Raw genomic sequence first — 288,358 nt, forward strand, 5'->3', positions numbered from 1 at the left:
ACGGTTGTACAATACTGAAATTGAAATTTTGTATAGAGAAAAAAATCAGATGAATTTCAAACAACTCTATATTTACGAATGCTTAATTAGACAATTCAAAAAACAAAATAATATTGCAGTACATAATTACAATACCAGATTTAGGGCCAGTTGCACCATTTGCCTAAACATTGATTAAAAATTTAAACGTTGATTACTCTATGATTTCTCAAGAGAAATCAGAAATTAATCAATGTTTAGGCAAATGGTGCAACTGGCCCATAGGGTTCATCGAACAAAGCATAATCCCTTTACCTAGATTCTAAGCTAAATTGCTTGATGAATATTCGAATATTCAAATCATTCAATCATGATTCCCAACCCTAGTCTATACCTATAGATTAGACAGGTTGCCTCGTAATTTTCAACTTGAATGGGGATACCGTTGACGTCACGAATCATCATCATCATCATCAATCAGCCCTTTGCATCCACTGCTGGATATAGGCCTCCCTCATTTCTGCCCACTGTCCTCTATTCTGAGCACTCCGCATCCAGTCTGTGGTCATCCTCTTGATGTCGTCAGTCCATCGCGTGGGAGGTCTTCCCCTGCTTCTTTTGTCGGCTCTTGGTCTCCACTCGAGCAGCCTCTTTGTCCATCGTCCATCTACCATCCGTGCTACATGCCCAGCCCAGTTCCACTTGAGCCTAGCTATCTGGTAAATAACATCTGTGACTCCTGTTCTCACCCGTAAGTCCTCATTTTTAACGTGGTCACGAAGTGACACACCGAGCATCGATCTTTCCATCTTACGTTGCGCAACTCTGAGCTTCTTAGCAGATGTGACGGTTAGAGTTAAGGTTTCGGCGCCGTAGGTCATAACCGGCAAAATGCACTGATCAAATACCCTTCGCTTCAGACAAACCGGGAGGTTACTCTTAAACACACCCCCAAGTCTGCCATACGCAGCCCAAGAAAGCGTTATTCTTCTCTTCAACTCGCATGTTTGGTTGTCTCTCGAGATTCGTATTTCATGACCCAGATATATGTATCTATCCACCAAATTCACATCATGGTCACCAATGGCAATATTTGCACTAGGGACCAGATTCGTCATGAATTTTGTCTTGGAGATATTAATTTTGAGCCCGACCTGAACACATACTTCCTGAAGATCTTCCAACATTTTCCTGATATCTTGTAGGTTGTCAGCGAACAGAGCTATATCATCCGCGAAGCGCAGATCTGTTAAGTTCAAGCCATCTATATTTAAACCCTTTCCGCTCCATTCAAGCATTTTGAAGGCGCTCTCCAAAACAGTGATAAATAATTTGGGTGACATAGTATCCCCCTGTCGTACACCTCTACCGATTCTTATGAGGTTGGTGTTTTCGTGCAATCTAACCATCATGGTAGCATTTTTATATATATTATATATTAGTTTTGTATAACGATAGTCCACCCTGCACTTTTGTAAGGAGTCCAAGACTGCACTCAACTCAACAGTATCAAAGGCCTTGTGGAAGTCCACAAAGGCAATGACTAGCGGCCTATTATATTCTATGGACTTCTCGATCACAGTTTTGATGCTCTGAAGATGGTCATTGGTTCCAAAACCTCTGCGGAACCCAGCCTGTTCTATGGGTTGATAAAAATCTAATTTGTTCTCTAAGCGTTTAGTTATAATTCTCGAGAAGAGTTTATAAAGATGGCTAAGTAAGCTTATTGGTCGGTAGTTCTCCAGTTCCGCTGAATCTCCTTTCTTGTGAATCAAGATCACGATGGCGTTGTACCACTTTTCTGGTATGGTGCTGTTAAAGAGACAGAGATTAAAAAGCCTTGCTATTTTCCTGAGTAGACAGTGACCACCTATCTTAACTGCATCGGCAACCACACAGTCCTCTCCAGGGGCTTTGTTGTTTTTTGTTTTCCTCAGAGCCAGCTTTATTTCGTCGAGAGTAATATCAGGCATTTCTTCTGATCCTTGATTAACGATGCCTTCTTTACTCGTCAGGAGCTCTAATTCTGTTCTCGAGTCTGAGTTAACTTCATTCTGGCTTTTATATAGTAGGTGGTAAAAGTCCTCAACTATCCTCAAAATATCCTCTCTGTTTGTTGTAATATGCCCGTTTTTGTCCTTTGCCTTCGTCATTTGCTTTTTTCCAGCTTCCAATCCTCTACGTAAGACCTTCATGCTTTTGTTGCTTTCTATTGTTTTTTCGATCTTATCTTGGTTATACGCTCTAATGTCACGTCTGATAGCTTTTGATACCTCTCTGTTAATCTGTCTTAGTTCTTCAGCAGTAGTCATTTCTTCACTTTTCATGTCTCTTCTTTCTTTCATTTTCCGCATAGTGGCTTCGCTTAATTTCGATTCTTTCTTGGTTCTTGGGCAGTATATATTTTGACTCTCTATCAGGGCAGTAGTGATGGTCTCGTTCAGGACATTGATATCCTCTTCTGGTTTGGTGTCATCCAGCCTATTTGAGATGTATTGCTGGAAGCAGACCGTGTCCGGTGGGCTCCTCCATGGTCTGTCGCTGTTAGTCTTCTTGATCAGCCTATGCCGTTCTTTACCGACGTCAATCATTAATTTAGCTCTTACAATCCTGTGGTCACTTCCGGTGGATACCTTGTTCAATACTGACACGTCTTTAACTATGTGACTTCTGTTGGTGATTATGAAATCTATTTCATTTTTTGTTCGTCCATCCGGACTCCTCCATGTCCATCTCCTATTTGGTCTCTTAGGAAAGAAGCTATTCATTTGGAATAAGTTGTTCTGCAGCAGGAAACCAAGCAATGTTTCACCTCTATCATTTCTTCCCTCCAGTCCATAGTTTCCCAGTGAGAACTCAGCAACATCCGACCTCGTTCCCATCTTGGCATTGAAATCACCACATAGAATACTATAATGTGCCTGCTGATCGCTAAGAGCATTTTTGATGTCGTCGTAAAACAAATCTACTTCTTCGTCAGTATGATCCGAGGTAGGCGCGTAAACTTGTATAATTTTTATATTATATCTTGTGTTAAGTTTAAGGACAAGGCATATTACTCTTGTGGAGAATTTCTTCAGAGACAAAATGCTTGTTCTGTGACGTTTATGTATCAGAAAACCAGTTCCTCCTACTGAGCTATTGTCATCTCCTACGTAATAGAAACTGTGGCCAGATTTTAAAGTAATGAGTTGTTCTCCGCGCCTTCTAACCTCGCTGAGACCCACGATATCCCACTTGATATTCTCTAGTTCGCACTCAAGTTCAGTTAATCGTTCTTCCGACAGCAATGACAGTACATTGTATGTTGATATGTACAAAATTTTATTACTTTTATTTTTCTTAGGTTTCTTCGCCAAATAATTGTCCCCCCCAGAATCCATGGGACAGACTGATTTAACATCAGTGCGAGATTCTGAAGATAGTCTTCTACTCGCCTGGGGTATTTGAGTGTTTTTACCTGGCATTTTCATAAGGGGTATTTAGCCATAGAACACCACGTTGGCTAGACGTCTTGGTGAGCGCGTATTTCAGCCGCCCAATCTGGGTCAGACGCTGTTTGCTGCCACCACGTCACGAATGGTTGACGCTTATTGGTTGAAAGTTACGAGGCAACCTATTATAATATCTTCGCCAATTGGTCAATATGGCGATATGGATAACGAATGACGCGTTTATCCCCACTCTTTAACCTAATGTTTCGAAACAACAAGTTTGATCGCGTATATCGTTTGTAGCCTCTCCTAAATAGTCTTTAATATCTTCAATCATAAAATAGCTACGATAAAATGTCTGTCAATGATGGCCAATGGCGATACAGACACTCTATAGACCTTGACAGACACTGGATGACGCGTTACCCCACTCTTCAACCCAAGTTACGAGACAACCTGTGTAATCTACAGACCTTGTGTGTAACCTGTAACCTTTATTGTAGACTAGACCTTGGGTACGGTTGTGGTGCATTCGTTATGTGCTATAACTTCTCTACTATAACTTTGATTTAGTTGGGTCATGTTATTCTTAATTTAGATGATTATGATTTTGTTTTTTTGATGTATATGTGAATCAGTTGATTGTTCATTAAATTCGGAAGGAGTCTGCATACAAGCACTATCACGATAGTACTATCGTGATAGTTACTATCACCGTGAAAATGAGCCTTAACGGATCTTTTGAATAATAAAAAACGTTCACTTGTTTTTGATCAGCTAGAAGAAAATTTTCATAACAAGTGTTCGAAATATATCGTAGGCCTTATTTATTTCCATAACTTCTGATTACTCACTTTGTAAATGTCTTTCAGCAAGTCTATGAGATCCTTAATACCCTTACAGCTGGAAGAAGCGAAAAGGAGTATAAAAACTTGTTTAGTTTCCAGAACTTCAACAGCACTGAATCTCTCCCCATCTCTGTTAATGAGAGATTTACCAACAAAACTATCCATATTTGACAGCAAAATATTTGATATTCTTTGTTTTGACGCTGAAAATTTTGTAATTCTATCTTCTCTTAAAATTTGAAAAAATGGACTGTACTAAAGTTCGTTCGCTACTTTTGGTTAAAATGAATAAATTATCATGTTCAAATATTTGTTTGGGCAGGCACGAATTCAGTTATGAAACATCCTTCGATCAAATATTGATGTCAAAAATGAGAAAAACATATTGACATATCAAGTCATGAGCACTTAGAACATTAATAATCTATCTATATTCTAAGATGTCAAGCTATATGAAATCTTCATAGAGAAATGATTCTTTTCTTTGTCTATGGAAATGTTCAAATTCGATGACACTGAAAAAGCGATATTTTTCTAATGACAGATAAAATTGAAGACTAATGGCCAGTTACGCCATTTGCCTGAACATTGATTACTTTCTGATTTCTCTTAAGAAATCAGGAAGTAAACAATGCCTTTTTTTTGAGTCATTTCGTTGCCAACGAGATGAACTCTTGAAAATATACGATATCCGAAAAAATCGATCGATAGAATTTGAACATACAATATTTATGTTCTTCAGAGGATTTTAGTTAATTCTGAATTAGGCATAGATTTCGCTAAGAAAAATTTTTAAAACCATTTGAAGCACATCATTTTTATGAATTCGAAATATCTCAATTTTGGGTTGTGTTAGTAAGAATCTGATTGCAGGTTACTATTCATCTTGAAAAATTCTTCATTTAATTGAAACTATGTAAGAAATGAGGTAAAGGTATGCAATGCCATATTTATTTATTACTAGTCAATTAAACGCATTTTAAGATGGTTTATTTACTGTATATTGTTTTCATAAGAATCTCCTAAAATAACTCATAAAATGCTGATTAATTCTCAAAAAAATTATGAAACTAGCTAGTTTTCATTTTCTTCTTCTCTGGACTGTTTTGTGTGACGTGGATTGCCAGTTATCTCACCATTACTTTGGTGATCATCCGATGGGTCTTCTTCCGAGGGGTTTGTTGTCCCTAGTGAACTTTGCCTTTCTGTCTAGCCTCATTCTCTCCACCTCTTCCTTATCCATCTGACCACATCGTCCACTTGGCACTTCTCTCTTATAACAGAATTTCTCTGTCTGTCAGTTTGTATCTTGTTTTTGTTCTTAGGGTCTCCATTTCAGTTGTTCGCAATATCCTCTTTGTTGTAGAAGTTTCGGCTCTGGTCTCTGATCCGTTGATAGTTTTCATTTTGAAATATAATAATTCACTTATATTCTGTATTCAAGTTTAATATCGATTTTTGTAAAATTAATCCTTTTACTACCTCACTTTATCATTTTACTGTTGCAAGTGATTACAATATAACGCTATTTACGTTTAAGGCCTCTGCTATGTTTCCTTTTCTCTGAGATTTTTCATTCAAATGGATAGGTATAATCTCAAAAATACTGGAGAGACTACTCCTTCAAAGAATAAACGCTGAAATCCCAACTGATCATTGGATTCCCTCACACCAATTTGGGTTCAGACAAGGCCACTCAACTGTTCAACAAACACACCGAATAACGCAAACCATAAATCAAGCGTTTGAATAGAAGCAGTACTGCTCTTCAGTGTTTTTGGATGTGAGTCAGGCGTTTGATAAAGTTTGGCATTCAGGCTTGTTATACAAGATCAAAAATATTCTTCCCCTGAAATTCTTTCATTTATTGAAGTCATACCTATCAAATAGACAGTTTAGAACCAGAGTAGGACAGGAAGTATCAAGCTATAGCGCAATTCAAGCTGGAGTTCCCCAAGGAAGTGTGCTAGGACCATTTCTCTATTTACTATATGTATACCTCGGACCTACCAACAACTAGACACACAACAATAGGAACATTCGTTGATGACACTACCATAATGGCATCGCAGGAGGACCCAGCAACAGCTTCAAACTTGGTTCAAGAACACCTGGATGAACTGCAGATTTGGATGAAAAAATGGAAGATAAAAGTAAATGAAACCAAGTCAAAACAGATTGACTTTACATTGAGAAGAGAACTCTGCCCTAAAATCAAATTCAATAATATAGAAATCCCAAAGGCAACAACAGCAAAATACCTTGGCTTTCACTTGGACTCGAAGCTTAATTGGAGAGAGCATATCATAAAAAAAAGGAAGCAGATTGAATTGAGAATCAAAGATATTCACTGGCTTATCGGACGAAAATCCAAGCTGTCACTGGAAAACAAGTTATTGTTGTATAAAACAATAATTGGCGGGATCGAAATCTGGGGATGCGCAAGCAAGTCCAGCATAGCTTTGATTCAAAGAACGCAGTCCGAAGCATTGCGAATGATAACAGACGCCCCATGGTATGTAACAAACCAGACCCTACATGAAGACCTCAACATACCTTATGTTGAACAAGTCATATAAATTAGAAGCCAAATACACCACACAAGAATGCAAAACCACTCGAACAGCCTACTACAACCACGTCTTAGGATGAACACCTCACCAAGAAGATTAAAGAGACATTGGCCAGCTGATCTATTCGAATAATGAGTTTCTCTCACTGGAAAGATGCTTTTACCGCTATCTTCAAGGACATTTTTGATTTGTCAACATGTCAACTTATAGAATAGTAATTCTGATTGTTAACTATTGGATAATAATAATAAAAAAAAAATTGATACGTTTAAGAGTTTCTATCACGCTTGAAACATACTCACATAAGTGACATTTATGTTCTTTTTGTTCAAATGGACAGAATCCATATGAATTCTGGGGTAAACTTTCAGGTTGGCTGCATAATCACATTAGTAATTCTTTATGTTCAAATGGACAGAATCTATATGCTTTTTGAGGTTATTTTTCTGACTGGCTGCAAACTCAAATAAGTGATATTTATGTTCTCTTTTATTCAAATGGACAGCATCTATATGAATTTGAAGGATTTCTTTCCTGCTTGCAGCATACTCACATAAGTGACATTTATAATAATAATATAATAATAATAATAATATAATAATAATATAATGTTTATTCACTATAAACATCAAAAAAAATTACAGAGGTATTTATTTCGCGAAATATTTACCTGTGCGTAATTATGTTCTATTTCATTCAAATGGACAGCATCTATATGATTTTGAAGGATTTCTTTTTTGCTTGTAGCATACTCACATAAGTGACATTTATGTTCTCTTTTATTCAAATGGACAGAATCTATATGCCTTTTGAGGACATGTTTCCACTTGGCTGCAAACCCACATAAGTGACATTTATGTTCTCTTTTATTCAAATGGACAGAATCAATATGAATTTTGAGTTGAACTTTCCAGTTGGCTGCATAATCACATAAGTGACATTTATGTTCTCTTTTATTCAAATGGACAGCATCTATATGATTTTGAAGGATTTTTTTCTTGCTTGCAGCATACTCACATAAGTGACATTTATGTTCTCTTTTATTCAAATGGACAGCATCTATATGATTTTGAAGGATTTTTTTCTTGCTTGCAGCATACTCACATAAGTGACATTTATGTTCTCTTTTATTCAAATGGACAGCATCTATATGAACTTGTAGGATTTCTTTCCTGCTTGCAGCATACTCACATAAGTGACATTTATGTTCTCTTTTATTCAAATGGACAGCATCTATATGAACTTGAAGGGTTATTCTCATGCTTGCAGCATACTCACATAAGTGACATTTATGTTCTCTTTTATTCAAATGGACAGCATCTATATGAATTTGTAGGATTTCTTTCTTGCTTGCAGCATACTCACATAAGTGACATTTATGTTCTCTTTTATTCAAATGGACAGAATCTATATGAATTTTGAGGTTATTTTTCTGATTGGCTGCAAACTCACATAAGTGACATTTATGTTCTCTTTTATTCAAATGGACAGAATCAATATGAATTTTGAGTTGAACTTTCCAGTTGGCTGCATAATCACATAAGTGACATTTATGTTCTCTTTTATTCAAATGGACAGCATCTATATGATTTTGAAGGATTTCTTTTTTGCTTGTAGCATACTCACATAAGTGACATTTATGTTCTCTTTTATTCAAATGGACAGAATCTATATGCCTTTTGAGGACATGTTTCCACTTGGCTGCAAACTCACATAAGTGACATTTATGTTCTCTTTTATTCAAATGGACAGAATCAATATGAATTTTGAGTTGAACTTTCCAGTTGGCTGCATAATCACATAAGTGACATTTATGTTCTCTTTTATTCAAATGGACAGCATCTATATGATTTTGAAGGATTTCTTTTTTGCTTGTAGCATACTCACATAAGTGACATTTATGTTCTCTTTTATTCAAATGGACAGCATCTATATGAATTTGCAGGATTTCTTTCTTGCTTGCAGCATACTCACATAAGTGACATTTATGTTCTCTTTTATTCAAATGGACAGAATCTATATGATTTTTGAGGTCACGTTTCTGATTGGCTGCATAATCACATAAGTAACATTTATGTTCTTTTTTATTCAAATGGACAGCATCTATATGATCTTGAAGGGTTTTTTTCCTGCTTGCAGCATACTCACATAAGTGACATTTATGTTCTCTTTTATTCAAATGGACAGAATCAATATGAATTTTGAGTTGAACTTTCCAGTTGGCTGCATAATCACATAAGTGACATTTATGTTTGTTTTTTTTTTTCAAATGGACAGCATCAATATGAATTTGAAGGATTTCTTTCCGGCTTGCAGCATACTCACATAAGTGACATTTATGTTCTCTTTTATTCAAATGGACAGAATCTATATGAATTTTGAGGTTATTTTTCTGATTGGCTGCAAACTCACATAAGTGACATTTATGTTCTCTTTTATTCAAATGGACAGCATCTATATGATTTTGAAGGATTTTTTTCCTGCTTGCAGCAAACTCACATAAGTGACATTTATGTTCTCTATTATTCAAACGGACAGCATCTATATACCCTTCGTTATTGTTTTTCTGGTTGAAAGCAAATTCGCCTGTTTCATATTTAAAAGACGATCTTATTTCATTCTCATAAGTGTAATGCTGATCAATGTCCATGATTTCAGTCTTCTTATCCTCAATATCCTCCTGAAAACTAGAACGAAAAAAATTATTGTAACATTTTAATTTTCAACACATCTACTTAACTGTAGAGATAATAAGCTTTGTTAATTCTAATAATAGAGAGTTATTGCAACGCACAAATAAGCGATCTTTTATTAAAGGATTCTGTAATAAAGGATCCTCTATCGTGGACGTTAAAAGTGAACTATTGCAAGGTGCTTTTAACGAAAGTCAGTAAAGTGACAGATCTTTAAATTTGACATATTTATATTTTGTCACCTTTATTTTGTATTCTGATAAATAAAATAATTAATTTGGTAAAAGTTCAAAATCGAAAATGAAAGAACAAATAGCGTTAGCAATTTTAGCTGGGACCATTATTGAGGAATTGATTTTTCATAATAGATACAGTTGGTGTAGAAAATATATCAAAACCAATTCAAACAAATCGACTAGTTGACTTGGAAAATTTTTACTACAAGTATCGCAATCATTATCGAAGTTTATTTTTATAACTGCAATCTTCATTGTGGAAAATCATGGACACTTCTAAGATAATTTGAATGCACATAAGTGGCTTTATAGAAATAGTTATCAGCTATACGTACAAGTAAGCTATTAGCTGAATTAAACTTAAATTATTATATATTATATTACCTTAATTCGTTTTTAGTCTACCAATTCGTAATATGGGAGGAGCTGTACCAAACTACTGGGGTTTTATCGATGGAACTATTAGAGAAATTTGTTGACGAAGTATCATCAAGTTTGAATGGAAGTCAATCAAGTATTTCTTTTTATATGAAACCACCAGTATTGGAAGATTATTTTGTTTAACAGAATTATGTTATGTATTTTTGTACTTTTTCCTACAATAATTTTGAAAAAAGTGTACGTAACGTATAATTTTATAATAACATTACTGATAATTAATTTGGTTTTGCATTGTGATTTGCTTTTTTAATGCTATGTTCATTCAATATATAAAAAAGTACTTAGGTAACAAGTTTATTATTTTTCTTTCAAAACAATCCCATTGGTGTGTCCATATTACAGAATGAATTATTTATATTCAATATAAAATAAATAATATTCAGTATGCAGTAGCATTCTTTAACCATAGTATAAGGAATTCCTTATACTATGCTTTAACAATACTACGTTACACATATAGGAAAATTCTTATTTCTAATAAAATTCAGGATTTATCAGTATTATTTTTAATTCTTTTAGTATGTAGGTTCAAATTGAATATGTTTCGTTGAGAATCGTATAAGTTCTTGAAAAATTCGTTATTGAGAGCACATTTTTTTTCTCGAATGAAATTTCCACAGATGCCCAAAATCAAGAAATAAAATGCAAATTTCTCAAAAAGTTCACTTCATTACTTTGTTTACCTAAACAGCTACAAATATTTATAGGTTAGTTCTTGCTGAATAACGACGGTAAATATTCGGCATAAACAGATATCTGTCAAAATAAAAGATCCTTAAATAAAAGTTGGTCGCCTGTATTTAAATAAAGTAAGGGAGGCCTGTATTTAGATTTAAGCAATCCTTAATATCTGACTCAATGCGCATGAGTACATGTCAAAATAAGAGATCCTGTAATAAAAGATCGCTTATTTGTGCGTTGCAATAACTCTCTAATAATGAATGCTTACTCCAAGTCTAATGAGTTTCCTTTTTCATAGCTATCGTCGTTTTCTCTCAGTTCCATCTTTACTCTGTGATGATTGTTTTCATCTATGAAAATTTTTGAGTATGTTTCCATTTCTGACTTCATAAATTCTCAATTTTGAAAATAAATATGTACAAGTACAAATCGAGAACTGTTTGTTTTGTATTATCTCTACTGTGCACGATAGCAAGAAGCTTTTCTTTTTTTCCTCGACTAAAATATACTATTACCACAGACTAGTAATCTGTGCTATTACAATTTACAACTGTTAAAATTTGTCTCCACGATAAATTAGGTTAGACCATAGACCATAATATCCATATATTAGGTCTATGGGTTAGACCATAGACAAATAAAAAGAAGACTGACGACTGCGAAGAGTCGTTTGAAATGTTGATGCTAGCGACCCGAGGGACAGGGTTTGGATCTAATGTATCGCTATTTCACACAAAAACATATTTCATCCTTATCTACTGAAAATGATGAAAAGTTTTCGGCGTAAATTCCAACCTCTCTTTTGTGTTTCAGTTCTGTTCTGATTCTTAGTTTCTTGGCTTTCTTGCAGGTTCAAGTTTGTTAATAATGATAATAACAAACTTTATTTCAAAAGGTTCTCATTTACTAAAAAAAATGAAACAGTGTCAAAAACTCTTAAATTTTAGAGGGTTCCAGTTGAATTCAATAATCATGTATGTATTTTTTGAAATTTTCCTCCGTTTGAATATTTTCTGGCAACGCATTGAAGAATCTTAGGCATATATCTTCTATATCTAATTTCACCTCCTACAAATCCTACAATATAAGTGAAACCAAACAAAAAACACTTGCTAGGCATATCTAATATCACTTCTAATGGTTATAAATGAAAATACAAAATAATTAAAACAAGGAATTATGAAGATTTAGCCAACTGAGGTGGTCTAAAGCCAGAACAAAATGACAGAATTCCCGAATGCACGTTGCCACATCGACAATTTATCTGAATTGTCGGAAAAATTTTGATATTCTCCATAGAGATATTTGTCTAATTATGATATTCTCCTTCGTTCATTCCTTCGTACTGAAAATAGCTGGCAACGTTTTCAATTCGGCTAGCTCAATTGTGATTGGCGCGTCTAAGCTTTCATCTCTCTTGTATTCGGGATCGGGTTCAAATGTTTATTTTCCGTTCCTTCTATCTATATTCTAAGCATGAGCATTTGTGAGCTTGTTTATGTTCGTATTCATGTAATTTATTTTATAATTTTCAATAATAAACTTATTGAATAATTATTTATGTAACAAGTAGGATATAAACAGCGCCTTTCATCATAAACTTGACAAACAGGTACATGGTCGTGTAGATAGGGGGGGAGAGAATGATTTTTGCCTTATGACATATATTTCTTTTTTGAAGCTAATGCGGGAATAGGGAAACGTCAGGACCAGCGTTGCCAGGTCGACAAGCCTAAAATATCGTACCGCGATTTTAAAATTATCGTATTTTATCGTACATATTATCGTATCGCACTGATATTTATCGTACACATTCGAAATAAAGGAAATTTTTGCGAGAATATGATCATTTGTGGAAAAGGATGAAAAAACAAGCAATGTATCGAATAAGTAATTTTTTATTTAGACGAAACGGTTAATGAATAATTTATTAATTATCAGACAAGATCAGAGAATCCTATTCACAGATTGTCTGTATTTTCACTTTATTCAGAATACACCTTATTCTAATGTCTCTTATGGTTAAATTTTACTTCATGAATAGGATAGATAGTAGAGATGCGTACAGATTCGAAAATAAAACAAGAAATTTTTTGAGGAAATCGTGAAAGAATGGATCGAATTTTACTTATGACATCGTGAAAATTGTTTGTGTTATTTTCGTTTTTTTTTTTCAGAAATTACTCATTTCCATAAAAGTTCTTTTCTCAAATAACTTGGATATTGCAAAAAAAAATGGAATCGTCGACAAAGATTGTAAAATAAACCGAATAAAAAATACCCAAATACAAAATTATTTGAATATGAGTGTTCGAGGTACTAGGTACGTTTCGAAATTGAATCTGAAATACTAATGAAAAATACGTTTTTCGGAAATAATTCAAGGATCCTATTATTTAATGACACCTATACATATACTTAGGGTTGAAGTTTGTAAGTACGATTTCAATGTAACAAATTTATTTTGATAATTATATTTGACTTCAGTAGTCTTTCTGAATTAAAATTAATGAATTTAACTAACATGCATTGTCATGTATTCCTTTTTCATATTAATTCAATTAAATATCTCCAGTGTGCTTTTTTGCAAATACGCCCTTTTCAATTGAAATGGCAGTATATTTTTGATGGTCTTTGTTATGTGCTTTCAACAATTGAACATTTGCTCCCATAGCCACATAATATAAAATAATATAAATCTAAATAATTGAATTGATTGGAAATACGAAGAAATATCTTCGTAAAAATATAAAATAAAGGTCATCAAAAAAACGATTTTGTTGTGTGAAATGAATATATTCAAATCTAAAATATCCACTCAAATATGTCAATGAAATTCCTGTTACAACATTTTTTTTGCACTAAATAGAATACCAAATATGAGATAATGGTACCTATATTTTCAACTGAAGTTTGAACACCATCTGTTTTTAATGAGGCACCTATATCCTTCGGATATTCCATGATTCTTTGTATTTATTTTCAGCCGACAGCCACCAAAGAAGTTTTATGATTTTATTATGTTTAAGTAGGTTCGTTCTTCTAGAGCCACGTAGAACGTAGAAACCCAATGAACAATGAATTGATTCATCGGAACATTCTAGAGTCTAGACATTCCCAACCGTCTCGGTTAGATTTTTTAAAACTACTAAAATCCACCAAATGATTTCTTCCTACTAAAAACTGGCCATACTGAGTTTCATTTTATTTTTAGTATCTATGGACACTTTAGCTCAAATGATAGGTACACTGAAATTATCGTACAAAACGATAATTATCCTACGAACGGCAACGCTGATCCGGACGTTTCCCCAAATGGCCAGAGCGTCCCATGAAAGTTTTGCTGTCCCCCTCAATCTCACATACAAAGATGTTTAAAGTATTCGGAATATAATTACCCAAAATACCAAATACTTTTGAATATCTGAAAGCAATATTATTAAAATATTGATCAGAAATGACGTGGAATAGCCTGTATCTCGCCTTGCTATTGTATATAACGTATCCGAATTAAATAGACGTCTCGTCAATTCATCCAATACAGATTTTTTTCTCATTTCAAAATAGGCTTGAATCATTAGTTATCAGAGCTAATTTATAACATATTCAATGAATAAAATAAACTACATTATTGCTGAAGAAAAAAGAAAGCCAAAAGAATTAAAAGCTATTCAGTTTATAATATAACATAGATAAATAATTAATTTACTCATTTCTGACAAGGTTTGTACAAAACTAGAGAATTATTCCCAAGTATAGGTAGGTAAGTTTCAATGTTATATAGTATAGGTATGTATTCAAAAAAAAAATTTAATGTTTTTTACGATTTTATTTTAACAAGTTTCTAAAATTTCTTGAAACTCTTCTTAGAGCTACTGCCTTTTGTAACCTTCAATACATTGAACCTCACAGTTTTTGATAGAGGTCTGCATTCTCCTATGGTTACTACATCTCCAATTTCAACATCCCTGAAAAAAAAAATTATAGTAAAATTGATTCAATTTTTCACAATTTTTATAATGCAGTATGTACAAGATTCAACAAGAAAAATTATTTTTTTAACAAATCCAAAGTTTTATTATTAAAAATAATGAACCAATATTAAAATTCTTCCAACTGTGAGTCAAATAAGCTTAGAGAGGCAGGAAGGCCTCGGTCGATAGCCCTTTGAAAAGTTTTCAATAAAATTATTCTCTCTCTAAGCTTAGAGAAGTGGAACAAAAATTCCTGTTCTCCGGAGGGATAGATAGATAACAGTTTCTTAAAATCGATAACAAAAGTTATTATCTAAAATTAAGAAAAGACAACTTGAAAAATCATTTAGTTATGAACAAATATGAAAATGAATATTGCCACTTTATTATGGTTAATTAAAATTGTTTAATAATTTGAATTCACATACCTGAAACATGGAGACAAGTGAACAGACATATTTTTATGTCTCTTTTCAAATCTGTTGTACTTGCGTACATAATGGAGGTAATCCCTGCGGATGACGATGGTGCGCTGCATTTTTAGTTTTAGTACAACACCAGTCAGGATACGGCCACGAATGGACACATTTCCAGTGAAAGGACATTTTTTGTCGATGTAATTACCTTCTATTGCCTAAAAAATTAACAGTCTCAATTAAAGACAATAGATTTTTGAGGTTTTCGGAATAAAGTTGGTATTTATACTAAATAGTTAAGATCTACAGATATGTTAATTAGAACCAAGTAGAATTTAATATACCAATGAAACAACGACATGAAACCTAACGATATATGTATAATAAAAAAATTATTTGAATTACTGAAGGAATATGAACGAATTAATTTTTTCAAAGCATTCAGAACAGTATCGATACATTGCATATTTAAGATCATGAATTTCTAGTGTTGAGATTATTGTAAATTAATTAAATATAAGAATACCAACTACCAGGGACTGTAAAATCGATACCCAAAAGTAGATCGGTACAACACAGTAATATTCTTTCAATCGGCAGATCTCTAGTTACTAGACTAAAGCACATAAATCAAAAATTGTCATTTTTTCAACAATGCCAAAGTTTTCTAGTTGGTAGACTAATTCATTGACCAAAACACATATGGAGCTTCTCAACCTTGAAAAAACTATTTTGTAGAAAAATTGTTTTGACTTTCTGCCCTAGAAATATCCATACTGAAGATCACACAACAATCATACTATTAGATTTGAATCATGATATCCCTTTTACCAACGAATCTCTATTTTATTCAGTAAATGGTTATTTTTTAATATGAAAATGCAGAGAAGATGAAGATGCAATGAATACCAAGCTACAATGAATATCTATAAATGTTAGTAAATAATTCAACTACAGCAACCCGTTATGAAGTCTAGCACTCCTCCACCACTATGCACCATAACTGGCCGAAGAATATGGAACAACCCAACCCAAATATAAAGCTTTAACGAACCTCTCTAGGTGTTTTAAACCCTAAACCAACACTCCTGTGATACCTAAGATTCTTCTTTTTCACTCCTCCTTTCTTGTTCAGGAACACACACGGCTGTTTTTGGTACGATTTTTCTCCCTATATAAAAAACAAATCAAGATTAGTTATGTGAAAAAAATGCCTACCTCACGAGGCGTTTTGAATCCTAATCCCACTTCACGGTGGTATCTTAAGGATTTCCTCGATTTTTTGCCGATGCCTTTTTTACTTTTAATTGAAGCAAGGACATTGGAAACTGTAGGTTGTTTCTGAAATGCTCTTTCGTTCTGCAAAATTAGAAACGATTACTATACAATATCCGAAAAATTGAATACATTCACCACGTGCACTATATCAATATAACGCAAAATATGAAAAATTATGAACAAATTTGAAGACTATAAATCAAGTATGGAATATAATTTGTATATAGTTATGAGGAATGCAGAAAACAATAAATATTATATAAACACGAGAAAAACCAAATCTTTACCTGATCCGCCATCTTGACACAGAAGATTGAAAAATTCAAAAGACCGACACGACATGCAGTAACAGAAGTTGTGGTTTAGGCGAATGTCAAACCTTGACAGATTTACCACCATAGATGACAGAAAAAATCTTCATGATCTTCTTTACTACAATTTCTAGTTTAATTTTGAATCAACAATATTAGAACTTGGAAAACGTAGAAAAAATGTACAAAAATACTTTATAATAAGATATTATCTTATTCCAAAGAAGTTCCATATTTTATTTTAACTTGAAATGATGATTCGATAGTTTATATACTCCTATTCTGTGTTACTTAAGTCTGATGCCTTTTAAGGTTGTTTTTAAGATGTCTAAAATTTAGGTCACAGGTGTATCAACTGATTAGCCTTTGTTTTGCCAGTTTTGAGAATATTAGATAAGCTTCGTTATGTCAACTGTAGGTGGCGCTATCAACAAATTAATATTTTTGTTATTTATTATTTATGAGTTTTGTGCCATTATCATAGTATAAGGAATCCTTTCCTTATACTATGTCATTATGGACCTATATATGTATATCTTTCATATTAGTTATGATCTATGGAAGCAATTCTTGTAATTGAAATACCAATAAACTCTCTCTCTATTACAAATATTTGAATTCATTCCAGTAAACGTTTCGTGTTTTGTTTCACGACTTTGCACGATCATACTCGGTTACACATCGCTTTTGATTGGTCAGTATCGGGTTTTAATTAATGTATCCAATCAAAATCAACGGAAAAAGATCGAAATGACAAGTATGACATTGCGGCGCCGCCACGAACTAAAACTAATATTTTCAATTTGGTCGAATTCGAATGTCATTCCATTCAAAAATTGACGAGTGCATTCACCATGTTTTTAGACATCTTAGTTGTTTTTATTTGAAATTTTTTCGTTTTTTGAGATTTCGGCTTCAAATAAATTTATATATTTGCCTGGCCATAGTATATGAATTCAATAAAATTGAAGTAAAAGGACTACCCAACTTACATTAACTCATAATTCAATATTTCTGTCAAATATAAAATAATTAAAATATAGTTTTTGTCACTTTCGTTCCAAGGATCAACTACCTACAGTAGAACCAGAACCCCTCTAATCCCTTGCTTAGTCACACAATTACTTGTTGATGACTTACCGCCTGTGCGCCGTTGTTTACTGTTTATTGAATTCTTTACAAACACCATCTTTTTAATTTTATATTAGTTTCGCTCCAGATAGAGCTTTGTCATACTTCTTTTGCGGTTTTATGCTTTGTTGGCTTATAAATACTGATAATCTTAATTGTTTTTTCTACAATATGTCAGGAGTAAAACATATTGACGTCAATCTTTCATTAAGTAAAAAATCAGCAGTGTTAAATGTTTATGGCTAGCTTTTTCACGTGCAAATAGATAAATATATTCCTACAGCGCATTTACGTATAAAACCTGCGCAAAACCTATAGAATTAATAATAACATATTTAATAAATATTGGCTTTTTGCCTTCTGGATAATCAACTTTTTTTGTTCCGACCATACCCCTAGTCCCAAAGGTGACGGATTAGAGAGGTTGAACTGTAATGAGCATTTGATAGATTTTTATTTAATCCTATTAACATATCATTTCTTTGTTGATTTTATCAATTTCATTTTGGATATTTCTATTCTCTTAAAATGAACTTGTGTGTTAGTCTATTACTCTGCGTAGCAAGAATACTAATTCTGCTTAGTGTTTTCCAAACAAAATTTCGTGATTCTAGTTATCAGCTCAGAGGCTGTTTTGCATACAAATCAACTTCTCTCTGGAATTTTATGAAGGAATTACTCCATTATTGAATAAAAATGATTGTATAAAGTTGAACGGATATTGGTTTTTAATTAAATTTTTCAAATAAAACTCTTTTAAAATAAAAAAATGTCTATTTAACTTCTCTACTAATCTCATATATAGGAAGCAACCTTAGAATATGCAATTCAAACAGCATGCAATTTATGCTATCTTCAACAAGACAATGGCAAAAACTAATATTTGTTGGAAAAATGTTTTTTTATTACGCTATTAAAATTTCATATCCTAAAGTGTTCTTTTGATAATGTTTTCAGTCATACCATACATAATATGGCTATGGAGAAAGTAGGCTCAATCATCAACCTCTAGATTTGGATGCATGAAAAATGCTGTGAGAACTACTGGGAACATAATAATATATATAGAATATAGCATTTGGACAAATAATTTTATATATTTATGCGGTTTTTGTACAAAGCATATTATCAATTCAAAAAATTATTAGAAAAATAATGTTAATAATAACGCCAATTATCACAAAAACAGTGATACAGATCACAGAAAATAATGAAATATATTTCTTCAAACACTAATGAAACATGGAGATTAAATTAAATTTTAACAATTTATATAAAAGCATTCAAATATCAAGTAATTTAAAATTCTTATTTATAAAGATTTATTTTGAATTTATAGTCAACAAAATTGATTTTAATGAATGCAATAATCTTTTTTTCCTAAATATTATTTTCAATAAAAACCTCTATGAAATAGATGACGTTTCGGTTTATTGAATTAAATCAAGAGTTGCATTTTCAGTGCAAATTATAACAGACTAGATAAAATATCAAACAAAAATCAGTAATTCTTCGTATGACTGAAAACCAACATATGGAATAAATAATTATAGGACAATATTGGCACGCGTTATACATTCTTTTTAGCCAGCATCATCTGTATAGATATATATTTATATTTCTTCATTTACTTGAGGAATCATGAAGCAGGTAGAGTAAATCCAGTCAGGAACTCCACCATTAAAGCTCTGTGTATGAATAAATACTATCGAATTAGCAGCATTGCTTGGTTAATCTCATTCAGCACTAGCTAACGGCACACCTACTAAAGCTACAGGCACATATTTGACATGAGTTTGCCAAGTGGAGTTCAGTTGGAAGAATTTCACGCCACTGAATTCCACACCGTCCACGTAAACTGGGAAAAGAAATAACATGTCATCAAATAGGAAATTAATTCTCAGTTTTAATGATTGTTCCATCACATCTGCAACTATTGAAAAAAAATTTGAACAACTGCAAAGCCCTGAAGAAGTGAGATTGCGCTAGCAAGTTGCCTTGTACTTAAAATCCAAGCTTAAATTTATACAAATAAATATTTTTTCTTCATTTTCTACTTATAAATAGAAATGAAATAATCCATGTTGATTGGGCCATCCAAATGCTTACATATTTCTGTCATTAAAATTTAAAACATATACTATTAGCGATTTTGCAAAGTTCTTCATTAAGAGTTGGTATATTCCATTACAATTATTATACTTGGTACAGAATGGAATTTGAAAGTATCTGTATAAAACTGAAAAATTTTTCAAATTATTTGCTAATCAACACAAATGCTATCCAATGAGTTGCCAATTCTTGTTTAAATCCAACAGCAATTCTTTCAAAATAATTTAACTTTATGCAATACCATACAAATTGCACAGTTTTTCAAGAATAAATTAAAAATTCGATTTCATGGTAAAATATTTTTAAAATACATCAGTGTTTTGTAGGGACACAATTGTTTTGGGAAAAACGAAAACTTACCAAAATTATAACTTTTTTTTCATTCACTTTTTGCAAATTAAATGACTGCAATGTACATAATTGTTTGAAGAAATTATGTGAATACCCCTTTAAAACGGTAATTTGTAAGAAAAGATATCTCTAATCTCGTTTTGAACTGATGAGTCACGTAGTGGAGTTCCCTCTTAACGAATTTAATTAAAATTTTAGTTTCGAGGGTTAGGCATCGTTTGGGTCCATACTCGGCTCTAAATTCGAAAAATACAAACAACGCGTCGAAATGATACACCGCTTTGTTTGGAGATCAAGCGCTCAAGAAAGTCTCATCTTAGTTTTCATTTGTTAACGTTATACGCACCTGACTTCAAGGTGTTGCATTTGAATGTATGTATTTGAACTTGATTGGTTAATTTTAGGAACATTGATGTGGGAATATTCCAAAGAAATGGCTTATGAAAAAAACTTTGAACTATACTAACCTTTCAAGGGAGAATTATGAGAAGGGCGTACTGAGCAAATCATTCTCGATACGTATTCTATATACTGGCTTCTGGCCTCAACGTCTTTTTCCTTTTCTTTCTTCTTTCCTAATCTCATTACTGCAAGAAAAAATAGAGTATTCTACTTCCACTCACAATTCATTAAAAGAAGAATAATTACAATGCAAAGCTTATACTTACTCTTCTGTTTTTTTTCTTTGTTGGCCAATTGAATGACCACATTCAGTCCATTTACACAGGTCGGAGTCACCTGAATTCCTCTGAAAAGCCCCTTCATGGAAATTTTTCCATCAGGTTTGCCTTTCTCAGTCTTTTGTACATTTTCTCCTACTTTGGGAAATTGCCAATAGTCAATTTGTAGTTCCAACGGTTCCCACAGCTCCCTCACTTGAACATTGGGCGATGAGGGAGGAGTCAAGGAAGGAACCGATGGAGGGCTAGAACAAGTAACATCGTCAAGGTCCACTGAAAGACCAGAGACAGGATCTACCGGCCCAACCCTAACTTCCTGAAAAAATAATAATAATAACAGTTTATTTATTTGTTCTAAATCTACAGGAGACAAATCAATCATTTTCATTTCTTACACACAAAGAGGGGAGACAGAGAAAAAGTGTAAAAGTCCTCAAGAAATTGAGAAGCACTAGTATATTGTTGTCTAGGGATGCATAAAACTGACTTCATCATAACTCATTAAGGATTGACAAGCAAATGAAAATATTGTCTTCCCTTTTCCTTCACCCAATTTTTGATTTTAAATTTTCCTCTTTCAGTAATCTTGATTTCTTTTATTTCTCTTGGAATCTCGTTATACCTTTGTGAAGCGAGGTGAGAGTAGTTTCTCCGGCCAACTTGAAAACGCAATTTCAGAAGTTTGTGTTGTCAACCCTTTGCTATGTTGCCAATGTACTTATTCTGATTGTGTGTATTTATTTAATTTATAATTAGAATTGGTTTTGGTTGTTTTCGATCTGATATATTCATGTTTATCAGCATTTATATGGAATATTGATTCCATAAGGATTTCAATGAATCATAATTAATCTTAAAACGTAAAGTTTGGAATTGAATCTCAAAATTTGTTCAATAACCAGTTGAAGGATTGTTACGATCGTTTGGCAACAACATTCGATTGCTGACCTTGTGCCATTGCTAAAATGAATGAACTATATTCCTTATACTCACATTTATAAATGGAATGAAGTGCTGATTGGAATCATCATAGCATGTCAACATAACCTCACCAACAGGCAACTGAGCAAATGGCGCTGTAGGTGGTACTGAAATATACTTCTGCAACTTCTGCATTATATCATCAGCCCTTATATCCTGATCTGTTGGAAATAAGGTAGCATATCCCTGATCCAACAATGTTAGTTGCTTAGCGATGTTACAAGTTCCAACCGGTATTATGTACAATCTAAGAAATGAAAGCCACTCTGATGGCTTGGTTGAGAGGAGTTCCACAAATGGACGGACTGCCCATCCTACCAAAAGATCTCCTCCTAACAGTATCAGTCTGATGAATGGTAAGGTTCCTGTTTTGGAACAGCTGTTGTAACTGTAAGGAATCAAATTACTGGTAGAGCAAATTAGAAAGTTGAATAGTCAATAATCGAAAAAAAATTTGGTACCAAAACACCAAATTGTTTAAGGGTCATTCTACGCAAGCTATCATTTTACCAGTAATTGCTGATTTATTAATTGGTATGTATTTTAACATGATTAGGACTATGGAATAAGTAAGATATATTCGAAACTGTTTAGGATTTGAACAACAAAATATTATAAAATAATATATGACAATTTTATTTCGTATTTTACTTTTTTTACATAACAGATGATGAAGCTGTAAGCTAACATTTCAGAAGTAGACATTTTGCATTTCAAGATTAGCATGTGCAATATTATTTTTTTGTTAACCTGTTTTGTGTACCATTGTTAATTTGGCCTTTTGTTATAAAAAAATTGTTGTCACAAACTGCAGAGTCATTCCTCTGGTAACTATATTTCCTAAAATTATATTTGTTTTTTTTTTTTCTGATGAATGATATATTATTATAAGTAATTCAAGTACGATCCTGATAAAACAATAGAGTCTAAAGTCTGGAATCCTCTGGAATCAATTTTTTTATATTTCCGAAAAATCTCACTAAATTACAAAAACTTGTCTGATCCTGTCATTATTTCGCATCAAGACAATGGAAACAATTTATCTAAATTTTGTCATCAATATATTTAAATATTTGTTTTTTTGAAAATCATACAACTCAAAATGATAGTTTTCGTAGAATGACCCTTAAAGAACATCATAAAACATAGTCATTATGTATTCTCAAGCTATATGATTATAAGGATAATATTAGATTTGTTTATGCATCAAGTCTCCAATAAGTTTGTTTTAAATAATTCTGTACCATGATCTGTTTCATTTATATTAGGTATGTAATTATTGGAATTGCTTTATTATTATTATTATGAATCATAAAATATTATATTAAGAAAATTTATTTAAATTTTCTTTGTAGCTAAACAAATTTTAAATTTTATGAATATGTCTTACTTTTCAAGAAATAACTATTTTCAGTTTGATTTCTTGAAGCTTTCAAAATGAAGTTCACTAAATTATGTGCATATAGCTCTCAAAGTACTGGAAAGAGCTTAAGATGGTAGATAGGCTGGATCGGTCTCCGAAAACCTCTATGAAATTCAAGGGGTCAACAAATTTTCCCGCGTTTTCATTAGTTGACATCATTCAAGAACCTAAGAGTATATTAGATTGCAATAAAAGAAAGAGTCGATTACAGTGATCAAGAGGTATTGGTCTCCGGGGACCGATACCACACGGGAAACGAATCTTGAAATTTATGTAATGTATGTCAACGTTTTAAATATAAGTTTAGAACAAACTTGACAAAATTTCAATATTAGCTCTCTTGTGGAATATATTCTTGAAATATTTTGGCATATTATTTCCCATAACAAGTTTTTTAAAGATTTTTAATTTTGATATTCTACAACTTTCATAAAGAATAGAAATAATCTGGAATTAGAGTTTTCACTTACTACTTATGGATTTTGTTGCATAGGTGGGATAAAATGGCCTTGACTTCTACTGCAGAAATAGGCTGGAATACTTTGAGATGAGCCAGCTTTGAATATATAGGATTTATCAAACTATCTGGTCCACTAAGTAAAAAAATATTTTCAGGAAGAACACTTTCTTCTAACGGTAAGCTGCGTGATATCTGTTCCAGAAATGTCTTTCTGGCCTGAAAGTAAAATACAAGAAACCAATTGAAGAAGAATAACAAAAGAGCACATCAGCCTTATAAAATATTGAATTATTATTTTTTTCTTGACATTCTAGTCTTCTTTATATTGATAATGATAAAAACTCTTCAATTCAACTTACGGTTATTGTCTCAAATATTGGAATATCAGAGCAAACACTAAGAGAATTCTTTTTTTTTGCCGAAGAGGTGGAAGAACGGAACAGCTTAGCCTTCCTCTCTGTCAATTCTTGCATGATGTTACTGAAATCATTGTCAGCGCTCTTAATTTTCTCAGATTTTGAAGTTGGTTCCCTAGGAGGTGAACCTGTTTGTGCATCACTTTGTATTTCAGGATCTGTAGATAGTAGCTCTGCATTTCCATCACTCCCTAGACAGGATTTGAATGTACAAATTGAAAAATTAATATCTCACAAATAAAAATGTACAGGGTGTTTCCTGGGGAGTTTTGAATGTTGAGTTATTACCTGAATATGCTTTCTCATCAAATAATTTATCAGTATCTATAAAAGTTTGACTGCTGGAGTCAAGAAGACTTTTACTGCTACTGAAGAATGGTCTTAGACTTGGTTTAGGAGTACTAGATATAGACATTGTGTCTTGTTCGCCACCTGAATCTTCGTCACAGCTGAGAGATTCCAATTCTTGAAACAACGCCTGAATATCACTTGTATTAGTAAGATCAGCACCCCTTCCCCCTTCACTATCTGCCACACGAAATCTTCTTAAGAGAGATACAAACCTCTGTTTGAGGTTATGCTGTAAATATATTGGTCATTAAAATTCTTGAAAAACCATTCTCACAATTCACATTATTACATATTTTCATTCAATACTTTCAAAAGATTTTGAGATGTTTCTTTGAAATTATATTTAATATAAAAGAAGAGATATTACATAAATATCAAAAAACTAATCTTTTACTCTAGATTTTGATCGTCAATAAATTTTGTTTGGAGAAACATAACATCACTTCAGTGTAATTTATAAAAACATTAAATAACTTATTGCATTTCATTCTTCCACTTACTCTAGCATGAGGTATTTTAGTTCTTAAAGGTTCACTGTCAGATAAATCACCTACTTCTTCCTCTCCAGAACTTATTTCATCATCTTCATCACTAAAATCATACTTATGGTCTGTTTTCCCTTCTTGATCAACGGGGGTAGAACTTAACTGTATTACACTCAATCGAGCAACAGGTCCTGCACCTTTTTCTTTTCCATTATTATCAGACATTAACTCAAGCTCTAAATCCATATGTTTTTGGAGAACCTATGCAAAATAGAATGATAAAACTAACATCAATTCATCAACTTTATTTCACCTACTTGATCCATTCTTATTACTCCTTCTGCAAGTGTTTTATATCCTAACATTGTACGGTTTTTGTACCTCTTTCTTCTTTGAAGCAAAATATGTAGCTTATTCCCTTCTCTTTTCAAGAAATGGGGATACTGCAGACAAAAAGTAAGATCTAAGGATGCATCAAGTAAACCATTTGATGGTAGAGTAAGTTCGTGTGATCGGAGTGTACGTTTGGTAGATTGCATTTTGACAGCTATTGAAAGAGACTGTAATTCAGACCCGAGAGGCTTCAGAATCACCAATCTAGTAAGTGTTAGAGAACACAACCTAAAAAAAGAGAAATTTGGGTGATAAACATTATTATTATTATGCTCAACCACAAAGAATAATGAGCGCCACAAAGAATTTGCGAGCTGTCCCTGAAATATTAAGCAGACTGTGTTTACCTGGGAATACAGTTTGAAGGGGTTCTATCCACCCAAGTGGCATACAGTCGCATTTTATTTGGAACATTCCCAGAACTGGTCATGATTTTTAATTTCTCAGACATCTTACTCGTAATTCCTTTTAGTCTATTGCTTTAACGAACATCAGTCATATTTTCTGGGGTGGGATGATTGTTGTGTGATCATTTACTACTATTTTACCTAAACGTTTTCCTCTTACATTTTTTATCGAGAGAAATAAACCGATTTGTCAGTTTCAAGTGAAGTGACAAAACAGCTATGAGCAAACACAAATAAAAATAAGGGTTACCACAGAACCACACATCTTCAAATCAAATTTATAGATATTGGAAGAATTCAATAATTATTGTTAATCAGTTTAAGACTTAAATGAAAATAAATACCAGTAAAAAATAATGGAAGCGACATTTTATTAAACCACGAATACATTATTTCTGATAATCAACTCAATTTTTTCCTCAAGCAAAATATTCTTATCACCTATATTTATCAGATATTATAATTGAAATCTGATTAGATTAGAAAGTTTACACTCAATTATCTCTTTCGACTAGAATAATAAATATCGTTGAATATAAAAATTAAAATGATTCAAGAAAACATTCTGAAATTTTTTGTTGCTTTTCAAATAATTGAATTGGACTTAATCATTAATAGTCACATCATCAATCTAAATACTTTTTGTCTTAGCTATGGTATGGAAATATAATACGTTGACTTCAAAATCTATGGAATGCTTTAGATTCACAAACATTTCACAGAATAATGGAGACTAGTAGATGTCATGTCACATATTTTCAAACAGAATTTCACATTTATTTATCATTATTCAGAGAAAAATAAATTTAGATAAAATATATCTTAGAATAAGAAAAAAGGCATATAAATTGTAGCCTCTAGTAAATTGAGCTCGAATTGTATCCTGCATTTAAAATACATAATTATACATATATAATTCAATAACAAATATATGTACTTTCTTTGAATATTTCAAATTCAAGAATGTCTTTTCGAGGAAATAGTAATAATAAAAGATTTTTCAGAAATAAGAAATACTCGAATTTCAGAAAAAATGTTTTAACAGATATAAGTGTTATTGATACCGAGCCATCCCATGGGTATTATGGATTTAAAATTTATTTTCCAGATGAAGGTATAAGGATGGATATAATAAATTATGAGAATATAAACATTATCTATTACAGCCCTAATCGATGTGAACATTTTACTACTACATTTAAAAATCTGCAGAAAGTATTTTGATCAAAATAATGGAACTTTTGATATCAATATGATACAAAAATTTAAATGTTTTTTACTTGATTATAAATTATTGTTGGAAGATGAATCATTAACTGAGTGGTCTGATTTTCAAAATGAATTGATTAGTAGTACAGAATATATACTGAACTGTTTTGGTTTAGCTATGCATCAAATAGTTTGCGAAGATTTTATTGCAAGAAGCAGCGATGACTTAGATGTGACTTTAGAATCTTTTTATTCAAATTTAGGTAAGATTAGGCCTAAAATCACAAACTATGAACCAATTCTACAGTTGAAAGATCTCAAAGTAAATATTTATGGTGAGAATTAGACCTGAATCAAATCAATATGATATTATTTTCTCTTATCTACATTTTATAGAAAAGCTCAGCAGTGTTCGAGGGACTGTAATAAAAGCTAGTGGTGTCAAAATACAGTGTGAATACCTGGCATTCTCATGTAGTTCTTGTAAGGGAACACAAATTATTAGGCAAAAAGAGTCTATGTTTACATGTCCTATAAAATGTCTAACAAAAGGTTGCCAAGTTCGAAGTAATTTTATACCATTGCACTCTTCTCCCTTTACGAGGACCCTAAATAGTCAAATTATAAAAATTCAAGAATTGATAGGGAATGATCAGGTTAGGTGAAATCCTCAGAATAAGTTTGATGTTATTGAAAATGTTTTTTCTTTAGTATGAAAATGGCCGTACTCCTAGGACACTAGAGTGTGGATTAACAGAAGATTTGGTTAATTCATGTATGCCAGGGGATGATATCACTATAACAGGAATTATTAGAGTAAATAAATATTAATTTTTCAAAAATAAGTTTCATCAATAGTTTCTACTATAATTAATGTATCTATAGTGTTATTAATATTGAGTCAATTTCTAGGTGAAAAAAGAATCAAATATAATGAAAAATAATCAACCATCCCTCTTTGCCATGTATATGGAAGGAATAGCTGTTGCTAACAATAAGAATAGAAATCAAGGTAGCTATGGTGCATCAGAACGTATAACATTCCATATGGACGATTACTATGCAATTCAGGTTACTATTTTCTTATTTTGACAAATTCTACTATATTTGTATCCTAATTTAAAATTTTTGATGAATTTCGTAGAAAATACATGCTGAACCAATGTTGTTCAGATATCTGGTTCAATCTTTGTGCCCTAGTATATATGGCAATGAAATTGTGAAAGCTGGTCTCCTTCTAGCTCTCTTTGGAGGTACAAATAGGAATTCAGCTAGAGCCGAATCTCATGTTATTATGATCGGTGATCCTGGACTCGGAAAATCGCAAATGCTTCAAGCTTGTACAAATGTTGCTCCTAGAGGTAAACAATTTATGCTGATGTTCATATATAAATCAACTCGTTAACAGGTTTATTCTATATTCTTATGAGAAAATATTAAAAAGATCCATTTATCTAAAACAATAAGTACCTAAAATTGATCAATATAACAATACATATATACTAATTTGAGCCCGTGAATTCGTCTATTTAAAAGAACACCTCGAAATGACTTTAAATTTTTATCAATTCCATCTGATTTTAATAAAGCAGCATAAATGTTGCTCCAAACTGATCTTAATCCAACTGTGAAAAATGCAAAAAAAAAAATCTGTAAAGTTGTTTTGGAGTTAATTTGTTCAGGCAAACAGACAATGCAAAATTCTATAAAAGATAATTTTGTATTGTATAATATTTACATATTATGTATAGATCCTCTTTATCTACAATGATGCAAAATTTAGGATATTTTATTGAGATATTTTTAGTTATTTTAAAAATCGTATGATACATTTGAAATGAGCTAATAAAATGGAGCACTGTAAACAAAGTTATAGATGGAATATATACACAGTTCATCTTTTGGGTACTATGGAATTCGAAACTCAGGTTTTTTTTTATAAATTTATATTATATTTAAAGACCACAAATTTGAGGAAATTTTTAGCTTTATCGATAAATTAACTCCAAATTTTATTTCAATTTGAAAACCTCTGGAAATGAGCAGCTTTTGAAAAAGTTACTATTTCTTATAGTATTTTTAATCCATATTTATTCAGGAGTTTATGTATGTGGAAATACAAGCACCAGTTCTGGTTTAACCGTTACTTTAACTAGAGAAGGTGGGGGTGATTATTCACTGGAAGCAGGTGCTCTTATGTTAGCAGACCAAGGATGCTGTTGTATAGATGAGTTTGACAAAATGCGGGCTCAGCATTCAGTAAGTTCAAATAATATGAATGCCTTTTAGTTTCGTAATTATATATTTGAAGTCTCTTTTGGAAGCTATGGAACAGCAAAGTATAAGCATTGCAAAAGCGGGAATCACTTGTACTTTACCATCAAGAACGACCATTTTGGCAGCAGCAAACCCGGCAGGAGGTCACTATAATAAAGCTAAAACAGTAGCTGAAAATCTCAAAATAAGTGCTCCCATGTTGTCAAGATTCGATCTTATTTTCATTCTTTTGGATAATCCTGATGAAGTAAATATTTCTTCACCAAATTATGTGTTAGATATTTATTATATTTTGTTCAAGGAAATAGATATGATGTTATCCAGACATATTTTAGCAATGCATTCAGATCCAAAAAATAGTTCTACTTCGACAACGATAACTTTCAGCGAAACCTCTTCCAATGAGCAGAGTTTAAGGTAAATTATGGATCATAAATTTCTAATATTTAGTAAGTACCAGATATTATCATTTATTTTTCTATCAGATATCTGGTAGAATAATAAATAATAATTGCGGGTATCCGATACAATCATTTATTATTCTTTCAATTTCAAGAAAGTTGTTAACTAAACAGATTGTATAACGTTATAGTATATCTTTATATCCTGTATTGTTTTTTGAAACAAGTATTGAGCCTCTTTACTCATCAATTTCATAAAACTAATCAATAAACTTATGCTTCCTAGAACCCGATTGCAAATACAGCAAGGTGAAAATATTGAGTTTCTTCCTCATAATCTCTTCAGAAAATACATAGCCTATGCTCAGAAATATGTCAATCCCTATTTATCAGATGGTGCCAAAGAAGTCATTAAAAGCTTTTATTTGAGTCTTCGTAAAAGATTCCAAACAGGTGAAAGTACTCCGGTTACCACTAGACAATTGCAGTCTTTAATTCGACTGAGTCAAGTAAGTACTGAAAATTATTTGTAAACGTTTCTTGAAAATTTTTCATATGAATTTAAAATTATGGTTGTATACAAAATTTGAATAAGCATTCATAATAAATAATCGTCAATTCCAAAATTTTGTCATATAGAATAGTTATCAGCCCTGGTGAAAAGCGGTAAAGAAAAGGCTACTACAAGACCCTTATAATTAATTATATGATCTTTTCTGTTTTGAGGCAAGAGCGAAATTAGAATTGAGAGAAGAAGTTACTCAACAAGATGCGGAAGATATTGTGGAAATAATGAAAAGAAGTCTAAGTGACATTTTCACAGATGAATCTGGGTTATTGAATACAACTCGATCTCAAAATAGTACAGGAATGAGCAGTAGAAGTAAGGTAGGTAAATAATTTAAGCTTTGAAAAAATGCTGTGAATTTCACAGAATGGTTTACCATCTCCTCACCATTGCATTCTCAATCTATTATTTTATTTCATAAATTATATTCAAGGAAATGTATTTCTTCATTTTTAAATATCTGGATTGGATAATTATAATTGTATTTCATGGATCAATTACTTTCTAATTCCAATCAATTACTGGTACTGTTTTGACATAGTATTTTTGAATTGATGGAAACCTATTAGAAATTTCAAATCCACATCATTGTATAAAGAATTCTTTATGCAATGATGGTAACATATATGCTGTAAGTTGTATTTACATATCTCCTGTCAATATTACTTCCAATTAGAACTGATTTTGTAATTGCTTCTTTTCAGGCTCTGAAGTTATTATCAGGTCTTCAGCAACTCTCCAAGACTACATCTAATTCTTTATTTTCTACGAGAGAAATACGAGAGTTAGCAGAAAAGATTGGTATACCTGCAGAAAAATTTCATAATCTATTACAAAATCTTAATATTCAAGGTTATCTTTTATATAAGGGTTCTAATACATATCAATTGTTGAGCGCTTGAAAGATATTAGATATTATAAAAAACTTGTTATGTTAATTGTATTTTACTTGTTTCAATAAACAGATATTTATATTGATTAATTCAGTTTTTTGAATAATGTGTAATGCTTTATTTAGATTATCATTGAACAGTTTGCCGAAAAACTTGCTGAATAAGTTGTGCACAAACACTATCATATAATGTGCTTTCCAATCAGGTGCGTGACACCCTGGGGCTTGGCGTACTAAAGTTTCACGCACTTGCTATGATTGGAACACGCCAAAACAAACTGTTAAATTAAACACAAACGAACCAAAAACCGAGTTTGGTGTTCAACAGCTGTCTCGTTCTAGTATCGTGTTATGCCAAGTAATAGTCTTCTTTCTCTCTCAAAGCTGTTAGTTTGTGACGTCCCGCAAATTTCGGGGTACGTCAGTACAAAGGGGAAGGTAGCACAAGGGCTTGAAGCTTTGCTTAATGGAACAGTAAAAATGCGGAGTGGTACGTTACGCAGTTGTTCCGAGGAGCTATAATCAAAGCAACTATAATAACTAGTTGAAGGAATGCACAGAAATAAGTTGTGCTATTCAGGAATATATTTGTGGCTATTCAATCTGTACTTGACAAATATCTTAATGAGGTGTTAGAAATAGGTTTCACTGAAGGAAAGATATAAGCTAATATATACAGGAATTAATATTCATATACTCCTCAAAACTTTGTAAATGTAGTCTTAATATTTGTTGTGGTATTAAATAAAAAAAAATCAGTCGCACCATCTTTTTTACTTTAAATTGTTATTCTGTATCACAAAAGACACAAATCATTTGAACCATTTCATAAGGTCTTCTTGCTTCCTTTCAATTCATGGCTTCTCTTCCTGGTATTATAAAAAAAATTATAATAATAATACTTTTTTACTGTAATTGCTGTTCATTGTTTTCTATTCCATCAAACACCGACCCAACTGGGATCTTCCAAAACTCTTTAATATATGGTAATCTATCAGATGGATCAGTACTCCAGTGATGCACTCTACATCTGACCTCTTGTTTTTCTTTAGGACTAAACTGAAATAGATTTATATTATCAATATGCAAAATGAGAGGTATGAATTTTGGTCAAACCTGAACAGTAATAACAAATTCTTTTCCTTCCATGTTCATATTAGGACCTTTGATTGGAGTTTCTGGAAGTATTATTGCTTTTTCAGGCACTTCCCATCCGCATTTTCTGAAAGAGACCTTTATATGCCATGGTTTTATTGTCCATGGAGATTCCATGTTCATAATAACGGATAAGACCATTTTGTCTAGAGACATCATTAACTAAAAATGTGAATGTAATCTCATAAAAATTCAATTCAAATGCTATACCACTTACAATAGGTACAATTGGAGAAGATGGTTTATCCTTAACGTCTTGTTTCAAATCAGCGTACTTAATAAGATTTTCTTCATTTGCATAGACAGCTTTTTGTAATAATATTAAATTATTATATCCATAAGCAGCTTTTACTTCTACTACTTCCCCTTTACTACCTAAACCTTCCACATGAGATGTTAATATTAATTTCAATGGAGCTTGCTTTTCAGTTGACGTATCTTTTACTAATTCATATATATAATGTTTGCTTCGCATAGTTTTAGGTGGCATATTTTTTTTGTGGAGACGTACAGGATTTGTGCGTTTCACGATGAAAGTTGTCTAAAGAAAAACATAGTTAGATTGTTTCATTTCTGGATTTAAATCAGAACTCACTCTAACTTGTTGATTCAATACTACATTACAAGAATGACCAAGTCTGGGGTAATTCCGTAATATATTCCGAACTGCTGGCCACATGTTAATGTATTTGTTTGTATTTAATTATGAAAGAAATAAAATATTTATTTCGAATAAATTTTTATATGTATATTATAGGTTATGGTAGCTCATTATAGAAACCAATCAATGCTATAAATGTAATTTTTGGAAGGCAGCAATCTATTGAGTTTTAAATGAAGAAAGTAATTGCTAAATGAATTTATTATTTGTTCAAATTTTATATTGTTCTGAAGTATTAGAAAATAAATTGTAAGTAGCAAGAAAAATATTTCAGATTTACTAAAATTCTATGATCTCTAAAAATGGTGGTAGTTTTGCATTTGTGGCAATATCATTGGAATTTTAAAAATAATTTTTTCATATGAACTATTTGATACAATTCAGTGTTTTTTAAACATTCAGGATAATACTAGAATCAATTTTATTTTATGCGTTAATTGCTATGTATATTTGGTAAGTAAGATGAGCTTTCGATCATAATAGTTATGTTCGATCACATAAGTTATGTGAGAATTCTAGCCTATATTGAAAATTATTTCGAATACATTTGGCATTGTATCCCAATGTATTATGTATCAATATAGTTGGTGCTACATTGAGTTATTTATTTTTGTGCAGAAGTGGTGATTTGCCAGCCAGTTATTTCAATTCTTCATTCCTCTAATCTCAGTTATTGAGACTTGATAAACATGATAACTATTTTATTTATTTGAGTGAAGGAATTTCATATATTTCTTTAGTAATTATTCGTGATAATGTAAATGAATTTATTATTTTATGGGTGTCTAAAACGTGTTTCACCTTAATACTTAAAAACTTATTGTAATCTTTGAAAAATACTTATTATTGTTATAATTAAATAATGAAAACAATTTCATATTTTATCCTACGTTACTCATACGGAATACGACGTTGAGATAGGAAGTTAATATGGTAACACATTATTTCATTCTTAAATTTTGATAATCATGAATTGAAAATACAGAGATTGAAGTTGAATTAACCTCACTCTAATCAACAGAATATTTACAAGCATTAGACAAACGCTTCGTCAACGATATTGTCCTATTCAAAAACAACTTTATTAACTAATATTTGGTAGTTTCGGTCTTCACTATGAGAAAATACATCTTGAATTATTGAAAGAACAATATTTCACTTCCCGATAGTTGAAGTAGAATATTGTTTTCATTCATACCCATTAATTAAATTTGCGAAAATATACACTATATAAAGCTTAACACTAACATTATTCACATTACTCTATCATTATAAACTACTCAATACGTGTATACTTAGACTAGCGTTTTCTTTTACACTGAGAACCGCAAAGAGTGGTTTGTTAATAAGTGTTAGGTCAATATTAATTTTTTTCATATCAAGCAAGTTTAAAAATAGCAACCGAAATACTGTAAATTTGAAATAACTATTGAAAAATGGTTGGAGATTAGTTTGTCAAATTCTAGAAATAAAATAACATTCAAAGAGGAAGTTATTATTCTCCTTTACGTTTAAAAAAACCAAATTAATTTTTGTTTAGATATTTTTTTTTATTCCTTTACAAACAAAATCAATAATAAATCTTTAGAATCGTCCCCGAAAAAAATCATGTCCCATGAAATATTCAGTTTGGTATTATGAAAGCAGTTGAATCCAAAAATCGATAAAAAAATCTGTCTGTGTCTCCGGATCTTCGATTGCGAACAATAAAGTTATTTGTATGAAATTTGGAATGGACATTGTTTGCCATTTCTCATAAACAATATGATGTACCTACAATTATGAAACTGAACTCATTCAAAATGATACAGGCTACGAATACAACAAACTTAATATCGATAGACTTATTTCGACTCGTTCATTTAAGTGTATTTCTATGGATCTGAAAATTAAATAAAATTGAACAAATAAGTGATTTGATTGTAACAATCACCACTATGAAACTATTCTGAATATTTTTAGTTCTCCGAACAGATCGTTTTACCATGTCGTCACAATGTCTGTAATTTTCGAATTTTGATCCGGGAATGGTCTCAAACGATAACGAATCCGCCCTCAAATTAGTTTTTGTATGGCAGGTCGGTCGTATAGATAATTTTCGGACGGAAGGCCTAGAAATTTGGAGAGTACGTGTCCGTATGATTTTTTCGAAAATATTTTGTTGTATAAAACCTTATCATGGTAGTAATTAACAGAACAAAAAAAGGATTACCCAATTTGTTGCAGTCTTTCGAACGTGATGCCCGCCTCGGCTTCTCGTTCTGTCAGGCAACCCAAAATACATCTTTAGAAGTGTCAAATCATACTCTATGATTGTTTGCTCGGTCGGAGGAAAAAGGAAACTAATTTTTTTCTTTTCCGTACGATTTTTTGGAACATATTTAGTTGTATGAACCTTCTTATGATAGTAATGAGCACAACAAAAAAAGGATTATCCAATTTGTTGCAGTCGTTTTAACGTGATGCCCTTACATAATATCTATTGATCCTCTTTTATATGTATATGTAATAGGTTTGGTTTCTTGGCTAGGATTGGTAAAAACCATTGCTCTATCGATCTAAAATAATTTCAGTGCGTTGCCGCTCATATCAAAAAATACTAACAACGATATTTCAAATAGAACACCCTGTAGGTATATAATCATTTTTTTTTGATTTGCCTAAACCTCTTGATTATTTATGTATGAACTTCTTTTTCCCTATCTCCAGCGGTTTTCGAGCAATTGATTGATTTACTTCTTTTTTTGTGCAAAACATAGCTTCAATTAATTATTCATCACTTCAGTACTTGGAATCCTAGAAAGCTGAAATTTCGGGTGTAGCTTACCAATATCGCATGTATCAATTTTGTGTAATAAAAGGTCATTTCATTTGAAAAAACGCACTTTTTATCAATTTAATATGTCTCGATGACAGTGATTTTGGATAACCCTGTATGGTTAGGAAGGTATCTTTTTTATAACACGTAAATGATATATGGGATATTGGTAATCCATACCCGAAATTTCACCTTTCTAGGATTCCAAGTACCGGAGTGATGAATGTTTTGCACAAAAAAAGAAGCATGTAAATCAATCGATTATTCAAAAACCGCTAGAGATCAGAATTTCATGGAGCTTATGCCTATGATATAAAAATTGGGCATTCCCTCAGAGTAACGAACATAGATAGGGGGAGCATATGTCATTTTCAGTAAGAAAATTTCGTCCCCAACATGAACTATCAAATTTTTGACAAGAAGCGCGCGAAAATGAAAACATATCAGTGTCATATTTCACTCAATTCAAGAGTTTCTCCACAAAGAACGCACTTTTATGTCCCATAGTGAATCAACGTTTCATATTAAATCAAAAAATGTTGAAATAAATACCTAAATATATCAGAAATTTCGGAAAACAAACTTCAAGCGCGCCAAAAGACGTGAAACAACCGATGACACTAGGAGAGCAAAAGGTGCCAAATCTTGGATTTCAGCAGGTAGATACAGAAAATAATAAATATTCTGTTTATTATGAATTCGACAATTAAGAATAATATCGGATTCCAAATATTCAAATTTGCATATTTAATCGGGAATCACTCAAATAAATATATTTCATTCAATATATTATGCATTTATAATGATATAGTAAAATTGTGGATTTGTAAATATATCACAATCCGACAATTCAAACCATGTTAGGGACATGTAAAAATTGCGTATACTTCCTCTATCTATGTTTATTACTCTATGGGCATTCCCTTTCAAAAAAACCAATTTCGTCGAGTCAAAAATAATTTAAATTTATGGGCTGAGTGCTGTCGATTTCGTCGAAATTTGAATTACAAGAGTTACCAATCGATCGAGCACTATTGACTCACCCTGTATATCATTATTGAACTGGCAAAGTTGAGACAACAAATCAGTTTTTGAGCATTTCAATAACTTCACCAAAAAGATAAATAAGTCAAAGATTAAGGAACAATTTATGTATTTATATTTTTCACATTCAGCCAATGATCTGTGTGTTCAAATCTATTGTCGAATAAAAAATATCCACAATTACCGAATCTTGGTCAAACGATACCATCCGACAAGTAGCACCCTGATCACCTTGAAAATATTCAAAGCTACATCGCGTTACAAGCGGTCAATGCCAAGGCCAACTCGTTTTATGTATGTTATGTTTCTCCTTCTCATGAAAAGTCATTACGTCGAATGGAGTAAAAATAAAACAAAGGGACCACCAGTTTTCATAAGAAACGGTTGCCAAAGAGCATCTGCTGCAAATTGCAATGGATATTTTTTCGAAATTACCAGTCAATTCAAAATAAGGTACTAATGAACTAGTTCTTATGAATTGTTCATTCAATTGATATTCAGAAAAAATGAGTATACACACATCCTCAAAGGGTTTCTCAAGAAATAAACAATCTATGTTCTGGAAATGAGATGAATATTTGTCTCTATTGCAACTGCAATATAAAGGGTGTTTTTTTAGAGCTATAGAACTTTAAATGGCAATAAAACAACGATGGATTATTCGATTGAAATGAATTTTATTTATCCGCGAGATAATCTTGTGGCATTACATTTCATATATGATTTCTGGCATATGACCGCCTCGGCTGGCTTGGATGTAGTCCAATCTGGACGTCCAATTTTCGATGACTTTTTCCAACATTTGTGGCCGTATATCGGCAATAACACGGCGAATGTTGTCTTCCAAATGGTCAAGGGTTTGTGGCTTATCCGCATAGACGAATGACTTTACATAGCCCCACAGAAAGTAGTCTAGCGGTGTTAAATCACAAGATCTTGGAGGCCAATTCACAGGTCCAAAACTTGAAATTAGGCGGTCACCAAACGCGTCTTTCAATAAATCGATTGTGGCACGAGCTGTGTGACATGTTGCGCCGTCTTGTTGGAACCACAGCTCCTGGACATCATGGTTGTTCAACTCAGGAATGAAAAAATTAGTAATCATGGCTCTATACCGATCACCATTGACTGTAACGTTTTGGCCATCATCGTTTTTGAAGAAGTACGGACCAATGATTCCACCAGCCCATAAAGCGCACCAAACAGTCAGTTTTTCTGGATGTAACTGTTTCGACATACACATGAGGATTTATTCACTCCAAATGCGGGAGTTTTGTTTGTTGACGTAGCCTTTCAACCAGAAGTGCGCTTCATCGCTAATGGACGTAGTGCGCGATACGTATTCCGCACAGAAACATTATTTTCGAAATGAAATTGCATTATTTGCAAGCGTTGTTCAGGCGTGAGTTTATTCATAATGAATTACCAAACCAAACTGAGAATAAATCACTTGACACCTGTTAAATCGGTCGCCATCTTGAACAGTAATGCCATATAATGCATATCGTTCCATTCTTCTTGAAGGGCTAAACTCAATTCCTGAAAAGTTGAAGGTGGGTTTTGGCGATTGGATATTGCTCTTCCTAAGTAATCCCATACGTGCTCAATTGAATTCATTTCTGGTGAGTTTGCTGGCTAATTCATTCTCTGGATATTGTTCACTTGAAGAGTGCATTGTGGTGGGGCGTAATTATCCTGATGGATGGAATTATCCCCAAATTCGTTGCGCAGAGGAACAATAATTGTTTCAATGATGTTTTCTACGTAGAGGGCACCAGTCATTGTTCGTTCAACTATAATAAGAAGGGTACGGCGACCGAACATTATACCCCCAGCACATTATTGGTTCGCCTTGAAAGGGCACAACTTCCAGGGAGAAATTGAGTCGCTCTGGTCTGCCTGATGGACTTCGCCAAATCCTTTTTCGTCGACTATCACTTTGTAAACCGAATCGTGACTCGTCCGAAAAAAGCACGTTGCGCCATTGTGGTAAAAGCCAGTCTTGGTGGTGTTCTGCCTATTGCCGACGGGTAGCTCTATGTCCAGGTGATAGCCAAGGTACTCTGAAAGGTCTTCTTGCCCTTAAATTTGAAGAATTCAACCGTCTTCTTATAGTACTGGTTGAGACTACCGTCTATAGGTCCTCAAAAAATGACATCGAAGGTCTGTAACAGATACCGTTCGATTCCCTCTAGTAAAATTTGCGATACAATGATCTTCCCTTGGAGAGTTGCAGATGTTACTCTGTGTCGACCAGGCACCGGTCTCCGGGCAACGTTGTCGGTTTCCAGGAAAAAGGCTACTATGCGCTCTACTGAAATCCCTGGAATATTCAAACATTGTGCAATCCTGTGGTTCGACAAAGCTTCTTGATGTATGGCTACTATTCTTGCTAGGTCAAATTGAGAAATTGGATATCCCGGAATTTTCCACGGAATATTCTCAATATTACAACTATCGTTAATCGCTGAAAACTTATTAACTTCTAACACACCTACTCCCGAACAAGAAACATTTTTTGCTGATTTATTGTTTTCGATTGAGTTATAAGATAGGGAAGATTCTATACACAAAAAATTGTCAACAAGTTGAGAGTTGACTTTTGACGATGTGTGTAATTCGGGAAAAATCAAGGAATGTACCGGGTTTTTCACCATAATTTGACCCCCCCTTTAACTTTGTTACTAAAAGAGATACAAAAAAATGTTTTCTACAAAAGTTTCACGAAATCGACTAGTGTTTTTTAAAATGATTTCACAAAACGAAATATATACAGAGTGGTCAACATATTCATTGCAACTTCATTTTTTCAAATGGAACACTCTGTATATTTTTCTATATTTGACTAGCTCTTTTTCCCTTGATTTCGAATATATAACATATGTTTGGCCTATCTCCCTTATTCTGAGTACCACAGAGTTTCAAATTTTAAGAACCACCTGGCATGCTCAGTAATCAGTTTTCAAGTGGAAGGCTGCGATAACTAAAAATCCTTTTTTTTGAGTTATCTCGTTGGCAACGATATGACATAGTCAAATTGACAACAAAATAACTCAAAAAAGGGCATTTTGAATTAACGCAGCCTTCCACTTGAAAACTGATTACTGAGCAAGCTAGGTGGTTCTTAAAATGTCCTTTTTTGAGTTATCTCGTTGGCAATTTGACTATATGTCATATCGTTGCCAACGAGATAACTCAAAAAAGGGCATTTTGAGTTATCGCAGCCTTCCAATAGAGAACTGATTACTGAGCATGCCAGGTGGTTCTTAAAATTTGAAACTCTGTGGTACTCAGAATAAGAGAGATAGGCCAAACATATGTTATATATTTGAAATCAGGGGAAAAAGAGCTAGTCAAATATAGAAAAATATACAGGATGTTCCATTTGAAAAAATGAAGTTGCTATCAATATGTTGCCCAATCTGTATATATTTCGTTTTGTGAAATCATTTGAAAATCATTAGTTGATTTCGTGAAACTTTTGTGGAAAACATTTTTTTGTACCTCTTTTAGTAACAAAGTTAAAGGGGGGGTTAAATTATGGTGAAAAACCCGGTACATTTTATTGTAAAAGAGGAAGATTGAAAACGATATCAGCCAAAAAGCTGCAACGGGTTGCAGCACCATATCCATTTCATGAAAATTTCCATGGCCAATTCACACTTTAAAGGCTGTATATCCTCAATAACTTCACGAATTCCATATTTAAGGTCTTGAACCGATTTTGAAGTATTGGCATAGACATTAACTTCCACGTGGTCTCGTAGAAAAAAGTCTGACCATATCGGTGATCAATTGTGATCACCTCTTCAAGAAATAACACGGCCAGGAAAACAAAAATGCGATTGTTTCGTTGCTTGTGTGGCATGTAGCGCCGTCTTGTTCAAAATAAACGTCGTCCACATCAATTAATTACCAAGATCGACGAGGAATCGACCAACCTGGGTTTTCGTCAACACTACGGGCTATAGCAGCAATATTCTCAGTTGTTCTTGAGCGCAGCACACGGTTTCGATTCTTCACATCACTAACTTGTACTAAGAGCTCAAATTTTCCACCAGTTTCACTATTGAGTGGTGATTCATGTCGACCCAAAAGTGCTTCAGTTTTGCGAGTTGTTATTGAATATTTTCACCATTTTTGTAGTGAATTTTAACAATTTCAGTACGTCACATTTTTAGTAATGGCGTAGTTTTTACTTGTCAAATGATAATAGCTTCAAAAGTGACAACTGTCCAGATCGCGGGCTATTCAAAATGAAACCTCTTATTTGGAAACTCTCCTCTCTTATTTATATTTTGATTTCTTGTATTGTAATTATTACCGGTATTATCTGAATGAATTTCTCTTTATTCTTAGGTAAGAATACAGCACTATTAAAATAACTAAGTGTGGTAGTAACCCTTATTAGTAATAAAAACTAGTTTTAATCTTGTTCAACTACCAAATAGTAATGGCTGAAGCAGTTCAATATTTGAAGAATACAGCACATTCTTATACAGGTATAAACTATAAACTGTGAATGTTATTTCGCTCAAACAATTCTCTACAAGTTTCATTTTACTTAAACATTTCTCTTTCTGTTCTTTTTTGTACTATGAAAATTTCTTCTAAATTTATTTTAGTTCCCCAGAAAACAATCTCATTCCATATCTGAGTCTAGATTCAAAATTCGCATAGTATATCGTCTATAATGATTTATCATTCAGGTAATTTCTAAATATTTTATTTGCAAAATTTATCTGATTCAATTTCTGACTCAAAAGTTACTAATGTGCCCTTAAATTCATTTATAGTCTATTAATACCCTTAAAAATTCAGTACTGCCTAAACAATAGTTATGAAAACATTATACAGCGTGCCAAAAAAGTAACGTAACTCGTCAATAATTCTTGTACGAAGAATTATTAAGGAAAATGCTCGCACCCGTCGATTTTCAATTTCAAAAGCAATTTAACGTATGCTTTTTTTTAATTCGATATTTCTCACCCCCTGGGCCTCACACTCCTCTACTTAATTTTTTCAAATGGGAATATATGGATTGTGATACATCAAATGAAAGGTAATTTGATAACCTATTCAGAGATGTGGCTAAAAGTAGAATTGGTTGTGCCGTTCCTTATTAAAAAATTAGGAAATAATTCACAATTTGTGATTAGAGAGTTACTGCAATCAGACCATTATTTTTTCACTAATTTTTATTGAGGGAAATCCACGAATCCATGGATTTTTGATTTTAAAAGCAGATCTCCCTATGCTTTTTTTTTTCAATTTACTCTCCACACCCTTTACGTTCCATATCCCTCTACTGTTTTTTTGAAATAGGAATATATGGATTGTGATATATCAAATAAATGAACATTCTATTGCTTATTTAGCGTTTTTTAGAATCTGTTAAGCTATTTTTTTATTACAAAATTGACAATTTGTGTCAGGTTCTTATTCTTGAAATAATAAATTTGTCAAGCAGCCAACGGCGCTCAATTCGAACTTTTAATACATTAATAGTAATTTACGTAACAAGTCCGGAAAATAGGGTTTTTTTGGACGAATAGACAAAATTCCAGGATAAGCTTAAGCGAGTCCTGGAAGTCTGTGAGTCCAAAAAAACCATTTTCGGGCGTGTTGCGTACAATATTTGTTCGGCAACCATGTAAAATAACACTATCGCTGCTGCTTTCCATATTTTATTGCGATTGCGATCAAAAAACATGCAAATTTTTGACAACTAATTTCATATGAACTGTCAGCCGTTATCTCGGTTGCTATGGATTCTATGATTCTTTTCCGGACTAGTCCGGGAAGTACGTATTTTCCGGACTAGGCCGGGAAATGCTACTTTCTCAGAGAAAAAGCGTCCGGGAAGTGAGCACTTCCCGGACGGTTGCCGAAAAAATTATTTTTCATTCTTGAATATTTCGATTTCAAAAAGCGAAAAACCGAATTGATTATTTTCGAATGATTTAAAAAAAAACGGCGTGACCAATTTTCCTTTCATTCGCACAGTTGAATGTTTCATTTGATGTATCACAATCCATATATTCCCATTTGAAAAATTAAGAAGAGGGGTGCGGGGCGTAGGGGTTAAAAAATATCAAATAAAAAATGCATACGATAAATTTCTTATGAAATCAAAAATCGACGAGTGCGAGGATTTTCCTTAATAATTCATAGAACAAGAATTATTGACGAGTTACGTTACTTTTTTGGCACGCTGTATAAAGTAAAGCTTGTTGGTTTGTTTGTTTTTTTACTTCTGCTGATATTAAAACCAGAAGGCTCCTCCTTTCAACATTTAGACTCGATTCATTCTTTTGTGGGTTTTGAAATAGTTATTTATGCAACAAGTGCAAAAAGTGAATGTTTATTGCACTCGACGTGAAATTGACAGACGAGGCCGTTAGGCCGAGTTGGACAACACGTCGAGTGCAATAAACAATTTTTGCACGAGTTGCATACAACATTTTTTCTACGTTCATGCAAAAAACAAAAAATGATTTATTGAGGTGCGGCACTAGGTGTAGGAAAATGAAAAGCGCAACTTGAATACTTCATTATTAATATCGATTTGCATTGAAACAGGAACCAATATGTTACGAACAATTTAACTCAAACTTTATTTTTACCCTCAATTTTGAAAGTGAATGAACAATTGGTGCAATTTTCAATATGAATATTTCGTAGTTAAGTACTTTTTAAATCCACTTCTTGATTTGTTACTGCTGTAAGCGTACTAGTACTTGGTAACTGTACATCGTTATTTCCTTCAGGCTGAAATATTTGTTTGTCATGATGACAGCAAGTTGAAGTAGAATGACAGATGAGTGCAATAAAAACTTTTTTGCACTAGTGCAATAAAGAACTTCTTTTTCCACTAAATATAGTTCAATAAAGTTTTGCTTTTTGCATGAATATAGAAAAAAGTTGTTTCCTGCTCGAATTTTCTTCATTTTTCTCCATTTCTTCTTTTGCTCCTAACATTAGATTGGCGCATATCTGTCAAAACTTTCAGATTGAAAAAAGGCTTTTGATGATGATGTTTTCGAAATATCCAATATGGCCACTGCTAAGTTATCTCCTTTCAATAGTTGGAATATTATTTGTTAGTTCAAATGTTGAATGATAGATTCAAACTTTGCAGTCTGTTATTCGTTATGAAATCAAAAACCATTGTATAAAATCAGCATTGTTTTTTTTTGTGAATTTTTACATAAAACCTTGGGAATTTTACATTCCTTAACCCAACTTCCACTGGTCCTATACATAAATATGTCATTATCGGAGTTTCATACTAATCTTCGCCAAATATCGCAATTAAGAAGACATGCCCAATATTCGAATTGGCATTGAATTCTTTGCAACATGCACTACCCCACGTTTTAATACACTGATATCAGGAATAAATAACGTTATCGCGTGAAACGTTGTGGAAAAGGTCATGGACGTAAATCGGATTGTTTATCTGAATCTAACGTAATTTTTCCCGAATAATGTGCGATTACAAGCGTTGAAATAAACGAAATGTTGCTATTTCTTCTAATATTATCGAAGTTCACGTAACCCTTATCTCATAAAGTCCACCAAACATAATTTGTTTGTATTTATTCCATCGAAATATTCCAATCGTAATCTCCTGAATGTCCGAAAAAATTCTGGTATTGATATGCTAATCAGACATTATTTTAAGACGTTAGTTTCGACAACACTTTGAATATAAATTGTTGACGAATTTTGTTGTAAATTTTGATGTTATTTTTTCACTTAAGGATGAGGAAATACGAGCTTTTGAGTGCTTTTGAGTTAATGCTCCAAATGCGCCCTTGAAGACTACATAACTGTGTATGTGGTCTCGAAAGTAGCAATTAGCGTACGCATTTACGTGCGCACAAAACCACCTGACTCCACGTCAGTGTTTTTTATTTTTCTATATTGGCCAATGATTTGAACCCTGATTTTTTATTTTTTTCAATATTCTGCCTGAATTTATTCTGTTTCTGATTACGCGGTCAACATAAAATTTTGTATGAAGATTAAAATTATTTATATTTACTGAAAAATTATTATTGAGTATTTTTTTCGATATTTTGCTCGATCTTAGTATGGTTCTGATGACGCTTTGTTTATCCTGTATAAACCTACATGCAAAATCTCAACCCAATCTGATCTGTAATAACAGAAATAAATATTTTTCTTTAAATGTATTATGGTTCTGATCAAGGAATCTACATGAAATTTTGCACGGTACTTGAAATGGTTATTTCACATCAACATCCCAAAGGACCAGGCAGCAGTCTAATGGAAAAATTGTCACCAGTTAATTTTTCCGAATTTTTCGTATTTTGTAGAATATGACCTCCTGAATAAGATAGTCTATGGGTCCAACTCTCTTAGTAATAAACAGATAGAGGAAGCATAATTATGTAATTTTCAGTAAGTAAATTTTGTCCCCAACATGAACTATCAAATTTGACATGATGCGCGCGGAAATGAAAACATATTAGTGATCCGATATTTCACTCAATTCGTGAGTCTCTCCACAAAGAACGCACTTCTTATGTTCCATAGTGAATCATACTGAAATAAATATCTAAATATATCAGAAATTCAGAAAACAAACTTCTAGCGCGCCAAACGACTTGAAATCACCGATGACACTAGGAGAGCAGAATTTGCCAAACCTTGGATTTCAGTAGGTAGATACAGAAAATAATAAATATTCTGCTTATTATAAATTCGACAAATAGGACAAATATCGGATTCCAAATATTCAAATTTGCATATTTAATCGGGAATCACTCAAATAAATATATATCATTCAATATAATATGCATTTATAATGATATAGTAAAATTGTGGATTTGAAAATATATCACAATCCGACAACTTGGGGACATGTAAAAATTGCCTGCTCTGCCTATATCTATGTTTATAACACTATGGTCCAACTGAACCATTTGACTAGCTTTCGAGATACAGGGTGTCGAAGTTGGAAAATGGAATTTCTTTAAAATAACATTTCTCGTTGGAAAACATCTTGAATAAAACACTTTTCCGCGACAAATATTGCTTAACCATTAGGTAATAATTTTAGACTGGTTTTTAATAAAAACTATCGTTAGATACGGAGTGAGTCAAATATTATTCAAAATGAAATTCGTTCAGTTCATAAATCACCCTATAATTGAAAATGCTGTTCGTTGAATTTTCCAATTTTTTGTCTATTGTAAACAAGATAACTCTCGAACAGAAAAACTATTTAGGTTAGGTTTAGATCTCGAATGCCGCGATTAAAATTCGATCGAAATACAAATTTGGATTCTATACTTATGAGTATTTTTAATTTCAGGATTGCTAACAAAGATGTGAAGAATTTAAGGTAAGTCAACTCAACTAGTTATTGTTTATATTTTTATATACATAATGCGATATAGTTTTGAACGACTCGTTTTAAATATATTAATTAATATTATTGTTGTACATTTAATTCATATGTTTATTCAAATATTTATAATGTGATCACAAGGTACTGGATTCTATACCTTGGTGGGTATGCTTTTTTGATTAGGACAAAAGTTCAGGATACGAAACCTTCGTTAAATTAAAAAATGTTCCAACACCGTTCAACAATCTGAAAATCCAATGAAAAATACGGTGTTTGTTAATTTATACTAGTTTGGCACATCCTGCGTATTTCCAAACAATTTGAGAATGTAATCTAATGATATTATGCAGAGGAAAAATTCGAAAATTTCAGCGCTTAATCGTAGTAGAACCTCGCACCAATAGTGGAACACCATGTATAGTTATAAAAGTTTATAGTATTATTGAGAATCGGTTAAAAACTCTGCGATATTACAGTGATTTATAAATTTCCTGTACTCATTAAACATTGTAACACAGGGTTAGAACTATTTAGAGGGACACTAAAGGGATATCGAAAACCCTTAGAAATCCCTTTAGTGTCCCTCTAAATAGTTCTAACCCTGTATAATATGTGTTGCAATGTTTGATAAGTACAGGAAATTTATAAATCACTGTAATATCGCAGAGTTTTTAACCGATTTTCAATAATACTATAAACTTTTATGGCTTAAATTACAAAAAAGTTGCGGTATTTAGGGATTAGTGTGTTGGTGTTAACAGATCCAAAATATCTCCAATGATTCCCGAGATATCTCGAAAAAACTTAAAATCGAGATTTTCTTTTTTCTGTATTCTCATTTGTCTTTGGAGAAAAGTTCACGAAATATGATTTGTAGCAGTCATCCAATATAGAGATTCTGATGGTATTTTCAGATTTTTTCTGTTTTCCATTGTTTCAGAGACGCGATAGTCAATTTTTTCTTCTTATGGACGCCATATTGGTTCTCCTCATAGACGCCATATTGATCTTCGAATGGGGTGATGGAAAAAAAAATTACGAATTCAACAATGTATCACACTCTTCAAAAATATCGAGTCTAGCTACGCAAATTTGAACTTCCTTTTTATTTTTTTGGTTGAGTAGTAGGCTGCAGCCAGAATTGTCTAATAACTTTGTTGACAGTTGTACGCCATGTAGACTGTAGGTATCAACATGATTATGTAATTGATAGAACGTTACTTATCGAACAGGATTCAGGTTTTTACAAAACTCAAGTGATGATTTCACATAACAACTGAACAAAGTAACAAGTCATTTGACAATTTTTGCACTAGCCTACTACTCAAACAAAAAAATAAAAAAGTTCGAATTTACGTAGCTAAACTTGATTAATTTTTGTAGAGTGTGATACATTGTTGAATTCGTAATATTTTTCTTTATCACTCCATAATGAGAACTCATCTCCAAAAACAAATGAGTTATACAGAAAAAATAAAATCTTGATTTTTAGTTTTTTCGAGTTATTTCGGGAACCATTGGAGATATTTTGGATATGTTTACACCAGCACAATCATCCGACTCATTCCTAAATAACGCAACTTTTCTGTAATTCGAGCCACCCTGTATTTTTATTTCTAGCCCTGTATAATTTCCTGCCACACAGTAAAACCTTCCTCGCCGTCAATCCTAGCTTGGCCACGGTTTCCACCAACTGGTCGCATTTCGACCACGACCGTTTTCGCTTGACGTAGTCGTAAGAGATCCACTTTTCATTTTTTTGCGATTCAGCAGCAATTTACAGATGGAACTTTTTTTAAATTTTTTTCAACGTTCCGTTAGGAAATATTGGTGACAATACTCACATTCGGATAAGCACCCCAAAAAACATAAATTCTAAGAAATCGAAGGTACCCCAAAACTTTCCCGGAAAGGGCTGTGAGCACATAAAGAGAACATAAGATAAACCCTTCATCTCGAAAATGAAGCGTTTGCGGGACCTTGCTTAAAAACCTTTTTTTCTCAAAATTATCCAAATAATCTTCCATTTTCCTTTGTACCGCCAATTTAGGGAAGAATTCGCCTCAAAAACGTCTCGACCCTACCAATCAACTTATCAGTGGCGACGCTAGGGGGGCCCGGCCCCCCCCTAAAATTTGACATACTAAGGCTAAAAGATTAGCAGAACTATAGTTTCGCTTTACTTTGGCCCCCCCAAAAAAAAATCCGGCCCCCTGTTGGCCACCCCTCTTTTAAAAGCTGGCTGCAACTTATCCAAAAAAACAAAAATATTTTACCAAAAAAAAACTCATCATCGATCAGACCCACATACACATCGAATGATTTCTGATCGACTCTCACGACTTCAGAACGCGAAGGCCTTCCCGTGATAATCCCAACACCAATGTCCATAAAATGACGTACATGCCGATGCACCGCCAGCGTGCGTTGCATTCGGCGATCCCATCCGCGGGCCCTCTTCTCTCGACACGACCGGCCCACTTCGGGGCACGTGGGCATCGGAAATCGGCATCTCGAGACCAGGATTCCTTCGCCGCGGAGACCGGCATTGCGTCGAGCCTAGCTAGCGGTTATCGTCGCTGCATTTCGGGGCGTTCTCTTTCGGCAGTAGCTATACGATCTCTCTGGGCCTTTTCGCATCGCTCTCTCGTGCTCGCGCTGGTTTCAGCCCGCGATGATGGGACCGTTCAGTTTCGGCTAGGTTTTCTCCGTTTCGACGAAAACTTTCGGGGACTTTTTGTGTGTTTTTAATTTTTTTTTTTTGGCGCCACATGTGTTTCGTCCGCCGGGATATGGATAGCTGGATGCACGAAGTGGTGAGTGGTTTTTTTTTTCGGTTGTTTTGTGGAGTTGATGGGGTTGGGTTTTTTGGTTTGTTTACGATTATTGGTCTTTGGTGTTGCTCAAGGATAATTTTTTGTTCTGAAATTCTGATGGTTGTATTGGTTTTTTATTTCCAATAATAAGAACATTGGAGTCGTTCGACATTTTTTTGTATCTATCTTGAAAGTTATATCTTTCATTAAATGTAGAATCGATTTGAGAAAAAAAAAACAATGGACAGTCTATGATGAATGCTGGCAGGATTTAAACTCAAGTTGTATAGTTGGGGGACCTTAAAATCCCTTCGAGCTAGAAAAAATGAATGGGCTCGATTTTTGAGATAATTGATTTGGTGAAAATCGCAACCTTCAATGATTTTGGATATTCTACAAGGAATAAAAATAAACTATATTGTTTTTGTTCAACATTTTATGCAAATAGCTCTAATAGATCAAAAAGATCCAATTCTGGAAGTCATCAGGCGAATGAACGGATTTTATGATTCTTCTTTTAAATTCTACAAATCACGAAATCTAAACAGAACATTTTTTTAAGTATTGAGAAAAAATGGTTTTTCTACAAGCGCGCGATTTCAACTCTTTGGCCGCACACATTTCAAGTCGCTTTTCCTCACGGTTTTTTCGCTATCAAATATTGAAAAGTAAATCAAATTCTGTCATGTCTCTATGCACCGAACTAAATATTACTAATAATAGCTTCTTCATTACAATGTATTTGTATTTGCTGTTAATCTCGTTTTTTTTTTGTAATAACATTTTGGTTTCAATTTATTTCATCCGCTTGTGAAAAAACGTTGTTCATCACTCTTGAAGCAAATATCTTTTCAAACTTGTTTGGGAAATGACTATTTTCGAAAAATTCTCTAAGTTTATTACTGGAAATAAAGAATCTCTATTCTGTATCGGGTATCCCAAGTTCGTTGTCTAGTGAGGGGATCTCAGAATCTTTTTGAGCTAGAAAAAAGAAAGTGGCACATTTTTGGGCTCGATTTTTGAGAGAATTAAAAAACTGTAATCTCGTAAATTCAACTGTTTTCAATTTATAAGGGAAAATTGGAAAATGGCGTGAAATGAAAATCTCACAACTTTATTATTGGTGCTACATCAGCATAAAACGAAAACATTCTACAGGCACTTTTTTTTAGTAGGATCCATTGGTGTGATCATTCATTTTTTATTGGCATTAGATTTGAGGTTATAACAAAAACTTTTATTTTTATTATTTTTGGTGAAAACCGCAACCTTCAATGATTTGGGATATTCTACGAGGAATAAAAATAAATTATAGTGTTTTTGTTCAACATTTCATGCAAATAGCTCTAAAAGATCTCAAGACACAATTCTGAACGTCATGCGGCGAATGAACAGATTTTATGATTATGCTTTTAAATTCTACAAATCACAAAATGTTAACAAAAAATTTCTTGAGATATTGAGGAAAAAATGGTTTTTATATAAGCTCGCGCCTTCAACTCTTTGACCGCAGGCATTTTAAGTCGCTTTTCCTCACAGTTTTTCCATTTACGCATGCATATATGGAAGAGTAAACTGAATTCTGTCATGTTTCTATGCAACGAACGGAATATTACTAATAATAGCTTTTTTTATTACAATGTATATGTATGTCCTGTTAGTCTCGTTTTTCTTTGTAATAACATTTTAGTTTCAATTTACCTATATCATGCGGTTGTAAAAAAATGTTATTCTTAATGTTTTTCGAGAATTTATTTCGTGAATTTATTTAATGTTTGCTGAAAGTGTCTTCCCGAAAAATTCCAAAAGTTTATTACTGGAAATAAAAATCACTATTCTGTATAGGGTACCACAAATTCGTTGTCTAGTGAGGAGATCTCAGAATCTCTTTGAGTTAAAAAAAAATGAGTGGCATATTTTCGGGTTCGATCTTTGGGAGAATTAATTTGGTGAGAACCCCAACCTCAAAAATTCAACTGTTTTCATAACTTCTTTATTACTGATGCTATCACCATGAAACAAAAACATTCTGCTGGCACTGTTTCTAATTGCCATTAGTTTTGAAGTTACGATACCAACTGCTATTTTTTTTATGTAAACCATAAGAATTTTTGTAACAAATGAAATGGCTCGTTTTCCCCTTTTGAAAAATATACAACATGATATAACGAGCGTTCATTAACATTCGTGGTCAAGAGTGCTGTGGAGTAAATTTTCTGTGACAACGGGTAGTGCTTAGCTTGTACCATATCACTAACATTTGTTTGCATACTTCGCATCTGGGAAGAATATGGTACAGAAAATCAACCACAACACTCTTGACGAGGAATTTTAATGATTGCTCGTTATAAATTTCTCATCAAACTGTAAAATCCTAAAAATTTTCAGTTTGACACGGCAAATAAATTGGGTGCTCATCAGTGATAATCTGTGAACAGATAATTAAAATATTGAGTGGTCACCAAGATTTCCACAAAAAAAAAATTATAGTTTTAGTTCAATATCACTTTGGAAATTAAGAAGTTCTTCAAAGAAAAAAAATTAAACGTTCTCGTGTATTTCAGTCTGAAAATTCAGAATATCAATAAATGGAAATTTTACCAAATGAGGATGCGATAAATGACAATTGGTTGAAGTAGTCTAATGGAAAAATTGGTAATTCCATGATAATGAAAAAAATTTGAATTTCATCATTGAAATAATTAATTTACGATCGAGAAACCTTTCAATTTTCAAACTGATATGAAACAGAAACTACAAAATTTTTATAAAAAAGGAGTTTATTCTACACTGCTGTACGAAGGTCCCTTCCAAAAATTGAAAGAATCGAACTAGTGTTTTCCGAACAGAATTGAAATGAATCTGCACGGAAGAACCTAGTGAGAAAAAATTTTGGCGATTATTTTGGTTTATTGGTATATCATAAACCTTTGGAGTCGTTCAGGGATAAAATTCTACTTAACCTGAAATTTTCATCGTTCACAAAATGTAAAATCAACATATCGAATTGAAAAAAAGGTAATGATGAATGCCGGCAGGATTAAAAACTTGAACGTTGTTTCGGGAGTCCCAAATTCGTTGTCTAGGTAGAAGTAAATGAATGGCACATTTTATTAGCTATTTGGATTATACATCTTTCAAAACATTAACTCAGAAACAATCTTTTCTTATGAAATTTTGAATCGGAAGAGTTGGATGACATTTCCAGTGATAAATAATGCTTCAACGGGTATATTATATTAGAAATAAAAATAAAAATTTCAACAGAAAATGAGAAAACTGTAAATTATCGTTGTCATTTGTAACCATATTGAGTGAAAAGTTTTACCAAAAAGAAAATAAAAGTCGACTGTAAATAGTGTTAAGTGTCATAAAACTTCATGTGAATTTTGACTTGGTGTTCTATTCTCAAATGCTCATTGTCGCTATTTCTCGAAATAGTCGAAATACTAATACCAGTAAAAATTTAAAAACAGGTTGTTATTTCATTTATGGAAAAGAAACTTATTACCCATTCGTATACGAATCTGTAGAAATTTAATGAAAATTAGTCGATTTGCAAACTTAGGTAAAAAAAAACCGGTAGATATAGTGAAAAATATTTAGGAACGGCAACGCTGCTGTGGCGGTTAAAATAAATGGAATCATTTTCTTTCCATAATCACCAATCCGTGCTCAACCCCCACTACTTCCAGCTTATAATGCAGGGCTGTCATACCGTCTGTTTTGGGGGATTATAAGAAATATCTTGCAGCATTCATCCCCAAACAGAATCTGGATAATTCCCTAAAGACAACCGTAATCCATTCCTTGTTCCAGTGAGGTCGTTCAAATGCCCACCACTGTTGGTGAGAGAGATATCATGAAATGAGGACTAATGAAAATTATCTAAAGCTTTGTATTCTGCGACAAATGTCAAATAATACGTACATCAATGGGGATTCCCAAGTTCTTCGAAACGTTTTCTCGTAACCCATCTTTTTGCTCGCTTTTTCCAGGAAAACAGCGGACAATCATTCAGCACCAACGTCTGTAATTATAGCATTTTAATCCAAGAATAGTCTTTGATGAATTAGAAATACTGATTGATAATTAGAGGTTGAAATCAAATCTGTCCGGCCCATAGAGAAATAAACATAGATAGAGGAAGTATACGCAATTTTTACATGTCCTCAACATGGTTAGAATACGTTATCGGTTTGTGATATATTTGCAAATCCACTATTTTACTATATCGTTATGAATGTATATTATATTGAATGAAATATATTTATTTGAGTGATTCCCAATTAAATATTCAAATTTCAATATTTGGAATCCGATATTTTTCCTAATTGTGGAATTTATAATAAGCAGAATATTTATTATTTTCTGTATCTACCTGCTGAAATCCGAGGTTTGGCAACTTTTGCTCTCCAAGTGTCATCGGTTGTTTCACGTCGTTTGACGAGCTTGAAGTTTGTTTTCTGAATTTCTGATATATTTAGGTATTTATTTCAATGTATTTTGAGTAAATATGAAACGTTGATTCACAATGGGACATAATAAGTGCGTTCTTTGTGGAGAAACTCGCGAGTTGAGTGAAATATCGTATCGCTGATATGTTTTCATTTCCGCGCGCTTCATGTCAAATTTGATAGTTAATGTTGGGGACAATATTTTCTAGCTGAAAATGACATATGCTCCCTCTTACTTTTTCTCCAACCTTATACTATGTGTTCTATGGCGACACCTTGTTCTTATTATCCAGCCTTCTTAGATCCATGGAAACCACCAGGTTTTTCCAAAGACAAGTCGGCTTCCTTGATATCCATACGACTATTCTAATTCCATCAAACTCAATGAGATGACGGAAATTTGTCCGCCTACTACCTCTAGGCATAGTAAACAGCTCGAACCTTAGCAAAACTTTCTGCGACATAACAGTTCTTTTGCAAGAAAAGCGGTATTTTAACCTACTGTGATTATTCTAAGAAGATCGGGTTGACTTAAAATTCAAAGTACTAATAAGGCAATACAAAAAGCGATCATTAACATCGATTATTTGGAAGATGTAAAACAAAAATGTTTCCATAAATAAGTTTTTTCATTTCAATGTCACTTAGAAAGTATATTATGAATTTTATAATATCTTAATTCAATGGCTAGTGCGATATTATGTTTTTTCGAATACACAGAGCGTCTTAATTTAATGAAAATATTTTTCAGTTTGTATATCCAGAAGCCGAAATATGGAGAAAACTCTGTTGAAAAGCGTTTCATTAAAATCACAAATCATTGAATTTTTTGTCCAGATTTAGCATACTGATAAGAATCATTGTGCAGTAGTTTATTTGAATTAATTTGAATTTGACAATTCTGAAAGGATCTTGCAAGGGCCAGTTCCATAGTCCACGTTAAAAGCGTCCTTTTGGTAAAGATCGCTTTATTAGAAAGTCGCATTCAAAAGGGCTTGAAAGTGGCTCCGGTTTTATAAACATAATCTTACCGTTTTTTAGAAAAAGTTCTCCTTCATGCTTAAGAGAGAACACCAACACGTGTATTTTCGCAAAATAAAATTAAATATGTATATTCTCACAAATCACCGAGCGAAGCACTGATAAATGTATTTCAAAAATATTCTCCTCAAAATCATTACAAAAGAGGCAGAACTCTATTTTTGTAAAAATTTATAAAAATACTTTTAAAGTTCTTCCCTCCGACGGAAGCTGGAATTATTGTAATATTCTTAACTTCTACTGATCCTTCTATCTTTCTGGTAACACTGCCCATTATTTTTGTCCCTCCTCCTCTGGGAAAATATTGAAGTAAAGATGGTAGAAGGAAGGAGAATAACTGACCTAAATTTGTAGCTAGAGCATGAATTTCATAGGAAACCCCAAAAAGTATTGATAGAGATAAAGCAAGAAGTAAACAAGGATAAAAGTATGATCGCCTTCTTGGATATGTTATCCTTTAGCTGCACTAGCGCCACCAATTTAGATCAGTTCAATGGACACTTTCTCAATAGTTCTATCATAAGAGATTATTCTCCTTATCTCTACCCTCCATTTATTGAAGATCGCGACAATGTCACTTAGTGGTGTGTCCTTTTAAATATCAAGTTTCATAGGGTTGGCTACTCTGACAACTAGTGCTTTATTGCTTGCATTTGGTAAAATTCATTGAAATTGAAATTTTGTTCACAAAAAGAAGAAAAACCGTTGTAGTATTGTAACAAAGTAACTGTTTGCAAGAAATATCAGAATTGTTATGATACGAACAGACAAAAAAGCTTATGACAGAATAAAGAAGGGTTTCATAACACTTTGATTGACCTATCAACTCGTTAATTGTAGTTTGAAATCTATGGAATTGTCAAAAATAGGGTTTCAGGTAAGATGCATAGAATACCTGGTGTGTCTACTTATACCTGTAAAACTTTCAGACAAAACGGGAGATTTTTCGGATTTATACCTACTTGATTTCGAGGGAACGCGGGCTTTTCAGATGGCACATACATCGTTTACATTTGACATTTCTCTCAATTCTCGACTCTTGTGAACCAAGGGCATAGATCTTTTTTTTTCTTGGGGAGGGATAATCGAAAAAAAAATTTTTGACGACAACTTTTATTCATATCTGTAATGTTAGAAAAAGAAGTTCGATAATGAAGTTTGAACCAAATTACTCGAAATAATTTTTGTTGTTACTAATTTGGTTGTTCTTACCTTGTTCTCAAATAAGAGTTACGACGGAAAATGAAAAATTACTCGGATAATTTTGAGAAAAAAAAGTTTTATGAATATGAGCCCACAAACGCTTTGCTTTCAATATACAGGTTGTTTCTAGTGTGTCGTACAGTTTATCAAATATTAATTAACCTTCGCTACAGATTAGGTAAATAAATACCAAAACTTATAATCAATGCATTCATTAGAGCTTACTAGCTGGATCTTTATAATAATTTGGATTTTCCTGAGGATTACTAGAGATTTTTTCTCGAAATCGATAGCAGATACGACAAAACTATAACAAACCAAAAAGTGTAGTACTGGACCAGAGTTTTTTTTCTACATTTTTCTAAACTAACAGCCATTCACCAAAATATAGTTTTGGAGGAAGGAAGCAGGCATCTTTCCAGAAAATATATCACCCTGTAGATTTGCATTCAAAATTAGCATATCACATGGTGAAAACTTTAAACTGGAATATCTATGGCCAATTCATATTAAATATCTTGTGAAGGGAAGGTTATACGAGAAAAAAACTTAAACTTTAACACATGTATCTCAAAACAAAATATTTGGGGACTCATGTTATAGGACTTTTTTTCTTAAAATGATCCGGAAATCTGTCATTTTCATTTGTATCTCCAATTTAGGAACACCGTGTAATTACCCCCAGTGTCCCCCTATTTCTACGCTCTTGTCGTGAACTTTGAGTATAGAACAATAATATTTTATATTCTATGGTCTGTCATTATATTCCATTCATTTGAGTAAAAATTCGATATGAACAGAATTGTAATTTATTGTGAATGTTTGCAGTGTCTAAAATCAGTATTTCTTTTTTAAACGGCACCAGGCAGATGCGGGAATTCGAAAAATTTTGAAGAGCGCCACCTTACAGCACTCTGGTGAAGCAGACCACCAAAGCAACAGGTGGGTCTCTCGAAAAGTCTGAAACAAAATCGAATCAGTAAACACACCAGGTATTCTATGCATCTTAGTTTCAGGGCTTGACTTGATATTCAAGCTACCTGACTTGAAATCAACTTATTCAAGTCAAGTAATAGTTTTTCAATGTCAAGTCAAATACTTGATGAATAAAAACTTGACTTGACATTGAAAACTACTACTTGACTTGAATTTGAGTTGATTTCAAGTCAAGCCTAAGTCAAGTAGCTTGAATATTGAGTCAAGCCGTGTATTCCTAGTCCAAAATGAACTGAAATTGAACACAGATTTGATCGAGCAAATAAATCAACACGATGAAAGTTTTATGAAATCCATCATTATTCTGGCAATTGATATAATGTGCAGAGATGGCGAATATCTTGTTGACCTCATTACTTGAATTAATTGGAATTTCTAATTGACGCAGCTTCGCATAATTTTTCAAATATCCCCAAACGAACAAATTTTTCCTGCAAATCTACGTATTAACGTTTGGTATAAATGATCTTGAAAGCAATTAGTGAATCCAAAAGATTATGCAGGTTGTTCTGCTGAGAATTGGCGACGATTGGGAATGCGTTTGGTAAAACCAAAACACCTAGAAAGCCGTCACATTATTCAAGGGCTATGAAAATCTTGTGTGTTTGATTTCCAGATTCATAAGGATGAGGGATTTTCCTTTCAACATGCCTATTACGAAAATTGATATTAATTCCTTGAAAACACCAGTAAAATTTATATTTGCGTGTAAATGGGAATCTTCAGCATCCTCACGTAGAAACCAGCTTCGAAAAACCAATCTAACTGCTTGGTACGATTAAAGCAATTGCTCTTGAATTATTATTCTGCTAACAAGGAAAGCGCTAATTCCTACCAAGGCTAATATTTTTTGCATATGCGTCCTTGAAATATGTGTTAGAATTTCTTCTTCTACTCTAGAAATAGATACTGACCTTGGTCTTATCTATAAATAGCATAGTTCGCTCAACTGCTGAATTGGTATCATGCAATCTTTGGTGAATTTTTTCGAACATACAATATGAGAATATTTGACGATTTAACATAAAATACGGTGTCAAATCCATTAGTACATTTGCGTTAAAATAAGAAATGAATTTCAAATACTTTATTTCCATGTTAATTAAATGATTACCAGTCAACAACTTATATTTTTGGTAGTTAATTCTAGAATTGAAAACTTCTGTAACTTACCATGTTTATTTATTATTAATATAATCGTTACATTTCGGTGTTGAAGTGGTATCGTTTCATTTATGGTAATGGCGTAAATTACTCGTCAAATATGAAAATATGACAGCTACCTAGATAGTGGACTATTCAAAATGAAACCTCTAATTAAAAATCCCGTATAACGTTACTAAACCATGCAAAAATATTCAAATATGTTTTTTCGGATTCAATCTTTTTATCGTAGATTTTCTTTTATTCACATTTGCTGGGCGTTAAAGTTCGATTTTTTTTTTCAAGCTTTTTTCTCATAGCATCTGCACTCCGTAAGTTATTCAACAAAAATTTGGCATTGATATTCCAATTAGAGTTCGCATCAAGTAATATGCTAATTTCTGTTGCAAATCTTGTAGCATGCTACATTGAATATAGTCAATTAAACAAGAAAATTTTAACAAAAAAAAAAAAATTAATACCGACTGAAAAATCAGATATAAATGCCGAGAGATGATCCCGAAATTGATAATTTGAACTATCCGGCACGAGGATAAAAACCAATCCCGAATTACCAGTCACCCCACCAGGAAAACTGAGAGATCTACTGATCGAATGGCCAGAAAGATCTTAGCAGCCCCACGTTGGGTGCCAATATTATGTGTAACTTACCCTCTAAAGTGCATTTTAATGTACTTTAAAGGATAAGTTAATAGATACTTTTTTTCATATTTTTGGACGAGCTTTCACATGCTGCACATATAATTGATAGATTCTGAGATATCGAAATGAAAAAAAAAGTTTTCAAAATCCGCAACGAGTTGAGATAATATTGTGTAGTAATATGACATTATGAGTGTAAAATTTGCGGTATTTTTGTAAATTTTAAACGCATTGATGGCGACGAGCTATCATCAAATAATGACTCATCTTGAAGCAAAATGATTCATGATGCATTAGTCCAACGTGCGCCTAGCCTTTATTCCGTTCTTCTCTTTCGACAAATTATCATACACGCGAAAATTGATTTCCTCCTGTTTAATCCCAATGTAAAACCATTTCGCATTCCCAAGCAGTCTGGATTACTTGATCCAAACAACATTAATCGTGTTCGTTTCGCTAAACAAAGTCAAGGTTGGGCAATAAGCGTATGCGAGAGACCGTTGCGTTGCATTTAAGATGACCTTGATCTTGAATAATCCAGTTACCAAGTCTACTCTGATTCGGATTATTCTGTTACAAGTTACCTCTCATGGACTGGCCGAATTTGATTGTTTGAATAGGTGCTATTATTTCGAGATGATGGTTTTGATGCTTTGGGAGTGGTAGCGTATCGGGTGTCCCAAATTAGTTGTCTAGTGAGGGGATAAATTCAACTGTTTTCAAGTTATAAGGGAAAATTTGGAAATGGCGTGAAATGAAAAGTTCTCATAACTTCTTTATTACTGGTGCTATTAACATGAAACAAAAACATTCAACAGGCACTTTTTTAGTAGAATCCAATGAAATTAATCTTTTATTACCATTAGTTTTGAAGTTATAATACAAACTTGTGTTTTTTGAATATAAACCATAACAATTTCTATAACAAATAAAATCGCATTTTTCGCTTTCAAAAATACAGGGTGATTCACCGCGATGCCCTATTAGACGTTTATGGAAAACTAATCTTCTACTAGACTACTTGCCAGGAACAACTCAACAGGACAATCATGTAGGGCTAAATTCAAAGAAAATAAGATACTGACTGTGTATGAGGTATATATTCAGGAATGTGTCCTCTTTCTTTTCAAAAATAAACATTTATTTGAAGCATACCTTCCACAAACAGTTCAAAACACCAGAACGCTGAACTATAATTTTCCAAAGCACAGATTAACGGTGACAGAAAAAGGAGCATTTTACAGTTGTATTAAATTCTACAATAAATTACCCAGGTCTGCTAAACTAAGCCAAAATTTGAGAGAATTCAAGAGAAATGTCTTTAATTTTTTGTTAGAACTTGAACCTTATAATATCGAAGAATTTTTAGGTTGCGCATTCCAAATTGGCGTTTATTGTGTTTAATGTTATTGAAATGTAATATTCACATAATAAAAACATATTATTATTATTAATAATCAGAATTTTGTCCTGAAAATTTGCGTGTTGGGGTTTGAAGCAATGATCTTTCTCCCTAAAATATTTCCAGATCGCTACATTTTTCGGTTTTACCGGAAACAGACTACTACTTCCTTATTTCAGATGACACACCCAGTATATTATTGTTTCATTAGAAAGTTTATTTGATGACAATTTCAACAATATGCCATACTTTGGGTATAAACTCAACGGTTCATAAGTTAATGGGATTCTTATGAAAAAAATGGTGGCGACGAGGACTCACATTTTTTTTGGATATTTCTGCAGAAAAAGTTTTTTTCGAAAAAACCTTTTTCATGTTCGATTCTGTAAATACGTAGCATTATAATTCATAAGATTGTTTACGGTTTGGACCAAAAATATACAGGGTGTTTATCTGAAGAACATGAACTTAGTTAACTCAAATTCATCAAGACTCAAGATTAGAACCTATATTTTTCATTATTTCAGTCAATTCTACGTATAAAAAAGGGGGGGGGGTTACTCAAACATACCCTATACCTAATGTAGATGCTCTCAGTGACAACGACAAAATAAAATAAATAGTAAACGCCGACGTGTCTCTTAGCGTTACTCTGTATGAAATTTTCATTGTATACAACTTTTTGCCAACTTTTGAAATAACGGTTGTCTCTCTTAATATATTACCCTGTGTATTTCGTGAACTGATCATAGCAAAGCCTATTTGACATTATAATAGTGTACACGAACTAAGGGTAATGACAAAAAATTAGAAAATTCCACTGATTACTTTTTCAATTACATGGTGAATTATGAACTTAACGAATTTCATTCATTTTGAATAATATTTGACTCACCCCGTATCTAACGATAATTTTTATTGAAAACTGTTGTAAAATTATTACCTTATGAGTAAGCGATATTTGTCGCCGCAAAAAAGTTTCATTCAAGATGTTTTCCCACGAGAAATATTAACAGGAGATCCATTTTTCAACTTCTACACCCTGTATCTCGAAAACTAGTGATAGGGTTGAGTTGGACCCATAGACTTTCTTGTTCAGGAGGTCATTTTCCACAACATATGCAAAATTCAGAAAAATTAACCGGTGCCAATTTTCCTATTAGGCTAGAGCCTGGTCCTTTCCACAATTTGAAAGCGTTGTTCTGGCATTGAACGATTTATGGTGAATTGCCAAACCCTCAGACTAATAAACATAGCTAGAGGGCGCATATGTCATTTTCAATAAGTAAATTTTGTCCCCAACATGAACTCCCAAATTTGACATGAAGCGCGCGGAAATGAAAACATATCAGTGATACAATATTTCACTAAATTCGCGAGTTTCTCCACAAAGAACGCACTTCTTATGTCCCATAGTAAATCCACGTTTCATATCAACTTAAAATATATTGAAATAAATACCTTAATATATCAGAAATTCAGAAAACAAACTTCAAGCGCGCCAAACGACGTGAAACAACCGATGACAATAGGAGAGCAAAAGTTGCCAAACCTTGAATTTCAGCAGGTAGACACAGAAAATAATAAATATTCTGCTTATTACAAATTCGACAATTAGGAAAAATATCGGATTACAAATATTCAAATTTGCATATTTAATCGGGAATCGCTCAAATAAATATATTTCATTCAATATAATTTACATTCATAACGATATAGTAAAATTGTGGATTTGCAAATATATCCGACAATGTAATCTAACCATGTTTGCTACATGTAAAAATTGCGTATACTTCCTCTATGTTTATTACTCTACGGTCTCTTTCACTTGATTTCCGCATCGTTTCTTATGGTGGCGCTCACGTCGTCTTTGCGTCAATGCCTCTTTGAGGTTAAATCGACAAACGACTACTTTTTACAGAAAAAATGAAAATTTTGAAATGATGCCGTTGATTGGTTAATTTTTTGTATAACGCCACCTTAAGGAAGCTGAGTGACCAGAATTATCTTAAACAAAATCTAATAGTGCACCAATACTTATTTCAGACATCTTAACAATAACCATCGACACTTTTCATGCAGCTAAAAAACATCCGTTATTATTTTCGATTTCGATTTTGAGTGAGTAATGCTGACCATATCGTCCCTGACGAGCCGCCACTGCCTTAGGCTAAACCCTTATGACCTTCCAAGTTAAATCAAGTGTGATTCCATCGAGGAGCGACAAATGCAAAACAATAAATAAAGAAGCGAGAAATGTACGTGACAACATCATAACTTCCAAAAATCGAAAGCTGTGAACGAGTCCTAGGCGCGTGTAGAATTCATTCTCCCAGGTCGGGGACTGGCCGAAAACATCGATTCATCACGTCAGGCGCTGGTAAACAGATGACGGGTTCATTAAAAAAATTTAAAATTAAAATAACCAGTCATCCGCGAACGGAGCGGACGCGCATAAGACAAGCCTTGTAATTTTTGGCAATGTAATGGACCCACGTTCGGTTTCTCTCTTTCTCGCACCGTGATTTTTCCCGTATTAGCCAGGTAAAAATTGCATTAACGCTAGGCGGAGCAAGGAACGATTGGTCCTGTGGTGTCTAGACGAAAGTCAAGGTCGACCAAATAGAAGTCTTCGGTCTTGAAACAAAATATACTCACTGTCGGTTGTGCGAATTTCAAATAATTATGTGGATCATAAATTATATCTCTTCTTCTTATCAAATTGGCATAAGTATTCCTGTATTATTTTCTATGTTCCTTATCCCAAGTCGTCAGGTCTGAAAAAATGAGGACTGAGTACTGATACTGAATATTTCCCTCCTGTCAAAAATTCTATGTAAATGGAGTGCAATTATCAAAAATTACAGCGAATATTTCCCTCCTGTCAAAAATTCTATGTAACGGGTGTTTTTTTCGAGGTATATAACTTTAAGTTGGCATTACTGTTCAAAATGGCGACCAATTTAACAGCTGTAAAGTGATTTTTTCTCAGTTTGGTTTGACAATTCATCATGAATAGACTCACGCCTGAACAACGCTTGCAAATAATGCAATTTTATTTCGAAAATAATGGTTCTGTGTGGAATACGTATCGCGCACTACGTCCATTTTATTTTGTTTAGCGATGAAGCGCACTTCTGGTTGAATGGCTACGTCAACAAACAGAACTGCCGCATTTGGATTGAAGCTAATCCTCAAGTGTATGTCGAAACACCGTTACATCCAGAAAAACTGACTGTTTGGTGCGCTTTATGGGCTGGTGGAATCATTGGTCCGTACTTCTTCAAAAACGATGGTGGCCAGAACGTTACAGTCAATGGTGATCGGTATAGAGCCATGATTACTAACTTTTTCATTCCTGAATTGAACAACCATGATGTCCAGGAGCTGTGGTTTCAACAAGACGGCGCAACATGTCACACAGCTCGTGCCACAATCGATTTATTGAAAGACACGTTTAATGACCTCCTAATTTCACGTTTTGGATCTGTGAATTGGCCTCCAAGATCTTGTGATCATACCGCTAGACTACTTTCTGTGGGGCTATGTGAAGTCATTGGTCTATGTCTATGCGGATAATCCACAAACCCTTGACCATTTGGAAGACAACATTCGCCGTGTTATTGCCGATATACGGCCACAAATGTTGGAAAAAGTCATCGAAAAATGGACGTCCAGATTGGACTACATTCGAGCAAGCCTTGGCGGTCATATGCCAGAAATCATATTTAAAATGTAATGCCACAAGATTATCTTGTGGATAAATAAAATTCATGTCAATCGAATAATCCATCGTTGTTTTATTGCAATTTAAAATTCTATAGCTCTAAAAAAAACACCCTTTATATGGAGAATAATTATCGAAAATGACAGCGAATATTTCCCTCCTGTCAAAAATTCTATGTATATGGAGAACAATTATCGAAAATTACAGCGATAATTGCATTGTAGGAAGCGAAACTGCACTGCGATAATTGTTCTGTTCATAGAGGCATAGTTTCTATGCATCTTACTCAGATCAAATCTATGGCAATTCCATTCTACATCAGATTGACAAGTGATGTAACAGTTTATTCGGGAAATATTCCCCCGAATTACACTCGTGCATCAAAATGACCGGATAATTTCGCATTCCAGCGTGTTTTCTTTGAAAAACTGCATTCGGTCATTTTCATTTTTGGAGAAAGAGCCCTCCACCTTCGGTGTCGAGCTCTTTCTCCAAAAATGAAAATGAACTCATGCAGTTTTTATGCCAACACGCTGTCATGCAAAATTATCGGTAATTTTGATGCACTTGTGCAATTACTTACGAATATTTCCCTCCTGTCAAAAATTCTATGTAAATGGAGTGCAATTATCGAAAATTACGGCGATAATTGCATTGTAGGAAACGAAATAGCCCTGCGATAATTGCACGGTTCATAGATGCATAGTTTCTATGCGAATCTATGGCAATTTATAAATTAATAACGTCACTTCGACAAGTTAACAGTTTATTCGGGAAATATTCCCCCGAATTACACTCGTGCATCAAAAGACCGGATAATTTAGCATTCCAACATGTTTTCTTTAAAAAACTGCATTCGGCCATGAAAATGAACTCGTGCAGTTTTCCTGACAACACGCTGTCATGCAAAATTATCGGTAATTTTGATGCACTTGTGCAAATACTTAACGATAAGTCAGGATCGTCAGGACTCAGGAGCTTCAAAAGTTGCATCCATATAGTAATAAACATAGATAGAGGAAATAAACGTAATTTTCACATGTCCCCAACATGGTTAGATTACGTTGTCGGATTGTGATATATTTTCAAATCCACAATTTTACTATATCATTATGAATGTATATTATATTGAATGATTCTCGATTAAATATGCAGATTTGAATATGTGGAATCCGATATTTTTCTAATTGTCGAATTTATAATAAGCAGAATATTTATTATTTTCTGTATCTACCTGCTGAAATCCAAAGTTTGGCAACTTTTGCTCTCCTAGTGTCATCGGTTTTTCACGTCGTTTGGCGCGCTTGAAGTTTGTTTTCTGAATTTATGATATATTTTGGTATTTATTCCGATATATTTTGAGTTAATATGAAACGTTTATTCACTATTGGACATAAAAAGTGCGTTTTTTGTTGAGAAACTCGCGAATTGAGTGAAATATCGTATCACTGATATGTTTTCATTTCCGCGCGCTTCATGTCAAATTTGATAGTTCATGTTGGGGACGAAATTTGCTTATTGAAAATGATATATGCTCCCTCTATCTATGTTTATTACTCTGTGGTTGCATCCTTGAATATACAGGCTGTTCCTGAATTAGGGTACAAAGGAAAATATGAGAGATTCCTTGGATAATTTTAATAAAAAAAGTCCTATAAATATGGGCCCGCAAACATTTTGTTTACGAGACACAGGGTGTTTCTTGTAGTCCCATTTCTTTGTGACGATTATACCAATTTATCGAATTAGAACTATTATATCTATACCTTTTACCTTTACTTTGGTCACTAGTTCTATCACATATAAACACATCTTCAAAAGTCTTGGGCCACCCTATCAACTCTCAACTTGTTGAATGTTGTTTACTAGAATACATTTTGTTCATACGAGTCGAGGTGCCTATGTGTTACCAAAATCTGAAGCGTAAAATTTTCAGTATAAATGGACACATGGATGTAGTTTCCTTCAAAAATATTGAATTGAGTATTGGAATAATCGATCTTCTCTGAATTAAAATGCATAAAATTGAGATATTCAATGGACAACATCATTCAAGATAAAATTAGGAACTTCAATCCAGATCTCCTGCAATTGCTGCAGGCGTTGTTACTGTGTCCTTACTCTACCTCAGGCACGGTACTGTTAATTGTTAATCTAAAAAATGATATTTTTGAATGCGAATTTCTAAGCTTTCCCTTTTCTTATTTTTGAACGGAATTTAAATAGTTTTGTTTACAGGTGTCAATGATGACAGACACCCCTGTCCATGTGGAAGTGAGTTCGGCTGCTCCACCTCCCCCTTCATCATCCATAAAGAAGGAGGTGGATGGTTTTGTTGAGTGTTCGCCATCAAACAGCAGTAACTACTCTCCCACCACTACTATGGTACATGATCCAAGTGTAAGTTGATTATTTATTTGCTCTATCTTATCAATTCAGATGTACGAGATCTTCAAACAGAATATCAAGTTGGGGAAGAAGTGATTTCGTATTTTTCGTTTTATTTCAATGCTTTATAACCAGTGTTAGATTCATCCAATTAAAGTCAAATATGCACCAGTAAGCGTTGGTAAAGAGAATCAGACGGTGTAGTTAAGAGGTATCATCACCACGTGACATTCTCGTGATCTGTCAATATTTTCCCAGAGGAGGAGGGACAAAAATAACGTGCGATGTTGCTAGAGCGTAGCAGTAGAAGTTAGGAATATTACAATAGTTCCAACTTTTGTCGAAGCATTTTTATAAATTCTCTCAAAATTAGAGTTTTGCCTCTGTTGTAATGATTTTTTGCAGGACTTTTTTTTACGAATATTTCTAAAATACATCAGTGCTTTGCAGAAATACCATACCATCAATTCTTTTGCGAAAAACGAAACGTTACCAGAATTATTATTTTGTTTTTCATTCGCAAATTATTGGAATGCTACGATATAGATTATTGTTTAAATAAATTATATGGAAACCCCATCCAAATCGTTGATTTGTAAAAGGAAATAACTCTAATTTTTTTTAAACCATTCTCTAGTAATTCTCAATAAAATCCAAATTCTTATGTAGATTCAGTTAGCCAGCTGTGATGAATAAATTAATTATAAGTTTCAGTACCAAAACTGTAACGAACATTTATAAAGATTAATAAACTGGCGAAATCATCAGAAAAAATAGGACTACAAGAAACTCCCTACATCTTGAAAACAAAGCGTTTGTGGGTCCATGTTTATAGGACTTTTTCCTTGAAATTATCTAAGGAATCTCTCATTTTCTTGTATAACATCCAATTTGGGAACACCCAATAACTTCAATATAATGAACGGCCAACAGACTGATTTATCTTTTTCACAAATATTCAGCATTCTTAAAAATAACATTGAACGTACCGATCTTTCTAGAATACGATAAATGAATTATTAAAGCAAAAAATTAAGGAAAAAAAGAACATTTCTCGAAACTTAACAACACATAAACATGAAACTGAAACCATATATTTCTACGACGTTGCTGAATATAATATTTTTACCGTATATTTCGAATTTATGAATAAATTTTCCGATATGATCATCATAATAACGCAAAGCGGTGGCTCTAAGGTTTACTTACCGGCCTTTGGCGCGGGGCCCCCAAATATCTAAGTGAAGAACTAGGTAATAGATTAAACTTCCATTCAAACTACAAAAACGTACTTGATGGAGGTTACTCAGCATCAAGAATCCGTTTCCCTTCATTATGGAGAAAGAATATTTTGAATGTCTGACTCTTGGGAATTAAGTATGTGAATTTAAGGAAAATTGTATTTCTACGACTATAGCGCGAAGAAATTCCTCAAATATTCAAGGTTTTCGTCACTTAAATGGTGCTCCAAGCATTCCTCTCATTCGAAAATGGGTAAAAAAGTTTGAGGAGACCGGTTCAATATTATATAAATCAAAAACCCTGGAGTACAAGGTTATTGAGAACGGCAGAGAACGTTGAACGGGTTAATCGTTCTGTTAGAACGGGTTGATGGTTAATCGCTCTGTTCGTGATGATCCCTACCTCTCCTTTCAGAAGCGTGCAAGTGCTTTGAATGTGTATTATCACCACACCGCATTTTGCACAAAGATCTGAAGCTACACCCATATAAAATTCAATTATTAAAGAATTCAAGAATTAAAATCCCAAGATGATATACAGAGATGAGAATTTGTAAGCAAGGCAATTGAGCGCTCACAAACGTTTACCAACATCTTGAATAAATGTGCATTTCAAGCAGCCACCGTCATTAGGCTCAAAAATAAACACGGAAGAGCCCTAGAGTAATTCGGGGTTTATGTTCCATTCAAGTTAGAGAAAATATTCCAATAACTAAACTAATTTCCCTCAGTATGTATCGGGATTAAATGAATAACAAAATTATTATTGCAATCGTATATTGTAAAGAACTGAGAGAAAGTGATGATTTTTTCAAATTATTTGTTCAGCATTATTTTCTTTTTCAGATCGATTACCAAGAAAACACGAAATACGAAATAAGCTCCAGATCTCCTGACAGTCCAGAAAGACAGTATTGTTCCTCTACCACTCAACCACATAATGATTCTGGCTTAGAACTCAATGTAAGTGTTATAGGTTTTATAGATTTAATTCACCAGATTGCGAATTTGAAATTACGTCACTGGTGAACCTAATTTAGATGAAGATTGTTCCTAAAGAATTATAAATTTGATCTCAATGAAAGAAATAAAACATTTGACTATACGTTTCACAATTTTAATAAAAATATTCAATCCATTCTCAAAACTGAATGTAAAATACATTAAACATTTTGGAATCGTCCCTAAGGGAGCAACGATGACTACCCTGAAGTTGATCCAATCGGATGTTACCACTCTCTGCTGTAACTATGGATATTTTCGATTTTGTCTGGTTACTTAGACTAATTTGAAAATCACAACGCCCGTTTCCTAGAGTTATTAAAAAATTTTCACAAAATAACTCTTCTTTCAGCCTTCTCGCTCTCTAGACTTGCCACCACAATCGAATATATGGGATAACATTCTTCAAGATAACTTAAATCATTCTCTATAAACTTTTGCTGGTTGCTCGAAATTTATTCAAAAGTATTTGTAAAGATAAGCCTTTCTTTTCCTGACATTGATACATTTGCATAAATTCCATGTAAAAGTTAAACAAAGTATTTTTCAGGACGACATCAAAGCAGAAGGTTCTCCAAGAAGAGTTTGCTTAGTCTGTGGGGACGTAGCTTCAGGTTTCCATTATGGTGTTGCTTCATGTGAAGCTTGTAAAGCTTTCTTCAAAAGAACTATACAAGGAAATATAGAATATACATGTCCGGCTAATGGAGAATGTGAAATCAATAAGAGAAGGAGGAAAGCATGCCAGGCATGCCGATTTAGGAAGTGTTTAAGATCTGGAATGTTAAAAGAGGGTGTAAGACTGGATAGAGTAAGAGGAGGAAGGCAAAAATATAGGAGGAATCCGGATTGTCCTTATCAGATCCAGGTGGTTTCTTCACAAAGACCCGTTCTTCAGCTTGAAGGTAAAAAAACTTGAGTTTTGCAGGTTTTATTTTTTTTCATTTATGCCTGGATCTCCTCATCTATACATCGAACAAGTCTAATCACATTTTTTCAAAAAAAATCACAAATCATTTCAGCAACTTACACCATACAAACACTTTTATATGTATATATCTTTCTTCAAACTCTATCAAATCTTTGAACATAACTCGGATTTGGAGTTCCAAAATGGGACCTGAGGAAAAGTAGACATCTCGGTGTATCAACCATTTTGGAACACCCTTGTGGGCAACCATCACCAGGCATATTCATATAGTAGGCGTGTTACATCTTTCATCTGAATGCGATCGAAGGCTTTTCAGATAGATTAAACATATGAAAGCTGGGCGATAGTATTGAATTGAATATTCACTGTAGTATACTTTCGTCTCTTTAACAAGAATTTTCTAATTTTCAGATATAAAAATGCTAGAGGCGTTGGCATCTTGCGAGCCCGACCCTTTGGAAATCAACACAATGCTGGGGAATTCGAAACTACGTTACCTGCCAATTCTCAGTGAGATTTTCGATAAAGAGCTTGTTGGGATCATCGGTTGGGCTAAGCAGATACCTGGTTTCACCGATCTGCCCATCAATGATCAAATGAGACTACTGCAGAGTACCTGGGCAGAAATCTTAACCCTCACATTAGCTTATAGAAGTTTACCGCTAATGGGATCCTCAAGATTAAGATTTGCTGCCGATTTTACCCTTGATGAAAAACAGTTGAAGGATTGTGGAGCTTCCGATCTTTATCAAGGGGTAAGATACAATTCAATGACTACTAATTATGACTTATTGTTCAATATTTAACTGATTAAGAAAAATTCTACTATCTCTATTATGAATATGAGATTCAATAATTTTAATTTTAAAATATTGAAAATTCGCCGAACTTAATATTTGAAAAGGACTACAGATTTTACACTTTGAATTATGATTTCCTCGTAAAATATCTAAAATCATTTAAAGAAGAGGTGAACAAAAAGAAAATCAAGATGTTTGACTGGCACTAGAAATACGACATATGTTCTGTGCCATAACGTTTGTCATTTGTTTATGGTTTATATGTATATAAATATGCTAACTCAGAGTAATAAAGTACATAGAAATGCCACTTTTGCTGTTTTTTTTCAATTCCAAAGGTGACTTCACTATTGATATACTGATGATATTTTCACAGATTCATTATTTTCAAAACAATTATACAGAGAAGTTTGCATTCCTTTTCATAGTGAATCACTTTATATCACTGTTCAAAGTTATTGCTACATTTTTTTTTAATTGATATTTTATGTTGAGGTCCTAGTTTAAATGTTTTAATTTTTCAGTGTTGTCAAATTATTGAGAGAATTGATGGCTTATCAATTTTAAAAGAAGAATACTACCTCCTCAAAGCCCTTGTTTTAACTAACTGTGATGTTAAATTGGAAGAAAATCACTCTTTGAAGAAATTCAGAGATACCATATTGTCGGCTATGTCAGACGCAGTTGGAGTACTGAGGTAAGTTAGTATTCATTGGGATAACTGTGAATTATCAATCTTACAAAAAATGTCTTGTTGCAGACCTTCTGGTGTTTTATACCAGGTACAACAATTACTTCTCTGTTTGCCAGCGTTGCGCCAAGCAGATCAAATAGTTCGAAAATTTTGGTGTAATGTTCATCATCAAAATTTGGCTCCAATGAATAAATTATTCTTAGAAATGTTGGAAGTTTACAGTCGGTAGCTAAATTTTTATGGAAATCGCATTTTTTGATGAAAGGTCAATTGTGTGCTCAAAGAAAAGAGAAAATTTTTAATACAAATAGAAATCTGAAAAAAACGAATTACTCAGTATTCACGTTTTTTCGTATAACATCTTGGCATACAATATGGTTAGGTGAAAAGCTCATGAAAAGTGGATTTCCTGTTCAATGCTATATAAACTTCTCTTTGAATCAAGTGATTTAACAAGAAATTTTTATTCATTGATTATTTTAAGTACAAAATGGTTGAATTTGTTCATCTTGAATCATTGCCATCTCAGTTATTGTACTCATTATTCTCATAGGTGCAGTTTTTTCGATGAATTTTGTTGCAAAGATTGATTGTTAATGTTTATACTCTTGATTTTATGGTGGCTGGTTTCCACCTCATAAAATGAGATGTTTTTCTCATATCCGTTGAAAATAAATAGAGTGACTGACAGACTAGGCTTCGTTATTCATATGTAAATAAGTTATTGAATTGTTATATGCAAGAATATAGTCAAATTATATTTTTAATAGAGTGACAAATATAATTTCAGGAATCGCCTGTAAGAACTACAGGGTATTTGATTTCATACATTCACATATATTTTTCTCCAGTTCTTCAACATTTGAATTATTGCATCAAATTTCATGCCCTGCAGAACTTGTTTTATACCTCCATTTTGTTTATGCCTGCTTTTTGAATGCGTATAAATTAAATAGATATGTTAATATAGAAAAATAATTAGATGAGAAATAATTGTTGAGGAGTATTTTTAAGTAATAAAGTATTTTGAATAACATGTTTTTTTTATTATGCTGAAATCAGATTGCAGGAATTAAATTGATTTTCTGCCTCATATCTGATCCTTATACTCAATTCATCTTGTAAAATTTGCATTTAGGGAAATCATTCATAGGACAATTTCTGAGAATTCATTGTAAGTGAAATTGGAACTTTGGGTTGAGAAATACTAGAAAATTGAATAACCAAGTTTAATCCTACACATTAAAAAAAATATATGATAATAATCGCCTGCTACTGTTTTACAATATTCATAATATGTAAGACATAATTAAATGATACCATTTATGTTTTTATCTTTACATATATTAGTCGAATTTGTTCAAAAAATGAAACAAAAAAACTTAACAACATTATTTCATGAATTAACAAGTGAGGTATAAAAAATTGCATCAACAAAAGAAACAGACGCAAGGCAGTGACAAAAAATAAATGGTAAATATATCTCTATAAATTTTAATTATAAAATGATTCACTACACACCATCAAAAATATCTTTAAATATTTCATTTATTTCCTAAAATAAACACATATTTAAATAAAAATCACAGTATATTGATTCATATTTTTGAAACTACTGAAACTCGTAAGTTTGACAATTATGGCATTGGGCGAGCGTACACCTCTTCAACTTAAAATTATTATATACATTTATAACTGCTCATTTGAGTAAACATCGCATTTGAAGAAGGCAGAATTTTGTAGAGTAATACACAGGTTTACTTAGTTTACATTAGAGAGATCTCAACTCTTAAAGAAAATTTTGTAATGTATTGATAAAATTATTTGGCAATAATAACAGAAAAAAGAATTATCATCGTACCGAATTAACAATTATAATATCAGTTCTACATGAAAACAATAATCTATCAAAACTTGGAAATCCATCTAATAAAAACTGCATCACCTGCAGGTTATAAATATTATTTCATTGGATATAATTTGGATGGATCAGCGGTTTCTCAAAAATTCTGAGATTACAGAATAAAATTCATCAGCTCTTTTTATTATCACCGAGTGTTTTTTTTTTGGGTTTTTAATGGATTGACACCGTCAAATACAATTGGATTAAATGTGATCATACATAATTATATTAAAAGATTTTCATCAAAAGAAGTTTTGAAAAAGTCTGATCTATTATATTTTTTGCGTATTTAGAATTCCCATGTCATAAGTTATTGTCATTAGGAGTTGCAATAACATGCACCTGTTTGCCTTTGGTTGCATTATAAACTTGTCCTGCACTAAAAGGTTCCAGCCTGGGATGGGTTTCATTTTTTCCTATTTATAGAAAAGTCAATATATATAATCGAAATTTTTGCAATTTGTCTAATAGAAATAGTTAAACTTCAGTAAAGACCCTGGCACAATTAGAAGTCTAAAAAATATATTATTCACTATTTCTTTTTTTCAGAAATCACTATAATGAGTAATGTTTTCAAATTCAAAGATTTCACTCAAATATTAAAGCAACAGTAAAGATCCTGAGGAAATTTTACGAAAATTCCTTGAATAATTTAGAGTAGTTTAAAATCAAATTAAATATTGAACTCAATACCCAGAAGTTTATGAAATAAATAGCATCATTATACTATCGTCATTACAATACCCAGCTAGGTATAAACTGAACCATACTAAAAACTGCAGAAATTTTTTTTTTCTCAAATGAGGTAAACAACAAAGATTCTGAGGGAAATTTTCAAAAATTCCTTCAGATACATTTTCTCCCGAGGAAAAACACGAATTTTTACTCATAAAATATCCAGGAATGCATTGATAACCCACATAAAAAGAAAAAAATATTTTTTTTTTATTAAAGATTTACTTATAAAAAATTCAAGTTTTGTATTCAAACCAAACACTATATGAAGATTCAAAAATGCCATCAGAGTCCTGACAGACTCGAAATAATAGTTGATTTGGAAAAATTTCAGGATGAATTCAAGAGATCTATGAGGGAGCTCTTGAGCCCTAATTAACATTTAGAGGTTATTGTATTTTAGTTGTTAAGATAGGAAACAACATGAAATTGGAAAATCTTAAACATTATTTTTATATGAATATATAATTTATTCAAACATTGAAGATCATTCAATAATTTTTTATTGAAAGAATTTGAAGAGTTATTAATGTAAAAAGGATTGAGATTATTTCTTACCTGAGTGTCCTTCTGCAGGGATATATTTCGATATCCTAACAAGAGGTAATGGTAGATATCCAACTGTTAAAGGCATAATGTCCAATACTATAACATCAGGCTCCACATCAGATTCGAAACTTACTACTCCTGCGGTCCTTCCACAAACAGCCCAAACACTCTGTTCTGCAAGCACCTCGTACATAATAGACTTTGTTTTGACGTTATTATCAACAATATTCCCCACATTCTTGATGGTAAGATTGAGATGACAAAGGGAACCAATACGACAAAATTCGTTTCCTTTTGCAGGCTCCAGAGTCGCATCCAAGATATATAAGGTCTAAAAAGGCAATTATGTATTACGAAGAATGAATATTGCGACTTAAAAAAACAATCTTCAACTAATTCTTGAGAATCTACCATTTTTAGAAACCTTCAAACAAATTGTAAATAGAAGAATATTTCATTTTAAATTCAAACCAAAGTATGAACTTTGCTACATCTCACCTCATAATCTGAAATATCGAAGAAATATTGGTATAATTTAGGTTCCATTTTAATATCCTTTATACTGTATGTGATGTTGAATTCTGCATTCAAGGTACCTCCTTTCAATTTGGGGTTCAAGATGACCTCCCATATCAATATATATGTATGGCCATGTTGAAGAATCTAAAATATTGTAGAATTGATATTCCTTTTTCATTCAATTTAACCTAGATATTTTCTGTGACAGAGACGGACCAAGAAAGAACTTCAACTTGATTTTTAGAATTACTATATTTAAATTGAGCTATGATAGTAATGTTTATCTTTGATATTTTCTGAATGGCCATCTCGTTGACTGGACTTAAATCCCATCATTTCACTCACCTCAATATTATCATTCCTATTTAAGACTTCACATTCTTGCTTCGTAATCAATCTAGGCTTCTCTATATTAATATCAGTCTGACATTGTCCAGTTAAACTAATTTGTACAAATTTTCTAAATTTGACTGTGAGCAACTTCCAACTACTCATCAGTGGTGGTGTGAAACTAAGGCTTACAACTATGGGTTTAGGATTCCAAGGGCACAATATAGTGACTTGGTGATCTTTGGAAAGCATATCAGCCATCACTCTCAGCTCTCTCCGAACACTTGAGAATACTTCTTGTTTACCTACTTCGAATTCACAGCTATTTGTCAAAGGAGCATCATGACTTATTTGTAGTGTAAGACCACGAGAAGTGTTTAGTTTCACTTTCAGGGTCTGAAAAACATATATACCACTTTATCCCAAATACTATCAGGTGTGTGAATAAGTCTTTCCCGTTTTTTTCAAATTTTGAGCCTTTATTGTGAAAAAATGGTTACAAATGAATTATTGAAAGTATTGGCCATCGCTAGCTACAACTTTTCCCCATCTTTCTGGCAACATACGAATCCCGTTGCGAAAAAATTCGACCGGTTTGGCCTCTATCCAGTCATCCACCCATTTTTTGGCTTCCTCGTAGGAATGGAATTGCTGGTCAGCCAGGCCATGCGTCATCGATCTGAAGAGATGGTAATCAGACGGAGCAATGTCTGGACTATACGGCGGGTGGGGTAGGACTTCCCATTTGAGCGTTTCTAAGTATGTTTTCACCGGCTGTGCAACATGTGGGCGAGCATTGTCATGTTGCAAAATAACTTTGTCGTGCCTGTCGGAGTATTGTGGCCGTTTTTCTCGCAGTGCGCGGCTCAAACGCATCAATTGTCGTCGATAGACCTCGCCTGTGATCCTTTCATTCGGTTTCAGAAGCTCATAGTAAACCACACCTAGCTGGTCCCACCATATACAGAGCATGAGCTTGGCGCCATGAATATTTGGCTTGGCCGTCGATGATGATGCATGGCCGTTCGACGTCTCTCAGCTTCAGTTCGTACGGCACCCAATTTCCTTGCTTTTGGATCATTCCCATGGCTTTCAAACGCTTGGAAATGGTTGTTCGGTCAACTCCCAATGCTTCAGCAAGTTCTTCTTGCGTTTGACACGAATCTTCATCAAGCAAAGTCGCCAATTCTTGATCTTCAAAGATTTGCGGCCGCCCGGAACGCTCCTTGTCTTCCACGTCGAAATCGCCACTTTTGAAGCGTCGAAACCATCCGCGAACACTTGAATCATCGACACAACCTTCTCCATAAGCTTCCTGAAGCAACCGATGCGCCTCGGCAGCAGATTTCTTCAAATTGAACTAATAAAGTGAAACTTCCCGCAAATGACGTCGACTCGGCTCAAATTTCGACATTTTCACGATTTCAAAAATTTATGATGCGAAAAAATTTCAACTAATGTGTTAGTGTGGAATTGTTGACAGATGAATAAGCTTTGATTATGACATATGTAACCATTAAATACTCGCACAGTATTGGTGGCGCCATCTCTTACAAAAAACGGGAAAGACTTATTCACACACCTTATAACATTTTTACACAAAAGTTAATTATTTCCTCCTGTCACAAATACTTATCCTCATAAAAAACAAAAAATAAATATCATTCTGTATCTTTTGAATCCTATAGTTATTATGGTAATTTATTTGAGCAATGGCATGACCTCACAGATGCGGAATCAGTGATGCCAACTGTCTCCATCTTAAAAAACCCACATAACCGGGGAATTTCTAAATTTTGTTTTTTTTTTGAGTCTTTGCTATGTTTTCAAATATTTATTACTCCTCTATTTCAATAGTTCTATTTGATAGATATGTATGAAATCAATTTTTTCAATAGTATTAAATCATATCTTGAAATACAATTGGTGATTGTAATTGATTGCAATTGTTAAACATTATTGCTTAACCATGCTTCGTAATTTGTAATTTAATACAAAGGTAGAATATGTTATATGATTCTACCTGAAAAGTGGATAAGTCACATTCATTCAATTTTATTTTATGATAATTTTCCCATAAAAAGTTAAATTATTATGAATGAAATTATTGTACGGCATTACTTAATAAATATCAAGTTGAATATACTAAAAATATACCTTTTCAATATATCAGGAAATATATTTAATTGAAATAAATCAACCTAACTTAATTTTTAGGAGAAGATCGATCTATTTTTCAATTTTGAACTTCTGTTTTGAGTTGATTTTGCCTTGCCAATAATTAGTAAAAATTACTTACAGGATCTACAGGATAACTGCCAATTGTTAGGATTAAATTCATAGCTTGCTCCAGGCCAGATAATAAAGGTGCAGGATTTTTATACAGTCTTAAAGAGGGACCTTCTTCCTCAACCTCCAAAGAAAGTCGTGGTACTATTGGTTGAGAAATCAGTTGAAGTTGTCCAATGTGAATAGACATTTGTCCCAAAATATATTTTCCTGTTTGGGTTGCCTTTGTGCTCAGTCTCATAAGATTTGTTCCAGGAGTTAGTAAAAAGGGCTACGAAGAAAAAGGAATTCAACAAAATATTGAGCACACTCTGATGATGAAACTAATTTAAACATGTCTGAGAGGTAGGCCAAGAATGTCTATTAAAAATTGTTTGCGTAAAGTTGTGTTTCATTAATATTTTGTCTTATATAAAAATCTGTAAGACTTCTCAGAAGTTTACAGGTTTTGTTTCTGTGACCATTACAGAACTACATTTGGTAATTGTGATAATGTTTGGGATGAAACAAATATTAGGCCTCCCGTTTCAAAATTATAATCGCAGAATGCATTTTAGACTATCCTGAATAACATTTTTTTTTCTTATCAGTGTGTCCATACATTCTTGTATTAGTTTTAAATTCTAAATTTCTTATTCGTTCAAAATTTCGCTTTACTAGATAAAGGGAATTATGGTGTTGAAAAAATTGTTAAAAATGTTTGGATAGGGTAGTAAATCGTTCCATAAAAATTTCAGCTCTTTTGAATGCCTTGTTCATGCACAAATGTGACATAACCATAAACTCAATATTTCACATTCTGCTAGTCCGATTTTGATGAAATGCGGTTTGGACATTCGGGTTGAAGATTCCATAAAAATTTCAACTTTTTTGAATATAAAGTATGCCTTTTGCATGCGTAAATAAGAAGTTCTTGGCAATAATAGTGTAACAAGGCCAAAAACAATGTATTGTGGAATGCCAACTTTTTTGAACGAAGTACAAAAGAGAAAGGTGCCTCGCAGTAAAGTGGAGATACAATTATCACATAAAAAATTTCGAAAAAATTCAATGATTTCTAACTTACCAACTTGACGCCTTCCAAGTACCTTCGAAAATCACTATGTACAGGTGGAGTACTATCCTTTCTCTTCAGTTCATTCAATTTACAAATAACACTCACACTTGACAATTGTTTATCTTGCTTATAATCCAGATGCCTTACGATCTTCAATTTTCTCAAACTCATATCTGAATCCCTCAGATCTTTTTCTGTTAAAGTCCTTCCTTTGCAGTACTTCTCGACTCTCTTATTGGGTTCGTTCTCCAATGAAACCATTATATTTGAACATAATATCTCTCTAGGAAAATTAGACTCTACCACACATTCCAATTCAATATTACTGTCTTGCATTATTATTCCTAAATTTTTTACACTAATGCTTATTATTTTAATAATATCACTGAAAGGCACAACTAAGGGCTTGTCTAATTTGTCAATGTATTTGCGCATTCCATCAAAGTAAGTCCACCGAACTAATGTATCCAAATCCACTGCAGAAGCTACATGTGCACAACACCTGAAAAAAAGGGTCATTCAAAAAATTCCTATCACCATTTGCTACATAAAGCTATGTTGAAAATTATATGAAATTTTCTAAACAGAAGTAGTTTTCGAAGATGAACAAATAACACTTCACTCAATAAATCCTAGGCCTAACCAGTAAAGACACATTTTTTCTTAAAAGTCTGACTTTATTTGTTAACATATCAATGCAAAAATCCTATTTATTCCGCTTAAACAACTCCAAACAGTGTTCGATGAGTTGTTTCTTTTGATCAGCGGGAAGCAAGCACGGCACCCAATTCAAGCAATGCTTTCTTATAGACTAATGTTCACGAAAAATAGTCTGCCTTCTGATATCTTTTACTGCACCACTATATCATGCAACTTCAATTCACAATCGTTCAAAACCATTTCATGGACTTTTTTGATGTTTTCTGGAACAATTGACGAATTTGAGCGGCTATTCAACCACGTTCGAAGTTAGAAAAACACCTTTCAACTGTTGTTGATGGAGCAGAGCACTCATCAAGACATTGCTCCGCTTGCACAGTATTTTTTTCCATAAAAAAAACTGTCATCATCGTATCCATTTCTCACCTAACCTTCAATATCTTGATGCAGACTCTATGTACCAAAATTTTGACATGTATCTTTTGAAGCTTGACGAAAAAGTGGTGCCATGTGTGCGCCTGGCCTTGGACTTAGTGAGTAGGGTGGTAGTTATAGACCGGAACTCAACAACACCATTATGATAGCAGGTATTTTGAAACATTAGTTTTTTCACAATCTGTAATCATAATTACCTGATGTATTTCCTCCAATCATTAGCCTGCTTATAACAATCTGCCAATTCTTTCTCAGTATGGGCTGCCACCTCATTCCAGCCATCCTGCCTGAAAAGTCGTGAAGCATCACTTAAAAATGCTGCGGCTTTTTGTGTTTCTCCTAACAGTAAATAAAAGGCTGCTATTTCCCTGCCAACAAGCCTAGCAGATCTAGCTCTACCAGTGTGTTTGTATGTTCCCATTGATAATTCAGCAAGTTCCTAAAAATTGAGTCATTATAATTTATTTACATTTCAGAAAACAAAAATTATAAAAATTAACATATGTGCTCGTAATTTTATGACTTTGTAAATGTAACATGAAAAAATGTTTGTGACAATTGAAATAATTTAGTAATGTTCAATTTGTTATTTATGTAAAATTTGTGACTTACCAGCTAGTTGCAACAGAATGACCAAATTAATATCAAGACACTTTAAATGAATGACAATGATTGAAGCCACTCATTAACATAGAAAATTGAACATTACATCATTACAATTATGACTAAACCTCACCAAGTAAGTTTTGTTAAAAGCATCTTGAGAACAAAGGGCTTCTTTTAATTTGTCCGTGGGTGAAGGTGCAATAGGTGTTCCTGGATTGTCCCCCATTCCAGCTGATAAACCAACAACTATATGAAGTTGCTCAGAAGTTGGTGTACTGCCCGGTAACAGTCCGCACAACTCACCCAAAGATTTTAACTGAAAATTTAATAATAATAACATAAATTCATTGAAATGCGTAACTGATGTGTTGATTATTTAAGTTTCAAATTATTTTAAAATTATTGCTTGTTACAGTAAAAAAAATGGTTGCCATAATAGAAATTCCATAATATCTTTTTCAAAATTAACATAGTTTTTTAAAGTCTTATCTAATTTTAATGAAATTTGCATTGAGATGTAGATGGTCCCATGCAGAACTAAGCTTTTCATAATAAGAAACATTTTAGTAAATAATATCAAAATACACCCTCAGTATTAGCCTACCTTTTGACTAGCATATGCCCACAATGAAGCAGTGTGCTTAGAATATGCTTCTACCTCACCAGCATGATTGAATTTGTCGCATGTTTGAAGAACTTCCATTGAAGCTAGAAAGAGCCAACAATCAAGAGCACCTGGTGGTGAAGGAATTTCTAGTATGGACAGCTCTCTAGTACAGGTGTGCAAGAAAGGTAAGCATCTGAAAGCCATCTGAAAGCAAGGAGAATTTAAAATCACCTTATATTTCAATAATAGTCTACAAGACCAAAGATCAATTAATTAATAAGAAACTGTCAAAAATTGACAAGTTACTCATGATCCTATTTTATTTATTTATTTATTATTTATTATTTATTTATTCCAATACTAAACTCATAAAGGAATTTCTCTAATTCTGTGGTTATTCCGTTCATTCTTGCACATCTTGTAGAACAAAACCGTGCGAGAATATATCAGAAACGCACAGTTTTCATGGTTATATTTTATTATTATATGTTGGTACTCCGAACTTTCCGCCACGGCTTTATCTGTCAATTCATCAATTTGCCTTAAAGAAATCAGTTCTGCCAACCAACATTTTTCAATGCAAAAATCACTAAATGATATTTATGGAAATATTTCATTGATTTCAATAAAAATGCAATGAATTAGAGAAAATAATGTATAATACTCGTACAGAAGGCTCATTCTACCACTCGTTCATTCAAAAACTCGCCACTTCGTGGCTCGTTTTTGAATTTTGAACTCGTGGAAGAATATGAATGCCTTCTGCACTTGTATTATAAATAACTATTCTGAAACATAGGTTTGAAAAGTGCTTAATTATATTTACTTACTTTTAATTAAAAATAAGTATTGAAAAACAATAACCTTCATAACTAACATTTTGATGAGTAATAATATATCAACTTACCTGCCATACTTTATCAATCAGCAAAAGCATATGTGCCTGATTTGCAAATAAGTATGCTCTGAGTTCCAGAATAGAAGGGTTGTTAATAAGTTGTGAAGGTCCTAACTTCAAAGCATGCCATCTTTCCAAAGGGGTTTGAAAATCACTCAACCAAGCTACTGATTCACAAGTAACTCCATTCACAACAAACTGAGAAAAAAGGGCATCTAATTCATCGTACTGCACCAATGCTTCATCATAAAGGCCTAACATTTCCAAAACTTGAGCCAATTCCTCCTACGAAATAAAATGAATGGAAAAACTTCAGAATTTGATCCCAATAAGTATTTTCAATTCGATACCCATCACCCCTTCTATATTTAGTATTCTAATGCTGTCAAACAGAACTTATCAAGAACAACTTTCAAATTACTAATTTTATATTCTAATACTGAAGCTCAGATAGAGGATAGTAAAATTGATTCCTAGTTATTGACCTGATCATTTACAGTAAATTTAATTGAAATAATTAACTCTAATTCCTCATTTTTAAATTATCAATAAGGTGTTATAAAATCGCAAGAAATGTCAACTAACATTATACAACATAATTAGCACAATATAAGTGTTTTGACATAAAAAAAAATAGCAAGTTATGACTTCAAAACGAAATAATCATTCGAAAAGCTGATATTTTATATTATAATGCAAAAATCTCCGCCTGTGGTGGGTGTTGGGTGGATTGAGTAGCCCAATAGCTGCCACTGCCGGTCCCAAGCCCGGATAAAGGAGGAGGGTTGTAGGGTGAGGCTAGCGACCTACCCTACGTAATCAAAAGAAACACTGCTCACAGAACCCAAACCGAGCCTCGGAACACGACGGATTTACTGATAACGGACCAAGCGAGAGTAAGGAACACGAGAGGTAACACGAAGATGAGAAGGAAGAGGAAGAGGACACAACTGAGGATAGGATGCTGGAACGTAAGATCTTTTAGTGGAAGAGACCAGGAAATCATTCTAGAACTGCGAAACAAGAAAATAGACATCTGCGCAATCTCCGAGACGAAGAAGAGAGGGAAAGGAACCGAACAGTATGGCGACTACATCTTGATATACTCCGGGAGGCCAAAAGAAACTAGAGCGACGTCGGGAGTGGGAGTACTCATAGATTACAAATATCAGAACATCATCAGTGACATCGAATATCGGAGCGATCGAATACTAAAAATCAGTCTGAAACTGGAAAACCACTTCACACACATAATATCAGTTTATGCACCGGATACTGGAAGGCCAACACAGGAGGCCCTCGACTTCTATGAGCAATTGCAATTAACAGTTGACAAGATACCCAAGCAAGACCAAATTATTATCATGGGAGATATGAACGGGAGAGTGGGTAACGAGGTAATTCCAGGAATTAAGAACGTATTCAACGAAGAAATCATAAATGACCGGGGAGAGATGCTCATCGAATTCTGCACCTACAACGAGCTAAGAATCAACAACACATACTTTCGTCACAAACCTCAACATAAGATTACTTTCCGTGGGAGCAGGGGTGTAACTTCTACAATAGACTACATCCTTACGAATAGAGCAATTGTACCAGAACAAGTGTTAGATATTAGATCATTAACATCGGCAAACATAGGGTCTGACCACAATTTGGTGCTAGGTGTGATATCTGGAATGAGAAGACCAACAAAAGCGGACAAACAACACGATCCAGTAACAAAGTTCAACATCGAGTCCCTAAAAACAGAGAGCATACTCGACTTATATAGGAGACGTTTGACAAACAAAATAGAGGAAACAACAATCGGTGACCAACATACGGTGAACGAGGCGTGGAAAATACTCCTAAAGAACATAAATGAAGCAGCCGAAGAAGCGCTGGGGAAGAGAACAATCAAGGCAACCTCACATCAGCGGAGAGAGAAGCCCTGGTTCACATCGGAAGTAAAAGATCTGGCACAAGAAAAGAAGGAGGCACATCTAACCTACATAAATAACAAGACGCCGAGAAACTTTCTAAAGTATACTGAAATTAGGAACAGAGTCAATAAAAGAATTAGAGAGATAAAGAAAGAACACTGGGAGAACTTTAGTCGAGAGATGGAAAATGACCTATATGGAACTCAAAAACGCATATGGAAGATGCTCAGAGCCGCGAAAAAAGAGGTAAATGAGACAGTGCAAATACATAACATCACCGCGGATAAATGGAAAGAGTACTTCACAAATCTGCACTCCCAGGATAATGACCAGCCACTAGAAAGGAGACAAAAACTGCGGCGAGAATATGCAATAAGCTTGGAAGAGGACAAGCGGGTTACAACAGAAGAAGTGATGGACGAGATGAAACATCTCAAAAACGGAAAAGCTCCCGGTCCAGACAACATTCCTAATGAACTGTTGAAACAAGGAGGAGTAAGATTGGCTGAACAGCTCACCAAACTATTCAATAAGATTCTAGGGAGCGCAGTAATACCAGACGAATGGAAAGAGAGCATAACAATACCTTTATTCAAAAAGGGAAAAACATCAGATCCAGCAAACTACAGAGGAATATCATTGTTGAACACCTCCATGAAACTGTTCACTCGTATACTGGGACAACACATATTGCAACACACCAAGCTATGTGAAGAACAACAGGGCTTCCGCAAAAATCGTTCCACGGTCGACGCTGTATTCGTTGTTAGACAAGTAATAGAGAAATCCATTGAATATGACAAACATGCGTACTTGTGCTTCATAGACTTGAGTAAGGCATTCGACAGAATACAACTGACGGATGTTGTGGAAGAACTGAAGCACAGAGGAATACATCCAAACATTGTAGAGACGATAAAACAACTAAACACAGGCAACACTACCACAGTCAAGACAAGAGCAACCACAACCGATAAAGTAAAGATCAACCTAGGAGTGAGACAGGGAGATAGTCTTAGTCCACTGTTATTTAATCTGATAGTGGACAGGATAATACACAAAGTACGAAGGGTGAACCAAGGATACAGAATGGGGAACGAACTATTGAAGATCTTGTGTTATGCAGATGACGCAGTACTATTTGCAGATAGTGAAGACGGGCTGCAATGGTTAATACAGGCATTTTACAGGGAGGCTCTAGAACTCAATATGGTAATATCAATCCCTAAAACTAAGAGCATGGTGATCGCCAGGGAACCCCGCCGATGTAAGCTGGAGATAAATAACAAAATCATCGAACAAGTATTCTCCTTTAACTATCTGGGCGTAACGATATCGCCATATGGAAGCTTAAAAGATAGTGTAAGACATCAGATGAATAAGGCAGCCAGAATATCGGGGGCCCTAAGGAATATCATCTGGAAGAACAATTGCATGACAACAACCAGTAAAGTGAGAATTTACAAAGCATGTGTCAGACCCATAATGACATACGCGGCGGAAACAAGAGCAGAAACAGCTGAAACTAAAAGAATGGCACGAACAAACGAGATGCGAGTTTTGAGGGCAATCACAGGAAACACATTGAGAGACCAGAGAAGAAGCGACGAGATCAGAAAAGAATGCCAGACGGAGGACGTAGTTAGATGGACCCGCGCGAGAAGAAGGTTCTGGAATGAACATGTCTCACGTATGTCAAGCGACAGAATAGCGAAAATCGCGAGAAACGGAAGACCAGCATCCAAAAGACCTGTAGGGAGACCCCCAAAAAGGTGGAAGGACAGCTGGACCTCAATATCTCAAGAACGAGAGGAGGAAAATGGGTGAAACAAGCTAGCAAGCTTTCGTAAAGTAGAAGAAGAAGAAGAAGATAATGCAAAAAATGAATTCAATAATGGGACACTGCACTCTGATGGCCCATCACTAAAAATAACGACACATTAATTTTCATTTTGCAAAGTGAAAATATTATGAAGGTTGTTTTTTAAAATTTTTTATGACTCACAACAAATCAAAAAGATGGGAAATTTTTTGATGTTATGTACCTGTAAATGAAAATAGTTCATAAATTTCCAACCTGGTTCATTTCTCTTCTCCCTTTGCTGTCTCACATGATCTTCCAATCGTGAGACAGCTTTAGAATAAGCGACTAAAAGCAGATGTCGAATACGATTTACTAAACCTTTCCATGACTCTGTTGTATCAGATTTTCCAGGGTTGATCACAGAAATACAACGATCTCCTAAAATTTTAATTTTAATAAGGGAAAGGGAAGATAAAATTTTTTTTTCACCTTGTTTCAAGGCAAAATCAGCTCGTATTTTATCCAATACTGTGGTTCTTGGTAATAATTTGTTAGCTCTTTTACCATCATAATTTTCCACTACAACTATTAACCAATCTTGAATATCTCTAGAAGTCAGTTCTTTCAACCATCCTTCAATATCTTCTTTCAATGTGGATCTATATAAATCTACATCCTGATAAAAGAAAATTGATTTAGTTCAAACTGCATATAATAAAAATATTTATTATAAGCCAATCATTATAATTCAAAGAATTAATTGAAGCTGCATACAATTCATTCCATTTTATTTGAAAAAATGTTAATCAGTTTCTATTTAATGAATAAATATGATCAAAATAGTTTTCTTTTCAACCTATGTATGCACGTGTTGAACAAATTTCATTTTTTTAAATGAATTAACAGGGATGTTGGTTAAAAATCTGTTAATGCTAGAAGTTAGGCTCCATAACAGTAATTTTTCATAGACAATATTATAAAGCTAGTCTTAATTTTAAAGTTTGAAGTTTGTAATTATTGATTTCACCCTTCTTATTATTTTCAAACTTTGAAAAACTATATTTTCTGAAATATGATATGTATACAGTAGAACTAGTAGCAAACAATGTTTTTCAAACTTTGAAAAACTATATTTTCTGAAATATGATATGTATACAGTAGAACTAGTAGCAAACAATGTTTTTATTTGAACCTTCATGTATGATGAAGTTATAGATGGAACAAACTATTAATCAAAATCGAAACAAATTCACTGTGGATAAGCAACCTTACATTCTTATCATAGTATCTTCTAAAAGGAAGTGATAATAAATCCTTATTATACCTATACCTTACTATACTTATCCTTACAATGTAGCCTTCATCCATTGATATTGATAAAAACTGATACTGTATAGATAGGATAAACTAGTTTTTATGCAATATATAATTGCCCATTATTCCTTCTTATTTATTTAAAAAAAAGAGAAACTCACATTACATTCAGTCCAATAAATATGGAATAAAGGCTGTCGTATCAAATCCCATTGAGAACCTTTAGGTAGGCCAACAGAGCTGAAAGGTACGAAATTGGCACCAATATGGACCGATCTCACAGGCCTTCCTAAAGTACGTTTCCATTCTGCAGAATCTTTGGGTAATGATTGCAGTAAATTATCTTCGATAGGAGAGAAAACTTCAAGCTCTCCCGCACCTACGATATGAAGTTGTAAGTATTCAATAAGTTATAAAGACAATAATAATACATGTAACCAAAGGTCTTCTATCAACCAGTTCTTTCTCTAATCCATTCATTTTCAATAATTGATTTTTCTCTGATAAACAAAACTGACATTTTTGATTGAATTTTTCTTTTTTTATATTACATCATCAACAAAACTCAATTCTATTCGAAACATGAGATTTGTTTAGAAATATTTTGAAACACTCCTACATTCTCGACTTATTGTGACAGTTAGTGTCAGTGTAAGTGACGTTTGATGACCAACTTTGAGGAATAAATCCCTAGAAAGGTTATTTTTTCTGTGCCACAGAGTAGTATATGTTTTGTGTTCTGTGATGGATATTAGCGAAAATATAAAATTATTCTCAAAGCGCCCTATGATTTTGCCGACTGCCGGGTTTCTCGCTTCAAATGTAATACATCTCTCAAACACAATCGGTGAAATCGTTTAAGGAAAATTATTTCAGTCGTAAAGGATTTTATGAAAACTACCTTGACGTTGCACCTATAAAATGTATTTAAAGTGCCGTTAGTTTCTGAACTGAAATATACATTTGCCTGTGATACTGTGACACTTCTCTAATTCATAATATTTTTAATAATTTATAATTTTCCCATAATAATGTGTCCTGGCTCAGAAAATCCTAAAATTATTCTTTTGATCAGCGGAAAACGAAAATGTGGAAAAGACTTTATTGCTGAAAAACTTCAGTCTCAGTATGTTATTAGTTACAACAATGAAACAGTTAATATGGAATTTTTTTTAGACTACTTGATAAATGTACCATTATAAGAATATCTGAACCTATTAAAAAATTTTACGCAGAAAAATGCGCCATTAGCTTAACAGAACTTATGGGTAATGGGCCTTTGAAAGAAAAATATCGAATAGATATGATTAATTGGAGTGATAAAATTAGATTTGAAGATCCTGGTCGTTTCTGTAGATCAGCTTGTGAGAATGGTAAACAAAATAATTTCATTAGATGATTTCCAAATTGATCTCTTATGTTTTTCTAGCTAAAGAATGCCCATTTTGGATAGTTTGTGACATAAGAAGAAAAACTGACATTGATTTCTTCAAGAAAACTTATGATGATAGAATTAAAACAGTTCGTATCAATGCTAGAGAAAGTATAAGAAAAGCTAGGGGTTGGATATTCACCAAAGGTTAATTTCAGTATTTCATAAGATCGTTCTGCATGAATACGTTCGCATTTTATAATAATTTAGGTCATTAGAAATCAAATAGTCAATTTTAGGTGTCGATGATGTGGCTTCAGAATGCGATTTAGACTCTTATCAAAACTGGGATTTAGAAATATCAAATGAAGAATCTGATCAAGGAGTCTTTGGTATACTTCAATTACTTGATAAATTTAAATGATTATCGAGTAAATGTTATTAGTAAGGTGTATCTGGGACGAAAAGTATTATTCTTATTATTTTTGAAACTATAATAATCTTCATTCCCATGATTAATTTATAACAGTGAAGAATTATATTTTTTACAAATTTTTGTATTTCTAACTTGCAAGTGTGGGAAGAGAAGATGCAATCAAAGTATAATAAAAAAGGTGATTGAACAAGAAGTTGGCATTAATATTATTAGAACATCTTTGGATAATTCTCCTTAAATTTTCTGTGAAAAATGTTTTCAGTAAAATTGAAATACATGAATTTTATTTCAATGAAATTTTACTTTAGTATTCCTAAGTTCAAGTAGGTACCTAGTTGAAGAAAACAAACATCTATTTTTTCCATTATTTGACTAAATTGTGAATTGATGCTTTTCTACACTGAATTTGTGGTAAATTAAAACTAATTTTGATTTTCAAAATATATTTCATATATCACAAAAACATCACAGACATTTGACCTATGTGCAAAAAAGATGATAAATTATAACATTCCAGGAATTATATTGCATCATATAATGAAACACTCCAATATCTAATGGGGATTAAGTGGAATTAATTTTATTCAAATGACTGATATTTTTTCAAAATTTGATTAAGAATTCTACCAAATGATCTTGCTATATTAAATATTCAAATTTAAATTACTATTGCCATTTAAGTTTTAATTAGTTTTGAATGAAGAAGTTTTTAATCATGAATTCAAACTTCCAATTGCCAATTGATTCTAAGAAATACAATAATATAAAAACCAAAGTATATTCGGCAATAGTCTCCTAATTTTTTCTGAATATAATTAAGTACCATTATTTTACCCATTAAATGTAAATCATTGAGTTTGATAAGTAATATATTTTTGAATAATCCATTGAAAATTCAATACAAATCAAGAACTTGTTATCGTCATGTTCATTTCATTAGAGAAAAACTTAATAATTTCTTTCACCACAACAGCTCTCAAATTATCAGTACCTAGTATCATAGGTAATATAATAAGTATATCTTCTGTTGTTACACTTTGTAGAGCTGATGTGACACTATCTGCTAATCTTCTGCGCTGATCTGAAGTCATATCATATGTTATTATCTCAACGACTGATCTGCATTTACCTCTACAATGGAAGGCAGCTGTAGCACTACCTAAAGTACCACCTAGAATAAGAAACTAATTTTTATCCCAATCACGCATATGTTGGCAATTATATGTACCAATAAACAGTCCAATAGGACCTCCAAGCAATGTTCCTAATGCTGCACATGTGCCTGTTATCAAGAATCCTTTGCCTGCTTCTTTGAATGTAACATTCATTTGTTCTTTTTCTGATAGAACGGCACAAATATCAATTATTTGATCTTGGGAAGGAGGCATTATGTAGGATTTCACTGATCACACACAAAAATTTGAGGCTATAATATTCTAGGGACAACAAAAGTAGTTAATACAATCATTTATCTAATCGAATGAATTCATGGATACAGGTGAACTTCGATATTAAAAAGATTCATGACGTTTTTTCTATTTTGGTTTGTTTGTAACGTAACCTTACGATTTATCATTCTATAAATATTGGATATCATAGACCCTTAGAAGAGTTCAAAGTTTTATCTTTATATGGGCTCGCCTCGTCGGAAATATACCCAGAATCAAATAATTCAATAATAATAATAATATTGACGAAAATCGTAAGGGAAACAGATTGGTTGATCATAGAATTAATTCAAAGAATAGATAGAGTTAATCACGACTTACCTGGAGCTCGAACTTTGACCTCTGTCAGCTCTAAATCAACCTGACTGCCGAGATGGCCAGGAGCCAGGATCATATGATTCACCTCAGTTCGTGCCGGGATGTTATGAGACAGTTTTTGAAAGTAAATTAGTGATTTTGACCTTGAGCAGTGGCGTTGAGCAGAGAGCTAACACACTTTCATGTTATCCTCGTTTCTAAGATTCTAAGTCGTAGTTACTCCTCGAATAGTGTACCGAGAATTACACTATAGGTCCTAAACTGGGGCCCGCGGAAACATAAGTAACCCCTACTCTACCACATACTCTCAGCCAAATGTTGGCATCTTTTTGCTTAATTCCTTCTCGGCCTCTTGTGTCTTCCCGGCATGAACTAAGGTGAATCCTATGCTGTGAGGACTTAGTATTTGCTTTGATCGTGCTAGTTCGCAAAGGTCGTAAGAACTTTTGGGTCGAGACCAGGGTCAAGAGGCGTCTCCTCGTGGAAGTTCGAAGGGAGGAGACTTGCCTACAAAGTCTCTGCGGAGAACTACCTAAGGCTTGAGTTCCGTGATCAGAGCTATGATGGAAACCACGGAACGAGGGAGCTCATTGACGAGTAGTTGCCTCACTCTTTTTAGGCTACCTATTGAATGGCTCTATCACCGAAAACGAATTGCTTTTGTCCTATCTCAAACTCCCAGAGCAGGACAGCGTCCCACAAAGACAGACATTCCACCGTAGAGTAGCAAACCCTTGGTGAGAAGGCCGCATTGAGGCTCAACGCGTAAGAGGAAGATTGGCGTCCTTGGTACCTTTCTTTGCGGGTTCGGCGGAGGTGTAATGGAGGTTTTTAGTGAGTATGCCCTTAAGGAGAGCCTCACACTATCCAAAAGGTGTCGACAGGTGTTTTACACTTGTCGAGATTTGTTGGGTGTCCATAAGGTGGATTTCCCCGCTCCAAAAAGAAAAACAAAAATGGTTGCATAATGCTGGAGGCTTTCACGGCTTGAAAGTCTTCCAGAAATGTCAAATTCCGAGCATTTTAGACGTGGTCTAGTCAGGTTTTCACCTGACGTTTCGCTTATCATTGCGGTAAGTAGTGGGTTTCTAGATTGTAGATTTGAACTCAACACTGAAATTCTCAAAAATGAGAAAACCGATTGTGTTGGGATGTACAGTATTTATGCTTTCTGTAGAGGACGGAGCAATGTGGTTCACCTCTTTCACTTCTGATAGGTTTAGTTTTCAGGCTATATATTGCTGTTAAACGGGCGCTATGCACAAATGGTGCTTCTTCTCTTCTGTTGATGTTATTTGAATGCTTGTACATATCGATGGCTTCAATATTCATTTGCTCGGAATAGCCTTTAATTTTGGGGATAATTTCCGTCTTTGAGAACAAGATGATGTGATACTCTATCACCGCTCTTTTTACATTGAAACCGCAGTGGCTGCTATCTAGCTCGAGAGAGATCTAAGGGGGCGCCACCGATTCCATATAAAGAACTGCGACTATGGCAGGGGCTGGTGAACCGGAACCTGAAATACCACAAGGGCGGAGAAGGAGGAGATACAAGGGTGAATCACAATTTCTGAAGGGTATTTGTTCCATAATCAAAATAATAAAGTATTTGTGTGTTACATATCATGGAAAAAGATATATCATTGAAAAAGATAAAGTTACTATTAAAGAATTGAAGACACGAATGGATTGAATACTTAAGTTTAAGGCTATCACGATTAATTTTTTAATGAATATCATGGAAAAAGTACAGTTGCTCAGGTGACATATTACTCACTGAGATTTGAGGAAATAGTAACCACTTTTTGAGTAATTTGATATAAACGGCAACAACTTACTAACAATCGTAACCAAGGTGATATACGGACCATACCTATTAGAAGAACGGACTGACCATCGAATGCTGTCAGAAAATATTCCATGGGTGGGCAAAATATCCACCCTACCTAACCATGAGTCATGACCTCGAACGACTTATAATACAAACCTGTGAAAATATGTTCGGCGAGGGTGGACTTATTCGTTTTTATCTGCAATGGCATTCGTACTCTTGGACTGGGGTCCCAATGATTTTTTGTCGTTCCAATGTTAACTATATTGTTTGTTTTTTTTATAACATTTTTATACCTTATGCCAAATAATTTACTTGATATTCTTTAAATACGAGGCGTGTATTTAAAGTAAGGTCTCCAAGGCCATTGTATCACCGCAAGTAGCGCTAGATGAAATCCGGCAACACTGTTGTATACGTAAGGCCTTCCTCCACCAATCGGCACCTGGTGGAGCTCATTAGGACGCTCAGTCTTGACGTAGCAGCCATTTGCAATGGAAGTGCCGGTTGTTGATCCAGCCAGGTGCGAGTTATGTCCAGTGATTAAGTTTTTGCACTCAAAAAAAAACTCCACCTATAGAAATTCTTCGTCAATTGGAAGAAGTGTATGGTGAGAAATGTATGGACGTGAAAAACGTTCGAAAATGGTGTAAAAAATTTTCTGCTGGCCGACAAAACGTTCACGACGAGGAGCGCAGCGGCAGGCCGTCACACTCGGATGAAACAGTGCGGAAAGTTGAGGCGCTTGTGCTGAAAGATCGCAGGTTGACTTTCAATGAGTTGGCCGAAAAACTCTGAGATGTGTGCAGTAGAGACTCTACTCATTCAATTTTGGTGACTAACCTGCAATACCGATGAAGAAGTTCATGAAGCGGTCATTTCGTTCTTGCGCGAGGCGGCGGGATCGTGGTTCGAGGAGGGGATACAAAAGTTTGTCGTACGAATGAGGAAGCTCATCGAAGTGAATGGCAATTACGTAGAAAAATAGCTTAGAATTCAAGCTTTACAGCAATGTACAAAACTTAGTAAATAAATGTTATTTAACGTGAAAAAAATAAATGGAGACCTTACTTTAAATACACGCCTCGTAGATATGTTTTCCTAATTTCAATTTAGGCTCTATTAATGTTGCACTACCAGTCTCGGCCACTTTATTGGTATTTATTTTAGAAAAACTTTCCAGACAGTATATTATTATTATTTGAACTAGGGTCGTTGTGGTTCGGTAAGCCTTCTGGGAACTGCGACCATGTAGATCTTTTGTTCTCTACCCTACTCATTCATGGAAATCCAAGGATTTCGTTAATGACGTTGATAAAACTGACAACCTCCTTAGGAGCTTTGGTCGTTACCATACGGGTATCCAGCTCTGGACACTTGCTTACCATGTGTTCAGCTGATTCTGCTTCTGATCCACAGATCTTGCAAATCTCATCTACTGACTTTCCTATACGGTATATCAGTCAGCAGTTCCACACCATCACCCGAAGATCAGCTCGTGACAGCTTCAAGAGCTTTCTGGCATAGGTAGGTGAAATCATCACGAATTTTTTGGTCAGGAATGTTTGTCCAGTATAGATTGAACAAGAACAAATTTTCTTGAACTGTAATAGATATCCATTTGTATTTTACAGAATAAAATAGGAGATTCAAGAAGAAAACATTTATTCATTTACAATACACTTTTCATATAAACAAATCTGTTAGTTAATTTAGAACATGCTAAATTTACATTCGAAAAACGTCAACAAATTATGTGTGGAAGTTTTAAATTAAATAAATAATAAAAAGTTTCACTTTTCTGTTACCCTCACTTGTCATTACTCAAATAAGCATTCATGTTACCTACCTATTCAAAGTTCGAATGCCGTTTTTGGAGGAGCAATGGAATATTCTTCAAGGAATTCTGAAACAGAAGGCATTGATATATTTTCACCAATATCAACTCAGGATCGTAATAGCCATGCTATATTATTGTCGAATTTGTTATTATGATATTAGCGACTAATTAAAAAAAAATACAAAATTTTGATCTTCTGATCAACTCGTTGATCATAGTTTCTAATATGATGATGAGCCCAAAAATAAACTTGAATTAAGCACTCCAGTATCTGAGATGGCTTCTAGAAGGTTACTTTCTCATTTCTACAAGTCTCTTATAAATTTTTTTCGTTGGCTATCGATGGCGTGGTATTTCGTCACCAGGTGATCCGGAGTATCTTTTTTCTCCCTAGATCTGCACTAGTCGTTTTCTGCTAGACTCATTCTCATTAGGTGTTTCCTAAGGCGGCAATGCCCTGTAAGGAATCCAGTGAAGAGGTGTAGCATATTCTCGTTAAGATCCAAATACTTCTTAGATCTTATAGGTACAATTTCCTATATCACAGACAGGTTTCAGGCCAGTAAATGGCGGTCATGGCAATTCTGCATATTTTAAAAATATCCTGCAAATTTCCATTAATGACCAGCATAAGAATAACACCTTATAGGACAAAAAATAGTAAATCCTAACAATGATAGCCATGGCTCCTGGATATTGTCAGATCCGTCAATATGATCTACTGATTAATTGAGCAGGTTCATCCCTATTCAAAATCAAGGGGTTGTGCTCACCCCTATTAGGGGGTTGAAGTTACGGGTATAAAAAAAGAGGGAAAGTTGCTCCTTCTAATCAGAAATTGACGGGTGGAAGCGATTTTCCTTGATTTTCATTTTAAAGTCGGAAAATTGAGGTGTTAATTTTGCGTTGGACCACTCTATGCATATATCTTACCTAAGCGCATTCATCTTGAAATTATACTTACTCTGATTTTTTTTCTTCTTGCAAGGAGGATCATCATGAGTACATGTTCTCCCTGAAACAGATGTTCGTTTTGTGTTAGTCATTTCTCAGGTATAAGGTACCTATTTAAGTTTCTTAAAAGTGCTTCATTACTTTGTCAGTTGTATTATTTTCTATTTTTAGAATAAATAAAATATCATCCGATGCATCTGTCTATGATTTTGCGTTTCAAGTTTCAATAGAATTTCGTACATCAAAGGCCAAATCTCTGAAAATGTCATGAGACTTACGTTAAACAGAATTACCGCAAAATATGTGCTTATGAATGCAAAGAATGCATAAAAATAAAACGACTAAAAACCATGCTCTAAAGAGCAATATAAGCAAGCGACATCTTCGCGCAAACTGAAAAATAAAAATCACCCCGAAATAAAAAATCGTAGATAGCAGAAAAAGAACTGAGTCTAAAACTGCAAATAAACAATGAAACAGGAAACAGACATTCATTACGTACTTTCACTGTTTGGTACTGGTTCCCATTCTCCAGTTTGGGTATCCCATGTCCAGTCATCAGGGCAGATTTGTACAGCTTCATCACTTGGAGGTTTCTTTGTCCATTTCTTGTAGAATCCGTTGTGACAGAGTTCGTAACTGGTGTCTCCGATGTCGTAGTAATATTTACAGTTAGTGTAGTGCCAAATACCACCAGATGGAAATCTAGCTTGATCTGGACATTGTCCTCCCAAACATTTGATGGGTATACCAAATTTCTGGTTTTCTTTCAGTTTGGTGGGACAGTCATCCACTGAAATCAGTTGATGAATAAATGACAATGAAGGGAAATAATGAAATGAAAATGAGCTGTTCAAACGATGCGAATAGAATACAGGGTTTTATTTCTTCTCCAAAAATAGTATATCCTCAGAATTCAAGGCTACAGGAATGAAATTTAACTAAACACAAGAAAACGCAATTTGATCGCTTTGATAGCTACAATTAAAGTTTCGTGATGCACACTTGATGATTTTCAGAGTATTTATTGCACAGTTTGTATGATATCCTCGGAGGAATACCGGGTGTCCCTTGTCGTGTATTTCTTCATTTTATTTGAGACCTATCATTAGCTTCATTCATTTCGTTAGCGAAATTCAAAGGGACATCTGGGTTGTTTTTTTCAACGGCTGATGATAGAAATTAGTTGATTTGTTATTTATTGCACACTGAGTGTCTCAGCCTGGCTGCTTATTGTGACACGATCTCACTGCGTGATGTAGGTACAGTATTTTATGAAGAACCTACGAATTGAAGCATTGGTTCAGTACATAGACTACGACTCGTGTCGTTCGCATCCGAAGATACGAGGAATCGTATAGTTATTGTGATGTAAGAATACCGAGTATTGGTAGATTCTACACGATACTTGTGTAGTTGATGGAAATATAATTACGAGAGCTCGAACAAGAATGGAAAATCCTATATGAAACGAAATGTATTCGTTTAACTCGTCACTATGCCGGTAGATGCCTCACTGGGTATCCGTCAAGAAAAAAAAATGTTTTTCGGACACCCAGGAGCGTGAGCTGATTTTAGACGATCCACTCGGTATACTCGTTTAATTCTAGGAGGGGTACTCCATATGGCTTTTTTCCTAGGGCCTACTGTTTGGCCCCTGCCCAACTTTTCATTATAACAAAAATGGTTGAAAGAAAGAGTATCAAAATTTCTATCATTAAAGAAAACATCAAACCTCAAATATCGAAATAATACCCTCAGTAGATTTTTCTTCGTGGTACTTTCAAATTGATCACAGAGGAATGAGACTTGAATGTCCAAATAATCCGCAACACCCCGTATACTCGAAAACCGCGAGGAAAATTGTAGGTTTGGAAGTTTTCCTGGGGCTTCGAGACGACTTTGAAGTGGTCTTATTTTTGTCATTTTTGCTCTAGATGGCCCCGTTTAGGCTGTGATTTTGTATACCTACCTGGATTCTCAGCAGAAGGACTATATCTATATAAGAAAATGTTCAATGATGAAATTTTGGATTCGGAAAAAGAAAAATAAATTCTACTATCCCTGAAGTTTTCACAGATAAACGTTTCAAAATGTGTGGAATCCGGAAATCGAATGAAAAATTAAGTATTTTCCCTTTCAGAACAAAATTTCTTGAATCATTCAAAATAGAAAAGAAGTTTTCAATGGATAGGAACTTTGGCACAACATTCGGTTGTATATAATAACGCATTGATCCTCCTAGCACAAGATTCAAACAAAAGAATGGAAAAAAATTAAATTGAAAAAATGCATTTATTTTTATATTAAAATGGAAAATATATATTTCTACGATTATACTGTAGACAATATTTTTAACATATTTAGCTTCTGCGATATGAATGTTTGAAATTTCCATTTGGATTTATGAACTAATATTCCCGACTTCAAATCCCGCCGCTGAATTATAATTACAATTTTTTTCATCGATATTTCATATTTTTCCTTGATGAGTAAAGATATTCTGCGTTGAAAGAAGAACTAATAAAATATTCACTTCTTTGAATTCTTTTAAATTTCCAGTGTTTTTTTTTTGTGGATTCTGAATCTAAACGATCTAAAACGACTTTCATCAAAACATTTTTGGAAAAAAAAATTTAGTTGGTGTAAAATAACTTCCATAGGCTTTCGTTAACGACATTTTTAATCATAAACGAATTTTCTTACCTAAGGGATATAATCTTCCTTGCTTGTCCCATGTCCATTTGAATTTGTCGTTACGAACATACTCTGCTCCATTTCCGCTAGTCACCCATTTTGAATAAAAACCGTCATTTCTTTGAACATAGATGCTGTTGCCTTGTTTGAAATAATATTTACCGCTTGTACTATCTTTGAACCACGTACCAGTCATTGGGTATATGTATTTGTTGGATTGTCTTTTGAACCTACCTGAAAGATATTTTATTTGATTGAATGAATTGAAAAATAAATATTGTATTGAAAAAAAAATCATCTAGAAAAGGAATTCTTCAAACTTACTGATTAATAATGAATCATCTGGAGTACACTCTTCACAAAATGCGAAAGAAATGCATAGAAAAGCGAAAACTACAAAGCATTTCATTTCTGTTGATTAGTAAGTTAGATTGAGAAGAATACGATTCGACTGTTGCTTCAAGTTTCGGAGTTTTCTATTTAAGACCTTACTAATTAAGAAGGTCCATCGTAGAAACATAACAAAATTACGAAATAGGAAGAGTTCAGTGATTACTAGTACAAAGCAATCAGGAAAATCAGAATGAATGAATATTATTTGATGAATGGGAAAACTGCGTAGTCGATTTATCATTGCTATTTTACTGATACAAATTCAGTAGTAATTTACACTACAAGAGAGTAGTTGCGTTATCCTTTACTACAAACATTTTTTCCTAGTTTCTACTCATTTTTCGGAAACGTTGAACTTGAATTACGGAGTGAACAATTAATATTCAAAGAGTTTTTCGAGATGCAAATTTGAAAAATCAATAATATCTTAATTTCGATTTGTTTTTGAAATTCCAAGAAATTTGTGAATTATATTCAATCAGCTTTACTTTTTTGAAGTGTCTACCTATCAGGTAATCTGAAAATGTAGTTCAATTTTTCTCATTTTCGCCACGAATAACATTCAAGTTATTCATTTATTTCCAACTTAATTCCTTAAATTCAGTGTATATAAATTCTGCCACAATTTTTGTATTACTATGGGGATATTTGAGAATTATGTTTCAAAAATCTTCTTATTTTTCAATGGAGGTTGGATATCACTTTATAAAAATAGTTACTACTGAATTGCCTTCACGTATTTGCAGGCAAATGTCTACTTTTCGGAAGAAATTTTGAATAACATTAGGTATTGCGGTATTTTGTTGATGCTGCATTTAGATCGATATTAGCGATTTCAATCAGCTTGTGTTTATTAGAATAAACTTGTGATTATTTATATCTTCACCCGAAAAAGTCGCCTAGCATCAAATCAGGACAATATGATGGTTGTTTGATGAGATTTGTTATCGAGAATTTTTGTTATTCTCGTACCAATTTTTAAAAATATAGTCTTTTTCGATGAATTGGAGTTGTATCTTGCGTTTTGGTACATGCAATTTCATCTAGAACAGATTCCTTGTTCGATATTTGATCCATTGCCAAAGTCACAAAACTATGACCAATCGATAAAATGGGGTATTCGAAAAAAAAGAATAATATTAATTCGATCGTTAATTTTAATAACATTAATCTACATCTAACATAGGAACTGAAACTCAAATGGATTGAAGATAAAATTTATTGTCCATATAAAATAATATTATTCTGATTTGGTAGATTTTCTCAGATTTGTTGTCCTTATTCCTAGATGGTTGTTCCAGTACATCAATCTGAAAATGAAGGAAAATAGTTGAAGGCTACATATGAAAGAAAGAAATGGGATGAAACTGACAACTTGGATTATTGAATTAATTTCAAGTTCTTGTTTTTATTTATTGACTATCTGTTTCATAGTTTTTTGTTTCGAAAAAAGATCTAACTTTATTGTATGATGTGTAGTTTGTGTTAGGGATTAACGGTTTGGCTTGATATTCAAGCTCCTTGATTCAAGCTCAAACTCAAGTAACTAGAGCTTGACTCGAAATCAACTCAAGTGCAAGCCTGGTAGTAGTTTTCTCTAATTTTGTGGTTATTCCGTTCATTCTTCCACATCTTGTAGAACAAAATCGTGCGAGAATATATCAGAAACGCACAGTTTTCATGGTTATATTTTATTATTATATGTTGGTACTCCGAACTTTCCGCCAAGGTTTTATCTGTCAATTCATCAATTTGCCTTAAAGAAATCAGTTCTGCCAACCAACATTTTCCAATGCAAATATCACTAAATGATATTTATGGAAATATTTCATTAATTTCAATAAAAATGCAATGAATTAGAGAAAATAATGTATAATACTTGTACAGAATGCTCATTCTGCCACTCGTTCATTCCAAAACTCACCACTTCGTAGCTCGTTTTTGAATTTTGAACTCGTGGAAGAATATCAATGCCTTCTGCACTTGTATTATAAATAACTATTTCAATGTTAATTCAAGTACTTAATAAATAAATACTTGACTTGACATTGAAAAACTACTACTTGACTTGAACTTGAGTTGATTTCGAGTCAAACTCGAGCTTGGGCCATGTAGCTCGAATATCAAGTTAAGCCGTGAATCCCTAAGTTTGTGGTAACTTCTGAACATTGGTTTCGAAATGAATGTGAATGATTATAAGAAATCAGTCTTACCCAGTCTGCTCACATTTCAGATACCGTTAAGACCTGAAAATAAAAATCAAAATAAACATCTTGGAAGTTAACAATTACACCTGAATAAATAAAATAATTTCAATGTAATTTGCATTCGAATCGATTTCGTAGTTTTGAAATGATCAGAATCCCTAGTCAGATTTTGTCCATTGAGGAACTTAATCGCGCCTCTTGAGATCATGAGTAAAGTTTCTAGGTCTCTCCGTTCGAGAGTTATCGTGTTTATGATGAATCAGACGGACAAAATTGAATTTGAGCGTGTCGAAACTTATCCTTTGAGACCATTCTCAGCCTAAAATTTGAAAACTACTAACATCAAAACATCAGAATTTTTTGCGTTGGCTAGTGTATGGCGGGAAATTCTAGTCACCGGAGTTTCTTCCTCCTCCCTACAGAATCTACAATTGTCGTTTTCTGCTATGCTCATGCTCAAGATATACTTTCTGCTTCCTGAGGCGACAATACCATGTAAGGATTTCAGTGAGAAGAGAAGGTGTAGCATATTCTTGCTAAGATTCAGATACTTCTTAGATCTCGCAGTATTAAAATTTTGAAGGAACTTTTAGAATGATCCAACCTCAGAGGATTCCGCCATAGTGTTTCTGATTTGGTTATTCCTTCTCCTGAAACTCTGTCTTGTAGGTACATTTATCTATACCATAAAAAGTTTCTGGGCCAATGAAAGGAGTTCGAACTAATGGTCTATCTATAGTATGAACTCTGAATCAATGGGTAAATAGTGTCTTGATTCTTGATATTGAATTTCTAAGTAAGTAAACAATAAAACTAAGGTCGATAGCCGGCTGTTCTGAAGAAGAGATTTGTTCAATATTGGTACAACTACCTCCTGTTTAAGATTATGTCTCCGATTTCAACTGTCTGAGAAGGTCCTCATAAGTATGTAGCTCATACCTTGGCAGGTATGTCCCATCCAGATATTGGTCAAAGGTCAAACGATATTCCTAGATATTTAAGGTTGTCCACCTCCAATAATGAATAGGGTATTAGTAGTAAAAGTAGCTTGACCATTAGTTTGGAGATGGAATTCAGTCTCCGCCAAATTCATATTCAAATGATTCTCCAACAGATAATTTTTTTAATACTCTCATTCTGTCCTCAGATGCATATACCCCATTTCATGAGTCACCCAGAAACATAAAGAAAGAGTCATCTGCATAAGAAATCATATGCCAAAGTTGGATTACTCAAAAAGTTGCTTCTGAAGATAAGGAATAGGAATAGTAACCATGGACTGTGGGGATACCAACATGAATAGGTAAACTAAGTTTTCTCTCAATCTTCGCATATTGTGTTCTATTGCCTGAAAAAGTTTTGACATGCACCTCTCGCTCCTTATTGTTGAAGTAGTGACTCAAGAGAAATTTTGTCGAACGCTTTTGCTAGGTCCTTAGATTTCAGTTCGTATTATTGCGGTATTTTTCATCAGCAGTAGTTAATTTATTTGTTTATCAATCTTTCAAATGAGCAAAGTTGGTTTGCTAAATGTAAACGTAGATTGACAGCCGTAAGATGATCATCTTAAACTAGTGAAACTGAAAATCAGTATACATTATCATCGAATTTAAATTGAAATATTGGAATGAATATTTACCTTCTCCTAGTCCCACTCCAACCCCAACCACTAGAAAAAGAATATGAAATGAGTATTACATACAATATTCAAGTACCTAATAAAATGAATTTTTGGCTCGAAGGATGGAACTATAAGGTACGTTATCGAGAATCACTTGGGTATGGTTTGTTTTGATTTAAACTTTATGACTGTTTGGATAGAGAATGATACACTCACTTGCCAAAATCTTGCACCCCCTATGTATTTTGTTGAAGGTAATTAACTATTGGAAGTTGAAATCACGAATCGCACCATTTTGATCATTTTAAAATAATCACTATAATAAGCTTTTTTACCCTGACCTTCTTGAAGTGAACAACGGCTTCTTGCTTCGTTTGATATTGATATACAGTACCTCTTTGGGATTTATTGATTTAAGAATGAATTCGAAGTGATCATTGTAAGTGGTAATTAAGTTAGTACCTAAGTCTTTGTAATCATTATTGGCTTGTAACACGTGTTCATATTGGACATGGGAATTATAAGACAAGATATATGTGCGTATTAATTTGCTCAATATTTATTTAGTTTTTTTGTACTTTTGTAAATATAAAAGTGCTTAGTTCCCACTACACTACTTGAGAAATTTTTGTGCAAATATTCAGAACACTGTTCCATAGATTTTGATAAAATGCCATTAAAGAGATGGACAGTAGAATGCATATTTGAAGCCATGCTAGCTGCACATCAAGAACAGCTGTCACACCGTACTACAGCAGATCTTCTAAATGTTCTAACTGGGATGTTTTCTCCACCATTTGTAAACTGAAATTAGTTCCGTATTGAATCAAGAACCAGAAAATGTCTGTCTGTGTGTTCGCACATCCTTGTAACAGTCTTAACTTTTACACTTTTTTATTAAACGGTCTATGTTGCGCATGCGTAAATTAGATAGGTATTTTCGAGAAAAAATAGTGTTGCAAGATCAGAAATAATTTAAGTGGAGGATTTTTTTGGAGCGAACGACGAGAGAGGAAGTTCTACTCCGTTCTACTCTGGAAGAAATTTTTAAATCTATTGATTTTGAAAACAATTTTGAATTATCCAACAATCTATTTTTTTTTAGGTATTGATAGAGTAGAATTTATTCTGTGAGTTTCCAATAATATTAGATATTATTCTTTTCATAGATCTGGTCATTTTATACTTACTATTACGTCTAGGTGCAGGTTCCATTACACCAACTCCATTACCTATTCCAATACCTGGAAAATTTATAACAAATTGTTTGTCCATTATAATACTCATCATCTTATAAGGTGTTTTAGGTAAAAGGATATTGGGAGAGCTCGAATTTATTCGACTAACCCACTAAGACAGAAAATTTGTAATGTTTTAACGTAACTTGATTTTAGTTGTCCGATATTTGCTATCAGTTACCATTAAGAGGGAACACCACCACGTGTTTGCTCAGATGAAAATGAAATTAGAGATATTTCTTTTTACGAAACACCGATTTTGATGGGATTTTCACATCATTTCCTTAAACAATCATCTATATGGAAGAAAGTAAATATTTTTGATTTGCGAATTAAAAAAAAATTCTTGTAATTTTTCGTTTTTCGCATTAAAATTGATGATATGTAACGAGCGTTCATTAAAATTCGTGTCAAGAGTGCTGCGGAGAAATTAGAGTTGATTTTTTGTGATTACAAGTAGCGCTTAGCTTGTACCATATATAAGTTTCCAGATTCGAAGTATGTGAACAAATGTTAGTGATATGGTACAAAGCTAAGCTCTACTTGTAATCATAGAAAATCAACTCTAATTTCTCCACAGCATCTCTTGACCACGAATTTAAATGAACGCCCGTTACTTTGTACAAAGTGCTGATATATTTCAAAATATTCATGAAAAAAACTTCCAAAAATCATTACAAAAAAAGTAAAACTATAATTTCGTGAAAGTCGTCGTACAGTGCTGCCCTCAACTTATTTGCTTCGAAAAAAGAAAGAAGATGAAGTGAATATAAAACTTCGCGTACACCGTACAAAGTTTGGTCATCGCAGGAGCTACAGAGGGGAAATGAATGGGTATCAAAGTTTGACTGATACGCGAAAAACCACATGGTGGTAATACCTCTTAATCTTTCTTAGTTATCACCTCTAGAGATTAGTTGTGATCAATTTTACTGTAATTACTCGGTACCTAATCCCAAAAAAGGGAATCAACTAAAAAAGACCTGTCCATTAAAGTACTCGCACTTAACCTGACATAACCAATGAACCATTTGGCATAGAATTTTTTACAGGATGTTCCTAAATTGGAGGTCCAAATGAAAATGACCGATTCCTCGGATCATTTCAAGAAGAAAAAACCATTAAACAGGGTGTTGAAATTTGATTTTTTTTAGTTTTTTTTTTCAGTTTTTTCTCATAGCTCCTTTTCTTGACAAGACATTCATCTTTAGTTTCCAAGTTCTCATCATATGATCAGATAATTTTGAAAGCAAATCCAAAGGGTGATAATTTTCTGGAACAGTGCCCCCTTCTTTCCCTCAGAAATTTTTTTTGGTGGATCACCGGTAGTTTGGTCCAGTACTAACATTTTAGTTTTTTGTTGTTTTCTTGTATCTGCCACAGATTTCGAGAAAAATAAAATTCAAACAATTCTCTACTATTCCTCAGGAAAATACAAATTATTATAAATATTCAGTTAGTAAGCTGTGATGAATAAATTGAATATTTAATATTTTGGTAAATAATGGTTTCCACGTCTATGTGTTAATATATATGAAATTAATTTCACGGCTTATCCATAATTGAAAAATTGTCTGATAAGCCGTGAAATTAATTTCACTTATAAGTTTTGGTACTTATTCACCCAATCTGTAGCGAACATTTATAAAGGTTTAATTATTACAAAAAGTAGGACTACAATAGGAACACCCTACCTCCTCGACCAAGCGCGTTTGCGAGCCCATGTTTGAAGGTTTTTTTTTCTTGAAATTATCCAAGGAATCTCTCATTTTTCTTTGTACCTCCAATTTAGGAACATATATAATTTAGGAACAAAATGTAGACGTAAAATACAATATTATGTAATTTATTTCAATAATAAACTAAGCATAATTGTTAATCTGCTCATAACTTACCATTCCTTCCTTCACCAAGTCCTTGTCCAACTCCCAAACCAACTCCGTTACCTTGATAATGAAGAAATAGTTAGATATTTAGCCAATATAGTGATAATCATCATCAGTCGAATACAAGTTTAAGAATTGGCAGATTTTTGTAAAGGGTACCTAGTGCTTACAGGCCAATTGAAAAGTTCCCGGTCTACCATATTAAAACACTTTTTGTTTGGCAAAATTCGATTTTATTATTCAACATAATTGCCTGCGAAGGCGATACAACGATCTTCCAAATTTTCGATACCATTTTTGTAGTACGATTCGTCTTTCGCATCAAAATAGGCCTCAGTTTCGGCGATTACTTCTTCATTGGCGCTAAATTTCTTTCCAGCGAGCATTCCTTTGAGGTCTGAGAACAGAAAAAAGTCGCTGGTTGAGAGATCTGGCGAATACGGTGGATTCGGAAGCAATTCGAAGCACAATTCATGCAATTTTGCTATTGTTTTCCTTGATTTGTGACATAGCGCCTTGTCTTGATGAAACAGCACTTTTTTCTTCAAATGGGGCCGTTTGTTAACGATTGTATCCTTTAAAAGATCCAAAAACGCTATTTAATGATCGCTGGTCTTTTTGGAGGTAATCAATGAATATTATACCTTGGGCATCCCAGAATACTATTGCCATAATCTTGCCAGCTGACTGGTGTGTTTTTCCTCGCTTTGCTTTCGGTTCATCGTGTGCAGTCCACTCAGCTGACTGTCGATTGGACTCCGGAGTGAAATGATGGAGCTATGCTTCATCCATTGTCCATTGTCGACGCAAAAATTAAGGTTTATTGCTTCAAACACTGTTCAGATTCCTCAACACGTTGTTGCTTAGGATTGATTGTGAGCTCGCGCGGCACCCATTCTGCACACAGCTTTCTCATGTACAAATATTCGTGAATGATATGATGTACACGTTCAGATGCTTTCTTCACAATGTCTGCTATCTGGATCAACTTCACTTTACTGTCATTCAAAATTATTTTGTGAACTTTTTTGATTTTTTCGACGGTGACAGCCTCTTTTGGGCGTCTAGTGCGTTCGCCGTCTTCGGTGCCAATTTCACCACGTTTAAACTTAGTATACCAATCAATGATGGTTGATTTTTCTGGTGCAGACCCCGGAAACTATTCGTCAAGCCAAGATTTTGCTTCAACTGTTTTTTTTACCTTTCAAAAAGCAATATTTTATCAGCACACGAAATTCGTTTTTTTATATCTTTTTTCAAATAACAAAAGTAGCAACACTCACAACGCACTATCTCACACAGCAATTGTAGGACTGCTGTCCAATTTTGACACGTATCGTTTGAAGGTTGGTACTAACTAAAAATCATATGGATTTAATACTAGCACCGCCATCTGTGCATCAGACCGGGGACTTTTCAATTGGCCTAATATGTGGTGACAATGGCGTCTAGTCTCAACCGTAACCAGAAATTACGTCAGTATTACACTAGGTACCTTTTGAGCGTTCTCAGAATCGTTCGCTCTATCATTTCTACACAATGTATGTAATTTTCGAATTTTGAGCCAGGAACGGTTTTAAATGATAAGGTTCGACTCATTGTAATTTTTCAGTTAAAATGTAAATCACGTAGGTACAGGTCATACCTCCGTGTGGAACGTTTATACCTACAGTATTTCAGAAAAAACTATTATTGTTATTATTATTGAGCAGGCGCGGATCCAGGCCCCACTTTTGGGGGGCGGGGAAATTTTAGATACTCAAAACACTGAAAATGTGGACCCCAGACACTTCCGCCATTTAGGGACGTCATTTTTTTTGCCGTTCACTAATATGGGTTTTCGCAAAATGTATTGAAGGTGAAATATTTGCTGATCTTGTAATTATTTGAGCTTTAGTATGTCAAATTCTAGAAGGGCGGGCAAAATTTGAGAGGTGCCTGAGCCATTTGGGGGGGAACGTTCCCCCAGTTCCCCACCCTGGATCCGCGCCTGTTATTGAGGAGGAATCCTTTCTAAAATTTGATTATTCCCGTCCGGACGGTAACACGATAACTCTCGTACGAAAGGAGTGCGGAAGGAATTTGATATTTCCAGAGTTGTTTCGGAAGTCGAATGCCAAGACTGTCAATGTCAATGATTGTCGTCAAAATAGCTGAGCGGAATTTTGGTTTCCTGATAATTTGAAAGCTGCTGATTGATCGAGATGAAATTTGGAATAAAGATGTGATATAATGTGAATTTTTGGGTGATTGTTGCATCATTTCGCCACAATGACTGTAATTTTTTTATTTTGAGCGGGGATTGGTCCCAAATGATAATTTAGTTCATTGATGACGTGAAGCCATTCTCAATTTCTATTCTGTCCGTCGGATGTATACAGTAGAACTTTCGAACGGTAGGATTCAAAACCTCGAAATTTTCAGATTAGGTTCGGATCTGTCGATTTCATTAATGGGTATGATCTGACCAGGTGCTCCGTAAATATAACCGTTCGATATTTTTTTCCTTTTAATTCCAAAACAGTAGATTCGTCGAAGAAAGTTATAAAAATGTACGAAAACTGGCTATATAGAATATAATGTGATTATTTCAACATTTATTTATTTAAGACAAATAGGAATACAAACAGGTAAAACCCAATACAGCATTCACAGTTTGACAATTAATAAATCATACAAGATATTGAAATAATGAAAACAAAATTCAAGCTATGCTATAAACTATATACTAAAAATTAAACATAACATGATCTGAGAATGATCAGCACACTGAAAAAACAAAGGTAAACTTTAATTTTAGAATTCTTTTCAATTATGGAGTTGGACATTGAAAATATCAACACCACATGAAAAAGAATTAAATGTTGACAGCATTCTACATAAACTGATCATTACTATTAGTTTGCTCATTACTTACCAAGAATTCTACCCATTGGTTCCTGGTTTTCACTCATTCCTGCACCAAGTCCTACTCCATTTCCATTTCCAATACCAACACCTTGAAAATATCAACCAAATTATTTAAACAATATCAACATATCATGTGGTCTATAAAGTCAGTTCAAATATAAGACGGAGTAATATAAACACAATAAATCGCATGGTTTGCTCATGGGGCAACTCTTATTGGTCAAACGGTTATAAATCCCACTCCTTCTTCGTCCATAACAGAGTGCTAGGATCCACGGGCGGATCCAGGCTATACTTTTGGGGGGGAACTTTTAGATACTCAAAATACTGAAAATGTGGTCCCCAGACACTTCCGCCATTTTGGGACGTCATTTTTTTTGCAGTTCATTAATATGGGTTTTCACAAAATGTATTGAAGGTGAAATTTTTAGCTGATTTTGTAATTATTTGAGCCTTAGTATGTCAAACTCTAAGAGGGCCGGCAAAATTTGAGAGGTGCCTGGGCCATTTGGGGGGGAAACGATCCCCCAATCACCCCCCCCCCCCTGGATCCGCGCCTGCTAGGATCGCACTTACAACGGAATGTGGATATCACAGATAACAGAGTAGAAAAGAAGAGTGGATATGATGATTGGATCCCACGGTGTAGGTAGGCCTACATTCATTCATCGTCAAAACTTACAAAAGGGTATGAAATACAATAATCATATCATATCATGTTGAATTCTTCAAATAATTAATGTAGAAATCTCGGTTATCTCGAATATTTGAGAAATTTCTTCGCACTATTGTTGCGGCCCATTTTTGTAAAACTCGCGTAGGCACAACGTGTGATCCTGTATCGAAAAACGCTCCATAGGGACTAAATTCTAATTTACAAAAAATGAAAGATGTAAAGGTTAGAATAGGATAGTATCAAGCTTGATGTAAGCTATGCCAGACGTTGTGAAGTCTATGGCCTATCTTAAAGATGTTTTTAACACGATATGATGGGATTTGATTTTTGATAACGATCCCTCAATAAACAGATGAAAATTTTGTATTATGTACCCTAGCTGCCAATTTACATTTCTCACGACTACTTTAAGTTGACCTGAACGATAAGAATGATTGAGTAAAATGTAAGCTGTCACGTTGAATAATTTCAGAATTCATTATGGGTCAAGGAAACTAAATCCAAAATGTTATTTGTAGAGTGAAATTTAAGGTGTCATATTTTTTTGGGAATGTGATATAGCTAGACTAATGAAATTTGAAAATCCCATCCATATTTCGAATTATTCAAAATAATCTAATCGATATTCAATACTCACCAACTCTAGCATTACGACCTTCACCAAGTCCCATACCTTGTCCTACACCTAGTCCCATACCTTGTCCTACACCTAGTGGTGCACCTAGTCCCATACCAACGGGCTCACCCATACCTGAAAAATATTGAATAGGTTAATTGACTTCTATAATCTTCTTTCTATGAAATCAGCTATTAGCACACCAGTGTATAAGGTGTAGTAAAAAGAAATCCATTATTTTTGCATGAAAAACAAGGCTTCAATTACCATAGTTACAATGATCCGATTTGGGTCAAATATGCGTCGTTTTGTTCGATAAATTGTTGCCATTTCGAAGGTAATATCATTATGCCTCTCTCATAGAAGCACTCGTCCCTATCGGCAAAATATTGTCGATTTTCACAAGCCTCTGTTGAAGCGAGTTTTTCACCAGCAAAAATATAGGTGGTAATCACTTGATGCCAGATCTGGACTATAAGGTGGATACATAAGTACTTCCCAACCAAGCTCCAGGAGCATCTGGAGAGTCACTATCGATGTGTGTGGCCTGGCGTTATCCTGATGGATCTCTAATCAGCCAAAGTTGGCCGCTTCTGGGCGATTTCTTCCTTCAGACGGTCCAATTATTGACAGTACTGCGAATCCCACTAAACACAGCAAAACTGACCTGACTGCCAATCCCAGATTGACCCCCGTTTCTGCCGGCTTACCGCAATTTTGACCAAGACCGTTTTCGCTTGACGTTGTCGTAAGTAATCTACTTTTCATTACCAATCAGCAACCGCTTTAAAAATAGGAAAATTTTGTTGCGATTCAGCAGCGATTCGCAGATTGAATTTTTTTTTGCGTTATCTTGTGGTACACAGATATCGAGTTTCTTCATGATACCAGCCATTCTCGACAATTGGCCTTCCAGTGCGTGATGCATCTTTGACATCGAAATTACCGGGACAGAATCGACGAAACCAAAATTATGCGTTATTGGCTGTTACAGTACCAAGACCATAAACACTATTCACATTTTCTGTCACCTGGCTTGTATTTTTGCTTTATTGAAGAAATACGGTAAAAGAGCGTATTTTTTGTTTGCTTGTGTCCATCTTTGACATGCCCTTAAACTAAGCTGAGTGAACCAATCACAAAACTGTCACGAAAGTTTTTGTAGTACGTAATCTCATCTTTCTAACGCCATCTAGTGGAACCCGATCAGACTTATACAACGCGAGATATAGATAACCGAAGCCATCTATTGGAGTTTGACTGTGAGTTTTCACCTACCCAATATTGGAAAAATAATGGATTTCTTTTCACTCTTTTTTATCTCTGAAAAATTGTATTTTTTGAGATATTCTTCTTGAATTTTCTATGGTTCTGATAGAGTTATCGACACGAAATGTTGCAGGGAGCTTGAAATTTCTACACAAGATCGCATATTAACAACCTCGTCGATTTTCATATCTATTGAATCTGAAGTTTTGAATTAAACAAGAAAATAAAATCTCAAACGATTATATTTACTGAACCCTTAGTCGAATCAATATTCTAGGTTTTCCGTTCAAGAGTTATCGTGTTTACGGCCGAATGGACATAATTCAATTCGATGACGTATTCGCCATGAGTGGGTCAAACCTTATGTGTAATGTGTAACCACATAATAGATTTTTTTACTACATCCAACCTACTGAGTGAAATACAGCATGGCTACCAGAAGGGGAAATCCTGCCACACTGCAATATTCTAATTCACACAGAACATCATTGAGGCACTGCAGAGAAGTGAAGTTGCTGTGGCCAAGGTTTTTGACTTGACAAAGGCGTTCGATTGCTTGGATCATTTCATACTACTTGATAAACTTGAGAGATACGGCATTAGAGGTCTTGTTCTGGCATGGTTAAAATCATATCTGTCGGATGGGAAACAATTTGTACAGGTGGATGAAGAAGGTGAGACAGGTTCATCAGAAATCAGGACTATTCATACTGGCGTAGAACAAGGTGGGGTGGCTGAACCCTAGCTGCTCAACCTTTGCGAATTATAAAGTTATATATCAGGTGTGTGAATAAGTCTTTCCCGTTTTTTTTCAAATTTTGAGCCTTTATTGTGAAAAAATGGTTACAAATGAATTATTGAAAGTATTGGCCATCGCTAGCTACAACTTTTCCCCATCTTTCTGGCAACATACGAATCCCGTTGCGAAAAAATTCGACCGGTTTGGCCTCTATCCAGTCATCCACCCATTTTTTGGCTTCCTCGTAGGAATGGAAGTGCTGGTCAGCCAGGCCATGCGTCATCGATCTGAAGAGATGGTAATCAGACGGAGCAATGTCTGGACTATACGGCGGGTGGGGTAGGACTTCCTATTTGAGCGTTTCTAAGTATGTTTTCACCGGCTGTGCAACATGTGGGCGAGAATTGTCATGTTGCAAAATAACTTTGTTGTGCCTGTCGGAGTATTGTGGCCGTTTTTCTCGCAGTGCGCGGCTCAAACGCATCAATTGTCGTCGTCGATAGACCTCGCCTGTGATCCTTTCATTCGGTTTCAGAAGCTCATAGTAAAACCACACCTAGCTGGTCCCACCATATACAGAGCATGAGCTTGGTGCCATGAATATTTGGCTTGGCCGTCGATGATGATGCATGGTCGGGTAGTCCCCATGATTTTCTTCGCTTCTGATTATCGTAACGGATCCACTTTTCATCGCCAGTCACGATACGATGCAGAAAACCCTTTCTTTTATGTCGCTGAAGCAGCTGTTCGCAAGTGAAAAAACGCCGTTCGACGTCTCTCAGCTTCAGTTCGTACGGCACCCAATTTCCTTGCTTTTGGATCATTCCCATGGCTTTCAAACGCTTGGAAATGGTTGTTCGGTCAACTCCCAATGCTTCAGCAAGTTCTTCTTGCGTTTGACACGAATCTTCATCAAGCAAAGTCGCCAATTCTTGATCTTCAAAGATTTGCGGCCGCCCGGAACGCTCCTTGTCTTCCACGTCGAAATCGCCACTTTTGAAGCGTCGAAACCATCCGCGAACACTTGAATCATCGACACAACCTTCTCCATAAGCTTCCTGAAGCAACCGATGCGCCTCGGCAGCAGATTTCTTCAAATTGAACCAATAAAGTGAAACTTCCCGCAAATGACGTCGACTCGGCTCAAATTTCGACATTTTCACGATTTCAAAAATTTATGATGCGAAAAAATTTCAACTAATGTGTTAGTGTGGAATTGTTGACAGATGAATAAGCTTTGATTATGACATATGTAACCATTAAATACTCGCACAGTATTGGTGGCGCCATCTCTTACAAAAAACGGGAAAGACTTATTCACACACCTGATATTTTTTCAGAATTGAAAAAATTGTCTGAATGCCGTTTAATCAATTTTAATTACTAGAAATTGTGATGAAACGAGAGTGATCGGATCGGAGAACGAGTGCTCAAAAAGTATAATTTCCTTACCAACCAATCGGTATGCGGGGCTAAGTCCAGCCACACCTAGGCCCGCTTGACCTCTATATCCCATGCCTGAATCAAAACCGGAACCATAGCCATTGCCTAAACCATAGCCTGAAACAAGACTAGAACCTAAATCTGCACCAGGGCCGGAAACTGGATAAGCTGGAAAATACAAATTCTCAATTTCCTTAAATCATTTGAAGTCTGAAGACATGGTGATAAGCTAAAAATGGTTGAAGAGGAAAAATGTCGAAACTTTTTCAATATCTGAATGATTTTACTGTTGAAGACAAGACTTGACGCAATTATTAGGACAACTCTTATTCGATTGATTTTGAAGGAAATACTTTCAATAGATAAAAAAAATGTGTTTTATGATAAATCATGAAAATAGAATATACATACAGGGTGGCCATTTGAAAACGAAACAGACGAGATTACAGACGAAATAAAGTTTTTCGATAGAAATGCTCGGAAAGGTCGATTTCTGTTTCGAGGGGGACAACTTAAGATGTAGGTTACGGACGCATAGCGCTTCAAGCTTCAACCCTTGCTGCTACAACCCCCACCCCCAATTTTTGAATAGGGAATATGGGGTGAGTGATACCTCAATTTAAAGGTATTTTTATACTGATTTCAGCACAGTAATTGTTTTTTCATTTTATACATTAGTTCTCGAAATATTCATGCGTTAGTTAGTTAGGAAGGAAGCCACAGTCATGGTTGTTTTGAAGCTCAAAATGTCGATTTTTCACAAAACACTACAAGTGCCATGAAAACACCACTTCATGTAGTTGAGAATATTTCGAGAACTAATGCATAAAATGAAAAAACAATTACTGTGCTGAAATCAGTATAAAAATACCTTTCAAATGAGGTATCACTCACCCCATCTTCCCTATTCAAAATTTGGGGGTGAGGGTTGTAGCAGCAAGGGTTGAAGCGCTATGCGTCCGTAACCTACATCTTAAGTTGTCCCCCTCGAAACAGAAATCGACCTGTCCGAGCATTTCTATCGAAAAACTTTATTTCGTCTGTAATCTCGTCTGTTTCGTTTTCAAATGGCCACCCTGTATAATGCTGGTAACCAGGCGCTATGAACTATTGGTGTTTATCCTCTTCCATTGATAATATTCGCATGTTTATTTATTTCGATGCAGATTCTGTAGTTTGTTGAAGCTTTTAAGAGGGAACACAACCACGTGGCTGTTCAGTTCAAAACGAAATTAGAGATATTTCTTCTTACAAATCACCAATTTTTATGGAGTTTTCACATAATTTCCTCAAACAATAATCTACATTGTAGAAAGTAAATATTTTTAATTTGCGAATAAAAAAATTTGAGAATTTTTCGTTTTTTGCAAAAAAATTGATGATATGTACTTTATACAAAGCACTGATATATTTTTTTAATATTCGTGAAAAAACACACCAAAAAACATTACAAAAGAGGTAACACTATAATTTTGAGAAAAAAATAATCGACCGTCGTACAGTGCTGCCGTCTACGTATTTGCTTCGAAAGAAGATGAAGGGAATGTTTAACTTCGTACACCGCACAAAGTTTAGTCATCGGAGGAGTGCCAGAAAGGAAATGAATGGTCACCAAAGTTTGACTGATAGGCGAAAAGCCAAGTGGTTGTAATCCCTTTTGAGAGCGCTGAGTAGAACGTAAACGTCTAGGTTCTGAGAAAAGTGGGAGACAGAAAATCTCAAATACAATTGGTCATTCCATATTTTTTCATCACGGTCATTGTTGGTCACAAAAAATGATCATAATCGAAAAAACCTCGGGAACAGAACCAAGTGGGCAAGTTTTGGCTCGAATGTTTTATGTGATTTTATCCTGCCTGTAGTAATTTTTAGAAAAGTATGAATCGAAAAAAAATGGGTGATATATGATTGTTGACTATCGGAACCTCAATAAATAAGTGGGATGAAAAAATAAATGAGCTAAATAATTTTAACACAAACCATATCCATAACCATAATTTTTTTTGGTAACGCCCATGTCTAACGGACTTCCATAGGTGTTATCATAGTCATAACCTGAAAAGAAGATTAAGTATTGAAGACATCATTGTACATCATAAGTTTTATGATAAATTACTTTGAGCAGAATCTATGAAGTTGATATATATATATATATATATACTAACTTCCAAAGAAACTGCAACACCCAGAAGGAGCTGTTCAAATTTAAAATTTTTTTTGGTAAAACAGCAAAGAGTAAATTATTGAATTTGGGGAAAAAATTGAAAAGGTTTTTTCATGTAAACAATTTTTATAATTTATTTTTTTAAATATTTGGATTTTTAAATGCTTGAATAAGTTCGTATTAATTTGTTTTTTTCGGAATTCTTCAATAATAATTGAGGACACCACGATAAAAAAACGCGCCGCTACTCAAGGTGTTGTGGAAATAGGGTGTTCAGCCAAAACGCATATTGAAGTGAAATTTGCGGGGCTCCTATACCGAAACTATTGTTTTCACAAAAAAAAGCGTGTGGATACATAAATTATAGGAAATATTCAATAGTTTAATATTGTTTTCATCATAAAATGAGTTGAAAAGGTAATTTTATCAGAAAACTGAAGATTTTTTCTACTCACCATAATGCCTACCCCCTTGAACTCTTCCAGAGCCACCTATAAAATATTTCAATGATTGTTTATTTCATATATCTTTGATCACTCGATATACTTACTTGTGACTAATAGCGTAACACCAAAAGAGAAAACCAAAAATACCTAAAGAAATTGAAGAGTTACATTTCATATGGGATTTACTTTAAAAAATATATATAAAACATGTAAATTTACTAAATATCTTTCTGAGTATGAAATCCATCATCATATAGGTATCGATTGAAATTTAAAGGGGCCCACTCACATAGAGGGATTTGATTGAAAATTCTTACCCTTACGTTGAGTTAAACCTCTATTCTGTTCTTCTCCATAAACATACACACAACGGGTAAAATCCAAGATCTATAGATTACACAGGTTGTCTCGTAACTTAGGTAAAAGAGTGGGGGTAACGTGTCATCCGTTGTCCATTTTGCCATTGGCCAAAGTCTATAGATGACAGGTTGCCTTGTAACTTTCAACCAATCAGCGTCAATTATTCGTGACGTCAACGGTATCCCTCTCACAAGTTGAAAGTTACGAGGTAACCTTCTCTCTAAAGAACACGAAAAGATTTAAAGTTGATTCGGCACTTTTCCAATAATATCCCAAAGATTTAACTACGCGCGCTACACGCCTACCCATAGTAGTTTTTAAATGCATCCCGTGGCGTGGAGAGGCATTTAACATTTAAGTCTTAAGTTATCCCTCTGTCTTCTGTGAGTGAGACCCTTCAGGTGAAGTTGTTAATCATGTCTCAATAAATGCTCATATTTCTGAATAACCATATAGACTTTAAATTTTCTAAATTTGCTATCTTGAAAAAACATTAAACATCTAGGTATAATATGTACTGGTCGAGTATTTATGTACTTTTCGGAATTGTCATTTGCGATCTCAAAAACTTTCACCAAATGCTCTGTCTAATACATGTCCTTTTTTAACCGTCTTTTAATTAGAAAAAAGTTAGTTGTATTGTACCAAGTTTTTACATTCAGAAAGTCTACAGTGGAATAGTTAAAGTTTTTTCATTTCAAGAATTTTTTATAATATCATTTGCACAATTTAAATTACTGCAGCAATTGAAATGAAAAAACAAATTTCTAATAGTGTTCTATTATAATACCTAATAAGAAAGATTTTAGTTTTATATTTAATTTTGTTTTCAACTACGATGCCCTAGAAAAAATGTTTCATTTAATTAAACGTATTCTAAATAATTATTTGCACTACCTGGAATAGTGAATCGAAACAATAAGTCAATTGGTATCTATCAATATCCTAACTAAATTTTATGAGCAGTCTAATAATGTTAACTAATAATTCTTATAGAGAATTTTCCTGAGAGTGCGCAATTGCATGAAGAAAACAGAAATATATTTCAGAATAAAAAATTATATTACGTATATATTTTTATTGAATTTTTTACTTACGGTGGCCACAGAATAGGACATTTTTGACGAATATGTGTAGGTATATCACTTACACTACTGAAGTGTAGATCAATTTTTTTACTCATATATAAGAGAAAATTTATCTTTCACATTATACTAAATTGAATTGTTGAATTATTGTAAATGATTCATAAAATTTTGATTGCCTTTAAGATATTTAATCTCATTAATGGAATGAGTATCGTTATGACTTTCTGATGCTTTAAATTGAATTTTCCGAAAATCGATAATTTCATACAAACTCAGGTGATATATTTTTTTATGATGACTATAAATCATAATTGAAAGAAAGTTGTAGCATCATAAAATATAGGAAGGACGCTATGCTGAACCGGTAAGTTTGTTCTATTTTGAAACCAGCAAGTTCAGTGTCCTGAAAGACCTAGATGGAAATGACTGTGAATTTAATAATTTTTTTTCCATCTCAAGAAATATTTGAACAAATCGAAAACAATCGCGAACCAAGAGCTCTTCATGCAACCTTTGGGTCCATTTCTATAAAATGTCATTGTTGTCGGTTAGTTTATTTAGACAGAAGCTTCTCAGGAAAAAATCCTCCTAAATTTGACAGCAAAATTCGAGTGATTATTTCGCATTATACAAAATAAATTTCAAGCTAGTCTAATCTGTTCTTACGGAAATATTGAGTAAGTTTTTCCATTATTCTGTATGACTTTTCTGTGTTTTGGTTGAAAGATCAATATGAAATTTTGTAACTATAGATTTAAATTGTACACTAAGTGACAAAAAAAATAAAAAAAACATCGAGTAGTTACGAATTCATTACAGCAATTTTTTGTATAACTTCATTTTAGGGTTACGCTAGATTAGATTAGTGAATTTTCTGAATTTCAAAGAAATCAAAGCGTTGGTTAAAATGTAAAAAATTATGTGTTAGGTCTCTACGATGCTTATGCACTCAGAAACACGTCTTACCATAGTCCTAATAGTATTGCGGTGTTTTATTTTGGGTAAATTGATAGAATCATTAGCATGGTACTCAATGTTCCCTGCCATATACACCTAGCCGTAGAACGGTTGGGTTTATGTTCCAATCGGTGGGATACGTATCTCTTCCCAGAGATACGTATCCCATGATGCCATCTCTCAGGTTAGCAAAGAATCGGTGGAATATAATCGATCTTGCTCTTGAAATATATTATCTGCCTGAGGCCGATAGGGTGAACGGTGTCATTTTCTTCCCATAATGTCTCAGAAGTGGGAAAAGAACAGGAGATCTAGGAGGACAAACAGCAATTTGACTTTCACAATAATAACTTATTGTGTGAGTTGGTGAGCTTTCTCAAACAGCTTTCGTTTATACTGGAAATAGACTACTACTTTCTTATTTTAAATGGCACATCCAGTATATTATTGCATGGTTAGATGATTATTGGATGACAATTTCAGAAATGTGCCATAACTTGGGAATCAACTCAACGTTTCATAAGTTAAGGATATTCTTATGAAAAAAATGGTTGCGACATTTTCTTAAATATTTCTCCAGAAGGTTTTTCGAAAAAAACTCTTTCATTTTAGATTCTGCCTATAAGACTGGAGTGTGGACCAAAAATGTACAGGATGTTTATGAGAAGATCACGAACTTGGACGACTCGAATTTATCAAAACTCAAGAATTTCAAATTACAACATATATTTTTTATTCTTTCAGTCAATTCTACGTACATATGTAAAGATGGGCTAAACTTCGATCTCAAATTTATAAAAACCCGTTGATAAATAAACTTATTTTTTTTACAAATCACCGATGTTTATGAGGTTTTCAAATAATTTCCTTAAACAGTAATCTACATGGAGACAGTAAATATTTTTAATTTGCAAATGAAAAAAAAATCGGTAAATTTTTGTTTTTCGCGAAAAAATTTATGATAGATACTTTGTACAAAGCACTGATATATTTTTTAAAAACTCGTGGAAAATATCTAACAAAAATCTCCACAAAAGAGGTAAAATATTAATTTCGTGAAAGTCGTCTTACAATGCTGCTCTCTCGAACATTTCGAAAGGAGTGTAGGGAATCTATTGATTCCCTCGTAAATATTCGAGTTAAGTTAAATTTTGAACCAAAATGCTAAAAACGGCGTAAAAACTTGGAATGATCGAAGCCACACCCCTAAGGGATCTGAAGAAAGGCCTTGCTAACGGTCGAAACGAAAACGGCCTGAATGCCCATACAAACCGGTTTTTCAGGGCGAATAATTCAATTGAGTTCAGTCCAGTCCAGTCTACAACTACAACATATGTGCAACACTTTCACCGACAACGAGAAGAGTAAAGATTTTCACATCTGTTCCCGAGACCGGCGAAAATGTACCTGCGACCGAGCCGCAACGACCCAAGTGGTCAGCAACCCTTAAAATCGATAAGATCTAAATATCATCTTCTTCACACATTTTTAGTGGGTTGGAAATAAATTGAATAAGTAGTTTTATCCCGTTATTTTATTTCCCTAATTTGTCCTTGGCCGTGAACTAATTTAGTCACAGTATAAGGACCACAACCCACAAATTATAAGGACCACAACCCACAGGAGAAATAAGATGAAGTGAATGTACAACTCCATACACCGCACACCCCCTGGAGAGGGTTGCAACCCCATCAGGAATTTGAATAGGGAAAGTGGGTAGTTTTGTAGCACAAATGTATGCATGGATTCAAATTTGTATGAATCTGCAGTTTTTTGTGTTCTAATAAAGTGAATATTCACAAGTTACAGGTTGTTTTTTATGGAATTATGGTACCGATAAAACTAAATGAAACAGAGATGTTTTAATTGATCGTATAATTTCTACTGGCCGATGTATAATGTAAATAGTGTCAGACCGATGCAAAACGTAAACTCGACCTGACCGATTTAAAAACCGCCGCATGCAATCTACTTTGAGCATATGCGGTAATTTTTTACTAATACTGTTTGTTAAATATTTTTCTCTCAATAGAAATTTATACAATCAATTAGAATTTAGTTTTATCGGTACCATAACGCCATAAAAACACCCTGTAACTTTGTGAATATTCACTTTATTAGAACACAAACTGCAGGTATATACAAATTTGAATGAATGAATACATTTGTGCTACAAAACTACCCACTTTCCCTATTCAATTGAGGCACATTTCAAAGTTATTATTTATTTTATTTGTTCTATCTCCGTGGATCGAAGTGATAAATTATTGTGTAGAGTTTGAACCGTTTTAAGAATTAAAGAGTTACAAACTAGAGTTAAGTTTGAAGAAAGAAATCGTTGAATATTGTGGAAGGAAGATGTTATTGAAAGAAGTCCTGAAAGCGAACTTTCTGTGCTAAGCTAAGAGATGTCTGAAATGTATATGATAAAGAAAGTCATTTTTATCTATAGTTTGTATTTGACATATGCCAATATATGAAATTGAATTCAGTGATGGAAAAGAAACGTCACGAACGTCACTTATGACAGTTGTGTTCTATATAATCAAAGGAATTAATTTATTATTTGTCCCTGCAATAATAAATGATTTTTTAAATGACTTCCGGTAAAGATACTATGGGGTGTGTATGAATCAACTAAAGATTTTTCATAGTTTTCTCTTCTGAAATTATAAAACTGTCTTTCGAAAATGAAATGAATAGAGTAAAACACCCTTTTTATTAAAATTTTTTTTTTTCATCAAAGTCATCAATTAAATTTACCATAATTTTACTATTTCACACAGGAAATTGATTCTTCTGTTTTCATTCCATGCATTTTTGTGAGTTTCATCACATTTAAGATTAAAATGGTCCTAAATTTAACTGATTTTTGAGTCACTTATGTTCTGAAACCCTTCGAAGGTTTACATTTCTACCTTTCTCTTGATTATAAAAATGACAGGCATTTCTATAATATCAATGAATGTAGAATATTGCATTGGTTGCTTCTAGTTTTCCAATTGTCTATTTTATTTTATCTTTTGTTTCAGTGAACAACCTATTTTTTCTTGTAAAGCACATGTATTTCATATAGATCCAAAAACAAAGCGCTCATGGATGCCAGCATCAAGCACAGCAGTTAGTGTATCCTTCTTTTATGATAATTCCAGGAGCTTGTATAGAATAATAAGTGTTGAAGGCCAAAAAGCAGTAATAAATAGCACAGTAACTCCAAATATGACATTTACCAAAACATCACAAAAATTTGGTCAATGGTCAGATATCAGAGCCAATACTGTGTATGGTTTGGGATTTTCTTCAGAAGTAGAACTACAAAAGGTATAAATTCTCTATGAAAACGTATATTATTTAATCATGGTAGAATTTACCACAGAAATAATAAAACTGGAAGATTATTTGTTGCTAAAATATAGACCCATTCATTTTGTCAGCTTATTAGTATTATTTATAAAGAAAAACTCAATCTATTCTCAAATAACATTTTACAATACATAATTTTCATTATATTGTTTATAGAAATATGAATCGTCAATTTCATTAGACATTTTTACAATTTTTTTTTCAAATTAAATTTGTTGATTTCAGTTTATCGATAAGTTCAATGAAGTGAAAGAAGCAACAAGGAATGCAATAAGTAAGGTTACTCTAAATGGTGCTAATGTTGTAACACCTGTTTCAAGTGCCAATGCCAGTCCAATTACATCCAGAACAACTGCCACAGAATCTCCTGACAACTTATTAGAACCTCCAGGTAATAGGTCGACCATAAAATTTTTTTGTTAGCTCTCCTTTTGCTAGTTTCATTAAGTCTATTCCACAAGCCAAATGTTGTTGTTTTAGCTTTGCAATTTTTCATTGTTGTGTCTAGTTTATCAGGTTATAAGTCCTGAGAATATTAAAATAGTAATAAGTTCCAAAAATATTCTGTCAGATAGTAGAAAATGTGCTTTTTGATAAGTCATTTTCCTTCTTAATTTTTTCTGGTTTCTGATTCAAGGCCATTTCCAATATCTATAAAAAAAATTAGAGGCTCAAGTAAGCACAGAATCATGGAAATCAAACCCCAAATGGTGGGAACAAAAAGAAAATTGAAATTTATTAATGAAATGAACTGGTTTTTTATTATATTGATTTCATTTACTTTAAATAGATAGAATCAATGAAAAGCTAGAGACAGATTTTTTGGAACTAATACTCCTTTTAGGTAATTAGAGCATAGATATTTCAGAGAGAAAGAATCATTCACTTGATATATGTTTGTTGTTTTTGTCTCGTTGAATGTTTCCTTGTGTCTGTAATTATCCTGACGCTGATTCATTAATGGTTACTTGTGAAGGCTTCAGTCAATATTTTAATACCTTATATTCTTCAGAAACTAGAACTTTGGTTCCGAATGAAGTAAAGAGTACTGTTCAGATGAATAAATTGAGGACAGTTCTCTCAAGAAGATTAATAAATGAATTTAGCTGTACTATTGCCACTTGGATATTTTTGATCCTATGTGATGTTGATTTGCAAATATGAAATAGACAACAATTATTCAAGCATGGTAATGTTTTCATTAAGATATTTAATGAGATGTGATATTTTCCCATTTTTTCATCCAATATAAACGTACCCAATAATTGTAAAGCCAATAATTCACTAATCACTACCATAATGAGAAATAAGTAGACCATAACTAAATTCAAATGATCTATGAATTTTGGCTTATGTTTTTAATAATTTGAACATCAAAGATAAAAAATCCATAAAAAAATCTTATTTTAGATATGCTAATATTTAGTGTGGAATTTTATAATCATAAGTATTCCAAAATTATGAACATTGAGCTCTCATTTCAATTTTCTTGTATTTCCTATTCATTTCATTGTATTTCAGGTAGTGCCGCTCTGCCACAGTGCCAAAATAAAGATGATGAAATACCTCAACCGCGCAGCCATTCAGTCTCAGGATTGCAAGTTAGTGATAGTCCTAGTCATCAAGTCATACAAGAGAAGCCTCTCACAGATATGCAGTTGAAGTATGATAATGATAGGTTGAAGTTAGCTTTAGCACAAAGGTGAGTTCAAAAAACTTATTGTCTACTTGCATCTAAAATGGTTTACATGATTTTAATAAAGTTTATTCGTTTTGCTCATTTCATCTGGAATAATTTCCGTTGAATTGGCAAAGAAAAGATCATTCTTTCATTGATCCATTTGGAAGATTGAGTAATAATTACGCTTAATATACTAATGACAGGTTTCGGCTTATTTTTTAAGAGAAATCAATGGATGCTTATTTCATTGTAAAGTTGGAGGTATGCCATCAGTGATGGTTACGGCTGCAGCACCATATTCTTTTCATGAAATTTTCTTGAATGGATTGTGGAGTATTATCATTGTCATAGACCTTATCTTTTACGTGGTCACAAAGAAAAGGTTCACCATAACAGTTGCACCAACCTCATTTTCAAATAAGAAAGGTCACTACGGGCTACAGCAAAAATATTCTCAGTTGTTTTAATATTGCTGACCGAGAAGGTGCTTCACTAGACAATCCAAAAGTGCTATTGTTTTGTGATTGCAAAATCTTCACCATTTTTGTAGTGAATTTTAAAAAATTTCAATGCTTTATTGAAGCGTGTATCTTCCATTTTTAGTAATGACGTAGTATTTACTTGTCATATATGCCAAAAGATAGCAGCTCCTAAAGTGGCATCTGCCCAAATAGCGGGCTATTCAAAATGAAACTTCTTATTGGAAAACACTTTTCTATGAGATCAGAAACTCAAATGTTCAATGAGTTAAATTGAGAAGTTGAAGTGAATACCTTTGGTAATTATTATATTCATAAAATAAATGAGTATGAGAAAATAATGATTTCATAATTCACACATATAAACCATAATTTCCTTTCAATGCTTGAGTGCCAACCACAAGTTCAAATCAACATCAGATCAGAAGTTGCAAAATTAAAATAATGACCTCCCATCGAGAAAATCTGCTTTTCTCTCTCTTACAACATTTTTTTATCTTTCATTCTATCAGCTGTTACACCAAATTCTAATTAATGTTTCACTTTATGAAATGATTATGTGATATAGTTAATGCTTTATTTTATAGAAATTCATTAATTCAAATCAATTTTCCACCAACACTGTTGAAAATTAGAAAACAATGTTTTGTCATAAATGCATTTATACATTGGAATGTTCTTACTCATTGATGGTTAGAAAAGCAGAAATTCTTGTAAAATTTTATTATATGTCAAATAATTTTAAAACAATCGAAAAATATTTTGCATTTTCCACCATTTATTAAAATATATATATATAATCTGTATCCCATTTGATACCTTTCGGTGTATGGGTTTCATTATCTACATTTTCCAACTTAACAATAACTTAAGAATAATTCTAATTTGATTCAATGAATTTCTTCCATTCTGTCCTATTTGATGTCATCATCTCAGCTTCCCTGACGCTTTTCCCTCTTTTCTTTATTTCCTCCTCTACCATATCCTCCCATGTTTGTTGCGGTCTCCCCCTTTTTGCCTTTTTCTCGACTTTTGCCTCCCATATTTGTTTGATTGGTCTCTCCTCCTCCATACGATGTAAGTGTCCCCACCATCCCAACTGCCTCTCACCCACAAACCTTTCCAATGATTTTATCCCCAATTCACCTCTTATGTCGTCATTTCTCCTTCTGTCCATCCTTGTAACCCCCTTCACTCCTCTCAAAAATTTCATTTCTACTGCCTGTAGTTTACTCCTCATTCTCCTTGTTGTGTTCCAAGTTTCACATCCATACGACAGAACAGGTCTGAATATCGACTTAAACACGGTCATTTTAGTTTTCTCTTCGACTTCAGTTCTTCTTAGGAATTTCCTATTGACTGTGTGATATAATCTGCCGGCTTTTTCAATTCTCTCGTTAATCTCCCTTTCTTGGCTTCCCGTATTTTCTATGTTCACTCCTAAATATCTGAAACATTTCACCTTTTCAACTTCCTCTCCCTCAATTTCCAATCTCCAATCATCCTCCCGTTCATCGTTCACTTCCATCACTTTTGTCTTTCTTCTATTTATTTCCATCCCATATTTTCTCAGTATTCCATTCCATATATCCAAATTTCCCTGTATACTCCTCCTTGTTCCCGCCATCAATACGATGTCATCCGCAAAGGCACATTCTGATATTACAACTCTTCTTAAGTTCTTAAAACCAATTGTAAGCTTCTCTGTTCTCTCCTTTGCTTCTCTGATTATCTCATCCAAAAACAGTATAAACAATGTCGGACTCAGCACTCCACCCTGCCTCAGTCCCTCCTTTGTCTCAAATAACTCCGACTTCATATTTCTGACAATAACACAGTTCAAGCTTTCACAATAAACACTTTTAATAGACTCCACCAAATTTCTGTTTATCCCTCTTGTTTTCAATATATCCCACATTTTCGATCTACTAACCCTGTCAAAAGCTTTCACCAGATCTATAAATACAAAATAAGCCTTTCTTCCACTTCTTTTCATCTTATGAATGGTCTGTTTCAGAGTGAAAATGTGGTCTTGTACACTTCTCCCTCTCATAAACCCACTCTGAGCTTTATCTAGTGTGTCCTCTGTGCTTATTTTTAGTCTACTCTCCAATATCGCTTCGTATACTTTGAGAGCTGTACATAGCAAGTTTATACCTCTATAATTATCACATTTCTTTCTGTCCCCATTCTTGTAAGCTGGTACTATCATCGCCATTTTCCAATCTTGTGGTATTTCTTTCGAATTCCATGCTTTCTGACATATTTCCCTGAATACATTTATACCTTTTTCTCCCATGTTCTTCATCATTTCCGGTGTAATTCTATCGTATCCTGCAGCTTTTCCATTCTTGACTCTTCTGAGAGCTACCTTAACCTCTTCAATGCTTATCAAGTCTTCCCCGTCGTCCTCCCATCGCTTATCTTTTTTTTGTGTATCTTCTTTTTTGACTTCATTTCCCTTCAGTAATTCAATGAAGTGTTCCTTCCATCTTTCCATTATTTCCTTCTCTCCCACAAGCAATCTGTTTCCTTTACACTTGATCGATGTATTGTCAATCTTCTCCCCCTTCCTCATATTTTTCATGACTCTGTAAAAAAGCTTTCTATTTTCCGTGTAATTTTTCTCCATTCTCTCTCCAAAATCTCTCCATGTTTTCTCCTTTTCTTCCAATGTTACTTGCTTAACTCTCTTCCTTTGTTCTTTATATTTCCGATAATTACATGCATTTCTATTCTTTAGATATTCCTTCCACAATATTTTCTTCATTTTAATTTGTCTCTTCAAGTTGTCACTCCACCAGGCTGTTCCCCTTCTGTTTCTCCCAATTTTAACACTACCACACACTCTTTTTGCTGATTCCATTAGTATATTCTTGAACCTTCCCCATACTTCCTCCACTCCCTCCTCAACTCCTATTTCCACCCTAGTCATATTCTCTTCTACATCTTTCCTGTATTCTTCTGCTACACTCATTTGTCTCAGTTTATAGCTTTTTATATTTTCATATCCTTCATTAAGTTGCCTATGTTCGACCTTCTCTTTTCCTTCACTCATTATCTTTGCTACAAGCATATAATGGTCACTTCCTATTTCCGCTCCCCTGTGCACTCTTACATCTGCGATGTCCCTTCTATTATCTCTTTCTACTAAGAAGTAATCTATTATTGATCTATCGTCAACGTTATGTCCATGCCTTGTGTACCTATGTACATCTTTATGCTCAAAGAATGTATTCGAAACTATCATATTATTCATCCTGCAGTACTCTATAAGTCTTTCTCCGTTGTTCGTTTTCTTTGTTTCTCCATATTTACCGACGATCCCATCTCTTCCTCCTCCTATTCCAACCCTGCTATTAAAATCTCCACACACCACGATTTTTCCCCTGCATTCCTCTGTTACCATGTTCAATTCTTCCCAAAATTTGTTCTTATCCTCCACCTTTGCGTCTTCATTTGGTCCATATGCTACTATTATGTTCCACAACTCGGATTTTTCTCTCCTCAGACGTACCTTCAATAGTCTCTCCGAATATACCTGCCAGTGTTCCACATATTTTCTCCAATTCTTGTCAATTATGCATCCCACGCCTGCCGCTCCATGTTGTTCATATTTCACTCCTCCGTAAATCATTAAATGATCACCCCTCATCACTTGCTCTCCTATTCCTTTCTTCTTTGTTTCTGTCACCGTTAATATTTTTATCTGATACCTCTCCAATTCCTGTATTAGCTCGTCCTCTCTGCCTTTTATACCTCTCACATTCCAGGTTGCCAACTTCCAGTTATCTCTCCCTTTTTTCTCTTTTACTTCTCTAGTTTCCCTACTCATTTCTTCCATTTGTGTTTTCCTATACTCATATTCCTTTCCTCGCTTTGTCTCCAACTTAATAATCAGCCGTCCTTTATCTATCCCTATTGGTTTTTTGAACTCTGACCCAGGTCAGATTTCTTCAGAACTTCTTGTTCCTTTACACCTTGTTCTCTTTCATCCCATACAAAAACCTTCTCTTCTATGAACAATTTTCTGTATCCAACCCTCACATTCTTCCCTCTTTTCTTCTCCTCCTTGCTTATTTCCACAATCTGATTTTGTATCTTCCTCTCCTTCGCTGTCAGATCGTTATCAATAAAGATATCTTTTCCCTTTAACATTTGTTTCTTTCTCATTATATTCTGTTTCTGTTCCCAGCTTTCAACTTCAGCAACTATCATTTCATTTTCCTTTCCTCGATTTATTTTGTATGCCTTAGCTATGTTTACCTTTATCTTCAGCTCCTCATTGATGAATTTTTCGATCTTTTCCCTTTCATTTCCATCACTTGTTTTTAATTTCTTCACAACTATATTATTCTTCCTTTTCTGTCTTTCTTCTCGGTCTACTTTATCCTCCAAATTCCTTATTCTACTTTCTAGTTCTCTCTTTTCATTTTCCCACTGACTTTCCCTAACCTGCATTTCCTTCCTCAATTTATTCATCTCTAATTTTACTTCCTCCGTATTTCTTCGCATCTCCAATTTCATCTGCTCCATCATATTCTCAAACATTGCCTTCAAACTCTCGACTTCCATATCTTTTCCCTTATTTTTGATGTTGGGTGACCTTATTACCTTTTTTGACTTTGCGAAAATATCTTCCTCTTCTTCTTCACTTCTACTTCTTTTGAAATCGCCCTTGTTCATTAGAGATGTCGAGTTACAACACTCTCTTCAGAATTCACAAATCTCGTTCCGCTACCTCTGTGCGTCGAGAGCACGGTTGCGCCGCCGCCGGTCCCCTACTCGATTCAGGTCCCGACCCGATACTCTCGCTAGCGCTTCAGTTGCAGAAAACCTATGATTTCAATCTCTGTTATTGCTTAGTTTATTTTAACCTCAATCTTTTAAGTCTATATTTTCCTTCTTTATATTCTTACTATGAAATATCTCATCAACTGCCTTTATCACCACCTGAGAATTCCACCTTTCTCTCACTTCTCCACACAAGTCTTTTCAAATTCACTCACTTTTCCACTAATTATCGCTTTCTTGACACGACCGTACTTATCGGTTTGGCGCCTAAGAAATTAATTAAAATTAATTTAATAAATTTATTAAAAAAGTGATTCAAATATTTCTTTTTGTTGAATTATTATTGATAGCTATTCTTTTATGAATAATACCCATTTTAATCATAATGCTTTATTAGTAAGTCTTTGGGTACAAAATATTCATTGCTACTTTAAAATAAAAGGAAGCAAATCATTAATCACAGTGTGCAAAAATATAAATAAAATAAAATTGAGTCCATTTCAATCGAGCTTATCATTCATACACAGATTTTGCAGAAGATGCAGATGTTTCTTCTTATGAATCCATTAAAAATTTTTGTTATTTCACCTATATCTTGGATTGTCTTGATTGTATGGATTGTCGCCATTCTATGAAATTAATGAACAATTTCAACTTATGGGAAGATTTTTAGTTGGAGATGCATTAGTAATGTTTAGGATATTCGTTGTATTCACTTTTGCTTTCACCTCCAATTCTTGCAACAGTAGCTTGGAAGCCATTGATACTATCAGCTTTGTAATTGACGATTCGGGTAGAACCATCAGCTTCTTTGAAACTATAAGATCCTTTGACTGTATCTCCATCTCTTTCCTCGTATTGTTGTTTGATATCTCCAGTCAAATGATCGTTTACGGCATAGTTGTATTGATATTTGGGATGTTCCTATAAAATTTCGTCTTAATTATTTTTTGAATGATAAATTTTGTTTTGATATGAAGTAAGGTTTTTTTTATCTGAAGATGACAAAATCTAAATAAATCACAAGACCTTTCCAAACTTACATAATAATCTTGTTTATTGTCTTCCCCACCATAACCACTATGCTCATCACCATATGCTTCTGCTCCTCCTCCATAGTGGTCAATGCTGCCTTCGCTTTCTGAGCCCTGTTCTAAGTAGCCTGCATTTACAAAAGTAGCGAAAGCTAATAGAATAATGACCTGAAAGGAGAATCGAGTTAATACTGTCGATAAATATTTGTTGTTTATAGGTACACACCGGCAAAATTAGGGACATAATCTCAACAAACTGTGTAGTTCATTTTCTCTCGAACCCTTCGACCGGTTTTAGCAATTATTTTTTACTTTTAGCTTGATTCCAAAGGAATATAACTTTAAATGCCGTCGTCGGTTACTTCGTTTTTCGTTGAATTCAGGGGTGTACAAAAATAATGAAAAGCAAGCTTTTATTCCAAAAACCCTGTGGAGTGAATCGTTGACAGACGAGAATGTTTAAGAAGACTCAGATGCTGCCTCATGTTTTTTGAACATTACTTTTTTTTATTTAGGGCGATATCTTAATTTGTAGGGAATTTACAGCACTTTATATGGTACTGTAGTTGTCATCATTTGTCATTTAGTTTGTTCATAGTGTAGTATGTATGTCGATTCATCTCAAGTGTTTCGCGATTATTCAGTAGATAAAAAATATCAAAAAACTCGTCTTGAATTTCGTTTAGGAAAAAAGTTACATAATATTTACTGTGAATCGGCTACATCAAAAAGACCGGCCTACTAGTGCGATTTCCAACTGAACCGGAAGCAAAAAGAGAATATTAAAATTGATGAGATTTTGAGCAAACATATTTTTTTCGTTATATGGCAAAAATAATTTTTTTCAAAAATTGAGTCAATGAAGAATATTATCTGAGCGTATTACGACGTTTGTGAACAAAGAGAGTCTCATTGAATAACCACTACAGACCCCTGTTAAGGTTGTTGTCGATTTTTTCTTTTTCCAAAATTCGAATTGATTCAGTCGATCATATCGCTCACCGTCCGGCCGTAATCACGTTAACTCTTGAACGGAATAACCGAGAAGTTTTATATATTCAGGATAAGTGACGAATGCCGCGGTAAGTTCGTTAAATTTTGTATTTAGATGTCACAATTTCACGTCTCTTGCAGTAAACCATTTTGAGCGCAATACCGATACCAGAGAAAATTCATGAAGCAAATCGTAGAAAAAACTAAATCAGTGATATTAGACTGGATTGAGATTCTGCGAGTAGTAGAAAAATAATAGTTTCAAGCTCGTTTCAGAAATTTTTGTTGATGGCATAACCGTAGGAAATCCAAGCGAAACATCGAGAAAAAATTCTTAATATTTCTCAATAAATCTGAATAGGTTGAATATGTAAAATAATCACTCGAATGTTTATGATAAATTATAAGCTTATCATATCACCAGAAACCTCCACCCAAGTAAACTAACCGACAACAATGACGTCATTTTTAATCGCATCTCATATAAACAGTTATTCATTTTCCAAGAGCGTTAGGTGCATAAATGGACGAGCGCTCAAAAGATCACGATGCCAAGTCATTGGTTTTCTCAATTGTTTTTCTTTAATTTTGAACGGTGAAATTACATAAAATAATTAAATTTTTCATTCTCCTTCGTGGATCTAAAATTACATTTACTTTCTGCCGATTTCAAAATAGAATGTGCCATTTTTCAATTACTGTTTACTTTTTTGGAATTATGATTATTAGAATTTGTTATCTAACTACTGTGCTTATAAATGTGAGCTGACTTACTCTGAAGGAACACATTGTTATTTGATTGTAGTCTTTCTGTTTGATGTTAATGATATGAATGCTGTTATTTGCAAATGAACTTTTATATCAAAGCCAGTCCCCCCTTTTCGATGAATTTTGCATCTGTTCAGCCTATGTTTCAATTTTGTTCAGAATGAGAACTTTCCCCTCTTGGCAAGACCGTGAATCGGTACGATTGCAAAATCATCAACGAAACGCATTATCTCGAAGCATCGATCTTGACTTCTTCGGTGATCCTTTTACCGCTCTAACCGAAATGAAACTCAGAAATTTTAGGCTAGATATCGAAGCAATTTAAACAAGATGGTCCAGATTCGATGGGTAATGGATAGGATATGCGCAACAAGATGACAAGAACACTGAGCTCTATCTTAAAGTTAGAAGATTTGGTTTTCTTGTTCGAAGGACCAGGCAGCAGCCTAATGGAAAAATTATCACTGATCAGTTTTTCTGAATTTTCAGTATGTTGCAGAATATGACTTCCCCACTCAATCATATTACTAGTTTTCGAAATACAGAGTGTCGAAGTTGGAAGATGGCATTTCTTTAAAGTAACATTTCTCGTAGGAGAACATCTTGAATGAAACACTTTTGCGTGACAAATATGGCTTACCCATCATAAAGTAATAATTTCAGACTGGTTTTTAATGAAAATTATTGTTAGATACGGAGTGAATCAAACATTATGCGAAATTAAATTTCTCTTAGTTCATAATTCACCCTTGAATTACAAAAGTTGTCCTTGGAATTTTCTAATTTTTTGTCAATACGCTTAGTTCGATTACATTATTATAATGTCAAACAGTATTGGCTTTGTTATGACCAGTCTTTGAGATACACAGAGTATATCTAGAGAGGTGACTGTTTTTACAAAAATTGTCAAAAAGTTGTGTACAATGAAAATTTCATACAGAGGAACGTTAAGAAACAAGTTGGTGTTTAGTTATTGAATTATGAATTAAACTAATTTCATTTCGAATAATGTTTGAATCACCCCATATGTCACAAAAATTTTTTATTAAAACCAATCCAGAATTATTACCTTAAAGGTTAGCAATATAGTTGTCGCGCAACAGTTTTTCATTCAAGATGTTTCCTTATAATGATCTTTATGTATGGTATTATACAGGGTGTTTTATCATACGCGGTGTCATCTACGCGATTATATATCTTTGTGATGAAACACCCTGTATACTGGCATCAAATGATGGAAGAAAACATTCAGATTTGTCAATTTTGATCTTTTCTTTGCATTGTACAAATTCTTTGGAATTATAAATATGCGTCTTCTCTTCATGGAGTCGACATCTTGAGGAAATGTCCTTGTATCTTCTTGCATCTTGGTATCTCGGAGAAAATCAGTCTGTTCTTCTTCTCGATCATTTCTTTCGTGTAGCACCTACATAGTTGAACGTTTGAATTGACGAATATACACAAATTCTAGTGGAATCTAATTCTTATATTACACGGTGGTCGGACGGACATTGAGAATGACTACGAATTCTTAATAAAGTGTTTTTCAATAAAAAGTTTATTTTTGAATATCCCATATTTAGGCAGCTGTCATTTTTGAAACTTTAAGTAGACAAGTAAAAATAAGATGTCTAAAAACCAGGTGTATGAACTGATTAGCTTTAGTTTTGCCAATTTTGAGAATATTAGTTAAGCTTCGTTATGTCAACTGTAGGTAGCGCTATCAACAAATTAATATTCTTGTTATTTATTATTTACGAGTTTTGTGCCATTATGTACCTATATGTATATCTTTCATTATAGTTATGATCTATGGAAGTAATTCTTGTAATTGAAATACCAATAAACTCTCTCTCTCTCTCTCTATTACAAATATTTGAATTCATTCCAGTAAACGTTTCGTGTTTTGTTGCACGATCATTCTCGATTACACATCGCTTTTGATTGGTCAGTATCGGGTTTTAATTACTGTATCCAATCAAAATAAACGGAAATGACAAGTATGACATTGCGGCGCCGCCACGAACTAAAACTAATATTTTCAATTTGGTCGAATGTCATTGCATTCAAAATTTGACGACCATGTTTTTAGACATCTTAGTAAAACCTACGCCCTTACTAAAATTAAAACACACGCTGCAAAAACGCATTGAAATTGATAAAATTCACTACAAAAATGGATAAAATTTTGCAGTATATAACAGTTCGCAAAACTTAAGCACTTTCGACTTGAAATATTCTGTGAGGAATAGGGAAAATTATAAATCAAGGATCAAATTAGAGCTAACAGGATGAATTTCAAATAATTGTAAACATTTCAGGAGATTTTTCTCGAACGAAGGAAATTATTGTATTCATTTATTTATTCAAAAGGACATGCCAATTTACATTTATGGTAATCATGATAAAAAATCGAAATACAAAAAAAATATTACATTTTTATATCATTTATAGGGCCAATAGCACCATTCAAAAAATAAACGCTGTTTACCTAATCAATGTTTAGTACTAATCGATGATTATAATTTCTACCGATTGCACCATTTGATAATAATCGATGTTTAGCTAAACATGAGATATGTTTGGCAACATTTCAAAATATCGACGGTGATCATAGAAAAATCAGGAATTTCAATTTTCTAGTATAATGTTCTCTGTTCTTATGTTGACAAAGTTAAAATAAATCACAAATTATCATTATAAATTGTCATTGAATGATAAATCACGATCTGAATCAGAATCCATATTTCAATTTTGAAATTCCTCACAAAACCAAACACAGAAACATATAATATGACACCATCAGGTTATGTCCATAAAGACATAATGTTTGGTTATGTAATAAGTCATATGTTTTGAAGTTTTGAGTTGCGCAGAACCATAGACATTATATCAAATTGATATTAGGTCTATGCGCAGAACCCTGTTTAAAACTAATCGGGAAAATAAACGTCCAAATTTTCCTGTTTAGTGTAATCGGTGATTAGGCCACATTAAACGTCATTTGACAGATGGTGCAAGAGAAATCAGAAAGTAATCAATGTTTAAATTTTTAATCAACGATGAGGCAAATGGTGCAACTGGCCCATAGTATAATATAATTATACAGAACACATCATACATAAAAAAAACACATTGAAAGAATATACACGTACGGTTCGAATTCTGTGATTATTATTATTATTATTGGATCAAAACAAAAATATTTCACGGTCCAAGTGTCAATTGTAACAGACGAAGCCTCATCCCGAACGTTAGATATAAGAAATTAAGTTTTAATGAAATAGTAAAATCGAGTTCACTCCGCTCTATTAATATGCTGATTCTTTATGCCCATCTTATTTTCTTACATAATTATTGATTGCTTCTGATTCTCCATGCGTTAAATTATGTATCTACGATCTTCTTACGTCCTACGTATTTCTCAAATTGGTACAGTTTCTCTGAAATTGTTATATAATTGAAGTACCATACCTAATTCATTTACATTATCTTAAACTGTAGTATTTTTACATATGAATCGAAAATAAGAAAATTGTTTCGAAATATTTATATTTCAAGTGATTAAAAATGAATCTAAACATAAGTTCGTGGAATTTGAACCCATGCATTCTTAGTTGTGAATTTTGTATGAAATTATATTTTAGAATTGAAATTATTTTGAGTGGAACTTCGAGTTAAAATTCTTAAGCAACCGAGGATTCAAATAAAAAACAATTTCTTGAAATTTGACTGTTGCTGTTATGATTCTTGCTTCTAATAGTTTCAGCATTGTAAATTTGTATCTCATTCAACGGCTGAACCTATCTGGCTAATTTTTTTTTAATTTTGTTTATATTATATTATTAAATTTTGATATTTTAATGGTACAAACGTATCGTATAAATTAAATACTTTAGCTTGAAATTATTATTTTATATTTACTTTCAAAATTTCAACTATGTGGGTCGGAGCATTTGTTGCGGAATTATTAGATAATTTTTGTTCGCTATTTTTCTTGAGTTCTAGGCTTCTGACGATGCTATCAACATGAAATTTTGTACGAAGCTTTGAATGATTATTCTATGTATATAATCTAAACGCGATCAGATCTTTATTCACAGAAATAATGGATACTTATTTCTTATATTTTTCTTGAATTTTCTTTAGATGAGATCAGCTCGAAATTTGGCATATTGGTATTTTATATCAACACCGAAATTTTGCGTTCTATTGATCAGATTAGGATAAAGACAAAGATATTGATCTTATTCATATTGGGATAATAATGCGGTCGTTGTGAGTAAGATTTGTTAAGTTTTTGGCTAAAAATTAGTGAAAAACCCAAGAGTTTTTCCACACAAGTGTGGTCATTATATGCATACACGTTGAGTCTGGTTATGATATCAGAAGAATGGAAATGCCTGTTCTCTAACCGAACTATGTTTTGTTTTATATAATTTGTTGAAGCATTCCATCATGTAAATAAAGATCAATTCATCAAATGCACATTGAGCCATATTTATGAAATTTGCCAAAACGCATCAAAATGGTGAATGCGCAGGTGAAAAATTTATTCAAGTAAATTTTCAAGAATATTTCATTTTAAGAATGTTGCACGAGATGGTTATTTCTGAGTAGTGTTAAGAATCGATCTGGAGTCAGCTGACTTAACAAAACAGCTGCTGGGCGGACATCTGACAGTTTACATGATTATCGCTTTTATTCAAATTATTGAAAACTCCTGATTGGGCCATATTTAAGATGTCTAAAATACTGGCGTGTTCATTACTCTATAAAAACCTTAAGAATTAAGTGGCAACTTTTGAAGGGACCGGCTTTCTTAAATTCTAATGGTATTGGGCATTTTTCACTTGATTTCCCCATCAATTTTTAAGGCGCCCACATAGTCTTTCTGTCAAATGTCGATGTTGTTTTGAGGTGAAAACAACAACAAACGACTTTTGACAGAACAAATCTGATCAGACCATAGAGTGCATCCGTGAATGGATGTTCAACATTCACCTACCTCGAATAAAGAAGGTAGTTTTAGTATTGCTAAAATCAAGTTTCTCTTTTATCGTTTCAGTTCTGCTAACGCCAAAAAATGGGAGATCGAACTAGCCACTTTAAAAAGCAATAATGCTCGTCTAACGAGCGCACTTCAGGAAAGCACAGCAAACGTTGATGAATGGAAGAGGCAGTTAGCAAGCCTGAAAGAGGAGAATCTGCGTATGCGCTCCAAATACCAGGCTGATCTTGAAAATAGTCAAGGTTAGTGCAAGTGACCATAAGGCTCCACACCATATTACTTTATAGGGGTCGGCAAATAAGTCCTATGACGGGGGAATATGCACAGAAATATTTATTGTTCAAATAAATTGCATCAATCAATCAAGAATCAAGGACATAGAAATGTGAGGGGGTACTGGAGGTAATTACCCCCCCCCCCAAGACTTCCAATATTTAAATTTAATAATTCCCGCCAAAAAAGAACGAAAATTCCTTCATAAAAATGAACCAATAATCATTTTACTTTTCTTACTTACTCGGCAGTACCGTAAAGAATTGATCCTTTTTACGGTTATGAGTTTTTGATATAAATAATTTTTTTTCAAACGAATAACAACGTCATATTTTGACTGACAAGATCGTCGAAAAATTCTACTTCTACTTTGAGAAAGTACAGAGTGTCCTAAATTAGATTAAATATTTCGTTATATCTTGGTTTCTGTTTGAAAATTCTGAATAGTTTTTTTTCAGTAATTTTTTACGTTTTATATCACAGTTTATTTTTTCTGAGTTTAATTTGAAATTGTACTTATTGTATTGAATATTTGAATAAACTCATTTATTATTATTATTATTATATGATGCTCATAGCAGATAATAGAAATCAAATACCGTTTAAGGGATATAGAGGAGAGTTGGTGTTTTTTAAATGGTACATCCTATATTTTTCAGGCTCAGATTTGTCGAAAAGTATCTCGTTGCCGGTTTTTTCAAAATGTCATTCGTTTCAAAGATATTCACTTTTTCGCCTTCATTCTTTTGATGCGACACCTTCTATAAAATGCTTTCGATGAGCATCGAATTTGGGACAGCCTGTACTCTTTTGGCCGGCATCTCGCAATTACATCATTAAATTTGAAATTAACATAGTGGAAATTACTTCGTTTTATTTTATTAAATTTGAAATATTTGAAATTGATCAGTCTAGAGTCTGCTAGCTCTCTCACTATGACTTCTGTTTTTGTCAGATTGTTGTTACATAAATAAACTAAAATTGCATTTGTTTTTACTATTGAACATTGAACATATGTAAATAACAACGTATTAAAAGAGTATTCTTGTGCGAATGATAAATTTTTTTGTACATTTTCAAAAATTTAAAAGTTGTTAACGCAACCACGAGATATCTGCAAGACCAGTATTTTCTCAATCGACCGTTTATAAAGCATTACTTTAAAATTTTCTAGCTTAGTCAAATGAAGCGCTAGCTCTCCTACTATGATTCATCCCCTACTAAAATTCATCTCTATAGTTTGGTAGATATAATTGCTCAAACTGGTCGATAAATTATTTCACATATTATTTCCTCCAAGATCTTGAAATCTTCAGTTTTCCTGAATTTCAATCCAATCATAACACATCATGTTTATTTCTCTTGTATAGGAGGAGGAGATATAGCAGATGAATTGAGAAAAGAAATACATTCCTTAAGAATTCGAGTTGATCAACTTGAAGCTGAGTTGGACTGTAAAAATAATGAGTTAAAACTACAAAATTCTTCACAAAAATCAAATGAAATTCAGGTGAGTATTCTCAATTGAGTATGCCCGATGTGTAAGGAAATTCCTACCATCATTTTTAATTTCTTCATAGTGATCTCTCAAAAGAAAATATTTATTATAAATTTTATACCAAAATCATATTTAATCATTTTTAAACTAGAAAAAACAGATATTAATATAATGTATTCTATCTTCAACAACGATGTTATTTCCTAAACACAACGTGTATATTTTTATTTGAATGAAATTGAAAAATATTGAACAAATTCTTAAGTACACTATTTTTTTCAATAGGTATTACAGAGAGAAAACCAAGAACTCATTGATACCGCCAAATTAGCACAAACAGAACTCGATGTGGCTTTAGGAGCTCACGAATCTCAAAGACAAGTTCTTGTCACCCTCAACGAACAACTCGCCTCGCGCATACAAGATTTAGTTACTATCCATGACGAAATTTCTACCGCTTTACAAACCTGAAGATCTGTAGCAACTGTTGAAAAGTTATTAGGTTTGATACGTTCTAATTATATAAATCTTATCAAATTGCAATGTATTGGTCATAATGAGATTAATGTTCATTTTGCGATAGATTATTGAACTGATATGCATAAATTCAACTATAATGTTTAGGGTGTACCTGAATATACAGTTGAAAATTTACTCAAAGATATGTGTATATCATTACCTGCTGGTATGGAATATTTATTTAATCACCATAAGTGATGACAGAAATGAAACATGACTATGTTATTCCAAACAGAAATACTACGAAATAAAATAATGAGAAAAGCTTGTACTGTTAATTATATATAAGTTTGTTTCTCTCAAAAAAAAAAAACAGACCTTGCGCTGACGTTACAGTTACCATTATTTATTCATTTACTCTGTGTATTTTGCCTCCATATTGAAATGTGGTTCACATAGACCTAATCATTAAGACAGGTGAGTACAATTTTACTGTCCTAATAATCTTATGATTTTATAACCTTCTAATTTGGATATGGTGCACAAATATGTGCAGTCATCGCTAAAAATAATTGAGTGCAGGTCTCCAAAAACCAGAATGAAACCCTCAATCTCGGTTCATTACTATATTGGATGCTATTCTTGATTGTACAAAAACCGTTTGAAAACATTTGCATAAGGCTAGTCTCAAGAAGAATATCGATGTAAGGGTACCACACAAGTTAACGCAAAACGTCAAGGACCGAATTTCCATCTGCAAATCGCTGTTGAATCGCAACCAATTCAACCCATTTTGAAGCTGTTGGTGACTGGTGATGAAAAGTGGATCACTTACGACAACGTCAAGCGAAAACGGTCGTGGTCGAAACGCGGTGAACCGGCGGAAACGGTGGCCAAGCTTGGATTGGATTGGCGCCTACCAAGGCTTTGTTGTGTGTTAGGTTGGATTGAAAGGGAATTATCTACTATGAGCTGCTCCCCTACGGCACAACTCGGAACTGTACTGTCAACAATTGGACCATCTGAAGGAAGCAATTGCCTAGAAACGGCCAGCTTTGGCCAATAGGAGAGGAATTGTGTTTCATCAGGCCACACACATCGATAGTGACTCGCCACAAGCTCCTGGAGCTTGGTTGGGAGGTTCTTATGCATCCACCTTATAGTCCGGACCTGGCACCAAGTGATTACCATATGTTCCTGTCTATGGCGAAAAGTTTGGTTGGGGAAAAATTCGCTTCAACAGAGGCTTGTGAAAATCAACTGCCTCATTTTTTTTGCTTATAGGGACGAGGGCTTCTATAGGAGAGGCATAAAGATATTACCTTCAAAATGGCAACAAGTTATCGAACAAAACTGTGCATATTTGGTCTGAATCGAATTATTCTAATAATTTCAATCAAAGACTTGTTTTTCATGTAAAAAATGGCTTTCTTCTTACGCCACCTTGCACTAAAGCTCATCCTTCCTTAAAGATATTTTTTTATCAACTTGAATTCAGAATATGTTTTGGGATGTTTCATATTTTCGGGTTCCTGAAAAATTAACAGAAAAATGAAAGAGAACTATCAAAAATATTTACAAATGACGAAATAATATATTAGAAATATATTGTATAACCATTTTCATTCTTTAGGATTATTTTATTTCAAGATTTAATGAAAAAACTTTTGCAATCGGTTTTTCTCCATTTCTCGAATACTTAGGGTTGTACATTTGTCCTTTTGGATTATGCTTGAATAAATACTCTGCTAAATAATCTATTGGATTGTTCGGTCTTGTCTCTACAACTTTCATTATTGCTTCAAATAGTATAGGAAGAATGTTATTAGCCATGAAAGTTCTATATTTTTCTATTTTGGGTGCCAATATCCTCTCCAATCTAACGTTTATATGATGATACTTTTCCAGCAACTTTTTCATTTTTTTATCTAACTGTTTCTTTTCATTTTGTATCTGCAGCTGTAAGTGAAAATCATTATTTTTTTCATTATTAAGTATCTCTATTATATAGAAAAAATTGAGTTTAATTTTCACTGAATTTTGATTATAAGTTTATAAGCTTTTGTTCATTCGTACGAAGTTCGAGATTTTATACAGGTTGTTCCTAAATTGGAGATACAAAGGGAAATGGGAGATTCCTTGGGAAATTTTAAACATGGGCCCGCAAACAGAATGTTTCTTGTAATTCTACTTTTTGCGATGATTATACCAATTTATCGAATCTTTATTGATATTCGGTATAGACTGGGTACATGAGTACCAAAACTTATAATTCATTCATTATCACAGCTTTTCATCTGCATCTTCATAATAATTTTTATTTTCCTGATTACTAGAGGATTATTTTAGATTTTTTTCCGAAATCGGTAGCAGATACAACAGAAGGAACCAAAAAGTGTAGTACTGGACCAAAGTTTCTTTCTACATAAACTTACGGATTGGTCCATCAAAAAAAAGTTCTGGAGGAAATAAGCGGGTACTGTTCCAGAAAAAATATCACTCTGTTGGTTTGCATTCAAAATTATCATCAAAATTTTGTTTAACGGGATGTCCTTTCCAGAATTCAACCTGGTAGGTAAGTATACTTGTAAGGAATTTCCTCGATCTGATTGAATTACGCGAGTAGTCAGGTCAATGAATCAGATTGCTTAATACCAATACGGAACGTTGTTAAATTCGCAAACGTATCATCAGTATGATCGATGAATTCATTCCGAATACAGTGAGTTGCAATATTGTGAAATTTATCTAACAACAAATTAGTGAATAAGAACATTGAATGTTGTTTCTTTGTTATTTACAGGTAGGATTAATATTCTAGATCATGTATGTAAGTGTAAATAGTGTATATAATAATAAAAGCTTTGTTATTTACAGAGAAACACAGCTGTTTTTATTACAACCAGAAAGATACTTAATAACATTATAAAACAACATTCTGGTTTTAAATCACTATGGAAAAGTTGAAGTTCACATTCAAAATGCTGGCTGCTTCAGATGGAAAGTCAAATGTGCTTTGTGTGACCAGAATAACTACAACGGATGGCAATACATTCAAAATCCCAAATGAGTATTCAAATGCATTATTACATGTAGAATTACTAAAAACTGCGGCATATACAAAAATCAAGAAAACTTGCTCACAAAGAGGCCAAACAAGGAGAGTGTGGGTGAGTTTAACAAAAGAAATGAGAAATACTTATTTCGATGAGGATGGAAATATCCAGTTTGAAAGCGTATACTTAGAGGAAGTGAGTGAAGAAAGCAGTGACACAACTACAAGTACTAGTGCTCCAGAACATTCATTAGAAAAATTATTAGAGAAGATACTGAAGAAAAACCAAGAAAATAGTGGAGAGAGAAATGTGGGTAAATTGGCCACAGAATTTACTGTCGGAAAATTTGATGGAAAAAATGCAAATGCAGAGCAATGGTTAAGAAGTTTTGAAAAAGAATGTGAAAGATTCGAAATTGATGAAAATTGTAATAAAATAGAAATTTTGAAATCATTTATGGAAAAAGTTGCTGCAGATTGGTATGATTGTACTCTATTGAAACTCACTATCACAGCAGAATGGAATGATTGGAGAGAAAATTTTTGTGAGACTTTCTCATGTAAAGGTTGGTCTCCAATAAAATATGCAATAGCATTTAGATATCAAGCGGGCTCACTATTAGAATATTCTATGAAGAAGGAAAAATTACTATTACAAGTAAGAAAAACTATGGATAGTGATACGCTTGTTGATCTTATTGCTATGGGTTTACCCAACTTCATATTAGACAAAATTGATAGAGAAAAAATAGTAAAATCTGAAGATCTACATAATGAATTGAATAAATTAGAACATTTAACCATGAAAAAAAATTCAGAAGTCAAAAAGTTTAAGCCTGACTTTAAAGGAAAAACGGAAAAAATACCTTGTAAAATATGCAAAGATAATAACAAAGGAACAAGATTTCATCCCGAAATGGAATGCTGGTTCAGAGACCCAGAAAAGAAAGGTAACAAACTGAGACAAGTAAATAACTTAACTTTAGATGTAGAATTAAGTACCGATGATACAAAAAACTAATCGTACCACCATTAATTGAACTCAAAATTAGGTTGAATGATATTTTGGAAATACCTGCAATTTATGATCCAGGATCAAATGTATCATTGATAAATGCTAAATTGATTAATGTAAAGACAAAAAATGGCTATAAAAAGAAAACTAATTTGAGAACGATTAATGGTGTTCATGAAACAGATGGTATGGTAAAATTAAAAATAAAAATATTAAATATAGAAAAATATGTAAACGTGTTCATAATCAATAATGAAAATTTCAAGTACAATTTCCTTATAGGCCTAGATTGTATTCAAAAATTTAAGTTGATACAAAATGAAAGATTAGAGATAGAACAAAAAGATTCCGAATCTAATATATTAATGAATGAGTATCAAATTAATTTTAATGAACATGTAGAGATAAATACTTTTAATATTTCAATGAATCATTTGAATAATATTGAAAAAAAAGTTATAACAGATTTAGTAAACAAATATAAAAATATTTTTGCTAAAGATAAGTACGATATAGGTACCGTAAAAGACTATGAAGCAAGAATTGATCTCATAGTAGATAAATATTGTAGTAAAAGGCCTTATAGATGTACAATTGATGACAAGAAAGAAATAGAAGTACAAATATCTCAATTACTTGAAAAAAATTTGATAGAAGAGTCATATAGCCCTTTTGCTGCCCCGGTAACTTTAGCCTTTAAAAAAGATGAAAATAGAAGATCAAGATTATGCATAGATTTAAGAGATTTAAACAGAATAATAGTCCCTCAATCACAACCGTTCCCATTAATAGAAGACCTAGTAATCAAAACAAGAAACTGCAAATTTTTTTCAAAGCTTGATATTAATTCTGCTTTTTGGTCAATCCCTTTACGAATTGAAGATAGAAGAAAAACGGGATTTGTAACCCAAGAAGGTCACTTCCAATGGACTTGCCTACCATTCGGATTAAAAACATCTCCGGCCATTTTCCAAAGAATTCTTAGTAATATAATAAGAAAACACAAATTATCAGAGTTCACAGTTAACTATATAGACGACATTTTAATATTTTCAAAATCCTTTGAAGAACACATAGATCATTTGACACAGTTATTAGAAGCAATCATGAAAGAAGGATTTCGATTAAAACTCTCGAAATGCACATTCGCACTCGACTCAGTACAATATTTAGGCCACATAATAAAACATAACACGATCTCGCCAATGAAGGATAATTTAATATCGATAAGAAATTTTCCTGTGCCAAAAAATAGAAAAAATGTTCGACAATTTTTGGGTAAAATTAATTTTTACAACGAATACATACCAAAAAATTCAATAACTTTAGACCCACTACATAATTTACTGAGAAAAGGACAGGAATTCATTTGGTCAGAAAAATGTCAAAATGTATTTGATTATATGAAAAATTTTCTTTGCACCCAACCAGTTTTAGCCATTTTCGATCCAGGCTTACCGATTCATATATATACAGATGCAAGCTTGCAAGGCATAGGTGCCGTTTTGAAACAACCACAACTGAACGAAAATAGTAAAACAGAAAAACCAGTAGCATATTTTTCCAAGAAATTGAACGAATCACAGAAAAAGAAAAAAGCAATTTATTTGGAATGTATAGCAATAAAAGAATCCGTAAAGTATTGGCAACATTGGCTTATAGGTAAACACTTCAAAGTATTTTCAGATCACAAACCTCTAGAAAAGATGAATATAAAAGCTAGAACTGACGAAGAACTAGGAGATCTCACTTATTACTTGTCGCAATTTGACTTTGAGATAATTTATCGCCCGGGCAAGGATAACTTAGAAGCAGATTGCTTAAGCAGAAACCCGGTGCTAGACGCTGAAGAAGAAGAAGACAAGATAAAAGTGGTGAACTTAATAAAATTAGAAGATATTTTAGAAGACCAGAAGCAGAATAAAGATATAAAAATCAATAAAAATGGACTGAGAATGGACAGTGAAAATAATTTGTGTTATAAAAAAGCAAGAAATATAGAGAAAATTTTCCTGTCAGAAGAATTCAGTGAAAAATTAATTAAGGACACACACAATGAATTTGGTCATATTGGAATAAATCAAATGAAAAACAAAATACTCACTCATTATACAGCAGCAAATATATCAGAAAACATAAGAAAAATATGTAGATATTGTGAGGTTTGTATAAAAAATAAAACAAGAGGACAAAACAAAATTGGCTTAATGTCACATCTTGGGCCCGCAAAAAAACCATTCGAAATAGTCTCCATAGACACAATAGGTGGATTTGGTGGCTCAAGATCCACGAAAAAATATTTACACCTCCTAGTAGATCACTTTTCAAGGTATGCTTACATATTAACATCGAAAACACAAAATGCAAATGGTTTTGTTAAACTAACAGAAAATGTACTAAAAGATCACGATATTCAAATACTTTTGACAGATCAATATCCAGGTATAAACTCTAAAGATTTCAAAAATTTTTTAGTGAAAAAAGGGATTACAATGATTTTTACAGGAGTTAATGCACCATTTTCGAATGGTTTAAATGAAAGACTCAACCAAACCTTAGTAAATAAGATAAGATGTACAACGAACGAAGGAAAAAATAAGCATGCATGGACAACTGTAGCTCATAACTGCATAGATCAATACAATGAAACTGAGCATACAGTGACGAAATTTAGTCCAAAATATTTATTAGAGGGCGAAGATACATCAATATTACCGAATGAACTGAAAAAAAATAAAAATTATAATCAACTAGAAAACGATAGAATGACTGCATATAGGAATAGTATAAAATATCATGAGTATAATAAGAAATTATATGACAAAAATAGGAAGGAGTTCGACTTTAATGTGGGAGATTTAGTGTACATTGAAAATGGCAATAGAATGAACCGGAAGAAATTAGATGAAGTGAGAATCGAGCCATATAAAATTTTGAAGAAGATATCGAATTCAATATATGAAATTGATATAGGACATAAGAAATCAGAATCAAATATATTTCACATTTCGAAGCTCATTCCAAAACCTTGTTAATGAAAACCTTAGCATATACTTAAATATAAATTTATATAATTTTTGCAATATTGTAATTCACGCAAAATTTTCTTGTACCAAAAAAATGTTTGTCTTAAGGGGGGAGATGTAAGGAATTTCCTCGATCTGATTGAATTACGCGAGTAGTCAGGTCAATGAATCAGATTGCTTAATACCAATACGGAACGTTGTTAAATTCGCAAACGTATCATCAGTATGATCGATGAATTCATTCCGAATACAGTGAGTTGCAATATTGTGAAATTTATCTAACAACAAATTAGTGAATAAGAACATTGAATGTTGTTTCTTTGTTATTTACAGGTAGGATTAATATTCTAGATCATGTATGTAAGTGTAAATAGTGTATATAATAATAAAAGCTTTGTTATTTACAGAGAAACACAGCTGTTTTTATTACAACCAGAAAGATACTTAATAACATTATATACTCATACTCACTTCTTTTTGTAATTTCTCCTGTTCATTCCGAAATTTTTCTTGAAACTGTTTAACCACTTCAAATTCCTTCATTTCATTCTGAGAAAGTCCGAATCCCCGAGGCGGCCCAATTATTTTCGTGCATATGTAAAAAATACATTTCATATTTTCCGATGGGAATTCGGATACATTAATTTCCACAATTTCTGTTTCGCATTGATGGAAGTAATTTATGGGACCCGAATCCTTCTTGTTGCGATCCCTAAAGGCCATAAGGCGACGAACCATGTCTCTTTCATTGTAGTGTGTATTCTGGAACATGAATAAGAAATTTCTTGATTTTAGTAATGTCGAGAGAAAAACTATGTGTGTGACTAGGAAATCCAATCCCGAAAATGCGGGAACCCTCAGGAATTTTGCGGTATTTGCCATGCGGGATTCAATATTAAAATTGCATATTAGATAATAAAAGCGCAAACGTTCCTGAAACGTCCCAGAAAGCAATAAACCACTCAAAGTTACGGAAGAAGATGCAGCACTAGTTACTGCTGAAACTACACTACGATTCATGATCAGCAAATTGGAAAGTCATTATAACTAGACATTGAGTAAATAAATGGTTAGAGCTTTATTTTCTAGGATGAAAGAGCGCCGTTCATTAATGGCAAGTATGGTACCGTATTTAGAAAACCCAGCCAAATATCTGGAATTTCTGGGATAAGAGTTTATGTCTAGGAATTCCCAAGAAAATACATTTGTACTTCAACGCAAATCAACAATACAAAATGAAATTAAGAGTTTGACTGACAGGATGTAAATAGAGACGTTTTTAGAAGATAAAACACAATCCAAAACAAAATAACTTATGCTGATGAGGATAAAGTACCTTCATCTAATCTTAGCAACGAGACGTGAACCGCCATCGCCTTTGAATTTAGAAGAGGAATCGAATCATAGTATTCGTACTGCGTGGGTACCAGAATCAAAGGCGTTTTCTATGGCTGTACGAGCACGAGTAAGAACAACACTTGTCCAGTTATTAAAACATGAAATGACCTTTTTCACAAACGCTCAATTCTGAAAACAAATGGTTTCTAATTCGAAAAACTGAGAGACAGCAGTCAGCAGATTTTTCGAGTTCAAACGCGGCAAAACTTGAAGAAATTGCAAAAGAGTTGTTAAAATATGGTGGACAAAGCCTTTTACAACAACTAACAATTCTGAATCATCACAGAATACTAGATGAATGGTGCACCACAACACCATTTTATTGTCCAAAAATACCCAGAAAATTATAAGGGCATAAATCTGGGAGAAGGGCTTCCTAGGTGGCTCAACGGTTAGGTCGCTGGACTGGTGATTCAGAGGTTGCGGGTTCGAGTCCCGCTCGAGGAGGCATTTTTTTTCCGGAGTAAAAAACTTGTCTGCCATGCTAATATACATATTTCTTTAGTATTATTGTTGATGAAAACAGAAAACCACACGTAGTCAATTGTTATACTTGCAAAGGCATGCCGGTATGGATTTGACGGGAGATGGAAATACAACTCCTACATCAGAGCAACAGTTGATACTATACATCAGTCAGGTACATATAAGAAAATAGAGCTGCAAGATGCAATAAAAATTATCATTTATGACTTAGTGCTTTGATCTAATGCTATTTCATTTCGAAACACACTTCACAAAGATTATTGTGATTGACAAAATTTTGTGGCTTTCGTGAATCAAATAGACAATAAATCATCTATGCCTTAAGGTCATTTCCAAAGTAATTCGGCTATTTCACGATTTAGAGTATCAAAAGGCTGCAGGGATTTTTTTTTTCTTAGATTCTTCTCACCTGTATGAATTCTTCTGGTGCATGACTGATTCTATCCAACAGAAAGGTATTCGGAGCATTCAAATCAATCACATAATTCGGAACTAATCTAATATCATATTTCGTGTTTGATTTATTTGTGCTGTTATCGTCTGCTGAATATCTATAATTGTCATTCCTAAATAACCATATTGCCTGTAATCATAACATAATACATATCAAACAACCTAAAAATACTTACAATTCATTTTTGAACACTCGTTCACCAAACAGACGAGCGCTCTAGCATTTCGTCAAGATATCTTTCTTTTTCGAATTTTTATCCGGGTATGGTCTCAAACGATACCTGAGTTTCGATTAACTGATGACGAATCCGTGGTGAAAATCAATTCTGTCTTTACTTTTAAGTGATTGATGTCAATTATAATGGTAGTGGAGTGACTCCTTTGCTTGTCGAGAGATGTCTCCGTGGGCTGTATGTTTCTAGGAAGAACGGAACCGTTTGGATATAAATCCGATCGTTCTACGGCAAAGATGCCATGCTCCGCTATGAAGACAGAAGGTGCATAAGACAGGAAAAACTGAATGCCTTACTGATGATTCAGCATGCAGTTAACTAAACAATCGTTGTGTTAAATAAATTTTGCAGGAATAAAGTCATATTACTTTTAATCAATCTAAGATGAATTCCCGTCGAGAAGAGACCAAAATAATGAAAAATTTGGCAAAACTCACTTCTCTGAATGTTTTCGGAAAACCATCAACAACGAATCCTAAGGTTTGGCTGTGATTCTTCAACATTTCTAGCCGTAAGAGCATCATCACGTATTCGTCCGATAATCTCGTTGAATCATCTGGAAAATCTCTGGGTAAACACTTTCTGTATTCATCCATTACAGTTCTTTGATAATTTTCATCTTCGGAATCCTGATTTTCCAAATCCAAAAGGTTTTGGACGTCTTCTTCATTCAACAATTGCTCTATATCTTCATATTCGAGATTGAATTTGTCCAACCCTTTGATTCTGGTTTTTGATTTGTAGGTTGACTGTGAGGCGTAAGACGTGGATTTCAACTGGGAAAAAAAAGATAATGAAGTGAAAAATAAGAGCCTTATGAATAAAAATGAAAATACAGAGGTGTTTTGGCAATTGTGGACTGAGGTGTAGATAAGGGACGTATCTGCGATTTGGGGGAATTATTGTAGTGCTTTTTTGCTTGCTCGAGAGATGACGTAGTGGGTTGTGCATCTCTCAGAAGATCGGTACCGCTAAGGACATAATGATGACGCACCTTCAAAATAGGCTGGGAATGCATCGCCAAATTATAAAGAAATGAGGATATCGTTCTGCGAGAAATGTAGGTTCAGGGTTTATTACAAGGAAATGTGCTATCATGAAAGGTGACAAGCGACAGACTGGTTTCGCTCTTTTTAGAGCTCATCAGTATCGCATAAACCAATATCGATGAAAACCAAATGGAAACAAAGCTTTTTTGATTGAAATGGTTGAATGTTCCCCGCAACTAAAAATATATTTCCTTGCTAAGGGGCTCGAGCTGCTGATCCTCAAAATTTTTTCGAAAACGAAACATATTGAAAACAAATATTTTGGCGAAGACATAATTATCACACCTCTAAATGGGCCTCTACTATGTAACTCACTCGAGATGGACATGCCTCAAAATATTCAGGATAATACATATCATCTCCCTCAGAGATCACAGAATCTTACCTCTTGGTACCCAAAGAGATTATTCCTATACTCACCTTTGGTGCTTTCATTTCAATAGAATCCAATATAGATTTTATAGATACGTAATTGAGATTGTAATGTTCACACAGCAAATGAGCCAATTTTGTTTTTCCAGAGCAGGGTGGCCCATGGATCACTATTTTTAACGGTTCCAAGTTACGATGCGTTTTAAACTCGTCCACAATCGCTTCTATGTTTTCTACGAAATTCATCTCGCTTGTCCAAGCGATTTCTAGGGATGTCAAATATTCCGGTTCCATTACGATGTTTGCGGTTAAGCAATCAAATATGTTATGCTAAAAGTGAAATATAACATATAATTAATGATGGAAAAATATTTTTTCTACTAGCGTATTACTTTCCACACGCATTGACATTCGGAAAGTAGAACTCTTCCAAATTCGTGTGGAAAGTGAATAGCAAGAGTTTTTTCTGCACGCAAATATTAAAAGAGTCGCATCAATCATAAAATTTAGGCATGTCTCTATGCGTTAATCATAAAATTCAAACGTTTCTCTATGAGGCTGAGCTCACAAAATAGTATATTGTGCAACAAGTGGGGAAAGTCCAACTTTTCTCGCGAGTGTGGAAGTTTGTGGCACGAGCCTGAAAGGCTCGAGCGAGAAAAGGACTTTCTCCACATGTTGCACACTATACTTTTCCTACAACTGCACAAATCTCAATAATTCAAGTAATGGACTTGATTCAAATCAAAATGACCTTCGTTGACAGTATTACCAAATTTATTGTTTTTCCATAGAAACGACTCGAAAGCCCAATTTCATTGGTCTACCAAGCAATGTGTGGGCAAAGTGCCGTGGGGAATAATATTTCCCACACTATGAGCAATATATAGTTTTGAAATTGAGTAAGCTATGAAGAATACGCTACATGCCATAGCAGTTGTAGGAAAATATAATTTCTGCACTGCAGTCTCTTGCGGAAAAGTATCACTTTCCACACTTGTTAGGAAAATAACTATTACAGGATATGGTCATTGCAATCAGTTTACCAATTCGAATAAAAAATGCAACACTAAAGAGGGGTTAAGTTGGAGCTTGTAATTGATTAAAAGTTCACTCAAAATATTCTAGTATCTAGCCATTGAAATTTGGACGTTTTACTTGTTGTTACAATCGAAAACTTCTGATATATTTCTTGAGAGATTGAGTTGATTTTAGCTTTATTTTGGGTTGCAATTTTTTTGTTTTTATATACTTATTTGCGTTTTGAGGCTGCCATTGTGTCTAGAATGCGAAAACGTGAAAATTATCCACAACCGCGACTACGGAGGTCGTGGTTCAGCTAGTTTTATTCTTCAGTTGAATTAAATATCCCATTCCATAAAAATAGGAACATTATTTGTATTTTAATGAATAAAATGGCTGATACTTGGTAATGAATGAAGAAAATACAAGAAGAAAAAGAAGTACAATTTCAAGTTTGTAATAATATCATACAATATAAATTATCTATCGGGTTAATGTATCAGCAAAAATGCCATCAACATAACCATTGTCAAACGGAAGACTTCCACGATAATCATAATCGAAAGTAACCCAAGGAGAATGCATGTCATCGAGGCAGAGTAGCGGTATATCGCTACTCTCACTCTCACTACAACTATTCACATAAAGTTTGTTAGTTGCAAATTTTAATTTGATTTTTTTCAATTAGATTTTTCAAATCAATTAATATGATTCATAATACAAGGAAAAATTATTAACCGTTGTGTAAAATTAGCTTAGGATTTGTTTTCAAAAGAAATTGTATCTACGTACATCTATTTCTGGATAAAGATATGCTTCTTCGGCAACAACATACTTAATTTTTCCAGATCCCAGAGTTCTACTGATATACTTCACAATATATTTGAGAGAAGCTGGAGTTTGTTCAACAGCCAAAATATATTGGCCCTTCAACATAGGAATATCGATTAACTTGCAAATCAACCTGGGAAAATATTGAAATTATTCATAGTAGTCACATTAAATAGTTGTTAAAATTGCGAAAATCTGATGATGCCTGATTAATTTATTTGTGATATGTTGAAATATGTTAATTCGGCTCAAAATTGCATGTATTCCATTATATGTTGTTTTTTGAACAACCGTTTTTCGTTTTATAATTTCGTCACAATGTCTGTATTTTTTTATGTTTTCAACGACAATATTCGTTACAATTTGAAAGTCTACTTTCAACTTACTGTGCCAAGTCAGCAACATGAATGAGGGGTATGAAATTTGAGCCACTGCCGAATATAGGCAGATAATTGTCGTTGCTCCAAGCTCTCTTGAATAGAAAGGCTAGCATATCTTCTTCAAATCCATAGGTAATACCAGAAAAAATCACCATTGTTCGTAATTTTCCCTTGAGCTGAAAATGTTAATATTGAGAGGAAATTACTTAAAAAATTTCAATTTATATAGAGGAGTTAAAACGTTTGAATCTTTTCAATTTTCATAATGTAGTGACTCTTTGCTTGCCCAATAAATGGAAAAATCACTATGCTACGCTAGGGATAAAGGTGTATAAAGCAGGAAAACCTGAGTATTTTACGCAATCCTCTGAGAACGCCTTACTTAAAAAAATATTTTCGTCAGACTCGTTTTTAAGTTATGCTATATTCGTGATAGAAACTCTTTTTCTGATCTTGGAGGAGATACTAACCTTGATATAATATTGTATAATACTCTTTGTCAATTCCTTCCAAATTACGAATGAACTGATTTAGATAGGTTACATTCGAGGGCTATAGATTAGACAGGTTGCCTCGTAACTTTCAACTTAAATGGGGATACCGGATACGTCACGAATCGTTGACGCTGATTGGTTGAACTCACGAGAAAACGTCTAATCTAAACACCTTGGCCAATAGCGATATGGATAACGGATGACGCGTTACCCACACTATTCAACCTAAGTTACAAAACAACCTTTGTAATATACATATACAAAGACCTTGGGTTACGATGTAGGTATAGATGGTACTGTTCTGTTGATTCATATTTGCACGAAATAGATACACGTTGATAAGTTCTGTATATTTTTGTAGTTCCTATAATCGAAAAAAAGAATTAGAGGTAGGTATTCTAGTATGAAGTTGAAATGCTTGAAGAAACTAGTGCGAAATGTGGAGAAGATGAAATCTCCTAACAAAAAGAAAATATTCAATTTACCTTCCTTCCTTTCTTTATCACCTCTTTTTCACAATCGTAATGCTCCTTATAGTTAGGATGTGGTTTCCTTCTACGATGATCAGACTCAACAAAAGGTATAGGATCTAAATCAGTCTGTGAAACTAATTCATGAGAGGTTACTTATTTTATTTTATCCATGATTACAACGCTCAAAAAATCTAGGAAACACCTCCTGCTTCGTAATAAAAATGACGTTTACAGTGGCGGATCCATGGATATAAAAATTACCCCCTGGATACGCCACTGCACGTTTATCGCACTATTATGGTCGTTGCATCTCGATTGCCTCATCTCCACAGCGACTCATTTGAGTATGGGATCCATTTATATGATTCTGTATTAAAAAAAGACATTTTAAGAAATTAATTAGAATATAATAAGGTTTTTCCTAGATCCAATCAATGCATTTGGTAATGTGCTCACAGGATCCATTCTAGGGGTTAAGGCCCATGTCATACAAGTGGATATAAGAATGAATAGCACTGGAGGAGATGAATTCCTTGAAGACGAGCTTTTCTGCCTTTCGATATCTTGTTCTATAACTGAAAGAAAAAGAAAAAATATCGGACTTATCTGTGATTCTTCGCATAAGCAGTACTGGTAACTTGATATTTTTACGTACTTGCTAATGCAGTTAAGGCTTTGGCTATCTGACTCTCATCTGAACTTATATCGTAAACTACGCAGTTGCACTTAGCGACGATGTTCTTGAATTTTTCATTATTTTCTGCTGTTAATTCGAATAGTTCCTCCGGCTTTAGTTTCGTGAACACGGTAGAGCCAAATATTTTATACTTTGAAACCATTGAAGGTCCTGAGAAGACATTTTCATCAAAAACATATAGTTTAATAATGCCAAAATTCAAAATTATAAGGTACCTTGAGTTTTTGCGCTAATTATCTGGTCGAAAGTCAAGGATTCTTCTTTCGTTTGAATCTCTTCGTTTGCAATTTCGGATTCCCTTTTCTTTTCTGAAGATACTTCCTCGTTTTCAGCTGTAACGGATTTGTCTTCATCATCCTGTTTCTCTGACAAAGCCAGCTCTTCAAAACCTTGTTTATAAACACTCTAACGAATATTTGAGTATCATATATAGGTACACCAGATTGCGAAAAATATATAAACATACCGATAATATATATTTTCCGTTGAAGCTGTCTACATTATTGATAAAAATATTATATGTTTCATCTAATGGTTCTGCTTCAGATTCCCTTCTATCTGAATTCATACTATTTAGCATCTTACAATATGTAAGTTTCAAAAATTAAATTGGCACTTATGTCATTTTATATAATTACTAGATCAAAAATAATATTTTTTTTTCAAAACTGCCAAATTTAAGATATCTATGTGGTAAAGATAGTAGGTATATGGTATATGTATCTTTAAAAGTTGATATCAATATCTTACTACCTGTAGAATAAAAGAGATGACATCTATTTGCCCTCTTGTTATGATTGTTAGTTGGCAGATAGTCGCACACATTATAAAAAAATATCTGATAATCCCTAAGATAATACCATTTAAGATGATGAGCATGAATTTTCGATTCATGACATTCGATCGATACCCAACTCGCAATGCCTGGTCCATCAGGAATAAAAGCGAAGAAAATTGCGCTAAATTTCGAAATTTGGCATAACATGACTACATGTCGGTTAGGCCTACAGGGAGCAACACTTCAAAAAACAAATCGCTTACTCTACCTCAAGGTGGTGTGGAAATGAGTTTTTTAGCTAAAGCAAACTTCGCGGCCCTCGTAAGCCTTAACATTTAATTTTATAAAAAAAAAGTGTGAATACATGAATTGTAAGAATTAGATTCTAGTTCGATATTGTATGTAACTGTTTTTTATCTAAAATGATTCGGAAAAGAGATATATTATGCAACGATTTTGCACGCTTTAATTCATGTTACACTACTGGAATTTTCAAAGACGCGGTGGTTTGTCGATTCGTCGTGTGTGGTTGGTAGCCGATGAAGCGCCAACGGATGCTCGTATCTAGAGAAAGAAACAGAGAGAATTTTCTGAAAGATTTTCAATAGTTATCGAGACTTCAGGAAATATACGCACTTTGTTTTAGATTTAAGCCGTTACTGGTTTAATTTGAGATTTAGAATTTAATTTATCGGCGAGAATTGTGTCGGGATTCTCGGTAAGTGTTGACATAAATATTTGTATTGAACAAGTAATAATCTCACAAGTACGAATTGATTAATTTTGAAACAGTAGTTTTTTTTTAGAGTCATCCATCTTGTGGAAACGTATTTCAGCTATGGTAGAATTTTTTTTGTGTCGAAAAATTTTAGCAAAACTCCTTCTCAGGTTTATTTTATGATAGATGCAATAATTTCTTGTTTACAAATCCGAGAAGGGGTTGTATATTCAGGTTAACTTATTCTAATATCGTTGTTCAACAGAAACCTCTCTTGAGATTGAAAAATATCAAGAAGTACAACCTCCCTTGGGATTAAACAATAGAAATCTCCATTGGGATTGAAATATCATAAATAAGAACTTCCTTGAGATCAAGTAGTTCGAATTATTTGTTAAGAGTGAAAAGGATCGATCTTAGTATATTTTAATTTTATTAAATTTGTGAAAAACTGATTTAGGATGCAATTTTTCCAAGATGGGTTGCGAGCGGTAAAATATATAAGAGATGGAAAAGTTGAAATTCGGAAAGAGCCGCGAAGAGCACATCGAAATCTATGAAATCAATAATTTTCAAAACTTCCCAGGTGGATCCTTTTTTGGAGCAAATGACTGGACTATGCCCGTAAGAGCTAAAATTAGTATGGATCTACCTGCAACACAAGTCAACAAATAGGATACGTTTACCGAATTTCCACAAAACTGTAGAAGTTTTTTAAGATATTCTTCTAATAATCCAGATTTCTCCCTCCTAAAATTTGATATAAAAAAATCAACTGGGAAATTGAAAAAATTTGTTTAATTCATTCATCTAGGAATTCGGAATTCTCGGAGAAAGTAGGAAATGTTGCCCCTGGTAGCAATTCCTAACCTAAGAATTCGCGAAATACTTTTATGTTTTTAGGGTAGAATCCTAAATTTGTTGAGTGTTTTTCTTGAAAAATCTATTATTTAGTTGATGCCCGAAACTAATAAAAAGAACAGGTTAGTTCTAAAGAACTTTAGCTCGTTCATTCACATAAACAAAAACGAGGAGAATTCTTGACAAAGTGACGAAAAATAAAGCCTATTCTTATCAATTAACATTTGCAACTTCTGAACTGGTGAATCGAATGAATAATTCAAATTATGTCAGCAGTGGCTAGATATGTTTTCGAGTACATATTTAGAACCAGGTAAAATACATTTGGACATAATTTCTGCAAAATCTAGTTATTCTTGTGTGATAAGAAATTATTATTTTTATTCATAAGAAGGGGTTTGAAATTACATAACATCAAATTATAAATATATTAAATAGTACATTAATTATAATTAATTCACACAATAATAAGTGAACACAGGAGAAGTCAAATAAATACTTGTTCATTAGACAAACTATCAGAAAATGGGCTAACAATTTCTTTGGTCGCAAAATAAAATATCAGTCCAAATGTTATCGAGATTGGCAATGCAGGTAGTGCTTTTTGGAATATGGCCAATAGAAGAAGTGTCAAAGAAAGGCCCTGAAAAAAAACACAGATATTAATGGATTTGAATGGAGAAGTAATTTTCTTCTATAGCTTTTTATCAAAGTTCAGGCATGATGAACAGAATTTATTATTAAGGAAATCTTTTCTTACTAAAAATACTCACAATCAATATTGCCACAAAGCATGCCAATGTTGTATTCCAGTCTCCATAAGAACTAGCTTTTCCCACTAGAACACTGTAAAAAATAAAATCTCCCAATCCTAGTTTGACACCCCTCTCCTCTTCATCAGGAAAATAGTTATTGGTGGTTTCTGAACGTCCCCTGTTGGTTTCACTGGGGGGATCAACTCTTCTTCTGTTTGCAGATCTCTCATTATAAGTGTTGGCAAAATCAGGAGGAAAACCACCATCTTCTTCAGGAGTGGCTGATGGCTGTCTACTAGTTTCATCTGGTGCAGCTAGGGTGGTGTACATATAAGTAGCTGTCGAAAAAATAATAATTATGATTTGATTCTTGCACAAAAACTTAATTTCAACACAAATATACATGAAGAATTAAGAGGGCAATCTAGGTTGCATTCCAAATTCCTAATGGTGACTTTTTTATTAAATTAGAAATAGCAAAAACTTTCTGCTGCAGAATATTGATTAATCAAGTAGATAAAATACTACAGGGTCTATGAAGACCCAAATAATGCAGGTTTGTGAGTCTATACATGTAATATGTCTAAATGAACCAATAAAGATGCTCAGGATTATCTCGAAACCATTTTTCATGATTTTTTTTGCACATCTATTTTTCAGCTGCCAAGTACCGGGTTTTTCACCATAATTTGACACCCCCTTCAACTTTGTTACTAAAAGAGGTACAAAAAAATATTTTCCACAAAAGTTTCACGAAATCGACTAATGTTTTTTAAAATGATTTCACAAAACGAAATATATACAGAGTGGGCCACATATTGATAGCAACTTCATTTTTTCAAATGGAACACCCTGTATATTTTTCTATATTTGACTAGCTCTTTTTCCCCTGATTTCGAATATATAACATATGTTTGGCCTATCTCCCTTATTCTGAGTACCACAGAGTTTCAAATTTCAAGAACCACCTGGCATGCTCAGTAATCAGTTTTCAAGTGGTAGGCTGCGATAACTCAAAATGCTCTTTTTTGAGTTATCTCGTTGGCAACGATATGACATATAGTCAAATTGCCAACGAGATAACTCAAAAAAGATCATTTTGAGTTATCGCAGCCTACCACTTGAAAACTGCCAGCTTGCATGCTAGGTGGTTCTTAAAATTTAAAACTCTGTGGTACTTAGAATAAGAAAGATAAGCCAAACATATGTTATATATGTGAAATCAGGGGAAAAAAAGAGCTAGTCAAATATAGAAAAATATACAGGGTGTTCCATTTGAAAAAATGAAGTTGCTTTTCTAACCTGTCACTATCAATATGTGGCCCACTCTGTATATATTTTGTTTTGTGAAATTATTTTAAAAAACACTAGTCGATTTCGTGAAAATTTTGTAGAAAACATTTTTTTGTATCTCTTTTAGTAACAAGGTTAAAGGGGGGGTCAAATTATGGTGAAAAACCCGGTACATATTAATTCCATTGAAAATGATCCTAAATTCCCCGTTTGCCTATTACGTTTGAAGAGAGAAATCCCAAATAATTCAGAAATAATGGCATAATAATTTAAGAATATTACGATTATTTTTCCTCTCAGAATCCCACCTAATCACGAATTCAAATAAAAAAGTTATAGTCAAATTTTATTAATAATTTTCAACAGGATATTTGAAACACCCTTCTCTTCTATAATTCAAAAATTGCACATTCTTCCATTTCGAAAAGAGGAAGTCTTGGGATATTGAGAATAAGACTAATGAACAAAATACTACATAAAGTTTACATTTTTCATTGATATTTTGAAAACAATTAAGAATCATGCAACAGTTGAAACAGAAAGTTGTTCAGAATTAGATACTTAATCATAAAACATCATTAAAAAAAATAGTGTCATTTTCTGTATAACTAGAAAACTAAGGCTCAGTTACTAAAGGTGAATACATCTAGAATAATTCTTTATATTTGCATGACATCTGAGCTTACTTACATGAGTAAATCAGAGCAGGAAAAATTTGTTCATTTCTTTCCTGTGCTGTTTCAACTAAAATTCTCAAGGGTCCATTGGGCATAAGAACAGCAACAAGATCTGAAGAAATATGATTAGGATATTTCAAAAATGCAATTTTGGAATACTCTTACCCCATACAGATATAACAGCGAGTACTGCCCAGGTAGTCCATTCAGGTAAATATTTGATAAACACTAATGCCATAAGAGCAGCAATGAATATGAGATATGCTTGCTGCAATTTCAATGGGCCTTGCCAGTGTATACAAATCATTCCCATAATCCCAAAATTCCACATACCAAAGAGTAAAGTTGGGTAATCCATAGGTATATCATAAGCTCTTAAAACCTCCCTGAAAATCGTTATTATGAAGTGTTCTTTTTTTTAATAAAAACCACTATACTTACTCTAGGTAAAGATAGGAAAAAATAGACAATAGCATTAATGAAGAAACGATGAGCCATCCATGTATGATTTTGTAGCATCTATACTTATATAAAAATATAAGAAGAACCGTCATAACTACTATAACACACATAAGTATTAAGGAATTTGCAGCAGCATTCCATACTTTGGTGCTGGCATCAGGACTTTCTTCATGAAAAGGAGTGTAAACCCTAAAGAAAAACTTGATAATATTTTTCTCAAGTCATTTTATGCACAACTCACAGATATATATCTTTGACTGAATAAAAGTTCACAGTACTAATTGTTGTGACAACTACTACCATACATAAGGACACTGGTGCAAATAGTTTCATGACATGTTTAGCGCCATATTTTAATTCTTCATCAGGTATTTCGTTTGTTCTTGTTTGTCTTGGGGCATCCCTCCAATTAGATGGTCTATCGTCCGTTTGATTTTCACTTGCATCGCCGCCACCCCTTACATTACTTTTACGATTGTGAGCATTTGGTAAAACATGTCTCGAATTTCCTTGAGTGGAATCATCAGTAGCAACGTGACCGTCCATAAGGACCTAAATATTTGCGTACAATTACTGAAAAGATCAAAACATTAGATTTCCTTTTGTGACTAATTACTTATTTCAAATACGATTACAGGATACAGAAAATTGACAAATGACAGAACAGAACCATAGACATTAGCAAGAACACAGAACAATTTCAATGTCAGAAACATAGAGACAGAAGTCATTTAAAAGCATAGACCTAATATAAAATTTGATATGTCTATGGTAAAAAGCCGTTTTTCGATGATAACATTATTGCGATTAAATATTCGTCTGCAGATTGCACTAAAACGAAGCAACCGTTTTTAGAACAAAGTTGTACCAACTTAGCAATAGCAACAAGAATTCCTTTGAGCAGAATTTTAATCAATCATCAATTTCATTAAATCTTTCTATTGATTAACACCTAGAAGGAAAGGAATGAATATCGTAGATAAAATATCTAAATTTCCAGTATGTTCTAGACAGCCTCTACATGTGTCGCATGTAAAATTCGAGTAGTTTACTTTGGAACTTTCATCATTAAGTTTCTTTTTCACGGTTATAGTTCTATTGTAACAAAGTGAAATTCGTAACTGGAATCACCCTGTATGATTCGGGCCAGATTTAGAATTTCCAAGTCTGTGAGGTGAGAGATTATTTCGATCGAGAGCGGTGAAAAGATTCTTCGTCCGGTCCAGGTAAATTTGAAAAAAAATTTGCTTTATTTATACCGGGAAAATATAACGAATCAATTTAATAATTGATTCTATGTATGAAAACTTCTATACGACACCACTGTAGACGTTATCTCTCAAATATGACATTTTTCATTTTTCACATGTTGTCGATTGTTTTTCATAGACACGCTGCCGATTTCGAGACTCGAAAATTCTCATCTAGCAGATCTTATCAATAAGGCATTTTGGAGGAGAGAATTCTTCATGCCGGTGTCTCCGTGCTAGACAGATATGTTAGGTTATGATAGGTTTTGAGTTTTTCCTTGAGTCAAATTTTAGAGTTTCATTTATAGTTATTAGTTTTCTTTTTGATCGTCAGCCATTTGTAGTCCAGTAAATTATCGTCCTGAATTTGACACTTAGCTTGTACACGAAAGAAACTTGAGTTCTTGTGATTAAGTGAGAAATCCTAATTCCATCACTTATTTCCGTCAGAATTCATTCTTCAGATCCGTCTCTCTCAAGTGAAGTCTGTCCCTCGGGTTCCTTATTGTGAGTCAATTATTATTTGGAGCCACCGGAAAAAACTCATTATCTTGGGGAGAAGGGTCGATAATTTCCGATCTCCGGATCACCGCGGTCCTTTTGGCGAATCACGCTATCCCGTCGGACTGGAGTCTCAATTTGGTGGATGCGCGGACGTACACTCTAATAGGGATTTATTCCTCAGATCCGTCTCTCTCAAGTGGAGTCTGTCCGTCGGGTTCCTTATTTTGAGTCAATTATTATTTGGAACCACCGGGAAGGTCTGAGAACAGATAAAAGTCTCTGGGGGGCAGATCTGGCGAATACGGTGGATGCAGAAGCAATACGAAGCCCAATTCATGCAATTTTGCTATTATTTCATTGATTTGTGACACGGCGCATTGTCTTGATGAAACAGCACCTTTTTTTCTTCAAATAGGGTCGTTTTTTAACGAACTCATCCTTTTTAAACGATCCATTAACTCTATATAATAATCGCTGTTGATGGTCTGGCCTTTTTGAAGAAAATCAATGAACATTATACCTTGCGCATCCCAGAATACTGATGCCATAACCTTGCCAGCTGACTGTTGTGTTTTCCTCGCTTTGGATTCGGATCATCGTGTGTAGTCCACTCAGCTGACTGTTGATTGAACACTGGAGTGAAATGATCGGGCCATGTTTCATCCATTGTCACATATCGACGCAAACACTTAAACAGCTTCAAACACTGCTCAGAATCATTAACACGTTGTTGCATTTTGAATATTCGTGAATGATATGGTAATCAGATTCAGATTCAGATGATATCTTCACAATGTCTGCTATCTCGATCAACTTTACGGCCATTCAAAATTATTTTGTGAACTTTTTTGATTATTTTTATCGGTTACAGCCTCTTTTGGACGTCCACTGTTTCGCCGACTACGGTGCTCATTTCATCACGTTTAAACTTAGCATACCAATCAATGATGTTTGATTTTCCTGGAGCACACCCCGGAAACTCTTCATCAAGCCAAGATTTTGCTTCAAGTGTATTTTTTCCCTTCAAAAAGCAATATTTTATCAGCACACGAAATTTTTTTTTCCATCTTTTTTTAAATAACAAAAGTTGCTACACTCACAATGCAATAACTCACAAACTAATGGTGGAACTGCTGTCAAATTTTGACACGTATCGTTTGAAGGTTGGTACTAACTGAAAGTCATATGGTTTTAATACTAGCACCGCCATCTGTGCATCAGATCGGATTTTTCAATTGGCCTAATACAACACGATCGAAAAATATTATAATATAATGAAATATGGTATGAAACTTCTTATATTTCTTAAGAAGGATAAGTTGGAAATGGTGATCAAATAGTTTCTCCTATATTTTGCATTCCATTATGAGAAATGAAAATTCGGATTGGAGAATCGAAAAGAAAAATAATCCACAGACCACCCCAAATAGGCAATAATTCTCCGACAACGTTCAGCAAGGGAATGCCGATAAGCCTGATGAGTGCATGTTTTGGTGTCAATAACTCGTAAACAGCACTATGAGGGTATTACGCGACATCTGGTCATTTATAGTATATTTATTTATAGTATAATTCATAATGAGGCACCTTTGATGGTTTTTGATGTTAATTGAATTTGTCGGCTTTCCTTCCTGTTGTTGCAGACCGAATTAAATCTCATTTGGTACTTCCTTGAGTCTCAGCCACGCTTAAGTTTTGGCGCCCTAGGCTACTGCCTATCTTGCCTCCCCACTAGCGACGGCCTTGGGATTGAAATAAATATTTTTCATTACAGGACCTATACTAACGGGTGTTTTTTTTCGAGGTATATAACTTTACGTTGGCATTACTGTTCAAGATAGCTACCGATTTAACAGCTGTCAAGTGGTTTATTCTCAGTTTGGTTTGGCAATTTATCATGAATAGTCTCACGCTTGAACAACGCTTGCAAATAGTGCAATTTGATTTCGAAAATAATGGTTCTGTGCGGAATACGTATCGCGCACTACGTCCATTTTATTTTGTTTAGCGATGAAGCGCACTTCTGGTTGAATGGCTACGTCAACAAACAAAACTGATGCATTTGGAGTGAAGCTAATCCTCAAGTGTATGTCGAAACACCGTTACATCCAGAAAAACTGACTGTTTGGTGGCGCAACATGTCACACAGCTCGTGCCACAATCGATGTATTGAAAGACACGTTTGGTGACCGTCTAATTTCACGTTTTTGACCTGTGAATTAGCCTCCAAGATCTTGTGATTCAACACCGCTAGACTACTTTCTGTGGGGCTATGTAAAGTCATTGGTCTATGCGGATAAGCCACAAACCCTTGACCATTTGGAAGACAACATTCGCCGAGTTATTGCCTATATACGGCCACAAATGTTGGAAAAAGTCATCGAAAATTGGACGTCCAGATTGGACTACATCCGAGCCAGCCGTGACGGTCATATGCCAGAAATCATATTTAAAATGTAATGCCACAAGATTATCTTGCGGGTAAATAAAATTCATGTCAATCGAATAATCCATCGTTGTTTTATTGCAATTTAAAGTTCTATAGCTCTAAAAAAACACCCTTTAATTAATTTTATAACTTGAGAAAAGTAGAATAATTAATTAATTTCGAGTATCTTTATTGCTTTATAAAAAAAATTGTTATTGTTAGCTATTGTTGATTTTTGCATAAGCTTTGTATAACACATCGAATTCGAGGCAATATTAGATACCCAATAGAATGGAAATAGGATATCTTATCGATTGTTTAGAAAATATTGTTGTGTACAGAACAATTGGGGGATAATCTTAATGCAGAAATTAACTCACTTCGATTTAGTCGTTCCGAGTTTCCCAAAATGAATCAAATGAAAATGGAGTTGACTATATTTGCAGTTATAATTTTCACATTGATCTCTTTTCCTCCTTGTCATACGAAAAATAATAAATGTGAGGGTAACCAGCCTCCACCTTGTGATTGTGGTCCTGTACCAAAAAGTGAGTACAAAAATATGGGTAACTAATTTTATAAATATCGAAATAAAAATCGAAGTTATTCTTGATACTTTTATTTTTTATGTTAAAAAAGCTAACGTTGTGTCACCAATCTTTGTTCAATTGTTTACTTATTTTTAGTTCAAATTCGGTATATAGCCAAAACTTGGTTAATTTTTTAATTCTTTGATGATTCCAAAATGAACTAAAATTGTACACAGAAATCATATGACGAGACTTTAGATGTCTAGAAATTCTGTTGTGCCTATTCACTCTTGAAAAAGTTTAAGATTTGACTAGTGAATTTTATGGTAAACCGCCCTATGGGATTTGACTGAAGCTGGTGAACTACAGTTGATATCCGCATCGTTCTATACAGGGTGTCTGAAAAAGACCACGTCAAATTAAAACGGAATATGGATCAGAATGTGCTCCATCTGATGTGAAAAAATCATTTTTATAAAAGTCTCATAGTTCTCGAGATATTTGATGTTTCATGAAAATGTGAAAATTTTTTCACTTTCTCTCATTCCATAGGTAGAATGAATCAGTTTTTTCGTAAATATTGTTGAATAATTGCTTTATTTATTCAATTGAAGAATACCTACTACAGTGACTAAATGAAATGGGCCTTACATTAGGTACATTAACAAATCACAAAAATCAGGTAAAATGAGAATGTGAATAAAAAGCCGCCATATTTAGGCTCAGAAACCGGTAGCCAATCAAAAACGAAACCACTCGTGTCGCCACTGTGTTTTATTGAGTCACTGTATGGTTAGCCAGTTCGCAGCACACAACAGTGAAGCGACAGTACTGATCTGATATTCGCCTCGCTGTTTTTGACGGTAAGTCCAAAATTTTGATGCCTAGTTATTGTTGATATAAATTTTCTGGATACTCAACCATTCTTTTTTATGATTACGTAATTAAATTTTAACACTTGTATGTGATTGATGTTGTCTTTCAGTTTGAATTCAAAACGACTGTTTGGTGATATACGAATCAACTGAACGCCATTACCCCTAATGAATAATTTTTTGTTTTTTTATAGGTATGCCCAGAAATCCCCAGAGTACAACAGCTAAAGCAACTTCGGAGGAAAAAGACCCGAAATCTGCTGGGAAGGCAATTGATGAGGAGATATCCGGAAGACAAGGTGAAAAACAATATAACGTCTCATTCATGTTTTTGAGAGATCGACTAAAAAATGGAAATATGTATAATCCAAGACTATAGATACATTTTGACTCCACAGCAAGAAAATGAAATCGTTAAATAAGTAAAGTTGCTAGGCAAGCTATACTATGGACTCAGTGTTGCAGATTTACGGAAACTTGTTCCTAAAAATTTGCTTTCTCAACAATATTAAAAACAATTTCGATCAAAGGAGCACAACAGCATGATTGGATTGGGTATACAAAACTCTTTGGTTTCTATAATTAGGTGTAGCTGAAGCAACGAGCTTGAATAGATTTTCTGCTTTCAGCAACAAAGAAAAAACTCTTTTCTGCGACCAACACGATAACTTATGGAAAAAATAAAGTTCATTCCAAAAAATATTTACCAGAAAAATACAATGAAAATAATGCTTAAATTAATAAAAATAGATTTTGGCAAGTGGAAAAAAATAACCGGAAAAAAGAAAATGCATATAAAAAGAAATTACAAAAAAAGAATTTTCAAGAAAGCGACTCGAACAGAGAAGTGAGGAATTCCAAACCACAGTGATGTTGTATGTGGTTGATGAAAAGTAAAACATATGCATTATTTGTGACGGATTTGGGAAAAGGAATGAATTGTGTACCACTCTACCACCTATGGACAGTGATAAGATGCTATGTTCTAGAAATTTCAATTTGTGAATTACATCTAATACTTGAAGAATTAAAATTTATTTGTTATTGCCTCGTTTATTTTATTTGTTGATTGAGTTGAGGCATGAGCAACATTATCCCTTAGCCTGAGCGAGATTACACAAAGTTAGGATCAATGATGTCAAAGCTGTATTTTTATAAAGTTTTCATATCAATAATAGCTCAAAGAATAATACGTTTTTTGTTTGACTGTTCATTACTCAATAGTTGAAGGTTTTGTTATTTGTTTAATTTTTGAAATAAAATCAATTACTGAAAATTACAGGGTGTTTTCCTTGAGTGAATGATATTTTCCCTATTTACCGTACCCAACACGTAGTTAACAGCTATAAATTGAATAACCAAACATAAAGACAGACGTCCATTTCAGAATTTTTGTAATTTTTATACAATATACAATATTTTCCTCATAAGTGAATAAAAAAATTCCGAAACGTATGTTTATATCTTTATGTTTATTTGGTTATTCAATTTATTAGCCGTTCATTCAATTGTACAGTGCTGGCAAATTTTTTGGTTGTTTTCGGTATTTTGTCAGAGAGAATCAAAAAGACAAAAAGTTTATATCAAAAAGATAGGTATATCGATATTGAAGGTTTTGGCACAATACTATGCATAATTTGCTTCCATCAAGTTGAATTATATGACCTTTATAATTTAAATAAAGGAATAATTTATTGATTAGAGTCACCATCAACGAGAAGATAAACTTAAATCATCTTTCATTCACATTATTACCGGTAATGCCTAGAGGATAAGTACATTGTACCCTGTGTCAATGGCACAGTTGTTGAGACACGTTAATTTAAATTACAAAAAAATTGTATATGTTGATTTGCATATTCATTTCACACAAGAGTAAGAGACTACCTGTTGAGATTACTAATATCATTGTAAAGTAGTGAAATATAGTGAAATGAATATACAAGTTGTCAGTTTGTGAATTCAGTAACGTTTTTGGAATATTATCAGACACTGTTGAGAGAAAATTGTATGAAAAATTACAAAAATTCCCAAACGCACGTCTGTCTTCAGTTAAGTTAGTTTTTCAATTTATCACACATTCACTAAATTATACAGTGTTTAATGATTTATTCTTGTTTTGGTTGGTTTCAATATTTTGTTAGTTTGAATTGTACTTCTGAATGTATTTCAAAAAGTTGATATACAGATAGGGAAGGTTTTGCCATAATGATAATTTTGATATGGTACAGCAGGTAGGGTATAGTCGATTCTGTTGTACCTAGAAATCGAAGGCGGCTCACTGGTATATTTCTTTCAGCAATAATCGATTGATTCACAGAAATTAAAAGGATTCAATACTTTAATCCAACACACCTAGTCTCATTTGAGACATTCCAGAAGCTCAGAGCTGGTTCTAATCATGTGAACCGATTATGTGTAGGCTTTGTTACGGTGTTCAGGTTACTGTTTATTGAAAGTATTGTTGTTGTTTGTTGATTTTTGTATGAGCTTTGAATGGAACAAAATCGTAGCAATAACACCTGAGTGTACGGATATTGGAAATGTTATGGATTGTTTAGAAAATAATGTTGTGTACAAAACGGGGAATAGGTAGAAATTGAGATTACTTCGATTTGATCATTATAAGTTAGTCGAACGTACCAATCGGAAATGGAATTGGGCATATTCTCAGTTTTAATTTTTGCTTTGTTAAGTTTTCCTCCTTGCTACACCCAAACATGTCGATGCGATGATCCTCCTCAATGTCCTGATCCTCCTCAATGTCCTGATCCTCCTCCATGTAATCCTTCTCCACCTGATTGTGAGCCAACACCGAGTAAGTACCTACTATAATTTTTCATACCTAAGTTTTAAACAACGAAACAAATCATCTTCATCTATCGAAATATTTCGATTACTTTTTTTGTATACCTGGTGAATTTTTTTTAAACCTAAAGTAAATAAATAATATCTTATTATTAAACCTTTGTCGCAAAAAAGTCTTTGCATGTCGGCACTTTCGATTCCATTATTCAATGCTTTTACATTTTCACTCACAAAGATAGGTCAGTAGTTTTAGTATATTTTGTTGAAACCTCTTAAACCTCCCCAAACTAGGAGGTTTAAGGTGATTGACTTGAAATTTTTTAATTCAATTCCGTGTTTAACTCTCAAGGTGTGTTGCATAATTTTAAAACTAATCAATTGATTTCAAGTCAAGTCAAGTCGAGAAGCTTGAATATCAAGTCAAGCCGTGGATCTCTAGTAGTGGCTTATGTCTGAAGAATGTGTTGTTCATTCTGTGACGAGCGCAAAGATCGACCAGAGCTTTTCCGTTCTCGTTGATATGTTTCTCGTCAAAATGAAGTTTGACTGCCTAGATTATATTGTTTCCGATTATAGCGTTCAAACCCCTCCTGCTGGGGGGGTTTGAACTGAACGGATAGCACAGTAATGACCCAAGCGGAAAATAGGGCACTGAAAACAAATACCAAAACATCGCGAAGGAAACAACGATGGAGGAAAACTATAATAAGAGCAGCCACTTGGAATATAATGTCTGGGAAGACAAGAAATGTCAATATTCTGCTTGAGATGCAGCAATGCAAAATAGACATTTGCGCTGTGTCTGAGACATCTAATACCATCTAATACAGTCACTAGCCGCTGAAAGGCTGTCAGGCAAGTTCTGCTGCCCACTGAACGGATAGCACAGTAATGACCCAAGCGGAAAATAGGGCAATGAAAACAAATACCAAAACATCGCGAACGAAACAACTATGGAGGAAAACTATAATAAGAGCAGCCACTTGGAATATAATGTCTGGGAAGACGAAAAATGTCAATATTCTGCTTGAGATGCAGCAGTGCAAAATAGACATTTGCGCTGTGTCTGAGACAAAGGTAAAGGCAACATCAAAGTTCCTGGCTACGTTCTCGTGTACAGCGGTATCTCACAAAGATCACTAGCAACTGCTGGAGTAGGAATAGGAATTTTGCTAGTGATCTTTGTGAGACACCGCTGTACACGAGAACGTAGCCAGGAACTTTGTTGTTACCTTTACCTTTGTCTCAGACACATCGCAAATGTCTATTTTGCACTGCTGGATCTCAAGCAGAATATTGACATTTTTCGTCTTCCCAGACATTATATTCCAAGTGGCTGCTCTTATTATAGTTTTCCTCCATAGTTGTTTCGTTCGCGATGTTTTGGTATTTGTTTTCATTGCCCTATTTTCCGCTTGGGTCATTACTGTGCTATCCGTTCAGTGGGCAGCAGAACTTGCCTGACAGCCTTTCAGCGGCTAGTGACTGTATGAGATGGTAAGGCTCACCAGAAAAAAAATTATTATTATAATATACCTATATATTTGAAGTTTACGGACAGAATTTGTCTAGTTAAATTCACTTTGTCAGTAGCATAATAATCATTATAAGAATTTTTTTACTACTAATTGATGATAATATGATCAAAATCCTGAAAAATTAAACCTGTTGATTTGAACTGCAAGCATTACCAATTGGATACCTGTGTGAATACATGTGGTGCTGTAGATATGATTTTTGCCTGTAAACCGGTTACTTCTTCCGACATTACACTAGCCTCATCATATGTTTGAGCCATTAATTTTGAATGCTAGTCAAATTTTCCGAATGAGACAGATAAAAATCGAAATAAATCTTCAGCACAAGGCCAAGAACTTTAATCATAAAATCACAAGAATTACTCAGCGGTCATTTATTATATAACGGAAAATGTCGGATAATTGGGAATGACAGTTCATGGCAGTTGTTTAACCAACTCATCAGGAAAAAAAAGGAATTTGAATTTTCTTCTTCAAAGTTTTTTATTTAGAACAAAAGCAACTGGATCTATAAATTCATTTTGTATGATTTAAGATGTGCCTAAAAAAACTAATCTACTGTTAATATCATTTATTCAAAGTTATACTGGCACTAAGTCATACGTACTTTTCATACCATGTATTTTGAACCTACCGATTTGACTTTTCGACTCTACCCTTATAGTCACAAGACATTTACTTAGATCTGGAACAGGTCGTTTACTTCTTGACTTATACATAATTTATCCTCATAGGAATGCCTCGAAAAATATTGCTGATTTATTAAAAAATTACGAAATCATAAGTATACTTAGGATATATTCATTCACTCGGTCCCGCTGAATCCATTTCGCCTTCTAGTAGTAATTAAGTCAATTAACAAAATTAAGTCTTTCCGAAAAAATCCACACGCACACGGAGACAAGCTTACACAGCCGAGACACATCAAACGCTACCAACAAAGCGAAAACTAACTCAATTTCCCGCTTCCCGATTAGCCCGAATAGTGCAGAATAATTGCAGTTCGCACTTTGGCCCTCCCAAGGAGACGACCACGGATCGAGTTATGCCTCCACTTTTTAGAAACCGCCTTCAAAGGTGTAGGAATATTCTCATTTTTCTCGTCGCCTCGATGTAGGTAACGCCCTAGACAGGGTAGCGCATGAGGCATGCCTCCGACCGTTCAATTCTTAAAGAGGAAGTGAGATGAATATAAAGATCAGCATGGATATTATGAAACAGAGACCCAGTGCCGTACCGTATGATGTGAAATTGAGGAAAAAATGGATTTATAAAATATTCGATTAATACGTGTAATTTCCAGAATTTATTTGGTGAGGCACTGCCTCAACTGCAACCATCTCCCTTTCTCATCCTGGGTTTAGGACCAGGCAACTGAAGAGTAGAATAGCAAACAATGTATTTCCAAAAAGGATAAAAACTTTTTCAGATTCAATTCGAATTTTACATCTTCTACTTCTGAAAACTCAATTTGAAAGGCTCTGTACTTTCGTAATCAATTGTGCCACCGAAACGACAGCCGAACATTTGACAGGACAATAACTGTTGGGTCCACAAGTGATTTGCACCTACACCTCGCTAAAGAAGAAAAAATTGTTTTTGTTGTTGATTTTTCTGTAAGCTTTGAATATCACTTCGCATTCAAAGCGATAACATCCAATTGTACGGAAATAGGAAATCTTATTTATTGTTTAGAAAATTACGTTGTGTACTAAACAATTGACTGATACAATCGCCAGACTTAAATTGGGCTCATTTCGATTCAGTCAGTTCGAGTTTCTAGAATGCATCATCTGAAAATGGAATTGACCATATTTGCAGTTATTATTTCTACTTTTATCAACTTTCCTCTATGCAACACCCAAACATGTCGATGTAATGATCCTCCTCCATGTCCTGATCCTCCTGTATGTCCTGATCCTCCTGCATGTCCTGATCCTCCTTCATGTAATCCTTCTCCACCTGATTGTGAGCCAACACCGAGTAAGTACCTACTATAATTTTTCATACTCCAAGTGAGTATTATAATTTTTGTAGAGGGATGGCAGGAACTAACGATTACATACTAGATAAATGTTTTTAATTGACGAATTTTTGTTCATGTGTATGAGATTGGGATATGTGAGATTTTTTAGGTCAAATTCAGTTCTTGTTGAAAAAACTGCAAACCTTTGTGCTCTCTAATATTTCCTTCAATCCTGTGGATTTTCTCAATCCTCTTGCAATCTTCGCAGGATTCAAATTTACCATTGGGATGGAATGATTATAAATAAAAATGGAACGATGTCTAAATATCTTCAACTTGTACATAAACAATGTCAATATTTATGACCCAATGACCGATGGAAAAAATATTGAAATTTTTGAAGATTGAAGAACTGATTATACATTTAAACGTCAGTATGAATAGCTTTATTTCGTTATCGCAAATTTTTTATTTCAACCCACTTTTTTTTATTTAAATTAACGTGTCTTGACAACTAGAAAACGTAGTTCTGTAATTACCTTGTACGCCTTTGAAAACATTAGTTTCATGTAAAAACTTGAGAGTTTTTATGTCGATTGATCACTAGTCTAAATATAAAATTAACCTGAAGAAGTCACAGTGCTGGCGAAACAACCATTGTTAAGGGTGTACTCTACCTTTTTCACTAGGTTACTCAGTGCAGATTCATTTTGATTGCAGGAGATCGCTTCATCGATTCTTCCAATTTTTGAAGGAAATCTTCGTATGGCAAGTTGAAATAAACTTACCTATTTTTTTTCCAAAAAAATTATATTTTTTGTTTTATATGACTACAAAAATTAAAAAGTTATTCAATCGCTCCTCAATTATTGATCAAAAAATCAATGATGAATTTCAAAATATTTTCATTATCATGAAATTATCACTTTTTCTGAAACACTCCTTTCAACAAATTGTCATTTATCGCTTTCTCATTGGATAATATGTCATTTATTTTGATATTCTAAATTGAAATACTCGAGAACGTTTACATTTTTTTTTTTTTGAAAACTGTAACTAGATTGAATGTACTTTTTCATGAGAATGTAAAGATTTTGATATTCACATTGAAATAATTGAGACACTATTGAAATTCCTTTCATTTTTTTGAGTGATATGAAACGAAAACTTAAATTTTTTTTTGGATAAAAAATTAGTGAGTTTATTGTAAACTGCCATTCCTTCTAAAATCAAAAAAATCGAATAAGCGAATTTTGCATAAAATTATAATGAAGCCACACTGAAGAACCTTGCGAGTAAAGAAATGTTCATCTTCAATATTAAAATTTGATGAAATAAATTTTGTTTCATTTTTATTTGATAACAAATTTCCATCAAGTGAGGACAGAATCCATTAAATAAGTTTTCACTTTGATATTTTTCCATTCCCATAAAATTTGTGATTTTCAACACAGTATTTTGAACATAAAAGTTGCAGCTTATATAAGGCAGTTTAGGTACCCTGAAGAACTGGATGCGTAAAAATTTTATGCAGAAATACTTTGTTCGTCTAAAGGAATTCCCGAATGACGCAATCATTTACGTTCGAGATAATTAAATAACGCAGCCTGATTAGATCAGATGATTTCATAAACGATAAAGATCAATCTGAGAGGAAATTCATGCGAATTTTGGAATGTGAAAATTGTGTTAATTAAACCAGAAATAATGGAATTACCTGATGATAATTTGAAATGTTTGAAGAGGAATCTATAGAATTAATGAATATTTGTTTTATTATGGGTGATTTTTGTGAGTAACTTCTAACGAGCTAATTTGATATATCCATGATTTATATAATCGTTATTTGAATTATTTTGAATCATAGCCAATTATATAAGGGGCTATTATACCGATTTGGGTCCAAGAAGGAATGAACGAAATGCTGTAACGAATTTAATCGTTTGAGGCCATTCCCGGCTCAAAATTCGAAAATTACAGACTTTATGACGGATTGATAGTGCTCAAAAAATGTTAAAACACTTCCCTCTTACCAAAAGCATTTCAGAGATATCTTGATTCATTTTTTATGTGAATGTTACTTTTATCTAATTGACTTCCTATTGAAGAGATATGGAGGGGGGTTTGTGTTTCTTGAATACGAAACCATATACAGGTTTAAAAATACATTCGGAAAGATGTATATTCAACGTTATTCCACAAAATACTCATGGTCCAGTGAAACAGTGCAACAGTCAAAACATATGAGGGATACGATTTCGAATAAACGAGTGTTCTCTTTCAATGGCGAAGTGGGGATAGTCAGACTTGCGGCATGCGGAGCGGCTTAATACTCGCATATTTGTCGCTCTCTAACTGTGTTTCGATTGTTGTACTCTTCCATTGGATCATGACTATTTTCTGGAATAAAGTTGAATTTATTTTTCAACTTCAAATATTGGATTCGTCAAACATCCTCACGTAATCGGCTGTGAATTTCTGAAAATATGGAATAAATAAATATTTTTAAATTGTATAAATGAATATTTTTAAATAGGATAAATAACTATTTTTCACTACTCTCTAAATATGATTCTTTTAGTTTTTAGGGGAAAACAAAACATAAAATGGGTTAGGTTGGGTCGCTAGAATTTAATGATCTATAAATGAAGTTAGGCTTATTTCAAACTTTTCAAATACTTATTACAGAATTCTATAACTCCTTCAGGTAGTTTGATTTTTAAAGTATATAGTATACACAAATACGATACTGCCCACCCGTTTTTAAACACGATCGTGAAATGAAAATAATAATAAGGTCAAGATTTAAGACACTTAAATTCAAGGCCGCCAATTAAAAAAATTATCTATCTTTTTTTCTTTATACCTAAAACTTGTGAATGTTAGTGCCATCCGACGATCGAAATTATTTTCTGATGAGGAATTTTTTAATTCGTTAGATGTAATATCCTCATTTTTTTTGTTTTGAAATATTATCCAGCCAATTTACCTAATTTCAGGTCGATGCAAGAGAGAAGTCGAACCTACCTTATTTCCTTATCCTGGTACTTGGTATAAGGACTCAGAAAGTGGAAAATTCTACTATCACTTAGGAAATACAGTTTACGTTGAAAGATCTGATAAATACTATACGATATGGGTGACATCTGGAGATGGCGCTGATTGGGCACAAAATGATAATTATGTATGGAAGTGGGATGAAAATGGCAGATGGTATCCCCACAAAGGTGAGAAAATTTTAACCTCAATGATTATAATCGATTCTGTTAACTCGACAATGAAATATTATTTTTAATTGAGGCTTTGTCCGAAGATGCATGAGTTTTCTAGATCTAATTGATCTAATAAGATCTAATAATAAATAAGGATTGATAGGCATGATCGAAGGACTAAGCCCTAGACCATATCCTTCTTTTTCGATAGAAAGACTTTGAAGACAACAACAGATGCCATATCAATATTTTTTTACATAATTAATTGAACAAGAGCGCCAATTATAGGCTTTAAACAAATTGAATTCAATTTATTCATCAAAAATTATTAACAATATTTGTTATTCTGGCAGAAGAGTGCAGCCTAAGCAAGCCTGTATACCACACACTCTGCGAAAACTAAAAAATAGAATTCTCCTGAAATCTTTCATTCTTCTCAATTTTTTAAGGATTTTTTCCTTTAGGAAGTGGTAAGCCTACGTTTGTATCACTGGAACCATGTGAACATGTCCATCTAGGCACTGGAGATCATTACAGATCTCACACCTATTTACACTCTAAGACTCTATTATTTACTCTAGGGAGGGTACCGGCAGTGAAGGATATAGGAATCAGAGATGCTGGTCCTCCCTGACCAATTACAAACCATCAGTGAACCTTCCCAGTGTTGAGATGATAAAGAAAATTAGCATCGAGAAAACTTGCACTACGATACTAAGTAGAAAAAAATATTGGGAAATCCTAGTTTCAAAAATAATACTAATAAATAGTACACAGATGGTTTTAAAACCACGAAGGGGACTGACGCTGGGGTATTCGGGACTGGCACCAAATGCCCATTCCTCATTAGGCTGCAACATAGCGAAACATTCTGATAGTCAGGCTGCAATCAAAGTACTGAGCTCACATCGATTCTAAGATGGTATTGGAGTGCCGAAAAAAATTCAATATAAAAGGCAAGAATAACAAGGTCCTTTTTGATCTGGATTCCCGGCCACTCGGAAATTAAAGGGTATGAAGAGGCCAACACACTTGCCAGAAAAGGAGCACAAACTCATTTCATTGGGCCGAAACCTTTCTGTGTTATAGGCAAATTTACGTACAAGAAGGAGTTTCAAGGAGCAGGAAAACACTCTGGCGGAATCTTCCTGAGTTGGATCATTTCAAAAATTTCTTTGAAACTTGGACATTGTGAGATCCAAGAAGTAAATGGGTCTTAGCAAGAATATACTATATCTCCTCACAGGGTATTGTCACCTTAGGAAACATCCCATGCGGATGTGTCTAGCAGAAAATGACGGGTGCAGATTCTTTGGGGAGTAGGATGAAACTGCAGATCACCTGGTGACAGAATGCCTCGCCATCACTAGCTAACACAAAAGCTCCTTTGGACAAGAAACGTGTAGAAGTGAGGAAGTGGCCTTCTTGAAGCCATCCCAAATACTGGAGTTCATTAGAACTCTGGAACTGAAAGGCATGCTATAGATAACGCTAAGGCAAGAATAGCTCTGATAGGGCACAATAGACCATTAGATCGCAATGGAACTTAACCCTCTTGATTATATCTTAATCCTTTAGAAAAAACGACTGGAGCTAATTTTGAAAAAGTTATTCAGCGAACTAGAAAAATATGTCTACCACTCAAAAATATGAGAGTACAGAGAATATTATGAATTGAAAGGGCTAAGGTTTATTCTTCCTCACCAATTCTAAAATGAACATGATTTTATAAAACACGTTTGAAATTGTTGTTTTTTTGTTAATGAATATATTATATTATCATCAAAATTTTTCAAAGAGATGTCTTCAATTTTTTCATTTCTCGGTAGGGAACTTCGATTACCCAATATCAATTTTTTGCATTCTGCAGAATTGATTTATGTTATTGCGGCAAATTGGGTCTATCTCTCAGGCAGCAGTTTAGCTGGAGAAGGCTCTGATCACTATCAATTGATGGTATTCCAATTTGAGCATTTCCTAAAATTATGCTGCATTATCTTTTATCATTTAATAGTTATTAAACTGAAATATTCCATAAAAATCTCTGAATCATCGAATTCTTCATTTGTTGCACTTTGTTTTATGGCTACTTCGAATTTTTAGCAGACTTTACAAAAAACATGATGCACAAAATTTATATGAAGACATAGGGCCTTAGAAAGCATCTTGAAAAAAAAGCTATTGAGAGGCATATCCAAAGAGAGTTTGCCATTTATATTTCCGAAAAGATTTGAGCTAACCCCTCCGTAATTTTCGTATTACTAAATAGTTCTCAGATCAATCCCAGAGATGTTCATATAAATTTCTGCAGAGTTTTTGGAGTTTGTAACCTTTACTAACATCCTTCGCATTGTTTCACACTTGTTATTTTTAATCCAATTAAAAACTATCTTCAGAAGAGGATGAAGACGATGCCTCCAATAATTGTAGCAAATTCAGAATACCCATTGAGTGTGTTGGTCCTCATTGTCCGAAGCAGATTCAATTTCCTTCGGATGGAAAATGGTGGTACCTTTACGATGGAAGAAACTTATTTGAGCAGTCCCATGGAGACATCAAATACGAACTGCAGAGCCACGGAATGTATTATAAATTCAAAGGGAACGTTCAAGTATGTCCCGATAATTGGCTTTGGAATGTTACAGATGGCCAATGGTTCGCAGCCCAAGACACAAGTAAGATTCTTGCTCTATTTCAGTATCGTAATGAGGTCATTACAGTTCTGAAAACAGTGCTGTAATGAACTCATTACAGTTATATTTTTCGGTTTATGGTTGTCTACACTGATTTTCAATCCTATCAAATTTTAACAAACGTCAATAATTGTCAATATAAAATATAATAAAATAAAACGAATTAATTTCCACTATAGTAATATAGTGGAAATTAATTCGTTTCATTTTATTTATAATGAATTTCCGCCAAGCAGGGACCGAATCCATTAAATAAAATATAATATAATTTGTATATAGTGAGACGATTTGCAACATTATTCGAATTTTTTTAAAAATTCTTGTGGTGTTAAATCGATTTCGTCAGACATAACTCACGATATTAAAGCGTAATTGTAAATTATTCCAAACGTACGATTCATATTCATAGAGAAAGAATCTTTATTTATCTATGTTCATATCCAAATTCCGTAATCTTTCAATGTTCGTAACAGTCACTCCAACTGCCAATATACAATACAAATGTCACTAGAATATAAATTTTTCATTGAATTTTGACAATGCTTGACTGGAATAGAGGAAATATAGTCTAATACTCGTTGCAGAAGGCAATTCCAACACTCATGCGACAATTTCGCATTCGTGTTGGAATAGGAGCCCATTCTGCAACTTGTTTTAGAATATCTATTGCTTTATTGATATTAATCTGATTGAATCAATTTTTATTCTTATAATAGGTGAATATTTGTTGAAAATTAAAGGAGGCTTTTCTATGTAAAGGTCTTAACTGGGGATAATTTTTTGTTCTTGAAATTGCTACAGAATTGAAGATGTATCATTTTGTTAGAATATTTTACCAATTAAGTTGTGCAAACAAAACGTGAAAGCCACCTACTAGATTTTTACGATTTCATTTTCAGGAGATGCGTTCATGCACAATGTAGTATTTTATTGTTATTTTTAGGAAATTATTGTTTTTACGCCCTCAACAGTTGAAAAAGTTTTTCAATGAATCGTTCTTTTCAACACATATTTTTGAATTGAGAATTATTTTTTGTTTAGGTGTTCTTTGAAAACTGAAATACAGGTTGCATGTACCTCCACTTCAAAAGATCACAACAAAATTGAAATATTTTTTAGATAGATTTCTCATTGGTGAAGCATTCCCACTTTTGGTGAGGCTTTCTCGAGCCAAATAACGAACGTGCTTTCCCCCTCTAGGAATTACGGTGTTTCGTCTCGAGATAGCTGGTGGACTCCTCAGTTGGGAGATCCAGCGATCGCTGCCCAAGACACACCCTCTCACACCATTGTGGAGAGGTGACTCTGCACAAATTCGGGGAATCTTTATGAACCGATGCCTCGATGGCGAGTGACGTGAAGCCAGCAACGCAATCTCTCGGGCATGCAGAGTCATTACACACTAAATGCCATTCCTACGACTCCTATTTCAATTTCAAAAAAAGTGAAAATTCATTTTATTTATTTTTTTTTTGGTGCGTAACTTTCCAAGGAGAGGCCTAAGAGCTCTTAAGTCAGGAGCTTTTGTGCGCTTGTCCAAATTCATATTAATATAATTTTTAAGCATTATCACATGAATTATCGAACCATTATCTCGCATCCAACCAAGTAACCATCTGGAGCATTTCTGCTTGTGGTTGATCATGCTTCTGAATTGATGTTTATTTTCATAAAAATATTTTAGTGATGATCAACCTTTTCCAATATTGTGGATTTTTGCTTCAATATATTGTAATTCTCCTTTTGAACACAAGTTGAAAGTCTCAACTTCCTGTCTCTCAGTTTTCACAATTTTTGCTTTTTTTAACCAAGGCCATCATTCATCACATTAACGGAACCATTCTGTTGAAGAAACGTAAAAGTTATAACAAAAAATTACAAAGTACTATTATGGTTCAAATTTTGTAGCGAAATATTTCAACCGTGACCGGGAGATTGTCGCTACCTGGTCCCACCATCTTGAACAAACGATCGAGTCAATTCTGACGCCGCTAAAATACGCGATTTTGCACGATGGAATTATTTTATTTCATTGAAAATCTGAGTAATTATTTATGGAATTTATATTTAATTTTCAGAGAAAGCTTGTGTAATGAATGAACCCCAAGAAAATAATGAAGTAATACAAGGACGAGGACGTGAGTATTTCCATTGTATTATGCAAAAATGTATGACTTCTCGGTACAAATGAAGCAGAACTAAAAAATGCGGAAATTACAAATATACTTGAAATCAGACATATTTTGAAAGAATAAGGTTCTCTTTGTATTCGATTGAAGGTCTCGAAAATTTCACCAACTATTTTTTTCAATTAATAGTATAGAAATGATTATATTTGATAAAATATAGAGTTAGTTATACTGACCGAGCTGTAACATTTATGATATTTCGTCGCCAACAAGCTAGATGAGGTTAATTATGGCGAAATGCCTATAAATTCATAAACTGGTTCTCAAAAGCTTATCACATATGTTTTGCCCCTTGTTCTCTTAATGTATTCAATTTCAATTTGCAGGCGCCTTTGAACCCCCTAGGAAAGTATTTGGTCTTTGAAGAATTATCATCAAATAATATGTGAAGTGATTTTACAATTAACCCCTAATTTGATGTGACTAAAATTTAAAATAAATGCTGAGAATATATTACTTACTTATTCATATTTTGATTCGGAAATATGTACCTACCTATCCCTTAAATAAATTTTTTCAATTATTCTGACATAATTCATTTGTTGTTACCATACCATATAATTAATTTATATGGTTTAAAGTTGTAGAGTGAAAAACTGTTGTTGAGTAAAACACCTCTTATAATTAGAGTTTATGAGAGAATTTTGTGGTGGAGGTGGTCAGATATATCCCCTAAACAGTGGATTTAGAACTTTGTCAGTGAATGCATTTGGGAATCATTATAAGCAATTGCTTTTAATGGGTGAGGGAATTATGAATAACTATAAAGTTAGTAAAGTTAATATTCATAAAGGATACCGCACACTTAATTAGAGCAAGCAACCTCCTATCAAATTGGCTGAATTTTTGATGTTTTAGTTCCAGTCATTCCAAACAAAAGTTCAACATGCAAAAGTTTTTCTAAAGGCTAGTTTTGATGCTGAAGGGCCCTGAAAACACTCATTTGTTCTACATTGTGATGTGATCAAGATGTGAATAGTCATTAATATGATGTGATACTATTAAAAGGATGTTTCTTTGGTGTTGTTACATTTGGTCAATTATACAGTGTCCCAGCTACTTACAATTTTTTATGTTCAATTATTCGAAAATGGTAACAAATCGCCTTAGCGATCTACAATCAAAAGATGTTTATCAATCCTATTCTACACTACACCTTAATTCATATCCACATTCCAAAAAATATATGAGAATGTTTCTTTCAAAAGAAAGCAAAAGTCATACAATTGTACTCACTTGGCAATGCATTATATATTTTCATTGCCAAGTAATTCATACTTGGTTGTGTTACTGTGAGCCTATGGTAGGGGATGATGTTCGCATTTCTGATATCATAAAAATGATTAAAATTGTTATTTACTAAGTCTTCCTTGGGTTGTGGACAAAAGTGACGCAGATAAGAATGTAGGGAGAAAATGTTTTCTTTTCCGAACAATGATCTTCAGCTTTCTATTACCTTAACAACACATTACATTCGGACAGCTGTTTCTGCTTGATGAAGATGTTTTATTATTTACCCCAGGTCAAGATATCGTATATGAGAGAGCTGAATGGAAAACTTTAAAGTGAGCCGTTTTTGTAGCCTGTTGGCCAGCTATTTGATCAATTCCCCTCAGGATGAAAATTGTCCTCAAAACCTCTTGCTCATAGTTACCTTAAAGAGGAGAACTTCAAATCTAATTGTATGTGAATTCCAAGGAATTTAAGGGGGGTTGTTTCAGGAGCTCTTATTGAGAAACATATAGACAATTGTTGGGCTTTGCTTAGTGTTGTTTTGGTATTACTCTCTAATTATCCAGTATTTGATGCAACCTCTAGAAAGGGTGTATCGTTCACTACCTTAACAACGTTCTCTCGCCCAATATTTGCAGGTAGATCATTTGCATAGATCAGAAAAAGCAATGATCCCATAGCCGACCCCTGTGGTACTCCACAAGTAACATGAGATCAGGGCTGGCTCAAAATTGGGAAATTATAGACATTGTGACGAAGTCTGTTTGGAGAACGGGCTCCTAAAAATACGGTTATTAACTCACATTCTTCGGGGGGGTGAAAATTGTGCCAATTCTGGTTTCTGGTTAGTAATACATTTTAATTTTCATCTTTCAAAAACTGCAAAAACTTTATTGATTATATGTACTTATCCCAAAATTCTACATGTAGTTTCTGATTAAATTTGAATGAGTTCTTAAAATACATGAATATGAGGTACCTACTGGATCTTTCTGATGAATTATTTTATATTGATTCTCGGAATTCTTTTATTATTTGTAGGTGAACTGAACTGAATTCTATCAACACATAAAACTTGAACTAATGATATCATTTTACTGCCAATTTACAATCAGTTGAAAGAACACATTTCCTTGATGTCGGATCGAAAGCCATCTTCTGTGGACAAGTTTTTAAATTTGCATCCCACCACCACAGCGTTTTTGAACATCTGTAATACTGATTACATTTTGCAGCTGGAAAATCTCCAAGTCCAGTTTGATCGCAATTTGGTGGGGAAACTGAAAAAGAAGCATGAATAAAAAAATGAAATTTTTTACGGACAAACTGATATCCACCTGTTGTAGTTGTTGGTGCTTTCGTTGTACTGGTTGGTGCTTTCGTTGTACTGGTTGTGGTTGTCGGATCAGTGATGCATCTACAAGATATAAGTAATCCTTCAGTATTTTTTGTGAATATGTGATTATGGAAAAAACAATATGCCGCTGTTTTCCAATTGTCGAAGCCTCTACACCGTCTTCATATGTGTACTTTATTTTTTTATTATTTTTTGTTTTGTTATGATTTATAGTGATTTAATTTATGTTTCTATTTCAAAAGAGTGGATATTTTCGGTTCTTCGATACAATAAGTTTAAAAAATAATAGAGTTTTTTGCAAGGTTCCTTCTAATTCCATAATTTTTTTCATTGATGTGACACTACACAATAAAACTGCTAAAAATCAAGTAGCTTGATATCATTCAAGTACTTGATAAATAAATACTTGACTTGAGATTGAAAAACTATTACTTGACTTGAGCTCGACTTGAAATCAAGTCAAGCTCAAGCCAAGATCTGAAGTCTTTTTGCAAATTATGATGTATTGTTGTTTGTGGAATGCATAATTGTCAAGAATCGACCCACCTGAATTTTCTTTAAAACTAAGGGCTACAGCAGCAATATTCTTAGTTGTTCTTGAGATACGGCCTTATGTTGTAGAAATTTATAGGTGAAATTTGCCTCGAAAAACATTTATTTACTTCTTATTAAATAAACTGAATATTAATCAAATAAATCTTGCAACATTTATAAATTTCCAGTTGAATTTGAAAATTCGAGTGGGATCTAATGCCTTTTCTCAAATAATTATTCTTGCTTTGTTCATTCAAAGCTCTCAGTTTACGATAAAATATATGAATACACTTACGGTTGAAAACCGTCAGTGGACGAACATCTCTGGCCTTCCAAACAATTCTGATGTGCGACCAATTTTTCTTCACTACCAATGCGTACACAAAACGCGAATGAGGTGGAGTTTACACATTTTATAGCAGGATTACATTCTGAACCAAGAACTTCTTTACAATGGATATTTTGACTCATAGAAATGAAGACCTACGATTAAATCAATGATCAATAAATAAGTACAGGAAAATAAGACTAACGCTTACCAATAATAAAACTTTTGAACGCATTCTCTTCTTATTATTTTATCAAGATTTGATTCAAGATAAAGTGTCCGCCTTTTTAGATGGAATAATGCAGAATATTTGTCCATATTTTTAGATATTATATTAGTAGGATAACGGCTAAAAAAAATTTTATCTTGACTAAATATTTGATAGAAATTGTCTTGTGAATCAGAAAAGGATTCTCAGTATCTATGCAATTATCCAATGATCTCAACAAGGATTATCCGCAATAGAACAGTTTATTGCCCAATAAAAATCTAGGAGTGTTGATGAAACGTCTTATTATTCTTTGAATGTTCTCAAATATTTTGCAAGCTATGAGATTAACTAGAGTTATAGTTATTTGATTAAATTAGATGTTGAACATGATACGGTATATCCAACGCTAATTTCGATATCTAATGCTTATGACAATTTCCAAATTAAAATATGTAAAGTAAAAATTTCAATCAATGTTGAATATGATAACTCATAAATGATTTTATGAGAAAAAGTGAGAAATTTTCACATTCAAGAATATTCGTACAGAAATACTCCTTCTTTACGTATTCTGAAAAATGAAAAAGTATTTTGAACTATTTGCTGAAGGAAATAATAATGCTTGAAACAGTAGATTTGAAACACCTTCCTAACCGTTGAAGAAATACGAGAATATGCAAAGACTGTAACTATGCGATTCGTAACTAAAAATTTTCATAAAACTATTTGATAACCCCCTGAATCACAAAATATCTTTTGGAGAAAGGCAGGATTTTTTTATTCCAATTTTGACTTTTCTTTCCTGATTTTTCTAAATTTTATTTGTAAATTTCAAAATTGCAGATTTGATCGAAAAGAAGTGCATATATATAATGACAATTAACCCTATTCTGTAACTTCAAATCGAATAGAGATGGTATGGATAGATTAGAAATACACCGGAATCGTTTGGAATTGCAATTTTTTAACTGTAAGTAGAATTACTAAGGATGTTAAGTACAAATTACCTACATTTGGCGATAGAGGAAGAATTGGATACAGAATAGGTACCAAATTTGGACGCGAAATATTTGAAACATTCCGATTTCTCATATTACGATTCGATTCGTTCGTTCCTTTTCGACTTACAGAATAGGACTGAATTTGAAACCTAGAACCACGAAAATTCAAGAAGAGTATCGAAAAAAAATACGCAATATTTCGACGGAGTTGATATTTTGGGTATTGATTATAAATAGCAATTTCAAACTCCATGCAGAATTTCAAGCTGGTTAGAACCACAGAAAATTCAAGAAGAATATAATACAACAGATCCGGCTGAGTTGAGATTTTACTTATAGATTGAATGAACAGTTCAAATATTTGTGTTAAATTTGGTAATGATAGTCTCAAAACCATAGAAGAATGTCGAAAAAAATAAATACTCAATATTTCCGTAACAATAAATCAGACAAGGTTGAAATTTAGAAAGCCTCATTAAGATGAACTAAACCGTCAACAATTATTTCATACTAAATAATATCTCGTATAGATAAAATTCTATGGTGTTCAAAGGCGCAATAGTAGCATGAACTCAGAGAAAAACATAGATTGAAGGAGCATATGTCATTTTCAGTAAGCAAATTTTATCCCCAACATGAACTATCAAATTTGACATGAAGCGCGCGGAAATGCAAACAATATCAGTTATACGATATTTCACTCAATTATAATAATAATAATATAATAATAAAATGGTTTATTCTGTAAGCTACAGGGTATAAACATATAGTCACAGAGGCGTGAGCCTGTACGTGACTTCTAAATAAACAAAATATAATGCAGTAGCCAGTATTCAAATAAATTCACAAATCAAGATCAAATTCTTTTAACATATTTCAATAAAAATATAAAAATCAACAAAAACTCAATAGCACAGTAATGATCATAGATAAGTGCCCATTCTATACATACAATTATATACATATATTATATCATAAACTCAGGGGCGCACTCATTCGGTCATGTCCACTATCAGCTACTCGGTCATCAAATAACACTGCATCAAAAAGCTCATTCTCTATTTCAAGTTACATCAATATACTTATATGGAGGAAGGTTGAATCCAGTAAGTAATTTATTCATTTCTCTTCTAGCAAAAATCAGTGAAAAATGGTGAGCGTTATTCGAGAGTTTCTCCCCAAAAAACGCACTTCTTATGTCCCATAGTGAATCAACGTTTCATATTAACTCAAAATATATTGAAATAAATACCTAAATATATCACAAATTCAGAAAAGAAACTTCAAGCGCGTCAAACGACGTGTAACAACCGAAGACACTAGGAGAGCAAAAGTTGCCAAACCTTGGATTTCAGCAGGTAGATACAGAAAATAATAAATATTCTGCCTATTATAAATTCGACAATTAGAAAAAATATTGGATTCCAAATATTCAAATTTGCATATTTATTCGGGAATCACCTAAATAAATAAATTTCATTCAATATAATATACATTCATAATGATATAGTAAAATTGTGGACTTGATCACAATCCGGCAACGTAATCTAATCATGTTGGGGACATGTAAAAATTACATTTACTTCCTCTATCTATGTTTACCTATTACTCTATGGTTGTGAATTAACGAGCGTTCAAAAAACCTCACATCATAAAATTTCTCTTTTTTTATATATTAAGCTGTCAAAGTTCAGTTGATGGCATTATTTGTCGCAATGACAAAATAAAACTGATTTTTCATTGACAAAATTCTGAGTTGATCAAATAATACCTATTTTCGAAATATATGAATGATGGAGGTTGATCATGTGACCATCCCTATTGGCGATTCCAATCAGCAACAAGAGACGATACCAACAGAAACTGAAAAAACTTTTCCAGAATGGAAATCTCTTACTGATGCTAAAATCGAGGAAACAGAAAGCAAAACCAATGACGAAGAAGCTCATTCAGAAGTATCCAGCATGCAAATAGAAAATGAAATCGCTTCGAATTCCTCCAAGGAAATAAAAATATACGATGAGCATATGAGAAGCAATCTACAGCATAGCATTTATAACTATATCAGCGGAAGTTGCGTATTCCTTGTAAACAAGGTTTGAACATATTTTTTTATTATTCCAATTGCGAAAATAAAGGATAATTATCTTTTCAAACATGGCACGATATATGGGGGACAACAGATATATTTTTAAATTCAAATCTAATTGAAAGAAGTTAAAAACTTAAACTAGTTTTCTCATAATTTTTAATTTTTTAGGTTATGATTCCATTCGGGGAACATGTTCTCTTGAATTCCACTGTATGGACTATTCTGAAAGTAGCATTGGAAATATTTCTGGAGATGTTATTATATATTATTTTAGCAATTTGTTACGTCTTCCTAAAATTTATATCTCAACTAGAAAAAAACAATAAACCAAAGAAGAATGAAGAAGAAACAACAGTCAGCTGAATCTTTATGCTCACAATATATTTTTACAAGTTTTCGTCTTGCTTCATTCCATTATTTTAATTTTTAATGTTACTTTAATTTCAAATTCACTGAAGGAATCACAAAGATTTATTAGAGAAAGTGCTTTTGGTGTATGACCCTTCACTATTGTTTCTCTTAGAAACGTCTCAAGAATAACCACTTGAAGTTTTCTAACGTTTGTCTGAATGCTATGTAAATTGCAAATCATATCATTGTTATAACTCATATGCTTTTTGTTTCTCCCAGAATATCGATTTGACATTTCAGTATATTTGGACTGAATTGTGTTCAGAAGATTAATTTGAGTATACCTAGGGAAGCAAAAATCTACATTCAAATCTCATGAACACTAATTCAAGCAAGAGCTCATGTCAATAGGTCTCTCATTTTTTTGTAACCAATCAGGAATATTATCTCAATTGAAAATAAGTGAAAAACACTTTGAATTAACTTCTAAGTGTATAAAAATTTATTATAATTAATAACAATAAAAATATAGCAGAGAAACAATCATCTTTGGATTAAATTTTACATAAAATTATCAAGTTCACATCAACAAATTTAAGAATTACATTATTCCTTAGATAAAACTAGCAATACAAAAACAACTATCACAGACAACTTCGATGCTCTTAAAATATGTACATTTATTTTATATATTTATTATACTATAATTTAAGAACCGATCTCTCGATTCAAGCATCTATTAAAGGAGCTAAAGGAGCCACCTTCTTGATTACATTCTCCGCACTGTACTGCAATTCCGTAGGATCGAAGTTGATGGCGTTATCATATTCATTATCCCCAGACTTGAACACAGCTGCTGTTACCTCATTTCCATCATGTAATCCATAAGTGGCATTATGGAAAGAAATTCTAAAACAGAATATTTGATTCATTCATAGCAGAAGATGATTTGATACATTATAAAAAGAATGAGAAAAAAAGCGAGTTTTTGAGCGTTCGTAATTCACGTGGCGATTGCACTCTTGCAATGGCTCAGCCAGAATTTTGTTTTGGTGGACTGCCACTACAACTTGATTGCAATCGGTAGATTTAGTCGTCAAAAACTGGTAGATTTTACTTGTTTCAGTGACTTTTTTTAGATTTTCAGAGGTAATTTTAGATCGAATAGTTTTTATTATCAATCAGAACTAAAAATATTATCATCAGAAAGAAAAAATGGCTTCGAAACACAATCAAAAACATATATTTCAGTAACAACAAATTTATTTAATGGAAATAAAACTTTGGCATCTTTTTCTTTCCAGAGTTCACTCTGAAAATCAATCTATGCACGTAATAAAGTGGTACAAATTATGCATCCATACATTCAATTAATTTGTCAAATAATTAATGTGGGCACTTAAGACCTTAAAAAATAATTTTTATTTTCCGTTTCTCATGTACACGTGAATCTCACTTAACGAATTTTATTTCACTTTTCAAAGATAGAATGAGCTCAACTTAGAACAGCATTCAAATTTTTCTATTGTCGTAGAAAAAATAGAGAATCCAGATTTGTGAATATTAAATCTTCAGAATATCTAAAGAACAATGTATAAAATTTTCAATGTCTCATACATCAAAATTTGGACCTTATTCGAAACTGGCTTTGCTCTACACATTATGCTCATTTATGATTAAGTTTCAATTTGAACTCACCCAAAATTCATTTTAGTCTTGAATTTTCTCCTCCTCATATAGTATACACCACCAGCAGCTATACATAATATCGCAATAACCAGAAGTAAAGAAATTATAAACGCTGATGATGTTTCAGAAGATTGAACACTACGGTGGAAATCTTTTCTCATTCTAATTGGCCTGGAATCATCTGCAGAGCTCCTCTGGAAAAATTCATTGATATATTTCTTGATATATGTAGGTACTGATTTTTGAGAAGACACTAAGACTAATACTAAGAGAGTATATCAAAAAATATCGGTAAGTTGAAAACCATAACTTCTAAATTAAAATATGAATATCTCTGGAAGATTTGATTATGAAAACATTAGTTAAGTTGGAATCCCCTTAAAACAACTCTGAATCAATTAAAAAATCCTTTAAAAAACCTATAAACAGCTGAGTAAATTTCATCTTTGCTGACTGAAAGGTATTCAAGAATCAATGTTATAAATATATGACATCATCTATTGAGATTATGTTACAATTGAAGTATATTGGCCATTGCAGAACTACTCCTTATTTGTAACTTTTCCTTGCCCAATCTGTCCTCAAAAGATCGCTTATTGTATTGACAGTCTTTGAGTGTCAAAAAGTGTAGATTGAGAATTGACTCATTGTGAGCTTATAAAGTTAGCCAATTCTGGAGTGTCTCAAAATGAACCTCAAGGGGGCGCATATCTACATCACCACGGACAGCCAAACCACGCTGAAATCCCTGGAATCGTGTTGCCAGGGGTCTCTGCTGACTTGGGAGTGCCGTAACACCATAAGGCAACTGGCCAGAGGCAATAAAGTGACTCTACTATAGGTACCAGGGCACTGTGGGGTTGAAGGAAATAAAAAAAGCTGATGAACTTGAAAAAAGTGCATCAAGGTTAACACCTGCTGGACCTGAGCCTTTCTGTGGGCTAGGAAAAGACTAATATAAAGCTGCGGTCCAGCTATGGGAGTTGAACAACAGGATAATCCACTGCACTAACACTGCTAGACTTGTTCAGGCAAAGAAATTCGTGACAGTTTCACCTACCTACGCCAAAAAGCTCATGAAGCTGTCACGAGCCGAGCTTCGGGTGATGGTGGGACTGCTGACAGGGCACTGTCGGTACAAAAATCATTTGTACCGTATGGGAAAGTCAGCAGACGAGATTTGCAGGCTCTGTGGATCAGAAGCAGAAACAGCCGAACACATGGTATGCAAGTGTCCGGAGCTGGCTGGCTTAAGAACCATTCATATGGATAAGCCGGTCCTAGATACCAGAGAGGTAACGGCCAAGGCCCCTAAGGAGGTTGTCAGTTTTATAAACGTCATTGATGACATCCTTGGGTTTCCATGAATGAGTAGGGTAGATAACAAAAGATCTACATGGTCGCAGTTCCCGGAACGCTTACCGAACCAAAACGACCCCAGTTCAAATAATAATGATAATAGCCAATTCTGAGTTCGAATAATAATAATAATAATAGCCAATTCTGGATGTGATAAAAGGTATTCCAATAAGAGGTTTCAGTTTGGATATTAAGCTATCTGACCAGATGTCAACTTTTGAAGATTTCGTCTTTTGAAATTTGACGAGACAAACTTACGTCATTACTGAAAATGGAACGATACACACTTCAAAAATTCAATGAAATAGTTAAAATTCACTACAAAATGGTGGAAATTTTGAGGTCACAGCTGGCCAAACTAAACCACTTTTGGGTCATCGTGAACCACTTTCTCGCCCGCCAGTATTCGAACTTTGAGCTATTAGGACCAGTTAGTAATGTGAGGGATCGAAACCAAGTGAGTCGCTCAACAACAACTGAGAATATTACTGCTGTAGCTCGTAGTATTGACGAAAACTTCATCTTGGGGCTTAAACATTGGATATGGAATAAAAAAAAGACTTACCGATATCGAATGGCATTTTTCACCTTCCTTTATGACCTGACCGTCCTCACATAGACACCTGTAATGCGTTTTGCTAGGTAGACACAAATAGGAACAGCTATTATTTGCGCAGTTGTCTATTCCGTCAGGCTGGACAGATTTCTGCACAATGTTAAACAATCCATCGTTGAACATGTTCACTTTGAACGTCTCGTCGTTTCCTCCTCCAAACAGTTTCAATTTATGCATAGTACCACCGAAGGAAAGGTAATATAGGCGATTTTCGAAAAATCCTAATCCCATAGAGTGGGTGACGTTCTGGGTGATTATTACTTTCATGCTTCCATCGTAGCTTACCCTGAAATCGAAATTGTGTTTTAATCATTCACTTTCCATTTAGCATTTTCAATTACATTGTATTGTTTTTTAAAAAGACGGTCTTGGAAACAGATGTGAAAATCTTTACTCTTCTCGTTGTCGGTGCAAGTGTTGCACATATGTTGTAGATGAAGTTTCTCGTAGACTGGACTGAACTCAATTGTATTATTCGCCCTGAAATGCCGATTGTTATGGGCATTCAGGCCGTTTTCTATTCGATCGTTAGCAAGGTCTTTCTACAGATTCTTTAGGGGTGTGGTTTTGATAATTTCAAGTTTTCACACCGAGTTCTTCTGTTTTTAATATTTTGGTTCGAAATTTAACTCAACTCGAATATTTTCGAGGGAATCGATTCCCTATAACAGTAATAGAACGTCGCGTCAATGGTGGAACATCTTATATATGTATATTGTTTCCATATTGAAATTTGTAATATAGATCCTCTAGCAAATTATCAAAACTTACCGATTAATCATTCCTACATGTTGATTCGTATAATACAGATGCTTCTTATTGACGTCATAAGCTATTCCAGAAATATATCCTTGAATGTCTTCCGCTAAAGCTTGCCTGCCAGAACCGTCTAAATAGACCTTGTAAATGGTGCAAGTGGGGGTGTTGAACAAAAACCAGGTAGTGACAGAATAAAACAGTACTCGGTTCACTCCGTCGACAGCGATGTTGGTAACCTGACTGTGCAGATCTGTTTTGATGAGAGGAGCACAATTTTTACTCTGAAAATTGCACACGTCTATCGATTTCGAGTAGGGCATATGGTTGTAGAAATATATATTGTTTGTGATCCAGTCCAAGGTCACTTTTTTCGGTTGTCCGACGTTGTATATGACATCTTTCATGCCTGTTTTCAGATTGATCCTCATTATTATTCCCATGTTTTCTATTGAGACGTAGATGTCTGAATTGGCGAAGGAATATGCCAGACCAGTTATTCTAGCAGTATCTGCTGAATACAGCAATTTTATGGAATTCTCTTTCTGCGTCAGCTGGCGGATCTCATTGTTGGATAGATAAATCAGACTCATTGGGTCCCCTATTGCTTTACAGGACGTTTTATCTAGCCTGAAACATACAAATATGAGTCTTGATTTTATTGTCTTTTAAAAGTTTAAATAGAAATCTTGCCGTGTGTGATAAGCTTTAGTCTTCTTCTCAAAATGCCACATTTACCATTGTGAATATTTCAGGACCAAAATAATATATATTCCAACCTATTTCGGACCTCAGAATTGGGGAAAATCGAAATATCACAATGCCAACTTGATAGCGCTGAAGAGTTCGATATGGTAATACTTTGTTATGAGGTCATAAAAAAGTTATAGAACTTGAAATATGTGGCGGGAAATACCATAAAGTGATACTTTTCGACTAGTTCCTGAATAATATAATACCACCAGTGAAATGAAGTTGACTGTGCTTAAACGGCAGACTGTTCTAAAACTTTCTAAAAGTATAGTTGCTATAAGGATAACGGGACCATACGTCCTACTTTCAGGCAGCCTGATCACTAGTGAGGACGACATTATCCTGCTTTTGCAAACAGACTAAACGATAATTTAATAGTATATTCTAAAACAAGTTGCAGAATGGGCTTCTATTCCAACACGAATGCGAAATTCGAAAACTAGCGACGAAGGAGCGAGTTTTAGAAAGCATGAGTGTTGGAATTGCCTCCTGCAACGAGTATTAGACGATATTTTCTCTATTTCAGTCAAGTTTTGTGAAATATTGTCGACATTCAATGAAAAATTCAGATTGTATATCCTAGTCATTTTTGTATTATATATTGGCAGTTGGTGTGACTGTTACGAAAATTGACAGATTACGGATTTGGATATGAATTGTACATTTCGAATTTTGAAATAATTCACAGTTACGCATTAAATTCGTGAATTATGTCTGACGAAATCAATTTAACACCAACAGAATTAAGAGACATTGCGAATAATGTTGCAAATCATTTCGCTATATCCCTAATTGAATTATATTGACGTTTGTTGAAATGCGATAGGATTGGAAGTCAGTATAAACAACCACAAAACGAAAAATTTAACTTAAAACGATGCTGTAATGAGTTCATTGTAGCACTGTTTTTAGAACTGTAATGAACTCATTACGATACTGAAATAGAGAGTGTCTGACTGGAAGTAACACATCTGTCGAAAGGGTTTTTCTCAAATTAACAAAATATGGACAAAAGATTAAATACAGTGTTGCAGTAATGAAAGTCACGCCACGACTGCTGCTTAGTAAGCCGTGCCTACTTAACTGTTTAGTTCTTTGATTATTTTGTGTTATTCCATCTGCTATAATGAAAAAAATTGTCAGTTACCAAAAACATTTCTTTATTATTTAATTCTGCAGGTGTCTCGTTCTTGCAAAAAAATAAATGGTCATGTTATAAAAGGAGCAATTTCTACGATGATGAAATAAACGTTGTCAAAACCTTGAGAGAGAGAAATTTACAATGAAATATACACATGCAATTCAATCAATTATTTCGCTAATGTAAAGTAGTGTAGAGTTCTTTTTTCGCTCATTATAATCTTCAAAATCGTTTTCATATTTCATCTTCCTCTAAATCGATTAGTGTTTATTATCATCGGTTTGAATAAACCACCTAAAGACTTTGTGAGTGAGTTCCTATTCAAAGGATTTCTTCATCTACTGAATTGGATGTGGATTAATATTCCTATCCTTTCAAAACTTCATCCCTGATATTACCTCTGAATCAGAACATCGAAGAGTTCTAGACTTTCATGTGAGTACTTCAACTAATTTATTCAAAATTTGAATCATTATTTTTCATTTCTGTGAAAATGAATAAAGTTGTAAATTCTACTTCGGTTTTATATAAGACGAGAGAAATATTCCAATAAATTATCAAGACAAGAAACCGAAAAGATCTACTCTGATCATTAGTAGACCAGAAAATGAAATATTCGATATTGTTGTCAAAATTTCGAACTCACCTCAACTCAAAGTCTTTATAACAGTCGCACTGATATGATCCAGGATGGTTGAAACATAGCTGGCTACACACCGGTGGTTCCATTCTGCATTCGTCGACGTCCATACAGGTTTTTCCATCTCCCATCAATTCATAGCCTTCTCTGCATCTGCAAGTTGGTCCAGAAGGCGTCTTGAGGCATAGTTGCGAGCAAGGATCGCTGTTGGCCTGGCAGCTAGACTTACAAGCTCCACCCTCGTCAGAGCCGTCATAACAATCTTGATTATCATTACAGACAAGAGAGTGATCGATGCATTGACCTGATTTGCATCTGCAAAATTAAACAAAAAGATATACTTAACTTAACACCGTTACATAATAGAGTTATAATGAGGTGCACAGTTATATTTCTTTCTGAATACTTCAGGTATCATTTCGATGTTCTACATGGAATAATTGAATTTAATCCATATTCCATTGGTTCCCAGAATTTTGGAGCGCGCTCTACACTCACCAGGAATGAGTATATTTTCGAGTTAGTTGAATTCTCTCGGATTTTTTTCTATTTTTTAGTGATTTGAGTTTGTTTATTTTTTTCTTTGATATATTTTCTCTTTATTTTCAAATTTTATTAGGATTCAGAACGATTTAATTCGACTGTGTTATAAAGCGATTATAACGTAAGTTGGCGAAAACGATAGCTCTTAAGTTGATATAGATAAGGTGGACTGTATTTAAAAAACGATGGTATCAGAAGTCTCACCTGGATGGTGTCATTCCAAATATGCAAGTGCGATAGCGGGTGATTGGGTTCTTCCTCAAGCCTGTAGTAACTCAGAGTTTAATTCCTATTGTGCACAGCAGCACAGCACTTTCACTAGTCTCAGCGAAATTACAATAGTTAAAGCAAGCGAAAACAAAAGAAGAAATAAGCTGCAATACATAGCGATTGTCTTTCATGACTGAAGAATTGTCCTTTTGATGAGGGGGGATAACGAACTAGATTCCTGATACCAGATGATTCAACGCGTATTGTGAAATCTAAGTTTGTTTCTCCAACAACGTAATCTAAGTTTGCCTAATAAAAATTCCTCCGATTGATTGACTTATACATATCATAAACGTGTTTTTTCTTAAAATATACAAAAAAAGGTTTATATTTGTATTGTGAACGCAACGATTTCGAGGGTAGGTCAATCGGTATCCAAGCGCTCGGGAATTTTGTCGCTATGGAGTGTTTCTCGAGAGTGGGTCGCGCGTCGTACGTACGAGAATTCAAATGTGCATACATCATCGCTACACAGAATTTTTCACATATATATCTTAAGCTGCACCCCTATATAATTCAATTGGTGCCGCTAATTAAGCGCCTATACAAACGTTTGTCAACATTGTTTCCGAATGGAAATCATTTTCACAATACTGTGAGACTGTGAGTTCAGGGCGTTATGTGAGGATATTAGATGAGTTTTTGTTGTCTGAACTTTTCTGGCTATATCCAAAGAACATGATTCCCGCAGGAAGGAGCAACTTGCACATAAGTCCAATGTGTCTTTGTCCCAACTGACCGTACCAATTTGCAAACGGCGGCAAAGAGTAAACGCACTTTTAGATGGTGATGGTTCTATGCTATGGGTAAGATGATTATCCTATGTAAATTATAAATGGAACGATTGAACAAATTGAAGGATGAAGTCGAAATTCGTGGCAGATCTAGCACTATTTATTCGTCTGTTTACCTTCCAAAATATCTTATTTGAATGTTTGGATATAAAAATCTACCTAAGAATCCAAGTGAATGCTGTTCATACATATGTATATACAGTAACGAGTAATTTTTTTCATTTTTTCTTGAACTTCATAATATGTAATCTGTTCACTAAGTATATATTTTGAATTGCATACAAGACAGAAGCTTTCGTGAGTCCTGTCGCGGAGTTTTCAGATCCAATGGAATCCAAACCGTCTTTGGTCTTTACATTTATCGCCTTTTTATCTTCCTTAAGTTACGGAAAAACCATTTTTTTATATACTCGTCAAGTTTATCCTTTCCTTCTTCCTATTCACAGTACTACTAGGTTTGAAAGGGGACCACTTAATATGGCTATGCGTTTATTTAATTTGCTTCCTAAGCAATTACAGGTTGTTGAAGATAAAACCTTGTTTAGAAGGCGCATTTACAATTTTATTTTGGATTGTGAACCTTATTCAGTTGATGAGTTTATTTCATTTTGTAGAAAATAAGCTCTTTTATGACTTGTCTCTATTTTATTCGTTTGCATTGATTTTGATGTTGTGAATAATTTTTGAGATTAATAAATATTATTGTTATTATTGTTATTGTTATTGAAGCTCATATATTTGATAGAAGATGGAAGGTCTTTCATTTCAATAGACGATATACATTGCACATTTTTCGTTACAACAAGAGAGATACAGCCAAAAACTCACCTGAACTCTGAACAAGGAGCGCTTAAGGTGTATTCGTGGTCGACAATTTTTCCTTCGTGACAAGTCTCCTTGGTCTCGTCTGATCCATCGCCGCAATCGTCTGTCTTATCGCAGATCCAAGATCTCGGTATGCATTTCTTGTTGTGGCACATGAACTCGTCCATCTGACAATTGGAACACTTCAACTCGTCGTCTTGGCCTGGACACTCGGACGTGCCATTACAAACTGCCGACATTGGAAGGCAGGCTGTGCTGTTTACGTGGCACTGGAACTCGTGAGCGCCACATCGGCTGTGGACATTCTTTCTGCAGTTCATCTCATCCGAAAGGTCTCCACAATCGTCTGCACCGTCGCAGACGAAATCCTTCTTCAAACATCTGCCATTGTTGCAGGTAAAGAGTTCGGGAGAGCAGGTTGATTCTGAAAAAATACACTGCAAATTTTATACTATGATTCATTATTTCCTTTTTCAACGCAAAATATCTCGACACGTGACGGAAAAATATAAAATTATCAATTCAATAAAACTTTAATGAATAGCCAACGTCGGAATTCGAACCCTAGATCATTAATTCCGAAATCCGAATCAACATTTCAAAAATCCATATTTCCGGAAGTACAAGTGCTAGGACTTTGCGATAAAAAAAAATTGTATGCAGGATCATCGTAGCAATATATATTTCCAATATTATATCATAATTATGAGTTGTTAATTTTCTGAAAAATTAAAACAGGCGAAACTGGAGTATTTGTATCTCAAATTATCCTCACATGAATCATAAGAAAGCAATAAACGGCAAATTTTCAGCAGATATTGTTACCGTGAAGAAAATAGGTAAATCGACTCACCGCATTGAGGATGTTCATCTGACATATCACTGCAATCGAATTCACGATCACATTCCCAAGATTTTGGTATACATGCCCCTGAATTACACCTGAAAAATATTATTGATGATTTATTATTTGTGGAGCGATTTTCAGCCTTCAAAATCTTCAATTATTTTCTTGAGCTTATGGAATCGATAGTACGAGGCGTATATTTAAAGGTAGGTCTCCAAGGCCATTGTATCGTCGCAAGTAGCGCTAGATGAAATCCGGCAACAATGTTGTATACGTTAAGCCCCCCTCCACCAATCGACAACTGGTGGAGCTCATTAGGACTCTCAGTCTTGACGTAGCAGCCATTTACAATGGAAGTGGTTGTCGCTCCCGCCAGGTTCGAGTTACGTTCAGTCATTAAATTTTTGCACTAAAAAAAAACTCCACCTATAGAAATTCGTCGTCAATTGGCAGAAGTGTATGGTGAGAAATGTATGGACGTGAAAAACGTTCGAAAATGGTGTAGAGAATTTTCTGCTGGCCGACTAAACGTTCACGAGGAGGAGCGCAGCGGCAGGCCGTCACACTCGGACGAAACAGTGCGGAAAGTTTAGGCGCTTGTGCTGAAAGATCGCAGGTTGACTCTCAATGAGTTGGCCGAAAAACTTCAAGATGTGTGCAGTAGAGACTCTATTCATTCAATTTTGGTGAATAACCTGCAATACCGAAAATTGTCAGCCAGGTGGGTCCTGAAAATGCTTACCCCGGAGCACAAAGTCAAACGTGTTCAATGTGCCCAAGACTTTCTCGCCAGTTTTGAAGAGGAAGGGGAAGAATTTCTTGATTCAACACAGGAGATGAAACATGGGCTCATTATTACACACCGGAAATTTGCGAACGATGAAGAAGTTCATGAAGCGGTCATTTCGTTCTTGCACGAGGCGGCGGGATCGTGGTTCGAGGGGGGGGATACAAAAGTTTGTCGTACTAATGAGGAAGCTCATCGAAGTGAATGGCGATTACGTAGAAAAATAGCTTAGATTTCAAGCTTTACAGCAATGTACAAAACTTAGTAAATAAATGTTATTTATGTGAAAAAAATAAATGGAGACCTTACTTCAAATTCACGCCTCGTGTTAAACATATCACTCCGCAGTTTCGGAATTTGCAAAAAGTTAAAATACTTCCACAATAAGTTATCTTCATCTCATTTTTTAAATGGGATTTTCAAAAACCGACCTCGAGGTATACCATTTGAACTACCTAATATCATACGTTGAGACTGGCAGATTCTAAACTCCAGCTGAAATCATGCTACGAACAGAAATTCAACTACTGTTATGAGATGTTGTCAAGCGTGGTTTGATAATACCCAAAATCGAAGAAGAGTAGGCACTGGACACAACTGGAGTTCAAGATCGACATCTAAGACTCATGGCCATTAGAGACCGATTTGTGACAACTCGATCTTTGGCTGATGTGTGGTTAGGAGAACAAGGCCATCCTGTAACAGTCCGATCGGTTTACCACCAGATAAGGACTTTTGGACTGCAGCATTATCAACCCTATATACCTCTGACGGTTGAGCATCGCCGGCAACGATTACAGTAGTGCAGAGAACGTCAGCATTGAAATGTGTAATGGCATCAGGTCGTCTTTTCTGATGAATCTCGATTCTCCTTGGGTGCACATGATGGCTGACGAAGTGTTGGACGACGTCGGGGAGAAAGACGTGAACCTCAGTTTGATGTTGAGCGTCATGTACACCGGACAGTAGGCGTTATGGTATGGGGTGCTATTGCACATGCAAGTAGGTCACCTTTAGTCTTTTTTCGAGGTAACATGACAGTGCTGCGTTACCTTCGAGAAATAGTGGAGCCATATGTTCTCCCTTATTTCCACGGCTCGAGAATCCAATATTTCAGCAAGATAATGTCCGACTTCCTGTTGCCAGAGTCAGTTTAAACTTTTTCGAAGCGACCCATGTGAATATTTTGTCATGACCGCCAAGATCCCCTAATCTTTTGCTCATAGAGCATGTTTGGGACATCATGGGTAGAAGGCTTAGAAATTTACCCAGCCCCCACGGATTTTGGCGGCTCTGAGACATGAAGTAAAGGTAGCTTGGGGTAGTATCCCTCAAGAAGAAATTGACCATCTCGGCATCAATGCCGAGACTTGTTGGGGAGTGTTTAGATAATCGCGGTTGACAAACACATTATTATGAAATTTATTGAAAAAAAATTTGTAAACACTTCGTTCTCTTCTTCAAATTTCAATTATTTAAAGGGTGTTTTTTTAGAGCTATAGAACTTCAGATTGAAATAAAACAACAATGGATTATTCGATTGACATGAATTTTATTTATCCGCAAAATAATCTTGTGGCATTACATTTTAAATATGATTTCTGGCATATGACCGCCACGGCTGGCTCGGATGTAGTCCAATCTGGACGTCCAATTTTCGATGACTTTTTCCAACATTTGTGGCCGTATACCGGCAATAACACGGCGAATGTTGTCTTCCAAATGGTCAAGGGTTTGTGGCTTATCCGCATAGACCAATGACTTTACATAGCCCCACAGAAAGTAGTCTAGCGGTGTTAAATCACAAGATCTTGGAGGTCAATTCACAGGTCCAAAACGTGAAATTAGGCGGTCACCAAACATGTCTTTCAATAAATCGATTGTGACACGAGCTGTGTGACATGTTGCGCCGTCTTGTTGAAACCACAGCTCCTGGACATCATGGTTGTTTAATTCAGGAATGAAAAAGTTAGTAATCATGGCTCTATAACGATCACCATTGACTGTAACGTTCTGGCCATCATCGTTTTTGAAGAAGTACGGACCAATGATTCCACCAACCCATAAAGCGCACCAAACAGTCAGTTTTTCTGGATGTAACGGTGTTTCGACATACACTTGAGGACTACCTTCACTCCAAATGCGGCAGTTTTGTTTATTGACTTAGCTATTCAACCAGAAGTGCGCTTCATCGCTAAACAAAATAAAAAGGACGTAGTGCGCGATACGTATTCCGCACAGAACCATTATTTTCGAAATAGAATTGCACTATTTGCAAGCGTTGTTGAGGCGTGAGTCTATTCATGATGAATTGCCAAACTAAACTGAGAATAAATCACTTGACAGCTGTTGAATCGGTCGCCATCTTGAACAGTAATGCCAACTTGAAGTTGTATACCTCGAAAAAAAACACCCTATACTTCTTGCTATACTAGGTATGTTTTACCAAGAAAGATTTTAAATTCAAACAGCTCCTTCCGGGTGTTGCAGTTTCTTAATAATAATAATTTATTCGCACATGATAAAGTAATATATACAGAGAATTCATGTACAAATAATTTGCCATCAAAAAATTTCATGGCTTGTCAAGGGCTTATTAGTCATACTTCTAGATAAAAGTTCCATATGCAAATACAACACATAAATACTCATATAAAAACACTCGAAGACTGAGAACAATTATTATGTATATGGAACATAAACAATATTAAGTAAAACAAAGGTACTTAAAAAAAAACATATATCATCCGTCCAAAAACTCGCTCAACCTATAGATCGTTTTTTCTAGGAGGTGACATTTCACTCTCCTACTGAGAGCAGCTGAACTCAGTTTCTTATATTCTTCTGGTAGTCTGTTGTACAATTTCAGACAAGTGTGATTGTTGGGTTTTCTTAATTCTTGATGATGGAATGGAATAGTGATTTTCAATCTTCGTCAGTTAGTATTCAACTCACCTGAACTGGTTCATGTCGCAAGTCGAGGACCCGCAATTGAGCTCATCGGACATGTCCGAGCAATCCGCATTACCGTCACATAAGAATTTTTCGGCGATGCAACGATCATCGGGGCACTTGAAATGTTTCGGGGGACAAACAGTGCCTCCCTTCATGTAGTTGCATCTGTGCTCGTCCGATTTGTCTTCGCAATCGAACAACAAATTGCACACTTTGTGTTCCTCGATGCAGGCGCCGTTGTCGCACATGAAGTAGTCCGCCGGACAGTGGTTCGCCGGTTTGCAACCTTCCTCGTCTTCTCCCAGCTTGCAGTCCTTCTCCCCGTTGCATCTCTGGCTGAACGGTATGCATTTGTTGGACCTCTGACATTTGAATTCGGACGACTTGCAGTACGTTACCTGTTGCATATATTAAATGTTGTATGTTTTGAAAGGATAAAGATATTCTGTGGCAATATTCTATGATCGCAGAATGTCGGACAGCCTCCAAACGAGAAAGTCCTTTCCATAGAGTAATAAACATAGATAGAGGGAGTATACGCAATTTGCACATGTCCCTAATATGGTTAGATTACGTTGTCGGTTTGTGATATATTTTAAAATCCACAATTTTACTATATAGTTTAGAATGTGTATTATACTGAATGAAATATATTTATGTAGGATCCAGTTATTGTTCCATGTAAATAATCGAGATGCTTGGAGACCTATTAGTTTCTTCAAGTGTCGAGGGCATGACAGTTCCAATAAATTCACAGGGAACGAATTGCTTTTGTACATAACTTAGAAAGGAAGTGTTAATTCTTCGAGATGTCGAAGACATGTCGGGTCGATTACTTAAATCTTAAGAGATTTACTGGGGTTAGGAAAGATCGAAAACAAGACGGTTGTACAAGATGTGTCACATCTGTGTATCAGGTTCTAGTCCTTCCAGAATATTCGATTTCCAGGAATCCGCGAAGAGCTGTGTGGGCGGTACGGCAAAACTCTTATTGGAATAGAGGGGTGGTACTTTCCCCCGATAGCGGGTGCGAAGCGTGTGGTCAAGCCGGAAGAAGGGAAGTCGATATTCAGGGGAAGAGAGTAAGTTCCAGCCGGTGAACAGTTCAAGTTCGGTCTAAGTCGAAGAAAGAAGTCTAAGACGAGTTAAGAGCAAGTTCGGTCAGTCGAGAGTTAAGACGTACGACGTGAAGACGAAAAGACGGTTCGCGGACTAGAACAAGACGAGTCGCGAACGAGTTAAAGACGAGACGACCGAAACTATTAGAAAAAGACGAAGACGTGATATTCAAAGACGTTCCGAGTAATTAACACTCATCAAGTAAGACGAAATTCAGTACCATAGTGAGAAACTTGTAACAAAGATGTAATTAAGATCTTCTCAAAACTGAGTTTGTACTGTATAAGTGTGGCTTTGTAAATAGATGTAAATAATTCAAAAGGTTTAATTATTACAAACCCGAACAAAGTCACAGAGAATATGCAAATTTTAATATTTGGAATCCGATATTTTTCCTAATTGTCGAATTTACAACAAGCATAATTTCTGATATATTTAGGTATTTTGCAACGACTTTGCACGATTCAATTCATGTTACGCTACTGAAATTTTCAAAGACGCGGTTATTTGTCAATTCATCGTATGCCATTGGTCGGGATGCGGATGCACGTATCTAGAGAAGGAAACAGAGAGAATTTTCTGAAAGATTTTCAATTATTATCGAGACTTCAGGAAAGATACATAACTTGTTTTAGATTCCAGCCATTACTAGTTTAATTTGAGATTTAGAATTCAATTTATCGGCAAGAATTGTGTCGTGATTCTCGGTAAGTGTTGGCATGAATATTTGCATTCAACAAGTAATAATTTTACAGGACGAATTGATTAATTTTGAAATGTAGTTTTTTTTAGAGTCCTCTATTTTGTAGAAACGTATTTCAGGTTCGGTAGAATTCTTTTATATCAAATAACTTCAACAAAACTCCTTCTCAGGTTTATTTTATGATAAATGTAGTCATTTCTTCATAATTTCTTGGTTAGAAATCCGAGAAGGAGTTGTAAATTCAGGTTAACATATTCTAATATCGTTGTAGATTTTCCCAAAGCACCTCCCGTAGGACTGGAACAACAGGAACCTCTCTTGGGATTGAAAAATATCAAGAAGTACTTCCTTGAGATATAGAAGTTGGAATAGTACGTAAGTTGAAATCAACTTCGCTGAGTCAGCTGAGTGGGAATTTGAGTACCATAGCTTCCTGCTGATATCTGGTGTTTGGAAGGCTGAAAGTAATCCACCGAAGAGTTTCCATCCTAATAGCTCAGTGATTCGTTGAAAACCGATTTAAGTTTATATTTCAATATTATTTGTTTAGAGTGAAAAGGATCGATCTTTGTATATTTCAATTTCATTAAATTTTAAATCCTGGGTAGGAGTTTTGTTTCTTTAGAGTCTCATAGGCAATTGTAACGTTACAATTCATTTCAATATATTTTGAGTTAATATGAAACTCGCGAATTGAGTGAAATATCGTATCACTGATATGTTTTCATGTCCGTGCGCTTCATGTCAAATTTGATAGTTCATGTTGGGGACAAAATTTTCTTACTGAAAATGACATATGCTAACTCTATCTATGTTCATTACTCTGAGGTCCTTTTCAAGATAACAATACATCAATACTCGATGTAACTTAATAAAATAAATATGTACGTTAAAACAGAAAAGTGTTTATAAATATAAAGAGAAATAAAACATACCTCCGAGCACGTTCGCTGGTCGCTTGACAGTTCCATTTCGTTTGGACACGCGCAGGCGACCGATTTGCGGAAGGTGATGCAGATGTGAGAGCAGTTTCCGTTGTTCGACGAGCATCCGCCTTCCGTTGTTTTGGTTTTTGGAGTCACGGAGATGAGATGCATCCGGTTCAGGTTATCCGGTATAAAATCTGAAATTTGAAATCAGGGATTCACGGCTTGGCTTGATTTTCAAGCTACTTGGCTTGAACTTGACTTGATTTCAATTTTATTGTCACTCACCTAAGATGATCTTTTTACTGTAGGAAGAATTGAACTTGTTCGACCAATACAGATTCGAAGATTGTTCGTTTACCCAGAACAAGTCAGCCTTCAAAGCTGCCAAGCTGACAGGATTAGTAGCTAACAGGGCAAATTGATGTCTGTCATCGCCTGAAAATTATGATAATATATATGATGGCATATACAGGGGGTACACTTTTAAAACGGCCTAACTTCAAGGGGAGATTATACAAGTGATATGCAACAAAAAATGTCATATTACACATGGTCGAAATGTTGGAGGTTATTCTTCAATTTAACATTTTTTGATTTCACGGAATTTATCACTTTTTTTCATGAAACCAATTATATCTTATTCACTTCTGCTTCTTCATTGAATTTGATTATACAGGGTGGCCATTTGAAAACGAAACAGACGAGATTACAGACGAAATAAAGTTTTTCGATAGAAATGCTCGGACAAGTCGATTTCTGTTTCGAGGGGGACAACTTAAGATGTAGGTTACGGAGGCATAGCGCTTCAACCCTTGCTGCTACAACCCCCACCCCCAATTTTTGAATAGGGAAGATGGGGTGAGTGATACCTCAATTTAAAGGTATTTTTATACTGATTTCAGCACAGTAATTGTTTTTTCATTTTATGCATTAGTTCTCGAAATATTCATGCGTTAGTTAGTTAGGAAGGAAGCCACAGTCATGGTTGTTTTGAAGCTCAAAATGTCGATTTTTCACAAAACACTACAAGTGCCATGAAAACACCACTTCATTTTCAAATACTTAGTTAAGAATATTTCGAGAACTAATGCATAAAATGAAAAAATAATTACTGTGCTGAAATCAGTATAAAAATACCTTTCAAATGAGGTATCACTCACCCCATCTTCCCTATTCAAAATTTGGGGGTGAGGGTTGTAGTAGCAAGGGTCGAAGCGCTATGCGTCCGTAACCTACATCTTAAGTTGTCCCCTTCGAAACAGAAATCGACCTGTCCGAGCATTTCTATCGAAAAACTTTATTTCGTCTGTAATCTCGTCTGTTTCGTTTTCAAATGGCCACCCTGTATATTCCGAAAGTGCATTAAATTTGCCTCAATATAAGCAGTCATGAGTGGCAAAAGATTTTTACTGACGAGTATGGTGAAGTGGTGAATACAAATATTCTGAAGAGACCGAAATAAGTCGTATCTTTCGAATCTTTTTATGAATGAAAAACTATTAATGAGAATATGTTTTCTTTGCAGTAAAAACTTCTCCATTTTGCAGGCTTTCGAATGACATATATCAAGTTTTGTGCTAACTACTTTCCTTCTGCTGTAATATCATGGCTAACGTGATGACAATGAAAAAGACGAAAATACTCAAACTTTCCTCTGCTCTATTTCGGTGCTTCTTTCGATTGGATAGTGAGATAATTCACATGGAAATACTTATTTCTATTAAACTCAATGTTTCATAAATAAATTAATTAAATTCTAGTTATTTTTAACGAATAAAATGATTGAACCAATTAAGTTCAACTGCCACCTGCTACTCGAAATAGCCATTTATAGAAAAGGGAAAACCCACATGCGACTGTTGTTACCCATTTTCAACATGAGTTAAGGGTAAACGTATGTTTGGGACTGATGAGGGGCGAACATTTTGGTCCAGCAATTCTTCCAGATAGTCTCAATTCTGAAGAATTCAAAAATATTTTCATAGAGAACCTACCAGGCATGTTAGACCAAATGCCTACCAGACAAAATGTTTGGTTTTAGATGGATGGCTGCCCGGCTCATAACAGTCGGAATGTAGCGGAATTAATGAAGCAATATTTTGGAATGAGGTGGATCGGAAGATACGGTCCAGTGGAATGGCCACCCAGGAGCCCCGATTTGACCCTTTAGATTTTATATATGGAAAACTGTTACATTAGAAACCTATGATCTCAAAGCGAGAGCCAACGCGCGCTCCATAAAAACGCGCGTTGGCATGTGTACGCTTCGGAGAAAATTCATGTACTTGTAAACGCGCGTTGTTAAAACGCGCGTTGAGCGCTTGTCATGTGAACGGGGTCTTATTCTTTCGCGAAATACGAAAAGTTACCAATTTTTTTTTATTCGGAAATTAAAAATATTTACTTTCTATAATATAGATTATTTTTTGAGGAAATTATATGAAAATCCAATCAAATTGTACTAACGATGGCACTGGCGGTGCCATATGTGCTCCAGAACCGGGACTTATTGAGTGACGTGGTAAAACATCAAGAATGCCAAATGAAAATTCTCACCATCAACACTAGTAGTTTCAATGTTTCCAGTTCCGGTGTCAGCGAAGAATACCCTGTGTGAGTCACGATCGTAATACAAGTCCATGGGACCCACCACACCATGGTCCATGACATGAGTCCTACCGCTACCATCCATCAAGAGGCGGTCTATGTGACTGGTATGATCACTACTTCTTCGGAATGACACAAACATTATACTGAAATGAATTGATTGAAATGAGGTTTTGCTATTCATCGAATATAAGGGGTTTTATTATTTAGTGATCGGACAGGAGCTCTGTTCATTGAAAATATCATCAATTCTTTTGCGAAAAACCAAAAGTTACCAACATTTTTTTTTCATTCGCAAATCAGAAATATTTTCATTTTATAATGTAGATTATTGTTCAAATAAATTGTGTGAAAACCCCATAAAATCGGTGCAGGGCCGGATTAAACTCTTTTCCGCCCCTAGGCCAAAAACAATTTGCCGCCCCTATGAGTAAAGAGAATTTTAAAAATTCAAATTTTTTAAATACGTGATTTTCGCAGAAGTTGATAAAGACAATTTTCTATCTGGAAATAAAACAATCTAATGTTTCAGAGTTATATTTCATAGTAAAAAATTACAGCTTTCATAATCAAACTAATAATGGTTTTCTTCTTGCCTTCTTTTCCGCAAATTGTTGCAACACAGCTTCGAAGTCTAATTTTTTCAACAATTCAGCTTCAATGCACAAAACGGCCAGAGAATTCAAACGCTCTTGAGACATGCTAGATCGCAAATAGGATAAAATTCGCTTCAATTCTGAAAACGACCTCTCTGCTGAACAGTTCGTTGCAAAAGTGCATAAAAACATTCTAATTGTAATATCGATGTAGGGAAACACTTGCACTAAGCTTTTATCACTTCTAATGAAGGTACTCATCTCGTGTAGAGTTTTTGGAGGTTGTTCTAACTGTGCTAAGTAGGATTTGAAGTGCAAACATTCATCGTGGAGTTTTTCATCTAAATCCTGAGGAAAACTAGAGATGAGATTAGTAACCGCTACTCCTAATTCTTCAGAACTAATCGATTGCAGTTTTAATAAAAAGGAGAATTTCGCAGCAAAACCCTTGTAGCAATTTTTACGTTGATTCAATTCTCTTGTTAGATAGTCAATTATAACAAGATAAACCCCTACTCTGAAGTTTTCCCTCCCACTCAAAGCAGTATGTCCCACTCGAGTTTCATCAGCAGGAACAGTTCTTGTTGTGGCTCTTCTTTCTTCACTTCGATATTTCTCAAATCCAGAATTGATCTTCGCTCTCTCCTCAAATCGATCAAATTGATCTCTTAATCCTAAGATATAATCAACCAATGACTCATAATACAAAACTACTTCATCTATACCAATGCCAACTTTCTGTATTGCTTCGCTCACTTTATCAAATCTTTCCAAAATTGGACTCCATACAGCGAACATTATTGCGGTTTCCAGAGATGTTAGCTTGATTTTCAATCCTTTTGCTTCACTCCCAGTCTTAGACCTGTCCCGCTCATCAATTTCACTCAAAGCTGCGACAACTTCTTTCCAATTTTGGTTCATGCTGTTGCAAGCTTCATATCTCGCCGACCAGCGAGTTGTAGATAATCGTTTCACTGAAGGGCCAGTCAGATGTTTCATTAGTATCCCCCAGCGAGCAGTCGAGATTGAGAAGAAAACGTAAATATCCTGAAGAAGTGAGAAAAAATCCCGAGATGCCTTACACGATCCAGCAGCGTGTTCTCCGACGAGGTTCAGCGAATGAGCATTTTTTGAAAGTAACATCATTTCAGTATTGGTAAATGAGAAAACATTAAGAAAAAAATACAACTTTTCTCAATCTTACCTAAAAATCTTTCCACTGGTTTTCCGTCTTCTTTATTATAGCGAGTAATAAAAGCCAGTTGATCGGTATGCGTTATATCTGGTGTGGAGTCTACGCTTATTGAATAGTATTTGGCTTCTGTAACTTCCTGATCAATTGATTTTAGAACTTCTGTAGCCATAATTTGGATAATTTCTTCACAAATCGATGATGACAAGTAAGAGACGTTCCCTCTGCCTTGATTTCCGTGCTTTTCAATGTGATCAGCAAGAAAAGGGTCAAATTCAGCTAGAAATTCTAATAGCATCATATAATTGCCATTATGTAGACTACCAAATACTTCCGTCGAACCCCTGAATGAAAGTCCTCTTGATGCCAATGCCTTGATCGCTGCAACAACTCTCTTTAAAACTTCTCTCCAGTACTGTACTTCCCGCTTGTATTCTTTAACATGAAGTGCATTTACCTGGCCAGCTGCTTTTTGCCTTTGGAGTAAAATTAGGACACAATTTTTGTGATTCTGTGAATTCTCGTGCTGTTCAATAGTAATAGTTATTTATGTATCAAGGGAGTTATGAGGGTTTTAACCACAGAGGGCAACAGATTTCAATCCCGAGGGACGTAAGTCCCGAGGGATTGTTGCGTTGCCCGAGGTGGTTAAAATCCAATAACTCACAAGATAGATAATTAATTTTATTTCATACTGCATGAAATATAAAAACCAAATTGTTTTGGTTTTCAGAACAAAACGAATTATCTTCATTGAGAATTCAGTAGGCATGGTTGCCATGGAAATGTCACTGACAACATTGTAGATATTTGTCATATCGTGTTTCTCATCATATTCAAATTTGTGAAAATGAATGCAAACTCAGAGAGAATTGAGATTTCAAGAAATTTGTTGGAAAAGGCTGAAAAAGCTCGTTCCGTACTACTACCGACAAAGTCGGAACTTAAGTACAAAAAGGAATATGACAAATTTCTGCAGTGGATGGAAGTTAACCGTATGGATAGTAAAAACACGAGTGAAACTGTAATGTTGGCGTATTTTCAAGAGATGGTATCTATTCATTCTTTTAGTCTAATATGTGAATTGGTTTATTTTTCTTACAGTCTGAATTGTATAGTCCTAATTCGCTGTGGACAAAGTGGTCAATGCTAAAATTGATGATGAGAATACATGATGACATAGATGGTAGTAAATTTCACGAATTGGAAGCGTTTCTCATACGCAAAAGTAAAGGCTATGAGCCAAAAAAGTCTCAAGTGTTTAGTCGGGAAGATATTGTCAAATATGACAACATTGAAGAGACATGGTGGATGGCGAAGTTCAACGGTGGCAGAAGGGTATTTGGCCGACAGCATGGAATTGAAAAACAAAACTGCAAGAATGTTAGCTGGCATGTCAGATGAAAGAAGGGAAACAACTTCATGTTTGAATACAGTCATCAACAGTGACAACCGTTTAATAGAAAATCCTTGCAATTCGGGTAACAACTTTAGTGGTAAATTCGACAACTGTCGGTTTGTTTTTGTGAACACTTTAGAGGGAGTTAAAGACCTATAACTGCCCTGTTTAACTCCCAAGGGAGTTATGACAATGTTTATAGTTACGGTAACTAAGCATTTATTCCTTTGTAATGTATCAGTATGAAATAATAGGATTTTTCCAATCATTAAATCCGGTAGATGCAAATGGACCTTTTCCATTGAATAAACGGCATGGCAGACAGAAGAGACGTCCTGTGCTGGCAGAGTAAATCAAGAAATCGCGAGTGTGAGTCTCGGCATTTTTCAATCGGGTTTTAAACAATCCTTTCGAACAATATCGAACGCGATCATTGTAATTCCTTCTTGAAGCTTCAAAATCTAATAAATCAATATTTTGTTTAATTCCACGATTGATAAAATTCTGCCTCAACTCCTCTGTTATTTCATCCCACAGAGCTGGATCATCACTGAAGTTATCTGAACTGCCGCTAATTTCTGGAAAAGCTTTTTTCGGATTTTCACAAGATTCCACTTGTTCCGGAATCTCCATAATGCTTTCAGCTTTGTTTGATGTGTTGTTACCACTTGTTGAAGGTTGATCGAATTCTTGTTGAATTTCACTCAGCTCTGTCGAGTCCACTTTTTGTTTTTTATCACCTTTTTGTAAAAAGGTGTCAATCTTGGGAATCTTCTTCACCAGTTCCTCATTTTTTTCTGATCTTTCCTTTGCTCGTTTTCTATATTCACAACCACTTTCACGTTTTCTTGACATTGCGAAAAAAAGAATGAACAAGTAGATCTGAAGATAAGTTCCCACAAAATTTATTTATACTAAAAATTGCACTAGCAATGTTTAAAAATGACTGGCGACAACTCTATAGTGGTTAGTTCTCGATTCTGAGTGTATTGCATGGACGGAAAAATAGGACTGACGAGCTGCCAGTGCCGATTCCGAAATTCACGCAAAAAATTTAACTATCATAGTTACTTGCATCCATTGAAAATAATACCTACTAGGGCAACTCATCAAACGTGCCGCATTCATATTTTAAATATTATGCCAGTCCTCTGATTTCCCTGACAGTCATCCGTGTTTTATTAGTAGCAATTACAATTTACGATAGGATAGGTTTTCCACGTTCTCTTTGATGCGCTTAACCGCCGACAGTGCCGACTGCTGTTCGGTTTTAGGGCGGCTCCTTTGATTTTCAGTTTACCGAGGGGTGTGAAAAATGCAACAATATTTCTATCTTCCATTCAAAAGAATTATACATCGGTAATAAAAAAATGTGCGAAATTTTCGAAGATGGCTATTTCTACATTTTCGTAGAGGAGTTAAAGAATTTTTTTTTATTCACCGAAAAATTTGCCGCCCCTAAAATTGTGTCGCCCCTAGGCCATGGCCTATGTTGGCCTAGGCGGTAATAGGGCACTGAATCGGTGGCTGCAAGAGGAAGAATCTATAATTTCGTTTTGAACTGTGCAGTCACATGGTGGTATTCTATCTTAAGCCCAGAATGCAATATAACAGTTACATACTCTAGTCGCCTATCGTCTAAGATGTAAATTTTTCATGTAGTATTCTTTATAGTTTTAGATATTGTGTGTTTCAACATTTTGATTGTTCATTTAACAAAATTATTAAAGAAACATTTGATCCGTTGAATTTATTTTTTATCATAAATATAATTGTTAAGAAAATGGTGGACTTTGGGAGTGATACTGTGAATAAATTTATTTTACGTAATATAAAAGTCCACAAAGCACACGTTCCAAAATAAAAAAATGAAAGTTTCGAAAAATTAGTCAATAAAACAATTGACAAATATCCTAATTGCCAGAATTTTTGCAATTATTATATCAAATTTCTAGCATTCTTCAACAAAAGCCTATACCTTTAATATTTGTGATGAAGATATTAAGAAAATCTATCAGTAATAATAGTCATAAACTCACCCCATATCTGGAATTAAAGTTATAGATTCTGGCACCTCGTCAGGTATATTATGGAGTATCACTCTTCGAGCTCTGTTATCCATATTCATCATTTCAATTGTTCCTTTCTCTTCATCTCCCCAGTATAGGTTATTACCCATATAATCTGAGGAATTCGAAACAAAATAAAATTTTTATTTCAACATCTTTGAAATATCATCATATAATGATTATTTAACAATAATAATAGGATAAATAAGAGGAGATTCCAAAAAATTTTTCCACGAAATTTTGAATAATACTTACAAACGTTATTCAATTATTTCAAAACCAACTAGTAGATTTAATCTATTAGTTGAGTTTCAAAGTTTTTCTCAATATCGCGTGACCTCAAAATTCGTATCATAATCAAAAAAAAATGGCAACAAAAACAATAATCAAAATATTACATCGAAAAAAATATCTAATAGAATCAAAAAAAAAATCAAATAACCACTCACCGAAATCCATTGATGTTATTTTTCCTATATCTTCCATTTCTAGTGGTTCTGGTATACCAGTGTGCATGTTGAGTTCAATGATATCTTTAACTCCTATATCACTAATATATAAACTGTTGTTATAGGGATTATAAGCTAAGGCTCCTACGTCTTTTACCACTAACGGTAGTGGCGAAATTGTATGCTTTCCCAAAAGCTGGTGTTCGATTTGAATCAACAAGTTTTTCGCCGCTAAGACCAGCATTTGCCGGTTCTCAATTTCTGAAAAAAAATAAAAAATAATTAGACCCATAAAGAAGAGATTCAAGAAATAACGTGTTTTTCATACAGTTAAAATACGTGGATAGCTTCAAAAGATGACCAGTTTTTTCAACGCGGGATTCGTTCGCTGCCCGAAAGATGGAACAAAGTAGTGGCCAGCGATTGACAATACTGTGATCATAAATGTGGAACAATTTTAAAATAATGCCTCAAATTTCAGAAAAAAAAACGGCGGAAGCAGAGTTGTACGCCTAAGTGTTATAATATTTAATAAATATTTCTTCGGCAAACGTCTATTTTTTTTAAAGCTTTTTCACAAAAGTGAAGGGTGTTTTTTTTAGAGCTATAGAAATTTAAATTGCAATGAAACAACGATGGATTATTCGATTGACATGAATTTTATTTATCCGCAAGATAATCTTGTGGCATTACATTTTAAATATGATTTCTGGCATATGACCGCCACGGCTGGCTCGGATGTAGTCCAATCTGGACGTCCAATTTTCGATGACTTTTTCCAACATTTGTGGCCGTATATCGGCTAATGTCGTCTTCCAAATGGTCAAGGGTTTGTGGCTTATCCGCATAGACCAATGACTTTACATAGCCCCACAGAAAGTAGTCTAGCGGTGTTAAATCACAAGATCTTGGAGGCCAATTCACAGGTCCAAAACGTGAAATTAGGAGGTCACCAAACGTGTCTTCCAATAAATCGATTGTGGCACGAGCTGTGTGACATGTTGCGCCGTCTAGTTGGAACCACAGCTCCTGGACATCATTGTTGTTCAATTCAGGAATGAAAGAGTTAGTAATCATGGCTCTATACCGATCACCATTGACTGTAACGTTCTGGCCATCATCGTTTTTGAAGAAGTATGGACCAATGATTCCACCAGCCCATAAAGCGCATCAAACAGTCAGTTTTTCTGGATGTAACGGTGTTTCGACATACACTTGAGGATTAGCTTCACTCCAAATGCGGCAGTTTTGTTTGTTGACGTAGCCATTCAACCAGAAGTGCGCTTCATCGCTAAACAAAATAAAATGGACGTAGTGCGCGATACGTATTCCGCACAGAACCATTATTTTCGAAATAAAATTGCACCATTTGCAAGCATTGCTCAGGAGTGAGTCTATTCATGATGAATTGCCAAACCAAACTGAGAATAAATCACTTGACAGCTGTTAAATCGGTCGCCATCTTGAACAGTAATGCCAACTTAAAGTTAAATACCTCGAAAAAAAACACCCGTTATGACCATTCTTTTGAGACACCTCGTATTTTGAGCGCTTCGGTGCCGAAATTTCATTTGCAATGACTAACTTAGAACGGATTGCTTAGATATTTTCATCCATTTTGAAAATGGACTAAAAACACTGACACTCCACCTGAGTATACAGGGTGGCCACTTTTTCAATGGGATTGTATTGGTAACTTTTAAACCATAAGAGTTAGAAGGTCGGTCAAATGGAGAAAAAGTTGCATGCATAGAAGCATTATCAAGCAGTTTAAACAAATCGAGATTATCAGGGCCGGTTTTCGAGATATCATAAGAAAAGTAAATTATGTCATTTTGATTTTTCTTTTTTTCCCACTTTATTTCGAATATTATCAAAAAATGTTACAGGAACTTTTTATTCGACAGTAAATTATCCTCAATTTGACGTAATCAGATTTCGTATCCAACGTTTCGTACTCTCTGGGCCACCCTCAACCTCATTTTTTTCAATACGGACCTGCATATTTTATGACATTTTTCGAAATAACTTTTAACGCTGAATTCAACGATATATCATACAATGTCATTCAAAGTTGATTTTCAGGTGATTTTGACCCTCATCCAAATTTAATGGTGTTTATGTAAGAAAAAAACAAGTCTATTAACGATATCAATGTTCTGACCCAAATTCAATCGAACCCAGAAAAAAAATCGAGAACTGTGGCCAGTGAATGGAATTTTTCAAGAACTGCTGGTAATAAAATAGTCAAGAGACGCGAATACAATGATTTTAAATTTGAATACCAAGCCTTGCAAAAATTATATCGTAATGATCTCAAAAGTTCGATTCAGTAATTTGTTTCAACGATTCAAATGACAAATACAACAATAGTGATACCTCGCGAGAAAATTGAGAATGTTTTGGAAGGTATTCAAGGAGACCAATCAAGCAAATGTATAAGAAGTATGGGTTCCAGAACCGTAAAGTGCATTTTACAAAATGGTGGACTTTTCGAACACTTACTTTTTTACATTTACTTTCGAATAATCATTTGATTTTTCTTTCATTAAATGATACTTTCGTTTAATTATTATGAATTGAAATATTCAAATGATTATTATAAAAGAAGAACCAAGAAACCAGTATACTGGATTCTAATATGTTCCATTTGGTTTAAGATGGGTAAGTTGATTTTCTTATCGAAATTTATTGCATATTGCATGTTGTTAATTAAACTAAATGAAGGTAATACAGATCCGACCCGAAGAAAATTGGATAAGGGTCAAAATCACCTGAAAATCAACTTTGAATGACATTGTATGATATATCGTTGAATTCAGCGTTAAAAGTTATTTCGAAAAATGTCATAAAATATGCAGGTCCGTATTGAAAAAAAAAGAGGTTGAGGGTGGCCCAGAGAGTACGAAACGTTGGATACGAAATCTGATTACGTCAAATTGAGGATAATTTACTGTCGAATAAAAAGTTCCTGTAACATTTTTTGATAATATTCGAAATAAAGTGGGAAAAAAAGAAAAATCAAAATGACATAATTTACTTTTCTTATGATATCTCGAAAACCGGCCCTGATAATCTCGATTTGTTTAAACTACTTGATAATGCTTCTATGCATGCAACTTTTTCTCCATTTGACCGACCTTCTAACTCTTATGGTTTAAAAGTTACCAATACAATCCCATTGAAAAAGTGGCCACCCTGTATAGGATATAACAAGAATTTCGATAACGGCTTTGAGCGAGCATATTAATCATCATATCCTTTAGATTGTTGAGTAGACTCACCTTTACAATTATGTTGATCGCTAGACAGCATTTTATTCTGAGGACAAGCACATTTATAACTGCTCCCCTTCAACAGACAAATATCTGAGCAGAAAGCTAGCGCACATGGATTGTCCCTGTTCGGCATTTGTGAAGAATGATATATGCTCAGACCGTAAATGTTTTCTTTCTTCTCCTTGATTATGGTATGATGATCTTTTCCAGTGAATTTGTCGCAGGATTGTATGGAATGTGTGTGCCAGTCGGACCAGTATAGGCGGTTTTCGAATACGGCTATAGCATAGGGAAACTTCACTACAGCTTCTAGTACAATCTATGAGAAGAAAATATGTTTATAGATAACACCTTAAGCTATTGATCATTGCAAATATGTTTATCATGAAGGTTTGAAGAAGACGAAGTATAAAACGCCAAGTAACAAGTCCTGAGCCTGTCTGGCGCCCAGATGGCACCACTAATATCATATCACTTCTTTTTCTTGAGTACCAAGCTAGTCCGGTAGACATAGTAAAAAAAGTGGGGTCTGCTGGAAAAAATTCCGAACTTAATGAAACTTCTGCACTTCTGCAGGTTGTTCGGGGGTGCTGTAGGATGATTCTGTCAAGTTATTCAACACGAGGACCCTGTGCGAAGAGAAAAGCTATGAGCAAAAAACTGAAAGTCCGGAAATGTTGAGGTTCTTCTGCCCTCCTCAAGTTAGCACAGGGTTCGTGTTGGATAACTTGACAGAGTCATCCCACAGCAACCGGGAACAACTTCTAGAAGTTTCATTAAGTTCGGAATTTTTTTTCAGGTAGAATGTACAGTGCATCCCATTTTGGGTGAGACAGCCAGGTTTCTCGCTTGTTATTTAAGATAGAGCCTTGCGGTTTTCACGTTCCTGTCCTACTTTTTCGTGAAACTCAAGTTGGTCTAATCAGATTTTTCATAACTGTTTCCGTTCAAGAGATACAGGGCGATTTTGGAAATTGATACTTTTGGGACCCCTCTTTTATCTCCGAAGTTATTAGAAATAATGCTGAGGTAAAAACTACGTCTGAATCAGAATTCTGCGTAGAATCCAGTGGCGTACTCAATATTTTTTTCGCGGTATGGTTTTGAAGATTCAACACAAACCTATATTTTTTTAATGGAACACCATTATCAAATATCATTACGTCGTTGAATTCGTTATTTTTTTCCCTTCAAAATGATGTATTATATTATGTAGGTAGGATGTTCAGAAGTGTTGAAAAAACACCAAAACATCAAATAATGATGATTTTTTGTTAATGGACAATGGATTTTCCATACAAAAGAGGAATCAATAATAATAACAATAATTCATAGCGATGACAGCTAGATCAGATTGTTTTTTTTCCCTCCAATGCCTACAATGCTCCCAAATGCATAGTAGCCATAATAACAACAAGGATGTTTGTATGATATCATCAACGACCTACTACTTTTAAAAATCGAAAGTAATAATCCTCTTATCGAAACATAGAAAATTCATGGCCCATTTACAAAAACTCATCATTATTTGATGTTTTAGTGTTTTTTTTAACATTTCTGAACATCCTACCTACATAGTATCATACATCATTTTGAAGGGAAAAAAATAACGAATTCAACGAAGTAATGATATATATGGTGTTCCATTGAGAAGAAATATAGGTTGTGTTGAATCTTCAAAATCATACCCCGAAAAAAAAATTGAGTACGCCACTGGATTCTACGCAGAATTCTGATTCAGACGAAGTTTTCACCTCAGCATTATTTCTAATAACTTCGGAGATGAAGGAGGGGTCCGAAAAGTATCAATTTCCAAAATCACCCTGTATCTCTTGAACGGAAACAGTTATGCAAAATCTGATTAGACCAACTCGAGTTTCACGAAAAAGTAGGACAGGAACGTGAAAACCGCGAAGCTCTATCTTATATAACAAGCGAGAAACCTGGCTGTCTCACCCAAAATGGGATGCACTGTACATATCTACTGGACTAATTATTCATCATGTGATATTTGTTATGTTGATGTTGGTCGAAAAATTGTCCTATGTTTTGTTTCCTCTCCTGAATCTCCTAGGCCTTTATCCGTCCTCTCAGAAGTTAAAGGCTGAACAAAGGAGGAGAAACAATTGAGTTCTCTGTTGATTAATTGCCAACGACGAATGGTTGAAGACAGTATCCCATAATTCAAAATATTCTTCTCCATTGGGATATCTAACTTCCAACCTTCAATATAGAAGTAACGTACGTCTCGGAAGCAAACGAACAAACTCTATACAAACAGATGTGATACTTACTCTTCGATCAGTACCATCTAGATTAATACTCTCCAAAGTCATAGCCTTGGCATCTGTCCAATACAACCTCTGGTTGGGATAATCAATAGCCAAACCATTAGGCCAATGAATATTATCTGAGACGAAAGAGCGATCTGATGATCCATCCATATAAGCACGAGCAATTCTAGCTGGGTATCCCCAATCACTCCAAAACATCTCCCTAGAAAATAACAGTTCGTTTTGTCCTAGTAATCAGTAAGAAATGGACTCTCATTTGATATTTCTTTTCATAGTTAGTTGAGATGATATTGTTGATAATAACAAAAGAGAAAATATTTTAAAAGTTTTTGATATTTTATTTTATATATTCGGCATTTTGAAGTTTTACTATCTATCACTATCCAAAATTGCCTGGCAAGTTCTTTCTACGAAATAATCAGCTTACCCTTCTTCTATATTGAGCACTATTGCCCTTGGTCTGTCAATATCTTTGTTGACCAGAACAGTACAGTGAAGTCCATCGGTGGTACAAACTCCAATGTGCTTATATTCAGCATCGGTAAAATATATATTTTCTGTAAGGGTGTCGACTGCCAAGTCTTCGGGAGATCCTAAACCAGCAGTTATCACCAACTAAAATAAATCGAAATGCAGAATTGTGTTGAATATGAATTGTGAGTATTGAAGAAAAGCTATTTTCTCTCTGCCGATTTTTGAAACCATATTGAACTCACGATAAGAACTCATATTCCTAAAAACACTTTGAATTATAAAAATCGATATAAAATATATATATTCCATCTGAATACTATCATTAAATAAATATCATTATAAAAAAAATTGACGCAGAATTCTAACTTCGTCCAACCGTTCGTTAATTTGAATGAAATCTTCGAAAATTCATAACTCAAAAACTTGTACCTTACGCTAAGAATATTATTGTATCAATGTGAGGTAGGCTATTTTGTTAAAAAAAATGTATTTACATTTTTAGATTCTAAACATTTCAAAACGGAAATTTTGAATATGTCAGAGGGCTAAATTTATTATAAATAATAAATCGAAATATTAAGAATCTCCTTCTTTTTCAGACACCTGGTAATCTGTTTTAAACATAGTATACACAAAATGTTCATTGTAAAAAAGTTTGGAGTCTTAAAATTCAGAATGAACTTCTTACATTGTCGTCAGTTTATGTTGTGTTGGTTTAATTTATTGTTGAATTTCAATTTAAAATATTATATTCGCCAAAATGCGCAGAACGATAATCATCCTCCTAGCTCAAAGATCAAATTACCTGTCTTTCAGTACCGTCTTCAAGAGATTTTACTATGCTTTCGTGTTCGCTAAAGATGTCAGTCCAATAGACGTAATTTCCATCATAGGCCACCCCAACCACTTGCTTCATTTGGGATGTGACAGGGAAATAAATTTTACTCTGCAGAAAATACGCTCTTATTTGTGTTTTGGAACTGAAAACCATCATTGCTTCGCCTCCTACAGCCTGGCAGGTTTTTTTGTCCTCTTGTAGAATGTATTTGTGATCACATAAGCACTCGTAGGAACCGGGGGTATTCCTACATTTCTGATCACAAATGCCTTAAACAAGAATACATTGAATTACTATTGCACCATCAAAATATATTTTGAAACAAGTGTATAAGTTGAACCTTTAAAGCACGAAAGGAGAGGCCTCAACTAGGAAGCATGAAAAAGACCGAAAGTGTTCAGGCAACAAGCATCTACGACATTGTTTTTGTACTATGCGTTAAATCACAAACTATGGTTTGGAGCAGTAAGTCATTTTAATAGGTGTATACTTTAATTGTCACATTCAAGCTTTTGGGCTATTGATTTCATCAACAATAGAACATAATGTATTCGCAAACTCGTGCACTTACACACAATCAAAGTACAAAGTACAGTTTGTGGAGGACATTTTCTTCTACTCAGAAACCAAAAGGCTGGGTTTTATCATACGGTTGAATCATAGACCATCTCTTGTTTACATTTCATTTGAATAATTCATCATTGAATCTTATGTGCGAATATTTATATGATTAGGATAACGGTTCATCTTTTCTGAATGTAAGCGCCACTTAAAACCGGAAGAAGCCAACAGATCGCTTAGCGTTCTTTCGGTTTGAGCCCCATTAATAGCCCCCCCACATTCGGTAAAAAATGAACCCTTTGATTCATTTCTTAATAGATCCTGTAACATGGTACATTGCAAATTCATCACTATTCTTTTGTAATATTAAATATACAACTAAATAAGGAAGTTGATGAAAATCTGGGCATTTCTTTTCTTGGTTTCCTTTGTTATTTGTTATTTTCCTTCAATATATTCTTAAAACTCTCAAAAAAAGGTTTTTCACTAATTTCTTGATTGAAGTTCCTGATCGAAGCTGAAAGTTTGATCATTCCCTCGTCAAAAGACAGCTCAACATCATTGTCAATTCTCAGCTTACGAGCCGGAGAACTTACTCTCCTATTGAAGAACTGTCAGATCTTAGTTCTTATCAACTTTGGTAGAGGAAGATTGCCTCAGTATAGAGCTAGGACTTATACCTCTAAGGGAAAGGAATTTGTGAATTTGCAAAAATCATTCTTTATTCTTGTACGTATATGAATTTCAGAATCACTTATATATATTTATATCTTGTTAAATATTGTATGTAATTTTTTCCGGTACCAGATATTTTTTTAAATTCAAATTGTAAAATACTTATGTCAATAGAAGGGGTGTTTGATCGATCTTGGTTTTGTCATTTCCATTGTGTTGAATTCAGAGATCAGAACCAAGACTCAAAACAAATGACTGGGCTCACACTTTGAGTTGTAACAAAAAGGATTCACGTAACTTTGGCGCCCAACGTGGGGTTTGTAGGTCCTTTTGGCCATTCGATCACTAGATCTCTTAGTTTTCCTGGTGGGGGTAACTGATAATTCGGGGTTGATCATTTTTCTCGATTCGGATAGTTTCTATTTTTGGGATCATCTCGGCAATTATATCTAATTTTCCAGTCGGGATCAATTTTATTTTTCGGTTTTTTTTTTAATAAATTTTCAACTTATCCTCTTACTTTATATGTATAATTTCCTTGAATTTCTTTTGGTGCAAAACGTCTCTAAACCCAAATTTCCTACAACAGAAATCTTGCTTATGAAATTGCGATTCGAGGTATTGAGGGTTTTATGAATATAATAAAGGACAACAATTTTATACATTTCACTGCGATTATCAACAATATTCTTTCGAAGAAAACAATAAAAGAAATAAAATGAGTTTCACTGCATCAGTTACACATGCACGAAGATGCACATTGACGTACTCCAAGATTTTCATCAACTTCCTTATTTAGTTGACCATTAAATATTTCAAGAAAACAGTGATGAATTTGCAATGTAGCATGCTACAATCCGAGACAACAATCTTGAGTATAGGTTTGCAAAGAGGTATTAAAAATGTAATATGTATAGGATACCAAATTCACATAGCATGTCGAGATAGTTATGGAAAATTCTCAATCTCATCTTTTTTCATTATAAATGACCTTAAAAAAATTGTTAACTTCAAAAAATTCAATGTGCTCACCTTTATTTCATATTATATTAATGTGTATAGCTGTAATGTTCAGGGGAATAAGAAACATTGAAGCTTTTTGAGCTCTGACTACATTGAGGAAAAACTCACCATATATCTCACATTCGTTTATATCTTGACACTCTTTGTCGTTGATGTTGTGATATCCTTCAGGGCAGTAACATTTAGGTCCGGTGGGGAGTTGGACACAAGTATGCGAGCAGTTGTGATGGGAACAAGAATGTGTTGGAGCTGAGCAAAGAATACTTTCATCTGACTGATCTGGACATTGATGTTTGCCATCACAAACTTGATGTATGTCTATGCATGTATGGTTGTTGGAGCAAAGGAATTTTTTATTCTCCCATGTACACTTTTCTGGATTAATGAAGTTTTCTGGGAAAAGAAAATAATTTACTTTTTGCTCGAGTTAATAAATATGAAATAATTTGAGTTTTTTATCGACTCGGTACTAAATTAAAACCCTCAAGTAAAGTGTTAGTAACCCGTGTTATTTGTTAACCTATAGTTTTTATATTAATTCGATAAAATAAGTTTCTTATTATCTTTCTCATAACTTTCATCCACATATCTTTCATTTCAAATGAAGAAGATGCTAGTGTACCTAATCAACTTACCACAGTTCTCTTCATCACTGTTATCAATGCAATCGTCAGTTCCATCACATCTCCATTCACTAGGAATACAATGATTGTTTCTGCATTTGAAGCCATCGCACGTAATGGTGAGAGTGCAACCGATCGTTTCGTCAGAACCATCTAAGCAATCTTCTTCACCGTTACAAACCCAATCCTTGAAGATGCACAGTCTATCTGAACATCTCCATTCATTTTCATCACATGAAGAATTCGAGTTTAGGTTCAGCTGAAAAGAAATGAAATCGATATGTTAAAAATTAGAAAAAGGTTTTTGCAAATTTTCCTCAACAACGAAGACCCTATAACCATTTCTAGAATCGAAAAAATTTATAAATGTTTCCGGAGCAACAGATTGTTTATCTATTTTGTAGAAGTTTATCACCACCTCATTGAAAATAATATTTGAATTTACCTTAAAATCCTGGCATTTTTCTTCGTCGGAAAAGTCTTCACAATCATTTTGACCATCGCAAACGAATGATTTGCTGATACATCTCCCATTCTTGCATTTGAAAAACATGGTATCTTTGCACAAAACATATTCTGAAAAAGAAATTGAAGATAACTTCGATGAATGGCGGAGGAAAAATCAGAGGCAGAAATCACGGATGGATATTCCATCGTCAAAAAATGTCCAGCCATTAGAACCTGCATACTTTCAACGTCAGATGAAAGCGGAGTTAAGGGGCAAGATCAAGATTTAATTTATTTTTTGTGTTTTCTCTAATTTTCGTATTTTATATTTTACTCTCTGAAACGATAATTAATTTCTTTGATCTATTATGAGTATCAAATAAACTTTAAAAATTACTGAAAATTTTTTTAGAATTATTTGAATCTCGAACAGAAACCAAGATATGAAATATTTGAAACAGTAATTTTTGAGAAACGCCCTGAAGTTCGAGAACGAATCAATATATTTATGATCTACTTTCTGATATCTTTTTATTTCGAAAGAAGAGATCTGGGATTTTTTCTCTAAGTCTCATAGTTCTTGAGATGCTTTCAGTGAGCATCGAATTTGGGACACTGTACAAAGTCAAATTAATATTTGATTTCTTTAGTTGTTGTCATAAGTTGGTCGAGTAATTCAATCAAGGATCGAAAGGATCTTACCTAAAAAAGTACAAATTCTGGATAGAAAATAAGACGTTCTGAAATTTTTTCATGAGGCACCGAATTGAGAGCTTTTTAATGTACAAAGTTAAATGAACATTGGATGTTTTTGGTCAATGTCGACGGCAAAAACTTGAGAACTGGGACCGTATTCTCGACAAGTGATCTTTCAAAACGTATACGTTCTTTCAGTGCTCTGAAGACTGAATGAACGTAGGTATACGTTTCGAAAGATCACTTGTCGAGAATACCGCGGTCCCTGGTTACTGACATAGAAGATGAAAGTCATATCTTTCGTAAATGTACCAGAGACAAAAACAGATGAAAAGAGTGTTTCCACAATTTTGAATGAAGACGAAATGAATAGTTTAAAGCTAAAGAGAATAAATGTCGTTACGAATTCATTTTTCATTTCAGTGAAAGTCGTTTCGAAAGTTCTTCTTATATCATTGCCTTAATTCATTTAATAATTATTTATGCAACAAGTGCAAAAAGTGAACATTTATTGCACCCAACGTGAAATTGTCCGACGAGGTCGTTAGGCCGAGTTGGACAACCCGTCGAGTGCAATAAACATTTACTTTCACATGTTGTCCAACTCGGCCTAACGGCCTCGTCGGACAATTTCACGTTGAGTGCAATAAACAATTTTTGCACGAATTGCATACAACATTTTTTCTACGTTCACGCAAAAAGCAAAAAATGATTTATTGAGGTGCGGCACTAGGTGTAGGAAAATGAAGAGCGCAACATGAATACTTTATTATTAATATCGATTTGCATTAAAACAGGAACTAATACGTTACGAACAATTTAACTCAAACTTTATTTCTACCCTCAATGTTGAAAGTGAATGAACAATATGAATGAACAGCATATCTGATAAATATGTAGTGGGTTTGAACGTTTATGTTTGTCATGATGACAGCACGTTGAAGTAGAATGACAGATGAGATTTATTGCACTAGTGCAATGAAGAACTTCTTTTTCCACTAAATATAGTTCAATAAAGTTTTGCTTTTTGCATGAATGTAGAAAAATAAAATTATAGTTCTTGGATGAATAGCGTAGGTTTGATACAGTGGCGTACCCAAGAGAGGGGGGTGTTTTGGGGGATATATATTCTGTTGATTAGTTTGTGGTGGATGACGTAAAATTATATTCTGTGTTTAACTTTTAATGTGTGTTGCATGTTCTCAAAACTGATGAAAATTTCATTATGAGTAAGCAAACTTGTTTAGAAAACTTCTTCAAGAGAAGGAAAATTTATGAAGTCGAATTTTCAGGTTTTTCGCGTTTGGATACAACAGCAGACTCTTCGACAGGTGAAAACCAATCTCAAGAAGTGTCTGTGAATTGAAAGGGAATTCAATATTTTTTTCGTTTATAACTCTCCCCCTCCAAGCCTTATGTCTGGGTACGCCACTGGATTTTTAAAAGAAAAATGTTTCACAAATCACGACAAGGTTAGCTAGACCTACACATGGTTAAGAGAACAAGATAGATCAGGTTATTTACTCACCACAATCATGTTCATCAGACATATCTTTACAATTATAAATTCCATCACATCTTTTTGCTTTATCTATACATTTTTTGTCTGTTATGCAGCTGAACTGATTTTCTGTACAATTGCTCTCACTATGTAGCATGAAAAAGGGATTGATTGACGCATCTCCTTGTGAAATAATAACAGCAAACAGCAAAAACTTCAACATCTGAAAGATTCACCAAATTTTTCACTCACTTTAATTAAATTTCTATATACCATAAAAGACATGTAACAAAATCTCAAACATTGCTATTATATTAAAAGAAATCAATATTTTTCATTATGCGAAAAGTAGTTAAGTACAACAAAATTAAAAATCAATGAATATTAAATTGAATTATTATGTTTTCAAATAACTAATTTTGTTTTAATTTAATTAGTTTATTTCAACTTAATGAAGTTAGAATTGATATCATAAATTTTATTTCTAGAAAGACATTTCATATCCAAAGTGTTTGTAATTCATAACAACTACAACCAGTATAATACACAAGTATAGGTACAAGATATTAAGGGAAAGTTCAAATTGATACTACTTTTAGAGATATTTCAATCTGACTTGTTACATTTTGGTATCCCATAATTCCAGTTGAAAAAATGTTCATATAATTAGTATCTTCTCAATTCTCAACGAAAATAAATCCAATGAAATTTTGTAAACATCATGTCAAAAAGTACTATTATAATTGAAATTTGATCATTCTTACCTTCAAGTTTGAAATGTTGGAAACTAAAATCTGTACCGCATGAGTGTCGAAGAGATATAGGACAAAATGGTGGACGAATGATATTATCTTTCTTCTTCGACCCTCATACTACCCAGATGTTTTTTGATAAAATTTATGATTGAGTGTTTCCATTTTTTCTATCAAATATGTTTCGTATTGAATTAAAGTGATAATTAAGGAGAGTTTGTTTACGTCTAACAATAATAAATGGATAACGATACAAATAAACATTCTGGTTGAATGAGGAAGTGTTACATCTTCATTTTTACTGCCTATAGACCTACATTTGTTTAATAAAACAATGAAAATTGCGTATTATGTTAATCTATTTTGATCGAATGTGGAGCCTTGAAAAATTTATCGTATCCCTTCATTAAACTTAGTAATTTCGTCATTCCAACAATAATATGCAATCGTAAATACTGAAGCACTGGAGCCAGGACCTTTTGAGCGCTCGTCATTAATTCGCCAATATCACCGGGCGAAATAGACGATAATAGGTGATACTTATGTACCTAACTATAGTAGGTATGTGGCTAAAGTTAATTTTGAAACTAGTTTTCTAATACCTATATCAAATTATTTTTCATATATTATCAATATGCTGATATTCGACATTAATTCAACATTGATCGAAACCATTAAATAACCAACTATCTATAGAACACGTTGATTCTGCTTTTTCTAATAACAATATCATCACCTTTCAATTTATCTTTTATATAAACATATCATTCATAGTCTATCGTTTATTTCGGTAACATAAACGTTTGTGTTCATAATTATATCATCGTCTATGTTGAATATTTCTTTCAATCGACGTCTCAACCTTTTTTTTTGACTCAAATGGTCGATAATTAATGCTAATGGAATGTCCGTTTTGAATCGATGATAAAAGTATTATATTTATCTGTGATGTACAAACATTAACACATTTACTCAAGCGGTTATTTACTATATTATATAAACACCTATAGTCACTCTTTGCTAGTCCAGCAAAGTCACCCGTAACACGCTGAAATTGTCAGTTCATCTTAGAATACTGGAGCCAAGCGCGGTTGGGAGTTCGATGGGTATGGCAGCTTTAACACCGCGTGTTAAAAGCTCAAAGTTTATTTCCCTCAAACAAAGTCCTCTGCTATGGAAAGTGTATTTGGCAGAGATCAGTGAGTGCCGAACTAACGATTCTATCAGTGAGGTCAGGATGAAACAACGCAATTCCCTCAAAAATTTGATTGGGTCAAGTACGTCTCGCCAAACATTGTATTTGAAATATTCAGAATGTACCAAAGAAATAACCAGAATAATTTATACGTGTCTATTTTTTGTTACGTATAATACTTAACAATTGTTTATATATTTATGTGTTCAATCAACCTTCAATATTGATATAATATTTCGAGCAAATCAACGGCTGATTATTCAACCATTTCACAACGTTATATTAACGTACCTGTGCTCATTGGGATATATGTACTTAGTCTCCAATTGGCACAAATTTTGCTCGAAGCTTGGAATAGATATTTATATATAGGTACAGGGTGTCCCGGAAAGAATGCGATGAACGGATACCATGAGTTAAGGTCATCATGGAGAACTCGTATTAAGAGGATTCAATCGCCTGAGTGCCTTCGTTCGGGATATGCAGGATGATGTTCATCTCATGAGTGAAATTTCACAGTTCAATAACTCTTTAACTAATCGACCGAACAATTTCAAATTTTGCCACCTTTTATTATCGCCTTCCTTCAATATTCCTGAAATCGGGTAAAACAGATCCGGACTAGAAAAATTTCAGACTTCCTATTTTCGTGAATATTGGATCACACTGTATGTGAACATTAGGTACCTCATCTTTGGTATTCGGTTAAGATATCTAGAAACCCTGGTGTGTGCACTGATTTGATTTTGTTTCGGATTGTTTGAGAAAGTCCACCTGTTGCTTTGACTAGAACTTACCAGATTTCTGTAAGGTGGCGCTCTTCAGAATTGTTCGAATACCCGTTCGAGAAACTGCAAACTTTCACAATAAATTACAATTCAGTTTTTACAGGTGTAAGTAGACACACCAGGGTTTCTACTGTTTCTAGTTATCTCAAATTCTGTGCTTAAAGACATGACAAAATTTAACTCACTCTTTAATATTTGCGACATATGATGCATACGGAAAAAGGGTTAAAAACGCACGCTTGAATAAAAATTTATTGTACAACCTTCACATTAAAACTTTTTGTCAGTACCTTTTCAAAGTAAAAACTTTTTAAAATTCTAATTAGAAATTCGGAGTAATAGCTTAAACTTCCAACCTTGCAAAATGATATATATTTTAATTTTATATTTTTTCATATTGAGAGTTACAGAAAATAATAAGCCTTTATATTAAATATATACCCTTTATTATTCATTTTGATAATAAGTCAAAAAATAAGGGTGAATTAAATTAACAATAAATTAAGATAAAGATTAAATTTATTAGTTTTTCACATAAAAATAGAAGTTATTCCAAGTTTATAATTCATACAAATATCATAAGCTTTATAATTCTTTCTTTATAACACCTCCACTGATCAAATGATAAGAGAGCCACCAAGCTAAAACTGGTTGAGTAAAAGCAACAAATAGAAGAAAGTACAATCGTCTTTTATTGCCCATTCGTTGGCTTGGATCCCCATAATAACTAGTTTGAGTACTAACTTCTGACAAAACTTGTGCTTTCAATGACCTAATAAGAAAGAAAGCCAAGGCAAAGTTTGTATAAAGTAAACAAACATAATAACCAGTTTTTCCTCCAAATAAACTTATGAGTACACTAAAAATCATCCCAACAAACTTGTAACCACTATATGCCAGAAGATCTAAGGTACGAAGATTAGTTTGAATCATTGATATATACAATGTACCTAAATAAACGCACAACTCAACCACAAACCAAGCCAAAGCAGAGGATGAAAGAATTCCAATTTGTTCAAATGTAAATCTCTGTTGGGTCCCTAAGAGAAGTCCTGCAATTAATATATATGTAATATAAGCCATCATAGGAATATACAGGTCTGGCGCATTTATTTCAAACCTAGGTTGGACTGGTGCATCTTGTTCATATTTAATTGACCAATTCTGAAAACATATTCTTAATGTACATTGAGAATTTTTCAATTTCTGCCAAATTTTCTGTGGTTATAAAATCATGGAATAAAAGGTATAAGTAACTCAATGCCAACCTACCGAATGAGTGAATGGAAATAAGAGAAGCATTAATTTTTTCAACACATATTTGGTATCAACTGCAAAATAGTATTTTAGTTTTCCAACAGGAACAAATCTTCCAACTTCTTTTTGTATCATAGTTGTTCCCACACTAGCCAACTGAAAAAATCATCAAATTAATCTACAAAAGAAATGAGAATGGAAAGCATTACCTGTTGACCATATTGAAGGGCAAAGTCTTGTACAATTGGTTGTTTGAAAGCAGATAAGTTAGGTCTTTGAGAACTGTCCATATATGGCATATTCATATTATATAAAACATTTGGTGGTGCAGAAGGACCCACATCTACATTCTGACTCATCATGGGAGAAGTCACATAATCTTGAAAAAATTTAGGATGAATAAAAAAATTCATAATTCTGGCAATGATCTAGAGAATAATACAATTCAAATTAATGTTGAACAGCAAGCATCACAACTATTTCAATTGAAATTATGTAATGCAATTATAGATCACTAGCATATTATTAATATCCTTCTAATGTCTAGATCTTTCTTCCGCATAGCTTAAAATGTATGAAAAAATAATTGACAATGTTAATAATCATATGGACTAGTACCTTGCGGAGGGTACTGCGGTATATTTTGGGGCTCTTGACCCATATTTGCATAAGTTGGTTGTTGAGGTACGTTCGCCTCGAAGGGTGTATATCCCATTGCATTCACATCACTAACTCTTTTGACTTTACGACCAAAACCTACAAAAATATGTGATCAGAATTAAGATGTGATCTATTTTCATTCAACTAACTGGTTCGTGTACCAGCATTTGAATTATAATTCATTTTGACCAGAGAATATCAGTCGCATATATATGAATATCACTCCATTTAAAAAAATATTTATTAATTAGAAAAACATTCCTATGAGAATTTATCAGACAACTTGGTTAACACATATAGACGTCAAACGTCACAACTGATAATGTCAAAAATTATATTTTTTTATCTCTGGTCTACTCATCGAAAATAGTGCAACTCTACTTTTGCTCTCGTTGTATGAAAAACAAATGATGAGAAGAAACATCACATAAACCTTAGAACATCAATATTCTAATCTAAGACAAAAACAGAAATTGAAATACTTTGTTACCCCCTGTTATGAAATGTTGTTTTAAGAACATCATTTGTATCTCTATGGCCAGATCAAACCACAAAAAAATATATAAATTTTAACCTGTTAAATAAATAACAAAATTTTCAGGAAAAATGTTTTTTTCTCTCTTTTCTAGTTTGCCAAAACCTTTGCTAATAGGAAGTGGTTTAGCCGCAGCATTTGGTGCTAGTGTATTACTTAAGTATACCAAAATTTCATATTTCTATTTCCAACCTTTTTCTTTGGGACTGTTATTCAAATATCAACAATAAAGTATAGATTATTCTTTCAACGGAACTATACTTCTTTTTAAGTTAAGATTCAAATACTTTTGAAATGCCCATCAGCTCCCTCATATCATGTTTTGTATAAAAGTGTAGAATCACTTATTTAATGTAGAACGGAACTTAGAAAAGAAGATACCTCCAATAATATTCAGTTAAGTCAAAAATTTTAAGTATTTCTGAGAATATTGATTCATTTATTTATTCTCAGAGAAACCAGTGGGGGGGCTAAATACAGCAGTGATGTTATGATTGAAAACAAAGTGGTTATTATCACTGGATCTAATACAGGAATAGGGAAAGAAACAGCAAGAGATCTAGCTGGGCGTAAAGCTAAAGTTTATATGGCTTGCAGAGACATGAAAAAATGTGAAGCTGTAAGAAATTCTCTTATAGAGAAGTATTTATTTCACATATGTTTTTTTACTTGAAAACAATATCTTGTAGGCCAGGGAAGAAATCGTATTAGAAACTGGAAATAAATATGTATATTGCAGAAAATGTGACTTAGCATCAATGGAATCTATTAGGAAATTTGTAAAGCAGTTTAAAAAAGAAGAGAAACGCTTAGATATACTCATAAACAATGCAGGTGTTATGAGGCCTCCTTATTCTAAAACTCGTGATGGTTTTGAATTACAGTTAGGTGTTAATCATATGGGTCATTTTCTATTAACTAATTTATTATTAGATAATTTGAAAGTGAGTATTTTGTTATTATTTTATCAAATTTCAAGATTTACTTCACCTATTGATTGCTATAACTGTTAATATTTATCATTAGCTAAATTTGATTACTCAATGATAATGATCTATATAAAGAAATAAGAACTATTCCTCATGATTTTTGATTTGATCATTTTGAGTATAATAAATTTTCATTTCTTGATTTAATCTTAGGTTAGCAAAGCAGCCATATCTTGAAAGTAGATTTAACATATGTTATTGATAGTTCACGCTTAGCTAGATTATTTCACATGAATCTATTTCTGAGAATTTAGTTTGTGTCCTGAACTTCAATTAAACTGTTGCTCAGAAATTAGTTGCTATGTGAGTGTTAATTATTATTCACTTTTATTTTTCTGGTTTTATAATTTATCTCAATTTTATTAGCAAAGTTCACCAAGCAGAATAATCAATATATCTAGTATAGCTCACATGAGGGGAAAAATAAATAAAGAGGATTTAAATAGTGAGACCAAATATGATGAGGCAGATGCTTATGCTCAAAGCAAATTAGCAAATGTATTATTCACCATTGAGCTAGCTAAAAGATTGGAAGGTGAGGTGATCTATTTTCACAATACCTATAGTATAATGACACAGCATTCTCAAATACTACATTTTCTAGGTACTGGTGTTACAGTTAATGCTGTACACCCTGGTATTGTTGATACAGAAATAAATAGACACATGAGCTTTTATAATAGCTGGGTGTCAACAATCTTTATAAAACCTTTTGTTTGGCCATTCATTAAGAATCCTAAACAAGGAACTCATACAGTAATTTATGCTTCATGTAAACCAGAATTAGAGAAAGTTAGTGGAAAATATTTCAGGTGAGTTGAGAATTATTTCAATTCATATTGGTTATTTAACCTCATTCTTTATAAAGATTGTTATTGAATCAGGCTGGACCCTTAAATTCTTTGTTTTTTTATCAGTTTCAAAAATAAATATTGAGTAATATTATTATATATTTTTTAATACTTTTTATGTGATATGAATATGCATGTTTTCAGTAATTGCGAGGAAAGTGAAGTGTCAGATCTTGCAAAAGATCAATCACTTCAAAAATGGTTATGGGCTGTCAGCGAAAGATGGACAAGGTTGAATGAAACTAAAAATTAGAATATAAATACTGTATTTGTAAATATTATGTAAATGAATATTAAATTTTTATGTTTTTCTTTTGGTTTTTTTTAATTTTCTGGCATGGAGTCGCTTGGAGAAGACTTGGCGGGTAACTCCTAATGCTGAAAAAAGCTCTTCTTGCCTTTGCCCCGGATCCTCACTGAGCAATACCTCCAATTTAGCGTCTTCAAAAGTTTTCGGCTTTCCTTTATGCGGACGGTCATCAACATCGAAATTACCGCCTCAGAAGCGACGGAACCAATCACAGAACGTTATTTCACTTAAAGTATCATTTTCGTAAACTTTTTGGAGCTCTCGATGCGCTTTAGCCGCCGTTTTTTTCAAATGAAAGGAGACCATCAACATTTCCCGCAAATGACTATTATTTGGCACAAAATCAGATATTCACACAACCAAAAGTATATGACACCAAAACAAAATCACCAATGTGTTAAAACAGTTTGTTTACCATGTTTTTAAGCTTTTTTCATGATGTTTTGGATATGTCAGAATAGACCAGCACCGTAAGGTCATAAACTGAGACCAGCACTACAGTGACGATATATTCAATGTAATTAGCACTACAGTGACTTGATAAAACGCAGTGGCGATACGAGTGGTCCTATTTTTGATTGGTTGCCGGCTCAGCCGCCATTTTTAGGATAAACTCGGTTGTTTACTTTTCGGTTTACCTGATTTTGGCGTTTTATTCAAAATATAATGCCAACTTTTAATGGAGAAGTAAAAAAAATTTCATGGTATAAATAGAAATATACTTGTTATCTGTAACTGATATTCTTGGCCTAGAATCCCTTCGCTATATCAAACTTCTCTTGTTATTATTCATGAGCTAAGGTTGTAAGTGCTATTTTTTATACATCAGTATTTCTTACGTTTTTTTGTAACATTAAATTGCCCTCTAATAATCTGCCTAGTTTATGATATTGATACCAAAAATTCGGGTGAATCACTTGTTAACAAACTAGTTATACGCGCATTTTTCAAATATTGGCAATTTCAATGAAATTTTAATTTAGCTGTTTCTGATGTGAATGTATCATTCATCAGAAGCCTTCAATTTGTTCTTGTTATTGTAATTTTTAACAGGAGTAAATGAACGTGAAATCCAAAATATTCTTTTCATTATAGAACTGCGATATATTACTCTAAATGAAAAATGTATGATCTGGATATTCTGTTACGTCCTTACAACGATTGGCCAGTAACTATTCGGAAAAAAATCATTTTATTTAATTATTACAACCTTTTTATAACGATTTTCATTAAATTCCTTTACTTAAACCCCACCCCATTCGCCATTTTAGGCTAAATTTAAATGTGAATGCCTTCGTTTCGTCACTGTGTTTTATCAAGTCTCAGTAACCAGCATTTATTGTGAAACAGAGGAAAATTGGTTGTTTTTATATTAGTAGATATTTTGAAATGAATTCTGTTGATGTAGGGTTGATGATTGTTGTTTCTGTGCTTATTCTATGGTTTGATATTGTAAAAGAGGTTATTTTAGCGGTTTCTGTTTTGTCAAAATATTGTTATTTTGATTAACCAGAATGAGTTCCTTATGTTGGGAATCGCCTGATGGTAAAATAAAGAAAAATGTTTTGAGTATTGGAGCTATGAAATACAAACCTACCGAGGGCAGCAAATGTAAACTACAGTTCACTGATAGCAGTGAGAATTTATCTCACTTTTCAACTCTTACAATAGGAGATGTAGCTGAGAATTTGGGGAGACTCTTAGAACTTTGTGTTACTACGATGTTTGAAAAAGAAAAATCAAAGTTCACTGTGAATTTGAATGATAGGGTATTAACCTTTACGTTGGAAATGTTAGAGATGGAATTTGCAGGATTTTTATATGAATGGGATGCAAAAAAGAAGTATGACTATGCACAGTTTCAAAATACTCAGGGCAAAAAATATTTCAAAACAGGAAACATAAAAGAAGCAGGTTTTCGATTCAATAAAGGACTGAAAATTATTTGTTCAATCCCTATCGATGTTCAATCTCCACCAGAGATAATTGATACTCTTGCGACCCAGAGTTTAAATGAATTGAAGGCAATCTTGTACAATAATTTAGCCTCTTGTTTTTTTCTTAAAGAACAGTGGACTTTAGTAATTAGCTTATGTGATAAAGTTTTAATGTATGATGAAAACAATGTGAAAGCTCATTATAGAGCAGCAATATCTTATATGAAGGATAAAGATTTTGAGAAAGCAGATAAACTCTTGAAGAAAGTCCTTGAACAAGAACCAAATAATAAATCTGCCCTTGAGAATCATAAACTTGTTAAAATGAAACTGAATGAAGATAAAATTAAGGTCGATAATATTGCGAGAAGAATGATTGGTGGTATTTTGAAGTAAGTTATTTAAGGATTTTAAACAATGATTTAATTATTTGAAACTTAATAAAAATATTGTCCAATCGACTTGATATTATTAATTATTGGTTTCATTATAGAGGCTGAGGCTGTGGATTTTGAGTGTTCAATTTCTTTATGATACATTGTGAAATTATTGAAGTTGAAGAAGTTTTATAAAACTATTCATTTTTTTTAATGATTTTTTTTTCTAATAAATTTTCTCTCTGTTTTACTTTCGGCATTCTTTATCCATTTCTTTCTAACACATAGATATTACATCCAAACCAAGTCTGTACCTTTAGATGTAATATCTATGTGTTGGAAAGAAATGCTTGTTTTCCTATCTAACCTTCCACAAACGGTGAAAGTTGAATAGGGAAGAAGAGAGGAGTTATCACCTTTGGTCTCTGGTGTGAGCATTATATCATCACAGACCAATCTGTGGTTTCAACTCCACTTATCCTTTCTTTATAGCGTTATGCAAAGTGAGAATATCATTCTTAAACAAAAAATTGGTATTATTAAATAGATTTTAAAAGCTGATAGCGCGGAAGAAGTGGTTTTTCATTGCTTCGAAAAATTCGTTCGCATCAATGCTTGTAGTGAATACTGTTATGACGCCACCAAAATCATTCATTGGCCAGATATTGTTCTCGAGAAAATAAGCATTCAATCTTATCAATAAAGACGCAATGTCCTGAAAATTTACGATAATGAAGTCACCGCGAAAACATGAGAATACATTAAGAGAATGAATGAGAATTAATCATTTCGAACAAACCTATACTTTACATGTACTTCCCTTTCCTCAAATCTATGTTTAAATGACCGCATTTACTATCTTTATTTGACTAAAGCCAATCTAGATCTACTAAATAACTAACTCTATATTAAAAAAAATACAGATGTAATGCTAACATAAAATAGGACCTCCACAGAAAGAGTTAGCTGGTGATCTCATAACGTCATTAACATCTCAAACGCAAAGTCCTAACACTTTGTTATGAATATTTTGGGTATGAATAGCGCCGGAGCAAGGCTTGTGCCGAAATTGCTAAATTTTCTTAAAAAAAAGAGCATCAAAATATAATACATATAACCAAAGATGAGGCGCAGCCACACATTTTGGCGTCGCAGCAAAATAAAATTTCGCCGCCCTGTTTTGCCTAATTTATCTTAATTGTGAGCCTCTGTTATTCCATCAATTTCATATTATGAAATCGTATGTTTTAAATAAAAATCTACTTGTCAAATTTCCTGCATTTTTTTGAAACTGTCTACGGCTCTCTATAGTAAAGATATAGTATAGACGTAGTTAAATTGTCGTGTTAACATAGTAGATACTTAATACTAAAACTATGTAAATAGCTGAAAACAAGTACCCAAGAAAGAAATGAAAATTCCAAAAGTAAAAATTTCAGATACAACATTCTCGCTAAACACAGCAAAGTTCTTAAAAGTGGATAAGTACTTATTTGTTATTTGTATTTTCTTAATCAGTTGGAAGCGCATATTTGATTTCAATAAATTGGGCGCTTGACAATTGTTTTATTTTACTACAAAGACTGCGGATTCTCAGTAAGAAAACATTTTTGTGTCAAAAAGTATGTCCTGTTTCATTAACTGTCTTTGCTTACCTACAATTTGGCACCGCGGTAAAATGTCTGGTATGTATGGCGGCCCTAGCTAAAAGAGACAAGTTGGGAATCTACCGATCCAACCTTCATGAAACGTATCATAATTTTTGCACTATGATAACTCGAACTCAAGTTATCAGATTTAACATTATGTGCCTTCTTATTGATCTCCTGGCTTCAGTTTCCATTTGGTGGTACTGAATTTGAGTCGTTTAAGCCACAATGTGATGGAGGAACTAATTAAAGACCATTCTTTGGAGTCCCTATCAGAAGTTCGTGGATGGTTGGATCAATCATTGGCATAACTGTAAAGTTTCAAATGAAAGTTATTTTGAGGGATATAAAATAAATTTGGAACAAAATATTGTTTATTTTTTAATTCCCTACCTGTATTTTGATTATAGTATAGGTAGTAAGGTATGAATTTAATTATAAAGTGCCTAAAAAATCACTTCTGAGTGATGTCATCAGATTTCTAATGATTTCAAACACCCTTTATATATTTATCAGATAATTCTTGGGAATCAATAACAAACACTAATCGTAATATAGCGATATGTCGTCAAGATTTGGTTAGTTTTTTTTCCTCAAATCGTACGATAATAGGATTATAGTAGATAATATTAGACCTCTTTTCGAAACGATTACTATAATTCGGTCATGATAGTAAAAAATCAATCACAGTTCCATTGCAGATGATAAATTCATATACCTACGTGTATAGTGTGTGTACAGTGTTTTTATTTTAAAAAATGTCGTTAGAAAGAATATCGAATCCAATGGACATGGAAACTAGAAAAGACGACTTAAGAATGAATTTATGCCAGAAATTAAAATATATAATCACCCGTATAACAGTGGAGCCTGTAATCTTCTTCTATATACTACCAGGGACCATGGGATACTTGGCAACGCAAAATATGAATTTAGAAAAAGCTTGCAGAGTAAACATTGGCTATAATACCACGGTATGTGATGCTATGTTCAGAAGGGATCGATCAGGTTACGAGGGTTACCAAGAAGTTGAGGTGCAAAACTTGGTAGCTAAAATGATGACTGTTAAAACTGCAATCGTTGGTTTTTTTCCTACTTGCTTGCTTCTATTTTTTGGTTCATGGAGCGACAGACACAGCAAGAGGAAGCCAGTTATTATTGTTCCTATAGTGGGGGATATCATAAGTTATGCATGTCTTTTCGTTTGTGCATATTTCTTTTTAGAATTATCAGTGGAATACTCAACGTTTTCTGATGCTCTTCCGTTTGCTCTAGGAGGAGGTATACCATGTATCTCTTTGGGAGTTTTCAGTTATATCAGTGGTATAAGCTCAAACAAAGACAGAACTGTTCGTGTGGGAGCGGTATCCATGTTTCAAAATACTGCTATTGCGGTTGGCAATGCCTTAGGTGGTCTATTCATTGAACCATTAGGTTATAAAGGGGTTTACCTACTAACAACTATTGTTATGACAATAATTTTGATTTATGCATTATTTGTAATTAAGGACCCAAAAATTATCGAGAATCATGATACGGAACAGAACTGTATTAAAGACTTCTTCAATTTAGGGCACATAAAGAAAACGTTCACAATTTGTTTCAGTGAGGAAAAGAGATCGAAAATGATAGTTTTGATGTTTCTTACTGTGATGATTATGGGGCCGTTTTATGGTAAGTTTTTTGGAGAAATAATTATGGTGTGTATAGTAGAGGTGCCGACCTACTACAGAATATATTAACTCTCGGCGCGTTAGGTATGTTGAAGAGGATTTATACTAATATAGATTTTTTGTTCATAACAAATATCAAATACTCAAGAATAAGTTATATTTTAACCAATAATTTCATATATAAATAGAACGCGAAAGCTAGGATTCAATCAGTATAATTAAATAAATTACGTAGATTCAATGAAATAACGAAAAATGTGTGGTCTGTAAGCTTATTTTTCATTGAATAAAAATCAATTGGTATCGTGTAAAGGTCCCATAGTAATTGCAAATAATTTATTTTTAGGTGAATTGACAGTCCTTTACCTCTACACTAGATATAAATTCCAATGGAACGAAGTTAACTACAGCGTGTATAATACTTTACAGTTTACAATTCAAATTTGTGGTGAGTATTTTCATGATTATTCCTACATACCTATGAGATCAGGCTAAAAAATATTCGTCTATTCAAAAAGCAGTTGAAAATATAACAACACTGTAAATTTTACACTATAGCATTCATTATTTGCTCGTTCAAAGCAAAACATTTAGCCATTTGTAACATATAGGTAGCTATTATCAGAAATAATGAAACATAAACCAGAAATGTACATTTTAGTTTTGTTTCAGGAAGTACTTTTGCGTTATATTTTTTCTCAAAATACCTCAAACTGAATGATGCTGTCTTGGGAATGATAGCTATGTTAAGCAAGATTTCGGCATGTCTTTTTTATGCTATGGCTCCAACTGGTTCAACATTCTTGATAGGTGAAGAATCAAAAAATATTTTCTTTGGTATATATTATAATTGTAGGTTTCAGGTGTTTGTATTGAAATATTTCATGGAACTTCTCATATAGCGATGAGATCTATAATTTCGAAAGTTGTCCCACCTCATGAATTGGGCCAGTCCAGCTCTGTGTTTGGGGTTTGTGAAGCTGTAATGCCTCTGCTGTTTGGACCGCTCTACACGAATCTGTATCAATACACTTTGCAATTCTTTCCTGGTGCTTTTTATTTATTATCAGCTGGATTTTATCTTGTAACTGTATTTTTATTTGGGTTAGTATGATTAATTTTTCGATTGCGCTGAAACAAAAGCAATTTTTTCACAAATTTGGTACCCCACTAATTTCAAAACTTTTTTATTTGGTATATTTATAGATGGTTGTATTATGCAAGCAAAGAGAATACTAAGAAAAAACATGAAGATCTGTATTACGAAGAAAAACCTTTAAAAAATATAATGGAAAATTTGGAAGAAGCCTGAGAAATAATACATATGTATAGTGAAACATATTTTTATATTGAAAAAATAAATATAATATCTAAACATATATCTTATTTTACTCTTCACTTAATGGATGAATCTGTCACTAACTTCAAAATTTGTATAAATCCTTTCAGAATATTGAATCTGATTAAAAATACTCAAAATGCACAAATTGCATAGGGGTAAGTAGGTAGAATGTTCAGTAGATATATCCTCAAATAGGTTCTTCCTGTATCCTTGTTGTCAACTGTTAAATCTGATAGTTGCGTTGCGCCAGACGTCAGTCAATACAAATAAACAAATTAACTTGCAAGTGACATCAATCGAGTTTTCGAATATTAGTTATTGGAGGTTGTTTCCTTCTAGGAACAACCGAGGTTGTCTCCGTAGAAACATATGATGACTTGATTAAAATTACAGAAGTTCATGGTTAAATTTGTTTTGTTTAATGAAAATATGCCACGAATGTAGTTGAGTTTAATATAAAAACTTTTAAAAGTGCAATAATTGTGTATAATATTTTGGTGATTGTTGATTCTTTAATATGCAATAGATAATTTATTATAATTTAAGTCTTACTAACTGTTCATATTTATCATAACCATGGCTATGTCAAATTTATACTCCAAAATCTCAACGAAACCAGTGAAGAGGGCCCAGCAGGAAAAGGAAACTTTGCCAATGAACCAAACAAATACTTGGCTGAATGGTAAGCTACACAATAATAAGATGTATTTTTGAGAAATTAAAGTTCATACATCCAAAGCACAAAATCAGAATAGGAATTACTAATTACATAAAAGGCTCAAAAGCTTCATAAAATGCAATTTGTTGGAATTAGTATTGAATTGAGTTATTTTGTATTAAATGTAGCAGTGGAACAAAAAGAACAGGTATTTTCAATTGTACTGTTTTGTTGTAATTTTGAGAACTTCTAAAAGACTGCTTATTATTATATTATGGAAGACTTTTGAGATATAAATTTAGGTGGAAATCTTGACTGTTTCACTGTTTTGAGATCTAAGCCTATAGTAGGTAATGAAAAATATTGTAGAAATTGAATAATTTTGCATTTACTGCTGAGGAGGCAAGTTCTATTTCATAAATAGAATAATAACCTTCGCAAAATATAGAAACAACTTGAAATAGTCTCAGATTTTTCCAAAGAAACAAGAAAATATATTATCCAGCTGATTTCAAACTGAATTCATTTGTTATAGCCTCTAATTCTTAATAAAGGTGATGAAATATGGACTATTTATTGCAGTTATTAGATTTCAATTTCATAGTTTTTCTCAATGATTAGTCAAACTTGATGTCTCAATTTTTTGGCTTCAAAATTGATGTATGGCTTCTTCTACATCTTAACAATTAGTTGTAGAAGCTATCAATTTAAGCGGTAGTTTCTCTTGAGAAGTATCTGAGATTCTAGTTATGGTTTATAAAAATTGAAAGGAACTAAGATACTTTGAAGTATTAAAGTTGTTGCAAAGTAACTATTTAATAATTTTTTCTGACAGATCTATCTGAGAATATCATTTTTATTATCATATCATAGATTTATTGTTACAATTTATGTTGTAGATTTCAAGTTATTCTGTATTAAGCAGAGTATTCCATATTTTCAGCTGAAACCCTTTTTAATGGGCCCCTTAGCCATTCCCCTCCTCAAATGGTGTCTCAGAGGGAAGGCATGCAAGTTATTCAGCCAAACAGTTCTCCCGGATCACCATTTTCGAGTCCATGTGTGTCACCAGTCAATCCTTCAGGTACCCTGGACTCCAATTGGCAAGCCATAAAGCCAACTGTGAGAGAAAGAAATGCGGCGATGTTCAACAATGAACTTATGTCTGATGTGAAGTTCGTTGTTGGAACACCGAATAACACTCAAGTTGTCCCTGCACATAAATATGTATTGGCTACAGGGAGCTCTGTATTTTATGCCATGTTCTATGGTAGTTTAGCCGAATGTAAGGAAGAAATAGAAGTACCTGATGTTGAACCATCAGCTTTTTTGACTCTACTAAAGTGAGTCATACTTAAATTATATGAGTAGGATTGAGATATATGTGACGCAGTTGGTTTGTTATTCCACACATAATAAAGCATTCGGAACCTCCCCCCCCCAAAAATATTCATAGGTTACGTTCTGGAATTTAAAAATCGAATTAAAAAAATCCGTCCATAGTTTATTTATTCGCATTTTGGAATAAATGACTGCATTTTTCAATCCATTTTTTTTCATTAATATTTTCATATATTTTCTTGGTTTATAAATATTTTGCTTTGAAAGAGAAAACAATAAACCATGATGCCACGTTTGCAGTGTTTTTCAAAAAATTTGTTGAAAAACAATGATCCAATTTGCTCACAATGGAATGAGTTGACTAAAGCTTCCTGTTCTACATCGATCAGAATAGAATCATATTGAAATATACAATTGCTAAATACAGATAGCTGGTTTATGTAAATCATAATTGGTATTTCAAACCTCAATCCCCTAATTTGAATCAATACCAAAATAATCAATTCTGCATTCCATTTTTTGTTTGAAATGAAAGCTTTTTTTATAATTAAACCATTCGTTCATAAACATAATTTCATGAATTATTTTTCATTGCAGATACTTGTATTGTGATGAAATTCAATTGGAGGCTGATAATGTCCTTGCCACATTATATGTAGCGAAAAAATATATAGTCCCCTATTTAGCTCGAGCCTGTGTAAATTTTTTAGAGACCAGCCTTACAGCAAAAAATGCATGTCTTCTCTTGAGCCAATCACGCCTTTTTGAGGAACCTGAGCTGATGCAACGCTGTTGGGAGGTGATAGATGCTCAGGTATTAATCTGCATACACAGTTATTACCAGAAGACTGAAAATATAAATAATGAATATCCTAGCTAGAATATCTTGCAAAAGTTCAATGAAGTTCCACCTCTCTGGGTATATTTTGTTGTTGACTAAGTTACTAATTGAAATTCCATTTCCTGGTGACCTAGTACCTTGGAATTTCAATTACCTATCTCAAATTGCACAATTAGAATGAAAAATTGCATAATGACAATTTTGTCCAAAAGGTTTCCTGATAAAATTTTTGGAATGGAGTAAAATTCTCCTGATATATTTTCTAAATTTTTCAGTAAGACAATGAATACCATAAGGTTATGTGATTGAATTCATAATGTTAGAATTAAATGAATATTCTATCAGAAAGAATTCCATTCAAAGAAATGAAAGCATCAGAGATCAGAAGGTTAAAAAATTAATAATGGTGTTATTTGAATACATATTCATTGCTATGGATGATGTCCTCAATAATTGTATTTTCAATTAGTCCAAGAGTTTCTTAATTGTCCTATTTCTTCACTTATGTGCCTATTTATTGGTTCTTTCAACAGAGCAAAAAATATTAACTGCTTTAAAAAAGGAAAAAATCAATCATTTCAATTAGGAATTATTTGAACATCAATCCTACCTTTAAACAAAATATGATCTTTTTTGAAAATCAAAAACTAAATTTTGAAGTTACAGCTATTCTCTATATTACAATCTCTGAGATATTTGTAAATGTAACAAAATTAAATGAAATATCCACAAACTTGATCTGTACAGGGTGGGCAAATTTCGATGTTTTAGCACTACAACTTTTAAACCAGAGGAGATAGACAAAATCTGATACCCCATTCTCGGTCTCTTTTTCTGAGAAATTAACAAGGGTAGTATTCATTTTTGGCCACCTTCTTTTGTTTTCGAGTTATAAGCGAAAATTGGAAAAATGGCAATATCGAAAAACATTTATATCTCCGCTAATACTAATGATAGAGCTCTGAAATTAAAACATTATACAGGCACTTTTTTACGTAGAATCCAGTGGCGTGCTCGTATTTTCAAAAGGGTTTCTAATTACGAAGCTATGACCCAAAGTTATGTTTTTTCAAATGGGAACACTAGATTTTTGTGCCATTTTCTGAAAGCTTAATTTTTCCTGATTTCAAAAATATGAACTACCCTTGTTAGTTTCTCAAAAAAAAAAACCGAGAATGGGGTATTAGATTTTGTCTATCTCATCTGGTTTAAAAGTTCTATTGCTAAAACATCGAAATTTGCCCACCCTGTACATCATATGTATCAATTATGCTGAACCTGTTATAACAGAGCAAGTTAAAATAATTGCAAAGGTCTTTATTAATAGTTGATTGAGGTGGAGTTAAATTATTTGGAATTAATCTGAGTGAGAATTAATATCCTAATTCCATCAGGATTTATAGCTAGGGTTTAGCAATTGGTTTGTGCAATTCTTATGATTTTTCTTTATAGGCAGAAATAGCACTCAAGTCAGAAGGATTCACAGAAATTGACAGATCTACATTAGAATCAGTTTTGGCCAGAGAAACCCTCAACTGCAAAGAAATGAATTTATTAGAGGCTACGCTAAACTGGGCAGGTGCTGAATGTGCACGTCAAGATATTCCATCGACTCCCCAAAATAAGAGAAAAGTACTAGGGAACTCACTTTATCTCATCAGGATTCCTACAATGCCATTAGAAGAATTTGCGAATGGAGCTGCACAGAAAGAAATACTTACTCAACAGGAGACAATTGATATATTTTTTCATTTCACAGCTAACTATAAACCTACTCTTCAATTCCCAACAAAGCCCAGAGCCGGTTTGAAATCTCAAGTAAGTACCAATATAAGATAAATTGTTCAGAAATCTGATTTTCAATGTGTAAAATTTATAAAAAGTAAATTCATTTAAGCAATGAAATGACGTTATAAAAGTTCTCCAGCATTGTTGCCAGACTGGATTTCTGAAAATTTTACCATGAAATCATTATCTACAATTGGTTGTCAAAATTTTGAAAATCTGTGAAATTTCTATGGTATTGCATAATGTTATATTACTTCAAGATCCCAAACCAAATCAGTTTTAAAAGAATGAAAAAAAAAACGTCGAACTTGAATTACAAACACTATGACACATGGGCAATAGTCAATTATTATTATTATTATTATAAACTTTACAAGAGTTGATGGCAATCGTAGAGCAAGCTAATATTTCCCAGATTTATGAACGTTTCAAGCAGTAGAAAGATATTGTGGTTAGTATAAAAATGCCACTAGGTGTGACGCAATTCATATCTAAAGAGAATAGCAACTCTCAAACCACGTTATTAATTGCATTATAGATCAAAAATTAATTGTTTTCTAACTCTAGTCTAGTTTAATTTTTGGTCAATTATATGTGATTTCTATGCTCTTCACAGGTATGTCATAGATTCCAATCGTGTGCGTACAGATCAAATCAGTGGCGATATAGAGGTCGCTGCGATAGCATTCAATTCTCAGTCGATAGGCGAATTTTTGTGGTTGGTTTTGGGCTCTACGGATCCTCGAATGGTGCAGCTGACTATATGGTCAAAATTGAGCTTAAGCGACTTGGACGGGTTCTTGCAGAAAATAACACCACATTCTTTTCGGATGGCTCAAGCAATACCTTTCATGTTTATTTTGAGAACCCAATACAAATCGAACCAGAATCTTTTTATACTGCCTCTGTAATATTGGATGGTAATGAATTGAGCTATTTCGGTCAAGAAGGTATGAGTGAAGTTACTGTGGGTCAAGTGACATTTCAGTTTCAATGTTCATCTGAGAGTACGAATGGTACTGGAGTGCAAGGTGGACAGATACCTGAATTGATATTCTATGGACCTAATTATGAAGATTTGTAATTATTATTTATATGCTGAAATTTGTTTATAATATTCCCTTGATATGTTTTATACTTGCTTGACTTTATTCTTGTAGTATTAACTTGAAACGGTTTAATGATGGTGATACATTTGAAAACGATGAAAATAATAATTATTATTTAGATACCAATATTTTTTTCACATTTATGGATTTTACTTCCCAATGAGCACTAGAAGCCTCCATATTTAAGCATAATACTAATTGAAATTCATGACCATTCAATTATTAGAGTATACAATAATATAAGAGTCTATTGCAGGTTAGCTATCCGAACTAGTCTTTAATCAAGATTAAAATTTATATAATAATTTATGAATTGGGGAATATATTTCTGCCAGGTTGTCTATCGAAACATTTATTCAAAGTATTTTCAATTAAAATAATAGCAATTAAGTATTTTGAAAAATTTTATCTCTTTTTTCAAATAGTATATAATCTACTGAACAAATTGGAAATTTATGTTTGCCGTAGTTCAGGTGTAGACAAGTATTCATTTTTTACATTTACTTGTTCAAAAGGAAGAAGAGTTAATGGATTTTATTTTTGATAGAATACCTTTGCCTATGTTAAAGTCCCCGCACATGGGTTGCTAGTTTTTAATAAGATTAGAGTAGTAGTGAGTTATCACCCATTCTAATTGAGAATTGAAATATTCAAATTGTTAGTAATAGCAATCAACTTGAGTCTTTTCATCTTTTATATTATCTTAGGTTCAATCTAATTGAGCTCGCCAGGTTAAGTTTGAAGGCTGGGGTAATAGGCGAAGAAAGATTGAATATATCGCAGTTAGAATTTCATATGCAACGATAGGAGGATATTATTCAAAAATTTATTGCTCTAAACTTATTGGATATGCAAATGTAATAAACTTAGATATTTATTCTGTTAAGATTTTGTTTTTGTGCTACGCTTTCAACTGCTTAAAGAATAATAGAACCCTTATAATCTGACCTCGGCTGGTCTGAAGCTCGGAAAAGGCCGACCTAGCTTAGTAAGGCGAGCAAGTACCTACGTGTCGAAGACTCAACACCCGTAGAGCCGTTGTTGAGTTTATTTCCAGATAGAACTGTGTTATCCCTACTGTGCAATTTTATGTTTTGTTGGCTTATAAACACTGATTATCTTTATTGTTTTTCTTCTGTATACAACATGTCAAGAATAAAAAGTAAACACGTCACTCTTTCACTAGGTGAAAAGTTTTCAATGTTACAAAGACAGGACAATCAATACAAAAAATTGCAGGGGAACCTAATGTAGGCGTTGCGTTACGACAATTAAAAATTGGGAAAAAAATCGCAAAGACATGTAATCGTATATAATTACAATTGATGGTGAAAAGGCTGTTAAGAATTGCAAATCACTGAAGAAACCTAAAGTGGAACTGCTTGAGAAAACATTGTGAATGTGGTTCTGTCAAGAAAGTAGAAAAGGAATCTGGGCTAATATCAAAGAAAATGGAAATAATTTTGCACAAAAAAGGTCAAAGAAAATGAAGTGTTACCATGCCAAGTTTATAAACATTGACGAGACGGGGCTTAACTTTAAAATGTTGCCAACCAAAAAGCTTCCAGGTTCAAATGCATCTGTGGCAGGAAAGTAGGATAACAGTCAGTCCTTCTAGCAACGTAGATAGCACACACAAGCTTTACCTGTTTGATATTGGCGAAGCTAAGAGCTTTTAAAAACTTGAACCCATCTTTCATGCTGAATTATTACCACGATAAAAAATCTGCGAGTTTGTTCCGTCAGTCGAAAAAGCTGCCTACTTGTGCTCTACTGCTGTTGGATAATGCACTCTGTCGCATGCAGCAGAGCAAGAATTAGCTTTCTTTCTACCTCTCTCACTCATTCAACTAATGGATCAGGGAGTTATCGAATGGTTAAAGAGGCGATATCGCAGAAAGTACATTAGCTCAATTTTAAAAAAGATCAAACAAGGTTGTAACATATCTGGAGCTAGGAAATCTTGACCATCGAAAATGATCTATATAATCGCTGCGTCATGAACTGAAAATGACCAGACTGAGGAAGAGCTAAACAACAAAGGAAATCTTTGAAGATCTACAAATTCTAGAGCCGAAAACTTCTGCCAATGACGTTGGAGAATGGATTACCGAATGTGACAAAGACTGTGAGTCTTATTACGACCAGATTGTTGCCTCTGTTATGTTATAGAAAACGATGGCAAAAAAACTGCGAAAGAAGACTCTGAAGGTGAAGAAGACGAACCCTCTACCCGAATGTCACACATCGATGACAAAAACGTTTTAATCACCCTTCATTATATGTATAGAGCAGAATCCAAACTCATTTTTTGAAACATACTTTGGTACATCCAAAATACCCTTTAGACATACGATGAGTAAATTTCATAAAAAAAATCGAATTACATGTACCAAATTTTTTCTACATGTGCAACACGCACTGTGTGTTGCACATGCGTGAATAAGACTTGAGAGATTGTAGTGTTACAAGACCGAAAATATACTTACTGAAGGGACCTTTTATCTAACATTTCAGCGGTTATTTTCTTTGGAAAATTCTAAAGGTTTTTCAATGGAAATTACATAGAGGTAACTATAAAGTAATTTACTAAAGTATCTACAGAGTACAGAAAATCTGCCTAGGAGTATGATTTTAGGTATAATGTGAAATGAAATCAATAAGTTAAAATTATATATCTCTTCTCTTTCAGATGAAATAAATATTCCTAGAGAATTATATTTTCTAGTATAAAAAATAAATACCAATTAAATAATGTAGTGTACATAGATTGACTTTGTATCATAATTAATTTGTTTTGTACAAAATGTAAGTTAACATTGTGATATCACATAGATTTTGAATTGCACCCAAAGACTTTATGCCTTCAAAGCATTCAAAGACATCTTTCTTCCTTTATTGAGAGCTTTCTTTAGAAGATTTTTTTCTTGCTCCATCTCATTTAGATTTTTTTTGGTAATTTTTTTGTCCTTCATATTGAATTTGTACAACATGCTGTAAAAATGATTTTGTCAATATATTTATACATACAGTTCCACAAAAAAAGCCATTTGAGAATCTTCTATTTAAATTTAACATACTCACACGAATAAAGGTAGTGTCATTGCGTAAAAAGTAGCAGATGCTAACAAAAACGCCCCAGGAAAATATTCTATAGTGTAGTAGTATAATGTTGCATAAAATGGACCAAATACAAGTGGCATTATCGCCTCGCATACTCCAAATACAGAATTGGATTGGCCCAATTCATGAGGTGGAACAATTTTTCCCATCAAGGACCTTAAAGCAATATGGCAAGTTCCATGAAATATTTCTGCTAAGCAACCTTAAATGAAAGACATGTATTGAGTAATAATACAATGGAGATATCGTTATATAATTTTCCATTAGTCCACCTCATGTTCAGTAAATACTACTGTTACTTTTTGATTACTCACCCATGAGAAAGTAATTACCAGTCGGCGCAAGCGCATATACGAAGCAAGCTGATATCTTGCTTACCAATGCAATGATTCCTAATGTGGCGTCATCAAATTTCAGTTTTTTCGAAAAAAATGATAATGCAAATATGGAACCTGCAATTGAATAGGGCTGATTTCAATTCATTAAAGAAGTTGAGAGTAATTGTGCACGAGGATATAGTTCGTGGTAATTCTATAAGCGATATTTATTGCAAAAATATTCAAAATGTATCTACCTACCAATGATTTGAACAATGAATTGCAAAGAGTTAAATATACTGTAGTTGACTTCATTCCATTCAAATTTGTATCTTGTGTACAAATAAAATACCACAAATTCACCTGAAATTTAATTATTTGTATATTTATTATGATGGGAAATTCCTTCATATTTGTTTCGAGATAATGATGGAGACCATATTGTTTTCTCTATAAACATATAATGTGAGCTGGTACTATCAAATGTTTTATAAAATTCATTAAATTCAGAAAAAACCTAGGGAACCTTCTCGAAAAATAGGCTATTGAAAAATGTTGAAACATGTTTTTGCGCGCTCATGATAAAGTTGTCTCAAAAAAAGAGTATATTAGGGGTACAACTTTGATGCCGCCGTTTTGCAATAGATGGCTGTAGCGGTAAGTGGTAGTCAAAATAAATAGATCGTAGATATCATACCATAAGCTTGTAAAACATAACGTCATCGAAATATTAGTCGATTTGTGTCTGCATCTTGAAGTTATTCTCTATCAAACATGTCAGCTTACGAGCCAAAATCTCGTCATTTGCGGGAGGTTCTAATTTTCTGCTTTAATATGAATAAATCTGCGGCTAGGGCTCTCTCGAATGCTCTGAAATACCTATGGTGAGGTCGTTATTAGTGAAAGAACGTGCCGAGATTGGTTTCATCGCTTCAAGAATGGTGATTTTGATGTGAAAGACCAGTATGGCGATGGAAGAAAGAAGGTTTGCGAAGATGCAGAATTGGAGGCATTACTTGATCAAGACTCGTGTCAAACGCAACAAGAATTGGCAGGACCATTGGTGGTGACGCAACAAGCCATTTCAAAACGCCTGAAAGTCATGGCAATCATTCAGAAACAAGGAAATTGGGATGCCGTACGAGTTTAATTCGAGATATGTTGAACGGCGATTGCTTTCTTTGGAGGAACAGTTGCTTGCAAGGCAAAGACGGAAGGGATTAATGCATTGTGCCTGGATTCGAAAAAAGGGTTCATTACGATAATCCCAAGCGCAGAAATTCATGGGGATATCCCGGCAATGTTTCCACGTCGAGGGCAAAACCGAATATTGAGGGTTTCAAGGTCATGTTTAGTATTTGGTGGGACCAGTTCCGCGTAGTGTATTATGAGTTATTTAAACCGACTGAAACAATCACAGGTGATCTTTATCGAACGCAATTAATGAGTTTGAGCTGAGCATTAAAGGACAAACGGCCGCAATACAACGAGAGATATGATAATGATGATATGATATGGACAATACTTTGAATCATAAATGTATAACCAGTTTTTTTGAAATAAAGCCTCGAATTTTGGAAAAAACGGCGGAACCAAGTTGTACGCTTATTAATAATAATAAAATAATTGATAATTATGACAAATATACTCATGCCGGAAATCCTTGATATTTACAATTAAAATAATATTAGTGGTTAATAAAAAATCAACTGACCTTGTTGTGGCCCTAATATTAAAACTGTAGCTATCATGATTATTATAACCCTCCATTTTCTATTACTTGGCCCTTCCTTGAAACAAATTTGAAACGTGCTCTTAATATGCTGAACATCTAAAAAATCTCGAATAAAACCTTTCTTCTGTACATCTATAGCATTTTCTTGTTCTCTCTTTGGATCTTTGATTATTATCATTCCATAAACGAAACAACAAGTCATTATTATAACGGATACCACGTAGGATCCAAAAAGACCTAGTGGACCTATAAAATAACCGCCCAGAACATTGCCAATTGCCACTGCAACATTTTGGAACATGGATAGAATTCCTATACGAATAGTCCTTTCTTCGTCTGTGCTGAGTCCACTGACATAGCTGTATGCTCCAAGAAATACACAACTCCACCCCCCACCAAGTGCATAAGGAATACAATCAAAGAAGAGTACATAATAAATTGAGAGCTCCATAAAGTAGTACGCACATATCAGCAAGCCAAAACCACTTATTGTATCACAGGCGATTGGTATTAGAATCACCGGCTTCCTTCTTTGATGTCTGTCGCTCCAAGAACCAAAGAACAACATGAGCAACGTCGGGAAAAAACCTACTACGATGGTTTTGATTGTGAGCATTCTTGACACCAGTTTATGTACTTCAGTTTCATGGTAAGTTTCATATCCTGTCTGATCTCGATTAAGCATGGCATCGCATACAGATTCGTTGAATTGAAGATTAACTCGACATGCTTTTTCAAGGTTTAAATTTTGTGTAGTCAATAATCCCATAACTCCAGGTAAAATGTAGAAAAACACTAGTGGTTCAACAGTTATATGAGTAACGGCATATTTGACTTTTTGAATCAAAGTCTGTTTGTTATTGCTTTTATTGACGGCAAGAATTTCCAAACTAATTGCTTTCTGTATATTCGGAAGCGACATTTTGGCCGTATTATTTGAAAAATTAAAAATTCACACCACACTACTGCACTTTGTATCGGATATTATATCTTCACTTTTGTTGATCTATCTTCAACATTCATGGTGCTTGTATTTTTCTTATCGGATGTTCAATAGATTACTCCATTGTACGTGAATTATATATAGACAAACATCAAATAATGTCGAATGTTAGATTAAGAGGGACGGCTTAGTATTCCTATTCAATTTGAGAAAAATACAAATAAATAAAAGCGCTTTAATTCAATCTCTTCGTATAGGCATTGTTGATTTAGTAGCTCCAAAATTTCTCGCAATACGTTTTGCAAAACGAAATCTGGAGGTCACATGAACTCTTGCAGGATAGAAACTTATAGAAGTGAAAAATATTAATTCTGATCAACATAGATATTTGTACCAGTATATTTAGTAATTATTCTTATTATTTGTTCTTGTTATTGTTTTATTTATTTATTTATTGTAATACAACTATCATTCAACAATTATGTTATTATTATAGTTGACTTATAACTAAGTTTTTGAAATTATTAAATGTACACTTTAATGAATTCTTGATATGACCTGGCATGCTATTAAAAGTTGTCAAGCTGGCATATATGGGACCCCTCCTTTGACTTTCCGTATTTGCTCTATATAAGTAGTATGAATTGTTTTGCCTTGTTTCTCGGTTGGTCATATTTTGAACTTTCTTCAATAGATTTTGACTCTTTGTTGTTCTTGTTATTATTTGTTGCTTGTTATTGTTCTCCCGACTTTTAAATGTAGGTATGCGTTGAATTTCTAATGAGATCATTCGAAACGTTGCACCAGTTTGATTCAACCGAATGGGTTCCATAGTAATCAAATTTGAAACAAGATTATTTAATTAATAGAATGATTATAGGTTCTTCGAAATGGGATTTAGGTACACTTGTTTACACCAAATTCGAAGATATTGTGTCTTTCAACTCTTCAAAAATTACTGAAACATACGGTATAAATTGTCAACTTTGGTGGCAGCATTGGTATTAACTACGCATTTTTGGTGATTTCATGGAAAATTCCAAAAGGCTTGAATGAGCTCTGGAATTATAAATATTATATTAAGTCTTTAAATGCTAAATATCTCGACTCGTGCAATAAAAATATGAAAATATCATCCAAAATTTAGGGTTTACATAGTCTTGGTAATACTACCTCGCGATATGGTGAATATCCATAAATCCATGCGAGGAACAGAGATAAATTAGTTAAATAAAGATCATATGAACAACTTCCTTTCCGACATCGCTTTGAGAGAAGGAGAGTACACGTAGGCGTGATTGAAATGAGTCGTTCTAGGCATGGAAATTCTGATCTGATTGAATATTTTGTAGAAAATGAAACTGGTATATTCTCATATTTTTATTTTGCGATTTTCGATGACGTCATTATCGTAGTTTGACCCTGTTAATCACTGTTGTATTCAAGGAAATATTACAACGGTGATTTGAAATTTATTAATATTAATTAGCCTTAAGGCTAAAAATGATACAATCCACTTCATATGTTAATGCAAGCGGATTTTTCAAATAATGAAAAATATTCAATAACATTTGAAAAGACGGAACTTATTGACCAAGATAAGCAAAAATAAATCACCCAACCACTTCATCCGAGATGTCAGTTTGTATATACTATTAAGTAATATTATTTTTTTTTCTTGCTAATTCATTTTTTAATGATAATTCTTACTTTGCAAAGATCGTCTGAAAAGGCTAAGTGGAGATCAGTATGATACTGAGATGTTTTCTTGAAGATTTTCTCAGGTATGTGATATGTTCCCCTATTTTTTCTAATTGGATTTGGCAAGAGAAGAAAACGTTGTCGCTCTCTGTTTGGCTATCGGCATTTTGTATGCATTTCTTTCTAACACACCCTTGCACTCTTGGAGACCATAGAACTGTATATAGGTTAATGTGGCCTCTGCAATTTTTGGTTTTTACTCATTTTAGAAAGTAAACTGAAAATTTCAGGAGAGGTGATTTTTTTTAATTGAACAATTCCAAAGGATTATTATTTTCAATATTAAACCAAAATAAGCCAGAATTTTCATGAGATGCATGCCAAGAGTTAGATGATTTTGTTTTAGTCTTTTCAAGGGCTACTTGCAGATGTTGATTAGTTCTTATTATATAAAATCAGTGCTAATAAGAACATCAATATCTTTTCTTTTACTACTATTTTAAAAATAATATCAGAAATTTGTCAATGAATTACTAAATATACAGGGTGTCCTAGAATAGGTAACAAATTGAAATATTAGGTAGTACTAATGACTCCACAATCCCAGCTCTCAAAAAGATTACCATCAAACAGAATACAGATTGTTTCAAAAACCACGACGGTAACTGGAGCTGGAGTATTCGGGACTGGCACCAAATGCTCACTATCGTTGAGCTGCTGTCCAAGAGTCTTTCAGGCAGAGATATTTGGAATTGAAAGATGTGTGGTAATTAACCTAGTATTAAGACATTATCAGAAATGTGATACAGCGATACCTTCAGGCTGCAACTAATGCATTGAGCTCACACATCATTGATTTTAAGATGGTATTGCCGAAGAAAACTATATGAAATAGGCAAGAATAACAAGGTCTGTTTAGTCTGAGTTCCCGGTCACTTGGTATAATGGTATAATTGGAGATAATGAACAGGCCAACATATTTGCGAGAAATGAATGTAGATCTCCTTTCATTGACCCAGAACCGTTCTGTAGTATAGGTGAATGTACCTATAAGAAAGAGTTTCAGGAGAAGCCTAAACACTGGTAGAATCTTTCTGGGTTGGATCATTCGAAAAGGTTTTTAAGTGCTTCTATTTATTTTTACCAAATCCAAAAGGTTTCTTCGAAAACTTTGATACTATGAGATCTAAGAAGTATCTGAGGGACCTTAGCAAGAATTTGCTACACCTCTTCACTGCATTCCTTACAACAAAACCCCCCTGAATCTGAATCTATCAAAGAACATAAGAACCAATTACCTACAAACATGGGTCCTAACTTTTTCCTTCTCAACAACTGAACAACATATGATTAAGAAATTGAGAATACGACACTTTTTACTGCAAAGTCTTAACCATTGCAGTTTCAGAAATTTTGAAATTCTTATTTGGATATCAAATCCTACAGATATTAATATTCATCCAGCAGTGTTTTTTTTGCAAACTCTCCTAAGCTTCTGAGATTCCCCTTGAACTTATAGGAAATCCAATTACCAATTTATAGAATATGCAGGGTGTTCTTAAATTGGAGGTACAAACAAAAATGAGATTCCTCAGATAAAAAAATTGTAAAAAGAAAATTTGATCTATTACTACACTTTTTGATTTTTTGTAGTTTTGTTGTATCTGCTACCGGTTTCGAGAAAAAATTCTCCCGAAATCCTAAGGAAAATCCAAATAATCATAAAAATCCAGTTCGTAAGCTGTGATGAATAAATGAACAATCATAAAGATTTGAAAAAAAAAACTTGTAGAATTATCACAAAAAAATAGGACTACAAGAAACAGTTTGTATCTCGAAAACAAAGTTTATGTGGGTCCAAGTTTATATGACTTTTTTTTTTCAAAATTAACCAAGCTATCTCTCATTTTCGTTTGTACCTCACATTAATTTTATTTATAGCACCTTCTAAAGTCTAACTCGATTTCACAATGTTCAATATTGTACTTAAAGAGTAACTTTGGATTTGATTTTGTGAAAATAGATACTAATCAAATGAATTAGAAAATAATTAACAAAAATCCTTAATTGAATTATAACAGATTATCTGTATTAACATAACGTATTCTCTTCTATATCTATATATTCAAATTCGTATTCTATATCTTCAAACGGAGGAGCCATTTTCTTCAACTGGATTGAATCTATTTTTGGAATAGTTTCTGTCTAACTCTTAATTCAAAACAAGTATGTATGAATTACATATTTCAATATTATAGGTAACTGAGCATCCATAAATAAAACTGATAATTAAAACTATCTTGTCTAATTTCTTGGATTAACTAAGGAGTAAGTATTAAAAATCAAACCAATGGGTATATTATGTAGAAATAATTTATTCCAAAGGTTCTAGACACTTGAACAGATGCCGACAAGGCTAATTCTTATCGATAAGCAAAAAACTTACACTGAGAAAAAAAAGGTACTTTTAGATTGCACATATGCAACAACAAACTAAACCATTTTTTGCATGATAGCCGAATTCACAATGCCGGCTTCAGATATTGTCTGTGAATCTTCCAACACTTTCGAAGGATAAGATGTCAGTAGATCAAAAGTTTGGGTAGCATACTGAGGCCTTGCTGCCAGGATATAGGACCTGATTTCTGCCACTGTGTGCATGTGATTAAACTGGGCTACTAATCTCGACCCATCAGCGAGCCGTATTTGTATACTGCAAAGAAGTTTCAATGAAAATAACACAATTCTCATCGAAGAATATATTAATTTCCAGTGTTTAATTTTTTTTCAAAAATTGGTAAATATTATGTAACACTCAATTATTTTAAGCTCTAGATGTATTCATATTTAGAAAAAAGTGTTCAATGTTCAATGTTTTCTATCCAGATACTCCTAGGTTTCTGTGACACCTCTCACAAGCTCAGAGCTTGTACCGATATGGCTCTGTGTAGGCTTTACTAATATGTGCCATCGAAACTTCAGGCACAGCACTGTCAATTTTTTAAGCAATAGTGAACAGTTCCCCTTAACCATCAATGTATTTCCAGGTCCAGGGCTCAAACACCTAACCTTCTGCTTATTAGTATACTTAAGCAAGTAAAATAAGAAATACTCGCAAACAACATGAGAGTAGCAACTCTGGTGTGGTTAGTAGTAAACTGGAAGAAACTGAAGGGCAGCCAAGGACATCAATGCTCTCATATGACCTTGCAGTTTGTCTTCTTATTCCTCTTAATTTAAGTTGCAGGGCCTGTATTTTCCAATTCAGCTCTTTGTTGTGCAATTAATGTCCAGGAATGATGATTATTGCTTAGTTTCAATCATGTCGCTGAGACCTGTTGAGCATGATGTTTTCTTGCATAAAAGTTTTATGAGAAATCACGAATTTTAACACCTCTTTCGTCAAAAGTTCCATGCCATGTAGAAATACCGAGTAGGAACACAATCTTGCAATGGATTAATACCCTTCATAGTGGAAGCAGACAATGTGTAATGCAGGCTATGTTAGTCCAGAGCCTGCACTCCAAAGCACTACGATTTGTGTCAATAAAATTTTTTCAAACCTCAAAATAGTAGAGTATCATTTATTTGAAAAACATCCGTTTTCCATGGAGCACCCTGTGTAATACTGAAGGCTATCACTGTAATCCGATGTAGTTGGATTATTCCAGGCTTTCTAGCGATGGTTTCATCAGTTTTCCTCAATTCGGAGAAATTCAGTGAGAAATCTAACTAAGAAATCTCTGAAGATGCCTATCCGCAGTTGTAAGCGAAACGTTATGTCAAAAACAAACTATAACTAGGCTTGAAAGGTTAGAACTCTCCAACTTCAACTTTGTAGATCAAGCATAGTATTTTGTGATATTTTAAACTTGACTAATGACTATTTTCAATACATGTTGTATAAAGATTTGAATTTAATTGCTAGTTGCTATTGAGAGTGAGAATTAATGGGAAGTACATACAAATTGCTTACCTTGTAACAGGTTGAGAAGTATCTAATCTCAAATTTTCTCGAGCTACTTGTTCATTGACGGGTTTATCTTCGTCTCTACAGGCCCCCACTACAGGTGGTGCAGGATTCCCTAAGGTGTAGCCAGTGCCTGTAAATACTTTATTTTTCTTTCCAGGAACTTTGAATGTTTCCATTCGATGGTCTTCCATGGCTAAATGTACCTGAAAAAAATCAAGTAATTTTCAGCACAAAAAAAATATATGAAAACTTCAATTTCAGCATGACAAACTTTATATAATGGTTTATTATTACCACCTATTTCATGAATCATTAAAAAATGTAGGCTTTTATGTGGAATCATTGTTCTATCAGTTGATTAAGATAATAATAAAATTATAAAAATATGAGGAATGCATTGACATGAATTTACAGTATGTACATGTGTAAAAGAAAACTTGATCGAATGATAATGGATTCATATTATTTATACACTTCATTTTATGTTTTATCTAAAGGCAACATCAAAACGTTCAAGCAATAATTTATCAAAGAAATCTTTAGGCTCTCTTTATTTTTCATGGCACAAAGAATTCAATGCACTACACAAAAAATTTACTAATAGCTGATAACAGCGACGGGTTTCATAAAACTTTGACCGATCAACTCATTGATTGTAATGAGCGTTCATAAAAATTTGTGGTCAAGAGTGCTGTGGAGAAATTAGAGTTGATTTTCTGTAATTACAAGTAGTGCTTAGTTTCCAGATTCGAAGTATGTAAACAAATGTTAGTGATATGGTACAAGCTAAGCACTATGTGTAATCACAGAAAATCAACTCTAATTTCTCCACAGCACTCTTGACCACGAATTTTAATGAACGTTAGTTTAAAATCTATGGAAGTGTCAAAAATGAACTGAAATTGAACACAGAAATGATTTGAACGAGAAAATCACCAAGATAAAAATTTTATGAAACCCAACGCCTAATATAAAAATTCATAACCCCAAAAATATTGAGGCTAGAACTCATCAACAAAGATTATTATATTCATTATCATCTTAGCAATACATGTTTCTAATTTCATAGTTGTATATTGGCAAGTTTATATTATGTAATGATTATTTCAAAATTTATCTTGATTATTAATCTTCAAAATGAACGAACCTGGTTCTCGAATAAGTATGATAAATATGGTAAAACAATTGATATTTTTATCAACTTTTATGTAAAAGGCCCTGGCAGCTTACAAAAAAAAGTATTCATAAACTGTGAACGACAGTTTTTTTTTCTTCCAACAATTCCAAAGTTATCTGGTTGAAAATAATAAACCAATGTTATCCTTTTTGTGCCAATATCAAATCTATGAGATATTTCTTAAGGCAGCATGAAACCAACAATACTTCAAAAGAAAACATCATTTGAAAAATCAGATTCATTATAGCTTAACTTGACTTGGATTTAAGTTTATATCAAAGCTGGGGGAATTCTGATTCAGATATTATATATAGCAAAAATTAAAGAATAAAGAACTCACTTCACCACCTCTCTTATTCTTGAATTCCATTGGGATTTCACCCTTTTTAATGCTATCAAGAAAATCTTTATTGCGAGGATCTGCATATGGTCTTAAATCGCCATCGTTTATACTGAAACCTTCTTTCCATAATTTCAAAGTTATTTCACTTGGTTGAGGGGGTTGAGCAACTCCAGGAACTGCCACCGAATCTGTACTGGTTTCTCCCAATTTATAACCAGTGCCGAAAAAGGCTCTTGACCCTGATGTACTGGGACGTTGATCAACCACTTCCACACCATGTCTGCAAAGTAACACAATGTGTGACTTATTTTTTTGGTTGAAAGAAAGAAGAAAGCCTGTTTGTACATATTTTTCTCTAATTGCATACATTTTAAAATGGGTCTTTTATATTGTTTTAATTGAGAATATTTGCTACCGATATCATGGGACATGTACGATTGTGTTTCGGGTCAAAACATGTATTCTTTTCTTGTTCCATAATTTTAGAATTGAAGCATTGAGAGTATTTGTTTCTGTGCTAACATAAATATATAATAATAAATTAATATGGAAAGATACTAGCTCCTAGTTAATTGAAATTCATATTGAAGAAAAACATACACTCTTTTATATCCAACCAGTTGTTGGTGATGAGCATATTGAGTCTATCGATTTCTTTGAGAAATTCAATTTTAGCTTGTTCAAGTTCAAGAATTTTGTCATTCAACTCCTCAAGTTTTGATTCTTTAATATCAGCATCAGTTTTCATAACATCAATTACATTTGCCAGTTCCTTCAATTCTTGTCTCAATGTTATGTTTTCTTTATTTTTAATTTTTATTTGCTCAGATAAATCATTTATTACTTTCTCTTTAAGATCAATATTCTCTTCCTGTAACTTTACAATTTGTTTCAACTCATCTATAATAGGGTTTATAGATTTTGAGTCATTTCCTTTGAATGAAGATGAAGGTTCATTTTGGGAAGATTCATGACAACAATTACATTTGTGTTTTGGATTTGACATTTTGCGAAAACAAATTGAGAATTTTCAATTATCAAATGTTTTGATATTAAATTTCAATGGTTTATGATATTATTTTCTCTAATTTTATGGCTAATCTGATCATTCTGCCACATTTTGTAGAACAAAATTGTGCAAGAATATCTCAGATTCGCACAGATTTCATGGTTATATTTTATTATTATATATTGGTACTCGGAACTCTCCTGCCCCAGATTTAGCTATTATCTGTCAAATTTGTGATACAGAAAACTGTTCTGCCAACCCACATTTTTCAATTCAAAAATCACTAAACGATATTCATGGAAATATGTCATTAATTTCAATAAAGACTCAGTGAATTGGAAAAAATAATGTATAATACTTGTATAAAAGGCTCATTCTACCACTTGTTCATTGATTTTGAACTTGTGGAAGATAAATAAAGATTATTTATCCCATTTTATTGCATCATCTCCCAAATGGGCTGTTTCCGAGTTTTCAAATTAAAAAAAAAATGACACACTCAACTTTTTGGGCGATTGCTCAATCATTTCGTCATTATTTTCAAATTTTGATCAGGGAATGAAAGAGTCATATTGTTTGTGAATGGACAAATATAATTGCTTTTAAGGATGGATTTGTTAGCAGTGATTCAAACCCTATTGATTGACACCACTCCTGGATCAAAATTTGAAAATTACAGACTTCTTCTTCTTCCATGTATTGTAGGCCTTAGGCCTGTATTTTCCAACACTAAGTTCTCCTGAGATATTGAAGACCACAAATCTTTTCATCTCTTTGGAGGTCTTCCTAAGGGCGCCATGTCCATGCTACACCATCTCTCAATCATTATCATCATCAATTACAGACATTGCAACAAAATGTTAGGGGAATAGTTTGGTGAACATGTGCTCAAAGATATTATTAACAAAGATGTCAAACAAAAAATGTTTAGTAATAGAGTTACTCTAGTGACAACTAAGTAGGCAGATAAGACTTGGACATCTTGTCAAATTTTTAAATTTTTGATGTGAGAGCTGCAAGACGTTGATTGCTCAAAGTTCTTAAAAGTTTGAGAACCAAAGTTACTATAACTTGATACTTATTATTTATATAACTTGATTTATTTAAAATGAAAAACTATCATAAGGAATTGACTTACTCTTGGACTGATTTAAACATGTCAGCTACAATATCCCTTCGTTTTCCAGGACCTAGTACTTGTTGTCCACTATGCTCTGATCCACCAGCATAAAAAGCTTGTCCTTCTTCTTCATCGTCCTCTTCTTTTGCTAAAGAATTGATAGTACCAAATTTACTATTAGTTTTTTTTGATCTAGTCTTAGGCCTACTAGAGGCAGAAGATGGTTCACTTTCATTTAATGGTGGAGGTATATCCACATCTGATTCCATGGGTATTTCTCCTACTGATTCATTCAGATCAACTTGATTATCATCCCCATTTTCATAATAACTCGCTAATGCTACCTATAATATGATTATAATAGATTTTACAATAAAAGTATCAAAATGTTTGTTGTTCTTACATCTACTTGCCAAGCAGCAGAATCTAAGAAAAACTTGGCTCTATCTTCAGAAGCACCTGTAATAGCTGTGAATTGTGAGAGTTTATCATTTCTATCAGAATCGGACATATTTTATAGAAAAATTATACAAAAATTCCAAAAAATTATGAATCTTATGATTACTCAGCTCTATTAGACTTGTCAAATAAATCTTTTGTTTGGAGGATTCCAGCTAACCTATAAGACAAGACGTTACATCGAAAATTATTGTTTTATGTTTTGTCTTATAACTTCTGTATGGGATGTTCGGATATTTTCTGAGGAAAATACGTCCTCTAGAACTTCCCATACATTCTAATACAAAATATTAATAATATAATTGAAAAAATAGAAATATTTAGTGAATCCTAATTTGTAGGAAACAAATTAGATCAAATACCGAGAAATATTTCAAGTTCAAGGTGTTTTTGGAACTTCACCATATTCGAAAATGTCCCATTAAGAGAAAAAAATAGCATCGACCGGTAGATTATTTTTAATTCTATGTTCTTAACTAAATAGCACGTAGAGAGAGAGAATTTGCTGAAACATAGGAGTGAGATGCATGCATTTTGCCTCAGCTGACCGGAGGCACAACTTAAATTTAATTGGTTATTCATTTCGAAATAATTGATACTATTCTATCATTGGTTGAAATTCAAACTTTCTCCATCATGGTGACCGGAAATTCTACCCTTCTCTCTTCAATGTTAATGGCAGTGCTCTGCACCACAGAACTATCTGCACATTAGTGTTCTGTGCTCTGCACTCCATGATCACTTGTGAGTGTGACTGACATTTATAATCTAACCTCACCTTAAATATAAAATTGTTTACTATTTGAACCTACAGGTTCTATAGATTAGTAAAAATTTTTCATTATTGCAAAAAACATGGAACGTTCTGAATTGACAGAATGTAATAAATTAATTTCCCTCAATAAATGGCAAGAAGCTGCCACAACATTGAAATGTATGGCAAATACTGGGTATAATAATTCTTTATAATATAACGTTCATACATTGTTACGAATTGTTTTTTTACAGTGAAAATTTGGAAGATGTCCTTGAATTTGTTTCATCCGAATATTTACAAAGAGGAGAAGGGGTGTCAATCTTTCTGGTGGAGCTCTTTCGATATTTAAGAAAATCTGCAACTCTTAACGAAAGTCAAAATATTTTAGCCAATAATAGGTTTATACTGAATGAAGTCAAAATCATATTGCAAAAATTGATCGATAATGAAAATGAAAACTTCTTGATAAAAATAATACTTCAGTTTTTGGTGAACCTGGTGGTAGCGAATCAGACTTCTTGTTTAAAAGTTTCAGAAATTATGTATGAGGAGATTCTTGATTGTTTCTATAAACGAAGAAATGACTATGAAGTCCTTGCTCTATTGTATAATTTACATTTGAAAAATAGAGTCCTGTGCTTTAGAGATGAAGTTTATGAAAATATATTGAATTTTTCCAGAGATAATGACTGTGAATATGCTCAATTTTTATCTGAATTGTTTTTGTACTCTGAAAGTTTCTGGAGACACTATGATAAACTGGAAATATCTTCTAGGATAGAAGCATTAGAATTGCTTCAAATGAGGTGGATTAAAGGAAAATTACAAAGTCTTCCAGAAATTTCCTTGCAGATTTTGAGTAAAAAATTCTGGTCCTCAGAAAATGTGATATTTCAAACATTATCTTCCAATACTAATTCTTTGGAACCATATGAAATATCTCTATTGTTAGATATTTTAGGTTCATTATGTGGTAATGATATTTATCTTACCTCACTTCAGAAAGATTATGATTTAGTTATTAGGTGTGGAGTCTTGCTCATTAATATACACAGGATAGGAAAACAATCGGATAATTATTTTTCATCAGTACAAAAACTGTCTGAATTGAAAGAACCAAGTGAAGCTATTCAGAAACACCCTGCATTTGGCTTCAAGGTTGGATTAGTTCGACTAGTAGGAAATCTTTGTTGGAAGAACAAAAAAATGCAAGATTTGGTGAGTAATACAATCACAATTATTCAGTTTTATAGAATAATGAAAAAATAAATTAATGAAAATATTTTAGGGAGAAAGATCAATGTCCCAAACCCCACTATGCACTATTTTCAGAACAAAATTATGATTAGTTTTCCATGAACGTCTAATAGGCCATGGCGGTGAATCACCCTGTATTTTTATAGAACAGTTTATTTTGTATAGGTTCTATATAAATCAATGAAAAATACTTTTATGTATTCATAAATCATCATAACTTACTCTTTCTTTCAGGTGAGAGAAACTGAAATCATACCCATTCTTTTGGATTGCTGCAACATAGATGCTAGAAATCCACGTATCCTTTTCAGTTTTTTGAAAAAACTATGGAATAAATATCACTCCATAAGTGTACTGAAGCTCTTTGAATGGATGTATCTCAATACTTTTCTCGTTTGCTGAAGTTCCTATGTGAAAATTTATCTAATCCCCATAACATTTTTTTTTCAAAGTCAGGCTAAGTAGAACGCAAGATATTGAGGTCCTGAGAAGTCCATGTTAATGGGCAAATTACAAACGGAAGAGCTGAACTACTCGCGGTAAAACCAGAACTCTCGCACCAAATTTCATCCAAATCTGATAAGAATTATACACGAATGTTACAAGGATTTCCAAACACAAACCGACGGACAGACACAAAACCAAAGTTGTTCAAAATGGACTGAACTTCATTTTTTGGGAGGAAATTTTTTAATTTTAGAACAACAATTTTTAAAATTAAAAAAATATTAAACATTAAAAAAATGAGTATATTTTAAGAGAAGCCAATGGATTTTTATTTCATTATAAAGAGGAAGTTACGCCATTAATGATATCAGTCAAATGGCCGCCACGGCTACGTTTGTAGCATCATATCCTTTTTATCAAATTTTCCATGACAAATTCGCACATTTGCGGCTGTCTACCTCCTCGATAACTTCACGAATTCCATCTTTTAGGTCTTAAATCAGTTGCGAAGCATTGTCATAGGCCTTTAGACCTTGCTTGTGTGGCACGTAGCGCCGTTTTTTTGAAAATAAATGTCATCCACATCAAAATCTTCCAATTTCGACCATATAACATCGTTTGTGGAATGCCTAATTCCCAAGATCTATGAAGAATCAACAAACCTGGGTTTTCGTCAACACTGCGGGCTACATCAGCGATATTCTCAGTTGTTATTGAGCGACGCGCACGGTTTCAATTCTACAAATCACTAACTTGTCCCAACTTTTTCAGCAGTTTCACTATTGCTAGTCAAGAAGGTGCTTCAATATTATCCAAAAGTGCTTCAGTTTTGCAAACTGAGTTAAAAATTGTCACTATTTTTCTGGTGAATTTCAACAATTTCAGTGCGTTGTTGAAGCGTGCATCATTCCATTTTTAGTAATGACGTAATTTTTACTTGTCAAATGTCAAAAGATGACAGCTTCAAAAGTGACATCTACTTAGATAGCGGGCCATTTAAAATGGAACCTCATTGCAAAGCCCTTTACTTCAGTACTCTCTAAATTGAGTTTATTGTGTAAAACACCTCATAACTCTCAGATAATGCTCACTATTACCTTCAAAGCCTATTCACACGCTCGAGCCATTTGTGAAATTTGGCTTTGGCAAGGTAAAAAATAGTTGTGCAAACTTATCAGCAAACTGGTAAAATAATTATAAAATTATAGTAATTTTTTTAATTGACTGAAATCTTCCTTAACATATTATAGTGATAATGCAATGGGTTATTTTAGCGATAAGAAATTTGTGTGAAAATAACTTGGAGAATCAGAAAATAATAGCAGGACTTCATAAAGAAGGAACTGTTAGTTCAGCATTGGTTGAAGAAATGGGATTAACAATACATGATGATGAAAAAGGAGGAATAAGAATTGTCCCTCTTAACCTGAGAAAGTGACTTATGAAGAACTACATTTGTCTTATTTTGTTACTGTATAAAAATTTTTAATAATAAAGACCAATTGTTTTTCCGTGTAGGAATTTTTATTATTTCCCAATTTACCCGAGAACGGTTGATAACAATTTGAAAATGAAAACACTGTACCAACAATGACTTCAAGGCATTCTTCCAAAAAGGAACAAGAAGCCTTAAGAGGGAATACCACCACGTGACTACTCAGTTCAAAACAAAATTTTTTTCTTCTATCTAATCACCGATTTTTATGCCGTTTTCACATAATTCTTATAAAGAATAATATACTTTTGGTATCTTTCCGTTTTTTGCAAAATGATTGATGATTTGGTATTCCTATGAAGAAATGATATATTTAAAAAATATTTGTGAAATTATTGCAAAAAAAAAAATTACAAAAGAAGCAAAATTCAAATTTTGAGAAAATTCATAGGCTCGTCAAATACTTGCTTTCAGCGAAAGTTGAAATTATTGTAATATTCCTAAATTTTACTGATTATTCCATCGTTCTGGCAACACCGCATATTATTTTTGTCCCTCCTCCTTTGAGAAAATATTGACAGATCCCGGGAATGCCATGTGGAGTTGTTCCCTCTCAATGGTATTTTTTGGTCATTGAACATGAATGCGGCTTCAATGATGTTCTAGTTCATGAATTCACTTATGTTAATGAAATAAAATACTGCAAATTTTACACTATGGTAATTTTTTTTAATCTTTAAACTTGAAATAACTCGACGCACGACGAATAAAATTCGAAAAAATCAGTGTAAAACAGTTAATGAATAGCCAGTGGCAGGATCCATTGCAGTGGCGTCGCCATAAGGGGCCGCCCTTCCCTATTCTTGAAAACTGCCGTCGCCATCATTGATTCATTAATACTAATATCTACCAGAACTAGGAGTGTTAGGAGTTTTCCGTAGCATCGTAGCTAGGAATTCACGGCTTGGCTTGATTTTCAAGCTACTTGGCTGACTTGACTTGAAATCAAGTTGATCTCGAGTCAAGTAGTAGTCTTTCAATCTAAAGTAAAGTCAAGTTTTTATTTATCAAGTACTTGAATCATATCAAACTAAGTACATGATTTTTAGCAGTTTTATTGTATACTGTCACATCAATAAAAAAATGATGAAATGAAAAGCAACCTTGCAAAAGACACTTTTATTTATCGAACTTATTGTACCTATAAAGGAACCGAATTAAAATATCTATTTTTTTTTAAATAGAAACATAAATTAAATCACTATAAATAAAAAATGATCTATTGATCCTAAAAACTTACTTAAAAAATCATGTGTGAAATATTCGTTGCAGAAAATTATTCAAAACAATTTCCTAGTAATCCAGATTTCTCGGAAAAAGTAGAAAATGCATCCCTCCAATATTTGCCGCCCCTCTAAAGTAAACCCGCGGTTTCAAGTTCGACTTTATAAAACGCTTGAACATTTTTTTTTTTTTTTGATAAAGTGAAACAATCGGTTGATGCGAATGAACCATTAGGTATATTAAATTCGAAAAAAGATTCAATATTGATGAAAGAAATAAAACACTTGGCTATATGTGAAACGTATAGCCATTTTTCCAATCTATCTTCTAGGAATTCCGATTTCTTGAAAAAAGTGGAGAATGCCACCCTCCAAAAACCTATTTGCCGTCCCTCTAGAGCAGGCCCCGCAGCTTCAAGTTCTTCTGCTGAGTTTCGACTTTATAAAACGATTGAACATTTTGTTTTTCTTTTTCTTCAATATGATTGAGTAAAACAATTGGATGATGGTAAATTCGAATGCGCCCACGCCCAACCCTAGTTAATTTGATATGAAAAATCATATGTGAAATTCGTTGTGATAAAATAAATTTATTCAATACATAAGTACTTCTAGAAATTCGGATTTCTCGGAAAAAGTATAAAATGCCGCCCTGCAAATATTTGCCGCTTCGGCAAAATTCGTTTTGTCTTTTTTCTGAGAAAAAATTTCATTCTTCTCAGTTTTTATATTAATATAGGTACATATAAGTGTCTAATATTCTTCGAATAAATTCTATAAATTTTTCTTGTTTCTAATATTTTTTTATTTCGAGGCTTTTTATATTGAATAAAAACATTAATTAATTTCAATGGATTTTCGAACCTATATTTTCAATGTGGCTCCAGCTTTTAGATTTCTGAAAATACCAAAATCTACCAATAGAAATTTGAGAAAACTACTAATAAAGTCACACTGGTGAATGCTTCTTCAGTCTCTCGGCGCTCGAGGAATCCTCTTCTTTAGTCTATGCGCGCACGAGATTGCAGAAATATATGCCGTGCGTATCAAGCTCAAGTAATATCAAGTAGATTGATATCAAGTCAAGCAATACATATCTAAAATCAAGTCTAGCCAAGTATGTTATTTTTCACGGGCTTGATTTTCAAGTCAAGTATAGTTGGTTAAAATGTCAAGCTACTTATTGGCTTGATGAATTCCTAATCGTAGCAATCTGTATTATTGAAATTTAGTTTATTCGTTTGAATTATCTTGATTCAATATATAAATTCATGATTTCCAAGAGAATCAGATGAATTTCCAATCATAAAAGATCTTCAAGATAGAAAAAAATTAGGTTTGGAATATTTATACATTGGTTGTTGTTGTCCTGTTAGCCTATTATGGCAGGGGACAAGCAGCTAGCACAAAATTTGACAACATTCGAAAGCACACTAAATGAGGTATTTTTGCTGAAAAGAAAACATTCCAAAATAAATAATTTTTCATCGTTAAAACCATTGGAAAAATATAACTGATTTTGTTCACTTCAGAATCATGATATATTCATCTCCTTACCACCACCGCAATACGAATTTTTGGCACACAGAACTTCTTATCTTATTTTATTTCATTTATTTTATTTTATTTTGAAAATAATACATGGGCCGTAAAGCCCAAATATATGATTTATCTTGTAGGAAATTTAATGCCGTTTGCAGATATGTCGTCAAATTTGATGTAACTACAAGGATAACTGCAATATAATTGATTTTATGGAAAAACTTGAAATATTCCGTGAAATCAAGAAATGTTAAATTGAAGAATTACCCTCAACCTTTCGACCATGGATGATATGGAATTTTTCGTTGCAAATAACTTGTATATGATCCTCTATAGTGCCACAACCATTCGCAGTTTTTTTTCTTCCGGAAGTTTGACATAGTAATTATTTCAATTCATGTTATTGTACCTTTATAATCCAAAAGAATATTGTATTCGAAAAGTTGATTTCCGTTGAAAGTGGAACTGGTCCACGGAAATACCTTGGGAACAGTAACAATTATTCTCCACAAAGTGGTCAGATGATAGACAGATAGGGACCATGAGACAGCTTGCTTATAACCTGACACCACCTATTTTCTATTTCTATTATTTCTCACAAAGCCGTTGACTCACCTCAAAATAAGGAGAGAAACGAAAGCATGAATGGACATAAAGAACTTATCCCGTGTAATCTGAAACTTGCGGTTTTTGTCTGAGGTCTCGGATTGATACATATAACGAACTACGGTTGATATATCCGTGTTTTGTAACAAGATACCCGGACAGATGACTGGGTAACATGGGATAGTCTAGTTTACTAGATACAAAGATTACTGACTATACCTAAGTGTGGGGAGAATTGGTTATGCAATGGTGAAATGTGGTCCTGAATGTGAAAAAGAATCTGTTGTCGATTTTTGGGTCAATGACTTAAAAGGTTTGAAAAATTTCACTGATTGTGTTAAATTATTCCTTAGAACAGTGTTTTTCAATCTTTTCGACTTCGCGACCCCTTTACAGGTCGAAATATTCTGGCGACCCCCCTTGTGACGTAGAAAGCCAAAGAAAAAATTAAATTATTTCAAAATACGTACAGTTTTTACATACGTTAGGACCTAACGAAAAACATTACCTAAATTCACGCGGGTCAAACTGCGTCGGCGACTTATTTTGCCAGCAGCACTTGATATAGTTGAAATTATGGTCAGTAAGCAGGAGGCTAACAAATTAAAAACATACTACTTTCTGACAATACTATTTCACGCAGAATAAACGATATAGCCAAGGATATTCATGAACAAGTAATCGAAAAATTAAAGACCAGCCAACATTTTGCTTTGCAGTTTGACGAATCTACAGATGTTTCCGACTGTGCATAGTTTGTAGTATTTGTGCGCTTTGAAGCAGATGACAGTATTATGGAAGACATCTTATTTTGCAAAGCACTTCCTGCAAACACAACTGGCCAGTGTTTGTACGATTTGTTTTTAGAAAGCACTTGCGACTTCCATATTGATTGTAAAAAATGTATCGCTATTTGTAGCGATGGCTCTAAAGCTATGACTGGCAAAAATAGCGAACTCATTGCAAGATTAAAAGCGATAATGCCAAACATATCCTGGACACACTGTTTTCTTCATCGACAGACTCTAGCTGCTAAGGTAGTATCTTCTGAATGACGTGCTCACGGAGGTCATAAAAATTGTGAATTCTATCAAAGGTAAAAGCTTTGCAAACCCGGCTATTCAGAAACGTTTGTGAAGATTTGGGCTCACTTCATCAAAATATCCTTTATAACACAGAGTTCAGGTGGCTATCCAAAGGAAAGGTATTGACAAGAGTTCTGGAACTGAGAGCTGAATTGTTAATGTTCTTACAAGATGCAAAATCTGAATATGCTTCTCGTTTTTCTGACCCTATTTGGCTCTTGAAATTAGCATTTTTGGCAGATCTTTTTAGCCTCCTTAACAATTTGAACAACAACCTTCGAGGAAGTGAAGAAAATATTTTAACAGCCAAAAATAAAGTAAAAGCTTCACGCAAAACTTCGTTTATGGTCAACCTCTCTGCATAACAAAATGTTCGAGTCCTTTCCATGTGTTCAGAAGATAATTGAAGATAATGCAACAGACCAAAGTTTTGCATTATCGGCTCATATTCCTTGCACGATACTGAGCTTGCATAATTTACAAGAGAAACTTTTGACATACTTTCCAGACTTGCACTCTGAAGCTGACAATGGGCGTAGATGGATTTTAAACCCTTTTTTGGACAAATCAATAGATCCGGCTGATGTCACCACAAAAATGAAAGAATGTCTTCTAGATTTTTAGCTGCTCAAAATAGAATTTTATTCGCAAAGTGTCAACGTATTTTTGATAAAAAGAAAACACGAATATCCAGAGCTGGCAAAAGGAGCTCTTAAATTATTAGTGCCATTCGCCACTTCATACTCGTGTGAATTGACATTTTCTTCATTGGTAGACATTCAAACAAAAAGGAGAAATAGACTGCAATTAGAAAATGATTTGATTATTAACGTTTCAAAAATAGCACCACAATTCGATAAACTTCTGAAAAATAAACAAAATAAACCCTTCTCACTAAAATTGCGTTTTTATTGTGTAAGAACCTCGACTTTTTCTTTTAGCCGGCGACCCCCGAGTAAGGCGTCACGACCCCCCTAGGGGTCGCGACCCACAGATTGAAAAACACTGCCTTAGAATAATAAACACGGCATATGCCATTTTCAGTAAGCAAATTTTGTCCCCAGCATGAACTATCAAATTTGACATGAAGCGCGCGGAAATGAAAACATATCAGTGATACGATATTTCACTCAATTCGCAAGATTCTCCACGAAGAAGGCACTTCTCGGGTCCCATATTGAATCAATGTTTCATATTAACTCAAAATGTATTGAAATAAATACCTAAATATATCAGAAATTCAGTAAACAAACTTTAAGCGCGCCGAACGACGTGAAACAACCGATGACACTAGGAGAGCGAAAGTTGCCAAACCTTGGATTTCAGCAGGTAGATTTAGAAAATATAGAAAAAAATAAATATTCTGTTTATTATAAATTCGACAATACCATATCTTAGCACTGATCCGACAACATCAGCATCATAGACACGATAAAGCAATCTATCAGACATGATGTTTCTCAAATTGTAAAATACGTAATAAAATTGCTCCAATCGTTTAGTCAAAATTACCACCTGCATGTCCCATCGTCAAAATCGATCAACAACGAGTCCCAAATATTTAATTGAGTTTTCCCTAGATAGTAGGACAACTACAATCGCAGATGTCAATGCATTTAGAGAATACCTAGTCACTTTGGAAAAACCTGGTTGACCATTGACAGTCAATGAGATTGCGATGAATTTTGTTATTGCCGAATTCGAACTCAATAAACTCTGTGTCAACCATGCATTTATTTCAGGCCATTTTCAATCCCAAATTTCTCCCTCAAACATAACTACCGAATCATCTGCATATGAGATGACATTCATATTAGGGAGATTTATAATATAATTTATGGAAATAAGGAACAATAACGGTCCAAGAACAGTCCCTTGAGGAATTCCTGTGTTTGGGACCTACACAGCAGAAGACGGTGTCGAAAGCCTTGGTTAAATCCAAAAAAACTGCCAAAACCCTCTTTTTTTCTGTTCAACCTTTCATTTAAATAGGTGGTAAGATTTTCGATTGCTTCTGCTGTTGACACCCCCTCCCTGAATCCATACTCTATCGAACTCAAGATGCTGAATTGATTCGGAAAAGACATCAATCTTTGTCTTCAAGCAGTTCTGATTAATGCAAAATACTTTATTACAGAAATCGGTCTATAATTCGACATATTTGTTTTGTCTCCCGATTTGAATACACCAGTTATATGTGATTGTTTCGACTCTAATGATATTATACCTGTTTCAAAAATCAAATTTATTACATGAACATGAAGTATATAAAAAATTTAATAATATAAGAAATTCAAAACAACATGAGAAATTCTAAAAATATTATACATTAACAGGTACAAGGATAAATTAATTAACATGAAATATATAAAGGATAGAATGATATAAAAAACAAGAAAAATGAAATTTATAAAATATGAGAGTAAAAATATAGATACAAAAACTTAAAATATAATGAAGAAATAAAACACATTTTTTAGTAAAACGGAATGGAACTAAAAAATAAAAACTCTAAAACAAAAATGACAATATCTAAAATACTTTCTCTGAATGTTAAAAAAAATTGAAAATTAAGAACTAACAAGGTAATTTGTAATGTAACTGCAATGTAAGGATTTTTATCTCCCTGACCCAATAATAATAATAATAATAAAATGGTTTATTCTGTAAGCTAAAGGTAGATGTAAAAACAAAGATATCGGATACTAATTCTGTTTGATACCATTTATTCTTATACACTGTATATTCTCACAAAAACAATATCGCCAATAAATAACTTGGACTAGGACACACTATTGCTTGAATTTGTGACTGTTGCATGATTTAATATTACAATTGTGTTTGCTCGAAAAACCTGGAAATCAGGTGATTTCAATCCAAGTTAGGAACCCTTTTGTTTGTATTCATTTATTCAGTCCCATGTAGAAAGGCACATTTTCATTTTCTCGCAAACAGATCTGCAATCCATATAGAGAATTTTCGATTAGGGGTTATAAATCAGACTGATCAGAGGGGGTTGAAAGAAATCTTACAGTCTCACAGATCGCATTTTATGTATGGACGATCTCAGCTTTTGTGGCATCCGCATTATTAGCACAATCATAAATAATAGTGGATAATGTTCCCATAACATTGCATATGGATAATATATAATCTCATAGTCTGCTTCTAACTTGCAGGGTGGGTCTTGACTGGTATGTATATTTTAACATTATATTTAGTCATATCACATTTTCATAATGTTTTTCCAAGCATAAGACATAAGGTATACAATTTTAATCTTGAAAATGAGCTCCCATATTAGAAAAATCAGCATAGACTCACTTTTTAAATTCCATTTGGTGAGCGATGTAGTATTTAAAATATCTACAATAAAAAAGTAACTGCAATTTCGTAGGCGATAAAATTGAATATCCTTATCGTGATTTCTATTTCTTTTTCGAAATTAATAACTATTCAGCTGGCAACCACCTATTTTAGCTCTGATATTGTTCTCCAATCATTTATTATCGTTGTTTATTCCATTATGTACAAATTCAAATTTTACTTTTCATTTTCATATAAACGAATAAATTATATTCATCTGTGAATAATACGTTGTTGAAAAATTGAGTTGCAAAATTTATTAGTTTTGAAAAACCTAATGTCATTTATTTGTTATACAGTTTTCTTTGTCTTTTTCTATTTTCTGAAATTTTAATAATTTTCAGGTGCTTTTTTTACTTGGTGCTTGTCTATATTGCAGATAGTTATTCCTCCAAGAAATAATATACAAATCTTCAATCGAACAATCAATCACCTTCTCGAAGATTTATCTCGTCCACAATATGTTTTAGTTAATGATCCTATTTGTAATTCTGAAGTCATACATTGTTGGATTATTAATGATACACTCACTGTAAAAACACCTGACATCTCTTAGATTACGTCGTCATTGTGTTTCTGATTGTCTTACTGACTTTGACATAATGAGGTTTATTATGTTGCGAATCTTCTAGGAGATAATTAAGAATTCATTCCGAACCAGACAACAGGTTATTTCGAACTTCTAATTTGAATTTATCAGCCATCTGCATTTTCTGATAGGGAATTTGAAGTTTTAATTTTTGATATGAAGAATAGGGGTGCTTAATTGCGATAAGATGATGTACTGTCTGTTTTCATGAGTTTTATTTCTACTATGAGACGTCCATTCTGCCTTTCAGTGCTGATGATCATGATATTTGAAATCATTCGTGGATTCTTTAATTATTCTTTAATTATTTAAGGTTGACGGAACGACAGTGTTGTCCATGAAATTTTCATTTGCATTTAACGCCGTTAAGACGAAAAATTAGGAGACTTCTTGAGGTGAGGTCATAAGCTTTTGAGCGCTAGTTCATTCATGTGTCAATAGTCAAGCTACTTGACTTGAGCTTGACTAGATCAAGTCAAGTAGTAATTTTTCAAGTCAAGTCAAGTATTTATTTATTAAGTACTTGATTCATATCAAGCTACTTGATTTTTAGCAGTTTTATTGTGTAGTGTCACATCAATAAAAAAGATGATGAAATGAAAAGGAACCTTGCGAAAATACTTTTATTTATTGAACTTATTGTATAGAAGAACCGAAAATATGAACTTTTTGGGAATAAAAACATTAATTTAATCACTTAAATCATAACAATAAATAAATAAAGTTTCTTGATTTTGAAAACCTCCAGGCTTTGTTCGATTACATAATTTTTCATCCAGGATCTAAGACACATGAAGGATCTTAAAGATTTGTCTTCTTGCCTATTGCTGGTTTTTGTAACTGTGAGAGCAGTTCTGGAAAATTGTCTTTCAACAGGAGGTGAAGATGCTGGCGTTGATAAAAAATCCTTGGCTATTTTGGACAAGTTTGAGAAGATATTTCTGAAACTACCAAAATCTACCAGAAAACTACTAATAAAGTCACTCTAGCGAATGTTTCAGTCTCTCGGCGCTCGAGGAATCCCCTTAATTAGTCTAAGCGCACAATAGATTGCAGAAATCTGAAATATATGACATTTTAGGCAACTACTTGACTTGTTCGTGAAAAATTACATACTTGAGCTTGACTTGACTTGATTGATTTTAGATATTTATTGTTTGTGTTGATATCAAGCTACTTGATATTACTTGTGCTCAATATTCACGCGTCGTACGGCATATATTTCTGCAATCTCATGCGAGCTTAGACTAAATAAGAGGATTCCTCGAGCGCCGAGAGACTGAAGCATTCGCCAGTGAGACTTTTCGTTTTCTCACATTTCTATGAATTCTATTGGTAGATTTTGGTAGCTTTAGAAATATCTTCCCAAACTTGGCCAAAATGACCAAGGATTTTTATCAACGCCAGCATCTTCAGCTCCTGTTGAAAGACAATTTTCCAGAGCTGCTTTTATAGTTACAAAAACCCGCAATAGGTTAGGCGACAAATCTACAAGATGCCTCATGTGTCTTAGATCCTGGATGGAAAATTTTGAAATCAAACAAAACCTGGAGGTTCCTCTGTATTAAGAAACTTCATTTTATTATTAGTTTTTATTTCGTTAATATTTATAGTAATTTAATTTATGTTTCTATTTCAAAAGAGTTGATATTTTCGGTTCTTTTATACAATAAGTTTAATAAATAAAAGTGTTTTTTGCAAGGTTTTTTCTCATTTCATATTTTTTTTTTAAGTGACTACACAATAAAACTGCTAAAAAGCTTGATATGATTCAAGTACTTGATGAATAAATACTTGACTGGACTTCAAATTGGAAAACTACAACTCGACTTGAAATCAAGTCAAGCTCAAGCTAAGTATCTTGAAAATCAAGCCAAGCCGTGAATTTCTAATAAATCTCTAGTATAATGGCCTGAAATATAGGGATTAAATGTAAATCCAGACATCCCTTATTTGTATCAGTAAAAATGTCTACGAAGAATTGAGGACACCAAGAAAAATTGATATCTCTCTTCCTTATTATAAGCAGAAGCTCAGAGCTTTCTTATCATAATCTCATATCAGTTAACGGGATCAGGTGTTGTATGTATTTGAACAAGAAAACGGAAGCCGTCCACACCAGCTTGAGCGTCGGTGGTTCAGTTATGAATCGGATTTAAAGGGTACAGTAATGTCTTCCTGAATTCGTGTGACAGTCCTTTTAAAGACCAGTCGGATGTTGGAATGTCTCTAATGGGGTTGATATTGAGGTAGGAATTTTTTTTTATGAATATGTTCTCTAGGATAATCAATAGCAAATTAAAACCCTAAAAGACATCTAGAAATAACCTGTTTTTGACAAAATATGTACAAATATTACTTTATTTTATTATCAATTTTTCTGATTTTTATTTCTAGGTATTTTATTCATATTTTTTTTTATTATTATTTTTGAAGTGATTGGAAAAATTACTTAGTTTATAATAATACATAAATTTCATAATACCAAAGTTACCTACCTATTAATGCTAGATATTTTCGATTGATACATAGAGTAATATCTATGTTTATTACTCTGAGGATCAATATCATTCAATCTTTTTTCAATATTTTGACAATTTCCGAAATTGAAGGTTTTTTTTTTAAGCCGTGCCCAGGTAATCTTTTGATTTATTGCTACTAATTTCGGAAGATTCAGCAATAAGGATGTCACTTTTACTTATTCATTGGCAACCTTACTTGACTTCCATCCAGCCAGGTCTTGTAGATCTAATATAGGTTTCTCCAACCGCGTTAATAAGAAATGATGCTGAAGATCTTTTACAATGGCCAGTGTACAAGCTTGGATTTTTTAGATTGAGCTTGAGATATCTAGGAATATTATCGAGTATTTTAGAAAGAAAGTGAATTCCACAAGATTGAACTATGCATTTACCCTTTGTGTAGGATATAAAGAGTATTCTGTCCCGAAATCGATCCTTAAAATTTCAATCAAAAATTCTTTTCATGATATGATCCATGATTCATCATATTCTGACCTGGCTTTTTCTCAAAAGTGCAAATGTTTTATAACCATCGATAACTTTCAGGATTGCATAGTGAATTTGAATACTAAACATTCTTGAGATCTTATCCTTAATTGGAAACAACACATTATTAAAATGAAAAAAATTAATGAGAATGATATTATGTAGGTATCTGAAGAATGCAATACATTCAGTCTCAAGTAAATATGAATACTTAATTCCTGGAGCAGACTTTTCCATCTGCTATTGGTTTTCATTTTAATTTATGTATGTATATATATTTTGAATATCATTTTTTTTTAATTCATTAAGGATAAGTCATTTTATTGATTGATTGATTTGTGCTCATTGAAATAACATTTCGTTATCAGATTGATTAACATTACATTATAATCTGCATATGCAAATATGAACTTGGAATATTTTGTAAAAGAAGAATTGAAACCCTGAGTTAACAATTCTATTCGAGATTTTTGGAACAAAAGTGCTCTTGATTTCAATTTTGTTATTAGATTTTCAACAAGTTTTCCATGGTTATAGCTTCAATAATTCTTATTAGGAATGATAGGAACTTACCTCTCAACGTATTATCAATAAGAAATGTATCAAGCCTTTCAAATCTCATATTTTTTGGTACCATTGGAAAAAGTTGATGAACAAATAATGTACCTACCTATAGCATTCATATCAAACAATATTGCGAAAAAAAAGGTAAAAATAAAATAACCAAGCATAACTCTCTAACGAAGAGGAACCGTAGGCAAATGAAAATATCGGACTTATAGGTTAATTAGTTAACCAACATGGAATGCTATCCCTGTATTCTCCGACTAAAGTAATAATAAAGTTTATTCGAGAACTTCAACAAATGAACATAGTTTATCAGAGAGGTAATATGTACCTACTGACCATTTTTCTGAAAAATTTCAACACTATAGTATGTAGAGTTTGAAATGTTTCAATGATCAGTTTGATAGATTTTATGGTTTTCAGGATATTAATTAACAACGATTTTTTTCTGACTTCAATACTTTGTATTTTTGAAAGAAAACATTTTCGGATTTACATTGATGGAAACTGTTTTTCTAAAAAATAATGTCAAGAATGAAGCCTTGAAATTTTCTGATGTTTTTCTGGAGTATCCTGTATATAAACGCAAAATCTCCATTCAGTTGGATGTGTTACAACTGAAAATAGATTTTTTTTTGATATTCTACTTGAATTTTTCTATGGTACTTAATAATAATTACGAAGCTCTTAACATGAACTTCTGCACGAAGCTTGAAATTGTTATTCTATAGATACAACTCGATCAGATATGTATTCACGGAAATACTGGGTATCATCTATTTTTTTTTCAAAATTTTTCTGAAATCTTCTATGATTGTGCTAATTTTATAAGTTTGAAATTTGAAAATTAACCTATCACCTATTTGTTTGATTGGTGATATATTTTGGAGAGGAAACATGCAACCACTTCAGCATTTTTTACTAGACATTTTTAATTTCAAGTTTTTGTTTTTGGTTGAACACTCATATTAATAAACATAGATAGAGGAATCATAATATGTCATTTTCGTTAGGCAAATTTTGTCCTCAACATGAACTATCAAATTTAATATGAAGAGCGCGGAAATGAAAACATATTAGTGGTACGATATTTCACTCAATTCGCGAGTTTCTCCACAAAGAACGCACTTCTTATATCCCATAGTGAATCAACGTTTCATAGTAACTCAAGATATATTAGAATAAATACCTAAATATATCAGAAATTCAGAAAACAAACTTCAAGTGCGCCAAACGACGTGAAACAACCGATGACACTAGGAGAGCAAAAGTTGCCAAACCTTGGATTTCAGCAGGTAGATGCAGAAAATAATAAATATTCTGCTTATTATAAATTCAACAATAAGGAAAATTCTCGGATTCCAAATATTCTATTTAATCAGGAATCACTCGAATGAATATATTTCATTCAATATAATCACATAAAAATTTTTTTTCTCATTTTATATAACTCTCTAAGGAATGGCCTAAGAATGTTCATATGAAAGACTCTCTGAAATTATCGACATGACATGAATTCACCCTCTAAATCCTTTGGCACTTATTTCGGTAACACTCCGTATAGCTAGGTATTATGCAGTAAACAACAAAACATTTTCCATACTATGAGTTACAAGCAAAAACATCTCTTAGATGTAGAGGTGCTACACAGACTTTCACTCAGACTTGTTGCATTATCAATTATTATTTTTCAACAAGCTCGAACTTGGTCGATAAATTAGAATTCAACAAGATCGTAATCGTGAAGCGATATGACATGTACGTGTTAATGATATCAATAGACAGGATATCCCGATAAATATATGAGTACAAGGGTAAAATGTAAATCAATTTGCATTAGGTTTTTCTTCTCGGTATAACGGATTTTTGATTTTTTATGCGAAATGTTAAATGTTTGTTGACAGTTCATAAAAACGATTGTAACTTAGAACTTGGTTGGAGTTCAATAATTTATTCAGATATTGAATCGAAGAAATAGGATTTATTATTATTATCTGATATTAAAGATTGAAGGCTAGGTAGTCAGTTATTGTACAATAGTGAGCTGAATTGAGATCCGTTGGTATAAAAAGTATATTTGATTCATTCCAGAGAATATGTAACATTTTGTGAAGATTGTATAACTAATTGGGAATAGTTATTTATAATACAGTGCAGAAGGCATTGATATTCTTCCACGAGTTCAAAATTCAAAAACGAGCCACGAAGTGGCGAGTTTTGGAATGAACGAGTGGTAGAATGAGCCTTCTGTACGAGTATTATACATTATTTTCTCTAATTGGTTGCATTTTTATTGAAATTAATGAAATATTTCCATAAATATCATTTAGTGATTTTTGCATTGAAAAATGTTGGTTGGCAGAACTGATTTCTTTAAGGCAAATTGATGAATTGACAGATAAAGCCGTGGCGGAAAGTTCGGAGTACCAACATATAATAATGAAATATAACCATGAAAATTGTGCGTTTCTGATATATTCTCGCACGATTTTGTTCTACAAGATGTGGAAGAATGAACGGAATAACCACAGAATTAGAGAAAATATATTTCTTCAAAAGTACAGTAACGTCATATTTCGATTGACAAAATCATCAAATAGTTCTATTTTTCCTCCGCCGCGCCGGTGGGAAAATTGTTGCTAGATATGTCAATACAAATTCGGGACAGTATGAGAATTGGTATAATCAATAGATGCAGGGGGATTCACGACGACTATTGGTAAGAATATTCCAAAGAAAGACTCGAGATAAACAATTGAAATTTTATAGTTAACCCCTGTTGACCAACTTTCGTTTTTTAAATGTAATACCCAATTTCTTTGCGCAAAGAAAACTGTGGCCATATGGAACTCAAGAAATCATAATATTACATAGGCGTACAACTTTGCTTCCTTCGTTTTTTCCAAAAGAATTAATTCTTTTGCCATGACTTCTGAATATTAGATGAAACTTCAATAATATAAACGGGAATAATAATAATAATAACAATAACATATATTCATCATCAAAGTTTCAGACCATTCTTCAGAAGAAAGTGAGAATTTGCCCTATATCGGTCTGATGCACAGATGAGGTGCTAGTATTGAATCCATATGATTTTTAGTTAGTACCTATCAACCTTCAAACGATACGTGGCACAATTTGACAGCTGTCCAACTATTAGTTTGTGAGTATAGCTACTTTTGTTATTTGAAAAAAGATGGAGAAAAAGAATTTTGTGTGCTGATAAAATATTGATTTTTGAAGGGAAAAAATACAGTTGAAGCAAAATCTTGGCTTGATCAAGTGTTACCGGGGTCTGCACCAGGAAAATCAACCATCATTGATTGGTATGCTAAGATTAAACGTGGTGAAATGAGCACCAAAGAAGGCCAATGCAGTGGACGTTTAAAAGAGGCTGTCACTGACGAAAAAATCAAAAAAGTTCATTAAATAATTTTGAATGACCGTAAGTTGATCGAGATAGCAGACATTGTGAAGTTATTATCTGAACGTGTACATCATATCATTCACGAATATTTGTACATGAGAAAGCTGTGTGCGAATAGGTTGCCGAGCGAGCTCACACTCGATCGAAAGCACTAACGTGTTATTGATTCTGAGCAGTGTTTGAAGCAGTTTAAGTGCAATAAACCTGAATTTTCGCGTCGATATGTAACAATGGATGAAACATGGCTTCATAATTTCACTCCGGAGTCCAATCGACAGTCAGCTGAGTGGACTGCACACGATGAACGAAATCTAAAGCGAGGAAAAACACATCAGTCAGCTGGCAAGGTTATGGCATCAGTATTCTGGGATGCGGAAGGTATAATATTCATTGATTACCGCCCAAAGGGCCAGAACATCAACAGCGGTCATTATATAGCGTTATTGGAAATTTCAAAGGATGAAATCATTAAAAATTTTGAAGAAAAAAATGTGCTGTTTCATCAAGGCAATACGCCGTGTCACAAATCAATGAAAACAATGGCAAAATTGCATGAATTGGGCTTCGAATTGCTTCTGTATCCACCGCATTCGCCAGATCTGGCCCCAACGATTTTTTCCTGTTCTCAGACCTCAAAAGAATGTTCGCTGGAAAGAAATTAAGCGCCAATGAAGAAGTAAACACCGAAACTGAGGAATATTTTGAAGCTACTACAAAAATGGTATCGAAAATTTCAAGATCGCTATAATCGCTGAATCGCCCTAGAATGTTGAATATTAAAATCGAATTTTGCCAAAAAAATGTGTTCTACTAAGGTAGACCAGGGACTTTTCAATTGGCCTGTTATTACTCTGTGTAGGTATCTCAAAAACTAGTCATATCAAAACCAATACTGTTCGACATTATAAAAGTGTAGATACTCGAAAAAGTAGAGATAAAAAATTTGGAAAATTATGGTTAATTAGGTTAATTATGAACTGAACTAATTTTATTTTGAATAGTGTCTGACACACCCCTCATCTAAGAATTATTTGTATTAAAAACCAGTTTACAATTATTATCTTAAGGGTAAGCAATATTTGTCGCGCAAGTCTTTCATTCAAGATATTTTTCTATGCGAGAAATGTTATACTATAAAGAAATGACATTTTCCAACTTCAACATACTGTATCTCGAAAACTATAGTCATATAATTAAGTTGGATCCATAGACTTTCTTGTTCAGGTCATATTCTACAAAATTCAGAAAAATTAACCTGTGACAACTTTTCCTCTAGGCTGCTGCCTAATCTTTTTCCGAGTTTTCCAGTACATAAGCGACAAGTTTTTTTTGATAATCCAACGAAATAACATACGTAGCTTGTAGCTTGGATCCCACCCTGTACAACCGTATACCAACCGATCTATCCGTTTTTCGTTTCTCTCACGTGATCCTCGAACCAGATCAACAAAATCGCCCAATTCCATTCAATCTAGTATAAAGAGGAAATGAATATTCGGATTAACATCGAAAGTCAGTTAACCGCACGCTCCTTATCTACAAACTAATCGCCATAACTCACCGCTTAACTATCTGGAGGGAATTCCGATTACAGATCGCCGATAGTTCCCAGCAAATGCCACCATTCTGTTTCTAACTTATTACATCGGAACGTTCGTCGTCTCATCGGCCGTTGGAATCTCTCTCAGGATGCGTTGTCCGCGACGCGACTAACTCATATTTTCGGGGTCCTGCTAGCTTTTATGGGGCGATAAACGTGGAATAAAACGATATTTACGAGAGGTTATCACGGGATTGTCGTACGTGAACTCCAATCGTGTTGATGCGCTTTAATGAAGTTCTTCGTTTTTGACGTGAGCACTTCTATTTGAGTTGATTTTATGAGTTTTATATGTAGAGGAATGATGAGTGGCACTTGAGTCCATTGTATTCTTCGTTGGGATCGATATAAATTCAGAAAATATGGTGAAATCAAGTGACAATAAATATAAAATGAACCGAGTTGAGGAAAATGTTAATTTTTACATTAAAAAAAAACAATTCAAATCTTAAGTAGCGGAATAAAATAATTTCTCTATTTCAGTATCGTAATGAGTTCATTTTAGTTCTAAAAACAGTGCTGTAATGAACTCATTACAGCATTGTTTTCAGTTATATTTTTGTTTTGTGTTTGTCTACATAGATTTCCAATCCTATTAAAATTCAACACACGTCAATTATTGTCAATATAATATGATTTGGATTTAGTGAAATGATTCGCAACATTATTCGCCATTTCCCTTAATTCTGTTGGTGTCGAATCGATTTCGTCAGACATAACTCTCGAATTTAATGCGTAATTATAAATTATTTCAAAATTCGAAACGTACTATTCAAATTGAAATTCCGTAATCTGTCAATTTTCGTAACAGTCAAACCAACTGCCAAGATATAATATAAATGTCACTAGGATGTATAATCTGAATTTTTCATTGAATTTCGGCAATATTTCACAAAACTTGACTGAAATAGAGAAAATATCGTCTAATAGATACTCGTTGCAGAAGGCAATTCCAACACTCTTCCGTTCCAAAACTCGCTCCTCCGTCGCTCATTTTCGAATTTCGCATTCGTGTTGGAATAGGAGCCCATTCTGCAACTTGTTTTAGAATATACTATTTGAAAAAAAAAAAAAATTCCTCAGGATAATTGGAATGTACCACAGGATTCAGGACGTAGGTACATGAAATAATGTTTAGAAAACTAAATAAAAATAGAACGCGGCAAAATGACCACGCTGTCGACGCCACTGGAAAAAAAAATATATATATACTATTTTTCTAAAATGGGATTTATAAATATCACAAAATTGACAACTGTGTGTCTTTTCTTCACCTTATATATATTTTTTTTCAAATCAAATCAAATTTATTTAACAAATCATTAAAAAATGGTAGGTAACAATTAATAATCAATGAAAAGCAAAAATAGTTAGACTAACAACAAACTATTGAATATGAAAATGGGATTTCCTATGAATATGATTAGGTATCGACTTCATGTTTTCGTGTGCTGATAAAATATTGCTTTTTGAAGAGAAAAAATACAGTTAAAGCAAAATATTGGCTTGATGAAGAGTTTTCGGGGTCTGCACCAGGAAAATCAACCATTATTGATTGGTATGCTAAGTTTAAACGTGGTGAAATGAGCACCGAAGACGGCGAACGCAGCGGACACCCTAAAGAGGCTGTCACTGTCGAAAAAATCAAAAAGTTCACAAAACAATAATTTTGATTAACCCTAAAGTAAAGTTGATCGAGATAAAACAGATTGTGAAGATATCATCTGAACGTGTACCGGGTTTTTCACCATAATTTGACCCCCCCTTTAACTTTGTTACTGAAAGAGGTACAACAAAATATTTTCTACAAAAGTTTCACGAAATCGATTATTGTTTTTCAAAATGATTTCACAAAATTAAATATATACAGAGTGGGCAACATATTGATTGCAACTTCATTTTTTCAAATGGAACACTCTGTATCTTTTTCTATATTTGACCAGCTCTTTTTCCCCTGACTTCGAATATATAACATTTGTTTGGTTTATCTCTTTTATTCTGAATACCAGAGAGATTCAAATTTTGAGAACCACCTGGCATGCTCAGTAATCAGTTTTCAAGTTGTGGGCTGCGATAACTTAAAATGCCTTTTTTTGAGTTATCTCGTTGGCTACGATATATGACATTTTGTCATTGAATGAAACTATTCATCAAATATGCACTACACAGAAGCGAACAAATTTTAAATATTTTCACTTTATGTGAAGAACAACAAAAATAAGAAAGCTGCAAGGAGAGAATATATGGAGTCACATCCAAATCATCCAATTCTAAATGAAAACACATTTTTTAATACTTACAACCGTGTAAGAGACTTGAAAAATTACTGAGCTTACCAGGTGGTTCTTAAAATTTGAAACTCTGTGGTACTCAGAATAAGAGAGATAGGCCAAACATATGTTATAAACTCGAAATCAGGGGAATAAGAGCTAGTCAAATATAGAAAAATATACAGGGTCTTCCATTTGAAAATATGAAGTTGAAATCAATATGTGGCCCACTCTGTATATATTTCATTTTGTCGAATCATTTTAAAAAATACTATTCGATTTCGTGAAACTTTTGTAGAAAACAATTTTTTTCTACCTCTTTCAGTAACAAAGTTAAAGAGGGGGGCAAATTATGGTGAAAAACCCGGTACATCATATCATTCACGAATATTTTTACATGAGAAAGCTCTGTGCAAAATGGGTGCCGCGCGAACTCACAATGGATCAAAAGCAACAACGTGTTAATGATTCTGAGTAGTGTTTGAAGCTGTTTAAATGCAATTTTTGCGTCGATATGATGGAACATGGCTCCATCATTTCACTCCGGAGTCCAAAAAACAGTCAGCTGAGTGGACTGCACACGATGAACCGAATCCAAAGCGAGGAAAAACACAACAGTCAGCTGGCAAGGTTATGGCATCAGTATTCTGGGATGCGCAAGGTATAATATTCATTGATTACCTCCAAAAGGGCAAAACCATAAACAGCGATTATTATATACCTAGTGTTATTGGATCCTTTAAAGGATTAACTCGTTAAAAAACGGCCCCAATTGAAGAACAAAAAGGTGCTCTTTCTTCAAAATAATTTTCCGTGTCACAAATCGATGAAAACAATGGCAAAATTGAATGAATTGCGCTTCGAATTGCTTCTGCATCCACCGTTTTCGCCAGATCTGGCTCCCAGCAACATTTTCCTGTTCTCAGACCTCGAAAGAATGCTCGTTGGAAAGAAATTCAGCGCCAATGAAGAAGTCAAAACTGAGGCCTATTTTGAAGCGAAAGACAAATCGTACCACAAAAATGGTATCAAAAAGTTGGAAGATTGCTATAATCGCTTTATCGCCCTCGAAGGCAACGATGTTGAATAATAAAATCGAATTTTGCCAAAAAAATGTGTTTTACTGTGACGGACCGGGTACTTTTCAATTGGCCTCTTATGTTGTCTCCAAGGGTGCAATTGTTGCATGCATGACGAATACTTACAAGTCACAATCTACTGACTACACGTAGGTGCTCTCTCCAATTTTTCCGAGATTTAAATTCTCAGATGATTATTGCTCCACCCTGTACAAGAGGTGTGATATCTGCAACGATCTCGAACACCCACCCTAATTGGACACGTCTCTTGAATTTTTTGGGTGCCACAACTTCCAAATCCAGTCTCGCCAACTAGATTTTATCAGAAGAGGTTTAGCAATAGAGGACCACTTGTTATTTAATTTCGCGTTTGCATCCAGAAGGCCGAGCAAACCAGTGTAGTTCCGTTGTTTTGTTGTACAGATAGGAAGTACGAAAACCGCAGTGGTCTGGGTGTTTCAGTTATGATGCTTTAATGATTTTGATCAACTGGCATTCATTTTTTTTGTCGTTACGCTTCCCATTGTTCACGAAATTTCATGGGATCGACGCTGATGAGGTTTGCGATTGGGAACCCGACCATTATTACGTTGGTAATTATTGTTTTCACGCTTCTGTGATCAATGGATTGTCTTTGAACGCTCCCATTCCGTGTTCTCTATGACGGAATGTAAATTGAGTCAATTGAAGATACTGATGCAATGTAAGTTTCTTAAATGGTAAACGGAATGGTTAATCTTCTTTGAAGTGTGAGAAGTGAGAATAACATTGATTTTATCTTTATATAAACGCTCACGATGATTATATTAAATTTGCATCAGAGAGAAATATTATGTCTCGTGTTAATAAATAAGGAATGAATACATCATTTAGAGAAGGAATAGCTCTCTGCAAAAATTCTACTTCTTTTCTAAGATTGTAAAATTTTGTTTTTACGGTCATATTGATGGCGTTTTTACTATTCCAGACATTATTTCTATACGACAAATCTCATTATTGATAGCTTCATTAAAAAAGAAGTATATTTGTCTGCAGTTTGTACTCACAAAATGAATATTAAATATGTCCTGAGGACTTTTCGTATTTTATAAAAAATTTCAACTATGTCGTATAACTTTTGCACGCTTACATAGATTTCAAGGATTGAGTCTAGAACAACATTTGATTTTCAGTTATAGTACGAGGTCTACTATTGATGTATTGAGAATTGAAAACACTGATATTGCCAGGTGAAATCTGATATTGAAATCGTAAAATTTGACATATTTTATGTTAAAAGTACTCATAGATACGTTTTGACGTACGAGCCCAATCTTTGTGGTTAACAGTTAATTGAAAATTCCATCTCTGCCAAAATATGGATTTAACTCCTGAAAATTTCCGAGCTATAAAAATTATGACTTTCGACGTCTAACTTAAGAAAAATGCATCTATTATAGTTATTTATGCAACAAGTGCAAAAAGTGAATGTTTATTGCACTCGACGTGAAATTGTCCGACGAGGCCGAGTTGGACAACACGTCGAGTGCAATAAACAATTTTTGCACGAGTTGCATACAACATTTTTTCTACGTTCATGCAAAAAGCAAAAAATGATTTATTGAGGTGCGGCATTAGGTGTAGGAAAATGAAAAGCGCAACTTGAATACTTTATTATTAATATCGATTTGCATAGAAACAGGAACTGATACGTTACGAAAAATTTGACTCAAACTATTTTTACCCTCAATTTTGAAAGTGAATGAACAATTGGTGACAGCACGTTGAAGTAGAATGACAGATGAGTGCAATAAAAACTTTATTGCACTAGTGCAATAAAGAACTTCTTCTTCCACTAAATATAGTTCAATAAAGTTTTGCTTTTTGCATGAATGTAGAAAAATAAATTGAACTATTGACGATGAAACACCATTTAAAGCCACCGTTTATCGCTGGTAGACTGAAATCAAACTTGGACGTAGTTCGCTCACGGACGAAGGTCGTCCAAAATACATCTTTGTGCCGGAAAATATTGATGCTGTGCGAAAACTAATTGGAGAAGATTGTCATGTGACATATCAGGAAATCGGCAGTTTGGGTGTTTCAATGTAAAGCAAAGCCAACAACAGTTTTATGTTCTTGAGGCGTTAAGAAGCAAATGGTGGCATCTTTCTTCACGAGAACTAGTCCTGTGGTAATCGTGGCTCTTGAAAATAAAAAGACAGTTAATTCAGAGTGGTATGAAACCATTTGGTTGACTGAAATTTTCGGTGAATTGAGAGAAAAAAACAAAACGATGAATCATCTTGCATCATGAGAATACCATCAATCAAATTGAAGGGTCATCCGCCTTACAGCCCTGACTTGTTCCGAATGATTCTTGTTCTTCCCAGAAATTAAAAATGAACTTCGTGGATAACGATTTTCATCGCCGGAAGATGAGGTTGACGCCTTCAAAACGCATGTTTAAGGACTACCATCTTCTGATTGGAAAAAAATGTTTCGAATGATGGTTCAATCGCATGCAAAAGTGTATAGATTTTAAAGCGATTATTTTGAAAAGCAATAAAAATATTTTGCATCAAAATCGCTTGTTTATATTTCGTTTTCTCAATACATGAATAGTAACCCTTGTATTAAAAACGAATAGATTTGGACATGTTGCAACATTTTGACTCTGCAAATTGTTCTGCATTTGTATCGAAACCATTTATAAAGGGTGTATTTTTTAGAGCTATAGAACTTTAAATTGCAATAAAACAACGATGGATTATTCAATTGACATGAAGATAATCTTGTGGCATTACATTTTAATTATGATTTATGGCATATGACCACCACGGCTGGCTCGGATGTAGTCCAATCTAGACGTCCAATTTTCGATTACTTTTTCCAACATTTGTGGCCGTATATCGGCAATAACACGGCGAATGTTGTCTTCCAAATGGTCAAGGGTTTGTGGCTTATCCGCATAGACCAATGACTTTACATAGCCCCACAGAAAGTAGTCTAACGGTTATAAATCACAAGATCTTGGAGGCCAATTGACAGGTCCAAAACGTAAAATTAGGCGGTCACCAAACGTGTCTTTCAATAAATCAATTGTGGCACGAGCTGTGTGACATGTTGCGTCGTCTTGTTGGAACCACAGCTCCTGGACATTATGGTTGTTCAGTTCAGGAATGAAAAAGTTAGTAATCATGGCTTTATACCGATCACCATCGACTGTAACGTTCTGGCAATAATCGTTTTTGAAGAAGTACGGACCAATGATTCCACCATCCCATAAAGCGCACCAAACAGTCAGTTTTTCTGGATGTAACGGTGTTTCGACATGGGGATTAGCTTCACTCCAAATGCGGCAGTTTTGTTTGTTGACGTAGCGATTCAACCAGAAGTGCGCTTCATAGCTAAACAAAATAAAATGGACGTAGTGCGCGATACGTATTCCGCACAGAACCATTATTTTCGAAATGATTTTGCACTATTTGCAAGCATTGGTCAAGCGTGAGTCTTTTCATGATGAATTGCCAAACCAAACTGAGAATAAATCACTTGACAGCTGTTAAATCGGTCGCCATCTTGAACAGTAATGCCAACTTGAAGTTATATACCTCGAAAAAAACACCCGTTAGTTAGGTACTCATGGAACACTCTATTTTGTAGCGACTTTGTAACAATTTCAAAAAACCTTCATCATAAACTGAGAAAGACAAAACTATTTATTAATTATGATTTATATGGCATGGAAAAACGTTACAAGTGCAATTAGAATGTCAAAGATCTTGAGTCTTGACATATAAAAGAGTTTTTCAAATCGTGTACAATTCATGTAGAGTGGTATAATTCAAAATGAAGCTTGTTCAGAAAGTAGTTTAGAATTGCATTACGATTTGTTATGTTCAAAATTAAAACTGAGGGATTGTTCGAAGAAGAACATTGATTAATGATGAACTTATACTGAATACCTTGAAACAATTTTATTCTCCTTGTATATTGATATTATAGTTACAACACGGTGTGAAGTTGAGTTTATTTTTCGCATCAATAATTCCTATTGACATACAGAAAGAAACGTAGTATAGTAGACATTTCATACCCATTTATAACGTTTCGCATACATTGTGAAGTTGTTAAAATGATATATGCCAACGATAGATATGATAATATGAATAAATACGTATTTTGAGTAATATTGCATGCTATTAGCATAATAATCGATGGCAATAATGAGGGATATATTGAGCTATAAATTAGGTGTAACTTATGTATATTCGAAGATTCGTTTTCTGGTGTTCACAAATTATAATATCCGTTCACTTACGTTAATAGTGTTTATTTATATTTTGATGGGAATTGTGGGGAACCGAAGAGAAGTCAATAAGGGATTCTGGTAATAATTGGCTAAATGAGATATTGTTTTGTAAAAGTAACTTGCAGTACTTTGAGCATTTGGTGGAACTATGAAGCTATTGAGAAAAATTTATTTTTAAAAATTAAAAAGGAAAAACATGTGATTTTTATCAATTGAAATACAATTTGTGTCCTTTAGCAGTTACTCCATTGTCGATAACCACATATAATTGATGAAGTCGAAGGTGTTGCTATATTAGTAGAAGTAACGGGGGTTTTTTTCGAGGTATATAACTTTAAGTTGGCATTACTGTTCAAGATGGCGACCGATTTAACAGCTGTCAAGTGATTTATTCTCAGTTTGGTTTGGCAATTCATCATGAATAGACTCACGCCTGAGCAATGCTTGCAAATAGTGCAATTTTATTTCGAAAATAATGGTTCTGTGCGGAATACGTACGATGAAGCGCACTTCTGGTTGAATGGCTACGTCAACAAACAAAACTGCCTCATTTGAAGTGAAGCTAATCCTCGAGTGTATGTCGAAATACCGTTACATCCAGAAAAACTGACTGTTTGGTGCGCTTTATGAGCTGGTGGAATCATTGGTCCTTACTTCTTCAAAAATGATGATGGCCAGAACGTTACAGTCAATGGTGATCGGTATAGAGCCATGATTACTAACTTTTTCATTCCTGAATTGAACAACCATGATGTCCACGAGCTGTGGTTCTAACAAGACGGTGCCACATGTCACACAGCTCGTGCCACAATCGATTTATTGAAAGACACGTTTGGTGACCGCCTAATTT

General features: G+C 33.7%; 27 protein-coding genes and 1 non-coding gene across 46 annotated transcripts; 12 read left to right on the top strand and 16 right to left on the bottom strand.

Annotated features, from left to right (window-relative positions):
• Positions 1-452: 452 nt before the first annotated feature.
• On the bottom strand, positions 453-3,446 carry LOC123671253. Its single transcript, XM_045604998.1, has one exon. The coding sequence runs from the start codon at positions 3,444-3,446 to the stop codon at positions 453-455; it is 2,994 nt and encodes a 997-aa protein (XP_045460954.1).
• Positions 3,447-14,699: 11,253 nt separating this feature from the next.
• Positions 14,700-16,998, bottom strand: LOC123674717 (40S ribosomal protein S11). Of its 3 annotated transcripts, XM_045609736.1 has the most exons (5): positions 16,841-16,998; positions 16,494-16,634; positions 16,330-16,446; positions 15,288-15,493; positions 14,700-14,853 (listed from the first exon to the last, which is right to left on the bottom strand). In XM_045609736.1, the coding sequence occupies exons 1-5, from the start codon at positions 16,850-16,852 to the stop codon at positions 14,730-14,732; spliced, it is 600 nt and encodes a 199-aa protein (XP_045465692.1). In that variant the 5' UTR covers positions 16,853-16,998; the 3' UTR covers positions 14,700-14,729. The 3 variants fall into 3 exon arrangements, with proteins under 3 accessions (XP_045465692.1, XP_045465673.1, XP_045465682.1); XM_045609717.1 differs by lacking the exon at positions 16,330-16,446; XM_045609726.1 differs by lacking the exon at positions 16,494-16,634 and having other exon boundaries at positions 16,841-16,988.
• A 2,384-nt stretch (positions 16,999-19,382) lies between these two features.
• On the bottom strand, positions 19,383-26,446 carry LOC123689036 (phosphofurin acidic cluster sorting protein 1). The gene is made up of 10 exons (XM_045627829.1): positions 25,995-26,446; positions 25,572-25,875; positions 25,270-25,515; positions 24,707-24,998; positions 24,362-24,609; positions 24,013-24,218; positions 22,132-22,507; positions 21,127-21,454; positions 20,926-21,045; positions 19,383-19,853 (listed from the first exon to the last, which is right to left on the bottom strand). The coding sequence occupies exons 1-10, from the start codon at positions 26,096-26,098 to the stop codon at positions 19,732-19,734; spliced, it is 2,346 nt and encodes a 781-aa protein (XP_045483785.1). The 5' UTR covers positions 26,099-26,446; the 3' UTR covers positions 19,383-19,731.
• A 300-nt stretch (positions 26,447-26,746) lies between these two features.
• Positions 26,747-31,491, top strand: LOC123689037 (DNA helicase MCM8-like). The gene is made up of 12 exons (XM_045627830.1): positions 26,747-27,168; positions 27,221-27,598; positions 27,660-27,919; positions 27,975-28,079; positions 28,176-28,334; positions 28,408-28,624; positions 29,362-29,522; positions 29,575-29,787; positions 29,842-29,957; positions 30,228-30,450; positions 30,668-30,829; positions 31,214-31,491. Exons 1-12 carry the CDS (start codon positions 27,018-27,020, stop codon positions 31,409-31,411), a joined length of 2,343 nt encoding a protein of 780 aa, XP_045483786.1. The 5' UTR covers positions 26,747-27,017; the 3' UTR covers positions 31,412-31,491.
• A 668-nt stretch (positions 31,492-32,159) lies between these two features.
• On the bottom strand, positions 32,160-33,361 carry LOC123689039 (39S ribosomal protein L9, mitochondrial). Its single transcript, XM_045627833.1, has 4 exons — positions 33,152-33,361; positions 32,774-33,097; positions 32,518-32,718; positions 32,160-32,460 (listed from the first exon to the last, which is right to left on the bottom strand). Exons 1-4 carry the CDS (start codon positions 33,233-33,235, stop codon positions 32,308-32,310), a joined length of 762 nt encoding a protein of 253 aa, XP_045483789.1. The 5' UTR covers positions 33,236-33,361; the 3' UTR covers positions 32,160-32,307.
• A 159-nt stretch (positions 33,362-33,520) lies between these two features.
• On the top strand, positions 33,521-71,999 carry LOC123689038 (steroid hormone receptor ERR1). 2 transcript variants are annotated; one of them, XM_045627832.1, is made up of 8 exons: positions 33,521-33,670; positions 46,426-46,455; positions 66,148-66,309; positions 68,385-68,501; positions 69,091-69,445; positions 69,883-70,226; positions 70,796-70,968; positions 71,032-71,999. In XM_045627832.1, the coding sequence occupies exons 3-8, from the start codon at positions 66,154-66,156 to the stop codon at positions 71,192-71,194; spliced, it is 1,308 nt and encodes a 435-aa protein (XP_045483788.1). In that variant the 5' UTR covers positions 33,521-33,670; positions 46,426-46,455; positions 66,148-66,153; the 3' UTR covers positions 71,195-71,999. The 2 variants fall into 2 exon arrangements, with proteins under 2 accessions (XP_045483788.1, XP_045483787.1); XM_045627831.1 differs by lacking the exons at positions 33,521-33,670; positions 46,426-46,455 and adding an exon at positions 48,900-49,277.
• Positions 72,000-72,445: 446 nt separating this feature from the next.
• LOC123689035 (trafficking protein particle complex subunit 10) lies at positions 72,446-87,228 on the bottom strand. The gene is made up of 14 exons (XM_045627828.1): positions 87,031-87,228; positions 86,761-86,978; positions 85,775-85,961; positions 85,527-85,723; positions 81,563-81,838; positions 80,653-80,859; positions 80,179-80,364; positions 79,640-79,881; positions 78,357-78,849; positions 77,301-77,561; positions 75,017-75,397; positions 74,651-74,815; positions 74,162-74,483; positions 72,446-73,284 (listed from the first exon to the last, which is right to left on the bottom strand). Exons 1-14 carry the CDS (start codon positions 87,077-87,079, stop codon positions 73,172-73,174), a joined length of 3,297 nt encoding a protein of 1,098 aa, XP_045483784.1. The 5' UTR covers positions 87,080-87,228; the 3' UTR covers positions 72,446-73,171.
• On the top strand, positions 86,855-88,699 carry LOC123689041 (probable phosphomevalonate kinase). Of its 3 annotated transcripts, none has more exons than XM_045627835.1 (4): positions 86,855-86,993; positions 87,776-87,972; positions 88,029-88,178; positions 88,271-88,699. In XM_045627835.1, exons 1-4 carry the CDS (start codon positions 86,986-86,988, stop codon positions 88,393-88,395), a joined length of 480 nt encoding a protein of 159 aa, XP_045483791.1. In that variant the 5' UTR covers positions 86,855-86,985; the 3' UTR covers positions 88,396-88,699. The 3 variants fall into 3 exon arrangements, with proteins under 3 accessions (XP_045483791.1, XP_045483792.1, XP_045483790.1); XM_045627836.1 differs by lacking the exon at positions 86,855-86,993 and adding an exon at positions 87,376-87,725 and having other exon boundaries at positions 88,261-88,699; XM_045627834.1 differs by lacking the exon at positions 86,855-86,993 and adding an exon at positions 87,376-87,725.
• Positions 88,700-89,258: 559 nt separating this feature from the next.
• Positions 89,259-90,319, bottom strand: LOC123689042 (protein C19orf12 homolog). The gene is made up of 3 exons (XM_045627837.1): positions 90,177-90,319; positions 89,636-89,843; positions 89,259-89,578 (listed from the first exon to the last, which is right to left on the bottom strand). Exons 2-3 carry the CDS (start codon positions 89,793-89,795, stop codon positions 89,313-89,315), a joined length of 426 nt encoding a protein of 141 aa, XP_045483793.1. The 5' UTR covers positions 89,796-89,843; positions 90,177-90,319; the 3' UTR covers positions 89,259-89,312.
• Positions 90,320-93,655: 3,336 nt separating this feature from the next.
• LOC123674116 lies at positions 93,656-97,978 on the bottom strand. The gene is made up of 5 exons (XM_045609022.1): positions 97,823-97,978; positions 97,508-97,732; positions 95,304-95,594; positions 94,812-94,862; positions 93,656-93,913 (listed from the first exon to the last, which is right to left on the bottom strand). The coding sequence occupies exons 1-5, from the start codon at positions 97,905-97,907 to the stop codon at positions 93,861-93,863; spliced, it is 705 nt and encodes a 234-aa protein (XP_045464978.1). The 5' UTR covers positions 97,908-97,978; the 3' UTR covers positions 93,656-93,860.
• Positions 97,979-98,226: 248 nt separating this feature from the next.
• On the top strand, positions 98,227-138,209 carry LOC123673939 (homer protein homolog 2). Of its 3 annotated transcripts, XM_045608748.1 has the most exons (8): positions 98,227-98,403; positions 101,246-101,401; positions 120,544-120,832; positions 121,100-121,265; positions 122,396-122,576; positions 135,692-135,876; positions 137,278-137,417; positions 137,691-138,209. In XM_045608748.1, exons 2-8 carry the CDS (start codon positions 101,373-101,375, stop codon positions 137,874-137,876), a joined length of 1,176 nt encoding a protein of 391 aa, XP_045464704.1. In that variant the 5' UTR covers positions 98,227-98,403; positions 101,246-101,372; the 3' UTR covers positions 137,877-138,209. The 3 variants fall into 3 exon arrangements, with proteins under 3 accessions (XP_045464704.1, XP_045464863.1, XP_045464780.1); XM_045608907.1 differs by lacking the exons at positions 98,227-98,403; positions 101,246-101,401 and adding an exon at positions 117,061-117,231; XM_045608824.1 differs by lacking the exons at positions 98,227-98,403; positions 101,246-101,401 and adding an exon at positions 119,977-120,133.
• On the bottom strand, positions 99,095-116,645 carry LOC123674185 (keratin-associated protein 6-2-like). 5 transcript variants are annotated; one of them, XM_045609282.1, is made up of 12 exons: positions 116,564-116,645; positions 115,211-115,253; positions 115,116-115,151; positions 114,477-114,551; positions 112,506-112,613; positions 109,067-109,180; positions 107,761-107,841; positions 104,853-104,903; positions 102,910-102,963; positions 101,738-101,767; positions 100,105-100,137; positions 99,095-99,201 (listed from the first exon to the last, which is right to left on the bottom strand). In XM_045609282.1, exons 1-11 carry the CDS (start codon positions 116,582-116,584, stop codon positions 100,121-100,123), a joined length of 630 nt encoding a protein of 209 aa, XP_045465238.1. In that variant the 5' UTR covers positions 116,585-116,645; the 3' UTR covers positions 99,095-99,201; positions 100,105-100,120. The 5 variants fall into 5 exon arrangements, with proteins under 5 accessions (XP_045465238.1, XP_045465092.1, XP_045465296.1 ...); XM_045609136.1 differs by having other exon boundaries at positions 112,506-112,664; XM_045609340.1 differs by lacking the exon at positions 101,738-101,767.
• Positions 128,223-129,586, bottom strand: LOC123674519 (cuticle protein 19.8-like). The gene is made up of 3 exons (XM_045609449.1): positions 129,089-129,586; positions 128,872-129,030; positions 128,223-128,752 (listed from the first exon to the last, which is right to left on the bottom strand). Exons 1-3 carry the CDS (start codon positions 129,104-129,106, stop codon positions 128,513-128,515), a joined length of 417 nt encoding a protein of 138 aa, XP_045465405.1. The 5' UTR covers positions 129,107-129,586; the 3' UTR covers positions 128,223-128,512.
• A 1,222-nt stretch (positions 138,210-139,431) lies between the features above and the next one.
• LOC123673821 (adenylate kinase 7-like) lies at positions 139,432-153,457 on the bottom strand. Of its 2 annotated transcripts, none has more exons than XM_045608562.1 (12): positions 153,316-153,457; positions 153,065-153,254; positions 152,808-152,999; positions 152,609-152,727; positions 152,165-152,278; positions 151,192-151,361; positions 150,767-150,938; positions 149,000-149,281; positions 147,968-148,306; positions 147,254-147,427; positions 145,432-145,722; positions 139,432-139,823 (listed from the first exon to the last, which is right to left on the bottom strand). In XM_045608562.1, exons 1-12 carry the CDS (start codon positions 153,427-153,429, stop codon positions 139,500-139,502), a joined length of 2,481 nt encoding a protein of 826 aa, XP_045464518.1. In that variant the 5' UTR covers positions 153,430-153,457; the 3' UTR covers positions 139,432-139,499. The 2 variants fall into 2 exon arrangements, with proteins under 2 accessions (XP_045464518.1, XP_045464592.1); XM_045608636.1 differs by having other exon boundaries at positions 153,065-153,229; positions 153,316-153,441.
• On the top strand, positions 146,733-146,805 carry Trnat-ggu. The gene has a single exon. It is a non-coding gene; the product is annotated as a tRNA-Thr (tRNA).
• Positions 153,458-155,620: 2,163 nt separating the features above from the next.
• LOC123688834 (presenilin homolog) lies at positions 155,621-159,059 on the bottom strand. Its single transcript, XM_045627559.1, has 6 exons — positions 158,635-159,059; positions 158,373-158,582; positions 158,097-158,317; positions 157,945-158,043; positions 155,980-156,299; positions 155,621-155,849 (listed from the first exon to the last, which is right to left on the bottom strand). The coding sequence occupies exons 1-6, from the start codon at positions 158,937-158,939 to the stop codon at positions 155,694-155,696; spliced, it is 1,311 nt and encodes a 436-aa protein (XP_045483515.1). The 5' UTR covers positions 158,940-159,059; the 3' UTR covers positions 155,621-155,693.
• Positions 159,060-162,957: 3,898 nt separating this feature from the next.
• Positions 162,958-178,839, top strand: LOC123670566. 4 transcript variants are annotated; one of them, XM_045604062.1, is made up of 5 exons: positions 162,958-163,123; positions 173,292-173,519; positions 175,901-176,179; positions 178,276-178,335; positions 178,713-178,839. In XM_045604062.1, the coding sequence occupies exons 1-5, from the start codon at positions 162,985-162,987 to the stop codon at positions 178,748-178,750; spliced, it is 744 nt and encodes a 247-aa protein (XP_045460018.1). In that variant the 5' UTR covers positions 162,958-162,984; the 3' UTR covers positions 178,751-178,839. The 4 variants fall into 4 exon arrangements, with proteins under 4 accessions (XP_045460018.1, XP_045460017.1, XP_045460016.1 ...); XM_045604061.1 differs by lacking the exon at positions 162,958-163,123 and adding an exon at positions 166,575-166,798; XM_045604060.1 differs by lacking the exon at positions 162,958-163,123 and adding an exon at positions 170,019-170,309 and having other exon boundaries at positions 175,904-176,179.
• Positions 178,840-180,457: 1,618 nt separating this feature from the next.
• On the bottom strand, positions 180,458-182,206 carry LOC123689047. The gene is made up of 4 exons (XM_045627841.1): positions 182,050-182,206; positions 181,806-181,993; positions 180,957-181,036; positions 180,458-180,899 (listed from the first exon to the last, which is right to left on the bottom strand). The coding sequence occupies exons 1-4, from the start codon at positions 182,071-182,073 to the stop codon at positions 180,709-180,711; spliced, it is 483 nt and encodes a 160-aa protein (XP_045483797.1). The 5' UTR covers positions 182,074-182,206; the 3' UTR covers positions 180,458-180,708.
• A 2,508-nt stretch (positions 182,207-184,714) lies between these two features.
• LOC123689049 lies at positions 184,715-185,537 on the top strand. The gene is made up of 2 exons (XM_045627843.1): positions 184,715-185,146; positions 185,311-185,537. The coding sequence occupies exons 1-2, from the start codon at positions 184,841-184,843 to the stop codon at positions 185,503-185,505; spliced, it is 501 nt and encodes a 166-aa protein (XP_045483799.1). The 5' UTR covers positions 184,715-184,840; the 3' UTR covers positions 185,506-185,537.
• A 435-nt stretch (positions 185,538-185,972) lies between these two features.
• Positions 185,973-224,205, bottom strand: LOC123689048 (vitellogenin receptor-like). Its single transcript, XM_045627842.1, has 22 exons — positions 223,706-224,205; positions 222,969-223,164; positions 220,743-220,873; positions 220,310-220,556; positions 219,783-220,067; positions 217,383-217,684; positions 216,531-216,718; positions 216,104-216,305; positions 213,816-214,128; positions 210,532-210,792; positions 210,053-210,197; positions 204,776-204,972; positions 202,505-202,654; positions 202,226-202,413; positions 199,469-199,866; positions 195,733-195,821; positions 194,883-195,303; positions 192,454-192,762; positions 189,929-190,543; positions 189,107-189,443; positions 187,192-187,376; positions 185,973-186,402 (listed from the first exon to the last, which is right to left on the bottom strand). The coding sequence occupies exons 2-22, from the start codon at positions 223,162-223,164 to the stop codon at positions 186,222-186,224; spliced, it is 5,340 nt and encodes a 1,779-aa protein (XP_045483798.1). The 5' UTR covers positions 223,706-224,205; the 3' UTR covers positions 185,973-186,221.
• Positions 224,206-226,177: 1,972 nt separating this feature from the next.
• LOC123689054 (protein YIF1B) lies at positions 226,178-227,914 on the bottom strand. Its single transcript, XM_045627847.1, has 5 exons — positions 227,743-227,914; positions 227,552-227,689; positions 227,143-227,312; positions 226,949-227,089; positions 226,178-226,840 (listed from the first exon to the last, which is right to left on the bottom strand). Exons 1-5 carry the CDS (start codon positions 227,774-227,776, stop codon positions 226,262-226,264), a joined length of 1,062 nt encoding a protein of 353 aa, XP_045483803.1. The 5' UTR covers positions 227,777-227,914; the 3' UTR covers positions 226,178-226,261.
• Positions 227,915-228,127: 213 nt separating this feature from the next.
• LOC123689055 (retinol dehydrogenase 13-like) lies at positions 228,128-230,278 on the top strand. 3 transcript variants are annotated; one of them, XM_045627849.1, is made up of 6 exons: positions 228,128-228,288; positions 228,582-228,747; positions 228,818-229,072; positions 229,484-229,652; positions 229,722-229,929; positions 230,113-230,278. In XM_045627849.1, the coding sequence occupies exons 1-6, from the start codon at positions 228,200-228,202 to the stop codon at positions 230,219-230,221; spliced, it is 996 nt and encodes a 331-aa protein (XP_045483805.1). In that variant the 5' UTR covers positions 228,128-228,199; the 3' UTR covers positions 230,222-230,278. The 3 variants fall into 3 exon arrangements, with proteins under 3 accessions (XP_045483805.1, XP_045483806.1, XP_045483807.1); XM_045627850.1 differs by having other exon boundaries at positions 228,159-228,524; XM_045627851.1 differs by having other exon boundaries at positions 228,159-228,366; positions 228,526-228,747.
• A 1,436-nt stretch (positions 230,279-231,714) lies between these two features.
• Positions 231,715-232,849, top strand: LOC123689056 (FK506-binding protein-like). The gene is made up of 2 exons (XM_045627852.1): positions 231,715-232,607; positions 232,709-232,849. Exons 1-2 carry the CDS (start codon positions 231,793-231,795, stop codon positions 232,713-232,715), a joined length of 822 nt encoding a protein of 273 aa, XP_045483808.1. The 5' UTR covers positions 231,715-231,792; the 3' UTR covers positions 232,716-232,849.
• Positions 232,850-234,850: 2,001 nt separating this feature from the next.
• LOC123689053 (tetracycline resistance protein, class H-like) lies at positions 234,851-237,293 on the top strand. Its single transcript, XM_045627846.1, has 5 exons — positions 234,851-235,915; positions 236,261-236,362; positions 236,587-236,724; positions 236,778-237,018; positions 237,121-237,293. The coding sequence occupies exons 1-5, from the start codon at positions 235,000-235,002 to the stop codon at positions 237,224-237,226; spliced, it is 1,503 nt and encodes a 500-aa protein (XP_045483802.1). The 5' UTR covers positions 234,851-234,999; the 3' UTR covers positions 237,227-237,293.
• A 206-nt stretch (positions 237,294-237,499) lies between these two features.
• LOC123689052 (BTB/POZ domain-containing protein 6-like) lies at positions 237,500-243,879 on the top strand. The gene is made up of 5 exons (XM_045627845.1): positions 237,500-237,938; positions 238,858-239,257; positions 239,853-240,069; positions 241,549-241,914; positions 242,501-243,879. The coding sequence occupies exons 1-5, from the start codon at positions 237,833-237,835 to the stop codon at positions 242,966-242,968; spliced, it is 1,557 nt and encodes a 518-aa protein (XP_045483801.1). The 5' UTR covers positions 237,500-237,832; the 3' UTR covers positions 242,969-243,879.
• A 1,685-nt stretch (positions 243,880-245,564) lies between these two features.
• On the bottom strand, positions 245,565-249,218 carry LOC123689050 (tetracycline resistance protein, class H-like). Its single transcript, XM_045627844.1, has 5 exons — positions 248,148-249,218; positions 246,695-246,796; positions 246,431-246,568; positions 246,078-246,318; positions 245,565-245,987 (listed from the first exon to the last, which is right to left on the bottom strand). The coding sequence occupies exons 1-5, from the start codon at positions 249,088-249,090 to the stop codon at positions 245,852-245,854; spliced, it is 1,560 nt and encodes a 519-aa protein (XP_045483800.1). The 5' UTR covers positions 249,091-249,218; the 3' UTR covers positions 245,565-245,851.
• Positions 249,219-253,167: 3,949 nt separating this feature from the next.
• Positions 253,168-259,060, bottom strand: LOC123684288 (NSFL1 cofactor p47-like). The gene is made up of 5 exons (XM_045623485.1): positions 258,838-259,060; positions 258,453-258,778; positions 256,303-256,585; positions 254,789-254,988; positions 253,168-253,525 (listed from the first exon to the last, which is right to left on the bottom strand). The coding sequence occupies exons 1-5, from the start codon at positions 258,943-258,945 to the stop codon at positions 253,306-253,308; spliced, it is 1,137 nt and encodes a 378-aa protein (XP_045479441.1). The 5' UTR covers positions 258,946-259,060; the 3' UTR covers positions 253,168-253,305.
• A 560-nt stretch (positions 259,061-259,620) lies between these two features.
• On the top strand, positions 259,621-262,865 carry LOC123684277 (ataxin-10). Of its 2 annotated transcripts, none has more exons than XM_045623466.1 (4): positions 259,621-259,843; positions 259,902-260,868; positions 261,142-261,205; positions 262,605-262,865. In XM_045623466.1, exons 1-4 carry the CDS (start codon positions 259,749-259,751, stop codon positions 262,790-262,792), a joined length of 1,314 nt encoding a protein of 437 aa, XP_045479422.1. In that variant the 5' UTR covers positions 259,621-259,748; the 3' UTR covers positions 262,793-262,865. The 2 variants fall into 2 exon arrangements, with proteins under 2 accessions (XP_045479422.1, XP_045479430.1); XM_045623474.1 differs by having other exon boundaries at positions 259,635-259,827.
• Positions 262,866-288,358: the final 25,493 nt, after the last annotated feature.

This window comes from Harmonia axyridis, chromosome 1, assembly GCF_914767665.1.
Source record: "Harmonia axyridis chromosome 1, icHarAxyr1.1, whole genome shotgun sequence".
NCBI classification, from domain to species: Eukaryota; Metazoa; Arthropoda; class Insecta; order Coleoptera; family Coccinellidae; genus Harmonia; species Harmonia axyridis.

Bases quoted from the DNA above. Each gene is read 5' to 3' on its own strand.
- LOC123670566 (XM_045604059.1), top strand. From the start codon at position 170,111: ATGCATCATCTGAAAATGGAATTGACCATATTTGCAGTTATTATTTCT. The intron at 173,520-175,900 runs GTGAGAAAATTT...AACTATCTTCAG, and splicing joins CAGATGGTATCCCCACAAAG to AAGAGGATGAAGACGATGCC. The intron at 176,180-178,275 runs GTAAGATTCTTG...TTTAATTTTCAG, and splicing joins GTTCGCAGCCCAAGACACAA to AGAAAGCTTGTGTAATGAAT.
- LOC123689056 (XM_045627852.1), top strand. From the start codon at position 231,793: ATGAGTTCCTTATGTTGGGAATCGCCTGATGGTAAAATAAAGAAAAAT.
- LOC123689042 (XM_045627837.1), bottom strand. From the start codon at position 89,795: ATGCCTCCTTCCCAAGATCAAATAATTGATATTTGTGCCGTTCTATCA. The intron at 89,579-89,635 runs GTACATATAATT...TTCTTATTCTAG, and splicing joins TCCTATTGGACTGTTTATTG to GTGGTACTTTAGGTAGTGCT.
- LOC123689052 (XM_045627845.1), top strand. From the start codon at position 237,833: ATGGCTATGTCAAATTTATACTCCAAAATCTCAACGAAACCAGTGAAG. The intron at 237,939-238,857 runs GTAAGCTACACA...CCATATTTTCAG, and splicing joins AACAAATACTTGGCTGAATG to CTGAAACCCTTTTTAATGGG. The intron at 240,070-241,548 runs GTATTAATCTGC...TTTTCTTTATAG, and splicing joins GGGAGGTGATAGATGCTCAG to GCAGAAATAGCACTCAAGTC.
- LOC123689050 (XM_045627844.1), bottom strand. From the start codon at position 249,090: ATGTCGCTTCCGAATATACAGAAAGCAATTAGTTTGGAAATTCTTGCC. The intron at 246,797-248,147 runs GTCAGTTGATTT...ATTAAATTTCAG, and splicing joins AATATTAGGGCCACAACAAG to GTGAATTTGTGGTATTTTAT. The intron at 245,988-246,077 runs GTGAGTATGTTA...TCATTTTTACAG, and splicing joins ATGACACTACCTTTATTCGT to CATGTTGTACAAATTCAATA.
- LOC123689037 (XM_045627830.1), top strand. From the start codon at position 27,018: ATGTCTTTTCGAGGAAATAGTAATAATAAAAGATTTTTCAGAAATAAG. The intron at 27,920-27,974 runs GTTAGGTGAAAT...TTTTTTCTTTAG, and splicing joins AATTGATAGGGAATGATCAG to TATGAAAATGGCCGTACTCC. The intron at 29,788-29,841 runs GTAAATATTTCT...ATTTTGTTCAAG, and splicing joins TTTTGGATAATCCTGATGAA to GAAATAGATATGATGTTATC.
- LOC123689036 (XM_045627829.1), bottom strand. From the start codon at position 26,098: ATGTCTGAGAAATTAAAAATCATGACCAGTTCTGGGAATGTTCCAAAT. The intron at 25,876-25,994 runs GTAAACACAGTC...CTCTTTTTTTAG, and splicing joins CCTTCAAACTGTATTCCCAG to GTTGTGTTCTCTAACACTTA. The intron at 22,508-24,012 runs GTAAGTGAAAAC...GATTCCTTACAG, and splicing joins TGCAACAAAATCCATAAGTA to TTACAACAGCTGTTCCAAAA.
- LOC123674116 (XM_045609022.1), bottom strand. From the start codon at position 97,907: ATGAAATGCTTTGTAGTTTTCGCTTTTCTATGCATTTCTTTCGCATTT. The intron at 94,863-95,303 runs GTACGTAATGAA...CATCTGTTTCAG, and splicing joins ACCAGTACCAAACAGTGAAA to GGAGAACATGTACTCATGAT. The intron at 93,914-94,811 runs GTAAGTATAATT...CTTCTGTTTCAG, and splicing joins CAAGAAGAAAAAAAATCAGA to AATTCCTTGAAGAATATTCC.
- LOC123689053 (XM_045627846.1), top strand. From the start codon at position 235,000: ATGTCGTTAGAAAGAATATCGAATCCAATGGACATGGAAACTAGAAAA. The intron at 236,363-236,586 runs GTGAGTATTTTC...GTTTTGTTTCAG, and splicing joins GTTTACAATTCAAATTTGTG to GAAGTACTTTTGCGTTATAT. The intron at 236,725-236,777 runs GTGAAGAATCAA...TGTAGGTTTCAG, and splicing joins TGGTTCAACATTCTTGATAG to GTGTTTGTATTGAAATATTT.
- LOC123688834 (XM_045627559.1), bottom strand. From the start codon at position 158,939: ATGGACGGTCACGTTGCTACTGATGATTCCACTCAAGGAAATTCGAGA. The intron at 158,318-158,372 runs GTAAGTATAGTG...AACGATTTTCAG, and splicing joins TTTTCCTATCTTTACCTAGA to GGAGGTTTTAAGAGCTTATG. The intron at 158,044-158,096 runs GTAAGAGTATTC...ATATTTCTTCAG, and splicing joins CGCTGTTATATCTGTATGGG to ATCTTGTTGCTGTTCTTATG.
- LOC123674519 (XM_045609449.1), bottom strand. The intron at 128,753-128,871 runs GTAAGTTTGGAA...GAAATTTTATAG, and splicing joins ACAATAAACAAGATTATTAT to GAACATCCCAAATATCAATA.
- LOC123689047 (XM_045627841.1), bottom strand. From the start codon at position 182,073: ATGCGTTCAAAAGTTTTATTATTG. The intron at 181,037-181,805 runs GTAAGTGTATTC...TATATCTTGTAG, and splicing joins TCCACTGACGGTTTTCAACC to ATGCATCACTGATCCGACAA. The intron at 180,900-180,956 runs GTGGATATCAGT...CTTCTTTTTCAG, and splicing joins AGCACCAACAACTACAACAG to TTTCCCCACCAAATTGCGAT.
- LOC123684288 (XM_045623485.1), bottom strand. From the start codon at position 258,945: ATGTCCGATTCTGATAGAAATGATAAACTCTCACAATTCACAGCTATT. The intron at 256,586-258,452 runs GTAAGTCAATTC...GTTACTTTGCAG, and splicing joins ATGTTTAAATCAGTCCAAGA to ACATGGTGTGGAAGTGGTTG. The intron at 253,526-254,788 runs GTAAGCAATTTG...ACTTCTTTGCAG, and splicing joins ACTTCTCAACCTGTTACAAG to TATACAAATACGGCTCGCTG.
- LOC123689054 (XM_045627847.1), bottom strand. From the start codon at position 227,776: ATGAATTATAATTCAAATGCTGGTACACGAACCA. The intron at 227,313-227,551 runs GTACTAGTCCAT...AATTTTTTCAAG, and splicing joins ACCGCAGTACCCTCCGCAAG to ATTATGTGACTTCTCCCATG. The intron at 227,090-227,142 runs GTAATGCTTTCC...TGATTTTTTCAG, and splicing joins CCCTTCAATATGGTCAACAG to TTGGCTAGTGTGGGAACAAC.
- LOC123689041 (XM_045627834.1), top strand. From the start codon at position 87,631: ATGTGTCCTGGCTCAGAAAATCCTAAAATTATTCTTTTGATCAGCGGA. The intron at 87,973-88,028 runs GTAAACAAAATA...ATGTTTTTCTAG, and splicing joins TAGATCAGCTTGTGAGAATG to CTAAAGAATGCCCATTTTGG. The intron at 88,179-88,270 runs GTTAATTTCAGT...AGTCAATTTTAG, and splicing joins GGGTTGGATATTCACCAAAG to GTGTCGATGATGTGGCTTCA.
- LOC123689049 (XM_045627843.1), top strand. From the start codon at position 184,841: ATGATGGAGGTTGATCATGTGACCATCCCTATTGGCGATTCCAATCAG. The intron at 185,147-185,310 runs GTTTGAACATAT...TTAATTTTTTAG, and splicing joins GCGTATTCCTTGTAAACAAG to GTTATGATTCCATTCGGGGA.
- LOC123689038 (XM_045627831.1), top strand. From the start codon at position 49,233: ATGTGTTTCGTCCGCCGGGATATGGATAGCTGGATGCACGAAGTG. The intron at 49,278-66,147 runs GTGAGTGGTTTT...TTTTGTTTACAG, and splicing joins ATAGCTGGATGCACGAAGTG to GTGTCAATGATGACAGACAC. The intron at 68,502-69,090 runs GTAAGTGTTATA...AGTATTTTTCAG, and splicing joins ATTCTGGCTTAGAACTCAAT to GACGACATCAAAGCAGAAGG.
- LOC123673821 (XM_045608562.1), bottom strand. From the start codon at position 153,429: ATGCTAAATAGTATGAATTCAGATAGAAGGGAATCTGAAGCAGAACCA. The intron at 149,282-150,766 runs GTACGTAGATAC...TTTCACTTTTAG, and splicing joins ATCTTTATCCAGAAATAGAT to CATAACATATTTGATTGCTT. The intron at 145,723-147,253 runs GTGAGAAGAATC...TTCATGTTCCAG, and splicing joins CACCAGAAGAATTCATACAG to AATACACACTACAATGAAAG.
- LOC123689055 (XM_045627849.1), top strand. From the start codon at position 228,200: ATGTTTTTTTCTCTCTTTTCTAGTTTGCCAAAACCTTTGCTAATAGGA. The intron at 228,748-228,817 runs GTAAGAAATTCT...AATATCTTGTAG, and splicing joins ACATGAAAAAATGTGAAGCT to GCCAGGGAAGAAATCGTATT. The intron at 229,930-230,112 runs GTGAGTTGAGAA...GCATGTTTTCAG, and splicing joins GTTAGTGGAAAATATTTCAG to TAATTGCGAGGAAAGTGAAG.
- LOC123674185 (XM_045609136.1), bottom strand. From the start codon at position 116,584: ATGTCCTATTCTGTGGCCACC. The intron at 115,254-116,563 runs GTAAGTAAAAAA...CAATTTCTTTAG, and splicing joins TGTCCTATTCTGTGGCCACC to GTATTTTTGGTTTTCTCTTT. The intron at 109,181-112,505 runs GTAAGGAAATTA...AATATTTTTCAG, and splicing joins CCCCGCATACCGATTGGTTG to GTATGGGTGAGCCCGTTGGT.
- LOC123684277 (XM_045623466.1), top strand. From the start codon at position 259,749: ATGGAACGTTCTGAATTGACAGAATGTAATAAATTAATTTCCCTCAAT. The intron at 260,869-261,141 runs GTGAGTAATACA...TCTTTCTTTCAG, and splicing joins ACAAAAAAATGCAAGATTTG to GTGAGAGAAACTGAAATCAT. The intron at 261,206-262,604 runs GTATCCTTTTCA...AACATATTATAG, and splicing joins CATAGATGCTAGAAATCCAC to TGATAATGCAATGGGTTATT.
- LOC123689035 (XM_045627828.1), bottom strand. From the start codon at position 87,079: ATGAATGGATTAGAGAAAGAACTGGTTGATAGAAGACCTTTGGTTACA. The intron at 81,839-85,526 runs GTACATAACATC...TTTATTTCGTAG, and splicing joins TGAACTATTTTCATTTACAG to GAGGAATTGGCTCAAGTTTT. The intron at 78,850-79,639 runs GTAATTATGATT...CCTTTTTTTCAG, and splicing joins GATTGGAGGAAATACATCAG to GTGTTGTGCACATGTAGCTT.
- LOC123671253 (XM_045604998.1), bottom strand. From the start codon at position 3,446: ATGCCAGGTAAAAACACTCAAATACCCCAGGCGAGTAGAAGACTATCT.
- LOC123689048 (XM_045627842.1), bottom strand. From the start codon at position 223,164: ATGTTGAAGTTTTTGCTGTTTGCTGTTATTATTTCACAAGGAGATGCG. The intron at 214,129-216,103 runs GTAAGTATCACA...TTCTTCTCATAG, and splicing joins TAGATGGTACTGATCGAAGA to ATTGTACTAGAAGCTGTAGT. The intron at 195,304-195,732 runs GTGAGTCGATTT...GTATTTTTTCAG, and splicing joins AGATGAACATCCTCAATGCG to AATCAACCTGCTCTCCCGAA.
- LOC123674717 (XM_045609736.1), bottom strand. The intron at 16,447-16,493 runs GTAGGCATTTTT...TTTTTTATATAG, and splicing joins GATTCAAAACGCCTCGTGAG to GGAGAAAAATCGTACCAAAA. The intron at 14,854-15,287 runs GTATGTGAATTC...TTTTTTTTTCAG, and splicing joins CACTTGTCTCCATGTTTCAG to GGATGTTGAAATTGGAGATG.
- LOC123673939 (XM_045608748.1), top strand. From the start codon at position 101,373: ATGGACTGTGGGGATACCAACATGAATAG. The intron at 120,833-121,099 runs GTATAAATTCTC...TGTTGATTTCAG, and splicing joins CAGAAGTAGAACTACAAAAG to TTTATCGATAAGTTCAATGA. The intron at 122,577-135,691 runs GTGAGTTCAAAA...TTATCGTTTCAG, and splicing joins AAGTTAGCTTTAGCACAAAG to TTCTGCTAACGCCAAAAAAT.
- LOC123689039 (XM_045627833.1), bottom strand. From the start codon at position 33,235: ATGTGGCCAGCAGTTCGGAATATATTACGGAATTACCCCAGACTTGGT. The intron at 33,098-33,151 runs GTGAGTTCTGAT...GTTTTTCTTTAG, and splicing joins TATTGAATCAACAAGTTAGA to ACAACTTTCATCGTGAAACG. The intron at 32,719-32,773 runs GTAAGTGGTATA...TCACATTTTTAG, and splicing joins CTTCTCCAATTGTACCTATT to TTAATGATGTCTCTAGACAA.